At 44.5% G+C, this 214,521-nt stretch overlaps 1 protein-coding gene across 2 annotated transcripts; it reads right to left on the bottom strand.

Moving 5' to 3' along the window:
* Positions 1–57,922: 57,922 nt before the first annotated feature.
* ADCY9 (adenylate cyclase 9) lies at positions 57,923–190,487 on the bottom strand. 2 transcript variants are annotated; one of them, XM_082643823.1, is made up of 11 exons: positions 190,153–190,487; positions 188,125–189,860; positions 106,926–107,116; positions 93,370–93,474; positions 91,657–91,874; positions 86,968–87,070; positions 83,939–84,147; positions 80,606–80,765; positions 73,412–73,560; positions 68,193–68,234; positions 57,923–62,192 (listed from the first exon to the last, which is right to left on the bottom strand). In XM_082643823.1, the coding sequence occupies exons 2-11, from the start codon at positions 189,815–189,817 to the stop codon at positions 61,001–61,003; spliced, it is 4,062 nt and encodes a 1,353-aa protein (XP_082499949.1). In that variant the 5' UTR covers positions 189,818–189,860; positions 190,153–190,487; the 3' UTR covers positions 57,923–61,000. The 2 variants fall into 2 exon arrangements, with proteins under 2 accessions (XP_082499949.1, XP_082499950.1); XM_082643824.1 differs by lacking the exon at positions 93,370–93,474.
* Between the last annotated feature and the right edge of the window lie 24,034 nt (positions 190,488–214,521).

The following is a 214,521-nucleotide window of genomic DNA, read 5'->3' as shown; positions in this document are numbered from 1 at the left end:
AGCGCGCTCGGACGGAAAGGGCCGAAGACGCGGCCGCTGTGCGTCGTGCCGCCGGGCGGCGGGGCTACTGGGCTGCCTGGCGGGGGCCGGGCCTGCGGGACGCCGGGCGCCGGGCACCGCCGCCACTTTTGTTCTGACGGCGACTGGGCGGCGAGGGCTCTGGCTACGGCCTCGTCGCGAGCCGGGCCCCCAGGCGCGGAGTCGGCGCCGGCCGGGCCCGCCTGTCCCGCAGGGCGACTCTGCCAGGTCCCGGCTCCTCACGCCCCTGCCCCGCGACCCTCCTCCGCGACCAGGCCTGGCCACTTCCCCTCGCCGGATGCCAGCGATGTGTCGTGGCCTCTGCAGGTTACATACTGCTCTCGGGTCCGCCTGCGAGCGGGTGCTGATGGGGAAACTGAGGCAGGAAGTGGCAGGACCGGAATTCGAACTCCCCCACGTGAAGTGAGGGTGCGCAAGACTCCTGAGCCCCTATTCCCCAGCCCGATGAGATGGGGGCCCCAGGTCCGACACCTTCACCTGCATCGGGAGTTGGTGAGCGCTGCCTCCCAGCCGGACGCGCTCAGCCTGCGCCCGGCCCAGAATGTCCCATTACATTAGGGCTTAGGGCCTCGACGACCGGGGCGCGCCCCCCACCCCCACCCCAGGACAACCACCTGGACCCCACAGGTGTTCCAGACAGGTGTGGGGTCCCAGGGAGACCGGCCCGCGTGGCCACTCCCCGCAGGACAGTTCCACAAAAATCTAAGGTGTTCACACATCTCAGCTCCTTATCTGCTTCTCACAATTTGCCAGCGCTTCATCCGAAGTCCTTATCCGAAAGGTATCACCAGCAACCTGTTTCCTAAGCTAGAATTCTGTGAGTCAGCGCCGACTCCTCCCTCTCTCCCACCCACCAAGCAACCTGCCTTCCCAGGTCCTTTACCTGGACAAACCGCTCTTCCTCCCCATCCCACTGCCCCAGAGGCGTCTTGCATCTCCCGAGTGGCTACGATGGCAGCTTCCCACTTCAGTGTCCCTTGCAAACCGTATTTCTCCCCATGCAGCATCAGAGTTAACTTCTTGGAAAAACAGAGAAAGAACTCTGCTTGAAACAAATAGCTCCTACACATAGGAAAAAAAAAAAAAAAGCCCATATATATATATATATATATATATATATATATGGTCTGGGGAAAAAAAGAACATATGTATAGTTGTTTTAAACAAATATATATGTGCAAAAAAGTGATTGTCTTCAAGTGTCAAGACTGAGTGATCTTTCTACTTTTTCCTCTTTATATTGTTCAAAATCTTGACTGCCCCCCCATCCCTCCCTTCCACTTTCCATTCTTCACTCCACCTTCACTCCCTGACACCCACGCAGCCACTAGGAAGTTCTTACCATTCCGACCTTTTTATATTTTTGCAAATGCTGTTCCCTGTGCTGAGAATACATATACCCGGCAAACTCTAACTAATCCCAAGACCCAGTTCAAATATCACCTACTCCAGGAAGCCCCCCCCCCAGCTCAGATTTGGGCTCCCACAGCACTTGTGGGCATACTTCTGTGAAGGCATACCACACACTTTCATTTTTCATCCTTCATGTTTTTATTTATCCATCAAATATCCCCTGAGAATCTCCTGAGAGCACTGCCACTGTGCTAATCTCTTGGGCAAAGAATAAAGAAAGAAATCTCTATATATTTGACGAGGCCAAAGAGCAAGTCCTGGAAATCAGAAACAGAAACATTCAGGAAGTCAATTTACACAAGAAGGCAGAAGGTGTTTAGAGTCACAGAGTAACACAAAGCCAGGGGCATCCTATATCTGAGTGTGCCTTGTGTGTGCCTCTCATCCCAAGTCTGTGGGCCCCTTGAGGGCAAGAGCCAGGTCTTAGTCATAGTACAGTGCCCTGCAAGAGGTAGGTTTGTAAAATTTGATGAATGAATGAACACTGTCAGGTTCCCCTGAGTCCTAGAGGCCTCCAGGACACCGAGAAGGAAGGGCTCCAGCCTGAGGCAGCTCCAGGCCACTCACCCACAGAGGGGACAACGTGTCAGGTCACTGAGAGGCCACAGCCAGGACTTGCTTGGATCAGTAGGGACACCACCTGGCCTTCAGAGTCCCTGGGTAAATGGTTTACACAACAGTGGCCCCATGAGCTCATGCCACCCCCTCACCTCCAGAGGGGGAAATTGAGGGCACCCGTCCCTGTGACCCAGAGGTAAGTGACCTGGATGTGTCAGGGCTGGGGCTGAAACACAGGTCTTCAAACCTTCAAACCCCATGTTCTTCCTACCTCACCAGGCTCAACCCTGAAACATACCTGCTCTACAGAACTTTTTCTATCTCATTTGTATCCTTTTGTTACATTCCTCTGCTTTTTCTTTCCTTTCTATGTCTTGTCTCCTTAGTCTGACTCCCGTCAAAGAACACTGCACTCAGACATCGACAGCGGAATAGCAAGAAAGGAAATATGGTTCCTGTCTGCCCACCCTTAGCTTGGGATCAAGGTCGACACAGACAAAAGGGACCCAGCACTATTGAGTGCCTTCTGTATGCCAAGCCACTCTGCCACATGCTCCACTTGGATCAGGACTTCCCACAATCCTGGAGGGAAATATCATTGTCCACACTTTATTGAGGAGGAAATAAGGCCCCAAGGAGGGCCAGTCACTCAGCCACTAAGGGGCTCTGCTAGGTTGCAAACATAAGGTTGCCTCCTGCTCTCTCCATTCTCAGAGGCTGTGTCACCAAGGAATCCCCATTTACAGAATGCTTCGGGCCCGGGAGAGGAGGAGTAGGTAGAAATAAATCAGGAGAGATTTCCTGAGACAAGTCCATTTGAATCCATCAACTGATGAATGGGTAAATGCAATGTGTTATAGCCACACAATGGAATATTATTCAGCCAGACAAGGAATAAAGCACTGACACAGCTACAACATGGATGAACCTTGAAAATACGATGTTTAGTGAAAGAAGACAGTCACTAAAGACCATATATTTTATGATTCCACTTATATGAAATGTCCAGAATAGGCAAATCCATGGAGACAGAAAGTAGATTAGTGGTTTCGGGGGGCTGGGGAGAGGGGGAGACAGTGGATGGTCGCCAAAGGTTATGAGGTTTCTGTTTGGGGAGATGAACATGTTCCAAAATTAATGGTGATGATGATTCACAACTCTGAGCTGAAAAACCATTGAAATCTACACTTTGGGTGAATTGTATGGTACGGGAACTCTCTGTCAATCAAACTGGTTCTTAACATGTCGGTTTGGGAAGAAGGAAGAGAGACAAGGAAAGACAGAGGGAGGCTGGTGCTCCCAGCAGAAGGACACAAGTCAGGACCAGTTGGGAGAGCAAAAAAGGGATCTGCATGGTGGCACCAAGTGAAAGCTTCCGGGGGGAGGGGAGGGGCGGAGTTGGATTTGATGTGATTGGGATTTCCCAGTTGGGGGCTGAGGGATGAACTCAGCAGAAAGAAAACAGAGACCCAGATTCACAGACCGAACTGGAGAGAGAGGACGTTGATGAGGGAGAGTTGAGGAATGTGCAGCTCAGGCTCCTGCCTCGGACCCCAGTGGACATTCATGCTCAGTGGGCCCCAAACAGGTCGCAACCTTGTCTCCACTCCAGCTCTGCCTCACGTGCTCCCCTTCCGGGGAATGGCTCCTGACTCTCTTCTGGGGGCCTCAGGGTAACTTCCCACTGTACCCTTGCCTGAACCTTTAATCTCCCCCCTACCCCAGGGGCTTCTTTTTGTTTGTTTTGTTTTGGTTTTGGTTTTTTATTTATTTATTTATTTATTTATTTTTGGCTGCGTTGGGTCTTTGTTGCTATGCACATGCTTTCTCTAGTTGTGGCGAGTGGGGGCTACTCTTCTTTACGGTGCGTGGGCTTCTCATTGCGGTGGCTTCTCTTGTTGCAGAGCACGGGCTCTAGGCACGTGGGCTTCAGTAGTTGTGGCAGTTGGGCTCAGTAGTTGTGGCACATGGGCTTAGTTGTACCGTGGCATGTGGGATCTTCCCAGACCAGGGATCAAACCTGTGTCCCCTGCATTGACAGGCAGATTCTTAACCACTGCGCCACCAGGGAAGTCCCCTCCCCATCCCGGGGCTGCTTTTCCTCAATAAACGGGCAGCCTTCACAGTCAACCCTGATCCTGCCCCATCTCCTCCATTCCCAGTCAAGCTGCTTGACCCAGTTGTCTACACTGGCCTGACTCACTTCTCTTCTCCCAGCCACGATTTTTATTTTTATTCATGAAAAAATTCAAACCAGTTACAGAAAGTAATGTATAGACACTTCTGTCTATATTGTTAAAGTAGACAACGTTAACATTTTGCCACATCAGCTTCAGACCTTTATTTTACTCATTTATTTAAGGAATCACATGTCAGAGACAGAGCTAAAGCCCCCATTTCCTGCCCCTCTCCCCCAAAGTCACCGCTTTCCTAAAGTTGGTGTATATGGTTACCATGTAAGATGTTTATTTTTACTAAGTCAAACCAAGTGGAATTGCCAATACTTGACTGTTTTTGATCCCCACCCCCGAACAAATTAATATGGTTGATCTAAATATGACATGTGCATACAAGTTTTTCATCCTGCCAAATTGAAACTGTATTCATTAAACAATAACTCACTATTCCCTGCTCTTCCCAGCCCCTGGCAACCACTGTTCTACTTCAAGCTTCATCTGTGTTGTAGCGCATGTCAGAAATTCTTTCCTGGGCTTCCCTGGTGGCGCAGTGGTTAAGAATCCACCTGCCAATGCAGGGGACATGGGTTTGAGCCCTGGTCCGGGAAGATCCCACATGCCGTGGAGCAACTAAGCCCGTGAGTCACAATTACTGAGTCTGCGCTCTAGAGCCCACGTGCCACAACTACTGAGCCCGTGTGCCTCAACTACTGAAGCCCACACGCCTAGAGCCCGTGCTCTGCAACAAGAGAAGCCACCTCAATGAGAGGCCCGTGCACTGCCACGAAGAGTAGCCCCGCTCAATGCAACTAAAGAAAGCCCAAACAGCAACAAAGACCCAACACAGCCAATAAATAAATTTTTTAAAAAAGAAAGAAATTCTTTCCTTTTTAAGGCTGAATAATAATCCATTGTATTTATATGCTGCACTTTGTTTATCTCTTCACCCATTGATGGATGTCTAAGTTGCTTCCACCTTTTGGCTATTGTGAATAATGCTGAGTGTCCAAATGTCTCAAGACCCTGCTCTGTCTTACTCCTTACTCCGTTCAGGCTGCTAAAACAAAATACCATAGACTGGATGATTTATAAACAACAGAAATTTATTTCTTACAGTTCCGCAGGCTGGAAACCCAAGATCAAGGTGCCAGCAGATTTGGTGTCTGGTGAGAGCATGCTTCCTGATTCATAGACGGCTGTTTTCTCTCTGTGTCCACACATAGTGGAAGGGGTGAGGGAGCTCTCTGAGGTCTCTTTTATAGGGGGCACCCCTAAACTCCTGAGCTTTTCAAGGGTCAACTGAAAGGTTCCCCCACCTCTATTACAGTGTTTCAAATTTAGAGATATCTAGTAAGGAGAGTTCCACCACCCCCTCTTCCTTTTCAAAGCTGTCTTGACTATTCTTAGCCCTTTACTCTTCTAGATGAATTTTAAGGTAAGTTTTTCTAGGACCATAAAAAAAAATTGGATTTTTTATTGAAACTGCACTGAATGTGTGGATTAATTTGAGGAGAATTGCTATTTAAAATATAGTGAGTCTTCCAGATGAACATGTCATCCCAACACTATGGGATGTAATCTGCAAAATCCAAACTCTGGGAAGCTCTGCAGGAAACGCAACTTGGACTTCTTTAACAAATAAATTTCAAAGAAAAAAAACATAAAGTAGATGAAGGGAGATCCTGCATATAAGGGGACTTAAGAAACATAACAACCCTGATTCCAACAAGTTAAAACAATGAAACAATTGGAAATTGAAACACTGACTGGCATGAAATGATATTAAGAAATTAATGTTACATTTTTGTGTGTGATAATGATACTGTGATTATATATTTTTAAATAGTCCTTATATTTTAGAGGGATAGGCTGAAAAATTTGTAGGCAGAATAATAGGATGCCTGGGAGGAGTAGATGGGAAAAGAGATGAAACAAGATTGGCCAGGAACTGATAGTTATGAAGGTTGAGTGACGGGCACTTGAGAATTCATTATATGATTCTGTATATTTTTGTGTATTTTGAAATTTTCATAATAAAATGTTTCTCAAATATTGAAATATTGAGTCTTTCCATCCACAGACATGCTCCATTTATTTAAATTTTCTTCTGTCATTTTTTTTTTTTTTGCGGTACATGGGCCTCTCACTGTTGTGGCCTCTCCCGCTGCAGAGCACAGCCTCCAGACAAACAGGCTCAGCGGCCATGGCTCACGGGCCTAGCCGCTCCACGGCATGTGGGATCTTCCCGGACCGGGGCATGAACCCGCGTCTCCTGCATCAGCAGGCGGACTCTCAACCACTGCGCACCAGGGAAGCCCTCTTCTGTCATTTTTTAAAAATATTTATTTATTTATTTTTGGCTGTGTCCGGTCTTAGTTGCAGCATGCAGGATCTTTCGTTGAAGAGCACAGGCTCTTGTTGCGGCACGCAGGCTGCCCTCTAGTTGTGGCACATGGGCTCCAGAGCATGCAGGCTCAGTAGTTGCCCTGCGTGGGCTCTCTAGTTGTGGCATGTGGTCTCAGTAGTTGCAGCGCATGGGCTTAGTTTCCCCACGGCATGTGGGATCTCAGTACTCCAACCAGGGATCAAACCCATGTCCCCTGCATTGGAAGGCAGATTCTTAACCACTGGACCACCAGGAAAGTCCTTAAATTTTCTTCTGTCTTGCAAAGTTTTATAACTTTTTCCATAAAGTCCTGCATATCTTTGGCTGATTCAACAAATTTGCCAATTACTTATTTACTAGTTCTAATCACACTAATAATTTTTCTCTAGAGTCTTTTGGATTTTCTATTTAGGCCATCAGATCACATGAAATGAAAACAATGAAATTTTGTTTCTCCTGTCCAATACTCATAACTTCCATTTATTTATCTTGTTATACACTGCCAGTTAGGTCTTTCAGAATAATGTTGAATTTAAACAGTGATAGATGCATCTATGTCTTGTTACCAACCTGAGTAAAAATAATGTTCTTGGTAGGTTTATTCATTCATTCCATAAGTACTCACTGACCAACTATTATGTGCCAGGCACTGTAGTTGGAATACAACAGCAAACAAATCAAAGGTCCTTGCCCTCACAGACCTTACATTCTAGTAGGCAGAGAGAGAAGATGAATATAATTAATGATTAAATTCTACAGCATATGTTAGAAGGTGATAAACACTATGCAGAAAATTAATAAGATAGGTTAAGGATGATCCAGAGTGTCAATGTGGTACAGGTGCAATTTAAAATAAGGTGATGGGGCTTCCCTGGTGGCGCAGTGGTTGAGAGTCCGCCTGCCGATGCAGGGGACACGGGTTCGTGCCCCGGTCCGGGAAGATCCCACATGACGCGGAGCGGCTGGGCCTGTGAGCCATGGCCGCTAAGCCTGCGCGTCCGGAGCCTGTGCTCCGCAATGGGAGAGGCCACAACAGTGAGAGGCCCGCGTACCACAAAAAAAAAAAAAAAAAAGGAACTCATAAGCTGTGTAAAAAATGTATATGGAAAAGTAAGGGGATCTAGTATCACCAAAATGTCACTCTGGCCACTGGGCATAGAAGGGATGGGAGGGACAAGAGAAGAAGGAAGGCCAGTTAGGAGACAATTGCTAACAACCCAGGCTAGAAACTATGGGAACAGTGGAAATGAAGATGGAGAAACATGGGCAGTTTTGAGAGAGCTTAAGGAGATAAATACCAAGAGATTTTGGAGATTAAGCATGGAAGTAGGGGGGATCAAGAATGGCTCCCAGATCTCTTATTTGGGAAAATGAGTGGATGTGGAGATATTCATTATGATCAGGGACACAAGAAAACTAGTTTTGAGAAGGGAAATAATGATGTCAGTTTAGGGCATAATAAGTTAAAGGATCCTTTGACATCAATAAAAGGACACATCCAGCAGGAAGCTGCATACATAGGAGATACTCTGGGCTGGATGTGCACATTCAGGAGTTATCAGCAAAGAGATGGCAACTGAATACAGAAGTGGACGAAATATCCCAGGAGGTGTGTAGAGCAGGAACAGGAGACCCAAGGTCAACGCACGGAAGTGTTCTAAGCATGTGAAGAATGAGCTTAATGGGGATAAAGTATTAGGAGAAACTAGTCTGGAAGTTACAGCTTTAGTCTTGGTGCTATGGTGGCTTAAGACTAAGGCAGAGGGAGTGAAGCACAGACACTTGTATTGATTCCAGTGATATTTAGGACTTCTATTCAGGTATGGGCAAGGAGCTCCTATTGGATCAACCCTTCTGCAGATCACTACTGCAAATTCTGGACCAAACATTTTAAAAAAGCACCTACTTAAAGGCCCTGGAAGGAAACCAAAAACAATACTGGAGGGGCATCAACACTTGAAAGAATGGAACTGCATTAGATATTTCACATTTTTATGGTTTCTAGCCTGAGGGAAGGCTGCAGTAACCACCATTCCAGATGGTTAAAATTCCAATAGAAAACTCATAGCTCTATTGGTTTGAGGAACCAGGGGATGATTTGTGACAAGCACAGCTGCTGGAAAGGAGGGAGAGAAAACTTGGAAAGAACAGAAATAGAGATGAAGTGCTCCAAATTCTGTGTATAAACTGCCCAAATCTTTGGCTGACTCATAAATAATGCATACATTGGCACCAAGCTAAGGCTAAAGGAACTGACCTGAGGTTTCAGCTGCTGCCCACTATGGGGAAGACAGAGTTTGCAAACAGGATCCAGCCAAGTAAAATGCTGCCTTAAAAAAAATCAACACTGTTCAGAGGAAGATAACAGGATTCAGAGTCTCTGTAATATACCATTCACAAACCAATCTTACTAGGCATACAAAGACATAGAAAAATGTGGCCCACTCTCAAAAGAAAAGACAATCAATGGAGGCTGACCCCCAAGATAAACAAGACATTAGAACTAGAAGACAAGGATGCCATAGCAATTATTATAACTTGTATTGGCCATATAGGGCTGCTGTAACAACATACCACAGACTGGATGATTTTACTATTGAAATTTATTTATTTTCTTACAATTCCAGAGGCTGGAAGTCCAAGATCAAGGTGCCAGTGGGGTTGGTTTCTCATGAAGCCTCTCTCTTTGGCTTGCAGATAGCCACTTTATCTTTGCTGTGTCCTCACAAGTCCTTTTCCCTGTTCATGCACATACCTGATGTCTCTTTCTTTTCTTGGAAGGACTCCAGTCCTATGGGATTAGGGCCTCATTTAACCTTAATTACCTCTTTAAAGGTCCTATTTCTAAACACAGTCAGAGTTGGGAGTTAGGGCTTTAACATATGAATTAGGGGGCAAAATTCAGTCCATAAAATAATTGTTCTCAAGGACAATATGTATATATAGACATATAGATATAGATATAGATAGATACTTATAGTATATATAGATATATAAACACACACATTTAGGATATAGGATATCTCAGGACAGACGACAGGTACAGAAACCAATAAAAAGAACCAAATAGAAATTCTAAATATAATTTAATTAAAAATTCATTGGATGGGCTTGAGAGCAGATCAAACACTGTAGAAGAAAAGATCAGTAAACTAGAAGATGGGACAATAAAATTACCCAAACTGAAGCTTAGAGAGAAAAAAAAAAAAAAGCATGAAAAATAGTCTCAGTGACTTGTGGGACAAGATCAAATGGTCTAACATGAGTAATTGGAGTCCTAGAAGGAAAGGAAAGAGAAGATGGACAGATAAAATTTTTGAAGAAATAATGAATGGAACTTTCCCATATTTGGTGACATACTCATAGATTCAAGAAACTCAGAAAAACCCAAGCTGTATAAACACAAAGAAAACTACATCCAGGCATTTCAAACTGCTGAAAACCATAGATAAAGAGACAGTCTTGGGCCTCCCTGGTGGCGCAGTGGTTGAGAGTCCGCCTGCCGATGCAGGGGATACGGGTTCGTGCCCCGGTCTGGGAGGATCCCATGTGCCGCGGAGCGGCTGGGCCCGTGAGCCGTGGCCGCTGGGCCTGCGCATCCGGAGCCTGTGCTCCGCAACGGGGGAGGCCACAACAGTGAGAGGCCCGCATACCGCAAAAAAAAAGAAAAAAAAAAAAAAAAAAAGAGACAGTCTTGAAAGCAGACAAAGAAAAGTGACACAATAGATACAGGGCAACAAGAATCTGGATGATACTGACTTCTCATCAGAAACAATGGAGGCCAGAGTGCAATGGAACAACATCTTTAAATTTTTAAGAGGAAAAAAAAATCAATCAACTCCAATTCTGTACCCAGTGAAAATCTCCTTCAACATTTAAGGTGAAATAAAGACATTTTCAGATACAACTAAGAGAATCTATTGCCAGCAAAACTTTGCTATAGAAATGCTAAAGGACTATCTTCAGACTAAAGAGAAACTATATCTCCTGGAAAATTGAATTTTCAGGAAGAAATGAATGACATTGAAAATGGTATATATATGGGCAAATATAAAAGAATATTTTTCCTCTTAATTCCAATAAAATACATATAAATGTTTGAAGCAAAATTTAAAGGGTTGGCTTGATTGTAAAGTTTACAATGGGTGAAGATATAGCATATACGAAAACTATAGCATAAAGGATGGGGGAAGGGAGTAAATGGACCTGTATAGCTACAAGGTTTCTACATTTTGGGAGCAGTAGCATAAGATTAACTTTAAATAGATTGGGAAAAATTAAGGATGCACATTGCAATCCCTAGAGCAATTACTAAAGAAATATGGCACACAGATATTGCTAAAAATATTCAATTAATACCAAAAAGGCAGGAAAGGAGAAACACTGGAACAAAAATAGAAAGGGAAAACATAAATCAAATGGTAAAATGATAAACCTAAATCCAACCATAGAAACATATAATGTATGTTTACATTATATGTAAATGTAAATGTAATGTAAACATATAATGTATTATATGTCAATGAACTGAATACTCCAATTAAAAGGCAAAAATGGTCAGAGATTATCATACTAAGTGAAGTAAGTCAGACAGAGAAAGATAAATATCATGATCTCACTCATATGTAGAATCTAAAAAATGATACAAATGAACTTATTTACAAAACAGAAACATACTCACAGACATAGAAAACAAACTTATGGTTATCAAATGGAAAAGGGGGTGGGATAAATTAGAGGTTGGGATTAACATATACACACTACTATATACAAAACTGATAACAAGGACCTACTGTATAGCACAGGGAACTCTACTCAGTATTCTGTAATAACCTATATGAGAAAAGAATCTGAAAAAGAATAGATATATGTATATGTATAACTAAATCACCTTGCTGCACATCTGAAACTAACACAACATTGTAAATCAAGTCTACTCCAATATAAAATAAAAATGAAAAAAAAATTCTACAGTTTATAAATTTTAAAAAAGAGGTAGGGGGCTTCCGTGGTGGCGCAGTGGTTGAGAGTCCACCTGCCAATGCAGGGGACATGGGTTCGTGCCCTGGTCCGGGAAGATCCCACATGCCGCGGAGCGGCTAGGCCCGTGAGCCATGGCCGCTGAGCCTGTGCATCCGGAGCCTGTGCTCCGCAATGGGAGAGTCCACAGCAGCGAGAGGCCCGTGTAACGCAAAAAAAAAATTTTTTTTAATAAAAATAAAAATAAATAAATAAATAAATAAGGAGGCAAAAGTGATCAGAATGGCTTTTTAAAAAAAGCAAAACCCAATTATATGCTGTCTGCAAAAGCCTGACTTTAAATAAAAAGACACTGGTTGAAATTAAGTGGATGGAAAAAGATATATCGTACAAGCAAAGGGACATAGGCTGCAGCAGTTACATTAATATCAGATAAAACTGACTTCAAGATACAAATATTACCAGAAAAAAAGAGGACACTTCATAATGATTAAAGGGTCAACTCATTAGGAAGGCATAAAAATCATAAATACATGAACATCCACTTAAGACTTCCATTTGAGGATGGAAAACCAAACATATGCATTTAGCTCCACTCCCTCAAACACCCTACTAAAATACTAAAATATATATTGAATTATTAAAGAAAACCCCATACCTACGAAAGATATAATGATTTCCTACTCACCCATTACCTAGATTTAACATTTATTCATGTCATTCTATATTCGTTTCTCCCCCCACCACAAAGTATCTTAAAATAAATTTAGTTTTTAAAAATTTTAAGTGGTTGCATTTTACCCAATAAAAGAATTTGTAAAAAATTAAAAATGTATAAATTCAATAAAATTTTTAGAAGAAAAATAGGAGAAAATGTTTGTGATCTTGGGTTAGTCAAAGAGCTCTTATATATGACAACAAAAGCACAATACATAAAAGAAAAAAATGATCAACTGGACCTCATTAAAATGCAAATCTTTTGTTCTTCAAAAGACACCATAAAGAAAACAGACAGGTAGATAATACACTGGGAGAAAATATATCCAAAATACATTAATGTTAAAGAACTTATATTCAAATTAAAAAAATTAAAAATAAAATAAGATAAAAACAAAAGAAAAAAAGGAAAATAAAGAAGAACTTGTATCCAGAATATACAAAGAATTCTCACAACTAAATAAGAAGACAAACAGTACAATTAAAACTGGGAAAAAGATGTAATTAAATATTTTACCAAAGAAAATATACAAATAACAAGTGAGTATATGAAAAAATGCTCAAAACCATTAATCATTAGGGAAATGCAAATTAAGGCCACAATGAGATAAAACTTCATACCCACTACTGATGTCTATAGTAGAAAACAAACAAAAAACCCAAACAATAACAAATGTTGGCAAGGATGTAGAGAAATAAGACTCATGCATGGCTGGTGTGAATATAAAGTGGTGCAGCCACCTTGGAAAAACAGTTTGGCAATTTCATATAAAATTAAACATATTCTTAGATGTGAAGCACAAGCAACAAAAGAAAAAAAACAGGTAAATTGGACTTCATCAAAATGCAAAACTTTTATGTACAAAGAACACTATCAACAGAGTGAAAGGCAACCTGCAGATTAGGAGAAAATACGTGCAAATCATTTATCTGATAAGTGATTAATATCCAGAATATATAAAGAAATCCTGAAACTCAACAGCAACAAAACAGACAACCCAATTAAGAAATAGGCAAAGGATTGGAAAAGACATTTCTCCAAAGAAAATATACAAATAGCCAATAAACACATGAAAATATGCTCACTAGCATTAGAAATTAGGGAAATGCAAATCAAAATCACAATAAAATACCACGTCACAACCCTTACGATGAAATATATATATATATTTCACACAACAGTGTATATACACAGTCAAATAAACTAAAAAGTAAAATATGTTCTATCCTCCTACCTTAACAAGCATACTTTCAGAACTACCTGGAAGGCCAGGTTCTGATATAAAATACTCAGGCTCTCTGGAGTTCTTCTCCAGAACGTGGAGGTGTGGGGATTTCTGGCCCCTGCTGACATCCCCTCACCCACTCTCTTTTTCTTCCAGCTCCTGATTCATCCCACACCACAAGGGGCCTCATGTTCATGCATGTGGGCACTCCAAGCTCCAACCCTGTCTCCCACAAAAGGGTGTTTCTGGGCCACTCTATAGGCATGAAGTTGTGAACAATTTGTAGTGTGCTCTGTCCCCAGGACAGATCTAGAGAAGATGCCTGCATGGGTCCTGGAAATGCACTTTGAGCTATTTGGGCAAGGAATTCCAGGTTTACAGGTATGTACCTAGGTTACTATCAGGGCATGGGCTCTGAGTTGCCCAGTGTGACTTCAGAGTGTAAGGTGAAGGCCAATCAGAGTAAGAGTGGATACTGATGGGATCACAGCATCCCTTGATGGAGAGCAGGCCAGCCCCATAAAGACATTCCTATGACCAGCACCGTGTTGCCCATGTACGAAGTGGCGCCACCGCTCTGAATGGTGATGATGAATTCAGACAGCTGATGCCCACTGAGCACTTACTACATGCCAAGACAGAGCCTGGCGCTTTCCACACCTTATCTGGTTTAATCCTCTCAACAGCCCTGGGAAGTAGATGCTATTCCCATTGTTCCCATTTTACAAACAGAGCGCCCAAAGCTTGGAAACTTATTCAAGGGCAGGCCCAACTGACCCGAAGTCAGAGCATCTGGTCCCATTACTGCAGAGAGACAGCTCCTCAGGGGTGTGAATCTGATCTTAATTGCAGAGCTGGGAGTGACCAAACAAGTTCTATCACATACCATCCCCCACCCCCCCACCCCACAATGTCATCTGGCTCTTGGAAGACTCCACAAGCCCCTCCTGCTGCTGGATGGAGGGCAGGAAGAGGAAGAGCCCAGCCCCAAGCTGCTGAGCACCTGAGGTCCGCTGGGTGGGTTGGCCCCTCCGGCCTTTTGCCAGTCCTGATCCAGACCACGCTGCTGGGCAGCATCTGGACTCATGCTTCTGTTTGAAGCTGGGTGTTTCCCTGCCCCAGTAGGGAAATCTTAGCCTGGGGCCTAGGCTGGGCCCATGGCTGGACTGAGACATTTTTGGAAGCATAAGTTCGAGCTAATGGGTCTGGCCCCACCAGAAGGTAGTTGCAGAGTCCAAGAAACTTCTGGAAAAGTCCCCCTCGGCAGCATGGCACCAGAGGAAGAAATCAGGCTCTGAAGACCTAGGTTCTAATCCCACGCCTGCCACTTCCTGTAGTGTGACACAAGGAAAGTTCATTAAAGATTCCCAATCTGGGAATGTAAGTTGGTGCAGCCACTATGGAAAACAGTATGGAGGTTCCTCAGAAAACTAAAAATAGAATTACCATATAGTCCAGCAATCCCTTCCTGGGCATATACTGGACAAAACTATAATTCAAAAAGATAAATGCACCCCTATGTTCGGAGCAGCTCTATTCACAATAGCCAAGACATGGAAACAACCTAAATGTCCATTGACAGATAAATGGATAAAGAAGATGTCGTACATATATATAATGGAATATTACTCAGCCATAAAACAGAACAAAATAATGCCAATTGCAGCAACATGGATACAACCTAGAGATTATCATACTAAATGAAGTTAAGTCAGAAAGAGAAAGACAAATACCATATGATATCACTTATATGTGGAATCTAAAATATGGCACAAATGAACCTATCTACAAAACAGAAACAGACTCACAGACACAGAACAGACTTGTGGTTGCCAAGGAGGAGGGGGGTGGGGAGAGGGAAGGATTGGGAGTTTGGGATTAGCAGATGTAAACTATTATATATAGGATGGATAAACAACAAGGTTCTACTATATAGCATAGGGAACTATATTCAAAATCCTGTGATTAAACCATAATGGAAAAGAATATTTGTAAAAAAAGAATGTCTCTATGAGTATAACTGAGTCACTTTGCTGTACAGCAGAGATTGGCACAACACTGTAAATCAACTATACTTCAATTAAAAAAAAAGATTCCCAACCTGGGACGGGAGTGAACATGTCTACTGTGGTGGTTTTAAAATATGTCTTCAGGGCTTCCCTGGTGCTGCAGTGGTCAAGAATTTGCCTGCCAATGCAGGGGACACATGTTCAATCCCTGGTCCAGGAAGATCCCACATGCCGTGGAGCAACTAAGCCCGTGCGCCACAACTACTGAGCCTGCGCTCTAGAGCCCGCGAACCACAACTACTGAGCCCATGTGCCACAACTACTGAGCCCATGTACTGAAGCCCATGTGCCTAGAGCCCATGCTCCATAACAAGAGAAGCCACTGCAATGAGAAGCCTGTGCACCACAATGAAGAGTAGCCCCCACTCTCTGCAACTAGAGAAAGCCTGCACACAGCAACGAAGACCCAATGCAGCCAAAAATAAATAAATAAATTTTAAAAATAATAATAAAATAAAATATGTCTGCAAATCCCTTGATATTCTTCCCTTCAAGAGGTGGACCCTAGTTCCCCTCCCCTTGAGTGTGGGCTGGACTTAGTGACTGGCTTCCAATTAATAAAATGAAGCAGAAGTACTGATGCATTACCTCGGAGACCTGGTCTTAAAAGGTACCATGGCTTCCTGCCTGCTCCCTCTCTTGCCCTTGCATCTCTCCCCCTAGTGGAAGCCAGCTGCCATGTCAGGAAGAGAGGCACAGTGGTGAAGGACTGAGGTCTCCAGCCAACAGCCATATGAGGGTACCATCTTGGAAGAGGACCCTCCCACCCCAGTCCAGCCTTCAGATGGCAGCAGCCCCGGACAACATCTTGACCACAACCTCATGAAAGACCCTGAGCCAGAACCACCTAATGAAGCTGCTCCTGAATTTCTGACCTGTGGAGATGGTGACATAATCAAGGTTTGGTGCTTTTAGCCAGTACATTGGGGGTATTTTGTTACACAGCAGGAGATTACAGATATATACACTCATCTCAAGTATCTGTCAGGATTCACTGGGATAACAGACACAAAGTGCCAGATGCCTGATGGATGCTGAGTCTGATTAGCTCCTTTCCACTCTGCGGTCTTGGCAGTCCCTTCCCCGTGGGGCTAAGGTTTGGACTGTGGGTTATGCCCACTCAGGGGCCAGCCCTCCAGCAGGTTCCTGGCTTCTTTCCCTCCCCCCACCCCGAGCAGGCCTCCTGGCCATGCCCACCAGAGACACTGTCATCCTGGGGGAGGACTGCTCTCTCTTTTATACAGAGGATCAAATAAAGTGGTTGGCATCCAGTTCAATCCAAATCCTGCGTCAGTACTATGTACCAGCCTCGCCCGCCAGGTTCACCTTCCGCACAATAGCACAAGTGGGATGCCCAAACTATAAATCAGTTCACACCACTTTTTGCTTTAAACCCTCCAGCAGCTTCCCTTTACCCTTAGAGTAAAAATCCCAGCTTGTTACCATAGCTACAAGACTCCTGTGATAGGCCCCACCCCTACTGTATGATCGATTATTATGCTCCAGTTTCTCATATTCCAAATGCCATTCAAACGTGCCCAACCTCTGCATGTGGAACATTCTTCCACCAGACCTTCACAAGGCTACCCCCTCCCCATTAGTTTCAGCTCCACTCAGTGTCACCTCCTTAGAGCCCCACCCCAGGCCATGTCCACCACATTATCTCATTTCATCCTTTTTATCACCAGCTAAAATGACCAGTTGCCTTGTTTATTGCCTGAAGCCCACCTACTGCTGGAGAGCAGAACTTTGCTCTGATTATTCTAGGGCCTGGAATGGTGCCCAGAGCCCAAGAGACACTGGATGAAGGCTTGTGGGCCAAATGGCTTCTTGAACATCAATCAAATTCCCTTTTGAAAGCTTTGGAGGCATCTTTCTTCATGAGGAACCCTCTGGAAAATCCTTCCATAAAGGGAATGAATCACCTCCAGACATTCTAACAGCGGGTCATACCTGCATCATAATCATCTTAATCCAGGAAGGCCCTTGTTAGGGATTTTGAAATGCCAGTGTTCTGAGAGGCAGTAAATCTTTTTCTGATTTGGTCCCAAGTAACGTACAGGGACTGGAACACCCTGATTTTTTCCCCTTGGCTGGATTTTCATGTGGATCTGCCTGGCTAGCCGTCCTTTGCAGGGAGCAGAGGTCCAAAGACCATGTGGCTCTGTGATGCAAACCTTTTCTCCACCCCCCCAGGAGGGCAGGGACCGAGTAAGGGGCCACCTGAAGAAGCCAGAATGTTCTGAGGTCCTGGAGGTTGGAAGAAGGGAGGGCACCCAGCATGGGGCTGAGCGGGGCGTGGCTCAGGTATAAGGACTGACTACAGGGCCACCCTCCAGCAGGTGAGATGGCCGTGGCCAACCAGCAGAGGACTCTGCTTGTTCCTGCTTCCTTCCAGGACCTAGGGGAGCTGAGGGGCTCACGGAGGACCCTGATGCTAACTGGTCTCCTTGCTTCTCTTGGTACCAACCACAAACAGTCGTCTTCTACAAATAAGATCGCATCATTCCTCTGCTTGAAGGAATCACTCCCCTTATTCTCAAGACGCAGACCCATCTATATGCTGAATCTCCACCTCCAGCCCCAGCCCCTGCTGCTGGCCACAGTCACACTATTCCCAACCCTGGCCATCTCTGTTCCTTGAGCTACAAGGCTGTGCCCGCCACGTCATCTCCTGAAAGAGACCACGCAGCCCTCCTGCCCAGTCCGATCCCTACCCACTTCGTCTCCCACTTCTGTCCTGTGGGGGGGCACAGCACTGCCACGGCCTCAGCTCTTATGTGTGGGTTTGATTACTGCAGTCCCAGGGGGGCGGGGATGCTGCCTGTCCTCCTCACCCCTGCACCTGCAGGGAAGTGGCCCTGGCACTCAGCAGACACTCAGACCACACTGAGTGAAAGAAAGAATAGGAAGCTCTAAGGGCCAGGCCAGCATTGTTGGAAATGCAGGAAAATGACGGACGGGGCTGGAGAGCTGGGTGAAGAGCATTCAGGCGAGTCTCGGGCTCTGCCTCCAGGGGCTGGATGTGTGTGGATGGAGCAGGGTGTGTCCAGGTGTGCCCCACTGGCCAGCATCTGGGGAAGCCACATCCCCCGTCTCCCTTCACCCAGACAGCGTGCGGGGTGATCATGGCACTCTGATGTCCCCGGCTTTGCCCAGGGGAGGGGAAGAGCTGGGGAAAATGGAGAGGATGAAGGGGTCAGGAGGAAACGGTTTGACCCGACAGGTGCCCTGGGAAAGCGGCCGAATGCAGCTGCTTGGGCTTGAGGTTTTCTGCCACTTTGTGTGGCTGAGCATGGGGCACCCTGTGTGTCCCCACTTCTGGGTATAGAGCCAGGGAGGGAGCAGTAGCTTCAGCTAAGAGGCATGAGGTCACCGCTGCTGCAGGGTGAGGGCAGGACACTCGGTGTCAACCACACCGGTACCCAAGGGGGCAGGTGGGACCTGGGTAGGTAAGGCGTGGGCAGGACCAACCAGAAGGGGCGCAGCCGTGGCAGGGGAACAGGGTTCTGGAGACTCCCTCTGGACCAGGCATGCCCTTTATTGCCTGGATTTAGGGAAGTCCAGCGAGTGCCTGGGGAGGGGGTGGGGTGTCTGGGAGGCCATGAGAGCATTCAGATGTTAATGCCTGGACCAGCCCTGCCAGTGCGAGCCAGCTGAAGTCAGACCCCACCTCAGCAGGTCAGGCCCGGCCCTAAGTGGCCACAGGTCTTCTCTGTGTCCAGCCACCCCGGCCTTCCATCAGTCCCTGGAAGACACTGGGCTCCCTGGGGCTCTGGTCCCCAGTCTCTGCTCTCTCTAGAACCTCCATGACCCCCAAAACTCCTCCTTATCCTTCCAAGATCAGCTCAGCCATCTCATCCTCAGGGGCCTTCCCTGGCCCTGAGGCCAGTCCAGGTCCCTTGGTCCCCACCGAACACTCATCCTTCCCAGGGCCTGACTTTGCTGACACGCATCTCTGTTCCTATTTCCACAGGGGTGAGAGTTTCCCACGGACTCAGTCCAGAGGCTCGGGATCAGAACTACCGTTGCTCACTTCTCTATCATCGACATCTCATGAAACATCCGCTGAATAGATGAGCAAAGGAATGAGTGGACCCAAGATGCCACCCTCATGTGGATCTCATCACTCCCTCTTGGCTATGAACTCAGGTAGTGGGTTCCACTCGTGTGGTCAGGAAAACATGGCTTCTCTGAGGAGGCTGGGATCTTAGGAGTGCCCTCCCACTCTAGCAAAGAGAACCCACATGGTCTGGCTGCGAGGGACACAAGATCCTGCCTGAAAATACAAGAGGCAAAGTTGCACCCCCAGGGGCCAGACCTTTGAAGTGGAGACTGAGCGCAGTGGAAGGTTGCCCAGGCTGTGCACTGCTGCGCTGATGGGACCTTTTCAGCACAGACATCTCCTCCTGTGGCTCACCTTTGAGCTCCTGTCTCGCAGCACATGGGAGAAATCCATGTCTTTGTAACACAGTTGGCATTGCCACGGACCAAACAACCAGCTATTTGATTTTTCTCTCTATTCTGTTTGACTATTTTACCAGGATTTTTCCCCCTCTAGAAATACTTAATCTTTCCCAACTGGCTGGAAAGGTGGTCAAACAAACAAAAAGACTGATAAACAGGGATTTAATTAAAGGCATGGGCTACATCAAAAAGCAGTGACATTTCATCCTTTCCTTAGCGCCATACTAAGACTAGAGAGCTTCTCTTATTCAGCTCTTCAGTTGCCTAAACTGGGAAGGCTTGAGCCAGGTATTTCCCAAGATGTACCCCCATCCCCCACCCCCGGGAGCTGAACGCAAGTCTGGAGGGGGTGGAAGCACAGAGACTAGCATTCCCCCCTGAATTGTCACAAAGGGCGATCCTCACCTGCCACGAACAGCCTTGGGCAGAGCCAGCGGGTCCACGCGCTGCCAATCATCGCACAGGAAATAAGCTTGCTGGCCGACCCCTGTGCACATGCCCGGGAGCAGCGCCAGAGCCCACAGAGCGGAGAGGACTGGGAGGAAGCGGGCTCGCAGAACTAGGAAAACCTGTTCTGTGTGGGAGAGGCTGTGTAGCAGGGAACCCTGCGCAGAGGAGGAGGGGACTCCAGTGGAGGATTAAGGTAGTCTTTGCTCACCTGATCCCATAACTCTACAGCAGGGAGATGGGTAAAAGCACATGCAAATTGGCTGAGATGCACGCGTTTCACCGGGAAAGGCAGGGAGAGACTCTTAAGTGTTAAAGCACCACCTGTGAAAACTGCCCCTTAATGGGAAAGCTGAAAGGGAGAGCAAATTCTAACAAGGATGGAATTGAGCGTTTGCCAGTCTTGCCGACAACGATTCGGAAATGTCTTTATTTCTGCAGAACGAGCTCAGTGGGTTCCCCTCCGTCTGGGTGGATGAGGGTGATGCAGGGAAACCGAAAGTAGAACCAGAAGGAGAAACAAAAGGCAGCATTGTTCTTGCAGTAGGTCACTTGTCATCAGGAAACACAAATCGGAGCCACAGTGAGACACACTTCACACCCACTAGGGTGACTGTAATGAAAAACACAGGTAAGGAGGGGTGGGATAGGGAGGGTGGGAGGGAGACGCAAAAGGGAGGGGATATGGAAACATATGTATATGTATAACTGATTAAATTTGTTATAAAGCAAAAAAATAAAATAAAATTAAATTAAAAAAAAAAAACAAACACAGGTAATAACAAATGCTGGTGTGGGTGTAGAGATACTGGAACCATCACACACTCCTGGTGGAATGTAAAATGGTGCAGCTGTCTTGGGAAACAGTCAGGTGATTCCTCAGAAGGTTAAACATAGAGTCACCATATGACCCAGCAATTCCACTCCTAGGTATAGTCCCAAGAAAATTAAAAACATTTGTCCACAGGACAACGTGCATCTGAAGGTTCACAGCAGCATTATTCGCAATAGCTCAAAGTGGAAACAACTCAAATGTCCGTAGGCTGGTGAATGGATAAACAGTGTGGTCTAACCACACAGTGGAATATTATTCAGCCATAAAACAGGAATGAAGCACTGACACAGGCTATAACCTGGAAGATCCTTGAAAACATAATGCTCAGTGAAAGATGCCAGACACAAAGGACCACATATTGTAGGACTCCATTTATATCAAATGTCCAGAACAGGTAAACCATGGAGACAGGAAGCAGATTAGTAGTTGCCTAGAGCTGGGATTGGGGAAAGGGTGGATTAGGGAAATGGTGTATTAAGGGGTATACAGTTTCTTTTTGGGGTGATGAAAATGTCCTAAAGATAACTGTGGTGATGGATGCACAACTCTATGGATATACTAAACACCACTGAACTGCACACATAAATGGGTGAATAGTACAGCATATGAATGACATCTCAATAAAGCCGTTGAAAGGAAAAGGATTTTGATGAGCCAGAGAGTCTCTTGTCATCTGTGTGGGGGGATCTCCTGTAATCCCTCCAGCCACCACTAGGTCTGTTGAATGACTGACTTAAGCCAGACTGGGTGAACAATAAAGGATTTTCTTATCGTTCAAAGTGCGGGAGATAAAGGTACAGATTCCACCCTGAGGCACCCATAGAATGTGAGGATTAGAAAAGAAAATGGGGGACTTCCCTGGTGGTCCAGTGGGTAAGACTCCATGCTCCCAATGCAGGGGGCCCAGGTTGGATCCCTGGTCAGGGAACTAGATCCCACATGCCACAACTAAGACCTGGTGCAGCCAAATAAATAAATGAATAAATAAATATTAAAAAAGAAAAGAAAAGAAAACGGCACCTGAAAGTTCAGAACTAACAAGAATCCACACATAGCGAGAGTGTGGTGACCTTCAATAATGTGAGATCCTGGCTTGTCCTGCAAGGCTCCGTCCAGTGGGCTGCGTCTTTCCTGCAGCTCTCTAGGTTCCCGTGTTCCCAGTGTACTCATTACAGCATCACTGCACGTCTTGTTCTCTGGCTAGTGGATAAGCTGAATAAGGGCATCTTCCCCAGGAGGCTCTAAACTCCTTCAGGACAGAGATCTCTTATTTATTTATCTTTCAATACTTGGTGTCTCTAAAAAATAGTAAATTACATACAGTAGGCACACAATACTTGCTTAAAAAAAAAGTGAGGCGGGTACTTCTACTTCCACTAACAATGGTCTAGGTAATTGGTACAATCCTGCCCAATAGAAACAATCAAAAAGGCTGCACAAAATATAGAAAACAGTGAAGAGCGAGCAAGACTGTGAGGACACTGGGCCAACATTCAGGAAGACGAGACATCTAGAGAGGCAAGCCTGGCATCATGGCTGCTCTCATCCAGGGCTGTTTGCTTATCTGAAGATGTGGGTGAGAAGTTGTGCTGTGTGTTTTCCAACTTTATGGGGCTGTGGGGAAAACGTCAGAATCCAGGGCCCGTCACTGGTGGAGGCCATGGGAAAACAGCCCCCTGGTTTGGACTGATTTCAAAGAGCAGCGCATTAGGAGAGAGGGTGACCTGGAAGTGACACAGCTGCTGCATGACTGTAGTCCAATGGCAAGTCACCAGATAGCACAGACAAGGAGGTCCCACATTGCTAATGTCCCCAGGCACCCGGCAAAAGAAAAAGCCTCTCTGGAGTAAGGTAGCATCATCCCAGGCCCCAGAATATCCTACAAGTAACTTTTCAAATACAAAATCCAGGGACTTTCCTGGTGGTCCAGTGGGTAAGACCCACGCTCCCAATGCAGGGGACCTGGGTTCGATCTCTGGTCGGGGAACTAGATCCCGCATGCATGCTGCAACTAAGAAGTCTGCATGCCACAGCTAAGAAATCTGCATGCCGCAACAAAGATCCCACAAGCCTCAGCTAAGACCTGGCGCAGCTAAAAAAAAAAAGTCATAAATGTGTCTATGTGAAACTTGTTTTTGAACATGATGCTCTTGAGAAAACTTTTTAAGAGAGGAAAATATGTTTACATGAAGAGAAAATGGTTTGCGCTGACAAAAGCCTAAGGAGGAAAAAAAAACTATGCTAAAGTTCTTGTTAATATAAGCTCTAACATCCCAGTAGAAATTTTAGCATAAAACCTAGGTTCAGTCTAATGCCACTGGGCACTGAACAATGGATTTCCTTGCATCTCTCTGGAGAGCACTAACTGGGTTTTTTGTAGGTCACAACATACAAACCAGGAGGAGACTCAAACTCATGGCTGGAGGAAGGAAGTATTGCTAGCAGAAGTCATTGATGAATCAGCTGAGAGTCAGCATTGGCTGAAAGAGAAAACTGAGGGATTCGGATAAGGTCATGTGTGCCTGCCTGATACCCCAACTTACTCCCCACTGACTTGCTCCCTGCTTAGGTGAAGGGGTGTGTGTGTGTGTGTGTGTGTGTGTGTGTGTGTGTGTGTGTGTGCACGTGTGATCGGTAACTTCTCTCAGTACATACTGAGTTTGAGTTCCTATGATCAACCTTGAGTTAATACTCAGATAAAACAATCTAGAGTGAAGTATGAAGAGAAAAAAGAAAAGAGAATATAGTGGAAGAGCAAAGGCATCCCTTATATGGAAAGAATATCTAACATAAGTTTTATTGGGGTTTTAGGAAGAGAGGAGGAAGAATGAAGCAATATCTTCATAAAATAAGCCTATGATTTTCCAAAATTGATGGAACACGTCAATCCGTAAGTTCAAGGAGCCAAATAAATCTCAAGTAGGATAATTAAAAAGAAATCCATACCTAGTACAGAAACCCCCAAATGAAGAATTTTAAAAGTAGCCAAAGAAAAACAAAAGATGACTTTCAAAAGTGCAAGTTTTGCTGAGTTTTTAGCAGCAACAGGAGAAGCAGAAGTAGTAGAATTATATTGTCAGTGTGTTGGAAGTAAAATTAACAACACAATAACAGCAACCTGGCCAACACAGCTTCCTACCTGGTGAAAAAATATTTCAGTAAAGGGAATTCTAGGGTGTTTTTCAGGCAGAAGAAAAATTTGTCCTAGAGGGGAGGTTGGGGATAGAAGAAGGAATAAAATGTCAAATGTGAGATTAAGTCCAAATGAACATTAACTTTATAAGACAATGTCTTTTTTGGCTTATGACACAGAGAGAATGAAAATTCAAAACAATAAAATCATCTAGCTCAATAGAAAACAAACAACCCAATCAAAAAATGGGCAGAAGACCTAAATAGACATTTCTCCAAAGAAGACATACAGATGGCCAAGAAGCACCTGAAAAGCTGCTCAACATCACAAATTATTAGAGAAATACAAATCAAAACTACAATGAGGTATCACCTCACACCAGTCAGAATGGCCATCATCAAAAAGTCTACAAATAATAAATGCTGGAGAGGGTGTGGAGAAAAGGGAACCCTCCTGCACTGTTGGTGGGAATGTAAATTAGTGCAGCCACTATGGAGAACAGTACGGAGGTTCCCTAAAAAACGAAAACTAGAGTTACCATATGACCCAGCAATCCCGCTCCTTGGCATATATCTGGAAAAAATGAAAACCCTAATTCAAAAAAGATACACGCACTCCAGTGTATCATAGCATAATGTCATTTGCAGCAACATAGATGGACCTGAAGATTATCATACTAAGTGAAGTAAGTCAGACAGAGAGATACAAATATCGTACGATATCACTTATATGTGGAATCTAAAAATAAAAAAAAAAGATACAAATGAACTTATTTACAAAACAGAAATAGACTCACAGACATAGAAAACAAACTTGTGGTTACCAAAGTGGAAAGGGTGGGGAGGGATAAATCAGGAGTTTGGGATTAAAAGATGCACATTACTATATATAAAATAGACAAAAAACAAGGACCTATTACACGGCACAGGGAATTAAATTCACTATCTTGTAATAACCCACAATGGAAAAGAATCTTAAAATACAGGGCTTCCCTGGTGGCGCAGTGGTTGAGAGTCCACCTGCCGATGCAAGGGACACGGGTTCGTGCCCCGGTCCGGGAAGATCCCACATACCGCAGAGTGGCTGGGCCCGTGAGCCATGGCCAATGAGCCTGCGTGTCTGGAGCCTGTGCTCCGCAACGGGAGAGGCCGCAACGGTGAGAGGCCTGTGTACCACACACAAAAAAAAATATATATATATATATATATATGTACATACATATGTATGTATAACTGAATCACTTTGCTGTACAACTGAAACTAACACAACATTGTAAGTCAACTATACTTCAATAAAAAGTTGCTTGTTTTGAAAAAATAAAAATAAAGCATCTAATATGGGAGAAGTGTAAATGTTCTAAATGCATTGATTTTTCTAGGAGAGAAGTAAAGGTAATAATTCCTATTGCGTGATAAGTCAAGGCTGCATATTGTAATTTCTAAACTAATCACTAAAAAGAATGGTAAAAGCCTGAATAAATATCAAACCAACAGAGGAACAAAATGAAATTTTAAAAACTCAACTAAACTTGGGACTTCCCTGGTGGTCCAGTGGCTAAGACTCCATGCTCCCAATGAAGAGGGCCCAGGTTCAATCTCTGGTCAGGGAACTAGATCCCATGAGCCGCAAGTAACAGTTTGCATGTCTCAACTGAAGATCCTGCATGCAGCAATGAAGATCCTGCATGCCGCAACTAGGACCTGGCGTGGCCAAATATTTTTTTTAAATAAAAAAAATAAAAACTAAACTAAACTAAACCTAGGCAAAAAAGAGATAAGGGAACAAAGAACAGGTGAGATGAGCAAAAAGCCCATCAGTAAGACAATAAAATCATTGCATTAAAGGTAAGAGAGTCAACTACTCCAGCTAAAAGATAAAGATTATCACACTGGATAGAAATAAAATCCTATATATGCTAAGTACAAGAGACACATCTAAAACAGAGAGATCAAGAAAGATTGCAAAGAAATGATGAAAAAAAACCATATACCACTGAAATACTATGAGGATGCCTGGTGTCACAATCCTAATATCAAACAAATATACTTTAAGGTAAAAGCATCACTAGAATTAAAGAGTGTCACTCTATAATAATAAAAGAGTATTCTAAATTTGTATGAACCTAATAACATGATATATAGAGTAAATGTAGACAGAATTAAATGGAGAAACAGACAAGTCCATAGTCATAGTGAGATACTTTGACATACTTTTTTCAGTAATTAATGGAGTAAGCAGACAAGAAATCAATAACACTATAGAAGATTTGAAACAACATAATTAACAAGCTTGACTTTATGGACATATGTGCAGCAACTGAAGAATATATTATTTTCAAGAAGATATAATCCACTTTAAAATTTGACTATAGGGGACCTCCCTGGTGGTCCAGTGGTTAAGACTTCACTTTCCAGTGCAGGGGGTGTGGGTTTGATCCCTGGTCAGGGAGCTAAGATCCCACATGCCTCTGGGCCAAAAAACCAAAACATAAAATAGAAGCAATATTGTAACAAATTCAATAAAGACTTTAAAAATGGTCCACATCAAAAAATCTTTAAAAAAAAAATTTGACTATATGCTGAGCCGAAATGCACATTCCAACAAATTTCAGAGGATTGAACTAAAACAGATAATGTTCTCTAATCACATTGCAAATAGCTTAAGAATCAGTAACAAAAATATAATTGGAAAATCCCTGTATCTTTGAAAACTACACTTTTGAGTAATATGCTTCCAAAATACACTTTTAAATAACGCATGGTCTCTGAAGAAATAAAAATGGAAATTAGAAATTATTATTATTTTTTAACATCTTTATTGGAGTATAATTGCTTTACAATGTTTTGCTAGTTTCTGCTGTATAACAAAACGAATTAGCTATATGTATACATATATCCCCATATACCCTCCCTCTTGCATCTGCCTCCCACCCTCCCTACCCCACCGCTCTAGGTGGTCACACAGCACTGAGCTGATGTCCTCCTGCAATGCAGCTGCTTCCCACTAGCTATCTATTTTACATTTGGTACTTTATATATGTCAATGCTACTCTCTCACTTCGTCCCAGCTTACACTTCCTCCTCCCAGTGTCCTCAAGTCCATTCTTTACGTCGGCGTCTTTATTCCTGTCCAGCCCCTAGGTTCTTCAGAAACTTTTTTTTTTTTTTAAGGTTCCATATATATACATTAGCATACGGTATTTGTTTTTCTCTTTCTGACTTACTTCACTCTGTATGACAGACTCTAGGGCCATCCACCTCACTACAAATAACTCAATTTCATTTTTTTATGGCTGGGTAATATTCCATTGTATACATGTGCCACATCTTCTTTATCCATTCATCTCTCGATGGACACTTAGGTTGGTTCCATGTCCTGGCTATTGTAAATAGTGCTGCAATGACCATCGTGGTACATGACTCTTTTTGAAGTATGGTTTTCTCAGGGTATATGCCCAGTAGTGGGATTGCCGGGTCATATGGTAGTTCTATTTTTAGTTTTCTAAGGAACCTCCATACTGTTCTCCACAGTGGCTGTATCAATTTACATTCCTACCAACAGTGCAAGATGGCTCCCTTTTCTCCACACCCTCTCCAGCATTTATTGTTTGTAGATATTTTGATGATGGCCATTCTGACTGGAGTGAGGGTGATACCTCATTGTAGTTTTGATTTGCATTTCTCTAATGATTAGTGATGTTGAGCATCCTTTCATGTGTTTGTTGGCAATCTGTATATCTTCTTTGGAGAAATGTCTATTTAGGTCTTCTGCCCATTTTTGGATTGGGTTGTTTGCTTTTTGATATTGAGCTGCATGAACTGCTTGTATATTTTGGAGATTAATCCTTTGTCATTTGCTTCGTTTGCAAATATTTTCTCTCATTCTGAGGGTTGTCTTTTCATCTTGTTTATAGTTTCCTTTGCTGTGCAAAAGCTTTTAAGTTTCATTAGGTCCCATTTGTTTATTTTTGTTTTTATTTCCATTTCTCTAGGAGGTGGGTCAAAAAGGACCTTGCTGTTATTTATGTCAAAGAGTGTTCTGCCTATGTTTTCCTCTTAGAGTTTGATAGTGTCTGGCCTTACATTTAGGTCTTTAATCCATTTTGAGTTTATTTTTGCATATGGTGTTAGGGAGTGTTCTAATTTCATTCTTTTACATGTAGCTGTCCAGTTTTTCCAGCACCACTTATTGAAGAGGCTGTCTTTTCTCCATTGTATATCCTTGCCTCCTTTATCAAAGATAAGGTGACCATATGTGCGTGGGTTTATCTCTGGGTTTTCTATCTTGTTCACTGATCTATATTTCTGTTTTTGTGCCAGTATCATACTGTCTTGATTACTGTGCCTTTGTAGTGTAGTCTGAAATCAGGGAGCCTGATTCCTCCAGCTCTGTTTTTCTTTCTCAAGATTGCTTTGGCTATTCAGGGTCTTTTGTGTTTCCAAACAAATTGTGAAATTTTTTATTCTAGTTCTCTGAAAAATGCCATTGGTAATTTGATAAGGATTGCATTGAATCTGTACATTGCTTTGGGTGGTATAGTCATTTTCACAATGTTTATTCTTCCAATCCAAGATCATGGTATAACTCTCTATCTGTTTGTATCATCTTTAATTTCTTTCATCAGTGTCTTGTAGTTTTCTGCATACAGGTCTTTTGTCTCCATAGGTAGGTTTATTCCTAGGTATTTTATTCTTTTTGTTGCAATGGTAAATGGAGTGTTTCCTTAATTTCTCTTTCTGATTTTTCATCACTAGTGTATAGGAATGCAAGAGATTTCTGTGCATTAATTTTGTATTCTGCTACTTTACCAAATCATTGATTAGCTCTAGTAGTTTTCTGGTGGCATCTTTAGTATTTCCTATGCATAGTATCATGTCATCTGCAAACAGTGACAGATTTACTTCTTTTCCAATTTGTATTCATTTTATTTCTTTTTCTTCTCTGATTGCAATGGCTAAAACTTCCAAAACTGTGTTGAATAATAGTGGTGAGAATGGGCACCCTTGCCTTGTTCCTGATCTTAGAGGAAATTCTTTCAGTTTTTCACCATTGAGAATGATGTTGGCTGTGGGTTTGTCATATAGCTTTTATTATGTTGAGGAAGATTCCCTCTCTGCCCACTTTCTGGAGAGTTTTTATCATAAATGGGTGTTGAATTTTGTCAAAAGCTTTTCTCTGCATCTATTGAGATGATCATATGGGTTTTAAAAATATTTTATTTATTTATTTATTTATTTATTTAGTTTTTAACATCTTTATTGGAGTATAATTGTTTTACAATGGTGTGTTAGTTTCTGCTTTATAAGAAAGTGAATCAGCTATACATGTACTTTTATCCCCATATCTCTTCCCTCTTGGGTCTCCCTCTCTCCCACCCTCCCTATCCCACCCCTCTAGGTGGTTACAAGGCACCGAGCTGATCTCCCTGTGCTATGCGGCTGCTTCCCACTAGCTACCAGTTTTACATATGGTAGTGTATATGTGTCCATGCCACTCTCTCACTTTGTCCCAGCTTACACTTCCCCCTCCCTGTGTCCTCAAATCCATTCTCTAGTAGGTCTGCATCTTTATTCCCATCCTGCCCCTAGGTTCTTCATGACTTTTTTTTTTCTTTAGATTCCATATATATGTGTTAGCATACAGTATTTGTTTTTCTCTTTCTGACTTACTTCACTCTGTATGACAGACTCTAGGTCCATCCACCTCACTACAAATAACTCAATTTTGCTTCTTTTTATGGCTGAGTAATATTCCATTGAATATATGTGCCACATCTTCTTTATCCATTCATCTGTCGATGGACACTTAGGTTGCTTCCACATCTTGACTATTGTAAATACAGCTGCAATGAACATTGTGGTACATGACTTTTTGAATTATAGTTTTCTTAGTGTATATGCCAAGTAGTGGGATTGCTGGGTCATACGGTAGTTCTGTTTTTAGTGTTTTTTGTTGGTTTTTTTTTTGTGGTACGTGGGCCTCTCACCATTGTGGCCTCTCCTGTTGCGGAGCACAGGCTCCGGACGCGCAGGCTCAGCAGCCACGGCTCACAGGCCCAGCCGCTCCGTGGCATGCGGGATCCTCCCGGACTGGGGCATGAACCCGTGTCCCCTGCATCGGCAGGTGGACTCCCAAACACTGTGCCACCAGGGGAGCCCTATTTTTAGTTTTTTAAGGAAGCTCCATACTGTGAGATGATCATACGGTTTTTATTCTTCAGTTTGTTAATATGGTGTATAACATTGATTGATTTGCGTATACTGAAGAATCATTGCATTCCTGGGATAAACCCCACTTGATCATGGTGTATGATCCTTTAAATGTGCTGTTGGATACTGTTTGCTAGTATTTTGTTGAGGATTTTTCATCTATGTTCATCAGTCACATTGGCCTGTAATTTCCTTTTTTTGTGACATCTTTGTCTGGTTTTGGTATCAGGGTGATGGTGGTCACATAGAATGAGTTTTGGAGTTTTCCTCTCTCTGCTATATTTTGGAAGAGTCTGAGAAGGATAGGTGTTAGCTCTTCTCTAAATGTTTGATAAAATTCACTTCTGAAGCCATTTGGCCCTGGGCTTTTGATTCTTGGGAGATTTTTAATCACAGTTTCAATTTCAGTGCTTGTGATTCATCTGTTTATATTTTCTATTTCTTCCTGGTTCAGTCTCGGAAGGTTGTGCTTTTCTAAGAATTTGTCCATTTCTTCCAGGTTGTCCATTTTATTGGCATATAGTTGCTTATAGTAATCCCTCATGATTCTTGTATTTCTGCAGGGCCAGTTGTTACTTCTCCTTTTTCATTTCTAATTCTGTTGATTTGAGTCTTCTCCCTTTTTTTCTTGATGAGTCTGGCTAATGGCTTATCAATTTTGTTTATCTTCTCAAAGAACCAGCTTTTAGTTTCATTGAACTTTGCGTTCATATCTTTTTCATTTACTTCTGATCTGATCTTTATGATTTCTTTCCTTCTGCTAACTTCAGGGTTTTTTTGTTCTTCTCTAGTTGCTTTAGGTGTAAGGTTAGGTTTTTTATTTTTCTTGTTTCTTGAGGTAGGATTGTATTGCTGTAAACTTCCCTCTTAGAATTGCTTTTGCTGCATCCCATAGGTTTTGTGTCATCGTGTTTTCATTGTGATTTGTTTCTAGGTATTTTTTGATTTCCTCATTGATTTCTTCAGTGATCTCTTGGTTATTTAGTAGCGTATTGTTTAGCCTCCTTGTGTTATTATATTTTACAGTTTTTTCCCTGTAATTGATATCTAGTCTCATAGTGTTGTGGTCAGAAAAGATACTTGATATGATTTCAATTTTCTTAAATTTACCAAGACTTGATTTGTGACCCAGGAGATGATCTATCCTGGAGAATGTTCCATGAGCACTTGAGAAGAAAGTGTATTCTGTTGTTTTTGAATGGAATGTCCTATAAATATCAATAAATATCAATTAAGTCCATCTTGTTTAATGTGTCATTTAAAGCTTGTGTTTCCCTATTTATTTTCATTTTGGATGATCTGTCCATTGGTGAAAGTGGGGTGTTAAAGTCGATTACTATCGATTTCCCCTTTTATGGCTGTTAGCATTTGCCTTATGTATTGACGTGCTCCTATGTTGGGTGCATAAATATTTACAATTGTTATATCTTCTTCTTGGATTGATCCCTTGATCATTATATAGTGTCCTTCCTTGTCTCTTGTAATAGTCTTTATTTTAAAGTCTATTTTGTCTGATATGAGAATGGCTACTCCAGCTTTCTTTTGATTTCCATTTGCATGGAATATCTTTTTCCATCCCTTCACTTTCAGTCTGTATGTGTCCCTAGGTCTGAAGTGGCTCTCTTGTAGACAGCATATATACGGGTCTTGTTTTTGTATCCATTCAGCCAATCTAGGTCTTCTGGTTGGAGCATTTAATCCATTTACATTTAAGGTAATTATTGATATGTATGTTCCTATTACCATTTTCTATATTGTTTTGGGTTTATTTCTGTAGGTCTTTTCCTTCTCTTGTGTTTCCTGCCTAGAGAAGTTCCTTTAGCATTTGTTGTAAAGCTGGTTTGGTGGTGCTGAATTCTCTTAACTTTTACTTGTCTGTAAAGGTTTTAATTTCACCATTGAATCTGAATGAGATCCTTGCTGGGTAGAGGAATCTTGGTTGTAGGTTTTTCCCTTTCATCACTTTAAATATGTCCTGCCACTCCCTTCTGGTTTGCAGAGTTCCTGCTGAAAGATCAGCTGTTAACCTTATGGGGATTCCCTTGTATGTTATTTGTTGCTTTTCCCTTGCTGCTTTTAATATTTTTTCTTTGTGTTTAATTTTTGATAGTTTGATTGATATGTGTCTTGGCATGTTTCTCCTTGGATTTATCCTGTATGGGACTCTCTGAGCTTCCTAGACTTGATTGACTATTTCTTTTCACATGTTAGGGAAGTTTTCAATTATAATCTCTTCAAATATTTTCTCAGACCCTTTCTTTTTCTCTTCTTCTTCTGGGACCCCTATAATTTGAATGTTGGTTTGTTTAATGTTGTCCCAGAGGTCTCTGAGACTGTCCTCAATTCTTTTCATTCTTTTTTCTTTATTCTGCCCTGCGGTAGTTATTTCCACTATTTTATCTTCCAGGTCACTTATCCGTTCTTCTGCTTCAGTTATTCTGCTATGGATTCCTTGTAGAGAATTTTTAATTTCATTTATTGTGTTGTTCATCATTGTTTGTTTGCTCTTTAATTCTCCTAGGTCCTTGTTAAGCATTTCTTGTATTTTCTCCATTCTATTTCCAAGACTTTGGATCATCTTTACTATCATTACTCTGAATTCTTTTTCAGGTAGATTTCCTATTTCCTCTTCTGGTTGGAGCATTTAATCCATTTACATTTAAGGTAATTATTGATATGTATGCTCCTATTACCATTTTCTAAATTGTTTTGGGTTTGTTTCTGTAGGTCTTTTCCTCTTCTGGTGGGTTTTTACCTTGCTCCTTCATCTGCTGCATATTTCTCTGTCTTCTCATTTTGTTTAACTTACTGTGTTTGGGGTCTCCTTTTCACAGGCTGCAGATTCATAGTTCCTCTTGTTTTTGGTGTCTGCCCCCAGTGGGTGACGTTGGTTCAGTGGCTTGTGTAGGCTTCCTGGTGGAGGGGACTGGTGCCTGTGCTCTGGTGGGTGGGGCTGGACCTTGTCTTTCTGGTGGGCAGGGCCACATCCAGTGGTGTGTTTTGGGGTGTCTGTGAACCTAGTAAGATTTTAGGTAGCCTCTCTGTTAATGGGTGAGGTTGTGTTCCTGTCTTGCTAGTTGTTTGGCGTGGGGCATCCAGCGCTGGAGTCTGCTGGCCGTTGGGTGGAGCTGGGTCTTAGCATTGAGACAGAGATCTCTGGGGGAGCTCTCACAAATTGATATTACGTGGGGCCAGTAGGTCTCTAGTGGTCCAGTGTCCTGAACTCACCTCTTCTACCTCAGAGGCTCAGGCCTGACACCAGGCTGGAGCACCAAGACCCTGTCAGCCACACGGATGGAAATACATTTGCTCTTGATTCTTGCATGTTCCTGGCCTGTAAACCTGCTAGTGTTGGAGGGTCTCCTGCAGAGGCGGGGGTGGCTGTGGCTCACTGTGGGGATAAGGACACTGGCAGCAGAAGTTCTGGGAAGTACTCCTTGGCATGAGCCCTCCTGGAGTCTCCAGAAATTATTTTGAACTAAATTATATATAATGAAAAAAATGCAGTACAACAAAATTTGTGGATTAAAGACAAAGCAGTGCTTGGAGGGAAATTTATAGCGTTAACTGCATATTTTAAGGAAGAAAAAAGGCTGAAGTATAATGAATTAAGCATTCATTTCAAGAGGTTAGAAAAAGAATGGCAAAATAAACTCAATAAAAGTAGATGAGAGGGAATAATTTAAAAGTGTAAATAACTGTAAAAGAAAACATACAACAAAGAAGCGACAAAGCCAAAATTGAAAAAACCAACAAAATCGATAAACCCCCATTGAGAATGATTAAAAAGAAAAGAGAAGGGACACATAGCAAGTATAAGAAATGAAAAAGAGGCTTTGCTGAAAAAATAAGAGGATATTATGAACAACTCTGTGCCAAAGACTTGAAAATTTAGATGAAATGGACAGATTCACAGAAAAATACAACCTAAATGACACAAGAAGAAATAGAAAATCTTAGTCTTATGATGATTAAAGAAATTAAATCTGTAATTTTTAAACATCTGATGATGAAAATTCAAGACCCAAATGTCTTCACTGGGGAATCCTACCAAACACTGAAGAAAGAAAATATGCTTACTTATGTACCACTTCCAGAAAGAAGAAAAAGATTCAACAACTAATTTTGGGAGGCTTGTATACATTTTATACTAACAACCAACAAGAACAGTACAGTAGTCCTCCCTTATCTGCTGGGATCTGTTCCAAGTCCCCCAGTGGATGTTGAAACCATGGATAGTACCAAACCCTATATATACTTTGTTTTTCCTATATATACATACCTATGATAAAGTTTGATTTAGAAATTAGGTACAGTAAGAGATTAACAATAATAAAATAGAACAATTATAACAATATACTGTAATAAAAGTTATGTGAATGTGGACTCTCTCAAAACATCTTATTTTACAAATTTAATGCCTCTTCCATCTTAACTAAGCTCTTATCATGCACGATGGCGGTAACTTTTACAGTTTGAGGTGCGACAGCAAAATAGCATGAATTTACTTTTCCTTGTTCACAATTTCATGGATAGAAGGTTCATTCTTACCATAGATCTTACCAGCCTCAGCGTACAATATTTTTCCTTATTAAGTTGAGAACTTTCACCTTTTCCCTTAAAGGAAGCATTGTTTTGGCTTCTCTTTGGCATATCTGAATTGCCAGCATCACTCCTCTTATACTTTGGGTCCACTGTTAAGTAAAATAAGGGTCACTTGAACACAAGTGCTGGGATACGGTGATAGTGGGTCTCATAACTGAGTTGCTACTAAGTGACTAGTGAGCAGGATCCACTGGGCAAGGGATGATTCATGTCCCAGGTGGTACAAAACAAGACATCATGGGATTTCATCATGCTGCTCAGAATGGCCTGCAATGTAAAACTTATTGTTTATTTCTGGAATTTTCCACCTAATATTTTTGGACCACGGTTGACCATGGACAACTGAAACATTGGAAAGTGAAACTGCAGATATGGGCAGACTACTGTACCAGAAAGAGAAGATACAGGTCAATTTCACTCATGAGTATAGGTGCTAAAATCCTAAACAAAATAAAACAAAGCAAATCAAGCAATACATAGAATGATAATACACCATGATCAAATTGGATTTATCCTAGGAATGCATGTTGATTTAACATTAGGAAATCAATTAATAGAGTTCACCATATTAATAGATTAAAAGAGGAAATGCATCATCTCAAGTTTGCAGGAAAAGTGATAAAACTTGACATCCATATACAATAAAAACTCATAGAAAAGAATGAAACTTCCTGAATCTGATGAAGGACATCAATTCAAAAACCTATCATACTTGGTAAATATCATACTTGGTAAAACGTTGAAAGCTTTCTCCTTGAGACTGTGTATAAGAACGCTCATGACCATCGTTTCTTTTTTTTTTATGACCATCATTTTTTTTAAAAACATTTATTTATTTATTTAGCTACGTCAGGTCTTAGTTGCGGCATGCAGGATCTTTGTTGCCTGACCAGGGATCAAACCCGGGCCCCCTGTATTGGGAGCACAGAGTCTCAGCCACTGGACCACCAGGGAAATCCCTATGACCATCATTTCTATTCAGATTTGCTGGAGGCTTTGGCCAGTGCAGCAGGCAAGAAAAAGAGATAAAAGTTATAATGGTTGGAAAGGGAAAAAAAACCCAAAAACCCAAAACAGTCATTATTCTCAGCTAAGGATTCTATATGAAGAAAATCCAAAAGACTCTACTGTAAATATTAGAATTAATAAAGGATTTTAGTAAGGTTACTGGATATAGAGTCAATGTACAAAAATCAAGAGTGTTTCAGTAGTAAATATAAAAATAAATTGAAAAGATACCAGCTACAATAGCATAAAAATATCCATGTCTAAAATTAAAGCTAAAAAAAAAGATATGCAAAGACTTCTAAATAGGGAGGGATAAATCAGGAGGTTGGGACTGACACATATACACTACTATATATAAAATAGGTAATCAACAAGGACCTACTGTACAGCACAGGGAAATATACTCAATATTTTGTAATAATCCATAAGGGAAAAGAATCTGAAAAAGAATATATATATATAACTGAATCTTTGTGCTGTACACCTGAAATTAACATGACGTAAATCAACTATTTAAAAAAAGTCTATGCTGAAGTGTATTCACTGAAATAAAATGTCCTTAGATGTGTGTTTTATACACAGTAAAAAAAAAAAAAAGCAGTATGAGTTGATACCAATAAATATTTGTCTTCCAAACTCCCAAAACCTAACAAAAAGACCTCTAAATATAAAACTAAAAAAAAAGTACTGCAAGAAATTTAAAAAGATCTAAATAAATACATTTATGGATAAGAGGACTCAATAATAAGGACATCAATTCTCAAACTGATCTGTAGATCCAATGCAATCCTAATCAAAATCTCAAAGGTTTTTTAAAAATAGAACTTGACAAACTGATTCCAAAAAATGGAAACGATTCAAAAGTCTACCAACAGTAGAATGGATAAATAACCTGTGGTATATCCAAAGGATGGAATGAAAATGAATTAACAATGTACAAAACATGAATGACTCTCAAGAAGAAACCACACACACACACACATACACACACACACACACACTCACGCTCAGCCATAGGATTTAGGAATGCTTGTTTTGGTGGGAATTATAGGTAAACACAAAGAAGAGATTAAACAAAAATTAGGATGGGAGTGGAGATTTGTGAAAGAAAGAGCATACAGTGTGTTCTGGAGTGCTGCCAGCATTCTGTTTCTTGACTTGGATAGTGGTTGTACAAGTATTTGCCCTATGATTAGCCATTGGGTAGTACATTTTTTTGTTTTGTGCACTTTTCTATGTGGGTGTCATTTTCCACAATGATTTTTTTTTGCGGTACGCGGTCCTTTCACTGTTGTGGCCTCTCCCGTTGTGGAGCACAGGCTCCGGACGCGCAGGCTCAGCGGCCGTGGCTCACGGGCCCAGCCGCTCCGCGGCATGTGGGATCTTCCCAGACTGGGGCACGAACCCGTGTCCCCTGCATCAGCAGGCGGACTCTCAACCACTGCACCACCAGGGAAGCCCTCACAATGATTTTTGAAAGATATAGAATATTTGTTTTCCCCACATCAGGGAGGCAAAATGAAAGCGAATGTAAAATCAGAAGTTGTTCAATGAGCTGTAACATGACAAAGGCTATAAGATAGTGGCCTGGACTAAGTCTAGGATTGCCGAAGGCTAAGAATTTGCTGTTGTTTATTCAGTGCTAACAGTGGCAGAGGGACTCTGACTGGCACAGGATCACCAGCCAGGAACAGGGAAGACTCCATATTCCACCTCAGCCTGGACAAAACAAATATAGCACTACCCAGCTCCCTGTGCTCTGCCTCTGGGCATGCTAAGAATCCTTTGCATGACTAAGCTGGTATCTTGAGTATTTAGAGATCAAGACAGGGGGTGGGTTCCTTGAATAAAAGGCGTGAATATTCAGATTTCAGGAAAGGTATACTTCCATTATAAATTAATAAAATGACACTGATCAAATTGTTTAGTCTCTATGGGCTTGTACAGTATGATGCAATTTCCTAGGAAATTAATAACATTGGGTGATCTGATAAAACTGAATTCTTGAACCTGTACAGTAGAAGCTCAGACCTGGGTCCCAGGTTTACCCATCAAATGTACATACTAAGTGACCCAGGTGGAACTCTCAGCCAGCTATCTTATCTTATCTCATCTCATTGACATTGGCTGGTTATTACACAGGGCACACCTGGGAATAGAGCTCTACCTGGGGAGAACCTTAGAATTGGAAATAACCTCTGTGGGGAGGAATTACCCAATCCTTATATTTTACATAAGGAGGAAGCAGGGCTCTATAATAAAGACATTATTTAAAAGAAAACAAAACTATAGACCAATATCCCTCATGAATACAAACCCAAAAATCCTCAACAGAATGATAGCAAATAAAATCTAGCAATATATTCAAAGGATCACAACCATGTGGGATTTACCCCAGGAATATAAGTTTGGGTAAACATTTGGAAGTCAATCAATGTAATCCACTACAATAGAATAAAAGAGAAAAATCATATGATCATCTCAATAAATTCAGAGAAGGCATTTGACAAAATTCATCATTCATTCATAAGAAAAACTCTCAGCAAACTAAGAACAGAAAGGCATCTATGAAAAACCCACAATGGACATCAAACTTAGTAGTGAAAGACTGAGTCCTTTCCTCCTATAATTGGGAGAAGGACGAAGATGTTTGCTTTCACTACTTCTAGTCAACATTGTACTAGAGGTCCCAACCACTACAATAAGGCATGAAAAAGAAATTAAATGGATTCAGGTCGGAAAGGAAGAAAGTTGCAAAGTTAATACAGAGTGGTCCCTTATACCCTTTACTCAGTTTCCCCCAATGGTTACATCTTACATAACATATCAAAACTAGGAAACTGACACTAGTACGATGTTGGTAAACTAAATTGTGACAAAGATACCAAAACAATTCAATGGGAAAGTAATCTTTTTAACAAATGGTGCTGGATTAACTGGATATCACTATGGAAAGAATGAACTTTACACAAAAATTAATTCAAAATTGATCATGAGGGCCTCCCTGGTGGCGCAGTGGTTGAGAGTCCGCCTGCCGATGCAGGGGATACGGGTTCGTGCCCCGGTCTGGGAGGATCCCATGTGCCGCGGAGCGGCTGGGCCCGTGAGCCATGGCCGCTGGGCCTGCGCGTCCGGAGCCTGTGCTCCGCAACGGGGGAGGCCACAACAGTGAGAGGCCCGCATACCGCAAAAAAAAAAAAAAAAAAAAAAAAAAAATTGATCATGAACCTAAACATAAAAGCTAAATCTATAAAACTTCTAGAAGAAAAATCTGGGAGTTCCTTGGCAGTCCAGTGGTTAGGACTCAGTGTTTTCACTGCTGTGGCCCCAGGTTCAATCCCTGGTCAGGGAAATAAGATCCTGCAAGCTGCACAGCATGGCCAAGTTAATTAATTAGTTAAAATAAAACTTCTAGGAGAAAATCTTCATACCCTTGGGGTTAACAAATATTTCTTAGGACACAAAAAGCACTCAACATAAAAGAAAAAAAAAGATAAAATGGACTTAATCAAAATTTTAATTTTCTGCTCTTTAAAACATACCATTAAGAAAATTAAAATGATTAATTAACAAGATGGGGGAATCCTTTCACAATGTATATGTATATCAAATCACCATGATATATACTTTAAATATCTTAGAATTCTACATGTCAGTTATACCTCCATAAGGCTGAGGAAAAAAAGAAAATGAAAATGAAAAGGCAAGACATAAACTGGGAGAAAATAATCCCAATACATATATCTGACAGAGGAATAGTATCTAGAATAAATAAAAACCCTTTACATTCCCAATAATAGAAGATAAACCATCCAATTAGAAAATGGGCAAAAGTTAATAGGTTCCGCCACTTAGTCCTTACCAGCTGGGCTCCCTGCCTGGGGTCTTGGCTCTTCTCTCCTACTTATTACTGTAATTTCCTCCTGGCTGCCCTTCCTCCCATACCACTGAAATAGGAGGGAAGGGGGCAAGGCACAACCTTTAAAAGAATGACATAGCGGTTGAGCATATGACATAAACTGGTTAGAACCAAGTAGGTCCAAGATGGCAGAAGATTCAACTTCCAGTGGACCTTGAGCGTCATCATATGCTCATTGTAATACTTTAGCTAAACGATACATCACAGGTGCCATGACAGTTCTGAGGCTAACCATAAAAGGTCAAAAAGTGGGCACTCACCCAATTCCTGGAAATCTCCACCGTTTCCCCCTGAAATACTTGGAATAACCCTCCCACTCATTACCCTATGAAATTACCCAGCCAATAAAAACTAACTACTCCATATTTTGAGGCCTCTCACCTTCTGAGATGGCCCACACTCTGTCTGTGGAGTGTTTCTCCCAAGGCCATTCTTGCCTTTTGGATGGACTGCATTTTGTCTATGGAATATGTATCTCTCTAAATAAATCCACATCTTACCTATCACTTTGCCTCTCACTGAATTCTTTCTGCGACGAGACATCAAGAACCTGAGCTTCATTAAGTCCTGAGACCAGGTATGTGATCTCAACGAAAAGACAGTGGGTTCAAGTCCCAGTCTGAGTTATGCAGTTTCACTGCTTCTCTATGCCAAAGGACTCCTTTTCTTAAATTAATTAAATTTGTTTATTTTGAAAAATTCAAACCTACAGAAAAGTTTTAAGTATATTACAATGAATCCCCCTATACTTACTTTCATCTATAGACTCTTTCCCTTTATGTTGAAATTTCCAGTTACTCTTTCATTGAGATACAACCTACTCCTTTAAGATGTAGTGTGGGTTTCTCCTGGAATCGTAACAGTCTTTTTTTCTTTTCCCCAGAACAAAAAAAAAAAAGAAAGAAAGAAAAAAGAAGAAAAAAATAAGCTAATAGGTTCAGGTTTCTTTTGGAGTGATGAAAATGTTTTGGAATTAGTGCTAATGGTTGCAACAACACATTGAATATACTAAAAACCGCTGCAGGGTACACTTTAAAATGGTGAATTTTTTTATGTGAAGTATACCTTGATTTAAAAAAAATACTCTAAAAATGGGCAAAAGACTTGAACAGACACTTCACAAAAAAGGAAACAGGAAAAGACAATCTGCATATGAAAAGATGCTTAAGATCATTAGTAATCAGGGCTAGGAAAATGCAAATTAAAATTACAATGAGTACCTCTACACACCCACTAGAATGACCAAAAACATTTTTTTAATTACAGTACCAAGGGTTTATGAAGTTGTGGGGCAACCGAAACTCTCCAGCACCACTGGTAGGAGTGTAAAGTGGTACAATCACAGTTTCCTATATAATACTATAAGTACACCTACCCATGATCTGCAATTCCACTACTAGGTACTCACCCAAGAGAAATGAACATGTATTCCACAAAAAGATTTGTACACAAATGTTCATAGCAGCATTACTCATAATAGCTAAAAAGTGGAAACAGCCCAAATGTCCATCAACTGATGAATGGATAAACGTATTGTGATAGATCCACACAACAGAATTCTACTCAGAAATAAAAAGGAAAGAACAGCTGACACACAGAAGTATGGTTTTATCTCAGAGACATTATGTTGAGCGAAAGAAAACCGTACACAGGGAATGATTCTAGTCATACAAAGCTCTAGAACAGGCATTAGAAATCCGATCCGTAGTTGGCTGGAGCAAGGGTTGGGGTTGGGGAATTGACTATAAAAGAGAATGAGGGAACTTTCTGGAGGAATGAAAACATCTTGATTGTGATGGTGGTTTTGTGGGTGTGTATACATTTGTTAAAACTCATTGGACTGTACACTTTAAATCTATGCGTTTTAAAACATATGTAAATTATACTTCAGGAAAACTTGATTTAAAAAAATTAAAAAGAGCATGGAATCTAGAAACAAACGACCTGAGTTTGAGTCTTTTGTCCTGGCTTCACAGTTAAAGACCTTGGACAAGTTACACAGCCTTTCTAAGCCTAATCTGGAGAATGGGGATACACCTCAAATGCGGGAGAGGGAATGCTCCTTGTTGTATCCAGGTGTTGTGTGTTATTAAGAATGGCTCTGTGCTTACCATGTGCCAGGCCCTACGCTGAGCAGTTTGCACAAAAGGGCAACAGATTGAACGGGAAGAAATGTGCACACTGGGCTCCCGGGCTCCATCCTTTCAATTCTGAACTCCGGAGGTGGGGCTGGGGTGGAGGTATATTTGTTTGCTTGGGCTGCCAAAACAATTACCCCAGACTAGGTTCCTTAAACAACAGAAATCAATTTTCTTACAGTTCTGGAGCTCGGAAGTCCAAGATCAAGGTCCCCTTGGCTTTCTCACTCTGTCCTCACATGGTCTTTCCTCTGTGACTCTGGCTCTCCTTATAAAGACCCCAGTCGGATAGGATTGGGGTCCACCCTAACGGCCCTCATTTTGAATTAACATCACTTTTAAGACCCCATCTCTAAATGCAGTCACATTCTGAGGTATTGGGGGTTAGGGCTTCAACATATGAATTTGGGTGGGACACAATACAGCACATAACAGGGAATGAATTCAGATTTGGCCCCTCTTGGATAGGGATGTCTAAGGACAGAGCCTCTACCCTTGACTAGTTGAGGGTCAGCTCAGAATAACTGGTAGAAAGATCAGATCAGTTCACCTGTTTTGACATTTTGTAGCTGCATAACCTGGGATGAAGCACTTAAAATCTCTAAACTTGACACAATGTCCCCTCACCTAAAGGGGAACATAGTCTTATCCCATAGGGCTGTTGGGAAGAGCATATGGACCAACATTATTATATCAAAGTGTAAGGCCATGTTCTTAGTCGTACAATAGAATCACCCCAGCAAAAGTGGAAAATACTGATGCCCAGGCCCCCACGCCCCCTGCCCCCCCTCCAGTTCAATTAGTCTGGGATGGAGCCCAGATACTTACCCTTTAAGAAGTTCTCCAGTGATTCAAATGACCCACCAAGGTTAAGGGGCTGCAGGAGCATCCCGACAAGTTTCCAAGGATGGACTAGGGGCTGGGGGTACTCTGTGTACTTGGACTCGGACTTTCAGAGCTGGAAGTCCCCCCTGGATGTTCTCAGGACCACTCCCTCCTGCTTCTCTACAAGAAGAAACAGATGCTGGAGGACTGAGGCTGGACTAGGACCTTGTCCCACCCCTGCTCCCAGTCCAGCGCCTTTCTCGCCCCAGGCACTGCGCACCAGAAACCCCTGCAGGGCGCGGGTCAGAGGCAGCGCGAGTGCAGGGCTGGCTCTGAAATCCGGCTATTCCTCTTGCTTTACTTTATCCAGGGACCTGGGACTCAGGTGCTCAGGATTGTGGATGGTGGGGCTGAGCCCGGCCGGGAGAGCCGGCTGCGGGCGAAGCCAACGCTAGGTGGCGCCCGAGGGCCGGATCTGCCCTGCTCCCTGAAGTCCTGGGGGCGCTGGGGATCCTGGGGGTCCCGCTGCGCTGCTGGGCAGCAGAGCTTTGCCCCTTGTGCTGCCCGGTTCCTTGCCTCTTTTGAAGCACTATCGGGAGAATTACGCGCAAGAACTTCTCAAGACCTAGCCCTTGCCCGACCCCTAGGGAAGATGGACTGCATGTTACCCTGCTTCCCTCTTGCCTTCTCTCGCTTGGGGGGGGGCCTGTTTTTTTCTGGTGAGTTGCTCATCTCTGTTAGCAAATCTGGAAGATTCTTCAACGTTTTGCTGCTCAACACGTGCCACAGCGGACTGTCGATTAGTAAGAAAATCACATTTTTAAAACACAGGAAACGTATCAGAACGAAGTCAAAGAATTTTCTCCACTCAAGTGTTGGGATAGCAGCGTCACAATGAGGACCCTGAGACACTGTAAAATCCTGACTCAGAAAGGATCCGCTTTTGTTCAGAGTTATTTTCATGTAGAGTGTTTTATGTGTTTTATAACAATTTTAGAACCAGGGACCCATCACTGTGGTTGCTCTTTAGAGTAGCCCCTCCCTAACGCAGAACATCCCAGAAAACCCAACAGCCAAACACATTTTGGAGTAAGGCGTCATCTTGAAGTTCTAAATACTTAAAATACTTCCTTTTGAGAAACTTGAGTTAGCTTTTGCAAAATGGTCTTTCTCATGTTACCAGTTATTTCTTTTTCTCCCTCCCCATTTTATATTAGGAATTTCTTCAACTAACACTTATTTGCCAATCTCTGAGTCAGACCCTGGAAATGCACAAACAAACAAACAATAAATAGTAGGAAACAGTCCCTACTCCTAGGAAACTCACCATCTAATAGGGAGGAGAAAAGGTATGTAAATAACACCAGCACCATGTGCTTGGGGATGTTATGGAAACGTGTGTTCAGGGGACACATAAAGGAGCAATTCATCAATTTTTAAACTTTGTAGTATGAAAAATTTCAAACACAAACAAAAGGAAGGAGGAATAGTAGAAGGAATAGTATAATGAATCTTCTCTGCCTGTCACCCAGTTTACAAAATTATCAACATATCACCAATCTTGCTTCATCTGTGCCTTGACACCTTGCTGGTTAATTTTTTTTTACAGTGTTATTAAGGTTTGATTATATACCATAAAATTCACCCCCTCTAAATGTACAACTCAATGATTTTTAGTGAGTTAATAGTTGTGCAACCATCATCACAATCCAATTTTAGAACATTTCTACTATACCCCAAATGTCGCTCGTGATTATTTGCAGTCAATCCTCATTGTCATCCCTAGCCCTCAGCAACTACTGATCTTCCTTCTAGCTCTGTTGACTTGCCTTTTCTGGACTTTTCATATTCGTGGAAGTACTGTATATGTGGTCTTTTGTGTCTGGCTTCTTTCACTGAACATCATGTTTTCAAGGTTCATCCGTGTTGTAGCTGTGTCAGTGATTCATTCTTCTTTATGGATGAATAATATTCCATTGCTTGGATGGGCCACATTTTACTTACCCATTATTAATTGATGACACATTTGGGTTATTTCCATTTTTTGGCTTTTATGAATAATGCATCTATGAACAGTCACATTCAAGTAAATGTGTGGACAGATATTTTCATGTCTCCTTGGTAAGTATCTAGAAGCGGAATTACCGGATATTATGGTATGTTTATGCTTAACATTTTTAAACTCTGCCAAATTTTTTTTTCCAAAGTGGCTGTACCATTTTAAATTCCCATCAGTAACATATAATGATTCCAGGTCTCCACATCCTTGCCAACATGTGTTATTTCTTCTTGATTATAGCCATCCTAGTGGGTGTGAAGTGGCACCTAATTGTAGGGTTTTTTTTTTTAAGTCTATTTTATTTTATTTATTTATTTGTGGCCGTGCCGCCTGGCTTGCATTTCTTAGTTCCCCAACCAGGGATTGAACCGGTGGCCTCGGCAGTGAAAGCACCTAACCACTGGACTGCCGGGGAATTCCCATCTAATTGTAATTTTAATTTACATTTCCCTAATGAATGATAATGTTGAGCACCTTTTCATGTGCTTATTGGTCATTTGCATATTTTTGTTGAAACATCCATTCAAACATTTTGTCCATTTTTAAAAATAAACTTTTAATTTTATTACAGTTTTAGAAAAGTTGTGATGAGAGTACAGACTGTCCACATCCTTCACACCCAGTTTCCTCTGTTACTAACATCTGACGTGAGTGAAGTACATATGTCACAATTAACTAAAGTTCACATTTTGTTCTGCTTTCCTTAGTTTTTACCTGAGGTCCCTTTTCTGTTCCAGGGTTCCATCCAGGACACCATTTAGTTGTCATGTCTCCTCAGGTTCCCCTTGGCTGTGACAGTTTCTCAGGTTTTTTTCTTTTTTTTTAACCTTGACTTTTGATAATCTTAGCAGTTTTGAGGAGGACTGGTCGGATATTTTGTAGAATGTCCCTAACTGGGATTTGTCTGGTGTTTTTCTCATGATTAGAATGGCGTTATGGGTTTTGAGTGGAATTCCTCAGAGGTAAAGGGCCTGTTTATTCTGCTCCGGGTGACTTAAACAGCAGAAGTTTATTCTCTCACAGTTCCTGAGGCTGGAAGTCTATGCTCAAGTTTTCAGCTGGGTTGGTTTCTTCTGAGGCCTCTCTCCTTGGTTTGTAGGCTGCCACCTTCTCCCTGTGTCCTCACATGGCTGTCCTTGTGCCTATCTCTGTCCTAACCTTCTCCTCTTATAAGGACACCAGTCATATTGGATGAGGGCCCATCCCAATGACCCCATGTAACCTTAATCATCTCCTTAAAGATCCTCTCTCCAAATATATTCACATTATGAGGTACTTGGAGTTAGGACTTCAATATATGAATTTTGGGGGGGACACAGGTCAGCCCATAAGAGTGCCATTCTCATCATATTGAGGGTCTGTGCCATCAACAAGACTTATCACTGTTGACTTACCACCTTGATCACCTGGCCAAGGTATGTCGGTCAGGTTTCTGCTATACAGTTTTCCCTTTCTTTTCCTTTTCCATACTGTGCTCTTTGGAGCAAAATCGCAATGTGCAGCCCACACTTAAGAAGTGGGGTTTATGTTCTATGAACCTCTTAGGGGTAAACCTTCGTGACTTTGGTTTTGGCAATAGAATCTTAGACATGACACTAAAAGCATAGCAACAAAAGAAAAACTAGATCTATTGGACTTGATCAAAATGAAAAACTATATCAGTGGATATTATCAAGAAAGTGAAAGGACAACCTATAGAATGGGAGAAAATATTTGCAAATTATATATCTGATAAGGGTCTAGTATCCAGACTATATAAAGAAAATAACAACAAAAAGACAGAACTCTAGCTTTTACAAATAAATGCTGTAATGAAGAACCTTGTGCACAAGGTATTTTGCATGTTTGAGCATATCTGCAGAATAAATTCCCAGAAGGGTGTGTGCTTTTCTAATTTTGACCGCTGTTGCCAAATTGCCATCCACTGAGGGTGTACCAGACAGATCCCCAGCAGAATTTATTTCCAAACCTGCTCTGACATATGCTAACACTGAAAGAATGCCCAATGCAGTGCTATTCATCAAAGCTCCAAACTGGAAAGAGACCAGTGACCCTTAGCAAGAGGATGAAGAAATAAATCATGGTCTCCTCATACAATGGAATAATACAAAGCAGTGAAAAAGGACAAAGTTTTGCTACCCACGAGGTGGAGGAATCTCACAGGCATGTCAGTGCCTGAAAGAAACCAGATGCAAAGCAGAGCTTCCTGTGTGATTCCAGTGAGATGAATCAGCCATGAAGTTGAAAGGAAGAGGCAATCTACAGAGGTAGAGATCAAAACAGGGGTTCGCCTTGGATGGTGGGGGCTTTGATGACACGGCACAAGATTGTCCACTGAGCTGCTCAAAATGTCCTCTACCTTGATCCGGGTGATAGGCAGGTAGGTATAGAAATACATAAAAACTCACCAAGTTATTTGTGCGTCACTGATGTTACATCTCAATAAAAAGAAAAAAAGCCTTTTTTTTTAAAAAGCGCCAATGCTGACGTGCAAACAGCAGGGCCAGGGTAGCAGGGGGTGTCCTTGGAAAGAAGGGTCGTGCAGCAGGCCCTGTGTCTCTTTGTTCCGTCTTGCCCGGCTGCCGGCTCCAGGTGTCAGGAGGGGAGGCTTGCTGCACCTCCGCTGTCCAGGCCACAGCCCCACAGCTCAAGTGCAGGGGGGCTGCTGTCTCACCACCCTGAGCCACCTCCCCCTGCCCAGAGCGGCCCTGCACCAGCTGTGGAGCAGCTGCCTGGTTATTTATAGCCTTGGACTCCGCATGAAAGGAGCCTCTTTCAGTGGCTCCTTCCTCCTGACTTCAACTCTGCTCCTGAGTCGCTCTCCCCCCACCCCCCACCCCAAGCTTTAATGTTTCTGGAACATTCCAGGTCCCACTGCTGGGCTACATGTCACTGTTGGGGGGGGGTTCTCCCCTGCAGAGCCGATTCCTGGGGCTCACCTCTCCTGACGCGGCCTCAACTCTCTAAAGGGCTTTTGGATGGGATGAGAGAGCTTATTTCTCACACTCAGGCCAGACCCCAGCGTTCTGGGCCCTCAGCTGCCAGGCTGTCTTTCTGGGTGAAGGAACAGCCACTAGGAGGCTGAGGAGGGCTCGGTCCCTTCCCAGGAAGTGCGATGGTGGTCCTGGCCTTTCCCCTTCAGGGTCTCCTGGGCCTCTGGCTAAAGAGGCCGCCAGCCCGTCCAGCGAGCTTCTCCTACGCCTGGTGTAGGCCTCCTGGCCCTGGGCCTCCCCTGCTGGCCGTGTCCTGCGGGAGCTCCAGGGTCCAGCAGAGCTCGTTAGGGGCTAAACCCTCACCCCTCATCCCACCCCTCTTCTGGTGGGGCCTGATGGCAGCGTCCTTCAGGAGCCTTGAGTCTTTTCTCCAAGCCTTGTTAGGCCCAAGTTAGTCTTGTTCCTCTTCTCAGAAAACTAGGATGCTCCTCCCCCCCCCCCCCCCCGCATCGGAAGGGTGGTGGTGCGGCACCTCGCCAGCTGCGGAGGGAACGAACCAACCCCAGTGCCTTCCGAGGTTCAGCTTGAAACCGGAACGGGGAGGACCCCCCTGCCCCCAACAAGGTGTTAAACTCCAGCTCTCCTCTGTCACCAGCGGCAGGACACTTACTGCAGGAGGCGGGTTCTGAAAACATGATCCAGAAAATGCATTTTAAAAATCAAATCCACTTTAAAGGCAGTAAAAGCATTTGCCTGCCTTTTCTCTCGCTCGCTTTCTCCCTTTCTTTTCTTTTCTCCCCGCCCCCAACCTTCCCTCTCTCTTTCCTTCCTTTTCTTCTTCCTTCCATCTCTCTCTCTAACCTTCCTTCCTCCCTCCTCCCTTCCTTCCTTCATAAAGTGAAGGATCCCCTCTAACCGGGCGGGGGGTTGGGAAAGCAGGTCAGGGAGGCCAGATGCAAGTGGATGTCCCTGGGCTCAAGCTGAGTGATTGATGACCCCAGGAGGTGGGATCACTCAGTTACGTGGGCTGAGTGGCCAGACTAGCAGGGAAACAGTTTGTTCCAGAGCAGAGGAAGCTCCCTTTCTCCGCTGAGGGTTTTTGGTGGCCTGCGTGCAGCTGACCCATCAGGATCCCCCTCAGGCTCAGCCTGTGCAGAGCGCGCGGGGGCCAATGAGTTATTGGCGGAAACACAAGAGCAAAATTAGCTTTTGTCCTTTGAGTCTGTGGCTGCCTGCCAGAGTCTCCTTCCAATAAGAACACTCTCATTCTCATTCTGGAAGTTTTTGTCAGGTTTATTGCAAACGAAGGGGGAAAGCAGACAGAAACAAAGTGACGTTTGCTGAGCTGGAAGGATTGTTTCTAAATCTATTGTCCAGAGCACACCAATTGCCTTTTCCTGGCACTCGCCTTGGTGAGGGTTTGAACCCACGTCAGAGATGGCCTTGTTTTATGACCAGCCTTGGGTCCCCGTGCTTGTGCGTGTTTCTGCGTGCATGATGCGTGGGCATATGGCCGATAGATGGTGAGGACCGTGGTAAGCCACCACTGGAAACATATGCAGGACAGATGAGCACTAAATCCACAGGATAATGGAGAATTCTAATGAATTTCACTGGCATCAAATTTTCATGTTCCTGTAAACTTATGAAAGCCATGAAATTAAAATGACTACCTCACAACGAAGCAGAGTAATTTAATTTAAAAAAAAAGAAAGCCCTACAAAAAAGCGAATTGATAAATCAAAACTCAAACTAATACCCTTCTAAAAATGGAGACTGATACCCTTCAATTTTAACATTTGCTCCCAGATCTCTTTGGTTATGAGAATTTGTTATATAAGGTACTTTCCTGTTTTCCAGAAGAACGTTTCCGGAAGAACGCAGCCTCGGTGTGTTGGCTGCGTCTCTCCAGGCGGTGATGGACAAGGAATGCCTGGTGTCTGACCACACAGGGAAGGTCTGAGGGGCCACCAGGTGACTGTTTCAGTGTCAGGAGAGCCACCTGGCTGGAAAGGTCCCTTCCAGGGCATGTAAAGGTATACTATTTAAAGGGATGCTTTCTTATTTTCACACGAGCTTGATAACTGGAAAAAAAGAGGTGAGCAATGTTTCCTTCGTGGACAAGAACATTTAGCCATCAGGGCATTTGTTAATATGCACATTAAACACCTTTCTCTGCCCCCCCGCCCCCGCCCCTGCACATCACTAGGTTGCTAGGAGGGTAAGACTTTTCTCTTTCTAGATGGTTGGGCTGAATTTCAAAACAAGAAAAAGGCAGGTCTCCTCCCAGGAGGGGTGCAGCTTCTCTGTGTATCCTGTTTGCTCATCAGCTTCACACACCTGTATACCCAACACCAGCTAAAAAAGTCAAGCTCAGAGTCAAGAATTATATACTTCACAGTTGGTGCAGGAAATCTGACCCAAACACACAGGGAAAGAACATTCTATGATTCCTGGGCGCCTCAGCTTGTGGGCTCATTTTCAGAATATTCTTACAACCCATGGAATTGGCCGTCATGCTTCTAAGTGAAAAGATTGGGAAACTGGGCCAGTGAATAAACACTTACTTTGGATTTGTACTATTGATCAAAAAAAAAAAAATCACTGGAAAAAATGAGCCCTTTTCTTCTATTTTGGCTCAAAACAGTCCAAAGAAAACAAGTTTTGGTTCACTCCTGTCCATGAGCTCAGCTCAGGGTTGAACAAACTCCAGTGAAATCACGGAGAAAGCTTGCCACTCCCCCATCCATGTTTCTTAGCAGGGAGGCCTCTCCGGCCCTTTCAGCGTTGGGAGAGACCCCCAGGGAGGGGGGCTTCTTTGCCCTCTTTCTCTCCTTGCCTGTCTGCACACATTCTGCTGGAGGAAAGGAGGTACTGAATCTTCTGATCCCAAGAGTGCACTCGAGGTCCTGAACATTTGCAGCCACTCTCTGTTCTGAACGCTTCCTTTCAAGCTAAAGGGAGCTGACAGAGGCCCGGCGGGAGGCAGGCTGGGCCCAGGCTGCAGCACCTTCTTCCCGAAATGCCTGCATCTGGATTAAAATGCAACGACCAGCTTGCGACCCCTTGGGCTGCACGGTGAACCCACACACCATGAGCTCTGTGAGTGGCGCTGCCTTAGAGAGGTCTCAGGAGTCTCGCAGATAAATTCAGTTTCTGGTTGATAATTTATAGTCAGCACATCTTCCACTTGAAATTGTGCCATGCCCAGAATAAACAAACAACAAGATTTGAGTTAATTATACTGTATTTTGAATTATTTCCCCAGCTTCTCTGGATCTGTAGCGTGACGTTTTCTCTGATACAGTAAAACATTTTAATGTACAACAGATTACAAGGTCTGTAGTGATGAATTAAAGATAATGGGCTTTTTATCTATATACAGATACAGCTTAATAGTTCACAGATACAATTCTTCCTGTTTTGGGTTGTTGACAGAAACATAAGCAGTTTCTTACATATGTTTAAGATTTACAATTAGGCTCCTTCCCTTTATCTGAAAGGAAACGGAGTTCCCCTCTCAGCAGTGCTTTCATCTTGTGGAAAAGAGGTGATGGGAGAGTGCAGATGAGAAGAAGCTTGGAGGGGAGGAAAGGAAGAACCACAAGCAGTTTCTAGAAAACATGATGATTAAAAAAGGAAACTATCCATGCTTCTGCAACGGAAAGCTGATTTACACTTTTCCGTGATTGCTTTCTGTATTCCATGACAAGCAAGGGGCCACGTGCAAGAACGACCATTCGAGGATGGAGCATGCAACCACCCACGGCCAAAACGCTGCTGGAACAAGCCATTGTTGCCCCTTCGTGGTGATGCAACACCAAAAACAAGGAAAACACGCTCTGGCGACCTGTCAGGACAAAGCTGTCAGGATGGGGCGATGCTGACCTGTTGTGTTACATCACAACTCGGGAGCCTCACAGAACTGGTTTTGGTATGAGGATAAGTGCATGGATTGAGACGGTGGACATTGATGTTAGTAACTGGGTCATCTCAGGGATGGCTTCATCCTATAACGCTGTCTGTTACAAACCATGAAAACGACATGGGGTTTCCTAGAGGATATTAAGGCTCTGGGTTTTTCACTGGTGCTCATTTGTGTGTTATTGGTGCTTCGGTTCGATGCGGTAGAGTGAAGAGGGTGTGCCCGTGGAGGCCCTGTCTGGCACACCCCATCCAATGGCTTACGATGCAGCTGCAGTGGTGGCACACAAGGGACCAGGCCCCTGCTGCATTAGGTCACTGAACGCTGGAGACCCCACTTCGCCGATATCCACTTTTCTGGGTGTTCCCAGCTCGTCCTCTTCTCTGTCCCTGACCTCCCCCAAGTCCAAGGACCGCTTTAGAGACGCCAGGACCACTGGTGGTATTGGCAGGGGTCTCTATTTGGCTTCCACGCTGGTCTGTCTGGCTCACTGCTGCCTGGGCCAGCCCAGGACTGGATGGATGAAGAGCCTCTTTGTGAGTCTGGATCAGGCCCAAAGTCCCAGCTCGCTGCTCTGGCAGCTTCTTGAGGCTAAAACCAGAAGGGACTTGCAGACGATCTTCTGAAGGGTAGTGGGTGCCACAGGCTTGCCCAGGACTTGGTGGCAGTTTATGGTGAGGGTTTTGGAGTGTCTCAAGCTGGGCCAGTGCATGAGGCTGCCTTCCTGCACTTCAGAGGGAAGAGAGGGAGGAAGGCCAGTCTCCTCTTGGCAGCCAGACTGTCTCGGGCACATGGGACAGTCACGCTGGCACTACAGAGCTCCTGCCAGAGGTCATCCATGGGGCTGTTGCTATGGAACAGATGCGGGACGTCTTGTGTTTGAGTCGGTGACAGAAACCACCAGTCAGGAACACAGGCAAACTCTTTTGGAGTCCCAGTAACTACTGAATGGCTAGTTCACAAGAATATGCTAGGTTTTCCCTCAAAGCACGCAGGTGTGTTCCTATTGTAATTCTGCCAACAAAACAGACAGTGGCAGAAGGAGATGAGGAAATTTGGAAATGAGATGCTGAAGGGATTGAAGTGGCCCATTGTATTGGCTACATAAGAAAAGTGAACTGAAGAATTCGGATCACTATCCATGTGATTCATGCAATAAATTCATTTTGTCTCATTTGAAATATTTTAGGCAAAAGGATGCTTTTATCCTAAATTATCTGGATAAGTGCTTCAAATCTCTTTTTTTTTCCCCAAAAAGTTTTACCTTATCTTCTTAGATTTAGGTTTTAGTTGAATTAATTTCCTGAAAGTTCACATAAATCACATTCTTCAATATTAAAAAACAACCAACCAACCAAATCCAAAAGCTCTCCAGGTACTACAGTAGATTAGGACCTTTAGAAGCCTCTGGAAGTCCTTGACTGAAATTTTTGGAAAGTACAACCTGTCATGCAATTAACAATAGAAATAGGAGACCAAGGGCAACATTTAGCCACATTCTTCTGTGCTAAGCTAACACTCTAGATGTATCTGTGATGCCATCAGAAATCTTTATTCTTGAGGAAGAAGAGATATCACTCCAGCAAATCAGAATTACAAAAGAAAAGTTCCACCAACTCACCAAGTTATAAGACTTGCTTCTAAACTATTGGCTTCCTTGCTCCTTTGTAGTCAACAAAGTCGGTTTTTTGCCCAAGGTCCCTAAATTGGCATAGAAATTGTGAATTATGTTTTATGATATTTCAAGTTAAATGGCCAAAAAATATTTAGTTTTTTTCTTTCCCCTAATACTTCCCTGAAATTCTGGAGATGTGCAGATATACAAGGGGATTTTAAAAACAACTTAACATTACACATAATACCAAATTTATTGTGTAATCAACAGTTGGGGAAAAAAACGGATCTTGTGTTCAAGGTACCTGATCTAGTTCTGTTACATTAGCATGAACGCACAGGACACCAACATAATCTGTGTTTTATACAGATCTTTCCCAAGGCACCAAGGTGTTGCAAACTTGGCCTCAATTCCCTGATAGTCTTGGTTAGCCGATGGACACAAGTCCATATAGACACTTGAATAATTTGAAAACTTTTCCATTTTAAGCAGACACTAGACAATACCTTAAACATTCCACACACAATTCAAGTATCCCATCTTACAAAAAGAAGGGGAGAGGGAGAGAAAGGGAGATGGATTTACCTTGTTGGTTACTTGCTGACCTACTGTCTAATCTCACCATTTAAATGCACCATGTCTCACCCCACCACCTGGATTCTTTTTTCTTTTCTTGCAAAGGAAGGGGGGCCAAGCCATGAGATGGTCTGGACCGGCAGCATGCTCTGTCTCTGGCTGTGCAGCTGGGAATCACTGGCAATGACTGGCTGAGGGGGGCAAGCCTCTCAGCTACGCTGAACCTGAACTTTCGAATCTGTTGGACAGGAAAAACCACCTCTGCCTTCGGTGAGGCATTGTGAGGACAGAAGGGGTTCCAGGTGTCTTGAGTTCCTTGGCAGAAAACTATCATATAATGGGAGGCTTCCTTATGTGTAGAGGCACATTTGCACGTGTGAGGACTGAATTTCGCAGCTAAAGAGTTACTTTCTTTAAATCGATAAAGTGCCCGCTCGCTGTGTTGCCATAGGTTTATCTGTACTCCTGAAGTTTGGGAGTGAGGTAACACAGAACTGAAACCTACTTGGGAGGTCAAAGGTGATGGTGGAATGCAGGTGGTGGCCGCAGGTAGAGAGGAGGAGTGGCCGTCCATGAGACGGGGAGACCAGAGCTGGGGACCTCAGAGGGTGGGAACCTGGCAGTATTCGAGACGGATGCCTTCGGTGAGAGGGTGTCTATGCCATGGGATTCCAAGGGGAGCGTGTGAGGCCATGTCACCCCCATTCTGCTCCTTTCCCTAGAATCATGTGGACAAGTCCAAACAATTCCCCCTTTCTGCTATCAGTCCTCGCCCTGTCAACCTAGAGGGCAAGAATTTTGTTTGCTGAGAAGATCAAGAAGCCCAGAGGAAGACAGGGAAAGAACAGCTCCGAGAAGACTGCAGCCTGCTGGAGGTCGCTTGGAAGGAGGTGGGGTCAGCAGAGGCTCTAGTTCTCCAACCCCCTGCAATTCTGGCGTGGGGGGTGTGGGGGGGGCAAGGAGACCTTTCACTGGGGGTGTGGTTCCTGAAAGGCTACCACCAGCCCGGTCAGTCCAAGCCAGTGCCTTGTTCTGCTCAGCTCTGAGACCCTCGAGCTGGGACCCCAGTCGCCATCAGGACTGTTTTAAAAATAAAATATATGACCATGTGGAGTGGCCCCTCTCTCAGGAGGGACCAACACAATATTGGTGCAGTTGTTTTCCCTGAATGGTCCTCATCTGTTGCTCTTTCTTGAGAGACTGAATATTCCATAAGACCATAACACAAAGATCATCTCTGATGGGGTACAGACGACACTAGGAGCCACCGTTTAAAAATGTCAAGGGCTTCCCTGGTGGCGCAGTGGTTGAGTCCGCCTGCCGATGCAGGGGACACGGGTTCGTGCCCATGTCTGGGAAGATCCCACATGCCGCGGAGCGGCTGGGCCCGTGAGCCATGGCCGCTGAGCCTGCGCGTCCGGAGCCTGTGCTCCGCAACGGGAGAGGCCACAACAGTGAGAGGCCCGCGTACCGCAAAAAAAAAAAAAAAAAAAATGTCAGCAAGGAGAGGGATGTCTCAAAATTCCCTTCTGTTTCCTGGTGGGATTCCTAACAGGAGAGCCGTCGGGAAAAACAGTGACTAATTACAGGTGCTCCTCAAATATTCTCAAGTATCACAGCACTGTCACCACCTAAGTGAAAGGAGCTTTGGCACATAGTAGGGTACTCAGTAAAACACTGCCTGATCGTTACTTATCTGTTGGAAAGAATCTGATGAACTTTGTCTTTATATTGAAAAGTTCTTTGAGTGGCTCTTCAGATGTACTTAGGTAACTCACACATTAAAGTCTAAAATATAATTGGATTGGAAATGCATATATAAACAAGCAGCATTAACCTGTTTAATACAGAGCCCAGAAGTGCTTGGAAACCTCTCCTGCAGATACTTGTAATTAAAAATCACCATTCCTCCTGTTATTGTAGATCATGGGTATTGGATTTGGATCCAGGAACACGAAGTGGGTTTATTTTGATGTGCATTTTTTTTTTTCTGGAGAAAGGAGCCACAACTTTCATCAATATCAAAGGCTTTGTGAGCCCAAAAAAAGGTTAGGAATCGCTGCTGCTGCTGACTGAGGTTTCAGGAAGCACTCAGATTGCTCAATACCTGATTGCGTAATTTCTTTCTCTTTCCAACTTTCAGGCCCAGAAGGGATGTGAGAATTCCCCACGCTTAAGTTATTCTGACATAACAGTAACAACTCTTTGGAGTCGTGTTATTTAAAAACCAATTTTTACAAAGGAACAGTATAAAAATAGACAATTGGGAAGATTCTGAGTTTACGCCTACATGGTGTGCAACTCTGTACTTTTTCTTAATCACTTCCTCTCACTTATCTCCTGCCCCAGTTAGCTTCCTCTCCCTGGTACTTGGGATCCATCCCAGGCGGCCACAACGACAGATTCCCACAGCAGAGAAAAGCAACCACGTGTGAAAGAGATTTTAGATATAAGTAGATAACTCGTCTCCAGCCCCTGCAGAGGTCAAGTGAATACCATGTGATCACCACACTAAAGGACACCATTGGACTACCTGGTGGGACCCAAAGCCCCAGTTAAACAGAGACACTTATCAGGCATGATATTCCAAGAGCTCAGAGATCACTTCCCAGGAAACCAGAGAAAAGGCCAGCCCTCAATTTGGGTAAGGTGGATTCTTCATTACACTTATCTTAAAACTCTCCCTAAAATGAGAGTGAAAAGATTAAAAAAAAGAAGAATAGATGAAAGAGAAGCCATAAATGATAAGTCCTGAGGCTTACTGCAAAAATTAGAGGCTGCCTTTCTAGACTGTTTGGGAAACCCCCCAAAGTCCCTGGGGTGTCCTTTCTAGTAGAGAAACGCAACAAAGACAGCTATTCCCTTACCTCCGGAAGGTTCCTAGCAATGCCTGCAGCGCAGACTCAGAGGAAAGAGCACCCTCGTCAACCAGCAGTGTCCTCACAGGTACCAGGCTCCAGTGGAGGATCACCTAGAAGCTGGATCCCTCAGAGCTGATGAGCAAGGCCTGGGGCCACATCTGCATCCCCTTTGCTGAGTCGACAAGAGGGTCCTGTGCTTTGAAGTTGCACATAAATACTAAACTCTCCAGGAAAAACCCTGGGGGAAGAGGCTCTAACCCCTAGCAGAGCCAGCGTTTGGCTCCAGGTTTGGAGGTGCTGTGAGCCCCTATGACACGTAAAATGGCATGTGTGTTTTTCGGCAAAGATGCTCTGTGACTTTAAAAAGATTCTGAAATGGGTTTGTGACTTCCCCATGATACGGGCACCCCAGGACTCTGTAAGGAAGAGGCTATGCAGGCACATCTTTTCAGAAAACTTACTTCATTTTCTCAGTCAGTTGCTGAAGATATTGCGGGAAAAACTATTTAGAAGGTCTAAAAAAATCAGGATGTGGTCGCAAGCAAAATTTGTCCTGCAACCTGCTTCTGTTCCATGTAAAAATAAATAATTCTCAACCAAAGTTCACTGTAGCAAATATGTCCATTTAAAACACACACACACATACGCACACAATAAGAGTTTTTAGTTGCCTTGTTTTCAAAGTCACGATGTAAAAGACCTGCAAAGCTTCCTATTTCAGCCACAAATGGCAGGGAACAAGGAGCGCCCTAATCTTGGAAGTGGTAACGATCTTGTCGATGAGGAAATACCAGGCATCAAATATTGAGATTTTAGAGTATTTTAATGTCCATTTCTTCAGTGGGTGCATTTTGAAATTATTAGGATTAACAACTTTAAAAGGGTAGAGCAAAGGAAAGATGGAGAACGCAAACAATTGGTTCTCGCGGATTTAATTTCAGATTCTAGGCATGACGTGATTTTTCGAAACCACCACCAAAAAGTGCTTACTTCGAAAGTCTAGAAATGCAAACGCGGACAGATCTTTGGAAACTACAAATCACTAAAGCCCACATAATGGGGAAGCACGCGGCCCTTTGGCTCTCAATGTCAAGTGCAAATGTGCAGGTGTCTCCACAGCGCAGTCAGGGTAACGGAGCTGTGAGCAGCCTCCAAGCTCCGTGAGGGTTTCATAACTGATGCTCTGCATTTGTTTGCATTGGATGCAATTATGTGTGCTTGTTTATATAGATTTATACATATATACTTTGATCTGACCTGAGGCCAAGAAGAAACTAGCAATTGCAACACAAAGCAACTATTTACACACATTCAATTCTGAAGTATTGCTTCCTGCCCTAAGTTCACAGGAGGTATTGCCGCTCTGAAGAACGCCTCCACCTAATCGGAAGCGCTTGAACCCGCTGCTCAGAAGCCCATCTGTGTTCAGCCGTCTGCTCAATGCCCACCGAGTCAGAGGCCTGGCACTGCGGGTGCAGGCACTCCGTGGTTCTGTGCTGAGGTATGCTTCCAAGCAGGGGCTGGGAAGGACCCGGGTCACTGGTGGCCCAAAGAGAACATCTGTACTGGTTGCTTAGGAAGGCTCGCTTGGGGTGTTTTTTTAAAGACAATTTAAACCGTCCACAAAGGCTCCCATTTGCACAATGCTGAACTGGACAGGTGGACGTCACCACTCTCTCCCTGCGTCCGCAGCCTCTTGGCTTCCCAGGAATCGCAGGAGGGGAAGGGAAAAAAAAAAAAGAGTTTGATAGGGAGGAAGCGTGTGCAGAGATAAACTCTGTGGAGCATGTTTTGAGTGGAACAGCAGAGACACGGGGAACAGCAGGAAGTGCCCAGGCCCCTAGCCGCCGCCAAAGCTGCAGAGCCTGGAGCCAGATGGCGGAGGGCGAGGCCCACACTCAACACAAGCCTTAATACTGATGGGAGGAACCCCTGACGTGCCCACAAGCCTGACAGACAAGCAGAGCATCAGGTAGTGTTTTTCAGAAAAAATAAAAATAAAATCTCTGCAGGATTTTATAAGAATACATTCTTTAGAAGAGGTAATGTCACAGTCATCCTTTCTCTATTTCTCTAGCATTGGAAGACCAACAATCTGACAGTAAAACCTGAAGGCAAATCTCCCTGGACATGGAGATCCTGGCTACAACCGTACTGCCGGGGTCCGTGCCATGCACGTCCCTGGGGAGCTGGGGGATCAGAATCAATACTTCCTGATGCCAGGAAGGGCAGATTCTGTACGTATTTGGCAAGGAGTGATAACAGGACTTAATGCAGATGTGAAAGCTACACAGAGATTTACCAGTGAAAAGAAAGTACACAGGGCACATTGGAGAAGACCTTACACAGAGAAGGAGCCAGTCCTCAAATATCCCATGAGCTGCAGCCACCTTAAGAATGAGGTGACATATGACTATGACAGGGCAACTCTGGCCTGAGTTCAATCCTACATAAACTTCAGACTCAACGTGGCAAAACGTAATTACAAGCAGGATTAGCAACAAAGGGCACAGAAGCAATTTCCTTGGGTTTTCTGTACTTCCCCGGTTCCACACCTCATTTCCATCCAGACGATTCTGTCCCTACTTACAGGGTAAGAGCTCCATCTAAAGAGGGCTGGGATCCACTCACCAGGCTCAACCCCACCACAAATGGGCCCTGCACAGGCTGAGAACAGGAAAGGATGGAGAAGCTTTCTGAATGTGGAAGCCAAGCGCTGCCCGCGGCCCTGGTGCTCTGCCCAGACCTGCTTCACAGCGAGCCGGTTCTGATCCCACCCCTGTCGTGAGCAGATCCCCTGGGTGGGGGGCAGAAGCGGGGCTTTTGCTTTACAGGTGGTGGCCGAGGGCTTCCCCAACCCAGAGCATGCAGGCCGTGCCCGGTGGGGTCCTGCTCAGCCCCTGGCGAGGGAGGCAGCCCAGAGTAGCTGAAGCACTAATGGCCACCTTCTCATCCTTCTGCTGTGCCCTCTATGACCACCCCCCGCCCCCTCAGCCTACTTCCCTTCCCCAGACAGAATGACTCGGCAACCCTCCCCAAGACACACACGTTTCCTGATAAATAAATAAATAAATAAATGCAACCCTTGGATGTTTATTTTGCGTTTCCTCTCAGTTGAGTCAGCTTCCAAGACAAGCCCCTCCGCTCCAGCTGGAAGACCCCTGGGGGTGGGCGCAGAATGAAAAAGGGCTTTTAGATACCTGAGGCCTGGGTTCATGAGCTGTGAGGCCGGTAAGCATTTGGAATCTCGGCCTGAACGAGGAGGAAGCCCTAAAGCCGCTGGGTGTGGGAGGCGGTGGGTGCAGCCACAGCCCCTGAGGGCCCGGCTGGCCTGGAAGGCGCAGGTCAGGGGACACCGGTGTCCTGGCTGATGGCCCGCTGCGGTCCTCAGCCTGCACCCCCCCAGCATCCCCGCCCAGTGAGTTACTGGCACTTGATCTCAGATTCATGAATGCAAGTGTGTGTGCGTCTATGTGTTTACATAGAAAGGTCAGGTCACTGGAAAAACACTAGTACGTATACAGAAAAAAACCTCAAAAACATTGTATTAGCAACAAAAAAAAAAAGTGTCTCATGAGAAAAAGCAATAAAAATAATATTTTAACCACAGCTTCTGTTTTAACGTCCACCACCACCCAGCGCAACACCCTGGCCGCACCTTCCCTGGACTCCAGGCCGCGCCAGCCCCTGAAGGCACTTGTTCTCCACACTGCCGAACGGTCACACCAAGGGGGAAGAGGAAAAAAACGGATGAAGATGAACCCTGAATAACTGTGATCCACACAGAAGTTAGGGCTGCAAAGACCACAGGACACCACGTCCGGGGACGGGAACTGTGGAACCTGGACGGACAGAGCACCGCGGGCGGCGCTGGGCCGCATCATGCCCTCTTTGAGACGTTGAGCTTGGTGAGTTCATTGGCTTCCTCCATCCCTGCTTCTTCACAGTCGCTTTTCTCTATGGCTTTGCTGAACCTACACCTTTCTTCGGCTTTGATGGGCTCCTTCCAGGGTTTCTTAGAAGACGGGTGAGTGTCCCTGGCCTGTGTGTTGTTCTCGGAGCCCAGGGACACCTGGTCCGGGTTCTGTATGGAAGGCACCAAGTTGGTGATCTCGTCCGTGGGGGAGCGTCCGATGCTGCCGTCCACCTGGACTCGGATGTCGGGGGAGATGGAGAGCTGGTGCTGCGGCACCATCCCATTGTCTGTGCACTTGGGGTACAGGTAGGTCTTCATCTGGCCTTTGCCCTTGACATTCACCGTCCCTCTGTAGTCAAAGTCGTAGCCCATCTTGCTCAGGACGCGGTAGCTTTCCTCGCTGACCTGGATGCGGCACTCCACCCCCGTGGTGTCCATTCTGCTGGCGATGTTGACCGTGTCTCCCCAGATGTCGTACAGCAGCTTGGTGGTGCCAATGACGCCCGCTGTCAGGGGCCCATGGTTGAAGCCCACCCTGAGCTTGAAGTTGAACCAGAGCATGTTATTGTTGAAGTCGTCCACCACGCGCATCATCTCCTTGGCAAACTCGAACAGGATCTGCAGGTGCTCCTGCGGGTGACTGCCGTCACGGCACTGCGTGGCGTTCAGCCCCGACGCGGCCATGTATGTGGCCCCGATGGTCTTGATCTTCTCGATGCTGCTGTAGTCCGGCTTGCTCAGGAGCTCGTCGAAGTCCCCGATCAGCTCATTGAGGACCCGGTAGCACTCCTTGCCGCCCTCGTAGTTCTCCTCATAGAACTCGCTGAAGTTGACGATGCTGGCGAAGATGACTCCTCCGTTGTCGTGGTTCTTGGAGTAGGTCTGGGAGACCTTCAGCTGCTCGGCCACATGGTAGGGGATGATGTTTCTCAGCAGCCAGTCGGCCTGGTCCCTCATGCTCTGGATCTTAGTGCGGTGCAGGTCCGCCTCCACGTCCCCGTGGTAGTGTAGGCGGTAGCTGACTTCGAATTCTCGATTCAGGAACCAGACCAACAAGAGCAGGAGGAAGAAGACAAGAATCACCTCCTGGCCGATCAGGCTGGCTGGGCTCCTGCTGTCGTGCGGCAGCGAGGCGTTGCACGGATTCCTCTCGGAGCTGGAGAGGAAAGAGAGGACAAAGGACGTGCCTTCTGAAATGCATCTTTAAGGGAAAGGTTACTGCCCAGTGCTTCCAGGTTCTGAACCAGCCCAGCTAACCAGCATCCTGCACAGAGTTTTGTGCAGCTCAAACCTTCAACCACCTGCAGCTGCAGAGTGACCTGTTTCTGTTTAGAAAGATGTGGCGAGATAAAGAGTCACTCTTGTAAGATTCCTGTAATGAGTGCTTTGTACTTGCTTTGTTTTTCAGAAGTCTTTAGCTCCTTGATTTTTAAAGTCTTTTCTTTTTTCCCAAGTTTTTATTTTGAAAAATCTCAACCTTACAAAAAGGTTAAGAGACTAGCAAAACAAACATTTGTATACCCTTCTCCTGGATGCAACAACTGTCAACATTGTGCTACTCTGCTGTTTCCCTCTGTCAACACAAAGTGCACACATGCACGCAGGCACACACACTCACACAGGCATACTCTGCTGAACAGTCTGAAAGTAAGCTGCAGACATCAGGCCACTTCAATCCTGAAGAGTTCAGTACGAATCTCCTAAGAAAAAGGACGTCTCCCTATGGAATCACACCACCATTGTCACACCCAAGAAATTTCACATCCTCTGATACACTCTGATATAATTCCCCTGCCCCCTCCCTCCCACCCGCCCTGGGGTTAGTTCTGTTTTGCCAAAGTCATTTAAGATAACTTAACCATTTAAAAAAATAATATAAAATATATACTTTTAAGAGTAACACACTGTAAGAAACTCAAACAGTATAAACAATGGAAAATAACTGTCTTTCCTATGAGGTAACCTTTCTGTTGTGCACTATGCTAACACACGGCCGTGCTGTAACAACCAGTCCCCTGCAGAGGGCGATCGGCTGTGTCCATCTTTGACTACTAGGAACGAGGTTACAATGGATATTCCTGAGTGTCTTTGTGCATCTGAATGAGCCTGTCTGTGGGAAAAACTCCTGGAAGCGGAACTGCTGAGTCATTTAAAATACACTTAGAATTCCATTAGAAATTTCCAAACTGCCCTTCTAAGGGCTGAGCCCATTTCTATTCCCTCTGATGACCAAGTCTGCTTGGTCTGTTCTGCAGTTCCACAGTGCCGAAGGGCCACAGCTTGGGACCCCAGGACTGAAGATTAGCGTGGGCAGTCCCTTCTAAAGTTTATTCTTTAAATATAATTTTTTCCACTTAAAAATACTACATTCTCATCACATAAAATTTAGGGTGAAGGTAGAAAGAAAAAAAGATTCACCCATCATTACACCATCCAGAGGCAATCACTGTTAATGTTTGTTGAATTTCCTTCTCAACTCTCTTTTATCTGTTTACAATGCCGTGATTGCTCTGCTCATGTAAACTGTACCCTGATGTACTCTAAAATGCACAGAGCAGGCCGCTAGATTTTACATAACAATGGTCTGGGTTACTTATATGAATATAATTATATATGGAACAGATGGACCCTGAGTTTAGAGAGTACCATGGTACAGAAAGCTCAATTCTACCATCAGAGTGTTTTTTAATGAATTTTACTGTTATCTGTACTTAGGCATATTAAAAATAATGAAACTGACCAATCTGGTCATAACGCCTTCCATGAAACACAGTCACAAAAGCCTGGCTTTGGAGTAATGATGCCTGGGCTGTGGCTGGGCTGGCCCCCGACAGAGCTCTGAGACCCTTGGGCAGGTCACACCATCTTTCAGGTCTCAATTTCCTCACAAGTAAACTGAAGATGGGCTGGAGTATCGCTAAGTCTCTACTGACCTAAGGGTCTGTGCGGAAAGGGCCTGAGGCTATGTCTGTAGAACCAGCAGGGTGCCCTAGGCTGGCATGGGGAGCTTGGATTTGGGGAGGGTTCCCACCAGTCCTTGATGAGAGGGGCTCACCGTGCCTGGACTGTCTGTACAAACAACGTGGTTTCTGCACCTGCCCTCCTTCCGAAAATCTGGAATTTTGGTACATGCCAGGCAGAGGGTGCCTATGTGACCAGCCACCAAGAAAAACCCTGGAGTTTCTGATGGGCTTCCCGGGATGGTGTTTCACACGTGCTGTCACAGCTCATTGCTGGATGAATTAAGTGCATCTCATACGACTCCACTGGGAGAGGACTCTTGAACGCTGGCGCCTGGTTTCCTCTGGACTCTGTCTCATGCACTTTTGTTCTCTACTGATTTTGCTCTGTGTCCTTTTGCTGTAATAAACCACAGCCATGGGTACAACCATGTGCTGAGTCCTGAGTCCTCCAAGTGAATGATCAGACCTGAGGGTGGTCTTGGGGACCCTGACAGAGGTTCTATGACTTAATGCTTAAGAACCAGGAACCAAAAACCGCCTCTATAGCAAGATGCACCACACTTCACTCATATATTTTGCCAACTGTCATTTAAACAAATGGCAGTACTTACTATGAATCTAAAGTACTAAACAAAACAACTATTTTAGATACTAAAACAGATCTATGTCCAGCCCCTCAAGCCCTCTGGTTGGCTCAGAGTAGGGAGAGAATCTGGAGGGAGTGAGTCTTCTCTATATGAGCCCATCTCCTTGGCTCAGGAGTTGACCTTTCCTCCGGTTTCTCCAAAGTGGTAACACTGAGGAACAGCCTCTTTATTAGGAGACATCACCAAGGCTTAAGGTCATCCTAGAACCAGGCATTGTAGAACCTGGTGGTAGAACTGGGTGGCGTGTCTCGGTTTCCTCAATTGTGCTGTAGCTAAAGCCGGCAGTGTGGCCTGAGCCTGGGATGGGCACAGGCCAGTGCCCTCTGGATGGAGCAGGGGAATACGAAACGTAGGCGGGTGTGACAGGGAAAGGGAAACAACTGCACTGCTTGCTTTTACCTTTGCTTAAAAGGAAGGGTCCTAACGCACAGGCTGACATGTTGTGCCCAAGGGGCTGCCTTGCAACAGAAGATGTGTAACCAGCGGGTGAGAGAATTATTTCCACTCTACAACCTGTACTTCTTATTCTACTGCAGAAGGAACAAGGAAGGCGATGGTTCTACTCCTAAATTCAAATAGTAAAGGTCAGTCCCAAAAGGAGGAATTTTGTAACTAAATGCAAGAGATAACTTAATAGATGGACAAATGGAAGTCAGAGTAAAATACAGTATAGTTCATTATCACGCAAAAGAGGGATTACAAAATAGAGAAAAACGGAAAACAAAGACCACTCGTCCTAGCCAGCTCAACATGGGACGCATTAAAATTTTGGTATATTTCCATGCCATTTAAAATCTACGCCTAGGATGGGGGCAGGATGCACCAGGAGGAAGCATAAGGGGGGCTTCTGGGTAATGTTCTATTTCTTGGTCTGGGTGGCAGTTAAATGGGTGTGTTCACTTGTGAAAACTCACTGAGCTGTCCTCATGATCTGGAGGCTTTTCTGTGTATGTGTTTTACATCAATAGAAAGTTAACTTAAAAAAAGATGTTAGGTGTTTTGCTACTAAATCTTATAATTGTCAATCATACACAGAAACATCTGTATTCTGTTTTTGTTCCACTGTCACTTTAATTCTCCTTCCCAACATCTAGATGTCCACAGATATTTAATATTTTAATTATAGAAACAGAAAAAAATCATCACTCATTATTAGATCGTAAGTATTACATATCTTACTTTTTTCATCTATGATGAAATATCTAGCTGTAGCTATAAGACCTATGTAATTTCACAAAATAAATGAAAAATGAAAACCATAAATGCTTTCCACATTGCTGCATTTTAACAGTTGTAATATTTGGGTATATGTATCATAATTTTTTTTTTTTTTTTCTTTTTGCGGTATGCGGGCCTCTCACTGCTGTGGCCTCTCCCGCTGCGGAGCACAGGCTCCGGACGCGCAGGCCCATCGGCCATGGCTCACGGGCCCAGCCGCTCCGCGGCACATGGGATCCTCCCAGACCGGGGCACGAACCCGCATCCCCTGCATCGGCAGGCGGACTCCCAACCACTGCGCCACCAGGGAGGCCCAATGTATCATAATTTAATTAACTTCTTTTTTACTGACAACTGAAGTTGCTGATGAACTTTCAATATTATCAATCACGATGATCAATATTTTGGGGCATGCAGCCTTTACCAAATGCTGAATTATTTCCTCAGCAGATAAGCAAAAATAGAATTATTAGTTTAAAGGTGATGGACATTTTTATGACTATGTTTTATAGATTGCCAAATTACTTTCCAAAACTATTGTACCATTCTGAAAAGTAATAAGGCATGGCAGAAAAAGCATGGCCTGGTAGTGAGGGAGGCCAGGGTTTGAACACTGCCAGTGTCCACAGGCAGGTTCCTTCTCTGAGCTTCAGCTTTCTTATCTGGAAAATGGGGACAAAGTTACCTAATATATCAGGTTATTGTGCAGATTAAACAAACCTATATTAAACACCATCAATTCATATATGTGCCACACCCTGGCCTACACTGGGTATTCATATGGTAACATTCTGAAGGTATGATTTGAAGATCAGAAGGAATTCTGTAGTTATTTAATAGTGCAATGACTTGGGTAGTAGCCTATTTATCTTCTACTACATTTCCTCTTTTGTGATTTAATATGTCTTTTATCTACACAGGTCTTACTTAGCTCTTTACATAACAGTCTCACAAATATTTTTCTCAGTCTGCTTTTATCATCCCCTCGGTCAGTCTTATTTTTTTGTGAGTGTGGTTTTATTTATTATTTGTAAGATTGGAAAGTTATCTCTGTCTTAGAGGCTTGAGACCTGCTTAATTTTATTTTTTCTAGATGTTTATATAGTTTTATATAATATAAAATTTTTTGACTGCAATTTATTTAGAATTAATTTTGATGTTTATAGTAAAGCAAGGGCCCAACATTTATTTGTTTCAAATTTCTAGTCGGTTATTTCAAAATATTTTAGGGAATAAATTTTCTTTGATTTGTGAGATCTCCTTTGTAACATTCTAATGTCTTATATAAAATTAAACCAAATCTAACACAGGAAACCCTCGCTTTTTGAAAGTTTGCTTTTCACCGCTTTGCTTTGATGAAAGACCTACATTAGTACCTGTTTTTGCTAATGAAAGAAATCTGAAGGGGATTTTTTTTGCCTTTAGAAAAAAAGGTAAAAAGCAAAACTAATGTTCAGCATTTGTTTCGCAGTGAGTGTTACAGAGGCAGCGCCATCCTGAGCGGCAGGAGTGGCCCCGCCAAGCTCCTTCCCAGGAACTGCACTGAGCATCACAGCATCAGCCACCACAGCTCTGAACTGTATCTGTGAGCATCTGTGCTTTACCTCAATGTACTCTGCCTCCGTTAGCAAGCTGTATCCTAACGGAACTGCTTCTTCGCTTTTTGGCTTAGGAAAGTTTTCACAGGAACGCTCTACTTTCAGAGTGCGGGAGAAACCTGCCTATGTCTTTTTTTTAAATTAATTAATTAGACTGTGCAGAGTATTAGTTGCAGTACTCGGGATCTTTGTTGCCACGTACAGGATCTTCAGTTGCGGGATCTAACCAGGGATTGAACCTGGGCCCCCTGCATTGGAAGCATGGAGTCTTAACCGCTGGACCACCAGGGAAGTCCCCTGCCTATGTCTTAACAATTATTCATTTTCCCAAAGATACTATAAGTATGAACTGATTTTTTTTTTTTTTTTTTGCGGTACGTAGGCCTCTCACTGCTGTGGCCTCTCCCGTTGCGGAGCACAGGCTCTGGACGTGCAGGCTCAGCGGCCATGGCTCACAGACCCAGCCGCTCCGCTGCACGTGGCATCTTCCCAGACCGGGGCATGAACCCATGTCCCCTGCATTGGCAGGCGGACTCTCAACCACTGCGCCACCAGGGAAGCCCTGAACTGATATTTTAACAAATAGATATCTTCCACTTACTCTTTTAAGAATGCATATGTTGTTCTTTTTAATTCAAGATACAACTGTTTTTCAGGAAACTTAGAAATAACCAGCAGTAATACAGTTACACCCATTTATTCAGATATAGGCACAATGTTAAAAGCTTACCTGAAATTCTGTACTGCATCCAGGTGTGAAATTACTATGGAACTGAAATTAAAATGCAGAAAACTATTATTATAAAACGCAAAGAGGGCATTAAACAAAGCAATCTGAGAAGAGTTTAAATAAAAACAACTTTCCTATTTTTAAGGTGGAGATCAAGGTAGAAAGTTAAGGATAGTAAATTTCAATTATAATCTGATGCTGTGTGTTAATGAAGAATAGCAAAATGGTAAATGCAACGATGTAAAAGCCTTTATATCAGCTGTGGAAAGTAGGCACAACCACTAAAAAGCGAAATCAAGGAAGAGTCTCTAAGGCCTTCATTTTGCTGTTAAGGACTTATCTATGGTGTCGTGTCCTACAGGCTAGAAACTTCAGTCATGTTCAAACAGCGAAGTCTACTGACAAAGGATCAATTTCAAAAGGCCCCGCTGGAGGCGTTGGCAGATTACTTACTGGAGAAGCCGGACTTTGCTATTGGTGATGCCCAAAGCAATCAAACCCCAATTTTAAGGCATCGAAACCACACCTAACTAAAGACCTCTCTGTTGGTGCTGGGAAAGGTGCCCAAGACACCCAGCCCCATTCTCTCCACATGCTGCACAGCTTCCTCTGGGGTCGTTACCCAGCGTCCACTCAGGCCCACAAATCACCCAAACCTCTCCACCCGGGGCAAGTGCCCTGATGCTTCGTCCTTCAGGTCCCCCAGCCTTGCTCCCTGAAAAGGGGACGTTGCAGAGCACCTGTGAGCAGCTCTCCTGGGCAACGGCCAGTGAGGGCTCAGAGTGGCTTTTTTGATTACAGGAGGTATTAAATGACTTCACAGAAAAGGAAAGAAAAGCAAGAGCTACACACAAACTGTCCTCTTCTCACCTTGTCCAGACGTGACTGTGACACTGCTGTAACCCACGTGTCTGTGTCTCCCCAAAGCTGGAAGAGTCCCCCCTCTGCCAGCCTCACAGGAGTTGAGCTTATGTTTTGTCCTCCCCACATGTTCCCTACCCTGGGTTCGGCTCAGCAGTGACAGGGTGGACAGGCTGAAAAGATTCTACGTGAATGCGGGTGTACTGGGTCCAGCAGAGATTCAACTGCCAGCCCTACCTCAAGACTTGCTATTTGATTTCTAGGTGAAAAGGCGATGGATGGGTTCCCTATCGCTACGGCTCTCTAGATTCAAGTGGAAAAGGGCCGCACCAGTGACTAAATGACACTGTGAATGGCTGATAGGGTATTTGTGTTGGATCTAAAAGGTTAAAAGTCAGACTGTTGAATTTCATGCTCTTGGGAAAGAGCTTTATAATGACCATAATTCCAGAAGGCCGCACCTTCAGAAAGGAAAAATGACACTTTGTTTTGCTTAAAGTAATTTAACTATTCATTAAAGTTTCCTTTCAAATGCTGAATGACATTTCTATTTCCTTTTTGATCTTAATTTGCAGAGAACTTGAATATCTTTCATGTGGTTATTATTTCATTAAGTAAACTGAGGAAGGATAATCACCCTGTCCATTACTGACCACTGCTTTGGTAATACCCAAAATGCACTATGGCGATTTCATCTGATATTTAGACAAATTGGACCACTTTCTACTTTTGAGTTTACTAAAGCAATGGTTCTCGGCAACAGTAATACCATTCCTAGGGGGCATTTTGGAAACACATTTGTTTGGGGAGCCAGGAATGTTAGATGCCCTGCAAAGCACAATAGAGAAATGTCCCATGTAACTTTGAAATATCCTGCTAACCTAAACCCACTGTAATTTTATTTTATTTATTTTATTTTTTTAAGCATTCTGCTGTATTTTATTTTATTTTATTATTATTTTTTTAATTAATTTATTTATTTTGGGCTGTGTTGGGTCTTCGTTGCTGTGCGAGGGCTTTCTCTAGTCGTGGCAAGCGGGGGCCACTCTTCATCACGGCGCGCCGGCCTCTCACTGTCGCGGCCTCTCGTTGCGGAGCACGGCTCCAGACGCGCAGGCTTAGTAGTTGTGGCTCACGGGCCCAGTTGCTCTGCGGCATGTGGGATCCTCCCAGACCAGGGCTCGAACCCGTGTCCCCTGCATTAGCAGGCGGATTCTCAACCACTGCGCCACCAGGGAAGCCCCACTGTAATTTTTTTTTTTTTTTTTTTTGCGGTATGCGGGCCTCTCACTGTTGTGGCCTCTCCCGTTGCGGAGCACAGGCTCCGGATGCGCAGGCCCAGCGGCCATGGCTCACGGGCCCAGCCGCTCCGCGGCATATGGGATCCTCCCAGACCGGGGCACGAACCCGTATCCCCTGCATCGGCAGGCGGACTCTCAACCACTGCGCCACCAGGGAGGCCCCCCACTGTAATTTTAAATAAATGATTCTTTAATATGTGCTAACATAAAACATAAGCAGTTACACAAAAAGTCCAACATTTAGGAGAAGTCTGTTACAGAAACAGAAGCTTAATGGCTTTGAGACATTCCCCTGAAATTTCTGAATAAATTACTCATTTATTTCTGAATAAATGACTCAGTGCTAGCAGATAGCACTCTGCTATCCAAGGTATCATCGTATTTCCAACTATATATTTAGTTGAAAAGGTTAAAAGCCACAAAACCAGTTGCAAATGTGCAACAGGTAATTTCAGACTCATTTTAACAGCTAAGAACCAAACGTGATTTAATTCGTAGAACACATGGAAGGTAGGGGTCTTACTGGATTTCATTAACAAAGGATGTTTTAAATATAGCACCTATCATTGCCATCCTCTATATTTTAATTTTTAAATTCTTTGTAGCACAGCAGTAGGAACACATCCTGTCCCCAGGGGTCTTCACAAAGCTCCTGTTTCTTTTCCCCACACCATCTGTGAGAGGGCTTTTTTTTTTTTTTTTTTTTAAGATTTTGTTGTTGTTGCTGTGGACCATTTTTAAAGTCTTTATTGAATTTGTTACAATATTGCTTCTGTTTTACGTTGGTCTTTTTGGCTGCGAGGCATGTGGGATCTTAGCTCCCCGACCAGGGATCGAACCCGCACCCGCTGCATTGGAAGGCAAAGTCTTTACCACTGGACCGCCAGGGAAGTCCCTGTGAGAGGGCTCTGAAGGCCATCTGAGTACCAGGGATGGAATCTACTCTTCAATATGTGGAAGGATTTCAAGATAAATGATATATTTCCAGTGATTCGTCATTGCCCTAACGTTTCCTGTTATAACATGGAGAACTGTTATGACACGATATTTACGACTAAGGCCAGGTCACTCGCAAGACCATCATACTTCTTCATTTCCTCCACTTGGACAATCTGTAACCTGTCTCGGCACACTGGCCCTACTACAAAAGGTTAGAACCAGCTTCCTCTTTTCATTTTTGTGTCACCTATACCTCTATTACTTCATTTTCTTGATAGTCTTGTATGAAACGGCCTCTGGTCCTACTTTCTTAAATTCAAACTTCTTCATCATAAGTACAGTCGACCCTTTGCGTCCACAGGTTGTGCATCTGCGGATTCAACCAACCTCAGACTGAAAATACTAGGGAAAAACAAAATCCCAGAAAGTTCAAAAAAAGCAAAACTTAAACTTGCCACATGCTGACAACTATTTACATAGCACTTACATTGTATTAGGTATTATAAGTAATCTAGAGATGATTTAAAGTATACAGGAGGGCATGCATAGATTATATGAAAATATTCATATTATGCCATTTATAGAAGGAACTTGAGCATTCTTGAATTTTGGTATCCAAGGGGTGGTCTGGGAACCAATCCCCTCCAGATACCGAGGGACAACTCTGAGTTCAAGCATGTGACTACTGCATGATGTCTGCTGGGGGTGGTCACCCCAGGATGGCTGCAGGCAAATATTCAATACATATTATGTTATTAAAGTTATTTTCTTTTTCTTTCGTTTGTATATTACTCTTTGGGCATTTCATCAAGTTGTTGACTTTATGTGTGCTGAAAGCTATTTCATGTTGTGACAGGAAGTGTCTGTTTGGGTGGAGTGCATTAGTGCTGATGAGAAAGTGCAAGTGACAGACACAACTCAACAGCAAAATCCAACAATCTGATTAAGAAATGGACAGAGGATCTAAATAGACATTTTTCCAAAGTAGACAGAGATAGCCAATGGGTACATGAAAAGCTGCTCAACATCCCTAATCATCAGGGAAATGCAAACCAAAACCACAGTAAAACATCACCTCACACCCGTTAGAACAGGTATTATAAAAAAGACAAGATATAGCAAGTGCTGTTGAAGATGTGAAGAGAACCCTCGTGCACTACTGGTGAGAATGTAAATTGGTACAGCCACTATGGAGAACAGTATGTAGGCTCCCCCCAAATTAAAAACAGAACTATCATATGACCTAGCAGTTCCACTTTTAGGAATATATCTGAAGGAAACAAAAACAGTAACTTGAAAAGACATCTGCACCCCCATGCTCATTACAGTACTATTTACAATAGTCAAGAGGGGAAGCAACTTAAGTGTCCATCAATGGATGAATGGATAAAGAAGATGTGGTATATATACAATGGAGTGTTACTCAGCCATAAAAAAGAAGGAAAATCCTGCCATTTGTGACAACATAGACAGACCTTAAAGGCATTATGTTAAGTGAAATGAGTCAGACAGAGAAAGACAAATACCATATGATCTCAGTTATATGTAGAATCTTAAGACAAACAAAAACCGCCACGAACTCATAGATACAGAGAACAGACTGGTGGTTGCCAGAGGCAGGGGTGGGAGGTGAGTGAAATGGGTGAAGGTGGTCAAAAGGTACAAATTTCCAGTTATAAAATAAATAAGTCTTGGGGAAGTAATGCACAGCATGGGGACCACAGTTAATAATACTGTACTGTATATTTGAAAGTTGCTGAGAGAGTAACTTTTTTTTTTTTTTGGTCATGCAGCATGGCTTGTGGGATCTTAGTTCCCTGACCAGGGATTGAACCCGCACCCTTGGCAGTGAAAGCTCAGAGTCCTAACCACTGGACCGGCAGGGAATTCCCCCAAGAGTAACTCTTAAAAGTTCTCATCACGAGAAAAGAAAAATTGTGTGGTGATAGATGTTAACTAGACTTACTGTGGTGATCATTTCACAATATACACAAATATTAAATCATTACATACTGCACCTGAAACTAATACGTTCTATGTCAATTATATTTCAATTAAAACAAAAAGAGAAGGAGAAGAAGAAAGGTGGTCCTGCTGTGGAGGGCATGGTGCACGTACCTGTCCGGGCAGAGGGAGACGTACAGCAGCAGCAGGGGCCCGGCCCCGACGACTGTGGCCAAGGAGGACCTCATCCAGGAGCTGAGCTGGCAGAAGTTACAGTAGTGCACCACGGTGATCAGGACAGCCGAACCCGTGAACACGGTGGACTGCAATGAGGGGCAGGCTCGGTGAGGACCCCAGCCCCCCTCCTTGCCACACAGGCTCACCTGCCTTCCCTCCACCTGGGCACCCCAAGAGCAAACGACACGCTCACTTACCTGTCCTCCTGTTTAACAAAATATCTGGTGGTTTCAGGGACAGATCATAAATCATTAGATTAATTACCAGAGCTTTTGGTTACAAGTCTCACTGGCACTAAAATCTCTCCTGACGTGTGCAAGTTGCACACATCACGTTGAAGGAGAGGAAAGGTAGACTGCCCTGGTTGAGAACTTCCACCATGTAACCAGTTACCTCCCAAAGCCTGTCCTCCAGGCACCCTGCTGTGTGTCAGTGGAAATGTGATTTGGTTTTAAGTATCAAATGCAGCCAGCCTGCCCAGTACTTCATGCTATACTCGCTGGCACCAAAAATATAATCTTCCACAGCAGGATGAATTCACTCTTTATGGGGTTTAACTTGGATGCTCCTTCCCTGATCAACAGCAGCTGATCCAGGTGCCAGTCAATTGTTTGTGCCAGTTCTGCAGACTAACATTATCTTTATTTTTTTAACTTTTTAAAAAAATATAAAATATAGTTGATGTACAATAGAACATTACCTTGTATCATCTGGAAACATGGGTCAGATGCTTCTTTGTAAAACGTGTAAGAAAATAACTGATTTGGGGGACTTCCCTGGTGGCACAGTGGTTAAGAATCCGCCTGTCAATGCAGGGGACACGGGTTCGAGCACTGGTCCAGGAAGATCCCACATGCCACAGAGCAACAAAGCCCATGTGCCACAACTACTGAGCCTGAGCTCTACAGCCCGCAAGCCACAATACAGAGCACGTGTGCCACAACTATTGAAGCGTGAGTGCCTAGAGCCCATGTTCAACAAGAGAACCAGAGAAGCCACTGAGCAGAAACAAGAAGAACTACAATCACGCAGCCTGTGGAAGGAAAACCATGTTCACAGAAAGACAGACAAAATGAAAAGGCAGAGGACTATATAACAGATGAAGGAACAAGATAAAACCTCAAAAAGCAATTAAATGAAGTGGAGATAGGCAACTTTCCAGAAAAAGAATTCAGAATAATGATAGTGAGGATGATCCGGGACCTCGGAAAAAGAATGGAGGCAAAGATCGAGAAGATGCAAGAAATGTTTAACAAAGACCTAGAAGAATTAAAGAACAAAGAAAGAGATGAACAATACAATAACTGAAATGAAAAAATACACTAGAAGGGCTTCCCTGGTGGCACAGTGGTTGAGAGTCCGCCTGCCGATGCAGGGGACACGGGTTCGTGCCCTGGTCTGGGAAGATCCCACATGCCGCGGAGCGGCTGGGCCCGTGAGCCATGGCCACTGAGCCTGTGCGTCCAGAGCCTGCGCTCTGCAAAAGGAGAGGCCACAGCAGTGAGAGGCCCGCGTACCACAAAAAAAAAACAAAAACAAAAACAAAAAAACACTAGAAGGAATCAATAGCAGAATAACTGAGGCAGAAGAATGGATAAGTGACCTGGAAGACAGAATGGCAGAATTCACTGTTGCGGAACAAAATAAAGAAAAAAGAATGAAAAGAAATGAAGACAGCCTAAGAGATCTCATTAAACACACCAACATTCACATTATAGGGGTCCCAGAAGGAGAAGAGAGAGAGAAAGGACCTGAGAAAATATTTGAAGAGATTATAGTTGAAAACTTCCCTAACATGGGAAAGGAAATAGCCAACCAAGTCCAGGAAGCGCAGAGTTCCAGGCAGGAAAAACTCAAGGAGAAACACGCCGAGACACATAGTAAGCAAATTGACAAAAATTAAAGACAAAGAAAAATTATTAAAATCAACAAGGGAAAAACGACAAATAACATACAAGGGAACTCCATTAGGTTAACAGCTGATTTCTCAGCAGAAACTCTACAAGCCAGAAGGGAGTGGCATGATATACTTAAAGTGATGAAAGGGAAGAAGCTATAACCAAGATTACTCTACCCAACAAGGATCTCATTCAGATTCGATGGAGAAATCAAAAGCTTTACAGACAAGCAAAAGCTACGAGAATTCAGCACCACCAAACCAGCTCTACAACAAATGCTAAAGGAACTTCTCTAAAGGGGAAACACAAGAGAAGAAAAGGACCTACAAAAACAAACCCAAAACAATTAAGAAAATAGTAATAGGAACATACACATCGATAATTACCTTAAATCTGAATATGGATTAAATGTTCCAACCAAAAGACACAGGCTCGCTGAATGGATACAAAAACAAGATGCGTATATATGCTGTCTACAAGAGACCCACTTCAGGCCTAGGGACACATACAGACTGAAAGTGAGGGGATGGAAAAAGATATTCCATGCAAATGGAAATCAAAAGAAAGCTGGAGCAGCAATACTCATATCAGATAAAATAGACTTTAAAATAAAGAATGTTACAAGAGACAAGGAAGGACACTACATAATGATCAAGGGATCAATCCAAGAAGAAGATGTAACAATTGTAAATATTTATGCACCCAACATAGGAGCACCTCAATACATAAGGCAAATGCTAACAGCTACAAAAGAGGAAATCAACAGTGACACAATAATAGTGGGGTACTTTAACACCTCACTTACACCAATGGACAGATCATCCAGACAGAAAATTAATAAGGAAACACAAGCTTTAAAAGACACAATAGACCAGATAGATTTAATTGATATTTATAGGACATTCCATCCCAAAACAGCAGATTACACTTTCTTCTCAAGTGCACACGGAACATTCTCCAGGATAGATCACATCTTGGGTCACAAATCAAGCCTCGGTAAATTTAAGAAAATTGAAATCATATCAAGCATCTTTTCCGACCACAACGCTATGAGATTAGAAATAAATTACAGGGAAAAAAATGTTAAAAAACACAAACACATGGAGACTAAACAATACGTTACTAAATAACCAAGAGACCTCTGAAGAAATCAAAGAGGAAATCAAAAAATACCTAGAGACAAATAACAACGAAAACACGATGATCCAAAACCTACGGAATGCAACAAAAGCAATTCTAAGAGGGAACTTTATAGCAATACAGTCGTACCTCAAGAAAGAAGAAAAATCTCAAATAAACAATCTAATCTTACACCTAAAGGAACTATAGAAAGAAGAACAAACAAAACCCAAAGTTAGTAGAAGGAAAGAAATCATAAAGATCAGAGCTGAAATAAATGAAACAGAAACAAAGAAAACAGTAGCAAAGATCAATAAAACTAAAAGCTGGTTCTTTGAGAAGATAAACAAAATTGATAAACCTTTAGCCAGACTCATCAGGAAAAAGAGGGAGAGGACTCAAATCAATAAAATTAGAAATGAAGAAGGAGAAGTTACAACAGACATTGCAGAAATACAAAGCATCATAAGAGACTACTACAAGTAACTCTACGCCAATAAAATGGACAACCTGGAAGAAATGGACAAATTCTTATAAAGGTATAACCTTCCAAGACTGAACCAGGAAGAAACAGAAAATATGAACAGACCAATCACAAGTGATGAAATTGAAACTGTGATTAAAAATCTTCCAACAAACAGAAGTCCAGGACCAGATGGCTTCACAGGTGAATTCTATCAAACATTTAGAGAAGAGCTAACACCCATCCTTCTCAAACTCTTCCAAAAAATTGCAGAGGAAGGAACACTCCCAAACTCATTCCATGAGGCCACCATCACCCGGATACCAAAACCAGACAAAGATACTACAATAAAAGAAAATCATAGACCATTATCACTGATGAATATAGATGCAAAAATCCTCAACAAAATACTAGCAAACAGAATCCAACAATACATTAAAAGGATCATACACCATGATCAAGTGGGACTTATCCCAGGGATGCAAGGATTCTTCAACATATGCATATCAACCAATGTGATACACCATATTAACAAACTGAAGAAGAAGAACTATGTGGTGACCTCAACAGATACAGAAAAAGCTTTTGACAAAATTCAACACCAATTCATGATAAAAACTCTCCAGAAAGTTGGCACAGAGGGAACCTACCTCAACATAATAAAGGCCATATATGACAAACCCACAGCAAACATCATTCTCAATGGTGCAAAACTGAAAGCATTTCCTCTAAGATCAGGAACAAGACAAGGGTGTCCACTCTCGCCACTATTATTCAACATAGTTTTGGAAATCCTAGCCTCAGCAATCAGAGAAGAAAAAGAAATAAAAGGAATACAAATCGGAAAAGAAGTAAAACTGTCACTGTTTGCAGATGACATGATACTATACATAGAGAATCCTAAAGATGCCACCAGAAAACTACTAGAGCTAATCAATGAATTTGGTAAAGTTGCAGGATACAAAATTAATGCACAGAAATCTCTTGCATTCCTATACACTAACAACAAAAGATCAGAAAGAGAAATTAAGGAAACAATCCCATTCACCACTGCAACAAAAAGAATAAAATACCTAGAAATAAACCTACCTAAGGAGGTAAAAGACCTGTAGTCAGAAAACTATAAGACACTGATGAAAGAAATCAAAGATGACACAAACAGATGGAGAGATATACCATGTTCTTGGATTGGAAGAATCAATATTGTGAAAATGACTATACTACCCAAGGCAATCTACAGATTCAGCGCAATCCCTATCAAATTACCAATGGCATTTTTTACAGAACTAGAACAAAAAAAATCTTAAAGTTTGTATGGAGACACAAAAGACCCCGAATAGCCAAAGTAATCTTGAGGGAAAAAACGGAGCTGGAGGAATCAGGCTTCCTGACTTCAGACTATACTACAAAGCTATGGTAATCAAGACAGTATGGTACTGGCACAAAAACAGAAATATCTAGATCAGTGGAACAGGATAGAAAGCCCAGAAATAAATCCACATACCTATGGTCAACTAATCCATGACAAAGGAGGCAAGGATATACAATAGAGAAAACACAGTCTCTTCAATAAGTGGTGCTGGGAAAACTGGACAGCTACTTGTAAAAGAATGAAATTAGAACACTCCCTAACACCATAAACAAAAATAAACTCAAAATGGATTAAAGACCTAAATGTAAGGCCAGACACTATAAAACTCTTAGAGGAAAACAAAGGAAGAACACTCTTTGACATAAATCACAGCAAGATCTTTTCTGACCCACCTCCTAGAGTAATGGAAATAAAAATAAACAAATGGGACCCAATGAAACTTAAAAGCTTTTGCACAGCAAAGGAAACTATAAACAAGATGAAAAGACAACCCTCAGAATGAGAGAAAATATTTGCAAACAATCAATGGACAAAGGATTAATCTCCAAAATATATAAACAGCTCATGCAGCTCAATATTAAAAAAAAAAAACACCCAATCAAAAAATGAAGACCTAATAGAAGACCTAAATAGACATTTCTCCAAAGGAGACATACAGATGGCCAAGAGGCACACGAAAAGCTGCTCAAGGGCTTCCCTGGTGGTGCAGTGGTTGAGAATCCGCCTGCCGATGCAGGGGATATGGGTTCGTGCCCTGGTCTGGGAAGATCCCACATGCCGCGGAGTGGCTAGGCCCGTGAGCCATGGCCGCTGAGCCTGCGCGTCCAGAGCCTGTGCTCCGCAATGGGAGAGGCCACGACAGTGAGAGCCCTGTGTACCGCAAAAAAAAAAAAAAAAAAAAAATGCTGCTCAACATCACTAATTATTAGAGAAATGCAAATCAAAACTACAGTGAGGTATCACCTCACACCAGTTAGAATGGGCATCATCAGAAAATCTACAAACAACAAATGCTGGAGAGGGTGTGGAGTAAAGGGAACTCTCTTGCACTGTTGGTGGGAATGCAAACTGATACAGCTACTATGGAGGACAGTATGGAGGTTCCTTAAAAAACTAAAAATAGAATTACCATATGACCCAGCAATCCCACTACTGGCCATACACCAAGAGAAAACCATAATTCAAAAAGACACGTGCAGGGCTTCCCTGGTGGCGCAGTGGTTGAGTCCGCCTGCCGATGCAGGGGACACGGGTTCGTGCCCCGGTCCGGGAAGATCCCACATGCCACGGAGCGGCTGGGCCCGAGAGCCATGGCCGCTGAGCCTGCACGTCCGGAGCCTGTGCTCTGCAACGGGAGAGGCCACAGCAGTGAGAGGCCCGCGTACCGCAAAAAAAAAAAAAAAAAAGACACGTGCACCCCAATATTCATTGCAGCACTGTTTACAATAGCCAGGTCATGGAAGCAACCTAGATGCCCACTGACAGACGAATGTATAAAGAAGATGTGGTACTTATAGACAGTGGAATATTAGCCATAAAAAGGAACGAAACTGGGTCATTCACAGAGATGTGGATGGACCTAGAGACTGTCATACAGAGTGAAGTAAGTCAGAAAGAGAAAAACAAATATCGTATATCAACACATATATGTGGAATCTGGAAAAATGGTACAGATGAACCAGTTTGCACAGCATAAATAGAGACAGAGATGTAGAGAACAAATGTATGGACACCAAGGGGGGAAAGCGGTGGTGGGGGTGGTGGTGGGATCAATTGGGAGATTGGGATTGACATGTATACACTAATATGTATAAAATAGATAACTAATAAGAACTTGCTGTATAAAAAAATAAAATTCGAAAAAAAAGAGAAGCCACCACATTGAGAAGCCCGCGCACTGCAACGAAGAGTAGCGCCTGCTCTCTACAACTAGAGAAAGCCCGCGTGTAGCAACAAAGAACCAACACAGCCAAAAATAAATACATAAATTAAATTAAAAAAAAAACAAAAACGATTTGGGACTTGACGACACGAAGAGGGGTTGAAGAGGACACAGGTCCACCAGGGAATCTCCCCAGGGCAGCCTCCGGGTTGACCTCCCTGCCCGCTCCTCTGTCCCAGGCAAGTCTTTTAAAAAGACAAGTTCAAGGACAAAGAGTTTGCGCCTCTTTAAGGGCCTATATTTAAATTGCTGTCCCAAGCCATCAAGCTTATATTTTAAAAAAGTGATCAGGGAGTTCAGAAGAGCACCGACACAAAATCACCAAGACTTTACTTACGTGTATGTTTGTCTCAAATTCGGAGGTGACATGTGAATAGACCGCGAGAGCGGGGAGGGACACCAGGATGGCCCCGATGAAATGGCGCGGGAGCCAGCCGGCTATCCACTCCAGCAGGCGCTTGGTACAAGCCATCACATCCTCCAGGAAGAACACCATCCTGGGAGCGGGGGGAGAAAGGAGAAACAGGGTATCTGTGGGTGGGGGACCCACAGCCAGGGCCACTCCCAACCCTGGCCTATGCTGTGGCCGCTGGTGTGGGCGGCGGGCAGAACCCCCGCCTCCTTTATTTTTGATCAATGGCAAGTAAACTGGACTCACTCAGCTCACCATACTGTATTTTAAGGTTACTTGCTGCATTCGGATAAGACGTGCTTGTAAAAGACAAGCATAGGCCTCTGTGAGTCTAAATGGAGCATGTAAGAACCAGGCAGGCAAATACTAACAGGTCCTGAAAAAGGTCACCTGTCACCTGTTCCTGCCTGCTTCTAGGGAGGTCTCAAGTGGGTGGTTCAGGAGGTGTTCTGAATTTTGTGCGGCTTGTTTGGTGCCTCAATGGTTGCAGGTGCTACTGGCACCAACAGGCAGGAGCTGGGGATGCGTGATGTCCCGTGATGTACAGCGAGGCTCTGCCCTGAGCCCCACATGACTGCTACACACCCCCTGGACAGAGAAAACCTGCTGACGATGACTTCAGCCTAGAGCCTAATTGCATTTTGTTTACAAACAGAAAGTGGTTTCTGCATGGCAGTAACATACACCGAATTTTCCAGGAATGCAGCTACTGGGTAAACCAAACAAGATTTCCCGTAGTTTTATTTGGGACACCACCAAGAGACGTCAGCATCTCAGAAACCACATCACAGGCTCCTGGGGCTCATACCACCACACCCGCACACCCATAACAGTCCGCACTGGGAGCTGTCATATTATCAGTGCACAAGGGCAAACAGCTGACGACTTTGGCGTGGCTGCCCAGGTGGCGATGCCCTGGCATATTCGAGGTGAAGCGCCACACGTATATTATTTTAAATGGCTTTCTTGCCATTTCTCCTTCACATTGGAGTGATGGCATTTCATTGAATGCTTCTGAAATTGTGTGTATAGGTGGGCTATACTTTAGGGTAGGGATGTGGCATCATAAAACGTTTTTCATGGAGAATGGGGAGCTGAGTGCATGGGGCCGAGAACTGCTGCTCTGCAGGAAGAATCCCTGGGTAACAGCAGTGGGAGGTGGAGGAGAGGGCACTGGGGGTCCACCTCAGGAGGGAGACCCACGCACACAGTCCCCTCTAAAGACACCTCGGTGAGGGTGCAGGTGGGGCAGGCCCACTTCCCTTGCCTTCAAAGGCACAAAGCCTGTCAAGGGCCTCTCGCATCCACCCAGGCATCCACACCTTCAGTTACCAGTGTAGGTCCTTATCGACCTAGGGTCCCATATCCACCCTCAGCGGGGCCAGAGGAAATCCCCCAGGCCCCACCCTCTCCTGGGCACCGACATCACACCAGAGGCTCGGGCAGGAGCAAAGTGGCCCTGCAGAGACGTGGGTGCGCTGGGCACAGCCAGGCCTGGCGTCCTCATGGCCCACAGTCCTCTGCAGTCCTTAACCTGGCTTAGCCCAGATTTTTTCAAATTGGGTCCGAAGAACAGGGAACAATCATGTAAAGGGTTCTTTAGAAAAGGTATGGAGAAAACGCTTGCCTCAGAGGGATCAAGAGCCTTAACCAGTTGTGAGCCCCGCTTCGGACAGAAACTCAGGGCAGGGAGGGGAGTGACTGGAAGTGGGTACTGGCTTTCCTTTGGGGTGACAGAAATGTTCTAAAATCATATGGTGGTGATGTTTGCACAATTCTGTAAGTTTATTAAAAATCTGTGAATTGTACACTTACGAGTGAACTTATTGTTTGTGAGTTATATCACAATAAAGCTTGTTTTAAGAAGAAAAAAAAGACCAGGGGCCAGAGGATGCCTTGTTTTGGTCCCTTCGGGTGTCCCCAGGCCCAGGGCAGGCCCACAGAGGGCGCAGTTCTTTGGAAGCGGGTCCCAGGCAGCTTGTGGAGACATGTAGGGAGGCAGGCCCAGGGGAGGGCTGTGCTGGGGAGGAGTCACCTGCTGTGGGCAATGCAGCTCCATGCTGGTGGCGAATCTGGGGAGATGGCGAGGATGCCCTTAAAGTTCCCTCCACTGGGAGGAGGGGGAGGGAAGGGAAGAGCCCCTGGCAGCCAGAGAAAGCCCTTGGCAAAGGGCTGAACGGGCCTCATGGGGAGTTTGGGGGAAAGGGGGGAGCGTGGAAGGGAGGGGGCAGGTGTCCAGCTCATCCATTTCCAAAGGAGGGATCTTGCGTTTGGGAGTCTCAGGGCCAGACCCGAAGCTGTGGTTTCCTGTCCTGGGATGTTGGGAAGGAGTAGAAACTCAAGGTCAGGGCCCTTTACCCCATTTCTCTCTGATCCCCAGTGTGAGGCTGTCCTGCTGAGAGGACAGGGCTGGAGGAAGGGGGTGGGCCTGGTGCAAGGACCCAGCGTGAGTGGAGGCCCTGTTTGTATCAGTAGCATTGTGAGCCTCCTGAGTGGGGTGGGGCCTGAAACTGAAGAGAGGCTGGGCTAGTCCTGAGGGCCCAGCCTCCCAGAGGGACTCTGCTGTCTCTTCGGACACTCTGTCCATTTTTAAATGGGTTGACTGCCTTTTTATTACTGAGCTAACATTCTAGATATTAGACCCTTGTCACGGATATGACTTGCAAATACTCTCTTCCATCCTGTAGGTTCTCTTTCACTTTGGGGTGAAAAGTGATGATGGTGTTCTTTGAAACATGAAAGTTTTAAATTTTGATGAAGTCCAGCTTAACTATTTTTTCTTTGGTTGCTTGTGCTTTTCATGTCGTATCTAAGAAAGCGTTGCCTGATCCGAGCTCATGAAGACTTGGGCCTGTGCTTTCCTCTAGGGGTTTATGGTTTCACCCTTACATTCAGGAGAAGCACCTGCTGATGTGCTGGCAGCCCCCTACCAGCTGTACCCCGTACACCTACCTCTTTTCTTTCTCTGCCCTGCTTTCTTATTCCCTATCTTCCCACTTTCTCTAAGTATCTGATTTGGGAGATCAGCAGACTAGTTGGTGGCATTAGGGCTGCAGAGGACAATGACCCACTGGTAAGGTGAGTGCCTGCCCACCTGTGCTGGGGGCCCGTGTTGGTGAGGGAGGAGCCAGTGAAGCAGGCTGGGGGAGGGAAGAAAAGAGGACCGTCCCCGAAATGGGTTATGGAGACAGGTGGCTGTTCCACCAGCAGAGGGAGCTAAAGGCTAACAGCTGGGCAGCGCTGCAGGTGGGCCTTTACCTGACGGAGACCACAAGGGACAGGAGCTCCAGAAGCAGGGCTGCTCCGAAGACCACCAGGGCAGCCGGCGGGGGTGGCGTGGAGGAGGCCCCATACTTCAGGAAGCAGGTGATGGAGAGAATCAGAAACACTGTTGTCGACAGAAACACATCCAGGAGGGAGCTGAAGGTGGCACTGGCAAAAGTCTTCACGGGAGAATTCTTTATAACCTGTTTGGGGGGGAGTGTGAACAGATGCTGCTGGATGTATCCTCCTGGAGAAGTATAATCCAGGCGGAAAAAACAGCAGATGCTTGCTGAGCACTTGCCTCCTGCGGACCAGGTACAGGGTGAGTAGTGCTTCAGGCAGGCCGTCTCCTACCCCACCTAACAGTGAAGAAACTGAGGCACAGAGAAGTGAAGAAACTTGTCCAAGGTCACACAGCAACTGATTACAAACCAATTAAGTTCTCACAGGCATGTGACGCCCTGAGCCTGAAAGGCGAGCTATCGACAGGCAAAGTCAGTGACTCTGCGTCTGTAGAGACAGTAACAGGAAAGCCACATGCTAGAAGCTTCCACTGAACGCTGGGTCCCAGGCTCAGGGTGTGTGAAAGCTGGCTTCATACAGAAGTAGGAGGTCAATAGCAACAGTGACAGCAAGAGCCTGCTCTGGGCCTGGATGCTGTGCAGGGCTCGAGGGCAGGCATGAAACAACCCTCTTGGGGGCTCATGGCCTAATGGTGGGACAGACAGGAGTCTGAGATGGGTGGTGTCGTCAGTGTATCAAAGCGACATGCACATCATGTCAGGAAATCACGGGAAGGAGGGAAAAAATGACGACAATGCCAAAGAGTCTGAGAGAGACTGGTTCCAGGCACCATGTGGACCCTTTGGGGGCAAGACCTCAATCGATGCTCACACAGCCCTCAAGGAGGAAATGCTCCCAATCTCAGGGCACAGGCTGGGAGGCTGAGGTGAGGTGGCCACTCGAGGTCACACAGCCAAGGAGGAGCCCGGCCAGGGGCTGTGGCATCTTGATCACGTCACCTACTGTCCCTGTGCCTCCATTTCCTTAACTGGAAAGAGGGATAAAATGGGACCCTGCACCTTATGGGTGCTGGGATGCTTAGATGGGAAATCACAAAGTGCGGCGGGGGCCTAATGTGGGGGCAGCTTGGAACCTCCCACCGTTCCTGCATCGGTCCCGTCCTCGCCAGCTGGCCCTGTGGTTCAGGGATAGCGTCCCACCTGCGCCCCAGGCCTCCGGGTTCATTTACTCCCGTTACCTACAACTCAGCCACGTGACCTTTATACAACACAGTCTGATGGTGCCAACTCCTGTTCTGGATCCTTCAATGGCTCCCCTGGCCTTTAGCATAACGTCCACAGTGTGGGAAGCTGTCATCAGGCCCCTGCCCACCTGCCACTTCCACCCCGTCTGCCAGACAGAAGCGCCCACAGCTCCCTGGATGCACCCAGGCTCTGTCTTATCTCCAAGGTTAGGTTTGCAGGTGCTGGCCCCTCTCTGGAACGTTCCTTAATTCAGTTAATTGCTAGTTCTCCCACTAACATGGGCTCCTTCTGGGCCCTCGACCTGGGGTTGGTGTGCTCTGCGGCCATTATGGGGACCCTGGGTCTGGATTCTCATTTCTGCCAGGTTACTGCTTCCCTGTGAGTGTCTGTCCACACTACACCCCAGCCCCAGGAGCAGGACCCGGCGGTGCAGACGCTCAGTGAGCATTTGGTGACCTGTGCCCTCTGCTGGGGAGGCTCTGTACTCAGCACCGGGAGTGGGTGGGAGCTCCTGGCCCTGAATCAGGCAGGTGCCCAATCCTAGCGATGGGATCTTGGCCACTCGGCCTTTCCTGGCCTCGGCTTTCTTTTGGTGAAATGGGGATAATCATAAGCTTCCTTGAAGGGTTGCTGTGAGGATTAAGGTTGCTGTTTTGCCTTAAAGGCACCAACCAACCAACTCCCAAGTCCAGGAGAGGAGCCTCGCCTGGGGTACTAACGGTATTCACCACCCAGGAGGCTGATGAAACTCAACCCCACAGGCATGGACTGCCCTGTCTGGTTCACCAGGACTCTCGGGGTTGGTCAGGGCCTGGATGTAACAGACACTGAGGGATGATCTGCTGGATGAACGAATGGAGTCGAATGAGAAATCCTTCTGGCTCTGGGGTTGGGAGGGTATGCATTTTTGACCTTGGAACACTAAGCTGGGTTAGATTTGGGAAAGATGCAGGGAGCTGGCTTCTTGGAACTCAAACCAGGCTCTACGTTCTTGTATTTATTCATCGTTTCCACCAAGCCCTACTGAGCACTTGTGGGTGTGGGGACTGGATGCCACGTGGAGTGGAGATGAGAGACAGGGTCCTGCCTCCCAGAGTGGAGAGTCCAGGGGGAGGCATACGATTTATCAGTCCCACAAGAAGAGATTACAAACTGGGATGTAGCTGCAGAGAAACAGTATAATGGGGGGAAAAATCCAGTCTGGGGTCAGGGAAAGCTTCTTAGAGGAAGTGATGTTTGGGCTGAGAGTTACAGGACAACAGGAGTTAAGGCAGGGGAGGGGCAGCAGAGGAGGGCTCAGCACCAAAGCAGGTGGGAGAGCTGAGCGAGGTGAAAGCCCTCTCAGCTCTTGTCCCATTTCAGTAGGAAGAAAGCTGACAGGGAACAGGGGGAGAAATCCTGCTTGAGAACAGAGAATAGGTGGGGCTGGAGCTCCCCCCTCCCCCCCTCCCCCCGTACTAGGCCTCCAGGGGCTGGAGCACGGCCAAGGGTGCCTGGGGATGCACCAGCTGCAGAGCAGAGGGACTGGGAGATGACAAGCCTGGGTTGTTGTAGACAGATTTGAGGTTTCTCCCTTGTGGAGATAAATTCACATACAGGTGAAATTTAGGGCTTACAGACTGTGGGAAATCAATATGAGCCGTCAATTTCCTGTCACTCAAGAAAACAAAAATGGCCTCCAAAGCACAAGACTAATCGTGAACTGTGCAGTGAAAATGACGCATGTCTTTGGTAAAATTATAAGGAGCCACGCACCTCTTCTTGATAGCTGGTCCTGTAGGCTTGTTCTAGCTCCTGATCCAGGAAGTTCAAGCTGAACTGATTAATGGGTGGCTTAAAAAAATAATCTTTCATCAGGCTAGAAGAGACGATAAATGCAATCAATCAATGCGCAGCACAATCGTTACATTTATTTTATCAGAAGATCACAGTTACCTACTGAAACGCCATTTGTAAAGCGTGTCATAAAAGCTGTACCTAAAAGTCACCATACAATAGACATTGCTCAACTGCCCCTTTTAGAACATGTCTCTGGCAAGTCCTTCATGCTTCTAAACATAATCCCATTTTAGATTTCACCTCCACAAAAGAATGCCCCTTCACCATGTGTGTGTTATACAAATCATCAGAACCGTGCTTTTGAAAACATCTTCCTAACGTCCAGAATTAGAATAGAAGGAGGCAGAAGCTTTTTTGTTCTATAAAATGCTCCCTTCCAAAGGACCAGCAGATCCCTGTACTGGGCATATGTATGTTGATTTGGAGGCTTCCTTGCAAACATAATTCAGGACCGGATGTCCTGTCACTCAGAGTACTGACAGTAATTACCCCTGTCACCGCTAACAGGTTATCACAAAACTGTGTTTATAGTTAGTGGAATTTTGGTGCTACTGTCACATATGCAGATTGCATGTGAAACCTGAAAAATGATAATGCTCAGTGATGTTAATAGCAGAGAAATCAAGTCTGCTTTACGTGACTCTTTCATTCTTTTACGGACTGCTAGCCAACAGTCATATATCCTTTTTATCCTGCAGAAAATTACTATAAATTTAAGGGAATGTTAGCATAATTTCAGAAGGCAAATGCAGCTGTGGGATGTCTCTCTCCTGCACATAATAACTACTAGAATTAAATCAGATGAAATATGCAAAGAGCCTATCATGTGCCTGACACACAGTAGGGTTCACTGTAGTTCCTCCTTTCCCTGAAGCAGAGTGGGCTCTCTTTTTGTGCTAAGTGTGCACTACCTTACTGGGCTCTCAGACTTAGAAAAGAGAAAATTCTATCCCCTAATGTTGACCCCCTATCCTCTCCTCCACTTGGCAAGTATGGACAGAGGGAAAAACAACAAAGCAGCTATAAGAAGGAAATGTAATGGCTTCATTTTTGCAGTCAAGTGGCAGGATCCACACTGTAAAATATACTGCTCATTTGAGATTAATATTGGGAGGTTCCACTTCTGGGAATGGAAAATTAGCTCCTGTTAGATTAATCGTCTCTCAGATAAGAACTACAAACCCTAAACAAAATATAAAAACAACTCTTGGAAGGCACTGGCAATTGACCAAAGCAGTAAGAAAATGGAGGAGAGCCACACTTGGAACAGGCTGAATTTCTTGTGGGTTTTTTTTTTTTCTTTTTTGCCTGAAGAGAGTCATTAGCACCACGGGTAAGATGGCTAAAACTCAGAAAAACTACAGTTTTACTGACCTGGAAAACCAGAAAATAGAGTTTAGCATGCCCATCAATGGAAAATGAGGTCGGACATTCCAGAGAGAGAGGACCAGAGAAGGGGGAGCCCCAAATTCTGCATATAGGCTCTGCTCGAATCTCTGGCTGACCCCTGAGATACACATGTGCATGGCAGACTACAAGCCTAATTAAGGCTGAAGGAATAGTGGCTGCCCACCTCAGGGGAGACAGAGTTTGGTGTTTGAGTTCAGATGAGTTAACTGTCTACTAAAACAAACAAAAAGTTGATATTCTTCAAAGGAATGTAACAGAATCCAGATTTTCTAACCATTGTACATAATGTACACAATGCAATCCAAAATTACTAGACAAACAAGGAAACAGGAAACTATGATCCATCCTCAACAAAAAAGCAATCAATAGAGACCAACCTGAGATTACCAAGAGGTTGGACTTGGAGGTTGGGGTTTATAATGTATATGGATGTAATACATGTGAAAACTGTAACATAAGGAATGAGAAGAGAGTAATGTACCTATACAGTTGTAAGATTTCTACATTTAAAGTGAAATGATACAGGGACTTCCCTGGTGGCACAGTGGTTAAGAAACCGCCTGCCAATTCAGGAGACATGGGTTCGAGCCCTGGTCTGGGAAGATCCCACATGCCGTGTAGCAACTAAGCCCCTGCGCCACAACTACTGAGCCTGCACTCTAGAGCCCACGAGCCACAACTACTGAGCCCTTGAGCCACAACTACTGAAGCCCACATGCCTAGAACCCATGCTCCACAACAAGAGAAGCCACCTCAATGAGAAGCCCGCACACCACAATGAAGAGTAGCCCCCGCTTACCGCAACTAGAGAAAGCCTGCATACGGCAACAAAGACCCAACGCAGCCAAAAATAAACAAATAAATAAATTTATAAAAAGAATAAAAGTGAAATGATGCAATATTAACTATAAGAAGACTATAAAAATATAAGACTGCCTAGAGCAACCATTAAAAGAAAAATAATGCAAAGAGGTATGGCTAAAAAGCAAATAAATATATTAAAATATAATAAAAAAGGCAAATATTATCAGAATGATTTAAGGAGCAGACCCAAAAGAGATGTATTTCAAATATAAAGACCCAGGTTAGAATTTTTTAAAATGGAAAATGATGTAGCATGCAAACAGTAAGAATAAGAAGGCTTGGGCTTCCCTGGTGGCGCAGTGGTTGAGAGTCCGCCTGCCGATGCAGGGGACAGGGGTTTGTGCCCCAGTCCGGGAGGATCCCACATGCTGCGGAGCGGCTGGGCCCGTGAACCATGGCCGCTGAGCCTGTGCTCCACAGCGGGAGAGGCCACAACAATGAGAGGCCCGCGTACCACAAAAAAAAAAAAAAAAAAAAAAAGAATAAGAAGGCTAGAGTGACTATGTTAATATCCGATAAAGCAGTCTTCAAGACAGAGTATTACTGGACACAAAGAGAGACACTTCAAAATGATAAAAGGATTATTTACCAGGAATATATAACACTCGTAAATGTGTATGTACCTAAAGAAGAGCTTCAAAATACCTGAAACAAAAATTGTCAGGACTACAGAGAGACACAGACAATTCCACAACCACAGCTGGAGATTTTAACATCCCTATCTCAATAAGTGATAGAACAAGAGACCAAAAAAGTCAGTAAAGAGACAGATGATCTGAACATTACTGCCAACCACGTGGGCCTAATTGAGGTTTATGGATCACAACATCCTGAGAATGCAAAGTATGCATTCTTTTCAAACGCTCATGGTATGTTTACCAAAACAGACCACATGTGAGACCACAGAACAAGTTTCAATAAATGTAAAAGGAATGAAGTCACATAGTGTATGCCTTTGACTACAATGACATTAAATCAAACATTAATAACTAACATATGTAAATACCGTTTTTCACTAAAAGGAGCCAGGGCTCTTTGGAGAAACGGCTGATTCCTGAGCTGGGGCAGGGAAGATATAAAATGAGCCTGTTGTGCTGGAAAGTAAGAAATCACTCAAAACAAATGAAGGAGCCGTGTCGAAAGGACACAGGAGCCAGCCTGAAGGGGGGCTCCCAAAGGCCAGATTCGGGACCACTAGAGCATCAAACTCTAATTAGGACACTGATAAATGATGTCCTGTTAAGTAAAACAGGACTCCATGAGGGTTTATATGGATTTATAAATCTGTAGATGGATAGATTAAGTCATAAGTGGGGAGGAGCTCTTCTTTACTGCAGAATGCCAAGCCCCAAATGATAAAAGCACAGTCAGCGCTGAAGCAGGAAAACTGCCATTCTGACCAACATAGTGAAGACTGTTTCAAACAAGAACCATCAATGGAGATTAAGTCTAGGGAAGTATGGTGAGGAATGGGATCTTTACATGTTCTGAAAGCATCTTCCCACAGATGGCCGACTAGTCACAGGGAGAAAATGAGTACAGACTGGAGAAGTTGGCAACACTCGCCCAGCTGATCAACATCACTACTCCTGATGAAGGTCAAAGGGGGCACCATGGGGCTCTGGATCTAGTGCCTGAGAAGACACGTCACCTCCATGGGATCTGGACACACAAGCAGCCTGGACAGAATCATGAGGAGATGTCACACAAATCCAACTTCAGGAATATTTTATAAAAGAGCCAGACCTGCATGTTTCAAAAATGTCAATGTCAAAAAAAAAAAAAAATGTCAATGTCATGGAAGATCAAGAATGGCTGAGGAACTGCCCCAGATTTAAAGACTGAAGAGGCCTGACAACTGCAAGGTGCAGCATGTGATTCTCTACCGTGCTATGGGGGACACATGGGACCACCCAACAAAACCGGAATAGGAACCACAGACTTGGTAAAACACCTCATCAGTGCTACATTTCCTGAATTAGGTAGCTATGATCACGTGCAAAAACACACCTGTTTTCAGGAAATACAGTTTTAAGGGGTAGAAAGCACGATATATCTAACTTACTGTCAAATGGTTCAGAAAAAAATAAACAAGTTTCACAGGGAGAGAGAGGAGAATAAAACAAGCTGAGTAAAATGTTAAAAGTTGGTAAATCGGGCAAAGGGTGTAAAGGGAATCTTTTGTATTATTCATACCACTTTTCTGTAAGTTTCAAATTATTTCAAAATACACTGACAATGGAAGGCAAATGCATGGGGGGTGAGGTGACTCAGAAAAGGGGGAGCTTCTACCTGAAAATCTTCGCTTTGAGGCAGGTGGCAGCATCTTACCTGTCTTCCTTGATAACATCAACAAAATGGGCATCCGTTTTCTCCCGGATGTTCTTGAACCTCAGCGGAAGGAGGGCTGACTGGTCCAAGCTCACACCTGCCCACCTTCCCTTCTCTTGTAAGATCTCGCACAGGGAGGTCTGACTGTTGGTGAGCTTCTCCTCCGGGGGAGGGCTCAGCAGTCCGTTTTGCGTTTTGGAATTGGGTCCTCCAGAAGCCTGTGTCAGAACAAGGGGGTGGGGGCAGACACAGAGGCTGAAGCGTGGGATGCAGCAGCACTATCCCCCATAACGCGGCCATACCAGAGCCCCCTGGACTGCACCCCGCACGCCACAACCTGCACCTTTGGATCTCTGCTCTAACCCGAGCGCTCTGCCTTTCCGCCGGTCTGCTTTTCCCCATTCCCCCTGGCTCCTCCAAACACACCTCCAGGCGCCCAAGACAGTGGTGTCATGGGAAGAGCCGGTAAGGAGGTCAGGGGGAAGGCTGAGGCAGGAGTTGGGGAGGCTCCCAGAGTTTCCTGACCACAGAACCAGCATTCCAGAAGCCAGGAGGACTCGAAGGAAGTGCAGGGGCGGATCCAGGGAAAGGAAACTCAGATCTGTAAGGGCTGCGGCTTAAGAAGGGGGGTGACTGATTTGCATTTCTCTAATAATCAGTCACCGCAAGCAACCTAAATGTCCATTGACAGACGAATGGATAAAAAAGGTGTGGTACATATATACAATGGAATATTACTCAGCCATAAAAAGGAATGAAATTGGGTCATTTGTAGAGATATGGATGGACCTAGAGTCTGTCATACAGAGTGAAGTAAGTCAGAAAGAGAAAAACAAATATCGTATATTAATGCATATATGTGGAATCTAGAAAAATGGTACAGAGGAACGTAGTTCCAGGGCAAAAATAGAGACACAGACATAGAGAACAGACATGTGGACACAGTGGGGGAAGGGGAGGGTGGGATGCTTTGGGTTTTTAGGATTGACATATACACACTACCATGTGTAAAACAGATAGCTAGTGGGAACCTCCTGTATAGCACAGGGAGCTCAGCTTGGTGCTCTGTGATGACCTAGATGGGTGGGATGGGACGATGGGAGGCAGGCTCAAGAGGGAGGGGATATATGTATACGTACAGTTGATTCACTTCGTTGTCCAGCAGAAACCAACACAACATTGTAAAACAATTGTACTCCAATTAAAAAAAAAGAAGGGGTGACTGGACACAAACGACATGGAATGACCCAGCATTGTGCAGGTCCGTGGGCCAACGACCCGAGGATGAGGGTGACAGATTTGCGCCTCCCTGGAGAGTCGCCTGATTCAGAAGCTTGCTTGGAGGCTCCTGGGTCTGGTCTCCAGGCGAGACTTCTTTGCACTGCCCTTGCTGCTGGCCTAACCCAAGCCCTCCTCACACCCCACCTCTCACCCTAAGGGTTCCCCTCTTCTCCTTCCACATCCACATCCCACCAGCCGTTGAGTCCAGCTTCCAGCCCCGCAGGTCTCACTGCCCGTCAGGGTGTCCCATGCAGGTCAGCATCCATCCTGCTCTTTATCGGTCTGTTCAAAACCCAGAGGACTCGAAGGTATGCAGTGGTGTCATCCAAGAGGAGTTGCCCTTGGAACTGAGAAGCTGACCAGACAGGATGTCCCCTCAGGTGGGTGCACCAGGAGAGGCACTGACAGGGATCACAGCCCAGAGCGGGTTACCTTGGTGCTCTTCTTGGGCTCCTCCTGACAGCCATTCTGGACTGTTCCACCTTCGGTGCCAGCTTCCAATTTGGGAGCAAACATGATTCTGCACGACGGGCAGGTCTACGAGAAAAACACAGGCCGTAGGAGCTCACTCAGGCAACACGACCTCACTACGTGATTCAAACAAGTCAGCTGCTGTTGCAATTTGCTGTCACACAGAATGGCGCAACCAAATGGAAGGCTTACCAAATCACTCAGGATGAGTTAAAAACGAACTGGCTGGGGCTTCCCTGGTGGTGCAGTGATTAAGAATCCACCTGCCAACGCAGGGGACACAGGTTCGAGCCCTGGTCCATGAAGATCCCACATGTTGCGGAGCAACTAAGCCTGTGCACCACAGCTACTGAGCCTGCGAGCCACAACTACTGAAGCCCACGTGTCTAGAGCCCATGCTCTGCCACAAAGAGAAGTCACGGCAATGAGAAGCCCGCACACTGCAATGAAGAGTAGCACCCACTCACCACACTTAGAGAAAGCCCGTGCACAGCAACAGAGACCCAATGCAGCCAAAAAAAGAACTGGCAGCGTGATAATGGAAAATAAACAACACAAAGACCTGTACGTGAATGTGCCCTAACAGCATCTACTTTTTAGTAGAAACAACTCAGATGTCCATCAGCAGATGAATGGATCAACAAAATGAGGTGTATCTACAGAATGAAATATTACTCAGATATCCAAAGGGATGAAGCACTGACAAACAACACGACAACGTGGATGAACCTTGAAAACTCGTTCAGTGAAAGAAGCCAGACACAAAAGACCACATATGGTGGGATTCCATCTGTATAAAATATCCATAAAAGGCAAATCCACAGCGACAGAAAGGAGATTAGTGGTTGCCAGTGGTGAGGGACACAAGGGAATGGGGAGTGACTCTAACAGGTGTGGGGTTTCTTTTTGGGGTGATGAAAATGTTCTGACCGTGGTGATGGCTGTACAACCTTTCAAACATACTAAAAACCACCGAATTATACACTCTAAAAGGGTGGATTATATCTCAATAAAGCTGTTGTTAAACAAACTAGCCGCCAACCCACACTCAAATGCTAAGCAAAGGTTCTCAAGCTCTCTGTGAAGGTGAGCTGTTCTCATACAGCGGGACAATCAGAGGGGCGAGCTTACAGACGTAGCCCTTCTTATTCATTTGCGGGAATTAGCTGACCTAGAAGAGACAAGGCAAGACTCAACACTGTCACATATAGTACAACACAGGGAACACAGACAGTAGTTTACAATAACTACAAATGGAGCATAACCTTTAAAAATTGTCCATCACTATACTGTACTTCTGTAACTTATATAATATTGTACAGCAACTATACTTCCATTAAAAAAAAAAGTACCACCAGGGATAGTAGAAAGGGCAAGGCTTTCATTTCTCACAAACCAGGGTTCAAATCCTTGATTACTTACTGGTTTGGAGACCCCTGTTCAAATCCCTCACCTCGGTTCTCTCCTGTGTGAAATGAGAGTGAAAACACTTTTCTTGAAGACATATTGTAAGGATTTATGAATACGCATGTAGAAAGCCTAGCATTGCTCCTGGCGCTCAGTGTATCCTTAATAAACGTACTCTTATTATTAATATGATCTGGTAATCTAGGAACCAACCACCACTGAGATAGCAACTGACAGCACCCAGGGGAAAAGACAGACTTATTAGGCTTCAAAAACAATTTCCTAGCGTTAAGAATCGTTAAGCACTGGAATACACTGTAGGAGGCTAGATATTATTTCAGAAATTTTAAATAATAAAATTTAAATAAAATAAATGTCACTTAGTGCCTTAGGGCAAGGATATAACCCAGATCACATCCTAAGTTAGATTTCAGGCCTGTACTGTATTCAATAAAAGAAATAAAGATTCTAAAGAGTTGTGTAATTTGGGAATCTGATGCAACGCACCCATTAAATTCGAATGCTCGTATTCATTCAAGAAGTGAAAATATACGTGCCAAAAGAGCTGGCCAGGGCCTCCCTGGTGGCGCAGTGGTTGAGAGTCCGCCTGCCGATGCAGGGGATACGGGTTCGTGCCCCGGTCTGGGAGGATCCCATATGCCGCGGAGCGGCTGGGCCCGTGAGCCATGGCCGCTGGGCCTGCGCATCCGGAGCCTGTGCTCCGCAACGGGAGAGGCCACAACAGTGAGAGGCCCGCATACCGCAAAAAAAAAGAAAAAAAAAAAAAAAAGAAAGAAAAAAAAAAAAAAAAAAGAGCTGGCCAAATCAGGGAGTATCACGTCCGAGCAAACAGCAGTACCTAGGTAAAATCTGCTTGTACCTCGGAAAAAATTGGCATTATTAACAGGGGCAAGATGCTCTAGTTGTCAATGGCATACAGTAAAATTATTTTAAAGCACCTCTTGGTATTGACTGAGTTAAACTTCAGAACATGTTGCCAATGGGGCCAATGATCTTCTCAAATGGAAAAAAAAATCCACTACCACACACATGAAGTGACCTCCACACCCCCAGAAGAAAGTGTGTGCGTCCACGTGACAGGCCAGCAAGATTCCCAAGGTCCTCCCTAGCAGGTGTGTGTGTGTGTGTGTGTAAATGGCTTTGGTGGTGGTAGCGGTGGCAGGCTTGCTACTCTAGGGGAACACAGTCTTTTCAGGGGCCAACTGATGGCCCAGGGGTAGGATGGATACAGCCTGGAGCGGTGGTGGGTGGGGGGCCAATCTCGTAAAGACATGATGAAATAGTGAACAGATTCTCTGACCACTTTTCTTTTTTTAAAAGTCTTTATTTATTTACTTTATTTTATTTTTGGCTGTGTTGGATCTTCATTGCTGCACACAAGCTTTCTCTAGTTGCGGTGAGCAGGGGCTTACTCTTCGTTGAGGTGTGCGGGCTTCTCATTGAGGTGGCTTCTCTTGTTGTGGAGCACGGGCTCTAGGCGCACGGGCTTCAGTAGTTGTGGCACGTTGGCTCAGTAGTTGTGGTTCACGGGCTCTAGAGCATAGGCTCAGTAGTTGAAGTGCACGGCCTTAGTCACTCCGCAGCGTGTGAGATCTTCCCGGACCAGGGCTCGAACCGGTGACCCCTGCATTGGCAGGTGGATTCTTAACCACTGCGCCACCAAGGAAGCCCTCTCTGAGCACTTTGCAAACGTTAAGTCTAGAGACCAAGTGTAACACAGTGATTAAAGGCACTGGCTTTGAAATCAGACTGTCACGGACTGAATCCTGGTTCTACCACTTAATAGTATGGGAATCTCTCTGAGCCTCGGTTTCCTCCTTTGTTAAATGGGATTGTATCATAAGGGCAGAATGAGGAGACACATGTAAGGCTGGTCAGAGGTATTTTAGATCAGCTCTAATCCCAAGGCACTGACCTCCTAGAATGCTGAACTGAGAAGGATGATGAGGCCACGTCCTAGCCCCAAGGGAGGGGACCCATGGGGACTGGCGATGTCTGCCGTGGGTGAGGGCTTGCGTGTGTGAGCGTGCGTGCGTTGACCACACTTGGCTCCACACATGCCTGCAGTGTTGGGGAGTGCTCAGTAAACACTGGTCCTTAACACTGAAACATCTGGTCACTATTCTCTCTGGTTCTGAAGCCGGTGCATACGATCATTTAAAGTCCTTGATCACAGACTGGACAGCCACCGGGCGTCTGCTCTTGCCCAGCCCTGTGTTTTCAGGCATCTCTTGGCATCAGCTTGCTCCTAAGTATCTTCCTCTCCTCAAGTACACCTGATGCACTTGAAGAACAGGCCATCTGCTTCTTAGGAATTCCTCACGGTGTGCTGGCTTTGCATATGGATGATGTTTCATGCATTTAGAGCCACAAATATGCAAAAGTGACGCTCAAACCTATCGGACACCAGAGAGCATACACCCGCTGCAAAGGAGTCCCTGGACAGGAGTCAAGGCCACCCCAGTCAGACACTGCATCCCCTCTCTGAAAGGTCTTGGCTGTGAAGGAAGGGGTGGGAGGGCCAGTGGGGACTGGGACTGCCCGTGGGGACTGGGCTGTCTCAGGGGGCTGGGGGCAGGGCTCTTCACAGATGGGCAGCTCAAGGCTACACCCTTTTGGCAAACAGAGGCTGCAGGGCCTGTACTGCATTCTAATGCACGTCCCGCAGAGCTGCCCACAGAAGAACCTCAGGGAGCAAGGACATGTGTTGTGGAGCCAGGATGCTCACAACTGTCTAGGAGACTGTGCTCAGGGAGCTCCGGGGCTCACCGGGTCCACCGGGGTCACATGTCAAGTGTAGAGCAGGATCCGTGAGCGGGACTCCTAATGGTCTGAACAGTGCTCACTCCGCACACTCACAGCAGCTTCATCCGGGGAGTGGGGAGCCAGGGGTTGGGGAGGATGCCAGCTGTGGACCCAGGCCCTCCTGTGGCAGGGTGGTTCCTGCAGCACAGGGACCCAGCAGCAGATCATTTCGTTGTACTGTGAAGATGTGGCTCTTTGTCATTCTGTTTCTTCCTCAGCTACCTTCCTTTTCTGGGGGAAACTACTGATTCTAACTTAAAAACAAATGAAACAAAAACCTTAGAGAAATCTGTCTGCCCTGATGGAAACTTTCTCATATCTGGACATTCCCTCGATCTGTAGGGGGAGCCTCTTGTGCTCCACGGGGGTCCCGCCAAGCAACGGTGGGACAGTGGGTGGGTTTGTCCACCCCCTCCCCCCAGCAACTTTCCTTTAACTATTTTCCAGCTTCATTTTAATCGGGTTAAAATGTCTCACATACTGGTTTTTGTCAAGCAGATACCTCTGTGAAATGTTTGCCAACCCATTAAAGGCCCATCTCTCCCCCTGAGCAGCTGCTGTCATCTCAGACCCCAAGAAGCCCTTACCAGGAAGAGGGGTTTAGATTCTGGGGACTCTGGGGGGCACACCCAAACTGAGCAACTGACTTGTAGGGCAGCCCCTCTGCAGGCACAGTGGGTCAAAGCTACTGTTCTAAGGATAGCGGCTGCCACGATGTGGAAACGCCTCAGTGCCCAGGATGTGCCAACGAACACTGTCAGGTCCTTTTCCACGCCATGCCCACGGTCTCGTGCACCTGATCTCCATTAATCCTCATATCGACGCTGCAAGGCAGAAGTGACTGTCAACAGCGGGGGTCAGACTGTGGGGCTCCTGGCCCCTGACCACCATCATGCAGCCTCTCTCTGGCCTCCTTTCCTGGCACAAAGAGGACCCAGGAATAATCCTGGCACTCTGACCTCCTCTGCCGTGTTCCCCTGAAGTGACCCAAGCAGTTATGGTCACCTCCTGGTTCCTTTAAGTGGCACCACTGGACACCGGCACCAAGACCAGCTAAGGTCTCCAGGACAGAGGGCTCTCCGAGCCAAGGAGTGTGTTGGCTGTTGCCTGGGAAACCCGAGATCCCCTGGAGAACAGCCAGGAGCAAACTCTTCATCTTCCCAGATTGCCCACGCTTGCCCCCATCTCGGATGTGGGCTCTGGAGGGAAGATTATAACGATTTCTCTAACACGCTTGGGTGTCATTGTATTTGTTTTTAACACGTTTCAACACATACACCCTACATCCTCTTCAGAATACATGGCACTGAGCTGTAAAATAGTTTTTTCTTCAAGGCTATTTCTCTTCACAAGATAAATCACTTCTAAGCCAACAGCTGTCCTTTTTTCATAACTGTCAAGGGAGGGAGCAGGGAAACCTCTTTTCTGAGAAACGAGGAGGAAACAACATCAGAAAAGTCCTGCTTTGCCTGGTCAGTCTGCTGAACATGACTACTGAGCGAGCTGTCCTCAGACCAGGAGGAGCATCCCTTGCTTCCCAAACTCGAAACCCAGGTTGAACATGGCAGACAGGAGCATGTAGCCAGAGCACATATGACCTACTGAGGCCCATTCTGAATTCTAACCTCTTTCCTGTATTACTTTGTTTAGTTCTCACAAGCACCCAGGAAACAGACATTGTGAGTAGCCCATTTTACATAAGAGGGAACTGAGGCATAGAGTGAAGGGACTGGCCCAGAGTCACAGTTAGAGAATGGCAGGGGGACAACGCCCTTGACCCCAACCACACATGTGACATCTCTGCGTGAACAGGGACAGCCTGCCGTGCAGGGCAGAGGCCGCCCTGGCTGTGACCTGCCACGGGCAGGCCAGGCACCCTCCCCAAGCTAGCGGATCGGCACAGGCATTCACACTCCCAAATAGTTGATTTCTGCTAACAAAATCCTAGAGGAAAGTAGAAGTGGGATATTAGAGGAAAATAGAAACAGTAATTATTACAGAAAAAGAAAGGCATCCAGAAGCGATAAGAACAGAAAAGTGGACAGCCTGCGAATACTGGAGGCAAAATAACAAACAAAACACACACCTGTAAAAACCAGGCACAAAATCTCTAAGCCACAGAGTGCAGAACCACTGAAACCTCAGATTCCTGAGCCCTAAGCGACCTAAGTGAGTTTAATAATCGAGGCTGATAAGGCAAGAAAAGTGTCACCGTGGTGTGGTAAAGTTCCATCAGAAAGTCAAAGGAAGAAGCTATTTGGTATTTGGGGAAATTTATTTCATGTGCAGTACTTTACTACCTGATGATGCCAATTAAATGAGCTGGACTAACCTTTCCATTTCAGTTCACACGTAATATATAACAATAGCAAGCATATTTATATTACATAAAAATAATATAAACATAATATTTTATACATATGTATTAAAATGTTTTATTTTGAAACAAGTTTAGACTTAAACAGAGTGGGAAAGACAGTTCAGAGAGTCCCCATACGTCCACCCCAGCTTCCCCTAACGTTACTTAGCATCTTATATGAACCGTGGTCCAGTTACCAAAACTAAGAGATTAACACTGGCACGGTACTATTAACCACGCTGCAGATTTTACTCAGATGTCCTTTTCCTGTTTCGGGATCCCACGCACATTTAGTCTCCTCCAGTCTGGGACATTTTTCAAGTGTCTTGGTTAGGTATTTTGTAAAATGTCCTTGAATTTGCATTTGTCTAATGTTTTCTCACGAGTTGATTGAGGTTTAGGATTTGAGGGAAGAAACCCACAGAGGCGATATGCCCTTCTCTGCACGTAACACGGGGTGGGGGGTGGTACATGATACCGCTGGTTTTCTTAATTGCAATGCTAAGCATCATCATTTGGTGAAGGTGGGCCCTGCTAGGTTTTCCACTGTCGAGTTACTATTCTTCCCTTTCTTTATTTTTTGGTGTGTCGCATGGCTTGTGGGATCTCAGTTGCCCTACCAGGGATTGAACCCTGGGCCACGGCAGTATAAGCCCGGAATCCTAACCACCAGGGAACTCCCTAACTATTTTTCCCTTTAAAACGAATAAATATCTAAGGGGAGATGCTTGGAGGCTATGCAAATGTCCTGTTTCTCCTTAAACTTCTACCTGCTGATTTTAGAATTCAATGATGGATCTTGCCTGTAGCACTTATTACTGTGATGCTCTAAAGGTGATTTTTCTTTCCCTCACTCCTTCTACAATCTATTAGCTGGAATTCTTCTATAAGGAAGAGTTGTCAATTTATATGTGATGTGCTTCCTCCTAATTGAAGGAAACACACACACCTCTCAAAATACAGACACAACTTGAAAAGTCCTTTTTAAAAAAACTTACTTTACAGCCACATTTCAGAGCCGGCCTTCAGATTACTATTTACTTATTTGTGTTGCAGCTTTATGGAGATATAATTCACGTACCATGCAACTCACTATCTAAAGTCTATAATTCAGGGCTTCCCTGGTGGCGCAGTGGTTGAGAGTCCGCCTGCCAATGCAGGGGACACGGGTTCGTGCCCCGGTCCGGGAAGATCCCACATGCCGTGGAGCAGCTGGGCCCGTGAGCCATGACCGCTGAGCCTACGCGTCTGGAGCCTGTGCTCCGCAACAGGAGAGGCCACAGCAGTGAGAGGCCCGCGTACCACAAAAAAAAAAAAGTTTTAAAAAAATAAATAAATAAAGTCTATAATTCAATAGTTTTTAGTATAGTCACAGAATTGTGCAATCATCATCACTATCAACTCAGACAACTATTTACAATAAATACTTAATGTCTAAACTACACACACACACACACACACACACACACACACAGAGAGAGAGAGAGAGAGAGAGAGCGCGAGCGAGTTAGGGAGCGAGTGAGGGAGCGAGGGAGAGAGAGAGAAATCTATTACTTTTTCCATCTACAATAAAGTAAAAGGCCCTCACTTCCTCAAACTGAACTGACTAAGCCTATTCATAATGATTTTACATACAAATAACAAGGAGATAACAGAAGTGATCATTTTCTTAGAATCATTTAAAAAGCCATAGGGACTGTCACAGAAGGGTGTTCCTAGGGCAAGTGACCTCAAAGGGAAAGTATAACCCTTGTGAGACAGGACAGGCCCTCTCTGAATCCCCCCACGTGGGTGAATCCACTTTATCAGCCTCATTACCAATTGTAAACAGGGAGAAACACCCCATGAGCACATGCCCTGGGTTCTGAATAAGGGATTAAGGCAAACTCACGAAGACCAGCCAGGCAGGTGCATCCCAGGGAGATCTTTCAGGGATGACATAAGATGCTCTCACAGCTCATGTGGCTCAATGGTTAGGACGGATGTGATAAAACACCATCCACATCTTTGGTTTGCATTTCTTTGCTCTTTGCAAACACGTCAGCCTGGCTATTTTTATTGGCATGCGCAGTCTCCCTCCATCCGTCACCCACAGGGTTCATGATAAATGAGCAGCAGACACCACAGCAGGGCTGGGGTCACACAAAACAGGTTGCACGCGTGCCGTGGCTACATCCCTTACAGCAACGATTAGCTGCAACAACTGAAGGACCCCCTTCAGCTCAGAGCAAACAGGGACCTTCCCGAGAGATTCAGTGACTCCTTGTGGGCGAACCAAACAGTGCCTCCGCCTGCTCCTGTCCTCCCTGCTCCTTCTGCAGTCAGCGTCCACCACTCCGTGCGGACTGAGTGAAAGTGCACTCCAGGGTCAGCTGAGCTTCTCCAACCCCAGCATTCGCGGCGTGACTTCAGTTAATCTTCACGACAGCCCTGAGAAATTGCCATTTCCCTGTGGCTTACAGCCACGAGGTGACCTGTTCGATCCCAAAGCCAAGGCTTTGAGATGGATCCTCAGCTTTAGGTTCCAGCCTTTCTGAGGCACCCAAGCCACCTTCCGTGACACTGACGTGGCAAGGCCTTGTCTCCTTCCCTGGCTCCCTTCTTGCCTCCTCACCCCAAACCCTCCGGTACCTCTGCAGCTCAGCCCAGAGAGCCGAGTGCCACCGTTCTGGTGGGACTCCCCTCCCCCCAGTATGTGACGTCAGGTCCTTCCTGAGGAGCAGCTCTCACGACCAGCCACACAAGAAGCCAAGGCTTAGGTGTGAAGGGTTCCCTCTGACGTATGACCTCAAGGCCAAAGCCCTTGACCTCTGCCATCACTACTGTTTCTTAGTAGGTCATCATAGTACTCAGACTATTCATGAAATATCAGGTGGCAATTGTCCAGCTGTGAGCTGGGAGATAACTTACAGACACACAGGGTACGTGTGCCAGGAGCGCAAAACAAGTGCTTCATGGGCATCACCTTGGTTCTGCCCAGGCTTCCAGTTCAGCCCTCAGTCTAACTCTGCAGAGCTACGTGTCTCTGCGTGTCATTAAAAAACTAAAAACATAAGCCAAAAGAAAGTCGTAATTATCTACTACATGCCAGGCACCATGCTGGACCCTTCGGAAAAACTTAAGTTATGTAACAAACGGGCCCTGCATTCAAATAGATCAGAGAAAGGGGCGTAAGAAACATAAGCAAGTATTTCAGGTTGCATATGTTATAACCAAGCGGTACAGACTAACTGAATTAAGGCTTCAGAGGTGGGGTGGCGGCATCACTAGCTAGAGGGGTCACAGGAAACTAAGAAAGCTGCACGGTGAGAGAAGAGGGGAGTTTATGGGGACAGGGAAGCGATCGTACTGCAGGCGAGAGCAACAGGACCAAGCCTCCGTGGATTCACTCGATGAGAATTTGCAGAACACCTTTCCTCTAATTCCTTGGTTCTTTCAAGGAATTAAGGAAACCAAGGCCCTCTAAAACCGAGTTCTCCTCCCGAGTTTATGATTAATCTCTCTGTCCCAAACTTTATTCCCTTTCTTGTCCCCTCTAACCTCAACTCTGTACTAACTAAACACTCCTCAGCCAGAGTCAGGTGACTAAGATGGCTATCGTCAATAACATCGCTAACGCACTAAACTGCTGTTGTTGATATCACTGTTAAGGTACAAACTCAGGTTTTTCTCCAGGGCAAGATGAGCAACAGACCCCCCCATCCATGGACCACCTGGCCTGAGAATCGTAAACCAGAGACATCCTGACTCCCAAAACTATGATTAAGAAATGTCACAGAAATGTCAGAACACGATGATTAACCCCAGCTTCACTGTTCTTCCCCCCTTTAACTCAAAGACCAAGCTGGAGTGGATCTGAGGCTTGTCTCCCACTCCTTTGCTTGGTGCCCTGCAAATAAACCCTGACTTTGCTGCAGACACCCACTGTCAGAGTTAGGCTTTCTGCACTGTGGGCAAAAGAGCCCTTTTGCTTGGTTACAAAACTCCTTCCACTAGATAAGCACGCCCCCAAAAGGTACAGCTTGAAAGAAGAAATCTTTGGTCAAGCGGCCAGAGAATGCTGCATACCACTTCCTTCTCTGGAGACCTATCCATGCATGTTAGCATGCTAAAGGCTCTGAGAAGGCCTGCAGTAAAGAAACCCTTTCAGTGTTGTTTAACCCATATTGACTTGACCACAGAACACTTTTTCCGTACTGGACACCCATTTCCATCCTGAGAAACTTCTGTTCAAGGGAACCTACTTGGGGAATCCTCCTTAGACCAGGCCTCTTCCACTGGTCAGGGCTTCTGGCGCTGGGCAGGGGGAGGAGGGAGATGTGGGGAGACAGAAATCCCCATGGGAGTCAACTCCTGTTGGCTGCGGCGGCAGCAGCAACAAAGGGAAAGAAGTCTGTTGACAGAAAGAGTCAACAGATCCTGGGAAAGGATGAGGAGGAACTCATCTGTGATCCAGCGAATCAGAACAGCTCACCGTGGTGCAGACAACATGGAGCAACAAACCAGTGGCACACGTGAGCCACCGACACGCTTGTGGGATAAATCTACTCAAAGAACCTGGAGCAAGAGACTGCAATTTCACTGTTGTATTGTTCAAAAACTCTTACTTGAGGGAAGGTCTTGTATGTCAGATTATAATCTATGTAATCTTTAAAGGAGACCTCAGTTTTCTGCCTTTCAAGTCTAGGATGACGGTTCATAGCGATTCACTTGGTTCCCCGGTGCTTATGCCTCTCAGCCGCCTGCCCTGGCCCGACCCGCACCCAGGAACCAGGGCCCAGAGCACGGTTGTGAGGAGAGACCCCAAGTGGCAAAGCCTGGCATGGAGACCGGGCCTCCTATCTCCTCATGCTCCTTCCACTCCAACTGTGAATCCCAGGAACCCTATGCTTCAGGGGCGTCCCTCATCTCAGATGTCCTGTTATCCCTAAACACCATCAAAACATCCCCAAAATTATACTTCATATCCACTCATCTTCCCCTCCTGGAAGGGGCAGAAAGATCCTTTTTTTTTTTTTTTCTCAAATTCCTTTTGGTAAACACAGTTAACTTCATAGATCACAAGATTATTTGGAAAATTTATACATGGCAATAGAATATGCTAAATAGTTTTTGCCCAACCAGATCAAAAACAAATAAATATATAAATAGGTTTATGACTAGAACAAGAAATGTTCCATCGGGGGAGAGAAAACCTTCTTAAGGCAATTTAGTGCAGAATGCCTGTCATTAACACTGCAGGTGTGTGATACAGTGAGGCCTCAAGGGCACACACCCTCATGGATAGAAACACACACACACATCACCTAAAGTGGCAGACAAATGCAACAAAACATTTATTTTTGGCTTTGAGCTCTATTTCTCTACTTGACTACAGCTCAGTTGGAAGCCTGAGGAAACAATTTCTCCCCAAATAATAAGGCTGTATTTGGAAGCCATGTTTTTGTTCTCCTCCCCACCTAGCTCTTCCCAGCCCATGTTCGGTGGTAGCCTGTGAGCAGGGGACTCCTCTTTCTGACTCCTGCAAGACAGGAGCCCGGGCAAAGAGTGCAGGCATTAAGGAAATTTCAGCTACGTGCGCTGTTATGCGTGTGCCAGAGAGCACGGGGAAGCTGTTATGCATGTGTCAGAGAGCACAGGGAAGGACAGGGTCAAATACCCTATCCTCAACAGGTGTGAGTTTACCCTTCCCCGCTAGGGGCCATTGGGTCATGTCTGGAGACCTTGGTTGTCACACTGGTAAGAGAGGGTGCTACTGGCATCTAGTGGGTGTAAGCCAGGGATGCTGCTCAACATCCCACCATGCACAGGATGTCCCCTCCACAAACAGTTCTCTGGCCCAACATGTTGATGGTGCTGAGGCTGAGAAACCCTGCACTAAGTGAACAAAGCACACGATGAAAACGATACATGTGTGCTGTCCACAAACCTGAACACAGGAACCGCACACAGTGCCTGGATGAGAGACACCATGAAGTCCAACACAGTGAAATAATCTGGACACTGCAGCCGAGTGCCACATTATGATGCCTTCAGCTGAAGCACCAAGATCGCAAGCTTTCAACTCTGTTAATGATGTGGATAGGCATGAATGTACTGGATTACAGCCATACCAATAGGCCATCGTCCTGACCAAACATCACTGTGTTGTTTGAGAGCACAAAACAGTGATGTGGAACTGTTTTAACTGTCTCTCTCTTTAAAAAAAAAAAAAAAAAAGGAAATGGCAAATATTTAAACTGTAAAAATAAACAAGAGGTATCAGTGGAGGAACTAAATCAAATGTGAAATCTGAGGAACAACTCACATGCCAGAGTGACTTCGCATGCCCAGGGTCCATCGTGTTAATTCCCTGGTAGTTTATTGGGACGGAAATGCACCCAATATGCAGCCACCAGGATATCTCTGTCCCAGTGATGAAATATTATAATGTTCTTGGCAAGCCTGTGCTCTTCCAATGAGCTACAGTACAAGATTCACCCACACCAACAAGATTTAAAATAATCATAAAACACTGAATTTCAAGAGATGTTTGAGTATTTGAGAAAGTGGTCTCTGAAATAAGATACAAACTAGCCCTCCAAGCAAAGATGCTGGGAGAATCACCTTTACTCTTATCATTTATCGTTAGCTTTCAGAAATCCCAAAAGACATCATAGGCTGCAGAGAAAGAAAATAGTAACTCAAGTGAGAAGCAACTCTATGCAGTGTAGAAAGAAAATGGAGGTGCATATGTCAAAAAAAGCAAAGATATTAAAAATGCAAAATGCTGCTAACTTTATACTAAATTTAAAAATCATAAAAACCAAATGGAAGGGCATTCCAAGTCGTCTGCCACAGACCCGAAGGCTGTTTTTTATTTCACATGTTCTACTGCAGAATTAGTATCAAGTTTTAGAAGTTAGGAAAAAAAAAAAAAACTAACCTTAAGGTTATCAAAGGTTTTGACAGTCTGCGCCAAGTCACTGACACTCCCTGGCGATGCTGTCCCCTGTCCCCTAGGGCCTGAGGACACCTGTGAGCCGTCAATGACCTCAAAGCCAGAAAGCAAGGCCTCTGAACAGCTGCAATGAGACTCCTTCGCTCTCTGACCCGCTATCAGGTATGTCTTCAAACCTATGGATAAAAATTACAGTCAGCACAGGTGGACACCAGCGTTGGTCGAAACGTAGCTCCGTCTTGCTCTCTACGCAGGACACGCTCCTAGAAAGTTGAGAGTAAAGTGAAAATGAGAATAGGTCATATTTTACTACTACTCCCATGACCTTTCCAGAGACGCGCAGCCTCAGGGAGAACGACTGCCTCCAAAACACACCATGTATTCACGCTGTGTTTTCTCTGAATGGAGGCTGCACGCTTCATCTTCTGGGGCTGAAACAAGGGTTTAAAAGTCCTTCCTTGGAAGGGTCACATGGCCTCTTTCTGACGGCAGCAGAGCCCACTGAGTGCGGACCCTATACATTTCTTGGGTTTGTTTCTATCTGTAAATACCAGTCGCCGACATTCATAATCGTCAGTCTAGATGTGAGGGTGACTACAGACCATGTTACCTACGTCAGGGACTGGCAACCACCATGAAAAGGGAGACCAGAATGTGCACCAGCGGGGGAACTAAGCCCTCCCTCGATTCAGACTTAACAAGTATCTCTTTTCTGTTGGATCCAAACATTCACACGGCAGGAACATCAGCTTTTTTTATTTTTTAAATATTTATTTATTTGGTTGCACCAGGTCTTAGTTGTGGCTGGTGGGCTCCTTAGTTGCAGCTCGCCGGCTCCTTAGTTGCAGAACGTGGGCTCCTTAGTTGCAGCTCCAGGGCTCCTTAGTTGCAGCTCGCCAGCTCCTTAGTTGTGGCACTCAAACTCTTAGTTGTGGCATGCATGTGGGATCTAGTTCCCTGACCAGGGGTTGAACCCAGGCCCCCTGCACTGGGAGTGCGGAGTCTTATCCACTGCGCCACCAGGGAAGTCCCAGAACATCAGCTTTTTGTCAAGCTGCAGTCTATGTGAATTTTATTCTCTCACAAAATCCCCACTGTAAAAAAAAGTTGGTTAAATGGACTATTAACCTACAACTTTACAGTCCCCATTAAAGGCTGAAGTAACAATATATGCTATAGAGTTAAGGAGCTGTAACAGGTGGGCTGCTCCTGGTGTACAGGACTATCTGCTGGGAGGTGAGTAAGGAGCAGCTTTTCCAGATGGAACTCAAGGGCTTTCTGAAAAAGAAGCAAGCCTTATTTAAAGAAATCCGTTGTTAGTCCTTACTGGAATTTAACCAGATTACGAATTTATGAAAGGGAGTGACAATGTGACTTATTCAATAAACATTTATTTTAGGCCTGGTGTATGCTGTACACAGAGAATAAAATTAGAACAAAGCAGGATTCCCATCTTAAAGAGTTTAAGCTTCAGCAGAAGGTGGTAGAGAAAAGCCATCATGGGACTTCCCTGGCAGTCCAGTGGTTAAGACTTTGCCTTCCAATGCAGGGGGTGCGGGTTCCATCCCTGGTCAGGGAGCTAAGATCCCACATGCCATGTGGCCAAAAAACCAAAACATAAAACAGAAGCAATATTGTAACACGTTGAATAAAGAATTTTAAAATGGCCCATGTCAAAAAAAAATCTTAAAAAAATAAAAGACTCTATATGCTATCTAAGAAAATAAAGTACATTTAAAAACAAAAAAGAAAAGAAAAGCCATCATTGAGAGACCCAATCAAGAGGTGACATGTGTCTACACTGCTGGATTCATACAGTTTCTTGCACTCAGTACATATTTAATAAATGCTCTAAAATTAATTAAGCAAATAACCTTGGGACTATTTAATCAGTAATCTTTAATCATTTTATAATTAAACCACCATTTCATCACTTTATCTTTCTTCCTCTCCCTCCCTCCTTATAAAATACTGTATAGCATACGTTTTTAGGTCAACCGTTCAGAGAATTTGGCAAGAGTCCCAGGACACCTAGAGACATCCAGGAGTATAGCCAAATCACAGGTGGGATCCAAAGACTGAGATAAATAATTTTAGATGCTAACTGACCCCAAAGGAGGTTGTTAAATGCTCACTCTTAACTAAGGTCCTGAACTTCCATATATTTTTTCCAACCAAAACTATACATCCCAAATGATATATAGGATCAATCACAGTTATGTATAGGATCAATCACAGTTCTGACTATCTACATGTATACACTTGAAAGGGAAGTGTGAACTAGAATACAACGGTAGGGTAAAAGCAGCTTTGTGAGAATTTCTCAGACTCTGTTACAGAAAACACTGAACTGATTTTATCATTCCGCCTTGGGAGAGTCAGAAAACACAAGCTCTGTGGGCTGAGGAGAGAAAAGCCCTATTTCTGACCTGCCGTGGCATCTCATCCCTGGCTTCACCCAACCAGGGCATGAAGAGGCCTGGTCCCTGGAGCTGCTGTAACTAGTCCCTCTCGAACTCCCGGGTGTGGCAGATAAGTCACCTGCAGCGGGTGGGGAGGGGGGCCCAGAGAACACCCGCAGCTGCTGCAGGGGCTGCCTTGGGGAATAGACAAAGGAAGGGCATTTTTGGATTGCAGGGGTGAGGAGCTGAGGCTGCAGGGGAAGGTTTTCCGTCGTGTCTGTAGCTGGCCCTGACCCCAGAACTGCATTCCCATGGGGAGGCCGGCAGCTCGGGGCTCACCTGCCCGGGGCTCTGCACCCCTGGGCCCTGCTCCCAGTCAGCTCTCTCACACCCAGGAGGGGTCCTCAGTCAGGGAACCACTTATCCCCTCCCTGTATGGCTCCTCGGGCAAGAGCAGGTGAAGGAGGCCTTTCCTGGAGGCGTGACAACTACAGAAGAGAAAGGGCTGAGCCTGCAGCCCCGCAGGGCCACGAATACATGATGATGATGCAGCCAGTCCTCCAAGCAGGAGTGCACCCTCCACCTGGGCATGGAGCCAGCTCCGCAGCACAGGCTCTGATGCCTGCCTTGGGGTGGGCACCCCTGAGGTTTGTTGTTGCTGCTTTGAATTGTGACTACTGAGTTGCCACTAATTGCTCAAACATTTATTAAGTGCCTCTGTTTACCATGCACTGTGAGGGTGCTGAGGGGACAAGCGTGAACATGGCAGCCGTGACCCTCCCTGTACAGGGCGGCTCCTGCAGTGGGATCTCGGCAGCAGCTGGGTACGCCTACCCGGTCCAGGACCAGGAAGCACAGGAGGGTGTAACTCACAAAGACTCAGAGGTTTGGGAAGGCCTCCTGGTCGTGAAGTCCCCTCCACATTGAGGGCTACAAGATGAGGAGAGGCCAGCCCAGCGAAGGCCACCAGGACCAGGGGCTGGGACAGTGTGGTCAGGCTGTGGGTGTCACCAGAATAGTCGATGAACCGGACTCCAGAAAGGGAGCCTTTGGCAGGGAGAGTGGAGGGATGGAGGTGAGTGTCGTGTGGCTGGAACAGAGAACATGTTCGGGGCAGCGGGGTGGGGGGCAGAGAGGAGCTGAAGTCCGTGCAGGGCACCAGGGAGACCAGCTCCAGGAGCCTTCACTCTACGGGCAACAGGGGTGAGGAGGAGTAACGAGCAGGCACCAGGCTGAGGAAAGGCCAGGGAGCCCTGGAAACGCCAGCCACAAGTGGGTGGTGAGGGAGTCAAGGGACAAGGGAGGTGGGAAATAATGGTGAAACCTACTCCTTCTGAAGTGCAGGGGCAACAGGCAAGGCTTCCACGGCAAGCACGAGTGTGACAGGTAAGGGCGTGTGGCTTCCAGGGAGAAGCCCTGGAAGGCTTCTGTCCCTCCTAAACAGGATGCAGTGAGATACTTCATGGCTCCACATCTCACTAAGAACAGGACTCACCCCACAGGGCTGACTCGAGGATTAAATGATTAACACACATGAAGCCTTCACGGCAGTGCCTGGCGCACAGTAAAAACTCAGTAACATTAGCTATTATTATCAATGTGGGTGTTTGACCTGCTTATCGCTGTGAGTCTTTTTTATGCTCCTTCTATGTACAAAAGCATTTGCAGGACTGTTAAATCAATAACTGCTCCAAATTTGTTCCTAACTTGAATTTTTCTTTGGGTAGCTCCTAACAATCAACCTGTATTAGTAACATAGCAATGCGAGTGTTCCAAAGGACAAACGCACAGATGTGTCCATGGCAAGCAAAAAATCGGTGAACAAATTAAGCAACTTTTTTTATGCTTCAATATGGAAAGTTAAATTTAAAGTGAAATGTTTTGCCAAAACTGGAGTGATATCAGTAATGATAAAGTCAGACCGGATGTGAAACGTCCCAGGGAATGTATCAGGGCCGGGTGACTGGCTGCAGTCAGGAGAGGTCATAAGACATAAGGATTTAATGAGTAACGACACACATGGACCTTGGGGTCCAAGTTCGTTAGAATGCCTCTTTTAGAGCAGAAAGTCAAAATAAGGCAGCTAGATTATTTATTTCGTTAAGTATAGTGTAAACAGGAGAACAATTAATAAGGTTTCTTATATTCTTTCCTGGTAATTGACTTTAAACCTCACTGGCACGGATGCCTTTCATCGGCTTAATTTCACAGCAGGTAGAGAAGTGGGGAAGACGGTTCCCATGAGCTCCTGTCTCACGGAGGTGTCGTCTGCAGCTGTGTGTGCCCGGGAGGCTGACGTGGTTAACAGCCTTAACTATAGCATCAATTCTTCGAGGAGAAAAACTGAGCCTTGCACACAACTTGGGTTTAGTTTTCGTGAGCTGAGTGTAATTTGAGTGAGTGCCAAAGTCCATTTTGGAAAAGAAAGACTATTCTGGCCTTTTTATCACGGTCTTTTTCTGCAGAACTCTTGCTTTGGAGGGTGATACCCTCAATCCAAGAACCAAGGGCCTGAGTGTCAACCCAACAGAAATAGAATAATCAGGAAGGAAAGAATGTCTGCAGGTGTGTTGGCAGTTAGCAGCGTGACATAGCAAACGCCTGGGAGCTTGCATCACTGATGATCTGAAACAATCAATATAAGGGAGGCAACCAGTTTGGGCCGGTTCACAAATCAAAGGGTCTAAACACTTATTCACTTTGTAATGAATTTTTCCTTCTAATGATATCTGAAATGGACGAGTAGCATGAGGATTATTTAAACTAAAATGTAGTCAGTCAATATGGAAAATAAAGGTTAAAAGCGCTCAATCTTAATCTACCAAATAACCAGGGCCTAAAAACTATAGATATGATATTTCATAATTATCTATTGCTTCTGCTTAGGAAGGCCAAAAGTTCTGGTGAGAAAAAAAAAAAAAGCATTTTCCACCTTGTTAACATCAAGACACTCTGGATGGGCCTAAGTCCTCTCTGCTCCTATGTGAAACAATTAATCACACGGAGGTGATCCGTCCTGGTTGTCCCAACACTTGACAATAAATCACAAGTTCCAACAGCAAATGGCTGTGGGTGAAACTTAACCTTCTTCTCAAAAAGTGAAGTCCCAAACAGTAAAATACGAGACGGACTAACCCAAGCAGGTGAAAGAAACAAAGGGTGGGCACCACACCTGAGTGGCTTGATCTTGACTACACCTTTAGCCTAACCAACAGACTCTTTCAAGGACATGCACGTGCGCACGCCCACCCCACAGCTGCTCCTGTGGCGGGTGTCCTCTGCACCAGCCTCCATCTCTCTGCAGGAACGGGTACATGTCACGGCCAAAGGTGAGTGACTGGGCAGTCACCTCGTGACCATGTTCCCCTGAGCTGTCTTCTTTTGAACTTTCCTACTTGACATGAATAAGGGCTACCCTGCTCAATGCTCAGAACTAACACTGGGAGAGTCCAGTGTAACTGCCTTCAAAGACCCACTCCTCCCACCTCTAAAAAACTCCCAAATTAGGGTTTAATACCCAGGACTTCAAAAACTACGAAACGAGTTCTTTGAAAGGTAGCATTTGGCTGTTTATGGAAACAGTCTGCCAGGTACTAACCAACTCATTTATTCATTGGCTCATTCACACATTCACTTACCCAGCAAATGAAACATTTATTGAGTACCTACTAAGGGTGAGGATCTGGGCTGAGTGTTGAAAGAAATGGATAGGAAAAAGGAATGCTCTGGTGTTAGCAACAGTGCAGATGAAAACCGTAACCCAAAATGGAAATACCAGTCACTTAATGGTGACCCCATTTCAAAGGGCTGCTGTGAGGATTTAACGAGTTAATGCTTTTCCTTAGAGCATCTTCAGGAACACTCAGGAGTAACTCAGAGTAGACTAAGGAAGGGCATGAAGTAATATTCATAAAGAATTACATGGGAGGATGGGAGGCTGGCAGTGAGGAAGAGAACAATTAGTAAGTGATGACGCATCGACAAGAAGAGAGAATCATGTGAAGTCAAGTCTGTGTGCTGGCGGGATGTTCGCAAGTGACAAAAGGCGTTTTTACAGTGAGTTTTAGAAAACAAAAGGAAAGTGAAGGTCTATGATAACTATCTTGGAATACTGTATACAACAGAGTTGAAATAATCAGAAGAGACTATGAAACAAGACGGCTAGAAGGAAGGGTGTCGGGAACTGAGACGGACTAACAACTAATAAACTGTTATTCACCAAATGTTAACCCAGAGAGTGGTCATCAGACACAAGAGAGCACGTCAGGTCACATCTGGAGCAATTACAGGAGGAGCCACAGACCGTATTTTTTCCCTGGAGACTTGAGAAATAATAGTTAATTTTAAGATTTTAAGTTAAACTAACAGTTTAAAAATTAATAATTAGGGACTACCCTGGTGGTGTAGTGGTTAAGAATCCATCTGCCAATGCAGAGGACACGGGTTCGAGCCCTGCTCTGGGAAGATCCCACATGCCATGGAGCAACTAAGCCCGTGTGCCACAACTACTGAGCGTGCGCTCTAGAGCCCACGAGCCACAACTACTGAGCCCACATGCCACAACTACTGAAGCCCACGCGCCTAGAGCCCGTGATCCGCAACCGGAGAAGCCACCGCAATGAGAAACCTGCGCACCACAACAAAGAGTAGCCCCTGCTCGCTGCAACTAGGGAAAGCCCGCGCGCAGCAATGAAGACCCAACGCAGCCAAAGACAGATAAATAAATAAATAAAATTTTTAATTAATAATTAATTTTAAGAGTGGCAGATTTATGTACAGTATAGACAATGGAAAACAGATTCTAGAAAGAAGATAAATGAAAGACTCAATTTAAAATCTGGGAATAGGTGGCAGCTAAATAATTGAAAAATGAAGCCAAAAGAAAGGGAATACATCAAAAATAGAAATAAAGCTATAGGATGCTACATGAAAGAAGCCAGTCACAAAAGGCCACATACTACATAATTCCATTGATATGAAATGTCCAGAATAGGCAAAAATCCAGACACAGAAAGTAGCCAAGTGGTTGCCAGAGGTTTGGGGGTTGAGGGATGGGGAGCAATTGTTAATGGTACAGGGTTCCTTTAAGGGGTGATGAAAATATTCTAAAATTAGATTGTGGTGATGGTTGCACAACTGTGAATACTCTAAAAACCACTGACTTACATACTTTGGAAGCATGAACTGTACAGTACATTAATTATACCTCAATAAAGCTGTTTTTAAAAAACAAAACTATGCAAAGATCAAGATGTAACAGTCCTGAGATTCAGAGAACAAATGAAAAAAAACCAGTAAGAAATACACTATCCTTGGGAATTCAAAGTAAAGGAGTGGGCAGTAGCAGGTAAAAGAACAATGTTTCAAATAAAGGCTTGGAAATAGATAACGTAGTAGAGCTAGGATGGAAAAACATATAAATAAGAAATAAGGCTAAATAACCTTGAAGAACTAAAAATTCAACATGGCATGAGTTCAGAAGTCTGGGAGAGATTAAACAAAACAAAACAAAAGTTTGACCTTCAGGAGATATCTCCAAGAATCATCAAATTAGCAACACTCACTGCTGCAGGCTAGTCCAGAAGAGCTGGCCCGACACCCAGGCTGTCTTCCTAGATCACCAACGCGATTCCCCCCCAGATGACAAGCGCTCACCGCACTGCATGGCAAGGCTGCCAGAGCACCAGGGCTGCAGCCCCACCACAACACAGTAGAGGCGGGGTTCTCACAGCTGCCCCAGTACTGCTGCTCCCCTCTCACCCACCAGGACTTTCACCTGCAAAGGGCAGGGGCACCACCACCAGCGACACTTCCTGGGAGCATCTTTAGATGGGAAGAAAGGCAACATAGACAACCTCACCCGGAAACTTCATATTATGCAAAAAAAAACAAAAACAAAAACAAAAACCACAACTCTTACCATTCCTGACTAGCCTTTCCTGGGAGTAACCGTGCCTTTACCACCTGTTCCTTCGTGGAAATGTTTATCCAGACTCTGGCTGGCTCCCAAATCACATTTCCAGCACAGTCAACACACTTGCAGCGAATTTCCTCACTTTCCAAGTCAACCAGTTTTCAGGTCACATCAAAGTTTTCTCTCTTTTGATGAGTGCTTTGCATACTGGCAGGAACACTGCCAGAAACAATTTCCCAAACTGCATTTTCTTGTTCCCATAGGCAGACTTGCTCGAGCCATAGAAGTGGGAAACCCAAATCTCTCCTTTCTGACCAAGAAGCAATATCTTCTTAGATATCTCGTTTCTCTAATTTCATTTCAGCATTGGAGGTGGTCTTTCTTAGACCTTTTTCAGGAGAATCAAAGCTGTGTTTGTGTGGTATGTTCTTAAGAACCTGAAAAGTGTTGCTGGGCATCAGACAAGAAGTCAAGGGCCCATCCCTTCACTCGGGGGTCACCGGCCAGGTGGTCCCCTCTCCCTCTCTAGCCTCACACTGTAATTCCTGCCTCAAGAAAATCACAGCTACGTTGTAGACTCTCACAGAAGCAAAACTGAAAGTGAAACCAAGGCAGTGAGTAGTGAGTGCCCACATATGAGAAGAGGTCGAGGGACGGTCCAGGGGGCACATCGACATGCAGAGATGTGACTTATATAAAAACGTGACCTGGGGCTGCAGTCAACAGCCCCTCATTCGCAAGAAGGGGGTGGATGAGTCTTGAGGAGTCCCCCGTCTAAAGGCGGAGAGTGAGGAAGACCCTAAAGGAGAGGCAGATGCGGGCAGAAGGCCAGGGATTCAGACTCCCCAGGAAGGAGGGGCAGACACTCCAGCAAGCAGGTCCCTGCACCATAGAGGTGCTGGCCCCAAACCACATAGCTGAGTACTTGGAGAGAAGCAGGCATGAAGAGCACCTAGTATCACAGGGAAAGAAACAAGAAAAAAACAAAGTGTTATTCTGAATAACACTAGACCACTTTAAAAACACAGAAATACAGCTTGAGGAGCTAATGTAAAATGTGGTAACAACAGTTGATAACACTGTATTATATAACTGAAATCTACTAAGTGAATAGAACTTAGATGTTTCCACTGGAAAATAAAAAAAGATAAATATGTGAGATGATGAATGTGTTAATTAACTTGATGAGGGAATCCTTTCACAATGTATACATATATCAAATCACAATCTACCCTTTAAATATCTTAAAATTTTATTTGTCAATTATAACTCAATAAAACTGAAACATTTTACAGAAAAAAACCACAGAAATACACCAATATATTAACAGGGCAACAGGATTATGGAAATTCACTTTCTATATTGAATCTTCTTATTTATGTTTAAAATAAGCATAAAGTTTTGAACTTATTACAAAATATTTTAGACATAGTAACATGTAAGGAAAAGTAAGCTGAAGACTCAGAGTCCCTCCAGTCTAAGGAACAGATGGTCGCCTGTACCATCCAGGTTCCCTGCAGGCCTTCCCCACCACACCCCTCCTCCCACACAGAGCACAGAACTATCCAGAACACCATGGCGACAGGCTCCTCCCCACGTGTTTCTTTAAATTTTCACTACATACGTATGTAATGCTAAATAATACACAGCATTAATATGTGTTTTTTTTTAACCTTTACATAAATGACATCATTTTACAAGTATTCTTTTGAAAGTTGCTCTTTTTGGTCCAGCAATATGTTTGAGAATCATCCATACTGATACATGTGATCCACATTCATTTATTTTCAACACTATGAAATGTCCCACTGAATAAATACACCATGATTCAAAAAAGAAAACCTCCAAGTATTATGTTAACACCAATGATAAACTCTGTGTTCTGTTAAAAATAAGAAAGAAATATGATAAATCAATAGGGTAAAGACATGCTGAACGCAAAAATACCACTGATTCAAAGAATACATCATAAATATACATTTAAGAATGAAATGGGGGGACTTCCCTGGTGGCGCAGTGGTTGAGAGTCCACCTGCCGATGCAGGGGACACGGGTTCGTGCCCCGGTCCAGGAGGATCCCACATGCCGCGGAGCGGCTGGGCCCGTGAGTCATGGCCACTGAGCCTGCGCGTCTGGAGCCTGTGCTCCACAACGGGAGAGGCCACAACACTGAGAGGCCCACATACCGCAAAAAAAAAAAAAAAAAAAAGAATGAAATGGAACTTATGAAGACTAGTAAAAAAAAAAAAATCAGGAGAGGAGCTCAAGGATGGAAGAAAAATTGCTGGAAAAAAGTCAAAGAAATCAAACTCAGTGAACATGGTAGACCAGGCACCACAAAGATCACACTGAAATGGAAAAAACGAAATAGGGAGATGAGAGGAATACAGAGCTCCTCAAATTGTGAGTTAACGAGCCTGAGAGGTGACAATTCCATTACCCTGGTTAAAAAGACCCTCGGGACTGCTGTAGTTAGGTCATATGCCTGCCACTTTCCCAAATGAAGAAATGGACAGAGGGTCCCAGGGAAGAACTCCCAACCAGGCTGACTCAACCCAATCAGGTCAAAGGCTCAGCAGTACGGCTCCACCTGACTTTTCAGCCATACACAGCTGGGCTGGGAGGAGCTGGAGGAGAAGGTTCCAGGCGGTTCCAGAAAGCTGAAGAGGGTTTCGGGGGGTTGATGAGATAATACAGGAAGTGGACTATTGGGGGGGTGTAAAGAATGTGGCCCAGGGCTGGGCTTCCCTGGTGGCGCAGTGGTTGAGAGTCCGCCTGCCGATGCAGGGGACGCAGGTTCGTGCCCCGGTCCGGGAAGATCCCACATGCCGCAGAGCGGCTGGGCCCGTGAGCCATGGCTGCTGGGCCTGCGCGTCCGGAGCCTGTGCTTCGCAACGGGAGAGACCACAACAGTGAGAGGCCCACATACCGCAAAAAAAAAAAAAAAAAAAAAAAAAAGAATGTGGCCCAGGGCTGTCCAAGAGAACTGTCTTTGATGACAGAAATGTCCTACGGCTGTCAGTTCAGCTGCCACCAAGCACTTGAAATGTGGCTCATACAAGTGAAGAACTAAATTTCTTTTCTATTTTTTTAAATTTATTTTATTTTATTTATTTATTTTTGGCTGCTTTGGGTCTTCGTTTCTGCACACGGGCTTCCTCCAGTTGCAGTGAGCAGGGACTACTCTTCATTGCGGGTGCGCGGGTTTCTCACTGTGGTGGCTTCTCTTGTTGTGGAGCACGGGCTCTAGGCCCACAGACTTCAGTAGTTGCAGCACGTGGACTCAGTGGCTGTGGTACGCGGGCTCTAGAGCGCGGGCTCAGTAGTTGTGGCACACGAGCTTAGTTGCTCCACAGCATGTGGGATCTTCCCGGACCAGGGCTTGGACCCGTGTCCCCTGCATTGGTAGGTGGACTCTCTCTCTCTTTTTTTAATATTATTAAACTATTATTTTTAATTTATTTATTCATTTATTTTTGGCTGCGTTGGGTCTCTGTTACTGCACATGGGCTTTCTAGTTGCAACGAGTGGGGGCTACTCTTTGTTGTGGGGCGTGGGCTTCTCATTGTATTGGCTTCTCTTGTTGTGGAGCATGAGCTCTACAGCACGGGCTCAGTAGTTGTAGCGCACAGGTTGCACCGCGGCATGTGGGATCTTCCTGGACCAGGGCTCGAACCCATGTCCCCTGTATTGGCACACGGATTCTTAACTACTGCACCACCAGGGAAGCCCAGGACTAAATTTCTAATGTTTACTCATTATAACAAATTTTAAATAGCTACATGTGGCTCACTGCTGCCACAATGAACAGTGAAGATCCAGATCCTTCCTTATTGGGAAACAGGAATGAATTGGCAACAGAAAGCTCCTTCTCATCTTTACTAACTAGAGAAGAGGTATAAGAACCATTAAAAAAAAGAATGAGTGGAGCAAAGAGGAAAACTAAATGTGAAACCAATAAGCATGAACTTCTATTTATTATAGATGACATTTAGTAGCAAAGACGAGGGGCAAACTACCCTGTACACTAAGAGCAGGAGTAGCCAATTGGAAAATAGGGTAGAAATAGATACTCTAGCAAACAAAATGGTAGACAACCTCTAAGAATAAGAAAACAGGAGAGGACTCCCCTGGTGGCGCAGTGGTTAAGAATCTGCCTGCCAATGCAGGGGTCACGGATTCAAGCCCTGGTCCAGGAAGATCCCATATGCCACAGAGCAACTATGCCCGTGCGCCACAACTACTGAGCCTGAGCTCCAGAGCCCGCGGGCCACAACTACTGAGCCCAAGGGCCACAACTACTGACCCCACATGCCACAACTACTGAAGCCCACAGTGCCCAGAGCCCGTGCTCCACAACAAGAGAAGCCACCACAATGAGAAGCCCATGAACTGCAACGAAGAGTAGCTCCCGCTCACTGCAACTAGAGAAAGCCTGCACGCAGCAACGTACCTATAAATAAATAAATTTATTTATTTATTTATTTGTTTAAAAAAAGGAAAAAGAAAACAGGAGAGCTTGGAAAGATTGAACATTTTCCAATAAAAACTTAAAATGGTTTGAAAATTTGATTCAAAAACCTAATTCAGAGCTCATCTGTATATAGTTCAACCTTGCTTGACATGTATTATTCCTAAAAACGTTTTTAATATCAATAGTTTTAAGATATGCTGTATTTTCCACTTTTTTTTTTTTTTTTTTTTTTTTTTTGCGGTACGCGGGCCTCTCACTGCCGTGGCCTCTCCCGTTGCAGAGCACAGGCTCCGGACGTGCTATTTTCCACTTTTTATACACTTTAAATTGTACTGCATGATTCCTAAAAGCAGTCTGTAAAACGAACACTGAGCTCTCTGGATCTTTTACACCCATTAAAAGCAACACATGTAGTAAAACACACCACTGAACAAATTACCATTTCGTGGGGGTTCTCTGTCTCCACTGGCCTGAATGTTGAACTAGGCACGTGGCCATGATGCTAATGGATTTGGCACAAACCACCAAGGCCAGGCCGGAGAAGGCGGCAAGAGAAGGCGTCTCATGAGCGGTATCACTGTACTGGCCTTTCTGCTGAGGCGCAGCCCCAGGCAAATATGTGAAGCAGATAAACTGACTGGTTGCCTCGGCCAACCTCCCCTCTCTTTCTGTTCTTCCCGGGTCCCCTCCGCCCTGCCACCTGCTGTCTGAATGTCCACCAGTGTCTGCATGATCGAGGGCTTTGGGGTGCTGTGACATCACCCGGGATGAGAGAGAGGAGGGAGCCCTGGGGACCACACCCCTGCCCCCTGTTCCCATGAGCTGCCCACCGTGGTCAAGGAATTCACCCCTGCAGCTGACTGATCTGCATATTGTGCCTTCCTGACTCGAATGCAGTGAAAACATCCGGTCCCCGGTCACAGCCCAGAAACTCCTGTGTCACCAACATCCAGGCACAGTTTCTGCCGGGCACCACAGGAGCGGGCCTCCACGCCGAGGGCAGGTCCCAGCGTAAAGCTGTGCCTCATCTGGGATCATCACGAAACATGGCATTCCCACTGGATTCTCTGAAATACTTTAAATTCCTTGAGGACCCAGAATGACACCTTCTGGAGACCAGATGGTGAACCATGGGTTCTCAACCTGATCAGACCCAATGGCCCTGTGTTATCCCATTTTTATTGCATACTTCATTTGCAATGTCCTCTTTACACTCCTGAATAAAATTAAATTCATGGACCATACATAACCCTTCATCACCGAGACCACACAAAACACCTCTACCAATCTCCTGCTGCGTGGCCTTGCATCAAGCCGCCTTAGGACACAGCAGGGGGAGCTTGGGAAAGTGGCTGCTGGGCCACGGCAGGGCCTCTTGCCCTACAAGCAGCCAGAAGTTCCACAGTTCTCTTCCCACACCTCCCCCTGCCAAGAGAAAACCAGCTGGAAGGATATTTAAAAGACTGAAGGGACTTCCTTGGTGGCACAGTGGTTAAGAATCTGCCTGCCAACACAGGGGACACGGGTTCAATCCCTGGTCCAGGAAGATCCCACATGCCGTGGAGGAACTAAGCCCATGTGCCACAACTACTGAGCCTGCGCTCTAGAGCCCGCGAGCCACAACTACTGAAGCCCAGGTGCCTAGAGCCCGTGCTCCGCAACAAGAGAAGCCACCGCAGTGAGAAGCCCGCACACCACAATGAAGAGTAGCCCCCGCTCCCCACAACTAGAGAAAGTCCACGCGCAGCAACGAAGACCCAACACAGCCAAAAAATATATATATATATAAAGAAATAAATGAATAAAAAGACTGAAAATTCCACAGTGCTGTATGTGCATCTATTACAAAACTGTATACGTAACATGTGAGTGTGTGTGTATCCACAGCAATTTTAAAAGGAAACGATTTCGGAACATATCCTATTCATTCTTTCAGCAAATAATGAGCTCCTGAAATCTGCCAAGAATGAGGCTAGGCCCATTATAAATGCTCTTAGTACCGTACATTGCCTCTGTCTTACTCATCTGAGTACCGACAGCACCCGGCTGAAGGCCTAGCACACAGGGCATTCAAACGCGGCAAGAGCTGACCACACCCCTACAGCAGTGGTCCATTTGCAGAACAAAGTACTGAAAGTACTGTACCTTCTCGAACTATATAGTAAACTTTCCTTTTTACACAATAGGCACAAAAAGTTACTCATCTACGGATTCTATCTGAGTACCTGCTATATGCCAAGTGAACGCTAATGACAAAACTGTGAGCATGACAGATAATTGTCCCTGACCCCAAGGAACTAGAAGTAGGGGAGTCAACAATAAACCGCACCTCACTGAAGCAAAGTGGGGGAGGAGGGTGGCCCGGGTGAGGCTGAAGCAGCAGGCAGGGCTGCAGCTGTCGGGAGCAGCCTGAGTTGGCGCTGGGCCCCTGGAAGGCCTCAGCGGAGTTTTAAGCATGGGTGCACACAATCCAATTTTCTCTTTTTTTCCACTTTAATTTTTTAAAAAACTTTGTAATTTTAAGTAATTTTAGACATACAGAAAAGTTACAAATAAAGTACAAAGGAGTTCCCTTCTATTCCTCACCCCACTTGTCCTGATGTTACTGTTGTCTTATGCTACGTCAAACAGAACAATAATCAAGAAAAGGAAGTTAACGTTGGTACAATATTGTTAATTAGACTATGGACTTTATTCAAATGTCACTAATTTTTAGTCTGATTTCTCTTCCAAGATCATACCCAGATCCTGGCTGGCTGGGGGTAGTGGATGGCTGGGAGCTGTCAAGAGCAGCAGCGGGACTTGTCCTGAGGTTGTTGCTGTGACCCAGGCAGAGGGTAAGAGCAGCCTGGCCTAGGATGACTGCAGGGTAGAAGCAAGCAGATTCCCAATACAACGTCCAGGCAGAACTGAACAGGACAAGCCAACAGGCTGGACGTGGGGGTGAGGAAGGGGAACAAAGCGGACTCCCCAGGTTCTGCCTTACTCCCTGGCTGAGAATGACCAGGGCAGGTAAACGTCTGGGGGGCAAGATTAGAAGCTCAGTTTTGGACTCTTTAGTTGTAAGATGCCTGTGAAATTCCCAAATGAAGACGTCCAAGAGGCAGCCACACCGTCCCAATCAGAGGGGAGATTCAGACTAGAGAAGGGATGTTGCTACTACACCCATGGAGAGGACGACGAGAGAGGAGGGGCCAGGAAGTAAGCCTGAGGACCTCTGATGTCACGAGATGGTGGGGGAGAGGGACCCAGCAAAGAAGTCCAAGGAAGACAGTCAGGCGAACAGGATTCTGAGGAAGCCAAGAAAGGAGAGTATCTTGAGGAGAAGGAATGGGCCACTGTGCTGAATGCTGCTGAGAAGTGATCCTGGGTTTGGTAGCATGGAGACTGGCAGTGCCATGCCAAGTAGGGATGCATCTGAGTGGCCAGACTGGATGGGTTGAGTGTAGAGTGGAGAAAGCACATGTCAGTCCTTTGGAGAAGTCTGGTCATGAAGTGTGGCAAAGAAGTGGGGTGATGTGGCATCCTGGGGGGATTTGTGCAGGGCGGAGATGCTAGAGAACGTTGTGGACTGAGGGAGTGGTCCAGAGAGATTAAAGGTGCAGAAAAAGGAAGGCAGCTAGAGGGGCAACGTTGCTGAAAAGGGGACAGAAGATAGAACCCATAACTCAAGTGAAGGGACTGGGCATTATCAGAAGGAGGCAAACTTCTTCTGTAAAAGAAAGAAGAAAAAAACTAGACATAACAGTTTGTAGGCTTTCAGGGAAGGGAGTGTATTTGGTTTGGCAGGAGCAGAGGCAGGACAGCAGGGCTCTTGATGTCTGGCTGCGGCTGAGAGGATGTCAGGTCAGGATGTGAGGTTCAGGCTGGGATAGATGCTCTTGAGGGAGAATATCTAGAGTCAAGGTGACAGTGCTACCAGCCAGACAAACGGCAGTGGGAGCTGGCTCTTCCAGAACAGCACTCCAAGGCAATGGAAGAGCAAAGGCACAAGTGAGGCACTTAAGTATCTGTTGAATAAATATATAAATAAATGAATGAACAGATGAGTTGATGTGCTAATTAATCAACTCACAAAGTGAAGACTGTTTTGAAGGCAGAGTGAGAGGGGACGGGAGAGTGGACTAGTGTGATGTGCTGTGGACACCTGGAGGAGAAGTGCGTGAAGAACTCGCACCATGAACAGTGAAACAACAAACAACCCAATTTTATTTTTTTAAAGGCAAAAAGGTCTGAATAGACATTTCTCTGAAGAAGACATACAAATGACCAATAAAGCATGTGAAAAGATATTCAGCATCATTAGCCATCAGGGATACGCAAATCAAAACCACAGTGAGATCTCACATCACACCCATTAGGATGGCTATAATTAAAAAGACAGGGCTTCCCTGGTGGTGCAGTGGTTAAGAATCCGCCTGCCAATGCAGGGGGACATGGGTTCGAGCCCTGGTCCGGGAAGATCCCACATGCTGTGGAGCAACTAAGCCCATGCACCACAACTACTGAGCCTGTGCTCTAGAGCCAAGAGCCACAACTACTGAAGCCCACCCACCTAGAGCCCGTGCTCTGCAACAAGAGAAGCCACTGCAATGAGAAGCCTGCACACCACGACGAAGAGTAGCCCCCACTCGCTGCAACTAGAGAAAGCCTGCGCACATCAATGAAGACCCACCACAGCCAAAAATAAAAAAGATTAAAATAAAATTTTTTAAGCTTTAAAAAAAATAAAAAAGACAATAGCAAGTGTTGGCAGGGATGAAGAGAAAACTGCAATCTTTATACACTGCTGGTGGGAAAGTAAAATGAGGCAGCTGAACACTCCAGCAATTCTTCAAATGCTAAACATAGAATTACCATATGATGTTCGAATTACCATATGAGTTCCCAGTGATTCTACCCCTAGGTAAATGCCCAAGAGAAATGAAAACACATGTCCACAAAAAAACTTGTATACTAATATCATAGCAGCATTATTTATAACAGCCCCAAAGTGGAGATAACCCAAAGGTCCATCAATTGATGGTCTATACATACAACAAAATATTATTCAGCCATAAAACGGTATGGAGGGCTTCCCTGGTGGCGCAGTGGTTGAGAGCTGCCTGCCAATGCAGGGGACACGGGTTCGTGCCCCGGTCCGGGACGATCCCACATGCCCCGGAGCGACTAGGCCCGTGAGCCATGGCCGTTGAGCCTGCGCGACCAGATCCTGTGCTCCACAGCGGGAGAGGTCACAGTGGTGAGAGGCCGGCTTACCGCAAAAAACAATCAAACAAAAAAAAACGGTATGGAGTTTTGATCCATGCTACACCATGGATGAATCTTGAATCTCACGCTAAATGAAAGAAGACAATCACGAAAGACCATGTATTGTACGATTCCATTTCTACGACATGTCCTGAAGGAAAACGAGAGGAAAGCTTGTTTTACAGGAATCCAACAGGTCTTACAAAGCTACAGCGGTTAAGACAGTGGAGTATCCACACAAGGGCAGACAAATGGATGAAATGGCAAATTGTTCAGAAATAGACTCACACATATGGACACAATTTATGACAAAAGCAACACTATGGAACATGGGAAAAGGATGGCCTTTTCAAGAACAGTGCTCAGCTCAGACTGGATATCTGTTGCTTCCTTTACAGCCAGCCCCAAAGTCCTGGGCTGGTATATATGCACATGCAAAGATATTCAACATCATTAGCTGCTTAGGAAACGCACATCGAAACCATGAGATATCACTACACACCTATTAGTATGACTGAAATGAAAAACTGATAATATCAAGTGCTAATGAGGATGAGGAGCAACGGGAACACTCATATGTTGCTGGTGGCCACACAAAATGGTACAACCACTCTGGAAAAACCTGCAGCACTTACTTATAAAGCTAAACATACACTGACCATGTGCCCCAGCAATTCCAATCCTGGCTATCTACCCTAGAGAAATTAAACCTATGTTCATACAAAATGCTGTATACGATGTTTACAGCAATTCTATTCATAATTTCCAAAACCTGGAAACAACCTAAAACGTTCTTCAGTGGGTGAATGGATAAACACACTGTGTTAGATACACAGGATGGAACACCGTTCAGCATTATAAGGAATGATTAGGGTTAGGGTTAGGGTTAGGGTTCCACAGATACACGCAACAGCTAAGATGCAACAACTTATACTAAGTGAAAGAAATCAGTTTTAAAAGTGTATATACTGTTTGGTTCCATTTTAGTGACATGCTCCCAAAGGCAAACTACAGGGGTAGATAAGAGATTAGTTGCTTCCGGGGGAGGGTGGGGGCAGGAGGTGGGGTCTATAAAGGGTCAACACAAGGAAAAGGTTTGAGGTGGGTGGAGGTGAATCTGTTCTCTATCCTGGTTGTACTGGTGGCTACAAAATCTATACATGTGTTAAAATTCACAGAACTGTACACAAAAATTAAAATATCAATTTACAAATGACAATTTGAAAAATAAAAGTATACAAAAAGGAACTGCTACACAACATTGCAATTCCAATCCAAGTCTCTACACATGAGAAATGACAACATCTATCCACACTCAGACCTGTACACAGATGTTCAGAGGAGCTTTATCTGTTACAGCCGAGATGTGGAAATAATTCACATGTGCATCAGTGGTGAATGGACAAACTGTGGTCTATCCATCCAAAAGAACTTGACCCAGCAAGAAAAAGGAACTGAACACTGATCCACGCTACACCATGGGTGAACCTCAAAGACAGGACACTAAGTGAAAGAAGCCAGATGCAAAAGACCACATAGTGTATGATTCCAGCTATATGAAACGTCTACAAAAGGCAAATCTCCAGAGACAGAAAGTGAATACCCAGGTGCTGGGTTTGGGAGCAGGTTTGCCTGCAAATGAGCATGATGAGCCTGAGGGGTGATAGAAATGCTCTAAAATCAACTTTCGGTGATGCTTAGACAATGCTGTAAATTTTCTAAAAATAAGTCAAGTGTACGTTTTTTGTTTGTTTGTTTGTTTGTTTTTGCAGTACGCGGGCCTCTCACTGTCGTGATCTCTCCCATTGCGGAGCACAGGCTCCGGACGCGCAGGCTCAGCGGCCATGGCTCACAGGCCTAGCCGCTCCATGGCATGCGGGATCTTCCCGGACCGGGGCACGAACCCATGTCCCCTGCATCGGCAGGCGGACTCTCAACCACTGTGCCATCAGGGAAGCCCCAAGTGTACGCTTTTAAGAGGTGATTTTTGTGGTGTGTAACTTACACCTTGATAAAACTGTGCTCGGTTAGATATTCATGTTTTTTCATGAAAACTTGGCCCCTACCTCACAGAATACACACAAAAAATTAATTCCATGTGGATTATAGACATAAATTTGAAAAGCTAAACAATAAAGTATTTAGGAAACAAAAGAGAAGAATAATTTCATGACCTCAAAGGTCGAGGAAGGTTTCCTAAACAGGATACAGAAAAGCAGTAACCTAACAAAGAAAAAGACGGATAAAATTCATACTAGGTTGAACCACATGGAATTGCCAATATTTAATCATTCTGATCTCTAAGAATGGCAATTTCACAGTAAAAAGGCAAGACCATAGTGGGAGAAGGCATTTGCTTCACTATAACTGACAAAGGGCCAGTAGCCTGAATATAAAGAGCTCCTAAAAATCAATAAGAAAACCAAACAAAACAAAACCAGACCACTCAGTGGAAAATGGGCAAGAAACTCAGACACTTGACAAAAGAACAAAACCAGATGGGCTGCTGACGTAAGAAAAGGCACTCGACCAGGGAAACGCAAACCAAATCAGAGAATCACAAGTTAAAGCTACCAACAGAAACCCCACACACCAACCAGAGTGGCTAAAATCAGACAGACTGACAGCGCCCCTGAGGACGCGGGGCAGTGAGGAGCTGCTGGTGGGAAGAAAAGTCGGTAAATTCGCAAACTGTTTGGTATTATCTGTCTATTAAAGTTGAAGATACTCATACTCTATGACCCAAGACTCCCACTCCTGGATGGTTGTTTACACAACAGAAGTGCATGCAAGTGTCACCAGGATATGGCACAGACGTGTTCACAGTCATTCTGTAGGAGCCAAGATGGGAAGCATCCACACGTCCACCAACAAGACAGAGAGAGAGACAGCAGCACAGACACAGAGAACACCTTTCAGCAGTGAAAGTGAACAAACGACAACCATAAGCAGCAGGGGTGAATCCCACAAGCATGGTATTGAGTGACAGCAGCAGCCCCAAACGAGTACATATTGCAGATTCCATTTATATGACATCTAAACACAGGCAAAAACAGTTGATGGGGCCAGAAGTCAGGATGCGGTTCCTGCAGGAGGAGGGAGTAAGTAGTACTGAGGGGCGCACAAGAGGGTTCGGGATTGCTGGCAACATTCCATTTTGTCTGGGTGCTGCTGTGTAGATGTGTCCATTTTGTGATAGTTCTTCAAATGTACACTTACGATTCGTGCATTTTTACTTATGCGTATTATACGTCAATGCAGAAGTTTGTTTTAAACAACAGTCATCGGAGTCTTCAAAACTGCCAATATCATTAGGGACAAAAAAGGCTGGGGAACAGTTCTAGATCAAAGGAGACTACATGGATGTGCAATGAACAATCCGATCCCTGACTAGACCCTGGACAAAAGTAAGAAAAGCTCTAAAAGATACTACAGGACAACTGGGGACATCTGACTATGAACGACACATCTGCTAAGAGTATTGTGTTACATTTCTTGATGCAATAATTCTGTCTATGCAGGAGAATGTCCTCGTCCTTAGGAGATACATGCTAAGGAATTTAAGGGGGCAGGGCCATAATGCTTGCAACTTACTCTGAAATGGTTCAGTGGCTCAGGAAAGAAAAAAGAGGAGATACACACATACACATATACACACATAAGTACACACGCACATATATATACATTTAAAGGGCATGTATATGTATACACACATATATAAAGGACATACACATATGTATGTGTGTGTATAAATATATACATACAGTTATATAGAGAGAAAGAAAACAAATTCGGTAAAATATTAACAATTGGTGAATCCAGGGGAAGGGCATATTAGTATTCATTACACTATTCTTTCAACTTTTCTGTAGGTCTGAAATTTTTCAAAATAAAAATTTGGGAAAAAAGCAAAAGTGAATCAAAAATCTGGCAAAACCAAACAACCTAAGCCAAGTGTTTAAGGAGGCACACTGGGTAAGAAAACCACAAGGAAGAGAAGAAGTAGCCCCCGGTGAGGGCCAGACCGTGGTTACCTTTGGCAGGGAGGGGACAGGATGGGGTGTCTGGGCAGTGGCAATGTTCTCTTTTTTAACCTGGTCAACAGATACAAGGGTGTACACTTTAATCAGACCGTACGTGTATTTTATGTAGTCTTCTGTAGCTGTGTCATTTCATGATTTTTACAAAATTGTGGTTTTACAAGAACAAAGAGATTGAGCAGGGTAGAGCTATGTGTGCAGCGTGAGAGAAGCAGTTATAATCGAGCTGGAGGAAGAGAGAGCAGCTCAGCCACTCAGCTCCGGCTGCCACGGGTTCTGCCACCACACTTTGCAGGCCCCACTGTGTAGCTGCTTCTGGCATGGCAGCTTCTGGCGTGGCAACACAATCATAACAGCATTACTGTCTCTTAGCTGCCAAATGTTCTCACGATTTGGTTGCTATGAAAACACACCTAACTTACATTGAAGATTGATTTATTTAAAGGTGTTGCAAGATGGTGTTGTTTTTTTTAATGAAAAAAAAAACTGTCTCCCAGGAAGTCATTTTCCCATAAATCACAAATAAAAACTTAGCAAAAAATATTTAAAACTCCCATAAGTTTTGATCCTTAATTCTCTTCTGATATTGCTACAAAAATAACTGGAAACAAAATATTTATTGTTTACAGCTGCTTGGAATTTAATTCCAAACGAGTTGGTCAGTACACTCATTTACTGCAGAGCTAAATCTGCAAGATTCCATGTTGAGGACAAAACGTCTCCACGCACAAGACGGAGGAACCCTCAACAGCTTCTCACCGAAGTCATTCTTGACAAACGACAACAGTGTGTATGTTCCATTTCAGCTCACAGACTCCAGCGCCAAGCTGCTTGGGTTCAGACCCCAGTTCCTCTACATGCAGCCTGTGGAGTCTTAAGCAAATGACTTAACCTCTTTGTGCTTCAGTGTCTTAATCTGAAAGGATGTGAAAACAGCACCTCCTTGACAGGGTTGTTCTGAGTACTACACAATCAAATACACACAATGTGCTTAGAACCAGGCCTGGCACATACAGTCATTATACAAGGGTCTGTTCAAAGGGAAATGGCCCAACAACCACACCCAGAGAGTGTGGCCGAAAGGATCACAGATGACGGCTCTGAAGAACGGGCACTGGAGAGATGCACACTCCTCTGGAACCTGAGAACATGGGTTCTAGCATCAGGCTGTCTGGCTTTAGGTACTAATTTTACCACCTTAAAACTACGTGTTACTTAACACTCTCTCTGCCCCAGTTTACTCGTTTGTAAAACTGGAGCAGTAAAAGTTACAAGCTTGCAGGATTATTGTGAGAATTAAATAACGTATGGGAAATGCCTGGCATGTAGTAAACACTCAGGAAATGTTCGCTTCCTCTACTCTCATACTAGGATATCTGCAGTCTGCCATCCTAGATGGTACATGGTGCTGTGTACCTGATTCTGACCTATTTGCAAGTTAGATTATCATTTGGTGGATAGCTTGGATGAAGACAGAGAGAAGCTGTTCATCACGGATGTAGGTGGGAGGACCAACCAAAGACGCGTGGGTGTTGGAGGACCTGTTGTCCCTGCCAACAAGGGAAGCCAGAAGGTCAGGACCGTGAGCTCAATGCCCCTGCACTGACTTTCTGAGTGTGAAAAGAATGCAGCTGCTACTTCACTTCTTCCTTCCAGATCTTGTGCAACTGTCCCTTGTGGCCCAAGCTGCATACGGAGATATAACTTAGCAAAGCTGACATGTGAATCCACTACAGTCCAGCCCTGTCAACCTGGCACCCACATATATACATACACCTCTTTTTAACCATAACCAACTTCCAAATGAAGTCAAGGGTAAAATCAGGCCTCCACCTGATGTAATGCAACCATCCCTCTTACAGCCGAAGCCATGCTTACCCTCCTCTCCAAAAGAATCTCCGTTTAGGACATTAAGCAGTGCAATTAGCTCAAACTAAGGTGGTTTGTTGTCTTGCTGTTGAGGTTTTCTCTTTCTTTTTTCATTCTTTCTTAACCAAGAAAGCCTCTGTAGGAGCAGGGAAGTTACAAAGTGATACTCTCCAGAACTCTTTTTCACTCAGCTTTGAAGACAAACACTTGGTGAAGTTGCTGGGCACTATCATACTCCTGGTTTCTTCCTTCCTTAAAAAGAAATTGCTCATTTGGGATGTCCCTGGCCATCCAGTGGTTAAGACTTCACCTTCCAATGCAGGGGGGTGCAGGTCTGATCCCTGGTTGGTCGGGGAGCCAAGATCCCACATGCCTCGTGGCCAAAAACCAAAACATAAAACAGGGGCAGTATTGTAACAAATTCAATAAAGACTTTAAAAATGATCCACAACAACAACAACAAAATCTTTAAAAAAAAAAAATCTTAAAAATCTTAAAAAAAAAAAAAAAAAAGGAATTGCTCTTGGGCTTCCCTGGTGGCGCAGTGGTTGAGAGTCCGCCTGCCAATTCAGGGGACACGGGTTCGTTCCCCAGTCCGGGAAGATCCCACATGCCGCAGAGCGGCTGGGCCCGTGAGCCATGGCCGCTGAGCCATGGCCGCTGGGCCTGCGCGTCCAGAGCCTGTGCTCCGCGACAGGGAGCAGGGAGAGGCCACAACAGTGAGAGGCCCGCATACAGAAAAAGAAAAAAAAAAAAAAAAAAAAGGAATTGCTCTTTAAAATGACATTCAATTAAGCAAACATTTTAAGGAGTGTTTACTGAGTGCAAGATATTGATTCCAGGTTAAATAAAGTATTAAAACAAGCCTTTTACCTGATGATTGAATTGTCTTTAATAACTGTGCTTGTGTAGTACTTTTTATTTCCATTCCCTCATTTGATGTTCCGATGAGATAGGTGAAATAATCCTGCCTCCAATAGAGACGGGTGCGCGGAAGTGGCGGGGGCAGTACCTAACCACAGGGGTCAGGTTTAAGTTGGAGGTAAATATCCATCCAAAACGTCAGGATGGAAAAGACACGTATGATAAGACAGAAAAATAAAAGCTCAGAAAGGAAAATCATATACGGAGCATTAAAGACCAGCAGTGTCATAACACTTCCCGAGGAACAGGGGGTTCTAGGACAAGGCTGGATAGGAGCTCACTCTCAGTAAGAAGGGAGCTGTCCCACTCATAATTCTCTGTGTTTCTATCTTATTTTTTCCTTCTAAAAAGCTACGCTCTTTTGTAAATTTTTAGATTTATTGCCAAACTCAAGGAACACTTGACTGAAACAGCATATAACTCTGAAATCACAAATAAAGTACTAGGAAATTCCATCTTCATGTTCTATCATTTTACTGTTGTGCTGGTACCAAAAAAAAAAAAAAAGAAAATGATGTGTAACGAAAAAGCTGATGATTTGTGAGTTTAAAGTTTCTTTTTGTTTTTATTTATCTGAATTCATTTAAGAAAGAAAAAGGAAAAAAAATATGACCCCCCCATTATTATCTGATTATTTTATAATCTTATATACAGACATAAAGCATCATTACAAGAAAAGGCACATACCAGCGGAACAAAATAGAAACCTGATTCCCTTATTTTCTAATAATTTGTAGTCTTTGATTCTTTGCTTAGAACTTCTGTTCATCACAAAAGGAGCACATTAACAATGTGCTAAAAACCTTTGTGACCTGGGGCAGGGCACCGAAGTTCCATGGAACTCAGTTTCTCCCTTTTAAAAAAATAAGATAGTTTAACTGAATCATCTAAACTACAAAATGCCTTTTATTAATTCTTTTAAAAAAGGATTCAAAAAATAAATAAAATTCTACGATTTGATAGAGCCATTTTTGTCTAAGATGTTTAGCAACGCCTGGCAAAGGAAATCTAAACACGGACTCCTGAACAGTAAGGCCTATTTTAGAGACTTGGACTTCTCTATCATAAACCTGTGGAATCAAACTGTTGACAATTGAGCCACCAGTGACAGCACAGCTCAACATCAACAAATGTATTGCATTTAATCCTGGAAACAGAGGCATGCAGCTGTTTTTCCTGGAAATCAGCTTTGTCTCTGGATATTCACAAATCCCAATTTAGAAGGCTGATCTATTTGAAGAGAAACAGCATGAGAGTATCACTTCCAAACTTTAATACTTTTAAATAATGTTTCTCGATTGGGAGTCTGCCTCTAAACCCTACCTATTTTCCAGGACCTTGCTCGGAGGCCACTCCAGCCCTGCAGACAGGCGGATGGACTCTCCATCCTTCTTCTGTCATTCCCAGAACAATCCATGTCTCCCCAGACAAACATTCTTCTCCCCAGCATCACAGTGATTGGCTCCTGGCTCCCTTAACCGACTATAAATTCTCTGAGACTGCACTGGCTTTGCACTGTTCGTGAAGCAAGCACACAATAAACATTTGTTAAAATAAACTCGTATAAATTAATATAATCTTCTTAATTTAAGGGCATATATACAGATTACAAAATCATTATAAGTGACTCTGAACAAAGCCCTGAATTGAAAAACCCAGTTCCATTTTTTAGATCCTTTGATGATGTTTAAGGGGAAGCTGAGGACCAAAATAAAATGGTTACTGAGAAAAAAATCAAAGCCTAGGTAAGAATAATCAGTTTGAGCTCTGTTTTAATTAAGCAGGAGCCAAGCAATTTTGCTTCCTGATTTTCTTGATTCGTGTAAGAGACCTCAGATAATAACTAGCTTTGAAAATCCTTATGAATTTGCAATTCATGTGAATTATGAAACTGAGGCTAAGCTTTAAGTAACTATCCAAGGTCACCTAAGTAGTCAGTGGCAGGGCTTAGCCTGAACCATAGCACATGTATTTTCCTGTATTTCCCACGTTTATGTTAATCGACATACTTTGCACAGATTCATGTGTGAGCACAGCTACATTTTTCATATTAGCTTTGTAAATAAGGACAAAATGGTATCAGCCAGGCAACTTTGTTGCTTGTATGTGTGCATAGTGCATGTGTATTTTAAGCACTAATGATATAAATGAAGAAACCAACAATGTTTCCACTCATCCAGGAGGAATCAATTCTACATGAGTAGGCTAGTGGTTACTTCCAAAGCCACATTAAATGTGTATACTTCATGGGAAAGGGTTGAAGTTAACTGTTCTAATGCCCTTTCATTTAAATCTAGGATACGTGCCTCTCAAATATGAGCCTCTAAAAATTCTAGGCACGTCGTCAACGTAGATAATCTTAAACCAAGACTCTTTACTAGTCTCCCTTATCAAGGTAATATTTCTCTCCAGTTAATGACCAGGGGATTTATATATATCTGTTACAAAGTCACTATGTAAAAAAATCTTGTTGTTTTTTTTTTTGCGGGGCCGGGGGGAACAACTAGATTGATAAAAAGGCTTCCTTTGCAACCAACTCAACTTCTGTGTGGACGCTGAGACACATACTGGTGTTCATTCAGGATAGAAAGTGACATGACATGGGTGTCTACAGTGACAGTCTTTAAAGCTTTGCCTGCGGGAAACTGAGAAGCTGCTTTGGGTTGAAGCGTTTCCCTGCAAGAGCAGCCAGGTGACCACAGCCCTACCCCCTCCAACACACCCTTCTTTAAACATAAATAGCATTTTGGACGTCTTTAATTATTTGCTTCCAACACTGCACACATGCAGGTTCCAGGACTGGCAGACAGCCTTTTTTCCTGAACAGTAGGGTGGGAGATGGGTCCAAGGCTACCCACAGACTTTGCAGACAGTGTCTGAAAACCGCAGAGTGCATTCTGAGAATACAAGAGAAACGGACCTTTGTTTTGGAATGAACTCCCATCCCCTCAAGTGCTCGCCATTGTTTAAATTGCAGATCTCCCCTAACTTACCCCTGGACCTCTCACCAGGCAGCAAGGAGGCCTCTTGGTGGCAGCGGCTCTCAAGCCGCACTTCTGTTCTCCCCAGGCCCCACCCTGATCCACCTGGACTTGTAATGCCATCCTCCCCTCAGCCCCACGGGAGGACCCAGTTCTCCACAGCGCTCATCCTGGATGGAAACAGGTCTGAGGCTGGGAAGGGTGCCAAGCAGAGATGTTTTCATTGGTTTCTATTCCCTGTCATTTTTCAGGGAAAAGGAAACACCCGACGATCAGAAATTGTCAGGCAGACATAAAAGATATTTAATTAACCATAAATACTCCTTTAAAGTTGTATTTGCATGGCCATTTTAAAAGGAGATAACACTAATAACATGAGAATGAAGTCTCTGTTAAAGGAAAGTGACGGCATATTGTTCAAATTTCAATTACTTCTTTGCTCGACACTGAAAAACCATCCTCAATTAGTTAACACACTTACTGGGAAACACAGCGGTTCATCCCTCTGTCACATTCTCACCCTTCTGTAGTTTATATAACTTCTCTTTGTTCAACAAACCATGGTACAATGTCAAGATGGAGTTTATTATGAAAATGGATCCATTAAAACCTACCTAAGGGGCTTCCCTGGTGGCGCAGTGGTTGAGAGTCCGCCTGCCGATGCGGGGGACACGGGTTCGTGCCCCGGTCCAGGAGGATCCCACATGCCGCGGAGCGGCCGGGCCCATGAGCCATGGCCGCTGAGCCTGCGCGTCCGCAGCCTGTGCTCCGCAACGGGAGAGGCCACAACAGTGAGAGGCCCACGTACCGCAAAAAAAAAAAAAAAAAAAAAAAAAAAACACCTACCTAAGAATAACACAACACTACAATTCTGTGATTTGAAAAGGAGGTGAAAGAAACGCCAGCACACCCCCTAGAACGGCTCAGGCTGGCACCTCGCCCCACCTCCAGAGGAAGACCAAAACAGGAATGACGAGGAGCAGAGTCACGGCCATGGCCTGCTCCCTGCCTTCCTAGGGCCCATTTCTGCCCTTTAGAGATAAACTAGAAATTCCTTGAAGTTAGGAACGTGTGTTATTATTCACCACTCTCTCTTCCTCAGAGTGACTCAGTGTCCTACACAGAGCAAGTGTTCGGTAATGCTGGTTTCCCACCATTACCGAGTGTTTCCACTGACCTTCCAGCAGGGCCGCTCCAGCCCCCAGATCACTCATAATCCTGGGCTCTCAACGAGGCACCTGGGCAGGGCCTCTGGTCACTCACTGGATAAAACCCAATAACGTCCCCATCAACTGAAACCCCTGGTCTCCAGACCATGACTCAGAGCCCAAGCAAGTGACCAGAAACTCCCTGGGGCCATCAGGACTTGAAATGACCAAGGGTCCTATATCAGTTATGACTCCAATAAGGAAATAGTAATCCCAGAACAGAAAGATTTTATATACACGGAAGCAGGGGGCCCAGGGAGCAAAGGTCGGGAGAACGCAGCACTCACCACAAGGCGTTACAGACAGGAGCTTCCAGGAGAGCCGCTGCTGGTGTGCCACCTGCCACCCGTCTGCTTCAAACACCACAGACTACTCAGCAACTTCTCCCACAGCTGAGCAGAACCTAACCTGGAGCTACAGCAAAGGACCAGGGAAATACAGCTCCAGGCTTTCCCTGCCATAAGGGCACAACTTGGAAGGGCAAGCATCTAGCTGGCTACCCAGCCAGGCCCAGGGCCCCGCTGGTGCTGAACACCACCCCCCACAGGCGTTCTTGACCTCATCAGACCCAAGCCAAGCTCAAAGATATTGGCTAACAAAACACTGAACACTTTCTGCCAGATTATCCTCAAAAACAGTCACTGGAATCTCTGCAGTGACTCTCTAAGCCTCTTCTGAGCTTAAACTGAGTACAGACAGAATTTTCCTCTGACACACCAGTAAACCCGGCCCACACTTCAATCCAGCTCTGCCAAGGAGCTGTCACTTCCACAGGCCCCTCACCAACAGTTCCAGCTGATTCTTCCAAGTGTCAACATCTTTGGGCTCGACTGAGACATAAATACTGATAAAGAAGACCTTTTTCTGAGCTTATGTTGGATATGTTTTTCTGTTCAGGCCACCACTATAAACAACATCCCTAGACTAACGGAATGCCTTTTTGAAGCAAAAGTTAGACTTTAAAGTACATGTATTGCTCGCTGGCACAGGCTGGGGGAGTCTGCCCAGCACGGGAGGCACAGGTAGGGGCAGGGGACACCCCTGGGCTGGGGAGCTCGTGCCAAGGCCTAGATGATGCATCCATGGAAAGACCAGTTACATATGAGGGTACTGATCACATAAATGTATCACACAGATGATGGGAGAGGAGAGGTAGGACCAGGGAAAGGGTGAAAGCGAAAATGAACCATGTGATCTGAACTGTAATTGGACACATCATGCTTTTTATAGCTACCTTGTTAGATAGAGAACTATAAATGTACATGTGCACACATGCATATATCTAAATACTGTACGCGTGTGTGGAGGAGAGTATACACACACGTGAGTTTCCTAACTACATCCATTGAAAAGGCTTAGTTGCCATAATGTCCCAGTAGCCGTGGACATACAGAGCACTCAGAACTTGCTTTCTACAAACTATCCTCGGGCTTCCCTGGTGACACAGTGGTTAAGAATCTGCCTGCCAATGCAGGGGACACGGGTTTGAGCCCTGGTCCAGGAAGATCCCACATGCCGCCGAGCAACTAAGCCTGTGTGCCACAACTACTGAACCTGTGCTCTAGAGCTGGAGAGCCACAACTACTGAGCCCGCGCACCACAACTACTGAAGCCCGCGTGCCTAGAGCCCGTGCTCTGCAACAAGGGATGCCCCTACAACGAGAAGCCCGCGCACAGCAACGAAGAGTAGTCCCCCGCACACTGCAACTAGAGAAAGCCCGCGCGCAGCAACGAAGACCCAACGCAGCCAAAAATAAACAAACAAACAAACAAACAAATAAATAAATAAGAAAGATCAAGATAAGCGTGAATGGGGACTTCACTGGCGGTCCATTGGTTGGGACCCCGCGCTTCCACTGCAGCGGGCGTGGGTTTGATCCCTGGTTAGGGAACTAAGATCCCACATGCCACACGGTGCAGCCAAAAAATAAAAAATAAAAATATAGCTACATTAAAAACAAAAAAAGATAAGCCTGAATGTGTTGTGCCAAAAAAGTAAGGATGATATAGACACATCAAAAGTACACGATGGGGGCTTCCCTGGTGGCGCAGTGGTTGAGAGTCCACCTGCCGATGCAGAGGACATGGTTTTGTGCCCCGGTCCGGGAAGATCCCACATGCCGCGGAGCGGCTAGGCCCGTGAGCCATGGCCACTGAGCCTGCGCCTCCGGAGCCTGTGCTCCACAATGGGAGAGGCCACAACAGTGAGAGGCCCGCGTACCGCAAAAAAAAAAAAAAAAAAAGTACACAATGGCTCCCACTGGCCAAATCTGGGACAATCTCAGCATCAGAGTAGACAATGACAGTAATGGATTATAACCCAATGAATAAAGTAAGATCTATAAGTCTGCTGCTGGGAGGGGAGGGAGCAAAGAAGAAAGAAAGCTCTACCTTACAGTAGGACACCAACCAATAAATGCAAAATAAATGATGTGACTAGAAAACTGCCCTTTGGTAACCATCACACTAACTGATTCAGGTAAGACACATCAGAGGATGCTAAAACTCGTGGGTAAAAGTTTAATGAAAAACAGCCTCGTAGCCTTACATAGCCTCAAAATAGTTCCCATCAAATAGTTATTTAATAACTATAAAAGGTTAATTAATTTTACAGTGAAGAAACCTGGCAGACACCTTCTCAACTAATGATAACTGCTAACTAACATCTCTGGAAATGGGACAAATCAAAATTGTGTGCTCTCCTATTACAAAACACCTAGGAGGATGCAGCCCCAATTCTGCAGTCCTGCCAGACAAACCCAAACTGAGGGACATTCTACAAAAGTAACTGGCCTGTTCTCTTCAAAAATGTCAAGGTCATGGAACACAAAGACAAGGAACTGTTCCAGATTGAAGGTGACCAAAGAGCCACAACAAGCAATGCAACCTGTGAGCTTGGGTTGGCTCCTGGGCCTATAAAGGACATCATTGGGACAAGCGGCAAAATGTGAAGGGGGTCTATGGATTGGGAGGTGTACGGTAACAACGTTCACTTCATGACTTGGGTGGGTGTACGGTGACTACACAGGAATGTGTCTTTGTTTTTAAGAAATACACAGGGAAGGGCCTCCCTGGTGGCACAGTGGTTGAGAGTCCGCCTGCCGATGCAGGGGATACGGGTTCGTGCCCCGGTCTGGGAGGATCCCATATGCCGCGGAGCGGCTGGGCCCGTGAGCCATGGCCGCTGGGCCTGCGCATCCGGAGCCTGTGCTCCGCAACGGGAGAGGCCACAACAGTGAGAGGCCCGCATACCGCAAAAAAAAAAAAAAAAAAAAAAAAAAAAAGAAATACACAGGGAAGTATTTAGGGACAGTGGCTACAATCTGTTCGCAAATTGGTGAGAGAAGAAAGAACATGTGTGTGTGGTGTGTAGAGAGAGACGAATGTCACAGAACATTAACATTTAGGGAATCTGGTGAAGGGTTGGTACAGGATTGGTAGGGACCCCAGACACTCCAACCACACAGTTCTGGTCACACCCACTGGGGGCAGCTCTTAAGACAACCCACTTGGGCCAGCCAACTGGACTGAAAGGCGTGTCAGTAGTGCCTCTTTTACCCCAAATGCTAAGTGGCATTTGATCATCTATGCCAAGAGTAGAGACCAGGACACCACAAACTCCTAAGGGGAAAGGCCGTGTCGTTTATCTCTGAACCCCATGCCCACACCACATTTAGGCTCCTATAAATGCTCAAACATTGGGTGCTCAACCAATATGTGTTGAATACAAGCTCCTTATGTGGGCCGAACAGTGTCCCCCCAGATTCATGACCACCAGAGCCTTGGAATGTGGCCTTATTTGGAAATAGGGTGTTTGCAGATGTGAGTAGTTAAGGTTCAAGATGAAATCACACTGGATTGGGGTGGGCCCTAACTCCGGATGAGTGTCCTTACAAGAGACAGAAGAGGACACGTGGAGACACAGAGAAAGCCATGTTAAGATGGAGGCAAGATTAAAATTATGCATCTACAACTGGGGAACACCCAGGATGGCCAGCAGCCCCAGAAGCTGGGAGAGAGACCTGGGACGGGTTCTCCTGAGTCTCCAGAAGGAACCAACCCTGCCCACACCTTGATTTTGGACTTCTGCCCTCCAGAACTATGAGAGAATAAATTCCTGTTTGAAGCCACCCAGTGTGTGGTACTTTATTACAGCAGCCCTGGGAAATGAATATATTCCTCAAAAAATATGTAAAATGGCTTTGTCAACAATACTAAAATCTCACTTAACATGTTTACTTAATTAAGGTAAATCACTTTAACATATTCGTATCTCAGCTAAGTGAATATGACAGCATCTTACACCACATACCACATAAGCATCGTTTCTTTATGACACTGAGAGGCTCTTAACCTGCCCTGGGAAGAGTAGAGACTGTCAGAGGTGCTCGTTGGATTTTTTTCCTTAAGAGACAAACTGACTTCTAAATTACTGACAGCCTGCTATATGAATGGCACAGTTTTAGACGTTCTAACGTGTTACAAATAAACCACAATAAAAAACTTCCTGGAATAGGGGTTAAAATGTGGGAATAAACACGATATTTAATAGGCATGCATTTCCAGCCATGAATCATACCACACACACAGCACAGTGATATGTAAACCTCTCATGTAGAATTGGGCCATGTGAAACTTTAAAATGCAGTGAAGCGGCCCAGCTGGCCACCGTTACTAAATGAGCACAAGATCTCTCTGTGATTTAGGGTAGAGACAGTACACACATTTGGATTAGAGGACTGGAAATAGTTAAAACTACGCAGAGCTTCTGCAGAAAACACAGTTGCTGTTTTTTCAGTTTAGTCAGTGAAACATAAAATAATATTGATGTCTGAGAAGGGCTTTCGATGGGAACAGCAGCTCACATTCATCAAGAGAGCACTTACCCTTCCTCCAGAGCATTTCACGTGGAGCCACAGGTCTATTTATAACGGCTGGCACAGGGCACCACAATGGGTGATTGTATTGTGCAGCTGTTTGTGTGTATCAAGAAGGGTGGCCGTGGACAGCCTGCACTTTGATGTTGCCCTTTTTTGGAGATTTAAAATAACATTTTAAAAACTGCCAACCAGCAAGGTCACGAAATATTTTTGGATGGCACGGGAACGAGTGCACAGTCGCGGGCCCTTCAGATCGGTGGCCTGGGACTCAGCCAGCGAGCCCGATTGCACAACATCCGCCATCGCCGGCTTTGCAAGTTATTTGCCTGGGAGCGCTCACAGACTACCTCTTCCTGGTAATGAAAGTGCAGTTGACACATTGGCAGAGGGTCTCCCTGACAGGGAGGACCCAAGGGGATGAGGATTTCCCTGGCGGCCTTGCTTCCCATAGCAACCACTACCTCCAGGCCTTTTCGCTGCCCTCACCCCACAGCTCCCCCAAACCCAAGCCGTACCAGCTGCATTTTCTCCAAGCGCTTTCCACTGACATATCACGTATTTCTCTAAGATGCGTGTCCGTGTTTCAACTCCCCCATCCTACACGTATGGTCCGCAAAAGCAGGGACAGGGCAGTGTGTTTGTTTTCTTCACTGATGGATCTACAGAACCGAGACTCAGGCCCGGCATGTAATATTTGCCGAGCGCATACTCGTAAAGTGACTTAATTTAAGTAGCAGAGACAGTGGTTTCAGGAAGCACATGCGAATCCTGAGGACCAGTGTTTGAGTCCAGAATTCTCCCCCCACCACAAAGATTCCAGTTTTGTTCACACATTCACAGCCTGCAAAATCAGAAATGGACTTCATAAAATACTTCACTTCCTCAAACTGTGGTAGGACGCAAAGACTAAAACCTCACAGGGCTCAATTCTGAAGTCATATTCATCCAAATTGTATCTCTGAAACTCTTAAGAGCACTGCTCATCCATCCGACAAACCTTCCTGCTGGAGGTGTTAGACTTGGGAAGCACTGGTGCTAATGAAAAGCGTGGCCCTAATTCAATGAGTATTAAAAGCATCAAGTTACGCAAAAGGGACACTGTATTGTGTACAACAAATGACTCCTGAGATTTTAGTCTTTTTCAGGGTTTTATCTCAGTATATCATGAAAACCTAACGATTTTAGGTAAATAAAATTCAACTCACCACTCAGAAATTCTGGAAGGTCAGGAAGAGGCAGAGATCAGGGCCCCAGTGCAAGGGGAGGGGGCACAGGGCAGAGGGAGGAGGGGACACAGTGGGGGTGTCCTGGGGGATTCTACCGAGCCTTCCTTCCACGCTGTACAGGCACAGCCAGGCTCAGAAAGCTGGTTCTACTCAGCAAATTCACAGGTGAGGAAGCCCTTAGAAATGCTTTTTTGGGGAAAAATTCACTAGCGGAATAAAGGTGTGGCTTCCTAAATGTGAGTACCTCTTTATCAAAGATGCCTGAGTAGCGATAAAGCCCCCTGCAGGTATGGGCAAGATGACTGGCTTACTGAGGACCCCAGGCAAACGGCTTTGAAGCTACTTCTTAACCCTTGATGACGAGCAGTGTTTGAAACACACAGGCAGGGAGCTCTCTGTCAGGGCTTGGGAATATGAAAGTCGACAACAAAGAGAGAGCAGGTCAAGTTCCCCCACAGTCTTCTTTTCCCCCCAGAGGTCATCTTCAGAAAAATCCACGATACCCTGGATTCTTGAATAATTTCCTCAATATCAGAGCTCAAAACATTTACAGAACACCTGCCTCATGCACAGCTGTTTTCCTACCTGCACAAAAATTCTGTGGCTCCAAAGCAAATTTAAAAGGGGCATTAGTCCTCCCAGAAGTCAGAACCAGCCCTCAATGTAAAAAGCAGAATTCTGGGGCTTTCCTGGTGGCGCAGTGGTTGAGAGTCCGCCTGCCCATGCAGGGGACACGGGTTCGTGACCCGGTCCGGGAAGATCCCGCATGCCATGGAGCGGCTAGGCCTGTGAGCCATGGCCGCTGAGCCTGCGTGTCCGGAGCCTGTGCTCCGCAACGGGAGAGGCCACGACAGTGAGAGGCCCGTGTACCGCAAAAAAAAAAAAAAAAAAAAAGGAGAATTCTGACCTCAAAATTGGTCTCCTGGGAACACTGGGAGGCAGCATATGATCCACGATAACCAGGCCAACAGATGCCCCAATTCATCTCTGCATCAACAGCAGGCATTCAATGCCACACCCGCACATAGTGGGTCCTCAGGAAACGTGCTTCATTGTTATATGGAGCACAACGAAGGCCAGAGAAATGCAGAGCTTTACATGTTTTTATTATCAGTCCCACAAGCTGACAAGCAGTCCACACCCCCCTTGCCCAGTCCCTACCCCTGTGATTTCTGAAATTGCCTCACCACAGCAACCCCCGCCCGCTTCAGGCCTGGGATGAGATGAGCACCAGTCCAGGAAGACCTGCTTTGAGGGTCACGGCCAGTGCTGACGCAGGGCTGGTTCCAGCAGAGTTCCACCTAAGACCTCAGTTCTTTCAGGTCACCTGCACGGATGAAACCCACCTCAACCTTATTCTGCTACTATTTTACATCTATCATAGGTTTCGGCAGATAAAATAACATGATTTTTTTAAACTGATGCTTGTTTTCTCATTTAAAAGGCTATATATATATATATATATATATATATTTTTTTTTTTTTTTTTTTTTTTTTTTTTTGCTGGAAATATCTAACAAAGGGAAAAGTATAGGGTAATGAAAAAAATTAAGATGATCAGCAACCCCAACCGGAGAGATCAACCCACTCTTAACTTCCTCACTTCCTTTCCACCATTTTTTTTTTTTTTTTTTTTTGCTGTACGCGGGCCTCTCACTGCTGTGGCCTCTCCCGTTGCGGAGCACAGGCTCCGGACACACAGGCTCCGCGGCCATGGCTCGCGGGCCCAGCCGCTCCGCGGCATGTGGGATCTTCCGGGATCGGGGCACGAACCCGTGTCCCCTGCATCGGCAGGCGGACTCTCAACCACTGCGCCACCAGGGAAGCCCTCTTTCCACCATTTTTAAATAATAGCTTTATTGAGATAAAATCCACATACCATACAATGTACCCATTTAAAGTACAGAAGCTGGTGATTTTCAGTGTATTCACAAACCACTGGCATGGTTGATGGAGAACGTTTTCGTCGTCCTAAGAACAAACCCTGTGCCCTCCAGCAGCACACGCTCCTCCTGTCTGCCCAGCCACTGGCCTCCTCCGCACACCTCCCAGCACCAGCCCCGCTCCTCAAACCCGTCCTCCAGCGACTGCACTTCCACACCCTGCCCTGTAGGGAAGTCTCGACTCCACTCAGAGGTTTAACTAATTCCGAAGCTGCTGAGAGAACATATGAGGTCCCACTTATGATATCCTCTCCTATCTGAAATGTCATTGTTAAGGGGTGATTCCTTGTTAGTAAAAAAAAAAAAAAAACTTTGATGACGACAAGGACTACAGGAGGAGGGACGTGGAAGCATTTGCTCTGCGCTCCAAAGTACCAAGCACTGTTCCAAAGCACATTACACAGAGAATCCCGCTACATCCTTCTCACCGCCCAGTACAGCACGGACTGCTACCAGCCTCACTGCAGAGATGGGAAAGCCAAGGCCTGGGAGAACCAAGGTCACAAAGGCTTAGAAAAAGAGAGCTGAAATTTGAACCCCGAGCAGTGTGAGACCAGAGCTCAGACCCTTAACCCTGCACCACGCTGCCTCTTCCTTCACAAAACTCTCTAAAATGCAGTCATGCCAGAGTGACATCACAGGGGAAATGACTGATGGGCACTTTCCCGGAGAGCCTGGGAAGAGATACGCTCTCGATGGGATAAAGGACCGGGGGTTGGGACACTGTAGAGAGGGGACTAGACAGGCGAGCGCTGTGAGAAGTGCAGGCAGAATTAGGGTTACTTAAAACACATAGATCTTACCAGTCTTAGTATTTTGTCCTTGCCAGGAGAGGGCCCCTAGTCTCCTTTTAGTCAAACTAATTATTGCTAATTAAGTTTACCTCCTTGAATCAAGGAGCTAAAAGTCCCTGAATTAAAAACCGTGTGGCAAAGGGTAAGGGAATTGTGTGGTGAGGGGATACAACCAAAAATACAATGACTAAAGTAAGGCTTTGGTCTGGAAAGCAATTCATTAACCTATCAGCAGTGGCTACCTTTAAGGATGGGAACAGTGAATGCTTTTCATTTCCACTTTATACATTTCATACTGCTGTGTTTTTATAACAAACGTATACCACCTAGGAAGTTGGGGGGAAAAAGATATAAAAAGGCAGGCTGGGGGGAAGGGAGAGAACTTCTGAAATAATAAGTGAGAAGCTTGGCAAAACTTCTCCAAAAGCAATGAAAAACTGGACAAATTTGTCAAAAGCAACCATTTCAGGAATGGAAATCAACTGAAGGCATACAACAAATTGAGAAGTATTCACTCAAAAATAACTACAGAACCTTACATCCCAGCAGTGGATCTATGGCATTTTAGTCTGGTGTGCTCCACCCCTCACCCCAGCTCCATCAACAGTGTTGGATCCACCAGGGCAGGACAAGCTGTGAAAACTGATGGCTCTGCTGCTGGGGGGGATGACTGATGTGGAGTAGAGCACACGCCCAAGGGCACTATCATAAACAACAGTGATCACAGAAAATTATACAAGGCCAACATCTCCGCGAGCCTTAGGTCACAATACTGACTGGGATAAGCAACAGACCAGCAGACTAGCCAAAAATACATTACGTACGTGCAAAAACAAGAGAGCCATAGTGGGCAAGGATAAGCTCCCACATGTCTCTGGTGTCCTCAAAGGGTACACACATCCAGGAGAGACCGGAGAGGGCCCTAGCTATCTACTCATCCCTGGCTGAAGTGAGGCCTAGCACCTGCACAGAGGAGGTAAAAGAAAGTCTGGCAGAAAGTAAACCAAGGCAGATCTGTAAATGGCCTGAACTTTGAGTGCATTCCTCAATGCAATCTGTGTGTGCACAGATCCACTGCAGAAATGATGAAGCTTTGCCAGCTTAAGGTGTTTAAACTAACTCTGAACAATCACTGGCTAACCATTATGCTATGCTGACCCAGGGGCAACCCTTAGTAAGCCAGGCTTAAATATAAAAACAAGAAAAAAAAATGAACAGGATTAGCAGCAGCTGCATACTGCTAAGAAGAGAGACTCTACAGAATTAACCAGGCATGTCACAAACAAAAAGCAACAACAACAAAACTTGATTTTGTCATGGGTGATCAGAATCTAGAGTTGTTATATTACGCGACCTAAAATACCTAGTTTAAAAAATAAAATATGAGACATGCAAAGAACATAAAAGTACTGTGAACTACACTCAGGAAACTATACTCAGGAAAAAGAGCCATCAATAGAAACTCTAAGGGGGCCCAGATGTTGAACTTAACAAAATTCAAAGCAGCAATTATAAACATGGTCAAAGAAATGAAGGAATCTGTGCTCAAAGAAAAAAGGAAAGTATGAACACAACAACTCATCATATAGAGAATATCAAAAAAGAGATGGAAATTATAAAAATAAACCAAATGGAAATTTTGGCTTCAAAAGTACAATAAATGTAGTGGAAAATTCACTAGAGAGGCTCAATGACAGACCTGAGATGGCAGAAGAAAAAAAGCAGCAAAGTTGGAATTATCCAATCTGATGAAGAAATAAGAAAGAATGAAGAAAAATGCACAAAGCCTCAGAGACATGAGGGATACCATCAAGAATATCAACATACATGTAAAGGAAGCCCCAAAAGGAGAAGACAGAAAAGAGCAGAAAAAATATTTGAAAAACAAAAAGCCAAAACTCCCCACATTTGATTTTTAAAGAATTGATCCTCAGGGACTTCTCTGGTGGCGCAGTGGTTGAGAATCCGCCTGCCAATGCAGGGGACACGGGTTTCAGCCCTGGTCTGGGTAGATCCCACATGCCGCGGAGCAACTAAGCCTGTGTGCCACAACTACTGAGCTGCGCTCTAGAACCCGTGAGCCACGACTACTGAAGCCTGTGCACCTAGAGCCTGTGCTCTGCAACAAGAGAAGCCACTGCAATGAGAAGCCCATGCACCGCAATGAAGAGTAGCCCCTGCTCGTCGCAACTAGAGAAAGCCCGCACACAGCAACGAAGACCCAACACAGCCAAAAATAAAATAAATAAAATAAATACATTTATATAAAAAAAACTCAACAAATGAATTAAAATAGAAACCTAGAATATATCTACTTAACACAAAAGAAGACAGTAAGGAGCAACAGAGGAACAAAAAAAGATGCAAGACAGAGAAAACAAATAGCAAAATGGTGAAAGTAATCCAACCATATCAATAAATACACTAAATGTGAGTGGGTTAACCACTCCAGTAAAAGGCAAAGACTGTCAGACTGGATAAAAAATAAGAACAAAGCAACAAGGATTTACTGTATAACACAAGAAATTATACCCAATATCTTGTAATAACCTATAGTGGAATGTAATCTGCAGGAAAAAAAATGAATCACTATGATGTACACCTAAAACTAACATAATATTATAAATTGACTACTTCAATAAAAAATAAATAAATAATTAAAAAATTTAAAAAATAGAAACAAAATCCAAACATATGTTGGCTACAAGAGACATAAAAAGGTTGAAGTAAAAGGATGGGAAAAGATACTATGCAAACAAAACCATAAGAAAACTGCAGGGAGATGCATGAGGGAAGGGATGTGGGAACATATGTATATGTATGACTGATTCACTTTGTTATAAAGCAGAAACTAATAAAAAAAAAAGAAAACAGCAATAGTCACACAGAAGAAAAAAAAAGAAAACTGCAGTAGCTATACTAATATTAGAAAAATCAACTTTAGGACAAAAAATGTGTTAGACAAAAAGAGAAGTTTTTATAATGATAAAAGGATCAATTCATTAGGAAAATATAACAATTATATACACATAAATACTTAAAACAGAACCCCAAAACACATGGAGCAAAAACTGACAGAACTGAAGGGAGAAACAGACAACTCAAAATAATATTTTAATTGATATAACAACTAAACAGAAAATTAGCAAAGATATATAAGGCTTGAACAACCAACCTGACCTGACATCTATAGCACACTTCCAGCAACAACAGTGGAATACACATCCTTTTCACATGCACATGTAACACTCTCCAGGGCAGACAATAGGCTAGGTCAAAAAAAAATAAGTGTCAATACATTTTAAAGGATTAAAATCATGTAAAGTATGTTGTCTACCACAATGTAATCTAACTGGAAATCAAGAACAGAAAGAAATTTGGGAGAGCCTCAAATATTTGGAAATTAGAAAACATATCTAAGTAATTCAAGAGTCAAAGAAGAAATCACTTCAAACCTATTGAAAATAAACATAGCAGATCAAAATTATGGGATACAGCTACGGAAAGTACTGAGAGGGAAATTTATAACTTTTATAAAAAACCTGTAGGGAAAACAGAAAAGTCTCAAGTCAATAACCTAAGCTGCCACCCTAAGAAACTAGAAAAAGTAAAGCAAATTAAACCCAAAAGCAGTAGAAGGAAGGCATGAATAAATATTAGAGTAGAAATCAATGAATTAGGAAAAAAACAGAGAAAATCAATGAAACCAAAAGTTCATTCTCTGATCAGGAACAAGGCAAGGATGTCCATTCTCACCACTTCTAGTCAACATTGTACTGGAAGTTCTAGGCTGTGCAACATGGCAGGAAAAGAGAATTTAAAATATACAGATTGGAAAGGAAGAAGTTAAATTGTCCTTATTCACATATGACATGATCCCGTATATAGAAAATCCTAAGGCATCTACAAAAAAAAACCTACTATAATGTGAGTTTTAGCAAGTTCACAAGATACAAGATCAATATCCAAAAATCAACTGTATTTCTATATACCAGCAATGAACAATCCAAAAATGAAATTAAGAAACAATTCTATTTACAACAGCATTAAAATTAATAAATATTTAGGGATAAATTTGATAAAAGTGCAAAATTGTACACTGAACAATATACATTATTGTTGAGATATTAAACAACATCTAAATAAGAGGAAGGTGACAGACACTGTGTTCTTAGATTGGAGGACTCCCTATTGTTAAGATGGTATTTCTCCCTATATAGAGCTACAGATTCAACACAATCCAGTAACTTTTTTTAATAGAAATTGACAAGAATGGCCATGAGTAGATAACTGTTTGAAGCTGAGTTATGGGTACCTGAGTTCACTGTACTATTGTCTTCACCTTTGTATGCTTGAAATTATCCACAACACGGTGTTTTTTTATTAAAAAAAAAAAATTGGGACTTCCCTGGTGGCACAATGGTTAAGAATCCGCCTGCCAATTCAGGGTTTTGAGCCCTGGTCCAGGAAGATCCCATATGCCGCGGATCAACTAAGCCCATGCACCACAACTACTGAGCCTACTCTCTAGAGCCAGAGAGCCACAACTACTGAGCCCGTGTGCCACAACTACTGAAGCCCACATGCCTAGAGCCCATGCTCCACAACAAGAGAAGCCACCGCAATGAGAAGCCCACTCACCACAACGAAGAGTAGCCCCCACTCACTGCAACTAGAGAAAGCCCACATGCAGCAACGAAGACCCAGCGAAGCCAAAAATAAAAATAAATTAATTAATTTTTTAAAAATTAGCAGAGCTTCTTTCTTTTTGCTAGATGGGATGCTGCCCAACTCATCAATCACTGAATAAAGCCAATGAGATGTTTAAAATTTTTTTTAAAAAATTACCAACTAATTCAGGGCTGCCTTAATACTCCTCACTCTTCACCGTCTGCTTATATCACTCACCTATAGGTTGATCCTTGCTCGGAGTCCACACTTAGTACACATGGCTAGTGGCTGGGTGGGTGGGGAAAACTAAGAGGGCAAATACACAGAGTGACAAAAGAAGAATAAGCAAAAGATCAGAAGCATTAGTGACAGGTGTTCCTGTAGTCTAGTCTGTCACCAGGCTTCAATTTTTGGCAGTTTATAGCCACTCCACAACCGCACGTGTCAATCTCTAATGATCCACTTACCAGACTGGAAGCTACCAGAGTCGGCTACAAAATGCCCCTCTATTGTTATGTCAATTGCACAGTAATTTACTTGGATTTGAGCTAAGTACAAATTAGTGGTGCTCTAAGATCAAAGCATCCAGGGCTTTAACGTTGTCATCTTCACTGCCTTGCCCCACCCCATCCTGTCTGGAACACCTGCACATTCCTTTCGCTTTCTATTCCCAAGTGCACACCCTAAAGCCCTGGCCGAAAGGGAAAGAAAGCTGTGTTTTAGTTTCCTCCCAAATATTTGGTGCTTTCCAATTTTCTTTCTTTCTTCCCTAATGGAATAATACTTGACATTTGTTACACATTATTCACCTCCTCTTAAGATCCTTACAATACCACCACACCACAGACAGGGAGGGTATTAAATCTAAAATAATGGTGAAGTCCAATGTCACATAGCAGCATAGCCTCCTGTCCAGGCCCGTGACTTCAACAAGCGGGATGTGTTTTTCACTTCCTGCTGCTGCCTCCCAAGGCACAGGGGCACTTCCTAGCAACAGATAAGGGGGGCCTATCCTAGGGATGATGGGTAAGAACTTGCCTGAGTATCTGCGATGGGCAATTGGGAAGTTCCATCTACATCTCATCATGGAATCCCCCTTACAAATTTATAAAAATATACAATCTTGAAGTTTTAAAAAGTATTAAATATTTCTAATACATAATACCCCATAAATCTTTTGTCTGGAAAAAAAAAAACACACTTGGTTTTTTCATCTTGGTCTACTGCTGCAAACTTCCCTCTACCCCTTGACTATATTTTAATTTTCTCTCCTTAGGCTAGAGCAATAGTTTTACTTTTTAATGACAGAGATCACATGTCCAATAACATTTCCATGAGACCCATGAAGAGGTGAATATCACTCTTTAGAATAACAAATAATTCATATAAAAAAACTTAGCTTCAAATAGGAGCAATTTCAAAAATGCCCAGTTAAACATAATCTTGTCCATCCCAACTTTCTCATTTACATACAATTCAAAGAAAGAATTTGCTTTTCCATAAATTTCCATTTTCTTTAGATGCAGAAAAGATTCTTTATTACATCAAAGCAAATGCAACTTTACTATTCAGTTTCCCTGTTTGTTATACAATTAAACTGAAATTCATCACCTGAGACAGAATTAGAGAAAACTGCTGCTGATGCTTAGCTCTCATGAAAAAGAGTTTTAAGAACTGACAACCTTTTCTTTAAAATTAGAATAACGGGTGGGAGGGGAGGGGATGGAAAAAAACGCACCCCAAGTTAGAAACGTGAACTCCTGCTCTAAGCGCAGGTTTTTTTTCAAAAACTGGATTTATGAAACAGATTGAAACAATATTTATAACCAACATTACTTCACAAGCAGAGTAAAATACTAATTTTTAAAATCCTTCTTCTTGTACCATGGCTATTTTTGTGTTGGCCAAGCAAGTCACTTCCTCTCCCCAGGCTTCTAACAATGAACATAATCTGACAGCATTACACACACCACAACTCCACTGCAGACCAAGAGGGTTCTGGGTCAAACCCAAGACTTAAGGTTCAAATTAGGATAGTTATCAAATTAAGATAGTTCTGGCTCAACTGAGTCATCCTGCACAGGCAGCTGAGTCAATTCAAGGCTAAAATGCCTGCTCTGGGGTAACCCTGTGCATCCCAGAGGGCTGTACTTAGGGTCTGTCCTAACATAACTGGACCCCCAGAGGAGTTCCAAAACCAACACAGCCTCCAGGTGACCCTCATAGCAGGTTAAGTCAGGTCCCAAGCTGACCAAGAGGACGGGATCTCCACCACCAGCAGTGAGATGTCACCTCCCTAGACACACTCTTCCTCATGAGCTAGTGAGGAAGTATGCAAATATTTACTTTGTGAGTTTGTACATCTTCACTAAGTGAACAGAATCAACTCTCTGGACCTGTTTTCGGTGACTGAACTAAGGCTACTGTTACACCTTTGGTGAAAAATTGATTCCTTCTTTCATTAAATAGGCTAGAGGGAAAAAAGGTAGCAGAAACAGTTTTTTCCTCTTTCACTTTTGAAATTTGAAGGTGTTTAAATAAGAATTTTTCTGTTTGTGGGGAAAAAGTCTTTGGATATTATGATTTATAATTCAAGAAGCTTAAGAAAGAAAGAATGTATAGAATGTGATACTTTCACACCAGGACACATCTGATCCACACCCAGTGCAGAGTCAGGTTTATTCTGAATTCACTTTTCCTCACCTATGCCTTCAACATGCATTTCTGCCACTTAGGGTAATTCATATAATTTTTTTTTAATTTTAATAGTTTTTTTTGCTAATAAAAGTAATACATGGGCTTCCCTGGTGGCGCAGTGGTTGAGAGTCCGCCTGCCAACGCAGGGGACGCGGGTTTGTGCCCTGGTCCGGGAAGATCCCACATGCCGCGGATCAGCTGGGCCCGTGAGCCATGGCCACTGAGCCTGTGCATCCGGAGCCTGTGCTCCGCAACGGGAGAGGCCACAACAGTGAGTGGCCCACAAACCGCAAAAAAAAAAAAAAAAAAAAGTCATACATGTCCATTGTAGAAAAAAACTGAAAAGTATAAAATATAAAATTAGAAGTTCCTCTTGGGGCTTCCCTAGTGGCGCAGTGGTTGGGAGTCCGCCTGCCGATGCAGGGGACACGGGTTCGTGGCCCGGTCCGGGAGGATCCCACGTGCCGCGGAGCGGCTGGGCCCATGAGCCATGGCCGCTGAGCCTGCGTGTCCAGAGCCTGTGCTCCACAGAGGGAGAGGCCACAACAGTGAGAGGCCGCGTACCGCAAAAAAAAAAGTAGAGAAGTTCCTCTAATCCCACCCTAATGACAACCACTATTTATAGATTCAGATACATCCTTTAATGTGTATCATAATCTCTGTGTACACATACTCTCAAATGCATCGTTTTATAGAAAATGAAATCTTGTTTCACATATGGTACAGTTATTTGCTTTTTTCAATGGAAAATTGATGATGGTTATTTTGCCCACGTTGGCACACAGAGATCTACCAGTTTCATACAAATACTGACGAGTATTCCACTATATGGATAGACTGACTTAATTTACACTTGATAGAAACTCAAGTGATTGCCAGGGAATTCCCTGGTGGTCCAGTTGTTAGGACTCTGTGCTTCCACTGCAGGCGGTGCAGGTTTGATGCCTGGTCAGGGAACTAAAATGCCACACAGTGTAGCCAAAAAAAAAAATAAAGAAACTCAAGTGATTTCCAGTCTTCTGTTGTTACAAGTAAGATAGTAAACTAGATCCTCCTAAATTCATCTTTGCACACTTACACAAGTATTTCCATACAGTAAAATCCTAAAAGTAGAATGGCATGGTCAAATGGTAAAATTTGGAAAGATATTGCCACATGCCCTCCAAATAGTTTTTCTCAGTTTGTACTTCCAAACACCGATAGTGTTTCAGGGCACCTGATTTCCCTGTCCCCTCACCATCAGCGACTACAACCAATCTTTTAAATCTTTGCAAATGAAAGAGACTAAACATTTCTTATCATGCTCATTTCAGTCTGCTCTTTTGATTATCAGGGAGATTGTGCATTAGGTCCTCCACATTACCAGCTATGTGACCCTGGCAGGTAATTAATCTCTCCATGCCTTTGTTTCCTTCTTTGTAAAATAAGAATATGACTGATGTCTTTCTCCTCAGGGAACTGTAAAGATCTAATGAGGACAGGCATCTAGGACACTTAGCACAGAGCCTGACACACAGTAGGAATTCAACAACATTGTTGAACAATGAATAAATATCATATTCTATCAGGGAGAGTTGCCAGAGTAATCTCAACAATCACCACTGCTGGGAATTTGAGTGCTGTTCACTTTTTGCTATTATCAATTGCACTATCTTTGGGAAAACTGCGCTTTTGTTTTTCAGAACCATTTTCTAAGGCTATTCTCCCAAGATTTAAAGAGTGTTATAGTTCTAGCTTCTATTCTTTAGAAAAAGTGAACTAGCAACAATATGCCACCCAACGGGTTTTATGATTTTTTTTCTGATTTAAGAAGTAAATAATGGTGCTTCAAAGCATTCTTATTTGTATTCTTTAAATTGCTAATAAGGATACACATTTTCCATATTGTTCATTATTCACAGTTTGGAAAATAAGCCTTTATCAGTTATAATTTTCATGTATATATGTTCCTCCAAATTATGACCTGAAAAAACCCTTCTTTTTCAAGTAGTAACTGGAAAATTGCATACCATCAATTTATAAATAAACATACACACATCTGTATTTCCTATATGTGACTTTTCCCTATCAGTAAAAAAAAAAAAAAAAAAAGACATAAGTGAAAAATTTAAATAACATTATCTTATAAATCTTATATAATTTCTGAGCTCCACTTAATTTCTGAAAAATAACCAAGGAGAAGGTATTTTTAGAAAGCTAGAAAGAGTGTCATTCCACATTAATAAAAATTAAAGCCAAGATAAGTTACAAAATCACAACTTTTCTTGAATCCAACAAAGAGGTAATGCCACAAGGCAACCAAGTAGCCTAAAGTCCTAGACCCCTCTCACACATGGAGAGGAAGGACAGGTGGATTGTCCTACTAATGGCAGAGCTGAAGAGAAGGACATGCCTCCCATACAAATGGGATCTAGTAAGACAGATGGACAACATGCATGACCAGCATGAAAATTAGAGCAGAGACATGGAAAGGATAAAAAAGAATCAAGTGGAAATGACAGAAATAAAAAGCACAGCATCAGAGGTAGTACCAGAGACAGATTCACCATAGCTGAGGTGAGAATCAGTGAGGCTGAGAACAGGTCAACAGAATCCCAGAAGAAAGAAAGAATGGAAGGAAATATTTGAAGAAATACTAGCCAAGAATTTGTCAAACATAATAAAAGGCATCAAACCACAGATCCCAGAAGCACAGAGGACCCCAAACAAGATAAATACCAAAATCACATCACATCCAAATTGATGAAAACTAAAAATGAGGAGAAAAAATTTAAAAGCAGCCACAGCTGGGGTAAAGAAGTGGGGAGACTACATTCAAAGGAACAAAGGAGAAGAATTAGAGCAGACTTCTCTTCAAAAACAATTCAAGCTGGGCTTCCCCAGTGGTGCAGTGGTTAAGAATCTGCCTGCCAATGCAGGGGACACGGGTTCAAGCCCTAGTCCGGGAAGACCCCACATGCCGCAGAGCAACTAAGCCCGTGCGCCACAACTACTGAGCCTGCGCTCTAGAGCCCACGAGCAACAACTACTGAAGTCCGCGTGCCTAGAGCCTGTGCTCTGCAACAAGAGAAGCCACCGCAATGAAGAATAGTCCCCGCTTGCCGCAACTAGAGAAAGCCCACGCATAGCAGCGATGGCCCAACGCAGCCAAAAATAAATAAATAAAACAATTAAAAAAAAAAAAAAAAGCAAGCTAACAGACCCACAGACTTCGAAAACAAACTTATGGTTATCAAAGGGGGAAGGTTGGGGGGAGGGATAAATTAGGAGTTTGGGATTAACATATACACACTATTATATATAAAACAGACAACCAACAAAGACCTACTGTATAACACAGGGAACGCTACTCAATATTCTGTAATAAACTATATGGGAAAAGAACCTGAAAAAGAATGAATATATGTAGATGTATAACTGAATCGCTTTGCTGTACACCTGAAACTAATACAACATTGTAAATCAACTATATTCTAATATAAAATAAAAATTAAATTAAAACAAAAACAATGCAAGCTAGAAGCCAAAGGTGTGACACCTCTGAAGTACTGAAAGAAAAAGATCAACACAAAATCCTATACCCTGAAAAAATATATTTTAAAAATTAATGTGACAGGAAGAGATTTGGGATTAGCAGATGTAAACTATTACATATAGGATAGATAAACAACAAGGTTCTACTGTATAGCACAGGGAACTATATTCAATAGCCTGGGATAAACCATAATGAAAAAGAATATATATGTGTAACTGAGTCACTTTGCTGTACAGCAGAAATTAAACACAACATTGTAAATGAACTATACTTCAATAAAATTTAAAAAACTTAACGCGAAATAAACACTTTTTCAGACAAACAAAAGCTGAGAGGATTCATTCCCAGAAGACCTGAGCCATAAGAAATGTTAAAGGAACGGACTTCCCTGGTGGCAAGTTAAGAATCCCTGGTTGGGCTTCCCTGGTGGCGCAGTGGTTGAGAGTCCGCCTGCCGATGCAGGGGACGCGGGTTTGTGCCCCGGTCCGGGAAGACCCCACGTGCTGCGGAGCAGCTGGGCCCGTGAGCCATGGTCGCTGAGCCTGCGTGTCCGGAGCCTGTGCTCCGCAACGGGAGAGGCCACAGCAGTGAGAGGCCCACGTACCGAAAAAAAAAAAAAAAAAAAAGAACCCCTGGTTAAGAATCCACTTGCCGGGCTTCCCTGGTGGCACAGTGGTTGAGAGTCCACCTGCTGATGCAGGGGACACAGGTTTCATCCCTGGTCCAGGAAGATCCCACATGCCGTGGAGCAACTAAGCCCGTGTGCCACAACTACTGAGCCTGCGCTCTAGAGCCCGCGAACCATAACTACTGAGGTCGCGTGCCACAACTACTGAAGTCCGCACACCTAGAGCCCATGCTCCGCAACAAGAGAAGCCACTGCAATGAGAAGCCGTGCACTGCAACGAAGAGCAGCTCCCGCTCGCTGCAACTAGAGAAAGCCCACGCGCAGCAACGAAGACCCAACGCAGCCAAAAATAAATAAAATAAATAAATTTATTGAAAATAAATTAACAATAATAATTTATAAAATGAAATAGGTCAGAAAAAGAGATACAACAATTAAGTTAATAGAGGAGACAAAAATGGAATCAGAAAAAAATACTCAATCCAAAAAGAACGCGGAAAAAGGAACAAAGAATATACAGGACAAGGCATAATACCTGTTAGCAACAGCCATATTATTCACCAAAAAGGCTGAATTTTAGTGTATGTAAATTATGCCTCACTAAACCTGACTTTTATTTTTAATGAGAGAAAAAGAAATAACCAAGGAGTCTTTGTCTTGATAAATTAGTTAATTTAGGCCCCACAACAGAGGTAGACTTAATATTTATTTCACTATATGTACAGAATCATTTTATATTTGAAAAGTTCTGGGCTGCCTCGCTGACTGCGAAGTTCCCAAGAACTGTGCAAATACAGATATCCCTTGCTGGTGATCACACAGCTTATAAGCAGTAAAACTAGGAGTCAATTTAAGTTCAGATTCGTCTAACCCTAAAGTCCATTCTTCAACGAAATCCAACAGGATTCTGAATTTGAAGAGTTTATGAATCGAGTCACAAATGCATTTAAGAACCAGCTCTTGCTAAAACAGGGCAGGGGTCTTACAGGATTCTTTTCCCCAGTATTGGTATTGAGCGTGCCTGCACTTTGCAAACACACTTCTGGTGCACTGGTCAACCTAACGGGGTGCCCAGCTGAACAAGTAAGACATGAGACTGGAAGCAGGCCAGTCAACGCAGGTGCCGTGGGTGACTGCTGTCACACGCTCACTGGTTGCTGGCCAACTGTCTCCCGCAGAGGGAGGTACATGATACTATACATAGAGAATCCTAAAGATGCTACCAGAAAACCACTAGAGCTAATCAATGAATTTGGTAAAGTTGCAGGATACAAAATTCATGCACAAAGGACTTCCGGGTAAGATGGCGGAAGAGTAAGACGCGGAGATCACCTTCCTCCCCACGGATACACCAGAAATACAGCTACACGTGGAACAACTCCTACAGAACACCTACTGAACGCTGGCAGAAGACCCCAGACCTCCCAAAAGGCAAGAAACTCCCCACATACCTGGGTAGGGCAAAGCGGAGAGATTCCCGCACAGAGGATCGGTGCCGAGCGGCACTCACCAGCCCGAGAGGCTTGTCTGCTCGCCCCGGCGGCGCTGGAAGCTGAGGCTCGGGCTTCGGTCAGAGCGCAGGGAGAGGACTGGGGCTGGCGGCGAGAACTCAGCCGGAAGGGGGCTAATGAGCCACAGCTAGCCGGCAGGGAGTCCGGGAAAACTCTGGAGCTGCCGAAGAGGCAAGAGACTTTTTCTTCCCTCTTGGTTTCCTGGTGCGTGAGGAGAGGGGATTAAGAGCGCTGCTTAAAGGGGCTCCACAGACGGGCGCGAGTCGCGACTGAAAGCGCGGAGCCCAGTGACGGGCGTGGGACGCTGGGGCTGCTGCTGCCGCCGCCAAGAAGCCTGTGTGCGAGCGCAGGTCACTGTCCACACCGCCCTTCCGGGAGCCCGTGCAGCCCGCCTCTGCCGGGGTCCCGGGATCCAGGGGCGGCTTCCCTGGGAGAACGCACGGCGCGCCTCGGACTGGTGCAACGTCACGCCGACCTCTGCCGCTGCAGGCTCGCCCCGCACTCCGTGCCCCTCCCTCCCGCCCGGCCTGAGTGAGCCAGAGTCCCCGAAGAGGCTGCTCCTTTAACCCTGTCCTGTCTGAGCGAAGAACAGACGCCCTCCGGCGACCTACACGCAGAGGCGGGGCCAAATCCAAAGCTGAGACCCAGGAGCTGTGAGAACAAAGAAGAGAAAGGGAAACCTCTCCCAGCAGCCTCAGAAGCAGCGGATTAAAGCTCCACAATCAACTTGATGTACCCTGCATCTGTGGAATACATGAATAGACAACAAATCATCCCAAATTGAGGAGCCAGGAGTCAGTGCTGTGCCTCTGAGGTGGGAGAGCCAACTTCAGGACACTGGTCCACAAGAGACCTCCCAGCTCCACATAATATCAAACGGCGAAAATCTTACAGAGATCTCCATCTCAACACCAGCACCCAGCTTCACTCAACGACCAGCAAGCTACAGTGCTGGACACCCTATGCCAAACAACTAGCAAGACAGGAACACAACGCCACCCATTAGCAGAGAGGCTGCCTAAAATCATAAAAAGTCCACAGACACCCCCAAAACACACCAGCAGACGTGGACCTGCCCACCAGAAAGACAAGATCCAGCCTCACCCACCAGAACACAGGCACTAGTCCCCTCCACCAGGAAGCCTACACAACCCACTAAACCAACCTTAGCCACTGGGGACAGACACCAAAAACAACGGGAACTACGAACCTGCAGCCTGCATAAAGGAGACCCCAAACACAGTAACATAAGCAAAATGAGAAGACAGAAAAACACACAGCAGGAGAAGGAGCAAGATAAAAACCCACCCGACCTAACAAATGAAGAGGTAATAGGCAGTCTACCTGAAAAAGAATTCAGAATAATGATGGTATAGATGATCCAAGATTCTATTTCCCAGATCCAAAATCTTGGAAATAGAATAGACAAAATGCAAGAAACAGTTAACAAGGACCTAGAAGAACTAAAGATGAATCAAGCATCGATTAAAAACACAATACATGAAATAAAAAATACTCTAGATGGGATCAATAGCAGAATAACTGAGGCAGAAGAACGGATAAGTGAGGTGGAAGATAAAATAGTGGAAATAACTGCTGCAGAGCAAAATAAAGAAAAAAGAATGAAAAGAACAGAGGACAGTCTCAGAGACCTCTGGGACAACATTAAATGCACCAACATTCGAATTATAGGGGTTCCAGAAGAAGAAGAGAAAAAGAAAGGGACTGAGAAAATATTTGAAGAGATTATAGTTGAAAACTTCCCTAATATGGGAAAGGAAATAGTTAATCAAGTCCAGGAGGCACAGAGAGTCCCATACAGAATAAATCCAAGGAGAAATACGCCAAGGCACATATTAATCAAACTGTCAAAAATTAAACACAAAGAAATCATATTAAAAGCAGCAAGGCAAAAACAAAAAAGTAACACACAAGGGAATCCCCATCAGGATAACAGCTGATCTCTCAGCAGAAACTCTACAAGCCAGAAGGGAGTGGCAGGACATAATTAAAGTGATGAAGGAGAAAAACCTGCAACCAAGATTACTCTACCCAGCAAGGATCTCATTCAGATTTGATGGAGAAATTAAAACGTTTACAGACAAGCAAAAGCTGAGAGAGTTCAGCACCACCAAACCAGCTTTACAACAAATGCTAAAGGAACTTCTCTAGGCAAGAAACACAACAGAAGGAAAAGACCTACAATAACGAACCCAAAACAATTAAGAAAATGGGAATAGGAACATACATATCGATAATTACCTTAAATGTAAATGGACTAAATACTCCCACCAAAAGACACAGATTGGCTGAATGGATACAAAAACAAGACCCATATATATGCTGTCAACAAGAGACCCACTTCAGACCTAGAGACACATACAGACTGAAAGTAAGGGGATGGAAAAAGATATTCCATGCAAATGGGAACCAAAAGAGAGCTGGAGTAGCAATTCTCATATCAGACAAAATAGACTTTTAAATAAAGACTATTAGAAGAGACAAGGACACTACATAATGACCAAGGGATCGATCCAAGAAGAAGATATAACAATTGTAAATATTTATGCACCCAACATAGGAGCACCTCAATACATAAGGCAAATACTAACAGCCATAAAAGGAGAAATCGACAGTAACACACTCATAGTAGGGGACTTTAACACCCCACTTTCACCAATGGACAGATCATCCAAAATGAAAATAAATAAGGAAACACAAGCTTTAAATGATACATTAAACAAGATGGACTTAATTGATATTTATAGGACATTCCATCCAAAAACAACAGAATACACATTTTTCTCAAGTGCTCATGGAACATTCTCCAGGATAGATCATATCTTGGGTCACAAATCAAGCCTTGGTAAATTTAAGAAAATTGAAATTGTATCAACTATCTTTTCCGACCACAATGCTATGAGACTAGATATCAATTACAGGAAAAGAGATGTAAAAAATACAAACACATGGAGGCTAAACAATACACTACTTAATAACAAAGTGATCACTGAAGAAATCAAAGGGGAAATTAAAAAATACCTAGAAACAAATGACAATGGAGACATGATGACCCAAAACCTATGGGATGCAGCAAAAGCAGTTCTAAGAGGGAAGTTTATAGCAATACAATCCCACCTTAAGAAACAGGAAACATCTCGAATAAACAACCTAACCTTGCACCTAAAGCAATTAGAGAAAGAAGAACAAAAACATCCCAAAGTTAGCAGAAGGAAAGAAATCATAAAAATCAGATCAGAAATAAATGAAAAAGAAATGAAGGAAACGATAGCAAAGATCAATAAAACTAAAAGCTGGTTCTTTGAGAAGATAAACAAAATTGATAAACCATTAGCCAGACTCATCAAGAAAAAAAAAAAGGGAGAAGACTCAAATCAATAGAATTAGAAATGAAAAAGGAGAAGTAACAACTGACACTACAGAAATACAAAAGATCATGAGAGATTACTATAAGCAACTCTATGCCAATAAAATGGACAACCTGGAAGAAATGGACAAATTCTTAGAAATGCACAACCTGCCAAGACTGAATCAGGAAGAAATAGAAAATATGAACAGACCAATCACAAGCACTGAAATTGAAACTGTGATAAAAAATCTTCCAACAAACAAAAGCCCAGGACCAGATGGCTTCACAGGCGAATTCTATCAAGCATTTAGAGAAGAGCTAACACCTATCCTTCTGAAACTCTTCCAAAATATAGCAGAGGGAGGAACACTCCCAAACTCATTCTACGAGGCCACCATCACCTTGATACCAAAACCAGGCAAGGATGTCACAAAGAAAGAAAACTACAGGCCAATATCACTGATGAACATAGATGCAAAAATCCTCAACAAAATACTAGCAAACAGAATCCAACAGCACATTAAAAGGATCATACACCATGATCAAGTGGGGTTTATTCCAGGAATGCAAGGATTCTTCAATATACGCAAATCAATCAACGTGATACACCATATTAACAAACTGAAGGAGAAAAACCATATGATCATCTCAATAGATGCAGAGAAAGCTTTCGACAAAATTCAACACCCATTTATGATAAAAACCCTGCAGAAAGTAGGCATAGAGGGAACTTTCCTCAACATAATAAAGGCCATATATGACAAACCCACAGCCAGCATCGTCCTCAATGGTGAAAAACTGAAACCATTTCCACTAAGATCAGGAACTAGACAAGGTTGCCCACTTTCACCACTCTTATTCAACCTAGTTTTGGAAGTTTTAGCCACAGCAATCAGAGAAGAAAAGGAAATAAAAGGAATCCAAATTGGAAAAGAAGAAGTAAAGCTGTCACTGTTTGCAGATGACATGATACTATACATAGAGAATCCTAAAGATGCTACCAGAAAACTACTAGAGTTAATCAATGAATTTGGTAAAGTTGCAGGATACAAAATTAATGCACAGAAATCTCTGGCATTCCTATATACTGATGATGAAAAATCTGAAAGTGAAATCAAGGAAACACTCCCATTTACCATTGCAACAAAAAGAATAAAATATCTAGGAATAAACCTACCTAAGGAGACAAAAGACCTGTATGCAGAAAATTATAAGACACTGATGAAAGAAATTCAAGATGATACAAATAGATGGAGAGATGTACCATGTTCTTGGATTGGAAGAATCAACATTGTGAAAATGACTCTACTACCCAAAGCAATCTACAGGTTCAATGCAATCCCTATCAAACTACCACTGGCATTTTTCACAGAACTAGAACAAAAAATTTCACAATTTGTATGGAAACACAAAAGACCCCGAATAGCCAAAGCAATCTTGAGAACGAAAAATGGAGCTGGAGGAATCAGGCTCCCTGACTTCAGACTATACTACAAAGCTACAGTAATCAAGACAGTATGGTACTGGCACAAAAACAGAAAGATAGATCAATGGAACAGGATAGAAAGCCCAGAGTTAAACCCACGGACATATGGTCACCTTATCTTTGATAAAGGAGGCAGGAATGTACAGTGGAGAAAGGACAGTCTCTTCAATAAGTGGTGCTGGGAAAACTGGATAGGGACATGTAAAAGTATGAGATTAGATCATTCCCTAACACCATACACAAAAATAAGCTCAAAATGGATTAAAGACCTAAATGTAAGGCCAGACACTATCAAACTCTTAGAGGAAAACATAGGCAGAACACTCTATGACATAAATCACAGCAAGATCCTTTTTGACCCACCTCCTAGAGAAATGGAAATAAAGACAAAAATAAACACATGGGACCTAATGAAACTTAAAAGCTTTTGCACAGCAAAGGAAACCATAAACAAGACCAAAAGACAACCCTCAGAATGGGAGAAAATATTTGCAAATGAAGCAACTGACAAAGGATTAATCTCCAAAATTTATAAGCAGCTCATGCAGCTCAATAACAAAAAAACAAACAACCCAATCCAAAAATGGGCAGAAGACCTAAATAGACATTTCTCCACAGAAGATATACAGACTGCCAACAAACACATGAAAGGATGCTCAACATCTTTACTCATTAGAGAAATGCAAATCAAAACTACAATGAGATATCATCTCACACCAGTCAGAATGGCCATCATCAAAAAATCTAGAAACAATAAATGCTGGAGAGGGTGTGGAAAAAAGGGAACACTCTTGCACTGCTGGTGGGAATGTGAATTGGTACAGCCGCTATGGAGAACGGTATGGAGGTTCCTTAAAAAACTACAAATAGAACTACCATATGACCCAGCAATCCCACTACTGGGCATATACCCTGAGGAAACCATAATTCAAAAAGAGACATGTACCAAAATGTTCATAGCAGCCCTATTTACAATAGCCCGGAGATGGAAACAACCTAAGTGTCCATCATCGGATGAATGGATAAAGAAGATGTGGCACATATATACAATGGAATATTACTCAGCCATAAAAAGAAATGAAATTGAGCTATTTGTAATGAGGTGGATAGACCTAGAGTCTGTCATACAGAGTGAAGTAAGTCAGAAAGAGAAAGACAAATACTGTATGCTAACACATATATATGGAATTTAAGAAAAAAAAATGTCATGAAGAACATAGGGGTAAGACAGGAATAAAGACACAGACCTACTAGAGAATGGACTTGAGGATATGGGGAGGGGGAAGGGTAAGCTGTGACAAAGTGAAAGAGCGGCATGGACATATATACACTACCAAACGTGAGGTAGATAGCTAGTGGGAAGCAGCCGCATAGCACAGGGAGATCAGCTCGATACTTTGTGACTGCCTGGAGGGGTGGGATAGGGAGGGTGGGAGGGAGACGCAAAAGGGAGGGGATATGGAAACATATGTATATGTATAACTGATTAAATTTGTTATAAAGCAAAAAAATAAAAAAAAATTAAAAAAAAAAAAATCTAGAAACAATAAATGCTGGAGAGGGTGTGGAAAAAAGGGAACACTCTTGCACTGCTGGTGGGAATGTGAATTGGTACAGCCGCTATGGAGAACGGTATGGAGGTTCCTTAAAAAACTACAAATAGAACTACCATATGACCCAGCAATCCCACTACTGGGCATATACCCTGAGAAAACCATAATTCAAAAAGAGACATGTACCAAAATGTTCATAGCAGCCCTATTTACAATAGCCCGGAGGTGGAAACAACCTAAGTGTCCATCATCGGATGAATGGATAAAGAAGATGTGGCACATATATACAATGGAATATTACTCAGCCATAAAAAGAAATGAAATTGAGCTATTTGTAATGAGGTGGATAGACCTAGAGTCTGTCATACAGAGTGAAGTAAGTCAGAAAGAGAAAGACAAATACTGTATGCTAACACATATATATGGAATTTAAGAAAAAAAAATGTCATGAAGAACATAGGGGTAAGACAGGAATAAAGACACAGACCTACTAGAGAATGGACTTGAGGATATGGGGAGGGGGAAGGGTAAGCTGTGACAAAGTGAAAGAGCGGCATGGACATATATACACTACCAAACGTGAGGTAGATAGCTAGTGGGAAGCAGCCGCATAGCACAGGGAGATCAGCTCGGTACTTTGTAACTGCCTGGAGGGGTGGGATAGGGAGGGTGGGAGGGAGACGCAAAAGGGAGGGGATATGGAAACATATGTATATGTATAACTGATTAAATTTGTTATAAAGCAAAAAAAAAAAAAAAAAAAAAAGAATAGCCCCCGCTTGTCGCAACTAGAGAAAGCCCTCGCACAGAAACGAAGACCCAACACAGCCAAAAATAAATATAAATAAATAAAAAAGCATTATTCTAAGCAAAAGAAACTAGTCAGCAAGGGCCACATACTGTGTGATTCCATTTCTATGACATTCTGCAAAAGGCAAAACTATAGTGACAGAAAATAGATCAGTGGTCCCCCTGAGCTGGGAACAAAGGAGGGACTGACTGCAGGGGTGGGCATGAGGGAACTTTGGGGGGTGATGGAAATGCACCACATGAAGTGGGGTAGTACTTACACACTGCAAATATTTGTTAAAACTCATTGAACTGCGCCTTTAAAATAGGTGGGTTTCATTGTTATGCATGTTATAAAAATGGGCAACTTTCCTGTATACCAACAGTAACTAGCTAAAAAACATAATGGAAAAAGACCCTAGCCATAGTAGCAATGAAAAACAGTACACCTTAAGAAGTATGTAAAAGCTCACGAAAAGCTACAAAACTTTACTGAGCAACATAAAAGGGGCTTGTATAAATAGAGAGATACCCTGTGTACGCCAGCTGGCTGGATGAGAAGACCGAAAATTGTGAAGATGTCGAATTGATCTGTAACCTGAAAGAACTTGAGTCAAAATGCCAAAGGGAGTTTGTAAGAAAACAACAAATCTAACTTTGATCTCGAAGAACAAACTCATAAAAACAGAAAGACAAAAAGACCTGCAAGAACAGACTCACATATAAATCAATTCTACACAGTCATAAATGGTATGCATCAATATATATTATATAAACCATACACATCAATAAATGGTATAAAATAACTGTCTAGCCACTTGGACCACCCATGCCCCACACTCAAGTAAATGTTAGACGGTTTAAAGATATCACTATAAAAAAAGAAAAAATGCAAAAGCATTAGGATATAATCCTGGAGTGGGAAGGCTTTTCTAATCATGTCACCAAAGGCAGGAACCATAAAAGAAAAGAATGACAGGCATGCCTACATAAAAATTTAAATTTGCACATGTCAAAAAACATCATGGGGCCTCCCTGGTGGCGCAGTGGTTGAGAGTCCGCCTGCCGATGCAGGGGATACGGGTTCGTGCCCCGGTCTGGGAGGATCCCATATGCCGCGGAGCGGCTGGGCCCGTGAGCCATGGCCGCTGAGCCTGTGCGTCCGGAGCCTGTGCTCCGCAACGAGAGAGGCCACAACAGTGAGAGGCCCGCGTACAGCAAAAAAAAAAAAAAAAAAAAAAAAAAACATCATGACTGAAAGGCAAGTTATAAACTGGGGGAAATTTTTACAATGAATATGGGAGACAAATATCTAAGTTACTTATATAAATAAAGAGATTTTCTCAAATTAATAAGGAAAAGACAAATATCTCAATTCACAGGCAACTCATAAAAGAAGAAATACAAGAGAGCAATCCACATATGAAAAAAGGGTTTGGCCTCACTAGTAATTCATGTGGGCAAAGACAATGGCCAATAAAGATGTCTGTCACATTATTATAGTTTACAATACTGTATTTCATCAAATCTAAGATGCCAATTGTAAGATGCATCGTTATGTTTTGTTCTATTGTGAAATAAAAGACAGGACTGTCAATTAAACTATGACATATCTTAAATTCTGTGATGCATCCTGATTTGAGGGATGTCTGGAAAATGCACATCTTAGCATCATGATATATAATAATACAAAACTGGAAACAATCTGAATTTCCAACAAGGGAGATTTCCTGAATAAGTTATGGTACATCCCTATGATAAAAGTTTACAGTCACTTAAAATGATGATATAGATGTATATACAGATTAACAGGAACAAGGAAGTTATAAAACAACATGTTTACTATGACACCATTTTGTTAAAAGATAATTATTGGTATTGCATTGAAAAAGTCTAAAAGCCTTATATCGGAATGTTCACAGTAGTTATCTCTGGGTGGTAAGCATTTTTTATCTTTTGTTTGCTCATCTGTTTTTTTCTGAAAGTTAGACCACAAACATGTTTCACTTTTATTATAAAAAATATATAAAAATATATTTGTCTTTTCTATATAAAAAAATCCACCCACCTCGTCATCTGTCTAAATGTAAGGCTTCAAAAGTCACACAATTCCTTAAAGATGCAATATTTACAGGAGAAAGAAAAAACATGCAACAATCTAAAAGCTCAGGAAGGACATGGTTAAACAAACCGTGGTCATTTGTTCCTAGGAACATTACATCCTCCTTACAAATAAGAATATGTGAATTAAATAGACACACAGGAAGTCTACATAAAATAGCAACAGAAGTTGAAAACACAAATTGGGTGACATCAATTTTAACCAAGAAAGAAATTACTGCTTGTATCTAAGGATGTGAAGGAGTTACAGTCTTACAAAAAGAGGTCACTTAAGGTAACAGGTTTTATATAATTATTTGTTTTTATCTTTTCATTCCTTTTTCATATAAAATTAGTTTAATAGAGGCAAAAAAAAAAAAAGACTTTCCAGAACCACGTTAGCACTCTATAGGTCTGAAACATTACTCTCTAAAAACATTCCTTGTAGAAACAAACAGCCAACAGCACTCTTCCCCTCATCTTCTCTAAACTCCTAAGTTTACAATTTTGTTTTTCTATAACCTATCCAACAAAAAAGCAAACCTCACACAGAAATGCCTATGCTACAGGGAGATGTAGCAAGAAGTTTCCTTCATCTCTGTGTGTGCTTTTTTCCTACTTTCTGGTTAAGGAAAACATTTGAAAGTTCATAAAAACAAGGAACTAAAATTAGATAGACGAGAACTGAACCTTGACTCACGGTAGGGAAAACATTATTTTTAAACTGAGAAATATTTATAGGTCTGTGCTTTATGGAAAAGGAAGACAGGCGTGCTAATGTATGTCGACGGAACAGCCCGGGGCAGGGATGGGAGGCTCGGGAAGAGAAAATACTTTCACTGCATGTTTATATTTCAGGAGCCGCTGGCACTTCACATATTTTTTTCTCATGGAATATGAATTAGAACCAGTAATTACAGAGGATTTGAGAACACTATTCGCTTAACATTAAAGAAAATGTTGTAAACAGCTCACAGCACACCATGAAACCATCTCCGCCTCCTCCTACTGCCATCCTTGGGACCGGGAGTGTTCCCTAACCCCAGGAGAGGAGTGTTTCCCAACCCCAGGAGTGCTCCCCAACTCCAGGAGAGCTGGCTTCACTCTAGACACTTCATCATCCCTACAGAACAACCAATACTTTCCAGAGCTCCCAATGAAAGTTTAAGAAATATGTTTGTTATAAGGTTTTTTAAAAAGACACAAAGGTGAAATCTAAGACACTTAGCAGGTGACTATTAAGGAATAAATCTCTTACACATTAAACCCACATTCATCTTGACACTCACAGCACTGCTCAAAACCTTCAAGAGTGCTTTACCTCTCACCACATCAAGTCTGAACGTCTTCCTTTCATTCATTCACACCCACAAGGTCAACACCAGAGCACCTGTGGTGAGCCCCCAACCAGTGGGGAGGAGAGCAGTTGCATCTGCAGGGGCAAGCAGGTAAGAGCTGCTGCAAGGGGCCAGCAGAGTGGGGAGGTGGGGAGTCCTTCCACTCTGGGGGCTGAGGAGAGGGGAGGAGTGCAGAGAGGCCCTGCTCTGAGAAAACTCAACCAGTAAGGGTGCAGGCTCAAGGCAGAAAAAACAGTTATGCCAGGTCTAAGGGACTGGACCCATCTCGGGGAAATGAACAGTAGAAATGCAAAGTCTGAGTTGGTTGTGCATAATCCAGTTTCACAATTCCTCCTAAGAACAAGCACCTAAATTTTCATTTTAAAAACACTGCATGGGGACTTCCCTGGTGGCACAGTGGTTAAGAATCTGCCTGCCAATGCAGGGGACATGCGTTCGATCCCTGGTCTGGGAAGATCCCACATGCCATGGTGCAACTAAGCCTGTGCGCCACAACTACTGAGCCCGCATGCTACAACTACTGAAGCCCACGCGCCTAGAGCCCGTGCTCCACAAGAGAAACCACCACAATGAGAAGCCCGCGCACCGCAACGAAGAGTAGCCCCCACTCACTGCAACTAGAGAAAGCCCGCACGCAGCAACAAGGACCCAACTCAGCCAAAAAAAAAAAAAAAAAAACACTGCATGTTTTCATTAAAGTCACAGCCTTAATGCTTTGCATCCTTAAGGGCCATTTTCTTTCTTTATGTCCCCACCTCAAACCATCCTTGACAGCAGAAGCCTGATACTCTTTGGGGGATCTCCCTTTCACCTGTTCCAGAAAGAGGCCCCATCCCCACCTGGCCCCAGTTGATGGAGCAAGGTAAGACCAAGCCAACTGGGCCTCACTCCCCTTACTGGTGACTGGTGAGAGCATGGACATGGTCCTGCCCTGGGTCAAAGGGACCTGAGGGAGGTCCGCTTGGGGATGTCTAGGAAAAGTTTCATTACTAATAAAATAAGACATGCATGTGAAGGAAAGGCCCTCTTCTTTACTGGATGTCATCATGTCACCTGGAATGTCTGCAGCCACCTTGTGCCACAAGGGAAGACATCTCCCACACAGCAGGGATGGCAGAGAGCAAAGACAGACCGCACCCAGGTCCTTGAAAATGTCATCAAACCTCTGACTTAAAACCCTGGAACTGCCACACTTCTTGTTATATGAGATAAATTCTTTTATTTTTAGCTTTTAGTTAGGTCTTCATTAACTCACACACTACTAATTTGAAACTATCTTGGCTTTATTTGTAAGCATTTCTACATATGTTTACATCCCTTATGAAGTGGGGAGTTTTCTATTTTATGGTGAAGCTTTGTTTTGTTTTACAACATCTCCTGTGGTTTTTTTCCCTTTTTCTTTTTTTTTTTTTTTTTTTGGCTGTGCTGCACGGCTTGCAGGATCTCAGTTCCCTGACCAGGGACTGAACCCGGGCCACAGCAGTGAAAGCCCAGAACCCTAACCACTAGGCCACCAGGGAACTCCCCGACATCTCTTCTTTAAGGAAAGCACACGGTAAGAGCTCTGGCAGCATTTTACACAGTTCAGGGAAGGCACTCGATCTAGTGGACATAAGTGTTCCAAGCCCTGGAAGATGTACTGTGATCTCCCCATGGCTAAATAAAGCATCACATGCTTTAAGATCCTTCACTCTATGCTACACTTCTTAGCAATCTTGTTCCTATTAACTAGGCCCCCCACATATTTTGATTTCACGGAGGAAACGTCCTGGGCAGTAGATATGAACATTCTACCCATAGAAAAATACACTATATTTCCCAATGTAAAGTAATACATTGGCACCTAGCTTATATATCAGTCTCATGATTAGCATGAATCAGTCCTTCTAAACTTGTACAACTCTGAACACCAATGGAAATGAAGATTCTGAATGTCTGACTTCTATCTCTCCCAAGAGGCTGCAGTAGCACCATCCACCGCATCCCCCCTGCCCTGCAGAGACAAACTACAAAATCTCAATCTTCAATCGCACTGCCTTGTACTACGATACATTCCAATTAATTGTCAGTGTTAGTTAATGTTAGTCTGCGAGGTTTCTGTGTTTTCTATAACAGCTTTTTTGAGATACGATTCACATACCATACAATTCATCCATTTATAGTATACAATTCAGTGATATTTAGTGATATTCAGTGATATTCAGAGTTGTACAACCATCACCACAATTTCAGAACATTTTCACTGCCTCAAAAAGAAACCCCATACCCATAAGCAGTCACCCTCCTTTTCCCTTCAATTCCCGCAGCCTGAGGCAACCACTAATTTATTTTCTTTTTCTATGGATTTGCCTGTTCTGGACACTTGAAATCCTTTAATATGCAGCCTTTTGGGTCTGGCTTCTTTCACTGAGCAGGATGTTTGGGAGCTTCATCCACATGGTAGTGTGTGTCAGTGCTTCATTCCTTCTTATGGCTGAACAGTATTCCATCTAACGACAGACCACATTTTGTTTACCTGTTCAGCACTGGATGGACATCTGGATTGTTTCCACCTTGCGGCTGTTACGACGAATAACGTTTTCTGGGTGCACACCTGGAGTGGACTGCTGGGTCACATGGTAACGCTGTTTGACCTTCTGAGGAGCCGCCAGGCTGCTCCCGCCCCGGCAGGGGGCCCCACCTCACACCCCGCCAGCACGATGGGTGTAGTCTGGGGGAGTTTTGAGACAAGGACCACGGTTTATTCGTCCTCATATCCTCAATCCCTACTAGGTCCTCAAAAATTTTGTTTAATGAATGAAAAGCAAAATGTAGCCCAGCAGCAGAGTAACAGGCGCTTTCAAGGATGGCTCCTCCCTGGCGGGATCCTGACACAGGCTACATGCTCCCTCTGTGCCCTGGAGGAGGTGCCCCCACTTACCTGCAGTTTTACCTCCCCACCCACAGGCTCAAAGAATATGCTAGCAGAAGGCAAACGACATCTGCTGCAACCCCGTGGGCCCAAGGGCTGCCTCACAGTGTGGGCTCATCCACTCGTGGGCATCGTAACCCAGCCACCCTACCGGGCGTTCCAAGCTGCCCACAAGGGTAACTTCTCTGGGGGACCAATAAACACACCTTGGGGGGGGGCGACACCACTCCCCAGAGTGGGGGCTGAGGTGGCACTGGAGCATCCCACCCACCCTACCTTCTCAGCACACGGCCTCCACCATCATCTTTGTTGCCACAGAGGGACCCTGCCTCTTCCTTTGCCCCAAAGGAGGAAGAGTAGTTTTCTGATTAGAGACTCACTTTTCTCCTCTTCTACCCTGAACAGTACTGACACTTAATATCGCTGACATGTTCACATACTCTTTCTTGTTTTAACTAATAAAAACAAATAAAAATGAACTATGAACCAATGACCTTGTTTGGGAGCTGAGCGCTTTCGGTAGCCAATGTTTTTTTAGAAAAACGTTCTATATTAAGGTCGCACCGTGGGAACACTGCTAGCCGTGGATAGTATCCCACATCCCTGTGCTCGAAGGACAGTTAACAAGTGGAGAGTGTCCGGACGGCATGGGAGGCCCCCGGCTCACTCGCCCCACGGAAACCAGAGGGGAAGCCTTATTTTACCACACTGTATTTAGACAGTTTGGATTCATTTGAACAAGAAAGTTCCTAGAGCTGCTCGGGGCTTTTTTTTTTTTTGGTCAATATTTAAATAGCACTTTTTTAAAGCTTGCCCTAGATAACAATTGTTTATCTAACATACAATTCCAAAGTTGCCAAATCTAATGCCAGCCCAGAGGGGACAGCCAAAACCCATATGTTTATCAAAAAGAAAAGGTCTCTAAACATGTTACATCTACCTGATAGTTCTTTTCCTAATCGTAATACCGCTCCAACTTACAGAGAACAGAGTCATTATTTCAATCAGGATACATCATTCATAGCTACCTATTATCAGCTTGGCTCTCAACTGAGAGGACATTTGCTGAAACATCTGATTGCCAGATGTGACTAATAACAGGGTCCTTCTTACAAGTTCCTCATTTTAAAAAGTGGCAGAAGTTTGCCCAAAAGTTAAACATAGAGTTACTCTATGACCCAGCAATTCCACTCCTAGGCATATACCCAAAAGAACTGAAAACATGTACTCAAAAAAAAAAAAAAAAAAAAAGAAGGCTCACAGCAGCACTATTCACAATAGTCAAAAGGTGGAAATAGCTTAAATATCCATGAGCAGATGAATGGATAAACAAAATGTTGTCCATCCATACAATGGAGCATTATTCAGCCATAAAAAGAAATAAAGTTCCAATACATGCTACAACATGGATGAACCTTGAAAATATTATGCTAAGTGAAAGAAGCCAGACACAAAAGGTCCCATATGATCCATTCACACAAAATATCCAGCGTAGGCAAATGCATGGAGACGGAGAGTAGATTAGTGATTGTCAGGTGCTGGGAAGAGGGAGGAATGGGGAGAGACTGCTTAACAGATACGGGATTTTCATCTGGGGCCATGAAAATGTGCTGGAATTAGAGGCTGTACAACACTGTGAATGTACTAAATGCCAATGAATTGGTAACTTTAATTTTATGTAATGTGAATTTCACGTCAATTTTTTAAAAAGTGACCAGAACATAAGGAAAGTGTCGGATTATAGCAAGGAGGTGAGTGGCAGAACAGAGCCCTTAAAAAGTTCTCCATGTGGGGAGGGGATGTGGGAACAGATGTATATGTATGACTGATTCACTTTGTTGTAAAGCAGAGACTAATAAAAATAATAATAAAAAAAAGTTCTCCACGTGGTATGAGAAGCCCAGCGTCAGTTTATAAAAGCAATTAGGGCAGCATCACCAGGCCTGTAGTTTAGACTGGAAGCCAGTCAGGTTCAGATCAATCCTAAGTCCCTACCCAAGGATTTTCCATGACAGTCTTACAAAGACTATCATTAAGAAATGTTGACCCCTGATCCCAGACGCTGGGCGAGCAGCTCAGAATGCCCCGTGGAGAAGTATGAACTGAGCACCTGACACATGAAAATACATTTTTCTTTATCTGTAAAAGGGGGGAAGCGGGAATTCAAGTGCTGCGTTCACAGTCATAAATCAGCCATAACATTTATTAACATCTCTTCAGAGAGATGAATGCACCTTCCTTCCACCAGACACAAAATCACGAACAGCAGTGACTACGTCCTCACCCTGCTCTATTTTTCTGCTCAGCCCCATTGCTGTGAAACACTGTGTCCAGCTTCTCATGTATCTGGTTTTACAGTCTCCCTTACTGTGATCCCCATCCCGATCCCCCTGTGCCTGGAGCTCACGGCAGGGGGAGAAGCACATGCAAAGGGCAGGTGAGCACCAAAGACGAAAGGTGAGGTGTCTGGATAGGAGGAAAGCCTGCATCTGACTCCCTCCTTGACTCTCGGTGGTGGGGGTCTGACACTAGAGCTACCACTCCCGCTGTGCCCCCCACCCCCGCTTCCTCACAGCTGCTGGGGTGGGGGGGTACCATCCATTGCATGGGTTTCAACACTTATGAAACAGGTTGGGGGGAGGGGGCAGGGTGAAAACCAACATCTGCTAAACACCTACCATGCACCAGGCACTCTTACGTGCCCCATCCCATTTGATCAGAACCAGAACCCCTCAGGTTAGGCGACACACTTCTCTAAAGAGAAAAATGATGCACACATGGCGTTTATTAACATGTTAACTACTAGACAATTAAGACATTGACAACCCTTCCTCTTAAGAATTGAATCTACCTTAATTTTTAACCTCAGAGAACAGCCTTACTAAACCAGAAGGCCGAAGCCTCCATAGGCTTGGCAGACACAGGAACGTAACCTGCAGCGTGAGGAGCAAGCACAGATCAGGTAACTTCGGAGTCGCCTGGGCCTGCACCGGGTGCCTGGCACCTGGCCAGGCCCTTCAGGAAGAACAGACCTTCCTAAGACAAACAGTAACCACAGACCAGCACCATACTAAAGGCTGGACGACTAAATTTGGGGGCTGCAAACCCATGCACACCTTCAGCTTAAACCAAAGAGGAAGAAACAAGCCCTCTCCTTCCTTGGCAGTGTATTAGAGGATGCCCAACGCACACACTTCCTATACAATCAGCTATTCTTACCAGATCATTCTTGGGAAAGTCTGCAAAGTACTTTCCCAAAATTCTTGTAAATTTCAACAACGATCAATACTTCCCAAATTTAACATTCACATTTTAGCTTTATAATACAACGAGTTATAGAATGAATTGTTAATGAATTCTAATTCATCATTAGTTATAGAATCTATAATTCCCATTTTCTACCTCTACACACTCAAAAGAAACCTACTTCAGTCTTGTGGAAAACATGCTACATTTACTAAGACACAGATTTGATTCAAATTTCCCTTTCTCCTCCCCCTTAAAAAATAATAAAAATAACTGTCATAACATCTTACTCATCTGAACTCAGTACCTAGCAACTTATTCAGAATATAGCTGACAACCAAAAACTTGTACAAAGACGGAACTCTTAGTCTCTTTAATGAAACTATATCTGCAAGGTTAATGAGCTTGGTTATTTGGGGGCTTTTTTTTATGTAGTAAAGTGAAAACCAGGAGCAAACCTGTTATAGGAAAGCATACACTGATAGCTACATAAGCTGATAGCAAGACAGCAAGCAGAAAAAGTATTTAAAAACATAAGAACTGGAAAAACAATAATCTTGGCTTATTTAAAATAAAGCAAAAAGTCCTATTTTTATAGTCAAATTGCTATATCAATAAAAGCCAAATAACAAGCAATAAAAATAACTGAGTCAACAAGAAAATTAAATTTTATTTGGCATATTTCATTTTTATGAAGGTAAAAAGTGTTTTATACATTTCAGAAACAAAACCAAATGTTTAAACTGATTAACCAGGAAAACGTCTGATTGACTAAAGGGGAAAATCCTGAGCTCTTCAGAAATCCAGAAAGACTTATTAATACTATATTTGATATTTATATCTAACAACATATCAAATGAGGCTGGTTTCAAAGTCAACCACATGCTACTCCCAAAGCTGTCTATTCGGGAACTGGCTGGGAGAAAGGAAGGGGATCAGAGAATTTAATATTTAATCAGCATGGATCAAGCTTAGAAAAGAGAACAGCTGTTAAAAAAAAACTAAACTGATTATGTGAAACTACAATTCAGTATTAAATCTCATTTAATCATGTCTCTCAGGAAAACTTCTAAACACTAGTGAAAATGAAATAGCCATATTTTAGTCAAGTTATGTTATTAAATAATAAAAGATTTTTTTATCATTTCAATTTATTTTCAAACAATCAGTTTGTTGATTTCGAAAAAAGAATCACTTTTCCATCAACTGATGAATGGATAAACAAAATGTGATCTATCCATACAATGTAATATTATGCAACCAAATAAAGGGATGAAGTACTGATACAGGCTACAACACAGGTAACCTTGAAAACAATATGCTCAGTGAAAGAAATCAGACACAAAAGGCTGCATATTACATGATTTCATGTGTATGAAACGTCCAGAATAGGCAAATCCACAGAGACAGAAAGTAGATTAGTGGTTGCCAGGGCCTGGGAGGTTTAGGTGGAAATGGGAAGTGAGTGCTAACGGGTACAGAGGTTCATTTGGGGGTGATAAAAATGTTCTAAGATTGATTATGGTGATGTGCACACATCTGTCAATATACTAAAAATCACTGAATTGCATACTTTAAATGGTACAATATGAGAATTACATGTCAAAAAGAGTTGTTATTTAAAAAAGAAAAGCTTAAAATCAGCCACGCTAAGAACCTTGTTCATATTCCTTGTTCAGGAAAGTTCCACACACCATACCAATGTTGTTGAAAGAAACAGAAACCTTAGTGCAAACTGGAACACCTCCAGGGGAGTATATGGAATTGGAAATTTAATAGCTACTAAATAAAGTAACATCATGACTAGAGCTATGAAAGCAAACATTTGCATTTGAACTTCAAACGGCAGAGGGACAAAGTTGTTATCTTAGAATCATCAGCTCTGCAAGTGTTCATAAATCACAATTTCTTTCAGGAGCCAGAAAGAACACAGAGTTAATTAAGTTATTCCAGCTGAGAAAGTCACTATGAAATGTGTGTTAGAGACCAGAAAAATCCTTTGAAATGTTTTGTTTGCATGGTGTTCCAAAAGTTTTTAACCTCCTGCAATTACTGACACACTGAGTCAGTCGCCTTAGCTGGTAGAAAACATATGACTCCAACGGGCTGTGAATAACAGTTTCTCTAAGGGAAGCTACAGTTTCACAAGTTGGGCCTTTGTTGAGGTGAAATTCTCTCTCAGGTCAGATGACATATGTACCCAGAGTCAACTCTGTCTTTCAGAACAAAGTAGAGTGTTTTTCCTTTTCACTTTGTTTCACCAGCCATGCAAATCATAGAAAATGTTATATTACTTTCCATGAGCTGCTTTGCTATGCTTCGCTATTTGTAAGAAAGGATAAGAAAACCATTCAATTTCTTTTATAAATCCTTTATAATTAAATCCAAGGGTTTCCTTTTATCATTTGGTGACCTCTAATTTCTAATTAAGAGGCCTAAGCTAGACACTTTCCAGGTGTATTAATTTGGGGGCTACTGAAGTCACACTAACTACACAGTAAATACATAGGACGCTGGCATACTAACTATACAGTCAGCAGATCCAGGAACTCACCATCAGGAGCAAGTGAGTCTTTTATTAACGGAATAATCAGTAAGAACATTATTAATCCAGTATTTGCTCTGTCCTGCCAGTGAAAAACTTGCCAACACAAGTGAAATTCATCTTACTGGCAACTAACCTTCCAATCTCTCTCCAAAGTAATGTTCAAACAGAAACTGAAGCACATTTTTTTAATTTAATCACTTCACATTTTCTCCAAGCCATTTCAAAAGTAGTTCTCAAACTTTCAAAATAAAACGGGTTTCCTCTAATGATACCCTGGCTTTATATAACAAATGTGATTTTTAAAATGTGTAAATTATACTTCTATAACTCCATCTTATTTACTTATATTTAAAGGAAGTAAAGAATCCTTTAGAATATTAAGAATTTCACCATGCCCTGCAATTTAGCGGTTAGGTAAATCTGAGTTTCCATATGCTAAATTTATCTAAATAAGGGTTCACAGTTTAAACAAATGAATGAAGAAGAAACCAGTTTTTCATATGAAGAACGGCGTACTATGTTCCAGTCACAGAAGCTCAGCTATTCTTAGAGAAGGGTGGGGGATTTAAAGCGCATCTAGTTCAAACTTTACGTTTTACAAACAGGAAGAAACTGAGACAGAGAGATTAAATTATTTTCCCAAAAGTGTTTAACTAGTTAGTGGAGAAAACATCTTAAGATGAAAAGCTAATCTACTGAACAAATTTATTTTTTCAAACAATAATTCTATAAAAGTACTTTTCTTTCATAACATCACCCTTCCCTGGTTTTAGACAGCTCATTCACGAAACAAAAATTAACATTAATGACCACAAGAAGCATTTCTCATGGGGAAAAGAACTCGTTTATGAAGTTACAGAATGCAGTATAATCCACACTTGAGACATTAACACTTAATAGGGCAGAACTAAATCAATGTGCAATAGTCTCTTTCACTTAAAATGTCAAAGTCTTAATGGGATATTGTATGTTGATATCATAAACAAAAATATAAATCACCTGCATGTGGGTTTTCTTCCTCTCTACAAACTACGTGGTAAAAAACCAAAGTTAGTATTTCCCATACAATTCAAACACAAATATAAATGATCTAAAAGCTGATTTCAGGGCTTCCCTGGTGGCGCAGTGGTTGAGAGTCCGCCTGCCGATGCAGGGGACACGGGTTCGTGCCCTGGTTCGGGAAGATCCCACATGCCGCAGAGCGGCTGGGCCCGTTAAGCCATGGCCGCTGAGCCTGCGCGTCTGGAGCCCATGCTCCGCAACGGGAGAGGCCACAACAGTGAGAAGCCCACGTACCGCAAAAAAATAAAATAAAATAAAATAAAAGCTGATTTCAGTAGCACATTTTTCTTTGGGAGGAAAAAAAAATGAACAGAATTTAATAGCATTATATAAAAATCCTGGAAATTATGCACAAAGATTATGCTGGAGCTTTGCCGAAAAAAGGGTATGCTGGTTTTCCATGTGCATAAATTATAATCAAACAGGAATTGTAAGGAGCTACAGTATTATTAAAGATAAATATACTTCTTGAAATCTCCGTTTTAAAAAGCTTAAAAATGATTGCCTAAACTAAGCCATTCAACCCCATATTTCCTGAACCCTAAATAAACACTTGGGTTTTCAATCCTCAGAGTTCCTGCCCGGCAGCCTTCCCCGAAGAACCCGGGAGCCCGGGACTGCCCACTCTTCCACACCCATGGGCCCATTTCACACTCCCAGGCACTCTCCCCTCTCCTTCCCTAAGTTCTTTAATGATCCTACCAGTAGCCTCTATTTAATTAACCACTCAACTATTCCTGGAAAACCAGTTGTTGCCTTCCCTCTCCCTTCTGGTTTGTTCCATGTAAATGTCTGGGCTGTGGTTATTCTTCATTCATTCATTCATGTCACAAATATTGAGCATCTGCTATATGCCAGCTATGTTTCTGGCACTAGGAATACAGCAGTAAATAAAATGTGCAAACATTCCTGCTCTCAAGACACATTCCAGTGGGGTGGAGACAGATCAGAAACAAAAGTAAGTCAAATGCACATTATACAAGACAGAAAGGAGAGTGGCAGGGCAGTCATTCCAGGAATCACTATTCAGAACAAGGTTCCTGTGAAGGGGATTCCTGAAGTTGGGCCTCCTGGAACCCTTCACAGCTGTCCTGGGGGATGGGGCTCAACGGGCTGGGGGCACACTTCAGTCTGCAAACAAGGGATCTACATTTTGGTCTAGGATTTCTTTCATTTTATTGTTCTTTATCCTTATTTACCAACATTCACAGGCACCTGTCCCTCAACAGGCATTAGTGGGAAGATACCAGAGACAGATATGCTGCATTGCTCTATAATTGTCAATTGTAAGAATGTAAATTAAAGCTTCTGATGAGCTTGAAAAAGCACAAACCATTTGTTCAGCAGTGCTCTTTCTTCATATAAACATGCATATACTGTTAATTTTCTTTGCAAAAAAGAAGAGGGTAAACCTTACCTCAGTCTCGCGAAACAAACATACCAGACAAACAGAATTAATGAGATTTTAATGCCTATAATTTCTCTATTCCATTAAAATGTTACTCGATGAGTACAAACACTGCCAGTTTGTATGAAAAGGATTCAGGGGCCAACTGGAAAGGGTTCTCAGGGCCCAAGATAGGACAATCTGAGCATCAAAAAAAAAAAAAAAAAGATATCTGTAATGGAGTGAAATACACCAAAGAAGCTAAAATCCAAGAGTTTACACTGATTCTTGAAAAAAGTCACTGGTCACCTTCACAAGATGTTAAGAAAACAACTCAGCCTGAAAACTGGTGGATAACGGGAAAGAATCAAGGAAATAGAACACAAACTTCTCAACATACACAGTCCCCAAGATCCTAAGATTTCACAATGGCTGAGATAACAACGTGCCTGAAAACACTGAACAGGAAAGAGGTGAACGAAGAAAGGTATAGTTCTTTTTCTGTTGTTGCTGCTACTAAGAAAACTGTCCCCACTTTCAGTAACGCTAGTTGGTGAATCTAATCTCTACAGAGAGTTACTATGTGCCGAGTACTTTTCTAAGTATTTAATATTATTTTCTCTTTTAATCCTTAAAACAATTCTATGAAGCGGGGACCAATGTTTTCTAATACAGTCCTTTGGGATTAAATACTGGCTCCACCACTTAGTAGCTTCTTCTAGCTGTGTGACCATTGCAAGTTACTTAACCTCTCTGTGCTTCAGTTCCCTCACCTATAAAATGAAGATAATAAGTCTCCCTATTTCCAGACCTTTTTGTATAGAGCATTTGTTTAGGTGGTTATTTGATTAATGTCTACTTTCCCTTCTAGGCTGTAGGGTCTAAGAGGACACGGAGCTCTATCTCCAGAACCTAGTCCAGGCCTCACAAATAGTAGAAACTCACTTGATACTTATTTAATAAATAAATGAGTTTACAGAAGAATACAGTAGAGCTGAATAACGAACTACTCTGGTGTAAACCTCGTCCAATATCTCCAGAGTCACAAAGCTAAAGATTTTCCTATAATTTCTCAACTATCAAGGGTCACATCATCTTAAGTACCTCTAAACTCTGGGGACCAGAAGCAGCCCAAGAACAATACTGCCTAAACTCCCTAGAGTTTTTCAGTAAAGAAGCTACCAAACCTGGCAGCTACAGTTTAACTAGGGCAAGTTATTGGTGTTCTGTATTTTGGACACTTGCCCTTTTTCATTCGAGAAACTGACACAATCACAGTCCCTGGTGTGTTCTGGGTTTCAGTACCCAGTTATGCAAGATGTGCACCAAACAGAGTGCCGGAAAAAAGAAACACCCTTGAGTTCAGTACAAAACGTGACTCCCCAGGCAGAAGAGTTGGTTATTATTTATTGAACGCCTGTTGCAATCAAGTCACTATGCTAATAAGTGCTTTACTTGAATAATCATCACGTTTGAGTCTCCCAATAGGCCTCTAACGGAGGCACTATCATTCCTAGCTTGCCCAAGGTTCCACAGTTCAGAAATGAGAAATGAATCCAAATGTATGGGAAACCAAAACCCACGCACAGGACCACTATACTATTCTGCCAAAGGGGGAGCCCTGCAAAAATAAATCAAAAAACAAAGTTGACAGTCTTCATCCTGACCCCTCAACACCAGCAGCAGAGATCTGTCAGAATCACAAAGGATTTTTTTGAGAAAAAGGAAATGCATGAACTGAAGTCACTTGCTACTTCCACAATAAATGTCACAGGTCTATCCTAATTCCAGTGTGAACTGTCCCATCTACATGAGAATGTGTGTTTGGGGAGTAGGTACAAAACCCTCACTCTTCCTATCTTACCATTTAGGGAAGCAGTTCTGAAAGTGCGGTGTGCAGACCCCCATGGGTCCCTAAGACTTCTATAGGGCATCTGTGAGATCAAAACTATTTTCGTAATAACACTAAGACATTATTTGCCTTTCTCAGTGTTGACATTGGCCTTGATGATACAAAAGCAAAGGTGGTTAAGACTGCTGGTGCCTGACTAAACTGGGTGGTGGCACTAAACTGTGCTAGTCATCAGTGAGCTCTGTCCCACCACACACTTGCAGAAGGAAAAAACGGTCATTTGCACTTAAGAATGTCCTCTGATGAAGCAGTAAAATCAAATAATTGTGTTAAATCTTGAATGCGTGTCTCTTTGATGTTCTGTGGGATGACATGGGAATGGCACCGCCCAGAGCACTGACATGATCTGTTGTCACCAAAAGCATCTGCACACCTGTTTGGGCTGCAAGCTGAACTAGCTGCTTTTTTGATGGAACATCGTTTATACTTGACCCACAGACAGACTATGGTCACTCAGACTTGAGTATCTGGCAGACTGTTCCTGAAAAATGAATGAAATGAGTCTGTCGCTTCAAGGAAAACAACTGAGAGTATTTGTTGCCAAGGATGAAACTCAAACTTTCAAGTGAAAACCAGAATTTTGGAAAGCTTTTATCTGCCACTGTGAAGCTGACATCGTCCCTATATTTAAAGACTTCGCTTATGTCAACATTTGGAAGATCTGCATAACTCAAGAAACCATAATTTTCCAAATGACCAATATATGACGTTAGAAAATCACACCCGGGGAAAGGTTCGTTTAAAAATCCAACGGGGGCTTCCCTGGTGGCGCAGTGGTTGAGAGTCCGCCTGCTGATGCAGGGGACGTGGGTTCGTGCCCCGGTCCGGGAAGATCCCACATGCTGCGGAGCGGTTGGGCCCGTGAGCCATGGCCACTGAGCCTGCGTGTCTGGAGCCTGTGCTCCACAACGGGAGAGGCCACAACAGTCAGAGGCCCGCGTACCGCAAAAAAAAAAAAAAAAAAAATCCAACGGGGTTTTGATAGCAGATGAAAAAACTGATTAGTAGGATTTCAGATTCCATACTGCAACTAACCCTTAAGAAACTACCACTTCTTGGATGTTGGTACAGTATCAAAGAAAAACATCCACAATTGTCTAAAACAGCTATCAAAATGCTCCTCCACTTTCCAATTATATATCTCTGAGAGCCAGATTTTCCACACATTCTTCAACATAGTGCAACAGACTGAAGGCAAAAGCAGTTAAGAAAATCCAGCTGACAGGCTTAAAAATGGCTAAATGGCTAACATGGTAAATATTTATTATGTGTGTATGTGGAATGACTATACTCTCACAATATCGAAATCCAAACAGAAATACCAATTAAGTCACCAATCAACAGAGAGACGAAAATCTAAGCACATGTGCACACACGATAGAAAATTCACTGTGTTCTTTTCAAGATTATTATTCCACAGCAAAGTACATAGGCGACACTGACCAGTAGGTAGAAACACAATTATTATTTGAAGGCTGGCTAGTAGATAAGAACCCTGAAATTTCTTTACTTATTCTATTTGCTTCTTTTTAATTTTCCTTCTTAGTTATTCTACCTGAAAAGATTATCCTCCTCCCTTCATTCCACCTGAAATTCAGCGAACCATACCCTTAACTTTCTTTGCCAAAGGCTAATTCTACTCAAAAGCTGGTCCTCAGAACTAACAGCTTGGGTGGGGGGGGGGTGTACCTCCCTGGTGGCGCAGTGGTTAAGAATCCGCCTGCCAATGCAGGGGACACGGGTTCGAGCCCAGGTCCAGGAAGATCCCACATGCCGCGGAGCACGGACGCACTAAGCCCGTGCGCCACACTACTGAGCCTGCGCTCTAGAGCCCCTGAGCCACAACTACTGAAGCCTGCACACCTGGAGCCCGTGCTCCGCAACAAGAGAAGCCACCACAAGGAGAAGCACGCACCGCAACGAAGAGTAGACCCAGCTCACCGCAACGAAGAGAAAGCCCGCGCACAGTCATCCATACATCCATCAATAAATAAATAAATATTTTAAAAAAAAGAATTAACAGCTGTGTGTTCCTCTGGAAGCCACATAATTTGGTCTGAAGAAGCCTGAATAAACGGTCATCGGGGGCTGCCTGTGCACCGACTCCACAGCTGTTTGTCATCTCTGATCCCAGATGTCAAGCCAAATTTTCTGCTTCATCTTATCTCTGCCCCTTGCTACTCGAGAGGCTGTTTCGACGTGCACAAGCGAGTCCGCGCAAGGACACAGGTGAGCAGGGAGTTTCTCTTCAACATGACTTAAGAGCGGACACCAAGCGGTCAGCTGTGGGCAAGCACTACCGTGGCAAGGGTTACAAGCTATCCAAGCTACCAGTTGAAGCCAGGGGTGCATGTGAGCAAGCAAACTGCACCCCAAACTAGTGTGTAGCCAGGGCTCCTAGCTGTAGCTGGCAGGGAACCAGGGAGCCCAGACTTCCAGTTTGGGACAGCTGCTGGCAAAAGCTGAAGCTCCAAGTACGTCTGTCCACTGTCAGTTTGAGGAGTGGCCCCAGACAGGGGCTAGACAGGGACTCTTCCAGTGCCATCCATCAGCACATGGTGAAGGGCTCGGTCACTGAGGTGGCCAGTGGGCAACCATCGTTACCAATGCACATCAACAGATCTTTCCCCGAGCTAAAAACTTGGTTTGGGGGGAAAGTCTTGTTTTGTTTCTGCACCTAACAATGCAATAGCCCCAACATTCCCTTCTACAAATACATGAGTGTTGGTGTCGATTTGGAATGACTGTGCACCTTTGTTTTATCTTCCTAGTATTTAAGAGAAAAGATGACTGTATTTTCTGATAGTTTCACTTTCTTTGTGACTCTACCTATGAAAGGAAAAACTAACAGTTCTAGACAACACTCCTCACCTTTTTGCTTGTGGCCCAAGACAGAACGGAACAGCCAGTACCCTCATGGGCCCGGGGGTATGTCCCAAATAGTGTGAAAGGACCCTTCTTCCCATCACTCAAATCAGACTATTTCTTCCTAATCTTTAATAATAATTGCCCCTCACTTTCTGGATCATTTCCAAAATCCTAGTCCTGTGTTGAAAATTCTTCCAACCTTCTCTCTAAGTGATTGGGCACCCTCTCTAAAATTTCACACACAAACTTTATATTTTACTTGTTTATTGTTTGATCATCCTATTAGAACAGAATCACCACGAGGGCAGAAATTTTGCTGTTTTGTTCACTGCTGTATCCCCAGCACCTAGAAGTGTGCCCAAAACAAAATAAATTATCTGTTGAATGAATGAATGGACAAGCCAGGAGCTCCTGGCCTATTTCATATTCTACAACTTGATTCTGCATTTTCCATTCACACCACAGAAACTTCAAAGGTCTCTCACCCATGCCTGATGTCAAACTGTCCCCACGTCAATTCCAGAAACTTGAAAAGCCATTTCCGGTTCAAAGAATCAAGCCCCTCGCCTGCCCCTGTCATCTGTTTAAATAGGGCTATAAATCCAATCCAGCTGATCTTACTACTGCTCATATCTATCCCCTCATCTCCACCACCACTGCTGTTACCTTGGTCCAGGCCACTATTGCCTCTGCCTGGGATTTACTGAAACAGCTCACTAATCACCAACCCACATTCCCTAGGACTGAAAGACTAAACTTTCTCAAATTGCAAATCAGATCACCTAAGCTTCCTGCTCAAAGCCCATCAGTGGCTCCCCATTACCTACAGGATGGAATCCAAACTCCTTCCCAGGTAATCGCAGTCTTCCTTGTCCTGATGAACTACTTAAACTGTCCAGTCCACCAAGAAACGTAACCCCAAGCCTTTGCCCACGCTTCCTCCTCTGCACCGAATGTCCGTCTTTTATCCACCTGGAAAGCCACTGCTCGACCTCAAGACCCACCAGGTGCGTGCACCTCTCTACTGCATTCCCATCTCTGGACTCGACGATGTTTACACCCTCGAGCTCCCCCAAGTCACAAACCATCACGACTCCACCTGCGCGTCTATGAGGCCAGGCGCCATGAGAGCACAACAAAGATGTTCTCGGGGTGAGTGAATGTGCAGAAATTATGAAAGTCCACTTCCCACAAAGCCTGTTCAGACAAATTACAGAGCGGCAGCTTCCTTTCACACTGCCAGGCTAGTGCTGGAATCCCCAGTTTATTCAATGGATATTCATTTCTACAGAATCCTCTACTGGTTATTTTTAACCCCAACATCAGAAAAGGGGTCAAAAGGACAAAACTGCCAACACTGCGTAGAGAAAAACATCTGCCACAAACCCAAAGATGGGCTAAAAGGAATCTTATGTATATAACCTTAGCCTCTGTATGAAAAGGGTCTTCTACAAACTGTGCTATCATCTGAACTGAGCAGATTTGTACAATGTCAGGAAAATTGAACTGTGCAGTTTCAAAAAAGGTCAGGAAGTTGTGTAGACATCCTCTATTACTGGGGTCCCGTCCAGAGGTTTTCAAAATGTGCTGAATAAAGCAAAAATCATGGTCTCAGGGAAACTGTTAAAGGAGAGAATATCATACCAAAAAATCACTGGTTAAGCTAAGCCTTCTATCCTTCCCCATCTCCCATCCAGTGCTAAAACTTTTCCTTATAAATATACAGTGTACACAAATTTAAAGAAAAAGTTAATTTACGAAATTTACACTATGTGAGTTTTTCTTAAAAATCAACAAACTCATTCTGGCTTTTTTTTTTTTTTTTTTGGTCAGTGTCTTTGAGACCTTTGATCTGTAAGTTGAAAATAAAATTACACATAAATTAACAAAAATGGGTATTGCCAAAGAATCAAAGACCTGGCAATTTCCAGACATACTTAATGATTACATCTGTTTTTATTTTTGAAATTCAAGTAATACACTGCTCAAAGCACCACTTACAAAACTGTTATGAGTGTCATACTTAATCTAACGTAGTACAGCGCTGCTCCATTCTCTGGAATCTGTCCCACAACCCCTGAGGACAGAGCCTGAGACACTCAGATCCCAAAGGTGCCAAAATGTCAAGCAGGGATTACATCCGCACCCCACTCCACTGGCACCTCCAGACTCCAGAGCAAGAGACACCCTCCTGCAGAGGAAGACACTTGTCACAGCAGAATCTCTTAAGCGAACTGTAGTTTCTGACCTCATCAATGTAGCCTTGCAAGCTCTCGAGGCAGAGAGAATTATGAGGTGAAAATATATTTCTACTCTACCCACAAATTCTTCAACTGCTGGCAAAATTAACAGAATAAAGAAAAATTAGGATAAGAATAAAGCACCTTCGCCAGATAACACATAAGTAAATGACATGGAACTCCGATCACAAGCAGAGAAAGAAAATATCAACTGAGCACATGGGACTGTTTCAAGGCTGACAATCTACCCAGGCCCTCAAACTCAATCACTTACCAGGGCTGATTTACACTATTACTTCTCCTGTCTCTGATTTAAGCTGTTACTTCTCCTTCTGAGGATTCCATTCCCTGGGGCTTTTCACTGTATAATTATGCAACATGGGGGCACCGCAAAACACAATACAGCTTTACAAATGTTGGCTTTTTAAAAATTAATGTTATTTTCTCTACATACTTCCAAAACAGATGTTCCCCTCAATCCAGAAGACTTCAGTAAAATATAAGGACAATTTTTAAAAAGGACGGGAGAGGATGTTATTTAGAATTCTTACTTTTGATCCCACTTACTTACACATCATTTCCCAGACCTCAAAGATTTTTGCTCTAAGTGAAAATAAGAAAAATAAAACAAAAGAAGCAGCTCAGTGAAAACATAAAGAATAGCAGTAAGGAGCTTAAGACAGGGACACATCTGAGGGGTTGGGGGAGGGGGTCTAAACTTTCAAATCACCTGGTGGTCTGAGAAGTTCAATATTCTAAAATGCTGCAGTCTATAAGGTAAGACAAATACCATGACAAGAAAGCATTGTTAAATAAATGAAAGCTGAAAATGCAAACATTTTTTAAAAAGAGATCTAGGCAAAAGGCAGTGTGCACTTAGGGGTACATAATTTCATCTAATTCTCAAGGGTCTTGCAGGGCTGAGCTGACTTCCTTATCCCAGCAAAGTGAGGCCCAGAGAGGAGAAAAGTTTTATTCTTCACACTTTTGGAAAAAGGCATAGAAAACGTTTTGATGGGGCTTCAGGGCGAACAAATGGATCACAAAGGCAATTTCTTATGGTGCTTCAAAGTTTTGACCACTGAAGGGCTCCGATCCCCTTACACTCATCAGACCTGCCCCAGAATCTCAGAAACATTAACAGCCGACTGGCAGGATACATATTGTCAAAGTTCTCCTTCCTTCAAAAAAAGGTGTCATCTATGTCAGCGCTGTCAGGGTGTGAACAGATCTGTGACACCTCACTCACTGGGGGAAAAGTCCCACTGGTCCTGAGATGCCCCCATGATAAGGTGTGCGAGAACAACTGATCTGCCTCCAGATGCTGACAGTGGAAAGAGACTGTTTTGTTTTTCCAACACAAATGGGATTGGGGAAGGAGATGACAAGGCAAAGAAATGCACATACCTTTCAACTGGTCAGCAACAACGTTCTGGCCGAGGCGTTCAGTAACCTTCCCATCTTCCATTTCGTACCGGTCATCTAGGTATTTTGCGGTGGCCTCGGAAATGTGAACCTTGCCAGCCACTCCCAGCTGCTCCATGAGATTGGCCAAGTTCACATCATTGGACCACACGTCGAATTTAAACCTCCTCATGCCCAAGATGCCGCACAAGACAGTCCCCGTGTGAACCCCGACACGCATGTTCACCATCTCTTTCTTCTCTTGGCAGAACTGCTCGATAGCCCTTATCATGCCCAAGCCCATTTCGATGCAGCAGTAGGCATGGTCGGCCCGAGGCTCGGGACACCCGGCCACACAATAGTAGCAGTCTCCCAGGGTGCTGATTTTCTCACACTTGGTCTCCTCGCACAACCGGTCAAAGCGGCCAAACAGATCGTTGAGGAGCCCCACCAGGGCATGGGCGGACTTATTGGCACTCATCTTGGTGAAGCCCACGATATCTGCGAATAAAATACTGACTTCTTCGATCTGCTGCATTTTAAACGGGCGGAAGGCAATAGGGGCTTTCTGTATGGAAGACTTTTTCTTCCTGTTCTTGGGGCTGGAGGTGGCGTGCCTTTTGACAGAATTCTCGCTCTCCTCGTCCCCCTGCTTCATCAAGTCATCAGCTATGATTCTTGGCATCACAGAGTGAATCATCCTCTCTTTCAGGGCTTTTTCCACTTCCAGATCCTTTCCATGCATAATTGACTGGCCCACCTTGAGGAAGGTGCTCCTGGATCTCACCTGGGACATGATGAACAGGTGGATCCCAATGGCGTGAATGCAGACGTGGAGCAGGGCTCGGCTCAGCAGCTCCCAGTGCAGGGCCTCTGCTCCAGGTGAGGGGAAGCAGGCTTTGTCTTGGAAATGATAGCCAAAGGTCTCAAAAAGAACAGAATAGGCCACTCCCAAAATCAAACTCAAGTACAAAGGTAAGTGCATGACGGTGTAGAGCAAAAAGAGCACTTCAATGCACATGGAAAAGCTCCCCACTTGAGATAAGCAAGTGTCTGTGGGCCTGGCTGCCCGAGTATGATTGAAGCTGTCAACTCGTCCTGAGAAGGGCGTCAAAACCTGAAACTGGGCAGCCAGAGTCAGGGCAAACACCAGGAGAGTGAGAACCAGCGAGGTCCACACGTAATGCCGGGCGTACAGCTTGGTGAAGGTAAACAGAAAAAAACCCACACACACCACGAGGAAGCACAGAGCAGGGGCTACCATGACAGTCAGTTTGGATCTCATGTGGACCCCAAAATAGATGCTCCAGAGAAGGCAGGCGAAGCCAATGTAGAAGAGTGCATACCGGAAGCGGCGCTGGGTCTGCGGGAAGCAGCGCTCCATGCAAGCCTCCTCCAGGTTCATGGAGTCGAATTTGGGGTCCCACCACCGGCTGGAAGCCCTCTCGAACAGCTGAGGCAGCTTCTTTTTCCTGCGCAGGCGGCCTCCGGCGCCTATTCTCCGGGGGACGCCCCCTGAGTCCCCGGAGCTGCTACAGCTGGAGGAGATGCTGTACTTGCAGTGTTTCGGGTGGCTGTTGGAGGACAGCTGCTTGGGGTTGATTTTGACCCTCACGCTGTTGCTGTCTCCGCTGGAGTCACAACTCACCTCGGTGCTGTGGTGCTGCAGCAGCTGCTGGTGGGGCGGGGAAGCCATGTTGCCGAGCGCTCGGAAGCCTCCCGGCCGGGGTCACCAGAACCTGTCAGCGAGACAACCAGAGTTACACTGGGATCTGTTCCTGCAGGTACGCACACCTGAAGGCCACGAGCTCTACCGGTTTCCTAAGTGGGGGCCCCGGCGGTCTACTGGGAAAGGCACCGTCTGCTCACAACAACCGGGTAATGTCTGAGCGCCACTCCACCGTCCCCCCTCGAGGCCAACCGCAGCCACCGGGGCCGGACCTGGAACACCCGGGGGTCCGAGCTGGGGCCGCCCCCGCGCCCGTCCAGCGCCGCCCGAGCCCGCGGTGCGTTTCCTACGCGCGCACTCGCCTGCTCCGCCGCCGGCTCCGGAGGGAAAGTCCAGCCGAGCCCTCTCACGCCGCGGGCCGCTCTCGCAAACACAGCTCTCCCGGCGGCGGCCACAGGCCCCTCATGCTGCGCACAGAGCGGCGCCTCGGCCGCTTCAAGGCCGGCGGCCGGACCCCCGCCCCCGCCCCGCGCCCGGCGCCCTCGCGCTCGGCTGCTCCGCGGGCGGCGGGCGGGCTGCGAGGCCCGGCGCAAGTTTGCGGATCCCGCGGCGCTGTGGCCGCCCCCGTTGACGCGGCTCGTCTAGCGGGGCCTGACCCGGCCGCACCGCCCCTCCCGGCCTCCGGGGCCAACCCCGCGACCCGGAGCCGCCGGGCGCCGAGCGCAGGGCGCGGCGGGCGCGGGCCCCTCAGCCGGCGGCCCGTGCGCGGCGCTGCCGCAGAGCCCGCTCCCGGGACGCCCGCCCTCCCTCGCCTGGGGCGGCCTCCCGAGCTAGAGATGCCGCCGCGGCCGCAGCCGCAGCCGAGCCCCGCGACGCCGCTGCCTCATGTCGGAAGAGCCGCCGCCGCCGCCACCATCTCCAGCCCCCTCCTTCTTCCCCTCCCGCTGTCACTGACAGACTCACGCCCGCGCCGCCCCTCGCCCCGCCACAGCGCGCACGCGGCCCGCGCACGCGCGGCCCGCGCACGCCGCCGCCGGGCCCGGGTACGCGCACAGTGCGCGCGCCGGGACAGCAGGGCTGCGGGACGGGCGCGGGCCGCGCGCTGAGGCGCCGCCCTCCGCCCAAGGCCGCGCCGCGTCCAGGCCGCGGGCTGCAAGCACTGGGGGAGCTGCGGGACTGCGGGCACGTTGAGAGGCCACCGTTCCCCGCGGCTCGACAGACCCGCTCCGGGAAACCTAAGGGCATCTGCTAGTTAAGGAGCAACTGGGGTGTGACGTTTGGGACATGAAAATGTTTGCCCTCTTGCTCGACACACCTTGTTTATAAATGGAAGTTTGCAACTATTGCATGTATCTAAAGGGAGGGTCCCCTTTCTTCATAAGCAATGACCATGTCTCACCCGGGGCCCTAGGCCCTCCCTGAGCGCGTTTGGGGCGACCACCGCAGTGCAATCCGAGCCCCAGCCTCTGCTGGCCCAGCCTGGCGGGCCTCCAGGGCGCCGTGGTTGGCCCTAGAAAGCTGGTGACACCGAGAAGCAACTCCTCCAGCCCCAGGGAGAGTTTCCCTTCCCATCCTTGGGTCGTCCCCCCCTCCTCCTGAACAACTGTTTTTCCCTTTCCACAAATGAAGTTTTCAAAGGAGTCCTGCTACTCCCGCGGCAGTGTGACAGTGGCCTCTCGAGCATTGTCTGCAACGTGAAGTACAGTCCTCTGCTCCCCAGGGCACCAGTCCTGACCCTTCTCCTCCACACACTTCACAGTACCTCCTGCCAGTCATGCGGGTCTGCGCCCTCCTTGCCTCGCCAGGTTTCACTGTTGAATTAGAAAATAAAGTATCAATAAAATGTGGCTTGTCTACAGCATGGAATACTATTCAGCCATAAAAAGGAGTGGCATGCCGATTCATGTTGCAACCCAGGTGAACCTTGAAAACATGATGCTAAGTGAAAAAAGCCAGTCAGGAAAGACTGCATATTGTATGATTCCATATATATGAAATGTCCAGAATAGGCAAAGCCATAGAGACAGAAAGCAAATTAGTGACTGCCAGGGAGTGGGGGTGATGGGAATGAGGAGGGAGTACTAGTGGGTGAGGGGCTTCTTTGGCGGGTGACATAAATGTTCCCCAACTAGATGGTGGTGGTCACACAACACTGTGAAAGTACTGAATGCCAGTGAACTGTACACTTTAAGATGGTTCAAATGGTAAATTTTATGTTGTGTATTTTACCACAATAAAGAAAAAAGAAAACCAAAAAGTAACACAGTGTCTTTGCCATGGTTTTTCTGCAAAAAGTGCATAACCTCCATCTAATCATGAGAAAACATCAGATGAACCCAAATTGAGATGTGTTTTTCCAAGTTATTTACCAGTACCCATCCAAAGTGTCAAGGTCATGAGAGACAAAAGACTGAGAAACTCACAAGTCACAGAAAACTAAAGGATACAACAACTCTGGATCCCGATTTGGAACCTGGAACAGAAAAGGCCATCTTGGGGAAACTCGAATAATATCTGGAGTTTAGTTAATGGCGTTGAGTTGTGAGGTGTTAATTTCCTGGTTTGGATCATTGTACTATTGATATGATTAGGCACGATGTTAACATTAGGGGAAGCCTGGGTGTACGGTACAGGGGAACTCTCTAGTACTTTTTGTAACTTTAAAATTGTTTCAAAATAAACGTCATAAAAATTTTAAAATAAACCTATATTGAGCTTCAACTATGTGCCAGGCACTCTCACATATTCCATATTTGCAGATGAAGAAATTTGAGGTTCAGAAGAGCAGAGTGCACAGCACAAGCCAGTCAGTGAGACAAGAATAGGAAACTTACATTGAGCAAATGTGGCAGAAACCACTGGATGTTTTCACTTGTGACCTTTTTGGTCCTTACCACAACACTCTGAGGTAGATATCATTCTCCCTATTTTAGAGATGTGAAACTGGGGTTGGAGAGTGACATGTCCAAAGTCAGACAATGGGCTAGGGACAGAGTTCAGATTCAAAACCTGATCAGACTCCTGCAGCCACGAAGCTCTGAGCGGCCCAGGCACCACCCTCTGTGAGCTTCCAGGTGGCCCTGCCTCCTCTGTTGACCAACCCAGCTGGACAGGCAGCCCCTGGAGACAGTGCTAACTGTGCACCTACCCCCCATTTAATGCTACCTCGAGCTCCCCATTCCTCATCTCCTTCAGTAATCTGAAAGATTGCCTACCTGTGCTTTTCCTCCCCTCTGCAAATCATTTCAGTCCTCCCACCATTTCTGGTGACTTAGACATTATAAATCAGTCATGTCAGATTTTTAGACACAGGGAATGATCACACCCACCTCCCTCCTTCTCTTTTGTATGTCTTCTGGAAGCAGTTAGGCAGCACTCCCTGCTGTTGAACGTTCTCAATCTCCAGGTTAGGGCGTGAGTCATTCCATAAACCCTTGGGATTGAGGACGATGTGCCTGGCACTGTGCGTTAGGTCCTGGGTGTACGATGATACACCATCTCTGCCTTTAAGGGGCTTGTAGTAGCTGGGAAAGATGCCAAGGGAAGGGGATGGGTTAAGAAAACGGAATCAAGATCCAAATGAGGCCTATGTATTGTAATTGGTTGAGGTAGCTCTTATGTCTCCTTTTTTTTTTTTTTTGGTTTATTTTTTGTTGAGGTAACGAGATCTTGATTCAAACCAATCAGCTGTATAAGATTTTATGAGGGCTTCCCTGGTGGTGCAGTGGTTAAGAATCCGCCTGCCAATGCAGTGGACACGGGTTCGAGCCCTGGTCCAGGAAGATCCCACATGCCGCGGAGCAGCTAAGCGCGTGCGCCACAACTACTGAGCCTGCGCTCCAGAGCCCATGCTTCGCAACAAAAGGAGCCACCGCAATGAGAAGCCTGCGCACTGCAACGAAGAGTAGCCCCTCCTCGCCGCAACTAGAGAAAAGCCCGTGCGCAGCAACAAAGACCCCACGCAGCCAATAATTAATTAATTAATTAATTTTAGAAAAGATTTTATGAGAGAACCAGGGAAATCTGAACACTTTACTTGATGATTACTAATAAAATATTGTTATAATGGTAAAAAGAAGAGGAGGAAGGGGGATGAGGGGGAGGAGTGGGAGGGGGAGGGGGAGAAGAAAGAAAGAAAAAGACAATTAATTAAGCTTGGTGACAGATAGCATGTGACGGAGAGTTCTACAAAGGAGGTAACTACATTCTCATTCTCCCCCAGACCTGGAGGGTAGTTGCTGGAGGGCCCTGGTTCCCTTCTTCTCCACCCCCAGCATAAAGGTGCCTGATACCCTGCATGTACAGGGAAGATGCTTTCTCCAACCATCCAACCCGGGTTGCCACTAGATCTGCCAGGGTTTTCTCTCCATCTGTGATATGTGTAGAACTTCCACCCGGACACAGCATGAATCAGAATGCGTCCATACAAACTACAAAAGCTTTTGGAAAGCCTTGCTGGCCCCATCCTGTCATCCTCGCCTGCCCTCACACGCATGATCACCTCATCAGTGAAGACCTCTGCTCTGAGTTGTTAGAAGTCACTGGGGTGACAACCGTGACTGGCTCGGTATGGATGGAGCATCACATTATTTTTGGTTGTCAGGTGGGCAACCCTCTTGGAGAACCACACTGGTAGAAGGGATTCCCCTCTCTTACCTGTTCATGTGTCCCAGGCTTTGATTACAAGCTTTGAGTCCTTTCTTCTTTCAACTGATGAGGGTGAGTTTGTAGGAATCTACCCACATTTTTTTTCACCATTGACTTCCTCCATCCTGTTGGCTGGTGACAAGTCTTGGGCAGCTACCTTCACACTGGCAGAGGATCAGATGTCCGGGCAAAACAAAAGAAGATCTATTAGAGAAGATAACCAAAATCCCTTGCAGACTCCTCTATAATCCAGAAATCTTCAATCTAGTCGTGTATATAGATTCTAAATCCTGCTGTGCCTGGTACATAGCCCAAGAACAGCTTATTGAACGAATGCACGTGGGAATTAAAAGAGATAAGATGTATGTGGGGGACTTTCCTGGTGGTCCAGTGGCTAAGACTCCGCACTCCCAATGCAGGGAGTACTATTACTATCGCTTGCTATGTGTCTGGCATTTTCCATTTATTACCTCATTCAATCCTTACCCACCCTTTGGGGAAAAAAATGTTTAGCCAACGAACACTCCAGGAAGGATCTGAACTCAGGCGAGTCCCCGAATGCCACCTTCTAAATCAGCGGCATTCGGTTTACTCCAGTTCCATCCTGTCCCAATCTGCTCATCTGTGTTGGGTCCCAGGTACATACAGGGTACTGTGCAGCTGGGCAGCAGGCTGGAGGGGATCAAGCTCCCAGGCCAGGCTAGGGCTGGTCTTGCTTCCCTGACCCGCACCCATGACTGGGTGAGGTACTGGTGTCCTGGGGCTGCTGTAAAAAATTACCACAAATTTGGTGGCTTAAGACAATAGAAATTTAATTCTCTCACAGCTCTGGAGGCAAGAAGTCCAAGATCAAGGTGTCAGCAGGGCTGTGCTCCCTCCGGAAGCACTGGAGGAGGACCCTTCCTTGCCTCTCCCAGCTTCTGGGGGCTCCCGGTGTTCCTTGGGGTGGGGGCTGCATGGCTCCAGTCTCTGCCTCCATCCTCAAGTGGCCCCTCTGTCTCGGGATCTCCAATCTCCCTCTGTCTCACTCTTATAAGGACAACTGTCATTGAATTTAAGGCCCACCCAGAAAACCCAAGAGGATCTCATGATTTCAAGTTAATGACATCTACAAAGACCCCTTTTCCAAATAAGGTCACATTCACAGGGACCAGGGGTCTGGAGCTGGGGGGACACTATTCAGCCCACTACAGGAAGGAGGCAGGTCTGCCTGCAGTGTCACCCTGTTCTTGCAGTGGTAGCTGCTCCAGCCACAACCCTAGGATGGGCCAGGCCTCCAGCAGGCAGGCAACAAAACCAAGGCCGGGCAGTCGGTCATCCAAGAATCGGGGAACAGGGCTGGCATGCCAGTGCCCAGGGCAATGGGCGAACACAGCGCAGAGCTAGGCAGGAGAGAGATCGCTGGTTCCTGAGATTCAGGGAAGTTGGGGTCAGAATGCTAATTTCAAAGGCCCAGGGCAGCGTTGCCAGGACAGCGTAAAACCTCATTCCTGGGCTGCTCAAGTATCCCGAGAAGGCAGAAGTCGTGTTATCCCCTGTGGCCGGGCCACAGGGCCCTGCAAGGGAGAGGGGGCCAACCTCGCTTGACTAAGCAGCCCAGAGCTGATCTTCCTCCTGACGCCTTATCAGCTGAGCCTGTGGTCATAGTGCCGTTTGCAGGACTGTGGCCCCACCAGTGCCCAGACAGGGATGGTGGCCATGCAGGAGTGCCCCAGCCGCCAGGACAGGGACACAGCAGAGAGCTGGTAGGTCTCCGTCCTCCCTGGCTCAAGGTGGAGTCACAGATGCCTGGCCACAGGCAATTCTGGACTTCGGTTATATTCAACAAACCTGCTACCTGCTCCCAACAAGCAGGGAAGGGGGAGAAGGCATTGGCAGAGGAGGGGATAAGCCTCAAGGACCTGCAAGTCTCGGTAGGGCTCAGGGAAGGGGGCAGAGTCTCTTGGGGATTCTGGAAGAGGCAGCAGGACTGTGTGAAGCCAAAGTGGTGGGCTCTGCAGTGGGACTGCCCGACCTCAAACCACAGCTCACTGTGCAACCTTGGGCTAGTTACTCAACCTCTCTCAACATAAGAGCTCTGCTCTATAAACTGAGACTCAAAATAGAACCTACTTCATACAGTTATTATGAGGATTAAATCAAACAAGCCAAAGAAAGCACTTCACACAATACCTGGTATGTCAGCCAGTTCACAACAGCAACATCGGAGGTGAGTCTTGCAGGAGGGTGTGAAGGTTAACTTCATGTGTCAAACTGACAAGGCCATGTCGCCCAGCTGTGTGGTCAAACATCAGTCTTGGTGCTGCTGTGAGGGTGTTTTTCAGACGTGCTTAACATTTAAATCCACAGCCTCTGACTCAAGCAGACCACCTTCCCTAATGTGGGTGGGCCGCACCCAATCAGTCGAAGGCCTTGAGAGAAAAGACTGAGGTCCCCCGAGGGGGAAGGAGTTCTGCGTTCAGACTAGACAGCAACTTGGACTCGTGGACTCACCTGACTCTCCAGCTGCCACCTCGCCCGTGCATTTCCGACTTTCCGGTCCCCCCAACCTCCCTCTGTAAACACATATCCCCTTGGCTGTTTCTCGGAAGACCCTAACCGACACACCAACACTGAGTCTTCCAACCCCTGTTCACGGCTGGGGGGCTGGGGGGGACTCCCCGTGAGGGAGGAGGCAGCGCTCGGTCACAGGAGAGAAAAGGACGTCCAAGCCAAGGAGGCGCCCGCCCCACCAGGGGCTTCAAGGGACGAGAGGCGGACATCACCACCTCACAGAGGAGCCCGAGGCTCAGGGCTGAAGGGACTTGTTCAACGTCACCAACTCAGAACGGAGCTGCTGGGCCTGAACCCAGATCTGCCCGACTCACAAACCCGGGGCTTCTCCCATCAATCGAGTGAATGTCATCCATGGGGGAGGAGAGGAATTAGCAGGGCAGGGAAGAGGGTGGAGGGCTGTGACAGGGGGCGGGGGGTGCAGGACAGAGAGAGGGTCAGAGAAACCACAGGAACCCAAGCCAGGCAGACGGGGAGGGTGAGCCCAGCACTGCTTAAAGGGTTGACTGAATTTTATTATTTTTTGTGTGTGTGGTATGCGGGCCTCTCACTGTTATGGCCTCTCCCGTTGGCGGAGCACAGGCTCCGGACGCGCAGGCTCAGCGGCCATGGCTCCCGGGCCCAGCCGCTCTGCGGCATGTGGGATCTTCCTGGACCGGGGCACGAACTCACGTCCCCTGCATCGGCAGGCGGACTCTTAACCACTGCGCCACCAGGGAAGCCCAGGGTTGACTGAATTTGATTTAAACATGCCCTGTTTGGGCTCAATATCAATTCTCCCCTGGGTCTCCAGCCTGCCACCTGCCCTGCAGACTTCAGATTTGCCAGCCTCGCAATAGTGTGGGCCAATTCCTTAAAATAAATCTCCCTGTGGATGGGTGGAGGGGTGGATGGGTGGATGGGTGGATGGATAAATAAATAGATGGATTGATGGATGGATAGATCTAGATATACAGATACCTCTAGATAGATCTAGATCCATCCATTTACATTATCTCTCTATCTATTCATCCATCTACTATGTACACACCTGTTGGTTCTGTTTCTCTGGGGAACTCTAACAGCGGGGGCAGTAGAACCAGTGTCCAGGAGCCGCAAGGACAAATGTCCCAGAGAGAGCTCCAAGCAGGTGGGCTGTTCCGGGGAGGTTGAGCAGGCCAGCTGGGCGCAGGGCAGAGGGGACGGGAGGCAATTAAGCAGGACAGGCAGGGTGGGGTCATGTCAAGAGGAGGCGTGTGTGTGCCGGAGCTGCCCTGGCAGAAGCGGCCCTTCACAGAGCACATTGGCAGGACGCCCTCACCCACTTCTGTCTTCTTTCACAGATAGAACCAGGGCGCTGCAGAAACATGCTTGCGAAGAGAAAGGAGCCTACATCTCATCCACCAATGCTGTCATGCACAGATGCAGACACATCCCTGCCTGAGGGCACCATGGCTCAAAGTCAGGAGGAGGCAGAAACGCTTGGGAGGCAGCTTTGCAAGGCTCTGTTTGGAATCTGGGTGCAGCCGCCCTACACACGGATCTGGAATGTGCCCGCAGCAAAGGGACTTCCTGCACATTTTTGAGGTTCAGGGGATTCTGAAGGTAGGGGCTGGCATGAGAGAACAGCCTCCTGGGACAGAGGCCCCAAAAGACAGGCAGTGGGAGCTAGTTTCACGGGAGCCCTGCTCACACCCGGGGCCAGAAACATCATCCCCACCAGACACGGTAAAAGCCAACCAGGGCACAGGTCGGCTGAACAGACCTCACGGCCAGTTCATGAGAGAAAATAGCCCGGTGGCAAAGTGGAGTCATTCAGTTCCAGAGACTTCTCTCTTCTTCTTTTTTTTTTTTTTTTGTGGTACACAGTCCTCTCACTGTTGTGGCCTCTCCCGTTGCGGAGCACAGGCTCCGGACGCACAGGCTCAGCAGCCATGGCTCACGGGCCCAGCCGCTCCACGGCATGTGGGATTCTCCCGGACCGGGGCACGAACCCGTGTCCCCTGCATCGGCAGGCGGACTCTCAACCACTGTGCCACCAGGGAAGCCCATTCTCTCTTCTTTATTAACAGGCTTCCCACTGGGAATGGATGCTATGCTTGCCCTTCCTAATGGCTGACTGCTATAATATCATACATTTGCACCCATTCTTTCTTCCAACTGTATAAATGCCAAGATAGAACAAGGACAGAGAGGAAGTCACAAAGTTCAAGTCTAGGACATCAGGGCTAGCGTTCCATTTCTACATGGAGGCCTAGTTATACTGCAAAAAATCCTCATGTTCCAAAACACCTAAAAAGAAATATATATTTTTTTATTCCGGTAACAGAAACATAAAATTTACCATTTTAACCACTTTTAAGTGTACCGTTCGGTGACATTAAGCACATTCATATTATTGTGCAACCATCACCTCCATCCGTCTCCAGAACTTGCTCATCTTCCCAGACTGAAACTCTGTCCCCATTAAACACTAAGTCTCAATTTCCTCCCTGTTTCCAGGCCTTGGTAACCTCTATTCTACTTTCTGTCTCAATGAGTGTGACTATTCTAGGCACCTCATCTAAGAAAAATCATACAATATTTTTCCCTTTGTGTCTGACTTATTTTACTTAGTATAATGTCTTCAAGGTATATCCATGTTGTAGTGTGTGTCAGAATTTCATTCCTGGGGACTTCCCTGGTGGTCCAGCGGGTAAGACTCCGTGCTCCCAATGCAGGGGGACCAGGGTTCAATCCCCGGTCGGGGAACTAGATCCCGCATGTATGCCGCAACTAAGAGCAGGTGCAGCCAAAATAGATTAAAAGAATTTCATTCCTTTTTAGGGCTGAATAACATTCCATTGTATGCATGTAGCACATTAATTCAATGTACATTTGGACCGTTTTCACCTTTTCACTACCTCGGATAATGCTGCTATGAACGCTGGTGTACAAGTATCTATTTCGAGTCTGCTTTTTCTTGACTTAGTGATTTTTTTTCTGAGTGTGAAAATTATTGATATTTTTTCATTATTATTTATCTTATTATCTTTATAATCTCTGTTGCATTTATGGTTATGTCCCCTTTCTAAATCTTTACACTATGTAATTGAGACTTCTTTTTTTCTGGATCATCTTGTCAGAGATTTACCAACTGCATTACTCTTTCAAATAGCTAATCATATTAGTTAGAACTGGATTTGGCTCTGGGTTACAGAAAACCTCCAAAGATCAGTGACTTAACATGTTGTCACTGTGAAATGTAACCAGGCTCCCCCGATCTGTTGCTCTTTCATTTCCAAGGAAGGAAAAGTCGCTGCCCAATATCCAAAGGTCACACTGTTGTCCAAGACAGTTTCTGGAGCTCCAGGCAGGAAGAAGGAGAAGGGAGAGAAGAAAGGCACGCCTTCTTTCTTCCATCTCCTAAGAACTGCACACACCACCTCTGCTCACATTTCATTGGCCAGAACACAGTCATATGGCCAATCAACTTGCAAAAAAGTCAAAGAAACGTTTTGTTGTTTTCTCCTCTCCATATTTTGCTTTCAACAGTCAAGTATCTTTCAAAGAAATTTTTTTAATGAGAAAAACTCTTCTATTTCCCCCCTCCAGTGGTCTGTGTTCCTATGTGTACATCTAAGTTTCCATCTGCTTTCATTTCTTTCTACCTGAAGAATATTCTCTAATATTTCTTACAGTGCCTATCTGCAGGGAACAGATTCTCTCACCTTTTGTGTATTTGAAAATGTTTTCTCAAAGACTATTTTCACTAGATGTAGATTTCTAGATTGATAGGTTTTTTTTCTTTTAGTGCTTTAAAGATGTTGTTCCAGTGTCTTCTGGCTTGCACTGTTTCTGACAAGAAAACTGCGTAAAATTCTAACCTTTGTTCTTTTTTTTTTTTTTTTTTTTGGTCACGCTGTGCAGCTTGTGGGATCTTAGTTCCCAACCAGGGATCGAACCCGGGCCCTTGGCAGTGAAAGCATGGAGTCCTAACCACTGGACCACCAGGGAATTCCCTTTGTTCTTCTATTTTTAATGTATCTTTTTTTTCTCTCAAATTTTAAAAGCTTTTTCTCATTATCACTGTTTTCAGCAATTTGATTATGATGTGTCTTGGTTTGGTTTCATTTATATTCTTCTTGGGATCCTTTGAGTGCCTTGGATCTGTGGATTTATAGTTTTCATCACATATGAAAAACTGGCCATTTTCTCTTCAAATACATTTCTTTCCTGACCTTCCTTTTTCTGGGACTTTAATTACATACAAGCACACATACACATACTGCTTCATATTGTCCCACAGGTCAGAGAGGATCTGGTGGAGTTTTTTTCCTTTTTCTTTCTGTGCTTTACTGTGGATTGTATCCATTACTATGTTAAAAAGTTCACTGATCTGTTCTTCTGTAGAGTCATATCTGCTATTAATCCCATCTGGTGAAATTTATGTTTCACATGCTGAATTTTTCAGCTCTATAAGATCTATTTAGTTATATATATATATATATATATATATATATATATATTTTTTTTTTTTTTTTTTTTTTTTTTTTTTTTGCGGTATGCGGGCCTCTCACTGTTGTGGCCTCTCCCGTTGCAGAGCACAGGCTCCGGATGCGCAGGCCCAGCGGCCATGGCTCACGGGCCCAGCCGCTCCGCGGCACATGGGATCCTCCCGGACTGGGGCACGAACCCGCATCCCCTGCATCGGCAGGCGGACTCCCAACCACTGCGCCACCAGGGAGGCCCTAGTTATATTTTTATATCTTACACTTCTCTCGTAATTTCCTTTAAGTCCTTGAGCATATTTACAGTAGGTGCTTTAAAGGTCTTGTCTTTTAAGCATATCATCTCTGTCATTTCTGTTTCTATTGACTGATTTTGCTCTAGATTATGGGTCACATTTTACACCACCACCCCCACCGCCCCATTTTCATGTCCATGTCCATGTCATCAGATGCTGGACATTGTAAATTCTACATCACTGAGTGTTAGGTTTTGTTCTAACAGGTAGTTGGGTTACTTGCAGATTAAGTTAGTTCTCTCAAGGTATGTTTTTAAGCTTTGTTTGGACAAGTCTTTAATATCCTTTACTCTAGAAATAGTTTAGCTCAATTAGACCCTTCTAGAATCTCTATGAATGTCCTGTGTATTCAGTGAGGACTCTCCACCCTAGCTGGTTGAAACTCGAATATTTTCCAGACCTATGGGAACTCCAGGAATTGTTGACTTTACAGTTCTCCAGTTGTCCTTTGACCAGTCTCATGTAGTTTTACCCTATGTATATGTAGAGATTACAGGATTGATGCAATTTTTAAATAGGGTGATCGGGTAGGTCTCATTGAGAAAGGAACGTTTGGGCAAAGATTTGAAGGATGTGACGGAGTGAATCATGTGGCTATCGGGGAGCAATGTCCCAGGCAGAGGGAAGAATCAGGGTGGTAGGAATGGCTTGCAGATGGGAACCCACCTGGTGGGTTCCAGGAACAGAAAGGAGGCCAGTGTGGCCCCAGTGGAGTAAGCCAGGAGGAGAGTCACAGGATGTGAACTCACAAAGGTCATGGGGATTATAAGCCACCATAAGGACTTGAGGTTGTACTCCAAGCAGGATGGGGATCTGGAGAATTTTGAAAAGAACTGAGGGACTTCCCTGGTGGTACAGTGGGGTGTTGGGGTCGTACAGCCAATGCAGGGGACACGGGTTTGAGCCCTGGTCCAGGAAGACCCCACATGTCACGGAGCAACTAAGCCTGTGTGCCACAACTACTGAAGCTGGTGTGCCTAGAGCCCATGCTCTGCAACAAGAGAAGCCATCACAATACAAGCCCACACACTGCAACAAAGAGTAGCCCCCTCTCGCCGCAACTAGAGGAAGCCCACGCACAGCAACAAAGACCCAATGCAGCCAAAAATAAATAAATTTATTTATTTTAAAAACAGAAAAGAAAAACATTGAGAGGAGTTATGTGATCCGTCCTACATTTTTAAAAAAGAATCCCTCGGGCTTCCCTGGTGGCACAGTGGTTAAGAATCCGCCTGCCAATGCAGGGGACAAGGGTTCAAGCACTGGTCCAGGAAGATCCCATGTGCTGCGGAGCAACTAAGCCCGTGCACCACGGCTGCTGAGCCTGCGCTCTAGAGCCCATGAGCCATGGCTACTGAAGCCTGTGCACCTAGAGCCTGTGCTCTGTAACGAGAGAAGCCCATGCACCGCAGCTAAGAGTAGCCCCAACTCACACAACTAGAGAAAACCCGCACGCAGCAACAAAGACCCAACTGAGCCTAAAATAAAATAAATAAAATAATTTAAAAAAAAAAGAATCCCTTTACTCATAGTACCAGTGGATGGAGTTAAAAGTGGTTAGATTCTACATATATTCTCAAAGTAGAGCCAACAGGATGTGCTCATGGATCTGACAAGGAATGTGAAAGAAAGAGGAGTCAAGATGACTCCAAGGTTATCAGCCTGAGCAAGTGACGGGAGGATAGAGAAGACATTCCTGCAAAGGGGGCTCAACCCTGGTTGCTCCCGCTGTTCTCATGAAAGTGAGTGGCTACGAACACTGAAAAACTCTCCATCTCAATTCACACCCAGTGGTGATCTGCCAGCCACACCCCATCACACATCCATGTAACGAACTCCCCAGGCAGCCCCTTGATTTGCGTTGATCAGAAGCTGACTTGCACCCAGCAGGCAGCCTGCTTGCTTATGTCGGCAGCAAACGCCATTCACATGTCAGACCACTAGTAAGAGTGGAAAAGAAGTGATTACCACATGAGGTTTCCTTGGGGAAAGCAGATGTAAATTTGGGCTTTCCTCCCCTCATCTGCAACACTACTTTGACAGTGGTTTATTTTGAAAGATCATTTTGAGTCGTGGAATAAGCACGGAATACCCAGGACACCTTTAAATCCTTTGTCCTATTGTGGTGTCAAAAGTCCAGTGAGCAACTCATCAGGTCAGCTTGACTCCCAGAGTTTTTCAGGGAAGGTTTTATTGAGCACCTACTATGTGCCTCAATATTTTGAACTGAGTTAAGGTGGGTGATGGAGAATTCATCATGATACCAATCCACTCACTGTGTGATTATCAACATTTTCTTACTTAACACACAGTCAAAATATCATACTTTTATATTTAAATGATTATGTTTATATCCAAACATTGCTGTCCATCGTGCTCATCTACTTGCCGTGGCTGGAGCCTTCATGTCTGCTGTGCTATACATCACTTAGGGATTTTTCTCAAAGACTCATGATCCAGGCACTGAGGTTGCAGCTCAGAGCCACATTTGTCATGAAACACACAGACTGTTAGAAAATGAATGAGCTAGGATTGTTTGTTTAACTAATTTATTTATTTATTTATTTATGGCTGCGTTGGGTCGTTGCTGCGAGCAGGCTTTCTCTAGTTGCAGCGAGCAGGGGCTATTCTTTGTTGCGGTGTGCGGGCTTCTCTTTGTGGTGGCTTCTTGTTGCAGAGCACGGGCTCTAGGTGCGTGGGCTTCAGTAGTTGTGGCACGCGGGCTCAGTAGTTGTGGCTCACGGGCTCTAGAGCGCAGGCTCAGTAGTTGTGGCACACGGGCTTAGCTGCACCGCGGCATGTGGGATCTTCCTGGACCAGGGCTTGAACCCGTGTCCCCTGCACTGTCAGGTGGATTCTTAACTACTGCACCACCAGGGAAGTCCCTGTTTGTTTTAAACTATATGTAATTCTGTCAAGGCCAACAGAAAAGTCACTTAGACCTGGATTCTCTCCGCTTTTACCAGGTAATCAGTCTGGGTTGTCAAAAAAAGCATCCACCCCTGTTGCCTGTGTTCAAGGAGAGGAAGTCTGACTTTTCGGTCTAGAAAACTCCCGTTCAGGCAGCTGGCACCTGTCTGGAATCGAGGCTAGAAGACACACACACAAAAGCAGTGAAACTAGTTGGTACAGAAAAGCCAGGCAGTCCACCTCCATGTGCGCAGTTTATTGCAAGACAAAGTGTTGGCTCATCGCCTGGGAGCCCCAGACACACCCTCCCAGCCCTGTGAGGGAGACAGCAGGAGGACCCCCCAAAGCTGGGCCTCTGCAAAACTGAAGCACATGAAGTCAGTCTGTACCTTTTCTTTCTGTGTTTCTGTCTCCCTCAGCCTTGACCACACCCAGCCAGTGGGCTCCACCAGACCTGAGATGAAACCCCAGCTCTGAAAGCTGCCGAGTGGGCCCTTGAGCAAGTCATTATTTACATCTCTGAATCTCAAATTCCTCTTCTGTAAAATGAGGATAACCCCCACCTTGCCCATCTCACAGAGTTTTGTGAGATCCAAAAGGAAAAAATGAATGAGAAAATGCTTTGCATACAATGATGAAAATAGGCTGGGAAAATGCACTAAGTTATTCTTGTTAGTCTCAGCTCTGCCCCTGACAGTGTGACCATGGGCAAGTTAAATAAGTTCTTTTTTTTTAAATAAATTTTATTGATTGATTGATTGGCTGTGTTGGGTCTTCGTTGCTGCATGCCAGCTTTCTCTGGTTGCAGCCAGCAGGGGCTACTCTTCATTGCGGTACGCAGGCTTCTCATTGCGGTGGCTTTTCTTGTTGTGGAGCACGTGCTCTAGGTGCGTGGGCTTCAGTAGTTGTGGCACGCGGGCTTCAGTAGTTATGGCACGCAGGCTCTAGAGCGCAGGCTCAGTAGTTGTGGCTCAGGGGCTTGGATGCTCCACAGCATGTGGGATCTTCCTGGACCAGGGCTCGAACCCGTGTCCCCTGCATTGGCAGGCAGATTCTTAACCACTGCACCACCAGAGAAGCCCTGAGTTACACAAGTCCTTTAAGTCTAAGTCTCCTCATCTTTTAGGCAGAGAAAAGATTACCTACCGCAAACGATTAAAATAGGGATTAAATAAGATAGTTATATAAAGTAAACACTGTTGGTTGGCTTTCCCAAGCGCTGGGGAGGGCTTCTCCTCTTAAATAAGAATGTAAGAATTTGCTAAGGGAAAGCTCTTTAGCCTTTCACTCTTCCTCCCTTCTTCTTCCTGCCTGGAATGTATGTGTGAGGCCCAGACTTGCAGCAGCCATCTTGCAACCATGAGACAAGAGGCTTGAAAATGAAGGTCTATGCCGGGGATAGAGGAACAGAAAAATGGAAAGAACCTGGGTTCCTGATGATCATTGATACCAGCCCTGGAGTGTCTCCCTACGAACTTTTTGCTTCATAGGAAAAAACAGTTCTTTTTTGGTATCAGAATCTGAAGTAGCATTTTCTGCTGCTTGCATCCATATGAATTCCAAAGTAATACACTGTCTTAACTGTCTCCTAGAGAACACAGCTCTGAGGTATGGTGGGCAAGCGGTTTTACTGTGTTGGACAAGATCGCTGAAGTGAAATTAAAGTTTGAGAATTGGATGAAAATGTTAATCATGGGAACTATGATTAATTTGAGAATCCTCATACTTTCATAAGTGAGGAAAATTATAGTGTTATTGTTATAAAACAACGGAGGTTATCAAATCGTTTGTCACTGGAAAAGATCCTTTGGCAAATGCTTCCCTTGAAAGTAAATGAATATAACAAAAGAAGTACAAAGCTTGTAACATGAAAATTATTAAATATTATAAACCAGAAAGTAGATTAGTGGAAAAGAATCTGAAAAGGAATATATGTATATATACACAACACATATATATTATATATAAAACAGAATCACTGCTGTATACCTGAAACTAACACAATATTGTAAATCAACTATACATCAATTTAAAAATTAAAAAAAAAAAAAAGAAAGTAGATTAGTGGTTGCCAGGCCGGGGATTGGGATGGGGTGGGGAGTTAATGCTAAGGTGTATTTGGAGTGATGAAAATGTTCTGGAATTAGATAGTGGAGATGGTTTTACAATTTTGTGAATGTACCAATGAATTATACACTTTACAAGGGTGAATTTCACAGAATGTGAATTATATCTCAATCACCAAAGAGTGAATGAAGAGAAAAAAAGTAAAATAAACCAGAAAGTAAGTGGACTGACTAGTTAATCAAAGCCTTTTTCGAACTTCCGTATAAGTCCAATAAATTGACCTCTTAGCCCAAAGACACACCCATGGAAATTTCCACCGAAGATAACTTGAGAATTGTCATAGCACCTCCTCTTTGGCAGCATTCTATAATAATACTATAGCCTGCTGTCTATACTCATAATTGAAGGAAATATTACATATGCATTAGGAGTTAATAAAAATAGAGAGGTAATTTTTTCCCATCGGAAACAAAGCCCATAAAGATGGACATAAAATACTTTGTGCAGTTCTTGGCATACAGTAGGTGCTCAATAAAGGTTAGCTATTATAATTATTAGCGGACTGCCAGTGAATGTGGATAGAATTCAAAAGCTCTCCATTACTCCTTCTATGTGGACTTCCTCTCCCTCCTTCCAAGGTCCCCACATTTGGCTACCCCTACTCAGCCTTCCCACAGTCCTGACAGACGACTATGCAAGATCTGAGAGGTGGACTCAAGCTGAGTTGTAAATGACTGATGGAGCCCCCTCATGCCCCTTCCTTTCCCTTCTCTTCCCTCCACTGTCTGTTCTCAGGCTCTATCACATCTAAGTCATCCATACTTGCCACCCATGTGGGTGTGCAATACATCTTTCATTGACAAAAATGACCCTATTGCCTCCCAAACTATTTCTCCAGGAAGTAGGAGGGATGGGTCTAGGTTAACACAGTGTGGTCTCCATGGCAACAAAGCTCACCCCAAGGAACTGGACTTCTGACACAGGAAGCAACGAAAGAGTCAGCCTTAGGCTCTCACAGCCTCAGCACCCACTCTCGCTGCAGGCTCCACCCAGATCCTCTACCCTGGGTCCCACACTCCCAGCCATACTCTGACAAAGAGGCTGGGCTGGGGAGACCTAGGGCGCCAGACACACACCCAGGATGTGCTCACCACTCCCCAGAGCCAAAACGCCCTGGCTGAAAAACAGAGGAGTGAAACCTATAAAGAATCAGGGCTTGTTTCCAGGCCTCCAAGTTCTCCCACTCTGACCCATCCATTGCGTATGTGTGTAGACAGAGATGACAGAGACCTGTAGATGATAGAGACACAGATGACACAGGGAGAGCTCAGTTACACATTCGACACACACTCTCTCATTTGATCCTGTCGACCTGGGCAGAAGTATTTTATTGATGAGAAAACTGAGCTTAACAGAGGCCTTTTCAACTTAGCTGAGGTCACCAGCTGACAGGAGACTGAGGAGAGGCTGGCACCAAAGTTGAGGACTTACTGGGCACTGACAGCCCCACCTGAGCTTCCCGGCATCTCCCAGATTCACCAGACAACGTGAGGACCCTGCGTCTGTGTCCAGGGCTGGCCTCCACCAGCACAGCACCCCTGCCCTCCTGAGAGCCTCCTTACACAACAGGCTCCAGCCAGACCACTGCCTCTAACGCTGGGGGGAACAGGTCAGTTCTTCCTCAGTCTCCTCCACCAGAGCACAAGCTTCACTCATGGAATCAGGGGTTCATGGGCTGGATCTTCACCCTCAGAATCTGGGTCTGGAAGAGTACACCTGGGACTGAACTTTTGACTCCTCAAGCTTAGGTTGGGGGCCTCAGGTAGAGCCGACAGCTGAGGGAGTATTGGTTGAATAAGCGAGCAAATTCCAGGAATATTTTCATCTCCCAAATGTTAATTCACAGTATTAATGATTACACCACAATTTTAAAATTTTAGAACACTAAGTAGATTACGCACACAGATAAAATTTTTATTGTGCTAAAATAAACATAACATGATGTACCATTTTAATTATTTTTAAGTGTACAGCTCAGTGGCATTAAGAACATTCACACTGTTGTGCAACCGTAACCACCATCCATCTCCTCAACATTTTCATCTTCCCCAACTGAAACTGTATTCATTAAACAACTCCCTATATCCCCTCTCCCCAGACCCTGGCAACCACCATTCTACCTTCTGACTCTATAAATTTGACTATTATAGGTACCTCATATAAGTAGAATCATACAATATTTGTCTTTTTGTGCCTGGCTTATTTTACTTAGCATCACCTCAAGGTTCATCCATGTTGTAGCACATGTCAGAATCATATAATGTTTAAAAGACACTCACTGGATCATCAAAACATGTTGATGACCTCTTGTTGCAGTCAGGGCCCATTCTCAATGCTCCAGATCAAAAAAGGTAAATGACAGAGTCTCTCCTCCAAGATGTCAGACAATGAAACTCATGTTTAAAGGGTCCAATGTGCTACTGGAGGAGGGACAGCCAACATACCTGGCCTTCCTCTCCACCTTTGAAAATGGCTTTCTGGGACTTCCCTGGTGGCACAGTGGATAAGAATATGCCTGCCAATGCAGGGGACACGAGTTCCAGCCCTGGTCCGGGAAGATCTCACATGCCGTGGAGCAACTAAACCCGTGAGCCAAAACTACTAAGCCTACGCTCTAGAGCCCGCGAGCCACAACTACTGAAGCCTGCGTGCCTAGAGCCTGTGCTCTGCAACAAGAGAAGCCACTGCAGTGAGAAGCCCTTGCACCGCAAGGAAGAGTAGCCCCTGCTAGCCACAACCAGAGAAAGCTCACGCACAGCAACGGAAGACCCAACGCAGCCAATAAATAACTATAAATAAATAAATAAAATATATTTAAAGGAAAAAAAAAGTGGGCCAGAATAACTGTCTACCCAAAAGGGAAAAAAGAAACGAACCACAACTTATTACATTACACAAAAAAATTACGTTGAAATAAATCCTAGACCTAAATGAAAAACTAAAGCCATACAGCATCTAAGAGAAAACATAAGGAGAATATCTTCATGACCTTGAAGTAGGCAAATATTTCTTAGGCAAAACACAAAAAGCACTAGCCACAAAAAAATTAGTAAACTGGAATTCATAAAAATGTTAAATTTCCAACACACCAACCCAAATTGCTACAATTAAACAGACTGACAGCACCAAATATTAGTGAGGATATGGAGCAACCAAAACTCTAAAATGTTGTTGATGGGAGTGTAAAACGGTAAAACCACTTTGGAAAAAAGTCTTCCAGTTTCTTATAAAATGAAAAATAAAACCATAGACTCAGCAACTCCATTTCTAGGTATTTACCTAAGAAAGAGGTAAACACGTGTCCATGAGAAGACTTTTACAAGAATATCCATAGCAGTTTTATCCATAATGTCCAAACTTGGAAATGTCCCAGATGTCCATCTATAAGAAACTATGGGGACTTCCCTGGTGGTGCAGTGGTTAAGAATCTGCCTGCCAATGCACGGGACACAGGTTCAAGCCCTGATCCAGGAAGATCCCACATGCCACGGAGCAACTAAGCCCATATGCCACAACTACTGAGCCTGTGCTCTAGAGCCCGTGCGCCACAACTACTGAGCCTGCGTGCCACAACTACTAAAGGCCGCGTGCCTAGAGCCCGTGCTCCACAAGAGAAGCCACTGCAATGAGAAGCCTGCACACCACAATGAAGAGTAACCCCCGCTCGCCGCAACTAGAGAAAGCCCACACGCAGCAACGAAGACCCAACACAGCCAAAAATAAATACATAAATATATTTTAAAACAGAAAAGAAAAAAGAAACTATGGTAAAGTTGCACTACTCAGGAAAAAAAAAGGCATAATGCATAGTCACAACAATATGGGCAAATCTCAGAAACATTATGCTGAGTGAAAGAAATGAGTACCTAATATATGATTCCAATTATATGAAGTTCTAGAACAGACACAATTAATCTATGTTAGAGAAAAACACAACTGTGGTTGCTTCTGGGGGCTAATGTAGGAATTGACCAGGAAGTGGTATGAAGGTACTTTCTGAGGTGATGGGAATGTTCCATATCTTTTTTTTAAATAACAGCTTTATTGAGATATATTTCATATGCTATATCGCTTACCTTTTTAAAGTGTACAATGCTTCAGTATATTCACAGAGTTATGCAACTGTCACTACTAACTCCAGAAGAAATCTGATATCCATTAGCACCCCTCCACCCCTAGCCCACCCCTGAACAATGCATCTACTTTCTGTCTCCATGATTTGCCTATTCTAGACATTTCGTATAAATGGAATCATACAATACGTGGCCTTTTGATCTTCCTTCCTTCACTCAGCATTACATTTTTAAAGTTCATCCACGTTGCAGCATGAATCAGAATGTCCTTCCTTTTCATGGCTGAGTAATATTCTGTTGTGTGGATGGGCAACATTGTGTTTATCCACTCCTTTATCGTTTCAGGTGATGGACATTTGGGGAAGAGCTTGACTGGAAAAGGCACAAGGGAACTTTCCAGGGTGACATAGTACTTACCTGAGTATATATATTTGTCAAAATTTATTGAACTGCGCACTTAAAATATGTGCATTTTATTGTAAATAAACTATAATTCAAAGAAGAAGGCCCCAGAGAGAAAAGAATAAATAAAGACAGAAAGAAAGAAAACTGGGAAGGAAGGAGGCAGGAAGAGAGGGAGGAAGAAAGGAAAAAGAAAATATATTCTGGGAGGTAATTCCTCCTTGTTTTAGCCACGACCCTCATGGGTTATTTGAAGGGTGGGAAATCACTGACATCAACCCCCACCCCCTGCCAGCTTCCCTGGTGGGCTGTAGCAAACTGCGTTCAGTGGAGATCAAGCTGTGCTTGGGATCCCCCCAACGACCCTGTGATTATCTGAGCATGCTCACCAATCAACTCTTGTTGCCTTCACGGGACACATTCTACTGCAGAGAAAACCCGCCTTTTCTGCACCCAATCTGCAGAGTCTGCTTTAGGCTGGCCCACCCCCGCACAGGCCCCCACGCCCCCTCAATCCCTTTTGAGATCATCTGAGTTCTCTGCTCACCGGGCAACTTTGTGAAGCCAAGTCGTCCTCCCAGGGAGATTTTCCTGCTGCAACGGGGAGATGTAACTGGTTAGCCCAGCAGTTCTAGCTCTAATGTAAGTCAATAAATTGACATGAATTTGACATTTTTTAAATATTTTTTTTACACCTGAAAGAAGGCCTGGCAGGCAGGGAAGGTGCCTGAGGACTTAGTCACAAATTGCATCAGGACACCCCGAGCAATGAATACTTTGTCTCCTCGTCAAAGGACACTTAGGATTCCGCAGGTTAAAAACGGTCAAGCAGTGGCATTTTCTTTAGCTCAACCTGTAGAGCATCTAGTGATTGCAATGAGACAGGCTGGGACCTGGGACCCTTTGCTGCAGTGCTTGCACCTGGACAAACGTCTCCTGGAGCAACAAAATACAAAGAAACCATAAGACTAAAAATAACTGCGTGCTTGGCAGTTAGGGCAAATTATGGACAAAAAGATACACAGAGAAAAAGCCCAACTGCCACTTCTGAAGAGCCAGGAGCAAAAGCAGGGGGTTGGGAGAAAAAGCAGGGTCCTGCGCATGCCCCCTGCACACATCACCAAAGGGGTGGGCAAATCACCTAGGCCTCCTCTCCAGCGGGACCCCTGGACACAGCCCACCTTCACTCCATATAAGGAACCAGCTCACGCCACCTCAGGGAGGGAGGGAGCAAGGAAACCTGTTGTTTGTTCTTGCTCCCCCGCACGCCCCTCCCCAGCCCCCTGCAGCAGGGATCCCAATAAAGCTTTGCCTGAATTTCTTGTCTGGCCTCTGATCAACTTCTGTTGATTAAGGAGCCAAGAACCCTGGTCAGTAATAGCAAGACTCTGCCTGCAGGGCTGGACACCTCTGTCCTAATTGTGTTTGGGGGTGCAGGGGTGGGCAGCAGTGTATATGCAGGAAAAAACAACTAGTAAGATGATGCCAAGTGCTGTACGAGTGCAGCGCCGTGAAGTTCAAGTAGCGGAGAGGCCACTTCACACTGTTCTGTCCACACGTGCCATGCACCCAGGCTTGGGATGCGATGGCTAATCAGTGTAGCCCCACCTCCAAGATACTCCCTCCCGTGTTGTCTAGGGGCGTAGACCGCCTGGCAAACAAAGAGTTGGGATGCTCTGTGGGAGTTGTTACAACAGAGTTATACAATGGAGTTCATCTAGGGCTTCTGCCTGAGGGGGGGTGTACATTAATGGAAGACAGGCTGGGTCCACGGAGGACGTTCCAGAGAAGCAAGGCTCTTGGAGTAAAGGCGCAGAGGTGGAAACACACACAGACTGCAGGATGCATTGCTTCCCCTGCATCAAGAGGCCACAAAATCTCCCCAGGGCTTACCTCCAGGAGTGAAACAGAAAGGAAGAGATTCCCGCCCTGGAAACAGCCTGGCTTCTCACACTGGTTTCTGGCCTGAGCCATTCCCCGATGGTTGATATCACAAGCGACAATGAATGAGCCAACCACACTATCATATCCATATGCAAAAACAGCCACATCACTGAGACAGCACTACACACCAGTAGTAACTGGATGACGTTTGGTCCCAAGGGTGAGAAAGTCTGGAGATGAAAAGACGACGAAGAAGAGAGAAAGGGAAGGAGAGAGGGATGAAGGAGGAAAGAGAGGGGAAAGGGAGACAGAGCTAGAGCAGAGGAGGAACGGGCATCCCCTGTTGGCCCAAGGAGTGCAGGCCAGACTTTCCAAGACACGGAGAGCTTCCTAGGACTCCTGACCCTGGAGAACACGATCTGGGCCATGGCAGTGGAACAGGCTGTGAGGGCTAGGGGATGGAATAGCCCTTCCTGGCCTGGGTATCTAACCCCTTTAAGCCACAGACCTTATCCTGGAAACATATCAGAGCAGGAGAGCATGAGGAACTATAATAAACACCAAGGGGAAGATTTTGCAAAGAATTGTTTTCAATTGTCACTACTTAAGGGCTAAGACTCTGAAGTCTGAGAAGCAACATTTTATTCTCCCTAAGCAATCAGAAACAAATAAGAGGAGAACTCTCTGTACTTGGTAAATCCGCGTTGGTGTGGGCCCACAGGCAGCAGAACATGGCAGAGGGGGTGGGCAAAGGTGCGGGGATCCTCATCAGAGCTGCGATTCCAGATGGTCCAGGTGTGGGGACTGAGGGGGCTGCAGCAGAGAGGCAGAAGGCAAACCAGGAGAGGATCCCGCTCCAAAGAAAGCCACCGGGGCCACACGTGGGAGGGGGCGCACATATGCAGCCCAGGTGGACAGAGGCCCCTGGGAGAGGCTCCTCCTTAGCAATGAACACCCCGGCTGTTGGCTAGGCTACATCAGCCATGTGGCGTGTGAGTGGACTGCACAGGCTGGGGGGCTGGGGGCTCTGGCTCTGCTATGAACTGGCCAGGCAACCCTGGGCCAGGTATTTCCTCTCTCAGGACCCGGTTCCTCATTCTGAACAGAATGGCAGGTGGAGGGATGACAGGCTTTTCTGCTGATGTCTAAGACCTAGAGAAGCATCACTGTAGGAAGAGAGAGGCTCGACAGCCCTCTATCCCAAACTCTACCAAAATATGTGTCTAGCACTTCCCTCCTTCAACTATTTGCCATTCTCCTCCAGCTTTCTTAGTCCCTTCTCTTTCTTCCTGGGCAAGAAAGTAAGCTTGCAAGGGGGCACCCTCCACATTTACCAGGGAAGACCTGTGGAGTTGGATACATGCAGAGCC

This window comes from Mesoplodon mirus (assembly GCF_964341445.2).
Source record: "Mesoplodon mirus genome assembly, chromosome: 15".
NCBI classification, from domain to species: Eukaryota; Metazoa; Chordata; class Mammalia; order Artiodactyla; family Ziphiidae; genus Mesoplodon; species Mesoplodon mirus.
The sequence above is the reverse complement of the archived record's forward strand: the minus strand, read 5'-3'. Positions and strand labels throughout refer to the sequence as shown.

Bases quoted from the DNA above. Each gene is read 5' to 3' on its own strand.
- ADCY9 (XM_082643823.1), bottom strand. From the start codon at position 189,817: ATGGCTTCCCCGCCCCACCAGCAGCTGCTGCAGCACCACAGCACCGAG. The intron at 91,875-93,369 runs GTAACCCGCTCT...GTTCTGACACAG, and splicing joins AGCCCAAGAAGAGCACCAAG to GCTTCTGGAGGACCCAATTC. The intron at 62,193-68,192 runs GTAAGCTTTTAA...TTTCCTCTCCAG, and splicing joins GATGCAGTACAGAATTTCAG to CTCCGAGAGGAATCCGTGCA.